Source organism: Gouania willdenowi, chromosome 5 (genome assembly GCF_900634775.1).
Source record: "Gouania willdenowi chromosome 5, fGouWil2.1, whole genome shotgun sequence".
In the NCBI taxonomy this organism is placed as follows: domain Eukaryota; kingdom Metazoa; phylum Chordata; class Actinopteri; order Blenniiformes; family Gobiesocidae; genus Gouania; species Gouania willdenowi.
The window spans coordinates 20,056,942-20,345,299 of NC_041048.1; the positions used below are offsets into that span (position 1 = coordinate 20,056,942).

A 288,358-nucleotide genomic window follows, 5' to 3' on the forward strand; every position below is an offset into this window, starting at 1 on the left:
CAGCAATATAACTTCCAGGAACATTTGGGTACTCAAACCCCTCCACCACGTTAAGGTGGTGGTTCACCCCCATCTATGGTCATGAGCTGACTGAAAGAACAAGGTACAAGCGGTTGGAATGAATTTCCTTTGGAGGGTGGCTGGGCTCTCCTTTAGAGAGAGGGTGAGAAGCTCAGTCATTCTCAATGCACTCCTCCACATTGAGGAGGGCCAGATGAAGCTGGAGGGACTATGTTTCTCGGCTGGCCTAAAAATGCCTCGGGATCCACCGGAAGAGCTAGAAGTGTTCTGGGAGAGGGAAGTCTGGGCCTCCCTGCTAAAGATGCTGCCCCCACGACCCGGCTATGGATAAGTGGCAGAAGATGGATGATGGGATGAATATGGATATCTATTTGTCAATCGCTTCGGTAATGTGTTTGGCCCTGTCTTTGCTATTGTCCAGAGGACATGCCCGGATGATGCTGTCTAATGTGCGTAAGCATATTTGATGTGTTTCCAGCGATGTACTCCACCTCTGCAAAACATGTACCGCAGACGGTCCTTCCGGTCCACCACTCTCTTACATCACATATATTGCACCAAGAAGCCTAAATGTTCCCATACGAGTGATTTTAATTAAGCTGGCGACTCTTCTAACTTGACTCCATGACTCTTTTTGGTTTGTTTTTGTTACTGCTTCTTTTTCTGTAATGACGGTTGATGGCAGGTTTTAGGCTCATTACCACCACCTGGATAGAAGTGTGGACTCAACTTTCTTAAATTCTCACAGTTTTCAACACGACTGCGTGCACTGGACCGTGATGGAGAAATATAAATATTGTTACACTCAATGTACCTGTATACATAATGTGTGACAATAAAGTAAACTTAATCAAAATTCCTCAAACAAGATAATTTTTCTTCAATAAGTTAATTTTGAGAGCAAATTTTGATTAAGTTTCGACCAGTGGGTGTGCACTGTAGCTGTTCCCACTCAACGTTCTTGAAGCAAAAATACGGCACATAGGGGCGCTTTCATCTTGCAAATTTGACGTCATTTAGAGCCAGAGTCTGTGCAGTAGGGTCCGGCGGGAGGAACCTTACTAGCACGCCCCGCCCATTTTGTGTAATGCCCAACCGTCTGCTGTCAATTATCATCATCATATATGACGACAAATCACATTTTTCAACTAGCTCAAATAACTTGTTTTCACAAATTAGGGTACGTGTACCCCTAGGGGTATGCAATGGCATGACAGGGAGTACTTGAGAGAGAGAGAAGGAAAATTAACCAGCAGCACATAAAACGACAACAAAGACACACTAAATAAGAGAAAAACACTCAAGATTGCTACAAATTACACAAACATAACAGAGAAATATACAAAACAACATGAGAAACAACCAAACGACACCAAAAACACACACACTGAGATAGAATAATTTGAATAATACTAACCACACATAAAAACAAAATACACAAAATGACACCATGAAACACACAAATTGAGACAGAAAAAACACAAACTGATAAAAGAAATGATATTAATTAAAACATGAACTGAAAAAACAAGGCTCATTCTCCTGGTTCCACATTAGGAGGGAGATGAACATAAATGATAAAAACTATAGAAATTAATCTATTCAGGAGGCACTAAATACTGTTTCTTTTCACTTATTTATAAAATGACATTCGTTAAGATGTATGTTATCACTCATTCATTCCAATATTATGATTTATAGTTGTTTTTTCACAGTATTCTGAGCAAATTGTGGTAGTTGGACATAAGGGGGTACTTGAGCCAAAAAAGTTTGAGAACCACCGATGTATACTACATTTGTTCTTGCTTGTTTGCGGGTTCTGTGGCAATAAATGTGGTGAGTTTGAAAGCAGTTCTGTAACTGCAAATTTCCTTCATTATTTGTTCAAAGCTACACAAATCCTGTTTTTGTCTATTTTGGGGGTTGTAGCCCCCTCTGTAGAAAAATGTACCAGCCGCTACTGGTCTTGACTAAAATACAACTTAGTGTTAGTGAAAATTTTGTCATCAGGACTACTTCAGTTATAATCATATTTTTAGTCAACTAAATGACATTTAGATGTTAGTATAAAAATATAAAGCATAAGAGTCTATGCATTTTTGAAAGATTCAGTTACCAATTATCAACCATGGGATGTTATCATTGCAATTGTTAGTTTGTAAATACACAGACAGATTTGATGTGATCAATGCGTAAGACCACATGTGTGGTTTAGTTTTTATTAGTCGACGAAAATAATAATAATAATAATAAAAATAATAATAATTATATATATATATATATATAATATAATGTAGTTGACCAAAACTATGATGAAAAAAGATAAACAAATTAACAAAATTAACACTGCATTTACCCTCTGGTTGTGTTCACTTTTGGAAGTTTGGACATATAGGATGAGCATCAGACAATATTGTCAAAGGGAGGTTTAAATTACATTGAAACATTTTTTTTTTTTAATGTCCAAACACATTATATAATGAAATAGCTTTTTTGAAATTGACGGTGGATGTTGCATCTGCACTTTTTCTCAGTGTCCTCAGAGACTCATGTGGTCTCTCCCTTTGTAGATCCTCCACATGTATGGATGATTTAAACCCCTAGTGCTACAGAATATGAATCACAGTGTGAGAACAGCAATGACACAAACCTTATAGCCTATTCATTGTGCGTTCAAGGTCACAACTGGAGATGTGAATGACCTTGATCCCTGCAAACAGCCCATGACAGAGTGCTGATGGTATGTCTCATGAAGAGATACATCTCACAATGAAATGGTAATCCCAGGTGAAAAGTGGCTTCAGACCTCATGCATTTGTGTTTGAATGAGCTCATCTTCTCCCATCATAGGAAACAGTGGTTTTCCATTTAGATTGACACAAAACAGCCTGTGTCTAGTTCAACACTTTCCAGTTTGCCTGGAAAAGCCTCTTTAAAAAAAAAAGAAAAGAAACAGAAAAGGAAAGGGAAAAAAAAAAAAAAACAGAAAAGGAAAGGAAAGGGAGAAAAAAAAAAGACTGATATCAAGTCAAGTATTCAGCCATTTTCCTTTAAGGGAGATCAGGTGAAGTGTGTGTAATGTTTTCAGAGAAAGGGCGAAGGAGATGCAAGTAATTCTAAAATCTCATTGAATTGCCAGAGAAGAGCTTTCACCCTTGAGGAATTCCAGGTCGTCCTCGTGACACACACACACACACACACACACACACACACACACACACACACACACACCGCATCCTTGTCTTTTCTCCCATTCCACAGACACCCCCCCCCCCCCCCCCCCCCCCCCCCCACTCCACTCCCTCCCGTCCCGCGGTCCATCCATCCATCCATCCATCCATCCATCCTCCCCCTCTCTCTGTTTGATGTAGTGCACGATCATGCGTGGGTCGGGATGCTGTACGTGTGCGTGTGACAGCAGAGCAGACAGGTGCAGCCTTCAGTGTTGGATTAACAGAGAGACGCCAAAGCGCTGCTGTGCCATCGCCTTTCCCTTTGCCCTGATCGGACAGCAGCCTCTGCCGCAGCAGTGGAGGGCTTCCCCCCCTCCCGCTCTATAATATTTATGACAAAAAAAAACCCAGGGCAAATTATTCTGGTCACGTTTTTTGGCTGACAGTCGGCTGTCCTGGAGAGCGCCGGAGTGAAACGGGGTCCAGAGCGCACCGCATCGACACCTGCAGTAGCATGTGAAGGGAAACCCCATCAGCAAACTGGTAAGTTTAACACTTCTCTGCGACACTTTCCCTCTCTGACACGGATTTTTACATATATCCGATCCAAACACAGCCCTGTCCGTGCTTTGGACCATATATACATGACATGAGGCATACAAGGATACAGGATGGGACTGCCTGCAGGGTGAAAGAAACAGAAATATGCTCATAGGTAACAGTAACAAATCTTGTATCAGCAAGGTATGGGCCATCCTAATCTATTATAATCTAGTATTTTAATAAAGTCAGATTAAAAACCCTATGCACATGATATTGTATATTATCATCACTGTGCAGCAATAGCCATCTATTGAAGCATGCATTGACAGAAATCCTGTCAGGTGTGAAAAATGAACTTTTTAAGGGTTTGTTTTGATGGAGGGGGAGTAAATCATGCTGGTAGAGACTGACTGGGCTTGTTGATAATGTCTCAGTCACATGCATGCGCCATGCTCCGCACGAGGGGCTGTTTGATCATCTCAGGAGGGAGGAATCCGTTCACTATTTAAACTACTAGATGGCATTTATCAACAGGGCATATTATTAGCTGTCTCATATAGTCATAATAGCAATATTAGAGCATTAAGACTGTTACAAAAGGAAAACATTTGTTCATCCTTCCTTTTTGTGGAAAAGACAAGAAACAGGTCTTAAATTTGTACATCTCAATTATGTACTTTAATATGTAAGACATCTTACTTATATTGTTATGTAAAATGTAAATATGCTGTTGGAAATTGGCAGGGTTGGTCGGTTAAAAGGGCAGCTCATAGTACTGGATATACTGTGTATAATGACGTTTTATTTCAAACAAGAGCATTCAGAGAGCGCAAACCTCCACCAAGCGACTCTTTGCCTGATATTCATCTAGATTAGTGATCCTGATAATGGTACCATGATCATTCACACTTTAAAGGCTTGGAAGAATCTTCTATCTTCATTAGGTCGATATGTATGATTTTTAGAAAAATTGGGATGAAATGCACAATTCAGATTCAATCCAGATGAAACTCAGTGGGGTAATTGGGGAACCAACCCAACATAGAATCAAGCCGAGTCATAGCTGAGTCCTTAGATCAGTCAATTACGAACTGAGATATGAAATTCTGCGAACGATGAGAATTGGGCATTTTTTTAGTTTATCAAATAGATGCAGAATCAGTATATTGTTTAGGGTCCCCTCCAAAATATATTGGTATCTTCCATGGCGTAAGTTAAATCTTTGGTTAAACTATTGTCAGAATCCATTAGGTGTTTATGATGTAATCCTGCAAACAGTCAAACAAACAAATAAGTAAATTCTGGTGAAGATATTATCTCATCGCCGGAGATAATGACTTCATCCTGTCCACTTTTTGATGACATGTTAAAAGGCGATGATTCCTTTTGTAGCTTATATACCTGCAGGCTGCAATTGAAAATTCTCAAGGTAATACAGTAAGTAACCTGATCTGATGAAAGTATTTCATTTATATTTGATGACAGTTGTGAAGTGTCAAAAACCTTATATACAAGAATCAGTATAAAGACTATAAAGACCTACGCTAAGCAGCACATACTTTAGTTCATTTACAGAGGACACACACTCAATGTATTTATGAATGTAATGTTTTCTTAATCAAGACCAGCAGAAGTTGTACTTAGTGCTAGAAAGCTGATCTACTAAAGTTTTCCCAAACATCTCTGGAGTTTCCCGATAATGGTAAAAAAAGGAGAAATTACTGGTAAATCTCAGGTAGATAATACCTTTTGAGGCCAGAGGTCAGAGAGTAATGACCAAGTTGGTTTGAGGTGATTGAAGAGCAAGAGTAACTCCAATCCACTACGTTTAAAACTAACAGGGTGTACAGAAGCCCTCGCAAAAGACGCAGATATAGGACGCATGATTAAAAGACAACACTAGATAGCACTGCTGTAAGATGAGAACAAAACATTGAAGCAGCACTTAAAGCAGCTTTGTCAGACTTGCTCGAAAGTTTAAAACAGGTCTCATGTGCTGCAATATTCAGGTCAGACTTTGTAATAAACAACCTAAATGCTGATAGATTATATAATATCATATTATGTTGTGTTTTGACTGCTATAAAGCTGATACCAGCGATGTTAAAGGAACATGCTCCTGTTCCTTTATTATGAAAAAAAGAAGTAAAAGAAGCTTTGCATCATTGAGTGATCCCATTTAAAGAACGATTAGTTTTTTCAACTAAAAGAAACTTTATCTCGTGCAGAGATGGGCGTTCCAAGCGTTCCAAATTCACATCAGCATGGAGAATAATGAGCAATCTGAGTATTAATACAGGAAATAACAAAAAAGGTATTGTTTCATTTTCATGTCAATCCATGTGTTTATGAAGTCATTCTGTGAATTTTACTTTCATTTTGTGTATTTTCATGTTGTTTTTTTCCAGAGTTGTCACGATAACAAAATGAGTAACCATGATACTATAACAGACAAAGTATCACGGTTCCGGGTAATATCACAATACTGAAGCCTTTTTTTTTTCATTATTATTTAATTATTTTATGAACTGCAACGTATTTGTACAAGCCAGTTATCGTGGGTATCGTGCAACTATAGTTTTTTCTTCTAACACTTGTGTAGTATTTTTGTTGTTTTTGAAGTCTTTGAAGGGGCATTAAGAGGCAGGAACCTTACTGTATGTAGTGCTTCAGAAAGTTAACATGCATTGAGTTCCACACAACTGGGGGCAAAGCTTTCATGCATGGTGCTCTTATCCTTCACTGGGAGCAACCTGGGCTTTAGTGTCCTGCTCAAGGGCACTCAGCAGGGCTGGCTTTAGGTCATTCTGTGCCCTAGGCATGAGTGGACTTTTAAATATCAAGACAAAACAATGCAATTCTGCGACACAACAAACCAATGAAAAAAATTACAACCTATTTTAAAATTTAAAAAGATGCACTATAATACAGTATCACACCTACAGGTATAGTGTAAATGTCTCGAGGGAACAATAACAAAATTTGTGCAAAAGCAATGCAAAACAGTGCAATCAAAAGTTAAAATAAGATATACATGTTTCAGTACAAGGACATGTCTACTTTCCTGTTTGGTTTTACTAGTCAGTAAGACAAATCTTGAAACCAAAGAACACAATGTGCAAACAACACAATAGAATTATATACAATAAAACAATAATTAAAATAAAATAAATATAAATATGGGCAGAATGATAGCAGGTATAGTTACAGATTTTTATCATTAATATTCAATTCAGAGAAAACATGTACAGTGATTGTAAAGGGTGTGTTTCACATTTATTATACATTTTAAAATTGTTATTTAAAAAAATAAATACATTTGGAGGTACAATTTGGCACCCCTCCAGGAGACGGCGCTCCAGGCGGCCACCTGTGTTGCCTGTCAGAAAGGCTAGCCCTGGCACTCAAGACACACCGAGACGTGTAGACGTGGAATCAAACTGACAACCACTCGATTAGAAGACAGCCTGAGCAAATGCTGAGGCCACAAAAAGTGATGCTTCCACATTTTAATTGTCTTATTGTGGCAGATTATTTAGGCCCTTATTTTCACCCAAACACAAATATCTAAAGAAACCTGAATTAAGTATCTTTTGTTTGATAACACTAACACTTAACCTGATTCACCACATTTTGATTACTAAAAACACTGTGGCGTCCTTATAGTTCATTTAGTGTGTATACGAATAAGCTCTTAGACTGTCTACATGTTCTGTTTCTAACTCATCATGGTTGATAGCTTCTCTCCATTTTCATATCCCCTATGTTTCATTTTTGTGATGAGGTTATTGCATTCTGGTCAATGCATGCTTCGTTCTTTGAATATATTTACAGCAAGATTTTGGAGTCACTGGTTGGGAAATAATCAGCCATAAGGAGCGTTCTCCAGCCGGATACCCTGTAGAGAGAGGCTGTTACATTTGCTCGAAGCACAGTGAGCAATGGAGCACTCTAGTTCAAAGAATTTTCTCTTCATGGGCTGGTAGTGAGGCACCCTTGTGTTGGCCATCGAAATAATAATAATAATTAAAAAAATTTAAAAAAAAAACTATATAAAGAAAGTGTTTAGAAATCTGCAAATACCTAAATTAAAAAGAAAAATCAATGAAAGAAGGTTCAGCTAATGGAAAGCACTGCTATCATATTGTCATTATTAATGTAATTAAATTGTTCAGAAAATGACTTTTGAGGGTTTCTTTTTTCTTGAATTAATTAATGTGCATGTCTTTAGTTTACTGGGAAAACAAAACAGGCATGATGTTGAAATGAAAACATGACAGACAATGAAATCCTTTAAAGCGATACGCAACCCATCGAATGAATGTACCTTCTGCCAATCAGCGTTCACATATCAGAATGATGTCATGTTGGGCTTGTAGTTTTGTCATTCATGTCCACTTCACGGTGAAATGATTCATCCAGTTCTATAACCATTATGACATTATTTCTAAAAACAGCAGCTGTAGAATAATTATTTGTTGCACATACTAGGAAAAGAGAAATTTACTTTGGAAATGTTGCAGCATTTGAATGAATGGAGGCATGGCTTCTTTAAATGGGTAATTCTGCACTACCATGGGAACAATCAGATGCCTTTAATCTCATAAAACAAAAGTTACGAATGTAACTACGGTTTTATGCATCCTGAATGACCACCAGAGGTGGTACTCAAAGCACTGAATGTTCCCTTCGTGCATGCACAGTTTGAGTATGCATACCAACAATGTCACCTGTGACCCCTGGGTGACCCAAGAAAGGTAATAAGTTCCGGTGTCACCCGAGGTTAATTTTTTACAGAATCTTCTAGGATTTTGAGTGACATGACGCTCTGGCGGTCATTCGGGACTCATAGGACTTTAGTTACATTCGTAACGTTTGTTCTAGTTCATCCCCGCTGACTGCCAGAAGTGGTGCTTAAAGCACTGAATGACTTATATCAGCATAGTCACAAGGTATCCCAGACACCAACCTTACTGAGAACCCTCCGAAGATTGAAGGACCAGGCCCAGTGGATGAGGAGTAGCGACATCCACATAGTAGAACCTGGAGAATGTGCATGTCCATTAGGCAGCAGCACATATTTCCTTCAGGGGCACTCCCCAAGATGTAGACACATTCCTGGTAGAATGACAACGCACACCCGATGGTATAGGATAGGCTTGACACCTGATACGAATGGTGAGTGGTATCTACAATCCAGTGAGATAAGTACTGCTTGGAGAGAGCAGAGCCTTTCTTGTGACCCCATAACAAACAAAAAGCTGTGCAGATGTACAAGTGGCTGCAGTGCTTTCAATATAAAATCTCAGGGCCCTGGCTGGACTCAAGAGCTTTGATCTGTTCCCCTCTTCTCCCAATGGAAGGTCATATCATGCAAGCCTTATAGGCTGATTAAAATTTGAACTGGACAGCACCTTGGGATTAAAAGCAGCGTTCGGCCATAACGTGACACCTGTACCATCTGGGTGCCACTTCAGACATCATGGGCTGACGGACATTAGTCCCTCAGGGAAAACCAAAGCGGACAGTGGGTTGATTCCTTCGAGCCAAAGAGATCGACCCCTGCTCTGCCAAAAATCATCATGCGCACCACCTCTGGGTGGAGGCACCACTCTCCCGGTGGAGGCTTTTGATGGGAGAGGGAGTCGGCAAGCTAGTTCACCTACCCCGGTATATACATGGCTCACAGATTAGCCAGATGGGGGGTGACCGACCTGAGAAGGTAATGGGAGACTTGCAACAGTTGGGCAGACCTGGTCCCCCCTTGGTGGTTTATGTGGAAGACAGTTGAGGTGCTGTTTGACTGCACGAGTATGTGTTTTCCGCTCAGGTAAGGCAAAGAGTGCTCGAGAGCCAGGTGCACTGCTTGCAGTTCCAGCACATTGATGTGATCGGTGCTGTCCCGCACAGACCACCATCCTTGAACTGTTCTGTGCTGCCAGGCGGCCCCCCACCCGGAGAGGCTGGCATCGGTGGTGATGGTCTCGCGGTGGCCTGGGGCTATGCCCATTGAGACGCCTTTTAACAGGAAAGCCCTGACTCTCCAAGGTGCCAAGACAAGGAGGCACTGTTGTGACACCCTGAGCTTCCGGTAACGGTACCACTTTGCGTCCAGGTGGAAGCCATTAAGCCACCTCTGTAGGGGGCGCAATGATAGTAGACCCAGCGGGACCACAGCTGTCAAGGATGTCATCCTGCCTAAAAGTTGCAGGAAAGTAACATATGGCAACACCCTATTCAGCCAAGAAAAGAGCAAGAGGAGATGGAGAACGTCCCCTACCCAGTGAGAGGTTTGCTGCGCCCTTATGGTCATTGTATCCTAAATTTACGCTGAGGCCCAACTGGGTCACAGGAACAAGGAGACTGGATGTATCCTGGACCACCTGAGCTTGTGATGGTGCACAGATTAGCCAGTCATCTAGGGATGGCAACACCTTCATGCCCCGTGACTGCAGGGGGGCAAGAACAACTTTCACACAATGAGTGAAGATCCTTGGAGAAAGGGAGAGCCCAAAGAGGTGCACTCAAAACTGCCAGTGTCTGCTTCTGTAGGCAAAGCAGAGAAATCGCCTGTGCTGAGGTGCAATAGGGACATGAAAGTAAGACATCCACTGTAGTTAGCATGTGAAATGGAAACACTCTTAGATAAAGATTGAGTCCCCTCAAATTTAGTATTGGCCTGTATCCACCATTTTTTTTTTTTTTTTTTTTTGTTTTTTTTGTCACAAGGAAGTATGTGGAGTAGAAGCCTCCGTGGTGTGACAGAGGATCTACCACCTCTATTGCCTTCTTGGCCAGGAGGGCAGACAGCTCCTGGTCCAGTGCTAAGGCTTTTGCCGGGTCGCTGATGACTGTAGCTTTGACGCGACTGGAGACAGGGGGCCGGCATCATAACTGAAGCTTGTACCTATGAGTAAAGGTGGAGACCACCCATGGGTCCGAAGCATGAGCAGCCTAGTGACTGAGCTGCTGGGGGGAAAAAGAACTGACGGTAATCTTTCACCGAAACCCGGGAGAAAGCACTTGTATCCCTCCTGCAAGCATGTAGCTCCCTCAAATAGTCCACTGACGTGGGTACCAAAAAGACGAGATGAGAGGTAACTGCGCCAAAAGAAAGTGCTCTCAGAAGCTGACTGAGCCTGCTGGAGATTTTCTAAGTGCAGACGCTCCAAGGTTATACACATAATATCCTGCATTGAACTATCCACTGTCTTGCTTAGCTAGCTCCGAGCGGAGAATGGGGATCCCGTCTCCGAAACCATGGAGGACTGATCACCTTTATCCTCTCAGAAGTGAGAGGGCGAAGCTGCCAGAGAAATAAGGCAAGGGCGGGGTCAATGGCCCCGTCTCGTCTGTGGCCGTGGCGGAGTGGCGCTCTTGCAGGAGGGACCTCATCCTCGCCAGCTCTGTGTGTAAGCGGTTTACCTCTGAGGCAAGCTGCCACTCAGCTTTTCCTTCTTTCTGGGGAGGTCAGTCACAGTGACAGACACACAACGGCGTCTCGAGCGCTGAGAATGAAAAGATGGCAGCTGTCCTGGGAAAGGGAGGGGTCATCCCCAACAACAGGAGCTACCTGCTCCAGTCTAGACACCCTCAGTGCTTAAGGCATGTAACTGCACTTGGATACACTGGTTGCCAGATAAGCCCTGTCTGAGGTGGTCAGGACCAAGGCACCTTAAACAGAGGTCATGGCCATCATTTGCCTCAAGGAGGGCACCACAGGTAGCACAGCGGTGGGAGAACTTAAATACTATTCATCAAAACTTATAACCAAATTGCTAACCTTACCGTGCACCGGGAGAGGTTACAGCGTTTTTCGACCGCACCGGGTCTCAAACCAAAAGAGACTCCACAGGGGCGTTAAACGAGAAAAGAGCAAGATGCTACCGTCACAGACTCTGGAGGGCGAAACTCCGCTGCTCTGACCTACACGGTCACAAGGCTCCCAGCGACGGAGTGATAGCGCCGTATGCTATTCCTTGAGCTTCTTCTGTAGCTATATACACAGTGTATGCGTGGCACTCAAGAAGAAAAAAGGAAACAAACCTTGAGTGACACCGGAACTTATTACCTTTCTAGGGTCACCCAGGGGTCACATCTGACATTGTTGGTATGCATAGTCAAACTGCGCATGCCCAAAGGGAATATTCAGTGCTTTAAGCACCGTTTCTGGCGGTCAGCAGGGATGAAATAGAACTAGAACTTAAAGTACTTTTTATTTCATTATAATTGCTAAATCACCTCTCATTCCTACTAGTAAGGTTTACATATAATAATAGTGTAATTTAGGTTAAGTATCCCTTTAAGGGTTTTTAGCTTCCAATTAGAAACATATTTGGTTGACATTGTCCTGAAGCTAACATAATTAACATCATCTCAATGTATTTTTGGTATTAATCCTAAAAGTCACAGCATGCATTAAATAGCAAGAGCCATATTCCATCAGAACAGAGTTAAATTCAATTTGAAGAAGTCGAAGCTTGCTTGCTCGACAATGAATTGATTACTGATGGTTTGGATTGCTCATCCCTCTTTTAAACTTAATTCCTTCAACTTAACTCAGTAACTCACATTACCCCTGTTCGTCCACTTCTGCAGAGAAAACCTAATCTCAAGATGCTGAGGACAGAATAGAGAGGAGGTTAGACTGATGAGAAGAAAATAGAGAGTGGAGTCTGAACAATGCATCAATGAAAGAACAGCATGAAGTAATCATGAGGAAATAGACTGTGGATATGAGAGAGGAGAGAAAATCTGTGCTAGTGCAGCGTTGCCTTTGGCTCTTCAGCTACAGACCTGAATACAGATGATTTCTTATACAAGACATTAGAAAATATAAACTCAATATAAATTTAGGTGAATATTCATGTGGCTCAAATAACATGTGCCGTGTGTGTGGAAAGGATTTAGACTGTATGCTACACGTGGCATGTAGGATTAACCCTCTTTTATATTGAACTGCTTTATTGTGTATAACACTTTAATCGTTGTAACATAGTGCATAAGATTCTTGCTTCAAGTCCTGTATATTTAGTAGCTCAATCTTTCACAAAGAGATACCTCTGCCCCCGCTCTGCAGGCACTGATCAGATGCAAGGTCTGATTAAATGAAGGTGAGAAGTGCTAGAGTGCAAAATGTCCTGATTAGGGTTGATTTTTTTTAATTACTTCACTGTAAGGTGCCACATTGTTGCACTGGATTGCCTTGTTAAAGGCGGCATTCTTCTGACATTTTGGACCAAAGGTAACACCATAAGCAACATCATTATGTCGGCTCATGCACAAAATAATGAGAGCCACGTACTCCACGTTGTCACTAAATATTTGTCAGTGTTTAAGTAATGCAATGATATGCAAAGACTGACAGAATCATGGAACATTGTGCTAGCTATTGAAAAATAGTTATTAGTTACGAGTTAACTGGGTTATTAGTTAACCCAGTTATTTTATTGATTATTTTAAAAAAAAATGACTGTGGAAAGTAACGTTTGAGTTCTTTGAAATGCTACAACTAATGCCATTTTTGCCCTAATTTACCTACTGTTACTTTAAGGAGAATAATGCTCACTGTTATGCAAACCGACAATTTCACCTCATTTGCATTACATCGTTATTATTATTACTATTTTTACGTTACACGTGTCCCATTTTCCGTGTGCTGCCTGGACATGCTTTCATGCTAGTTAGCTACCTATAAACCAGCAACTCCCAGAGGTGAAAGTAATGGATGACAAGTACTCACATTACTGAAATTGATTTGCTTTTATGGGTTCTTGTACTTTTTAGAGTACATTTCTAAATCAGTAATTTTAATTTTACTTAAATACATTTTAAAAGAAGCAAAGTAATGTGTTACATTTCTACACCCAACTGTTTAAAAAAAAATGTTTTTAATTATTATTATTTTTTTTATTTTCAGGCATGTGACATTTAATACCTTTTGTGCAATCACATACAGTGCATATCAAATATTCCTATACCCACACACATCCAAAAATATATACACCATTTGATTTTAATAAATACAATAAATTATATCTTATGAAAATATAGTTAAACAAAACATATATAAACTCTGTTTAATTAGACCCACACATACAAACAAACAAACATACATACATACATACATATATCATATCTGATTACCATGCCTGAAAAGGGGTAGGAAGAAGTAAACCATTGCTGAGTAAATTGTAATTTTTTGTGATTATTTTTTTATTTCCATTTCATGGTCTCTCGTAATGCTGCGCCATACAACAATATATATGGTAGTGTGATAAAAAAAAATTCCTTCATTGAGAAGATTCTTAAAGGAGACGTACCATTCATTTTGGGATTTTTTTTTTATACTTTATTTGTATATAATTAAATATATAATGAACAGCAATTTTTCATTCATTTAATATTTTTTTTCCATATCGCAAAGCACCAGTCTCTTGACCATTGAGCATACTCCATATGTTCTTAGTCATGGCCATTTCTGATCAAAGCCCAGCTACTTTCTATGGTTCAGGTTATGGTTTCTGCCTATTATGTTGTTACCCACATGGCACATTTTGCATGTTTTAGAGTTTATAAATGTAGCTGTACTTAAAGCCTGAGATTTTTTATTTTTCATTTTGAATGGAATTAATTGGTGTTATTGTATACATATATATATATATACTGTATATATAAAGAAATGTACATTTCTACAAACCTTTTATTTTATATAGATGCCTTTGTAAAAAATTTAATTAAGTTCCAATTCTGGTAGATTTTTCCTTTTTAAGTTTATACATGAGATGTTTACTGTATACAAGAGAACCGTGGCAAGATTTATTACCAAACAGTAAACATGGGGGGTGTCTGTAACTAGTAACTTTTACATTGATTACTATTTCATTGAGCTACTTTTTACTTGTACTTGAGTGTTTTATGTATGACTTACTTGTATTTGTATTTGAGTACTATTTCAACCAAATAACAGTACTTCTACTTGAGTAGGAGATGTCAGTACTCTTTACACCTCTGGCGACTCCACTGTAAAAACATGCTGTGTTTTCTGCCACGTGCTGTGCAGTTTCTCTGTAAAGCTGTCCCTGGTTAAAATCCACCCTGTGTTGCGTGGATGGAGTGGCAAGTGGAGTTAAATCACTTTGGATGTGTCCCCTGGGTCTCCTTTAGCTTCTAGCTTAGTCCTACTCTCACAGATTAGAAATTCTGTTTCTGAAGGTACATAGGAACTTGAAGCACAGAAACAGCTTATGTTTATCATATTTTCTAGGGCATAACTGTATTTGCTGCTTTCTAAGAATTTTACATTATGCTTGAAAAAAATCAGGAATAGGCCCCGTCTCGACATAAGCCACAGTACTGGCCAGGGTTGGGGTCAATTACCATCCATCCATCCATTCATCCATGGATGGATGGATGGATGGATGGCCCCTCCACGACATAAGCCACAGTACTGGCCAGGGTTGGGGTCAATTACATTTTTCAATTACAGTTACATCTTCAATTATTCATGTTCAATTACAACTAAATTATGATTACAGTGACCAGGATTTTTTAATTACAATTGAAATCACAATTACTATTTTTCCACTAAAAGTCAATTACAATTACGTTCTAAATTACTGAAGTTCAAATTAAATGAATCCCAATTACTGAGCCTCTAATAAATAAGCCCCTAAAATGTAACGTTCCTCTTGTGTTAGCTTTCTGTTAGCATCTCTTATGATAACGGGTCAGTTTTGACCCATGCCTTAAATCAGCTTTAAAATATACAAAAAAACATTATCTTTCATCCAATTTGTTTCTGATTGTTTTATAACGCAACCAAATAAACATGTACGTTTAAAATAAAAATATGAATGTGTGAAGTACTTTAACAGTGCAGTGTTGGATACAAGATGTATCTCTATAAAACCAAGGAATCTGTGTGTGTGTGTGTGTGTGTGTGTGTGTGTGCGTGTGCAAGTGCATGTGCGTGTGTGTGTTCCTCAAATACGTGTTGGATGCAAGACGTATCTCTATAAATGCAAGGAATCTGTGTGTGCGTGTGCGTAAGTGTGTTCCTCAAACATCTCTGCTGATCAGAATCAGACTGACCTGAGAGTTTCAACATGGCTGCTGCTTAGTTCAAGGCCGTGCAACTCGGATTTGTTTGGACTGCAATGATATCGTTAATAATATACATTTTTTCATAAATAAATGCTTTACAAATTCTGTTCGAGTCCTACCTCTACAGTGATGTCATCAGTCCTACCTCTACAGTGACGATGTAGAGGTACTTACGATCAAATAGTGTGATGTATACATGTTTTTACTCATTGTGACGCATTTAGTGAGTGATGTGACAGAAAATCAGGAGGAACTTATAGGCATGAAAATAAGGTCAGTAATTTCTATCGGAGCCATAAATGTAGCTTTTAAAATGTGCACATTACAGAGTTTAAAGTTGGTGAAGGGACAAATGCAAAATGTGTATTAATCGAAATAGACAGTTGATATGTGAAAATGTATTTAGTAAATAGATAAAAATTTGTTTAAAGAAACAAAGTGGACTGACAGTGATGATTTTGACATCATCGAGTTCCACAGTGATGATGTCATCAGTGCCAGCTGGGAGCAAATACAATTTTCAAGTAGGCACCATTGAGTCATTTTGTCCAATTCCCCCAAAATATAATTTTTTTTGCCGTGTTTAGGCCCTCAGAAATGTGATCACTTTTTTGTAATAAGAACAATAATAAAAAAAAGTGGTGCATTACAATGGGGTCCTACGCACTGTTGTGCTCGTGCCCTAATTACGCAATAAATGTGATTATCAATTACACGATTACAGTTATAATTGACCTCAACCCTGCAATTGGCTGATAAGTGTTCCCTTTAAACCAGTGATTCTCGACTGGTGGGTCGGGACCCAAAAGTGGGTCGCGGAAAGCTAGTCAAAAATAAATAAATACTTAATATGCCTTTTATTTTTGAAGAAACTTTTCTTTTGACAGGCATGGTGTGAAATGCATGTTGCACAGGGAAATAAATAAATTTATGTTTTAAAAAACAACAGCAATTTTTGAAAAACTAAATTTGGTTGGTTGAATTCTAAAAAAAATTGGGTCGCGTTTCAATGACAATATTAAAATGTGGGTCCCATGGTGAGACCAGTTGAGAACCCCTGCTTTAAACAACTCAATTCAGGGCGATATACAGTGACATAATTTGCAGCATGATTGCAATTACACGTTTACATGATTGCAATTACTTCCTGTAACATAATATCACCCTAAAAGAAAGCAGCAATCCTTCTTTTTAAATACATCTAAATGTTTATTTTTGTCATAACAATTAGAAAACCCAAGCTGTCAGCCATATCATGTGCCAGTTTATGTACTGGTGATTAAATGAGACGTGAAATTGGGAGGATTTTAGAGAGGGTGCAGACGGGGATACGCAAATCTCATGCATTACAATGTCTAGCTTGCTTCTGTAGCGCTCTCCAGTTAACACGGGTGCTATACTGTATGTGACATGACCTTTTTTCAAACTAGCAACCAGCTTGTATGCATGTGAAGTGTGATAGTACACTTAATAAACATGTTTCTGACCTCTGTGGGGCTTCAGTGCTCCCGAGTTCGACGGTCGCTGTGTTAATGTCGGCAAGGATGTGATTAATTCTGACATGTTTAGAGCATCAAAGCAAGCACTTTGCCATGCAACAATGACAACTACAGTAGATCTTTTGGACCAACAGATGATGGTTTGACTAGTAGCAGCATTGAGTGGCCACAAACTTCAAACTGTTGCCTGTTTACTCACTACACACCATCACACCTTAAGCCCACAACAATATTTTGACATCCATTTGTAGACAAGGAAAAGGGAAACGTTTAACTGCACATACGCACATGTTCATTAATCAATGGTATATTATTGTGGAAATATATCAAACTCTTATGACGCTCCATTTAATTAAGATTCATTGTCCTACGTTTGAACAAATCATGACTAAAACGCTCTCAACATCTTCCCAAAGTGTGAATCTATGCTAATAAAGTCTCATCTTGGTTCATTTTGATTTTCTTCATTCTGTTTTAAAGCTGTGATTATGTGGCAGTCCAAATTAGTGCTCATTCATAGGTGACAATTAACAATTTGTCAAAATGAGGCGATTCATAGCTGATGGTGAAGTACAGATTAGTGTCTTAGATAAATTGCTCATTCAATAAAAAAAGCTACCAGGTAGCGATGATGGTTCACATTCTGTGGTTCAAAGCAGGCTCGTATTTCTATAAAAATCAGTAAGTGCAAAGCACGCTTAATAATAATCAAAGCCGTTTCTCTATGGAAATGCCATTTGGAGGCAGATTCCTACTCCATTAAAATCTACAGTCAGTAAAAACTCTCAACAAAATGAAACCTCTCAAGTTGAGCCACTCAACCAAGATAAATGATTCAAACAAAAACAGCTACAAGAAAAACAACAGTAATGTCAATAAATTAAACAGATATTAAATGTTAACAGAGCTTAAAAAAAGAACAGTTTTAGCTTATGATTGTGGTTTATTTTAGTCTTAAATCCATACACAAGGGCTGCTCAAGTCAGCTTCTGCAGAGCTTTATCCTGCGTGTGTTACATTTTGTGTGTGAAATATGTTTGTTATATATTGTTATGCTGTCTCTTAAAATTCTTGTTTTGTCAACACCCTTTATTGTATATATAAATAAAATGTTGTAAATGTTTTGTGTCTTTTAAAGTAAAAACACCCTAGAATGCAATTGTTTGTAGGAAAGATGCTATGCAAATACAGTTTGATTAGATTAGATTTATTTTCATGTACATTAGATTATACAGGTACATTTAATTGTCCTCAAATGAAGCTGCGGACTGAGTTTTGGGACCACCTAGTGGCTTACTGGGCCCAATGCAATTGTATGGTCTGCATATAGCCAGAAACAGCTCTAATGATAATTATGGTTCCGTGATCTATAGTCATATATTATTTTTCTATAGTGATCCTATTAATGTTCTTGTATGAGTGGGACAAGGCAGGGTAGTTTTTGATATACAAAAAAAAAAAACATACCAAACGTGTTTTAATATTAAAAACCAGAGAATGGTTCATGATCTAAGGCACGTACACAAAAATATATTCTGAAAATCGATTGTTACCTATTGAAAATGTCCAGATAAGAAACAAATAAAGCACTTCAAATGTTGCCCTACAGTACGTGTAGCTTACCACAGTGCTGCGATTAACAGAGAAAATTAGGCCTTTGACTGAGTGTCCCACTGAGCATTGTGGGAATTCTGTAGGCAGCCATAAGTCATGTACATTGTCACCCTGTTGGCTTTCTCTCTTTTTCTACTTTATCTCTTTCAACCTTCTTTCCTGCCTGTTCTCTGATCAGATTATCCCAAAATGTCAACTTTTGGTGTCAACCCCATGAAATCGGAGTGCAAAACAACTTATCTGTCATCTCACCATCAAGTGGTGACATTTATTTTTTTTTACAAAAGAAAACCTATTAAAGATTCCATGAAAGGATATTCTGCTCAAATACAGTACATTAAAATGTGTAGTGCAAGTATAAAGGAACCTGTTATCATTGCAGTATTTACATTCACGTGTCGTTGTGAAAATGAAATTTGGTCGAATGCGTGCAGTAAATCAGTGTTATAGTGCATATTAAACTCAAAGCCCGAGAAAAGATTGTATCTGACCTGGAAGCTTATTTTTCACTTCTTTAAATAATGCAGTATTTTCATTGCCTGCGATGGATACTACAAGACCTTTTTTTCTATGACAAAATGAAATGACTAAATCAGGACGTCTGCGTTGGGACAAACCTCAAGCCAATACTATCTTGGATAAATGAGAGGTCGACTCTGGAAACAGAAGGATGTATTGACACGTGTGAGGCAGAGTACTTGTCTTTTCTGGGGAGCTAATGTGAGAGTCTTTATATTATATTATATTATACCAGGTGGCATAATGTAGTTTGTGTTGTGATGGTTACATTACATCCAACATTTAACTCCTCTCAATTGCTCAGCAAGTTTGGAAGCAAGTTTACTTTTGATTTGATCCCCTTTCCATTTGAGTTTGACACTCCCGCTATAATTCATTATGAGCTGATTCTCCCCAGCTAAGAAATCAGCTGGGCTCCTCAGTAGAGCAAGTACAAGTTCTACCATTTCCAAAGATCACAGTTTAAAAGCCAGGATGAGCAAAGGTTGCATGTTTTTCACTTAGTGAAGATCAGGATCAGGATGTTTTATGTCTTTGGTTTGGATCCCAAACTAAATGTTTACAACAGCACATAGATTTCATTAACTAGATCAGACATGGGCAACGTGGACCATAAACATGTCCATTAAGGGACAAAAAAAAAAGAAAAGAAATGACAGAAGAATTCACAAAATGGTTCCAAAAGTATCAATCAATCAATCAATCAACGTTTATTTATAAAAAAAGCGCTTTTCATACAAAGATGTAACTCAAAGTGAATAAAATACACCCACCCCGTACAAACCCCGCCCACCACACACAGACACACAAGTTAAAATGAGGACAGTGGCACATGGCTGGGTACAGAGCATCTAGGTAAGGAGACATCACAAGGAGCCGTCTGCACCAGGAGCAGGACACAGAACGCGGGCACAGGGCGCTGAGACAGAGGCCCCCAGTCCATCAAAATAACAGAAACCATTCACCAACACTGAGGGCCACGAGACAGCACCACTGAAGCCACAGCCCCCAGTGCAGAGGGCTCCATCTGAGGAAACTGGTATAGTATAATCTTAAATAACATAAAAGATAATCCTAAAACTATACACAAAATGATTTTTTTTTTTTTTTTAAAAAAACACACAAAACCCCTTGTTATTTTCTGCATTAATGCTCAGATTAGTCTTTGTAATGAATGCTGACATAAAAGTTGGTTATGTGAACTTTGCATGAGACAGTCACACTTTTGTGGCCCCCACTGGGGTAAAAGTTGCTCATTTGTGGACGAGACCTTTCCCCTTGTATCTGTTACTTTCTAGAAAACAGCTCGCCTGAAAGACTTTGTCTGTTTTAGTGGGAATTGTCAAAAACACCCTGATTTGCTACTGCTGCCAAAATGCAATATTGAGAAATGTAAACTGAAAATAGAGCCCATGAGAAAGTCAATTTCAAGTATCAAACTTAGCATCAAATATTGCTCCAAGGTATGCTTCCACTACTTTACTGTGCTGCCTAACATAGCATTAAATCCATCAAATTTAATATCATTTTTTCATTCAGTTGAATGAATGGTGACTTCTGTTATCACTTTTTACTCAGAAACTCTTTTGTATTTAAAGTAAATCAAATGTGCAACTCCTTTGTCATTTCCTATGAAAACTGTGTTAAATTGTTCAGTGAGAATGCATAGTGGAGATCAACGTGCTCCTGTGGTTACACAAACACAATCTTTGGTCCTTGTTTGAGTTTTCTTAGAAAAATGCTCATGTTCACATAAAACTTTTTTTATTCAGGTCATAGGATTTGCTCTTATATCACACTGTGACTAATTTTGTTTGTCCTACCGACGACTGCTATGTCCAGATTGGCCAAGGTTGATGTGATAATGGAGGCATATTCTCTCACTTTTCAAAGCAGCAGGTAGAGACCTGGAAACACAGCAGCATGCTGAGCAGCGGCTCAGACAATAACGGCAAGATTTAATATGCTGTTTCAGCCTAGTCGAGTGTATCTTCACATTAAGGATGGAGCTGCAGTGATCAGACACCATACTGGGGATTGAGTGGGCTAATAGTTGGTTGTAAAGACAGTTTAAAGAGAAGTAAAACACTACCCAGAAACTCAGTTCTCTTCAACATCTGAGATAAAAGGCCTTATGCTGCGTTCACACCGAATGCGCCGGACGCATCTGCCACACAAAAAGTTCCACAGGTTTCGCAGGATCAAAAAAGTTCCTCAATTCGCTTCATATGCGCGTTTGAAGCAAAGCACCACCCACCAACGACACATCTTACTCAGTGAGTTTCACTGCCTGCTGAAGCGTTTCTCCTCTCATAAACATAAACCACCAGTGAAAAAAGCCGGTGTGATTAGCGGCTAATGCTATCCTAGCTCAGTGCCGACTTTCAAAGATGAAAGCTACAGAGAGAACTTTCATCTGCTACTACCACCTCCTCGCTGATTCTGCTCCACGCCAAATCCTTCCTAGTCCGGTCCCGGTTATAAAGGCCGTGTCATACAGCTCCAGATGGTCACACACAGCTTCTACTCCATGGTTGAATGGGTGAACAGACCGGTGTCCATGATGACGGTCAACGTCATCGCCAACAAAGGCTCTGATTGGCTTTCGTCATGCGAAACAGTCGCAAGAGTTCAATATTTTCAACTCTTGCAAATGTGCGAATATGAAAAAAAATCGGGAGCACGTTCGCACGGCCAACGCTCTTGACGCGCAGATCGGACCGCACCGCCGCACAGGAAAGATTTTGCATATGGGACGCATCTATCCATTGACTTTGTATGTAATCTGGTCGCACAAACATTTTGTTAAGCATTCAGTGTGAACTCAGCATTAGCATGCCAGTACCTCAAACCATCAACCTGGTTGGATTTTATTAATGTGGATTTCTTGCAAGATTATTCATCATTTAATGACATAAGTTAAAAAAATAAAGCTGCAGATGTTTGAGTCTGAAACCTCTGGGCTGCATCTTCTTTTTATTATTGGTTCTGTTTCTAATGATTGGCAGCTTGTACCAAATGTCTGTGGCACCAGAGATGCCAAATAATGGTGTAAAAATACTTAGTTACTGTACTTTTAAACCACGGTAGAAGCTGTGTTGCCAGGTTGGATTTATTCTGCAAGCCATTGAGATAAAGCCATTGCACTTCAGTGATACAGCATTGTGTTATGTCCACTGTCCATATACTGTACACAGAGAGTATGTTTTATTGTTGCATTAGCCGCCATGATTTAGTTATTTGAAAAAAAAAAAAATTCTGATCCTCAAGCTATGGGTTGAGGACCCCTGATGGAGTGGCGGTCCACGGACCCCAGTTTAAGAACCACTGCTTTACACGATTAAAAGTGCAAAACATTTAAACATTTGCTAAAATCCTCAGTAAAAAGCTCAGCCATATGAAATAGAGACAATTTAATTAAATGTTCACGTGTGGTGCAAACTTTAGTTTGTCAATTTACAGCAGAACAACTATAAACTGCTTCACCATGTTTGGTTTGAACTCTGGGCTGCACTATCTGACCTGTGTCCATAGATCTGAGTGACCTGCAGGGTTTATAGCTGATTAACTTGTCACTGATGTATTCAGTGATTTTTGCACTAGGAACAGAGCTATAAAATATAGTTAGGGGCTCTAATTTTCATGGAAAACGGACATCAATTATGGACAATATTGTTATTATTATAATTGTGGTTTTTAAACAAAATCAAGCAGAAATTGCATTATGACATGGAATGTAAACATGCATGTTTTGATACAATATCATGCATTTACATAATGTTTTTCTAATAAACAGGTGGGCACTACATGTAGTGCAATCTTTTTTTGACAGCTAGGGATGTTTCATTCTTGCAATAAAAAAATACATATCGGTACATTTTATTGCTTAGGTGTGACCACCATAAGCCCTCCATAAGGAAGGGTATAAGCTAAACTTTTTTATAGGTAGCGACATAAAAAGATGTTTTCCATGTGCTTCTGTGGGTTTTCTCCAAGTGCCCTGGTTCCTCCCACAATCCAAAAAACATGACTCTTAAGTTGATTGGAGTCTCTGAATTGCTCATAAGCATGAATGAAAGTGTGAGTGGTTACCTGTACAGGATGTACCCCTGCCTAAGGCACCGGCAGACCCCGTGTAACCTTGTAATAAGGAGCAAGCGGGTCAGAAAATTGATTGATGGATGGATGGATATAAAAAGAGAGAGCAGTGTTACACCTTGGTGAGGGGGAAAGGAACAGAGAAGAGGGAGTTAGGGTGGGACAGTAGAAGCAGTGACAGACATTACAATAATTTGGTGTAGCTGAAAGTATAATGTGATGCTACTTTTTTACATATTGTGTTGTGGGGTGTAATCTATTGAACCAGACTGGTGACAAATGTGGAGAGATCAAAGAGGCATGCCAGTGAATCCAGGGCCGTTTTCTGCGGGGGGATTGTTTTTGTGCAGCAAAATCTGCGCACCAACATTGCAAATCAATAAATAAAACACCATTCAACATTTAAACATGATCCCACTACACCCAACAGCATATAGTATGGAAGCAAATAACTATTTTGTCACATACATATATACTACTACTGAATAGTACTTTATGACATGTAGTGAAATAGCATTTGGGTGTTCAGCTTTATGTGCACAGTGTGCAGCAGGGGTGAAAGAAAGAAGATAAATAATAATAAATGAGCATTTAACGACAACCTAATGCTGTATAAACACAGCCACAAAAACAAAGTTAGCTCGCTAACATACCTCTGACGAAGTGGTCGCTACAGACACGGGCATCAGCAGACTCTGCTCCTCCTGACAGCAGACGTAGGTTTAAAATCCACTTCTTACGCCATTGTTCTGTGAGCTTTTTACATTTCTCACCTTTGTGAAGGACAATTTTCGGTACTCTATAAAATCTCTTTTCCTTTTCTCAGTTTGAACGATTGGAGCAGCCGTAAACTCCACAAAACGTGGGCATTTTGATTATTTCAGATGGCAGATTCTCAAGCTTCACTTCCTGCCCTCCATCTGAATTTAGCGCTCTCGCTTTGTTGCGATGCAGCAGTGTGAGTGACGTCACGTGAATCAACAGAGCAGGCCATAGACATATTGTACATGTTCTATTGGCTGATCCTAACAACAGCTCTAGGGTACGTTCAATAGCACAAATGTAAAACAATTACACCACAGTATATTATATCTATGGAGCAGACTCCCGTCCGCTGTCAGTGAATGGACACAGTCAGTTGCGATAGCCAATCAGATATCTTTGATTAATAAAAAGCTCCCCCTGTAGTTGGAAGAGTGTGTGTGTGTGTGTGTGGGGGGGGGGTGCCCACAGTAGGTGCCCGCGAATGCCCCCCAATGATGCCGACACTGCTTTAGGCTATCGGAAATTGAAAAATAAATGATCAAAATATCAATTCACCCGTGGGTAGGCTGCCTACCCTGACTGCACGTCACTGGTGCAGACGGATTGACAGACTGTGTTGCTGCATTAACTCAGATCAATGGCAGATCAATAGGACGGTGTCTAAATCTGCCTGTTTTTCATGGACTGATCAGAGTAAAGTTACAGGACCTGACAGAGCAGCCACATTAAATTTGGGGAAACAATATCATTAGGTTTTACATTTCTTTTTTAGTTTAAATAGAACGGTCTCTACCACTTTTGCACGAGCGCTAATCATTGCTGCAATCTTAGTGAATTCCAGCAGGTGAGGAAACTGAGGAAATAATTTAGGGAAGCAACTGGTTTACCGCCCTTTATTTCAGATCTTGGTGAATCCGCCCCATAGTGTGTAATCTGCATAGCTTTAATAGTCATACAACCTGTAAGCAACCTTTTGATGTGCTGGAAGACACTTTCTAAGTAATGTTGTATTGATTTGTGAACTTCAGCAACGATTTGGGTTGAAATTAGTTGCAGAAAAAAGCATTTTTGTTGTTATGTCACAAATGCTTTATGGATCATGGAGCTAATGGTGTCACACAAAGTTTTAGAAATTTGTTTAGAGATTTGCTGTTTTGTTCTGATTGAAAAACTGAGCTAAACGGTCTAAAACTGTTTCATCCACCATTTAAAATGAGACTTCTGGTACTCCAGAGACAATGTACCGTAATAGGTAGTGTGTTTATGTGCTCCCTTGCCTTAAGGCTTGTTAGATTGTCAGATCGATAATGCGTTAAATCAGTGTTCCAGCAGCACCACAAACCCCATGACACCCATTAGTAAATTAAGACAGACCACTATGTTACAAGGGCTCTTTTTTCCCTGCAGGTGTTCACACAAGACAAATTAAAGAGAAAAAATGAGAAAGAAAGAAGGGAGAGGGGCAAAATATGAAAGTGACATCTGTTTATTCTTAATGCAAGAGCCAGGATCAACATTTAGTTTTTACTTTTAGCGGTTAGTAGCTTATGAAGAGGCGATCTTTACTGGAATTATATTATCTTCAGGAATACCAGCATTCTCTCAATACAAAGCAACATGCTAATCAAATATTAGTCTCTGATAAGATAAAAGCTTCTGTTTTGAGAGTATTTTTGCTTTAATCTCATGTGATCAGCTTTTGGTCTTGTCCCAGTTTTGAACTGTGTCCCTTATGTTGTCACCTTTGCATTCTGCTTTCACTGGACATACAAGTGAAACACTGAGTTGTGTGTTTATGTGGAGTGCACCAGTAAAGAGATGCATTCAGACTTTGAACAAAGTTGTTTTGTCCCACTACACTTTGTTTATTTGACAAGTAGTAAGTGTCCGGTCAGTCTCTGTCCTTGAGAGAATGAGTTTAACTTGATTCTCTCGCTCTTTTTGACTGTGTTCCTCCATAGTTCATGTCCACAGCTCCCCCCTCCCTACACACACACACACACACACCATGGTCAGTCATGATCAGATGAGTGCATCATAGTTGTGTGCTCATGAGTTGTGTACATCTGGCATGTGTGTTCAACTTGAACATATGTTTACACAGGAATACAGGAAAGAACAAAGGGGTTTGTCTTTCTAGTCCTTTTGTGTGGGTTTTCTTGATGTTTTTTTTGTTTTTAGACATTTTGTCTGGTTTATCAATTCATTTTGTCTATTTTCTTGTCAATATGGCAAACTTTTGATACCTTTTTGTGTGTTTTGTGTGTTTTTGTTAGATTTTGTGTTATTAATGTCATTTTGTGCAATTTCATTTATTTTGTGTGTCTCTAAAATCCTTTTGTATATGATGTTGTTTTTGTAGTCATTTTGTGTTTAAGTGGTTGTTAAGTGTGTCTTTGCTGTTATTTTGTGTACTTTTGTTGACATTTTGTGTATTTTGCTGTCTTTTTGTGCATTTTGCTCTCGTTTTCTGTGTTTCTGGAGTTCTGTGTGTTATGTTGGGCTTCATATAACTTCCAACTTCATGAATTTCAATTTGGTTTTGGGGGCCGCTCAAAATTAGACCGAGGGCTGCATGTGGCCCCCGGGCTGCCAGGCCAATTGCCTATGTATGCTCTACGGCATGTCCTATTAACACTAGGTCAGTTTACCTGCTGATACAGAAAGCAGATTAGATCATGATTGACTTTTCTTGAGCACTTCATCTGTGAAATTAAGTGAAGATCAACCCTGACTAAATTTGTTTCTTTGATCGGTTGTATTTATTGTATAACCTACCTTGGTCATGGCAGCTCTGCCTAGTGTTAGAACCAGATGGTGCAGTAACATATTTTATATATGTAGCCAGTGTTTAGACACCCCCGGTGTAGATGCTCTGCAGAGGAGGGAAACCAGGCTTTGATTGATAGCATTGTTTATATGTCCCTGTCTTAATTCTGAAACCATTTATCCTCATTAAGCTTCGCTGTGAAAACTATTACCCTTAGTTGAGCCCATGCAATGATGACATGCAGTGCAAAGTCTTACTACCAATCTTTTAATATTCCTAACATGTTCTCTTTTGAAGCAAGAGTCTGGCACATTGAGCTTATTTCTTGTTTAGAACAGCAAAGGTAACATTCTTTGGCAGGTTGCTGCAGTAGGGAATCAGACTCTGGCAGTGAACGGTCTCTCCAACTAATGGTAATTATATGATTGCAGTAATTGAGACAAAGCCAGTGACACTCTCTGGAGCCCATTCCTCTTGTATGGTTATATGTAACTTACATTGAAGCGTTTAAATTGTCTGTAGGAGAGAATATGAGTTATATTTGTTTGTTCTCCCATCAGTTAAATAACAACCTTTTTTTTTCTATGACAAAAATATAAATAGAGCTTAAAAAATGAAAACATATTTACATAAAAAAAAGTGTAATTGTTTTTTGTTACTCAAAATTTTGGAAAATGCATCCGTGTGGTCTCTGCTCATCTGACTGCACTTGATCACCACCTCTCTAATTCAGACAATCCCATGTGTCCACCACAATGAACTTGAGGAAAACCCAGAAAAACCACAGAAAAACCATCACTGACTAACCTTAGGCTTAGTAGAGGCTGTGACAGCTTGTTGCACAGCAAAGTTGAGAAACATTATCTTTCTTGTGCAGTTGTGGGAGAATGATTTGGGATTGAGGCGAAGCAACAAATCAAATGGATTTGGAACCTGTGGAATTGATTCACTCGAGGCATACACTCTCAAACCTTGGATCAGCCCTTATTAGATATTTTGGTTACATTTTAGGGACTACACGAACACTATTGAGCATAACATTGACAAACAGGCGACTAAAGCTAACATGAAATTGTGCCTCAAGACTAAAACTAAGACTTAATCTAAGTGGCCAAAATTAAAACTGCTGGGGTGTGTACAACCTTTCAACTTGAGAGGATGGAAATAACCTCCAGGTTTGAAAGACCATGATAAAGCTAGCATGGAATAGAGAGAGAAAGTAACAACATATTTTCCTGCGAGGTTTTGTAACTGAAGGCAGCTTTTCTGAAAGTGACCATGTTACCAAGGCCTCCTGCAATGTGATCATACCATCAATGGCCCCCTAGAAACATTGTGCTCTGATTCTCTAGCTGTTACCTCTGTCCCTGTAAGCATGCTGTGCTCTAAGTGTTGAGTCCTGTGAGTTAACACGGTTCACCAATAGGAAGATAAATGATACCCTATGACGCCTATTGACCATCACAATCACCCTTGCCTCCTTCTTTTACCCCGTAGCTTCTTCTCACCTGTGTAATTTGACAAAGTACTGATTCTTCTTTATTCTTTAATAAATGTAGGTCAATCTGTTTTCTGAACTGTTCCCTTTCCCTCCTTCTGGTACCATCTTCATTTCTTCCCTTTCTCTTTTTCCCCTAGATTCAATCTACCTTTCCTCATCTGCACTGTGTCTTTCATAAAGAAATGGAGCCAGAGGTCACGATCTGGTGTGGCAACTGCAGTTGCTATGTGTGAAGGACTGCTGTGGAGTCAATGGAGACCGACGGCTATCGTGACCTCCTGGAGACCAGTGATGGTCAGGGGGTGGGCCGACTGGATGGAGGGGAAAAGGTGGGTGTCGAGGAAGGATGGAGCACACCCTACCCTCTGGGATTCCAGGTATCCTTGACCACTGTGCTGATGCTGGAGCTTGTGTTGGGCTTTAGCAGCAACCTGACCGTGCTTGTGCTCTACTGTGCCCAGTCAAACCTGGTGGATTCCGTCAGCAACTTGGTCACTGTCAACCTCCATGTGCTTGACATACTGGTTTGTGTGCTGTGTCTGCCTCTGACTGTGGCCGTGATCTTGCTACCAGCTAGTGAAAGTGGAGTTGGCAGTCTGGCTACACTTTGCTGCTTTCACGAGGCCTGTGTCACTTTCACCAGTGTGGCCACAGCTGTCAATGTGTTAGTAATCAGTTTGGACCGATACGACATCTCTGTGCGCCCGGCCAGTCGTCTCCTGACCCCTAAGCGCGCTGCGCTGCTGCTGGCTGCAGTATGGGTTGTGTCTCTTGCTGTTTTCTTTCTGCCATTCCTGGAGGGGGACTTTTTTTCATCACTTGAGGATGAAGAAGGAGGAGAACTAGAAAGACAGAGAAATGACTCAGAGCTCACCACTGAACCGACTCCCAGTTTTACCCCACTGACTCCTTCATTACTACCCTTTATTCACCCGTCATCCCCTTCACATCACCTGCTACCAGCCTGGCAGAACCGGACACTATTGTGTGTCGGAGGACAAGGTTATTACACAGGCCTGGCTATGTATTACCACTTGTTACTCCAGGTGCCCTGCTTTTTTATCGCAGTGGTGGTCATGCTCTTCACCTACTCCAGGATCTTACAAGCCCTCAATATCCGCATTGGCTCTCACATGATGAGAAACACTCGCACCAAGGACTCCACCTGCAGGATACGCTGCAGAAGGCGTAGAAGGAGAGAACTAAGCCTGCCCACAGAAGTTGTGTCCTCAAACCAGAATCAAAACCTCAGCCATCCTCCACTCCTTCCATCGCCGACCCCGACGCCAACCTCTCCCCCTGCAATTTCCCCCATCCCCCAAGCAATATCTGACAGTGGTGCAACAGTGACAACTGTCAGTACTGCTGCTACCACCCCCATTGCCACCACGCCTGCGACTCCTGCTTCTCCAACTCCAGCATCAACCTCAGCACAGAGCCACGCAACCACACACTTGCCTGCCTCCTCAGTTGGTGTACAAGCTTCTGTGTCAGCGATTATAGCTTTAAGGCGAGCAGTGCGGAGGCACAGAGACCGCAGGGAGCGTCAACGTCGTGTTTTGAAAATGTCACTAATCATCATTTCCACTTTCATGGGCTGCTGGGCTCCTCTCTCAGCCATTAATGTCCTGATTCTGTGTTTGGGACCCAGCGACAGCTTGGTACGACTTCGTCTCTGTTTCTTGGCAATGGCATATGGCACCACAATCTTTCACCCTCTGTTGTACGCTTTCACCAGGCAGAAACTGCGTAAAGCATTCAAAACACGAGTTAAGAAAAGAGTTGTGTCACTTCTACAGGTGGACCCAGCTCCCAGTGGGGGAACAGTTATCCATAACTCTTGGGTGGAGGGAGGGGGCCAGAGGAAGAACCGGAAGCCACGCGTGGAAGCTAGTGATGCCACTGAGCGATGCCTCACAGAGGCAGTGAGGGAGTGAGTGCGCGTGTGTGTGTGAGAACCAATTAGCTTACAAAGGTCTCGGGCTCACTGCAAATGTAAAGAAAGGTGACTCTAATTGGAGTCTGCTCTCCCCCCTTGTTACACCAATTCTTATTAGTCCATTTCTTGACTGGCAAGGTGAATAGAGTATCTCCATGACAGGAACATAATAGTATGCACCAAATATACAGGGAATTAACTTCAACTGCAAAAACAGTAGTATTGCTTCAGTGTACACTTTCAACTTGCATGTGCATGTACATATGCACACAAACATCCAATTATTACACACAGATTTATAGTAATTATCTGTGAAAGCACATCAATATCTACCTGCACTGATGTTCTCAGTGAGAAATATGATGAAGTAAGTATTTTGTCCAGTTTTCTTGATTTTCGGCCTTAATTGAGGGGTTGTTCTTGCGGTGCTGAATGTTTACATACTGTGTCAACATGCAATGGAAGAGGCTGCACATACGGTTGAGAAAATTGATGATGATTAAATGCAAGAAGTCACATTCAAAGTTTACAGTTACATAGCAACTATAACTGAGAAAGTAAAGAAAAAAACATCACTATCAATTACTATCAGCAGTTAAAGGTGCAGTCCGTGACTTTCAGATCCCTCTCTCCCCCTCCCTCTTGCCCTGCCTTAAAACTTTCCAAAGTCCCTCCCTCAGAGGAGCTAACAAGCTAACATTAGTCCGACAGCAAACTCACTGTAATATAACATGCACTGTTAAAAGCTTATTACTGCAGTGCTTCTCTCTCTCAATGTGCACACAGTACACCAATCTATCAGCAGCAGCAGCAACAACACAGTGTCACTTACAGCAGCCACATGGAGGCTGCTGCGCGCACACAAACAACACATGCACTACAGAGTTCTAGTGTAACAATTACAAATCAAACACAATGTAAATCAAGTTGCAATAATTACTTTTCAAGCAGAAAAGTCACCAATTCCATCTTCTACTCCTCCAGACCATCCACTGTAAAAAAGACGGCGCTCTAGCTCCGGGAAAGGGGCGGGGCCTTGAGCAACAGCTGTCAGATAGTCCATCAAACACAATCCTGGCTCTGATTGGTTCCTTTTGCTTGGTTGTGGTGCATTCTGGCTATCTACCAAAGGTTGCAGGAGCAGCAGGGGGGACTCAATGAGCTTGTTTTTTTCACACAAACTACTAGTTTGTGCAAAAGCTGTCCTTACATAGTGACAGCTTTTGGAAATATGACAAAAAGTCACTTTTATAAGAGTTGCAGACTGCACCTTTAAACTATTGTGTGCTGATGAAACTCAAAGGTGTGATTTTCAAAGTAACTTTACGATATTTGCGTGATTGATTTTTGATGGTTACCTCCTGGAGCTTGTCTGTCTGTCTGTCTGTGTGACTGAGATCATGTGCAATAATAGATTGTGAACAAAGCAATGACCCAATTATATGTGAACACATATTGTTTGTGCAAAAGTAATTCACTTCAAGCATTTGTAACCGTGTGAATGTCTGGCCTATGTAATGCTGTTGAGTTGAAATGGCAATCAAAGGGCAATATTTTGGTAAAACCTTTATTACATTTATCTCTGAGGTCACTGCAGCTAACACTACGATCGTGGACTGGAGAGACTCCAACATGGGACATTCGCCATTGGCATGGATCACCCTCTGGATGATGGAGTTACGACTTGTGGACCACTTTTTGATTGATCACAGGAACAGAGGGTAGCTAAATAAGTCCTGGGCATGTCACACACACATGTATCTTTTACTTCTCAGGGCTTCAATACTCCCTTGTAAACCTGCTGGACAAAATAACAATGATGATGTAATTATCACAATATTTAAAAAAAAAAAAAAAAAAAGAACAATAAACCAGCTTTTAATCAGCTGGTATACTATAGATGTTACAGTAGGTTAAAATGTATAACAATAAGCAGACACAGAACACTCTTTATCTTTCTAAGGATTAAAGACTTGAGGATGTTTCTTGAGCTTTTGGGCTATAGCTCTTCTTTTGTGAGCCAGGAAGAAGACAATAGCTCTCGTGTAGTCGATGTATATTTTCAGGGATGTAAATACGAAAGTGTGTTAGATAGATTTTAGCCAGATAATTTTGTTTCCTTATTCACAATCATCTGCCGGACAGAAAAATCAGCCATTGTGACAAACTCTCTGTGAGTTGGAAAGTTACTGTACAGCATAGAGACAACACAATGTATGTGATTTCATGTTAATACTGTAAGTGTATACACTGTACTGTACATTTATGATCATGTGTATAGATAAATGCTAGTATTGTATAAGATTTATATTATGTGGTATTGTATAGAAAATAATCTGTATTAAAAATGGAGATCTAGAGCTTATTGTGTCAGCTCATACTATTTTACATTAACTGCACTATAGACACAAGGGATTAAGCCCTCATTATGTTTAGCTTGATTAAGTTTATTTTCTGAAATTTGGGAATTTTTTTTATAGGTCAATACACATAGCTATTAGCTCACATTTAACAAACAACTATATAAAAAGTGTCACCCACATCAATAAAAGACAAAGAATGGTTGTGATGAGTCATAACTTTAAGTATTTAAACCCTAATACTGCTGAAAACAAATGTATTTGGTTTGACATAGTGTTGTTGATTGATTTGTGTACAATTTTTGATATTTTTTAGTCAAAGTATTTCAATTTGCCACATTTTGTTGTGACGATGTAAAAGTGACTGTCGTCTATGGGTTGAAACTCGGCTATTACAGTCGAATTTTGCTATTGGCTGAGAATGGTGGTTTGTGACATTTTGGTGGCTTCTTATGTCACAAACCACTACTGTTAGCCCCGCCCCTCACCTGTCAATTCTGCAATCTGTGGTGAGTTAAAATGAGAGAATTGTGAATAGAGAGCTATAATGAGTATTGAGTAGGTAGTTAGCATATAGATTGTTCTATTGATCCAAAGGGTCTAATGTCAGAGATGGGTGTACAATGCAGGCAGGATCCACATACAGGATAAGGCATAACTACAGTGTACAGGAACATCTGTACCCAGTACGGGCGGCTGTTCACAATAAGTGCCCACACCGTCCAATCTGACCGAGATGGAGCCAATTTGCAAAGAACAATAGGTAAACACTAGATTTGTAGACGTGCAAAGCAAATTTCCCAAAAGACTTGGTTGCAGCTAAAGGTGGAGGCACATTGAGTTGCCTCGTGTATACAAGATGATTTGCCAATAAATTTGCCTTGCCTTCATTGCTTTGTCCATACAAAGGCTTGACTTAAGTGGGCTGATTACATTTGCACGTCACACTTTTCAGTTTTAATTTTGAAAAAAGCGCTGACAATTATTGTGTTTAAATGTATTACTTCATATTTATTCATTCATCATGTATTTGTGTTTATTTACTTATTTCTATCTACATGTTTTTTTTTTCTTTTCTTTTTCTTAACTTGTTAATTCATAGTTATTCGTTATATTTATTATATAAAAAAAACTACAGTATGTAGAATAAAAAAAAATAAAAAAATCCATCAGAATCATTTATTAATTCCCTGTATCTTTTGAGTGAACCTTGTTGAAAAGTGGAATTGAGCTTGAATATTACCGCAGCATTTTTCTGCTCTTCAAACAAAGAAATGAAGCGTGAGATGACTGTACTCTGCTGCTCCTGCGTCTCCAATTTTTGCTCCGCGAATCTCTCAAAAACCCTGGAGCAAATGATTTTTACTCCCGACTCCAGTGAGCCTTCACATCACCTCAGTTTATTAGGACAAACAAGGCAATCATTAGTATGAGTAATGAATACATGTAAGGTACGTAATCTGTGGTGTAAGCATCTGATGAGCACCTTCATTTCTAGATAACGGCATTTTATTTTTATCACAGCAGAGCAAATCTGTTTGTACGTGCATGTGTGTGTGTTTGTTGACTCACTGGTTTATGCGATGAGACAGAACTGTAGATGCCTCTATATATACTTGAAAATTCAATCATTGCGATTTCCCAATTCTTCTTTTCATTTAACTCTACCAGTACACATCACTTTCATCTGTTAATCATTCTCAGGCCCCCCCAGAACAAAAGAAAAAACAGCTGCAGTGTCTGCAAAGGAAGGAAAGTCACCTTGGAGGATGACAGAGGAACAAAAATGAGAAAGAGAGAGAGAGAGAGAGAATGAGCGACAGTATTAAGGAGAGATTATGCGGGGTAAGGAGGAGAGAAGGGAGGCTCGGGAAGCTGGCATTGGGACATCTTTAGACTAACAAAGGGGCAGCGCTGCATTACTGCAGTACCACAGGAAACAAGGATGAGACACTAAGTGCCTGGTCTAAAGATTAGCAGTGTCTGACAAAACAGCTGCCGATATTTTTTCTTGCAAATGTATTTAATCTACTTAAAGATTCCAGCTAAGAAGTGCCCATTGACAAGGTTTTTACACATCTTGGCCCATTTCTTACCTGACGAAATGAACCACCATATCTTTTTCATGAATTTTATGTGGCTGCGAAATGACGACACAGGCACGGTTTCTCAAAGACGGGCGTTTCACCGTGGTGATTGAACGCCGGGAAAACTACAGGCCATGATGTACATACAAACTTTAGACACATAACTTGGTCACAGGTGACACGTACTAAATAAAATGACTACCTCGCGGACGCCTGTCACTTCGGAGGTTCTTGGGCAGATAATCTTACAGTCTTGTGCATACTGAATTGACATACAATAATTAGAACAGTAGTTGACACATTTACAGAACATTTTGACTCAGTAATCTCAAAATACCTTGTGCAGCTAGCCTTGTTGCTGCAGATTACTCAGTCAAAGTCTCCGGGTGAATGCAGGTCCTCTTATGCAAAATTAAAACCTCGCGATAATAAGGGTATATCAAAAAATAAATAAAACTTCCCTTTATAGCAAAATAAATGCATCTTATTTAGAAAATATGGCACGTTTTTACAGCACAAACCATAATAATTTTCAACAAAAAACGATTTAACCTTTGAAACAAAAATTATTCTTTAAGTGAAAATTATTTCAATGACACTTACATTTTAGTTTAACCTGAACATTGGCATTCAGCGGACTGCTGCTTTATAGTTTATATACACCAACTGGTAATCACAACTATAGGCCCTGTTGAATGACCTTTGACCTCAGACGCATTAAAACCATCTTCACTTCTTTGTGTAGTCAGTCAAAGTTTACCCTATACACTCCATAATAAAAGAGATACATTTTAGAAGTAGTTACAATTGTGAGTTGAGGTGTTTATATCTACGCAAATTGTCATAGGGGGTACTTGAATACAAATATTATAAAAAAAAAAAAAACATTGATTAATTTACCCAAGTTTGTACACAATGCATAAATCATACATAAAGTATGAAAGGCACCAACAATATCCAAGCAATAAGTGACATATCAGTCCCTGCAGGATTTGTTCTTTCAGTTTTCATTAATTTTGTGACCAATTTGTATTTAATTTGTAGAAATTGTGTTAAATGATTGCAGGAAAATTGTCTTTTTGAACAATTTTGAATTTAAAATGACTGCAGTCATAGGGAAAAAAGCATGGGAAAATAGCGATTCTCCAAATATTGTGGAATATACATTGAATTTGTGCATTTAGATATCTGAACAATAATTTAGGTTTTTTCTGGTCTAAAGGGCCAGATTTGTGCTGTAGGGCTACGTTGTATATGACATTATTATGTTTTTAAGTACATGGCTTCAGGTTAAATGTTTGAAGGGGTACAAGACTGTGTAAAGTTTGTGAACCACTGATCTAGACTATCTGAACTTGTATAATACACAGTTTTGACTTCAAATATCAATCAATATTTGATTAAGTAATCTGTCAATCAATGTGGCTTTAATGTCACATAATGATAATGAATTGTAGCAGAAGCCAACTAGAACTTTCAAATTTATTTACATTTTCAATTATTGTTAAACTGCAAATCTTTAATATTAGTAGGCATGTATGCTTTCATAGAAAAACATATTCTGTGCAAAAGGGTATTATTATTATTATGATTATTATTTTTTCCCCCGACCCTGAAAACAGGAAATGGATAGATGGATTATTATTATTATTATTATTATTATTATTATTATTATTATTATTATTATTATTTCTTTCTTTCTAAAGAAAAGACCGTCCAGGACATATTATATTATGAACTTGGTTTATGTTGATTTTTAGTGTATTTTTAGTTGGATTTACTGTACGTCTACTAGCAGTAGGGTATGTTGGCGCCATCTTGTGTGAAAACTGAGTTAAGCTAAATCAGGTGGACAATAAAGCTCGCAGGGACGGCCCAAGCCTTTATGGGGCCCTAAGCGACTTTCATTTTGGGGCCCCCATACACTGAAACACAAACTACGGTTAATGAATGCTTTATCATTAATCTACAATAAATCTCTCACATCCATTATCAACCACATTATATAATTTTTATGTCATTATGTCTTTGTTTGAGTCGTGGTCTTGTATTAATATGGACCTATTGATTACAAGTGGCAGCCAATGCAGTTTACAATCAACTATCTTTTATTTGCTCTTGGTTTGCAAACTGAGGATTTCAAAAGTGCAGACCGTCAAAAATTTGAAAATTAACAGAACATACTTAACTGGAGATCTTAATCTATGATTAATGACTAGTTACCATGTCAGAGTTGTTGCAGCTCATCAGTGAACTAGTTTGTGATTCTGACATCTTGATATCAAGGATACATAGATTAGTAAATGGTCGCTAAGCTGTCCATACTCGCCTGACTCAGGATGTCAACAACTTCATATTCTGCACAGTGCCATTTAGAGAGAGAGTTTTCATTACAGTTTTCCCAATTTTTAATATAACTTACACCAGGGATGCCATGGTTACGGCCCGATTGTACATTACATCTGGCCCGTGGTTAATATAGGAAAGCATTTTTTTATTTATTTTTTTTTTTTTTATCCAATGTTTTATTTTTTTGTATCCACCAGCACATGAAATGTGAAAATGCTCCGTTTCAAATTTTCTACATTTGTGACGTCACACGTGAAATCAGGAATCAATGTTGCCAGATCTGATGGTCAATTTCCAGCCCAATCACATCTTAGAACAGCCCAAACATGAACAACGAATCTGGCAACACTGTGTTTGTGACACAATGCGACACAGCGGTTGTGCAAAACAGCGAACTATCACCTTGAATGAACTATTCCTGTAATCTCTTCATGAGATGATGACAATAAAGCAACGTAGCAGCTCCAGTAAGTGTTTGAAGCAGCTGACTCAGCTGCTTTTGCTGTTGAAGCTGCTGTTGCTGCACGGTGCGCACACTTCATAAAACAGTGTTTTTCTGACTCACAATCACAATATCTGCTTAAATATCCATGTGTTTTACTGTAATGTGCAGTTTTTTGGCGGAAAACAACAACAAGAGTGTGTGAATAGCAAAAGAAAGTCGCTAGTAATCAACTATTGTGTGGAGTCTATAGACACGCCCACTCACACAGCCTGGTTTTAGAATTAGTCAGAAAGTCACTTTTCAGAGACTAAAACTCCAGAAAACAGGCGTGTTTGGGAAAATAAACCTCAAACACTATGTTGTTGGGGTTCTTAGAATAAATGGAGATGGGTGAAATATAGCATAATGTCCTCTTTAATTTTGGTGGAATCCGTCAGTTTGTCTGTTGTGGCTAAGCTGGTGAAAGTTAAAAGGTGTCTGGGCTTCTACAAGTAAAATGTAGCTGAAGAAGGTTTGTCTCTACATTTATCATAATTCTATGTGATATGGGTGGGAGGGGACTAAAAGGGGTGGGGTTGATTGATGTAGGCTGTACAGTAGGCTAGTGCCATAGGCATGGGTGTGTGGAAATGTGGGTGGAGTTTACTGGTGATGACTGGCAAAGTTAATGTGCCATCTGTTATTGAGCCATTGCAATGTTTTAAGATAAGTCATATTTGGCTATTTTTTCAAGAACCTTTTTGTTTTACTAATTCCTACGGGATATTTAGTCACTTGGTCTATTGTTGGATTACTTTATTCTGGCCCTTACTTTCTGTGACTGGTTTAGGCCTACTTTTAATTAGCCTAATTATGCATTGGCATGTTTTCCTGTTCAAGTCTTCAATAAATATGATCAGAGTAATTTACAGTTTAAACTTGTGTTATTTATAGGAAATGTTCTTTTGTAAACAGTTGTACAGGTTTTTTTTGACGAAGTACTTTTTTGTCAGTTTATTCAAACACGGTGTGTTTGAGCTTGGGGACCACTGTATTATCTCACCCAGGGGTCTGATGTGTGGTTTTTTGCCTCATATAAAGAAAGTGTTGGCGCATGTTGTATCATTCATTTGTGTGTTTTGCTGCTGAAATCATTAAAAGCTCTACTAACCTCCACCTTCTTCATCATCCTTCCACAGATGTTTTTATTACCATCTGTATACTCCACAATCAATAGAATGTAAAAATCATCGCAATGCAAAGCACCCATGGAAACATTTTAAATAAATAAAAGTTTTATCGGCCTTTGGTGAAAAATAAATTAATTGAAAAATTAAAACAAAATGTATATAAATAAATAAACAGCAAATCATGCCTTTTTTGTTATTATTGACCATTGATTTGATGGTCTGTACATTAATGAACTGCACACGTTTGCCCACCAGGGGGCAATCTTCTTTAATAAATGTTACCACAGACAGTCAGAGACCTTCCTTACACCTTAAACCATCAAATGTTTCATTAGACTTAAGTGTAGTTTGGCAGAGCTTATTAGCTCCTTCCACAGCCATTCTTTCCTTGTTGTGCCGAGGTGGCAGGTTTATTTGCAAAGCTCCCTTTCAACAGCTCAACAACTTCAAATGCTTTTCCCAACACAAAACAAAACCATTGAGACCAGACACAAAACAGAAAACTGAAAAAAAAACCCACTTTCCTGGAAGTGTCAACATGCTGCTTCTTATCCTAAGACAGAGGTGTAGTTCTCGGTAAAGGCCATTCCAGGACTCATCCTTTCTCTTTTGGAAGAACTTTCTGTGGCTCGTCGCCTGTTAGGTTACCATTATTGTTAAAGTCAGTCTTCTCCTTTAACTCAGAGCTGGACAAAACATCTTTGCAGCATGTCAGTGCTCCAACAGGTTTCCTAGAAGACAGTCAATGATGGACTTGTCACGTGATTTAGTCACACATTAGTTTTCTCACACCTTTGGTTTCACAGTGTGGAGTGAACGTCTTTCCAGAAGTATAACGTTAAACACGTGACTCCAAACTGACATCAACTATTGAATTACATCACTGTACAGAGGTTGAATTCGAGGAATTCACCACTGCATGCCTCTTCTAGGGAAGAAGCCTCTGTGCAAACATGTCTTTGCATCGCACAAGTTTGGAGATGTGAGAGATGCAGTTTTACAGTGAAGTAGGTTGTAAACTGATGTCAGTATCACTATAAGTCGTGTTGGTTTGGATCTTTTTCCTTAGCAAGTCATTGATAAATCAACGTAAAGTAGTGCGATTTAGGGTAACACTTTTCTTGAAGTTTTATACATAAAGGCTGACATTACGCTGTCATTCTTATGATATGACACCTGTCATTAGCATGACTCCCTAACCCCCATAACCCAAACTGTCACAAGATCCTTTCACCTAACCCAACAAATGCCAACATAGCTCCAAAGGTGTCAGAATTTAGGTGCGGTCTGCAACTCTTATAAAAGTAACTTATTGTCATATTTGCTAAAGCTGTCACTATGTAAGGACAGCTTTACATGAAACTTGTGTGAAAAAAACAGACTCATTGAGTCCCCCCTGCTGCTCCTGCAGCCTTTAGCAGATTGCCAGAATTCACAGCGACGGAGCAAAAAGAACCAATCAGAGCCAGGATTGGGTTTGATGGACTGTCTGACAGCTGTTGCTCACAGTCCCCGCCCCTTTCCCGGAGCTAGAGCGCCGTCTTTTTTACAATGTATGGTCTGGAGGAGTAGAAGATGCAGCTGGTGACTTTTCTGCTTGAAAGTTAATTACTGCTGCTAGATTTAGATTATGTTTGATTTGTAATTGTTACACTACAACTCTGTAGTGCATGTGCGCGCAGCAGCCTCCATGTGGCTGCTGTAAGTGACATGTGTTGTTGCTGCTGCTGCTGCTGAGGTGTGTGCACATAGAGAGAGAGAAGCACTGCAGTAATATGCTTTTAACAGTGCATGTTATATTACTGTGATGTTGCTGTCAAACGTTAGCTTGTTAGCTCCTCTGAGGGAGGGACTTTGGAATGTTTGGAGGCAGGACACGAGAGCAACGGGGAGGGAGGAGGAGAGCGGAATCTGAGAGTTGCGGACTGCACCTTTAATGAGAGCCTTCATGACACCTTATTCATGCTAATGACAGATGATGACAGTGTAATGTCAGCCTTATGTACAAAATTTTAAGTAAAGTGTTACCAAATGTTGTTTATCCAACTTTATTACTTTCGAAAACAGGTTTCGAAAGTTTATTGGTCGCCATGTTTGTATGTTTGTTTGTGTGTCTGTTTGTGTACACAATAGTGTCCTAAATTTTTGACAAATCCACTTCAATTTTTGTCTGTTAATTGTTTTTTGGGCACAGATGAGACCATTCAATTTTGGTGACGGTAGGTTCAAGATCAAGGTCACAAAAGTAATCAAATACCAATATTATCAAAACAATTTCCTATCTTTAGCGCGGGGCAAAATTTCTACAACTCATATCAGATCTTTGTCGATTCGTTGAACTAAGGCTATGCTGACTCAGCGATTCTTGGAAATTAACATTGGAAAGCCCCTTTACAACTTTCAAAAATTCCTATGCAATTAAATACGTTTTGATTTCATTCATATTTGGTGGATTGATGTTGGGTTGTGACATTTATCAAACGTCAAAACAGCTAAGAGCAAAATTGGGCGTTTTCAAAAGTTTGCGCTACACGGGCGCTTTCATATTCCTTGTTGGTTATTATTCATCACTTGAGATATAATGTCAACGCTATCAAGGTGTTTCATTAGCTGCACTTTTGTGATTTTTTTCATATGTTTGAGTTTACAATTGTCAGATACATCTCATTATTTTTTTACCTACTCAATTTAATACATTTTTAGGAATAAGTTCTGTTTTACAGCTTTTTCTTGTTCGCCCTGCTGATGGACTGGGTGTCCTCCTCACATAGCACAAGTTTAGAACTGGATCTAGGCACCAGCAGACCCTAAACAGGAATTAGTGAGTTGGGAGATGAATGAATGAATGTTTCCTTAATGAGCTTATTTTTTCCTTTACATATAATTTAAAACCAATGTCCTTGTTTGTTATATGAAGGTTTTTATGGTGTCTCATTAAGATGTAGAGAAGATCAGGTCACGGGCCACTTTATGTAATCTCTGCCAGGCGCTAACAATCAGTTTATATTGCCCTTTTGGTCTTGTAGATTGCTTTCTATTTGTCCTTTTGAACTCTCAGTGTCAAACCAAACTCACTCCATTATAGCTGTTCTGGTCTGTTTTGATGGTTGTGAGGAGCAATAAAAATGTTTTAGCCATGTTTATTTATATGCATGTATCCCAGGGATTACTGAACCCAGTTCACCTCCCAGAGGCATGTGAGAGGTTTCCTTTCATGTGTGCGCAGGCTGTGTCAGAACTTGTCTCTTTATTTGGACCAAATTATTCTCCCACATCTAATAGGACTGACATCATGAGAGATGTCAAGTGTATAAAGAAAGTGTTGTTGTTGTTGTTGTTGTTGTTGTTGTTGTTGTTGTTGTTGTTGTTGTTGAGTTACCCTATAATAACTGTTACATGAAGTACTAATACTTTCCAGGCAGACTGTATAGGTGCATCAATATGCAGTTCATTATGTATCAGTTACATATTTTGACACATAAAGCCAGAGTTCAAGTCACTTGTGTTTCCCAACCCAACAAAACACACATCACAAGCAAGGGTTTAGTCAATTCAAGTTTTATGTTACTGCACATCACATTTATTTTGTCTTAATAACAAATTCAAAAAAGAAAAGATAAACCACAGCAACACGGCATCTAACGTCTGTGCTTTTGTTCCAGAGTTCCTGCTGACCGCTCTCTTTTCTAGCCTAGTAAGTCCGTCTTTTATTAAGCGGCAGTGAACCTTTGGATGTGGAAGGTGTCAATCATTGGCTCAGCCAATCAGAGCATGAATGGGGAAAACTTTAGCTCCAGTCATAATCACCTTACAGTTTTTTATGGTCTTTACTATTTATTTTACAGTTTGGAGGCTGCTGCCAGCCTGCAACGCAATCTGTTCATCAGCTTTACTTCACCAGGTAGGAACCAGAGTCTAGTATTTAATTCTACCCCAGATCCCAATCAGACATGAACTATCTAAATGTGGTGGTTTGGATACTTCATGCTATATAACTGTCATTATTTTTAAGTAAATCTAATCTAGTGAGAAGTCATTATGCTTTCACTTTCACACATTTTTACTTGTTGGAGATGATCTCTCATGAGACTTTGTGCAAGATTTAGAAAATGGCCACCAAAACAGCGTTGCAAAAGTTGCTCAAAGTGTGGAAAACTTAAATCTTTCATGGATTTTAATGATTCTTTCGATGCTAAAGGGGTACGAAATCCTTTATGAACATGTTAAAAGAGTAGAAGGCGGCCAGAAAGAGAGTAGTAAGCGATTCGGCCCGCCGCCTGCGCTTCTGGACATCACTGTACTGTATATACCTTGAATACATTAGGATAACACAAAGGTATTATTTAATTTACTGGCTAAATGTGGTCTCAGATTATCTAGCAAATGTCTGACCTTTGGAGTGATTTGGATAATAATAATAATCAACAGATGACTGTGAGAGTATTGTGTGGACTGCAGACACTCAGAATAGACACACTTCCTTTTCCTTTATTTAGAGTCAACGCCCAGGTCTACTGCCTCTTTTCAGGTCTTTTTGAGGACGTCCGTGTTCTTAGAGTGAATAAAATGAATAATTTACCCCAGGAACACAGGGACTAGAGTCAAAGGATGAGAAAATTATTTACACACAAGAAGCTGCACACGGCCGAGGCTGTTTCTTTAACCATGGCCCCAAACGCCCCAAAGTCATGGGTTACTGTGACTCCTGACATGAGAATATTAATATTCTCTTTTAACAAATGTGAAAGTAAAAGTAGACAGCTGGCTCACCAAACAATGTTTGGTTGAGCCAGCTGCAGGGGTTGCACCCTTTTTGTGTCTTTAAAAATTAAATAAATTCTATTAATTTTTTTATTTATTTTTATTTTTTTATTTTTTTTATCAGGCACTCATCCATATTTATTGTTCCAAATACTGTGACATTTCTACATCCCCTTTTAACCGTTTAGGGTCATAGAAGCTTAGCTATCCCATAGAATGAACATAACACACCCCCCCCATGAAAATGGCACCACTTTGTCGCTATCTTACCAGGGACCAATGCCACCCATCCGTCCATTTTATGACCCGCTTGCTCTTTTGGGTCTAATGCCACTTTTTGCTATATTTAAATAAATATGACACTATAATCATGTCAAAACTACTACACACTTGTCTGTAGTTTAGCTGCCAGTCTTAAATATTGTTGAATGTAATTCAACTTTATGAATAAAAGTACATTCATTCTTGTAATGAATGTCATGACAGTTGTCTTGTTTAGTACATGAACAGAAACTAGCTGCCATGTGTAGATAGTATCAAGTAAGATCGTGGCCATTTATGAGTGACCATACCAAAAAACTGAATATCAATCCTATCTCGTTTTCTATGTCTACGAGCAACTAAAACAAAGACACACAAACATTAAGTATTTTGGTGTCGTTAAAAAACTCTGTTCTGTCCCATGGTGTGTGAATGTAGAGGAAAGAAGTGTGACTACTTCAGTAGTAATTTGAGCACAAGTATATCTACCATTTATTTACTGAAATCAGTGAAATGTACCTAATAATTTTCTGAAAGGTAACTGTTGTGCACTTAGAAATCCATGCGGGAAAACATGTAAATTGCACACAAAGGATAAGAGTCTTGATCATTATTAGAAAATGTGCTAACTATATTTGATACTATACAAACATTAGTCTTTTTTTATTTGATGTTAATTAAAATTATAAAAGTAAAAAAAAGAATAGGACTGAATGAAATGGCTGCTTATGAGTCTCACTTAAAGATTACAAAGTCCACTTACAGAGGTTTGCTGGCATGAGGTCACTGTTGATACGATAGATGTCTGAAGTTATGCAATATTTTCCTCTTTGACCAAATCATATTTGTTTTGCAGCTCAATAATTTGGATTAAAGCCTCTAATTTCCCCCGAAGTGTTTTAATTAATATAATTTTATATATGAACCAATACAAGTGGGGTTACATTATTGTACGAGTCATCTGCACATCTATGTCATTCATTGTGGGGGCATGTAATCTGAGATAGCTCATCCCAGCCACTTCACCACCTCTTTCGAGGGGGATCCCAAGGGGTTCCCGGATCAGATGGGGAATATAATCCCTTCATAGTGTCCTTGTTTAGTCCTGAGGCCTCCTCTGGGTTTAACAGGCCTGAAATACTTCAACAAGGAGACTACTCTGAAGTCTTTTTAGTGATGTTCAATAATAGCTTTTTGCAGATATCTGAGATTTCCCACTACTTTATTTCAAATATTAACCAATAACAATATATATATATATACACCTCCTCTCCCCAACCAAATTTTAGGTTGCATTGTTTCTCTCTCCATGGAATGAACACATTAAGCCATACTTATGTTGTGATGTAGATACACAAATAAACAGCCTCTGCGCCGGGAGACCGGTTCAAAAAGGAAATAAATAAATAAAAAGCCAATATTGTAAAAGTTTGTCAATCTAGTAGCATTCTCTCAGTTGTGTCAACCCAAATAGCTTTTACTGATTACTAATAAAATTTAACTCATCAAGTTAGAAACCTGTGCATTATACAGTAGCTTGAGGGTGATAGAATTGAGTGCTTATGGGGCAGGGTTATTTCAGGCGAGAGCATTTCGTACCTTTTTCGATTCCTTCCTTGTTAAATTTCACTGGTATGTAAACACGGTCAGGGCAGGGCTTTAGGACTAGATCCACCAGTAAATCCAGTTTAGTTTCCCATTTAGATTGATGAACCTGTTGAGCTCTGTCGATACCATTTTGACCCACATTCTAAGCTCCTGCTTCTCCTTCTGTCACACGTGAACAAATCCTCAGACAGTTGACGTAGCATCCTCTGGGGTCTCATTATAAAGAGGTTTATTTCCCAGTGAACAGATTACAGGAATACAACTTGACCGTCAACATACTTGTTTTAAGCAGGAAGCTTTTTGAGTAATCATTCTCAACTTACTTTGTCTTCAAAAAACAAAAAAAAACAAGCCACACACACGAGCCAAACTGAGGAAAGAATTCACCTTCAATACCAATAAATGAAAATATGGAGCAGTTTATACTTTACATCAGTGATGGGCAGCTTTTATCAGAGTGAGGGGCCACACAATTATAAGTGTAACTGATATGAAGGCCAAATTAATATTTACATCAGCATTTAGAATAATGACCTGATCATGATTACAGGATAGAAGAACTGTATTTTTGTAAATATTTCTGTCACTTTTGTATATTTTTGTTGTTTTGTATTCTTTTTGGTGGACATTTGTTCCACCTATGTATGTGCCATTTTTTTTGTGCTTTTTGTCTATTTTTGCTGTTTTGCCTATTTTATGTCATTGTGTACATTTCCTTTAAGGGTCACACAAAATTATACCGGGAATGCATACGGCCTAGGCCACCAATCACAATGTCTCCCTTAGATAATACAGATAATACAGCAAGGCAACAGATGATAATGAATAAGTCTACACATTTACAATTGATAACCCCAAGAAACTGAATAAAAACTGTAGTTTATATCTCTGAGTTCGACTAAGAAGTATTTAAAATTCCACTCTTATTATTAGATTTTAAATCAGAACTGATGTTGTCTGCAGGTGTGACGAGAGAAGTCACAATGGATGAAAAAGGTTTTTGGGTTGCTGTTTTTTTGCCTTCTTAAATGTGTGTGTGTGTGTGTGCGTGCGTGCATGACCCAATAATCTTCTGCAAGCCTTGAAAGCATTGCGTGTCCAAACAAAGCAGCTGCTTCAAAGGCTTCACTTACATGATAATGGCTATGAATGAAATCCAATAGGGATGATATTTAAAGCTGCAGTATGTAGAATCCTCTCTCCGCTCCAATTTGAAACTGAAACTGAAATTAAACTTCTCTTACGGTATATTTTGTGAATGCTCTTTGCGACTTTTTTCTTCATAGAGACTAGTGACAAATGAAAGGACTTTTGTGATATTATAGAGTTTTCTGGTGTTTTAGAGACTCTGACATTAATGCTCGTATCACTCTGTAGTTACTGACCCGAGCAGCGGCTGCTCATCCCAACCACAAGCGCACAGATGCGGCTCTGATCCTAGCTGCCTGCAGCACTGAGCGGACTGACAACCATCAACTCCACATTCAGACTGTAAAATTAATTCACCTTGCATAAGCTTTTCTTAGGTTTATACTCAATTTATCCCATCTGTTATCACTCTCTCACACACCAATGTGCATGGCAGACCCTCAGCCGTCACAGCGATCAGCCAGGACGCAAAGCGGTCCGTTCCTCACGAACATGTTTGTGACTTTAACTGTTGCTTCTCCACCTCGGTCTGCCTTTTTACGCTTGATTTGCCGTGTAACTGTTGTGCCTAATGCCGTGATGGAGACTTCTGCTAGAACATCCGCCATTGTATTTGTAGGGCCCTATAAAATTAGTTTAATTTTTTTCCCACTTCCATGTTTTCCACATTAATAAAAATTATGTTTTTTTTCATAAATATTAATCAATTTTTTCAGAAAATATTAGTTTTTAACTCTTGTGAGGAAACAAAATAAATACTAATAAATAAATTAAAAAAACACAATTAAACAAAAATGTATGTCAAAAATAAAGCAAGACAAATTATATGTCATATCACCCAATTTCCCCTCATGGTATACTGAATATGAGCAGGTTTATTGATTAAGTTTTAATCAACTTAATTTAAATTAACCTTATTTAACAGATCCTGATGACATAATTCCAGACCATAATGATTACACAAAAATAAATGGACACAAGGATGCATCATTTATTTCACCACTACGGGCCAGAATATTTTACAGTATCAGAAGTTATCATTAACCTACGATGTTTCAGACTCTACAATCCCTGGCATTGATGGTCTCGTCTACAACAACAGAACAACTTTCCCCACAGATCTTCTGTAGCGCTGATGCGATGTTGTTTAAACACTGAGCAGGTGAAGCTGGTTAAAGCTGCTCAGCGCTTGACGGGAAACGGACGGAGCCTCACAGACACGTTGAAGTTAAACTGGAATTGTCAGTGATGATTTGCATAGTTTTTTGGCAGGTTAGACGGTGTTTTGGGTGCTTTAGGCAGTGTTGGAAGCGGCCAGGACAGGAGGGGGAGGGCAGTGCACCTAATTCAGTTGATCAGCCAATAGTAACGCCCAAAACAGCCTGTGGAGCACACGTGTTTGTAGAAAGATCTCATTTACAGAGCCAGGAGAAGGAGAGTAGATTCACTGTCCACTCAGAACACTTTTGATTACAATATGTTCAAAGCTTTTTGACCAAATGATGCCAAAAAATGTACATACTGCAGCTTTAAGGAGATATGGTCATTTAAATTGCGCCAGTGACACATTTGGTGGGAAATCTGGACATTTCCATGGAGTTATAAAAACCTATTTATAATCACACTAACTTTTAACAGTCTGTTTTCTCATGCTGAGCATTTAATATCTTATATGGCTCTGTAAACACAGAGACTCTTTCCTTCTTTCTTCCGTTTTGAGTTATGGCAATGTAATCTGACGAGATACATGCCACCGTGGCTGAAACTCTTGACCTTGGGTGGACGTGCAGTAGGTCTTTAATACGAGGGCCTTAAATTCCAATTGATCCAAGCCCTGGAAAGAGTTTATATTTAGCTCAGGAATGGACCTCCAAGTGTGCAGCCATGGCAGGCCACGCAAATGCTTCAGGGGTGACTGCTGATGTGATTTGTGGACTCAACTCTGACTATGTTTAAGTCCAGGCTGAAAGCATGCTTAATTACTGCTGCCTATGGCATAATAATATTTTAAAATAATATTTTAACTCATTTTAATCTTGTATTGATTGATTTGTTTTTAATGTTCTTTATTGTATTTTTATTGTGTTTGTGTGTTTGGTGTTGCTGTGAGGTATGTTGAGTTGTCTTGTACATGAAATGTGTTGCACAAATAAACTTGACTTGACTTGGACTTGACTTGACTTGGATCCACATGTTCCTTTAGTGACATGTCATGACTCTAAGATCAGAAAGGGACACAGTAAAGAAGCGTGTGCATGTGCACATCGTTGTGTGACAAAAACCCTTAGTCAGCTCTGACAGCAGCAAAAAGTAAACCACATTTAAAAACTTTACAGTGTGACCTCTTATTTACCAAAAGGCAGATAAACAGTGGATTTTCCCAGTAAATCCTTTGATGATATGTAACCTGATCCACCCAAACCCTAACATTAATGTTTCTATGGAAACACCAAGGCAAGGCTGTTATCTCTTTAACCCCTGTGGTCATCAGGGAGCTGCTGCCAGCCTTTAGCTTGTTCTCTGCATGATGACCGGCCTGTCGGCACAGCACGTGTGTGGTATTATAAACACCAGGTGAAGACAACACATTTACAATCATAAACTATTATAACTGTGATTTTAAGGCTGTATTTATGTTCACTTTGTCTACTGATTACATGCCAGTCATTGTTTTCTTAAGGCATGTAGAAGGTAGTGTAATAGACACTTTTCAATAATTCTAGCATATCTAAATGTTGTTTTTTTTTTTTTTTTTTTTAAGGGTGTACTTAATACCCTGAATGAATTACTCTCCCTCTATTTGGACAGCTAAGTGCGAGCAGTGGTGATCTTTTTAGGAGAATAAAACATCCTTGACAGGAGGTTATCTTTTGCACGTGATGGAAAACGTAGACAGTCAGATCAGTGGTGAGATCGTTAAAAAAAAAAAATAGCTGAGTGTAATCTTATCTCTGATTCTTGACTATTTATCCGTCACTGGTAGACAAACCATGTGCTATAGTGTTCCACACAGGTACTGTGACAGGTTGACGTAGGGAGGTTTACGGTGTAGCGTTACCACGTTGTAGAGGCTCTGAGTACAAGGTGAAGAGGTTTTGATTAATAAATTAAACCCTGACTCCATGAGGTTTGCACCTACATTGCTCATCAAGTTACACCAAGAACATTTTAGTGACGGAAGCAGGTCAAGGTGTAGTTTTATTTTACGTCTTCCAATTTAGCTAAAACTAATTTGGGTGCTACTCTCATTTTACAGGTTAACACTAAGTTAACTACGTGAAGTTCCCAGAGCAAATCTGAGACTCAACAGACTAAATATTGCTCTGTGTAAAGTTTACTGCAAAGACATAAATTACATGTAAACCATCATTCATCTTATTGCTATGGTGCTGCTCCACATATAATTATGGATTCAACCCACTGTGTGAGAGGACAGGTAGCAATCAACAAGTGGCCACTCAATGACAACAGCCGTCAGACTGAAATAATGCAGTAATTGTATAATGTTATAAATGTAATAAAGAGTACACGTTGTTTTACAACAAGAGGCAACAGCATTAATGTGAAATGGAAAGTCCAGAGTTCCGAGTAACCCTGAATGCAGCATTACTGCTCCTCAACGTATTACTCTGTTTTCACACGTTTGCATACCACACCCTTACTCCACCCTCTACGCTAAAATCGCGGCTGTGATTTTTAGCCTGACGGTATCCTATACAGTACCGCTTTAAGAACATTTTTTTAAGTCTATGTATTTCTAATAGTATTTTTTTGAGAGTGATTTTACTCATACGTACGTAGAATCTGAACCGTGTAACCTATATTTACTAAGGATGCACCAATCAGTGCGATTTACCTTATTTTGGGGGATCTGCGATTGCATATGAAACCGATCTTTTCCGCCAATCTTTTCTACCTCCGCAAAGGTCTGAAAGTCGGCCGTAAAGTCAGCCACTATCCCCTTCTGCTGTGAGATGGCTGACAGGCTCCGCCCGCCAGGTCATGTGAGCATGTGCGCGCGTGCCTGCTACACAGGATAACAACAACACCCGAAGTACGGTCGGTCAACCTAGCATGTCAACAGTTCAGCAGTATTACACAAAAAAAAAACCTCATTCACCATTTACTTAACACCACACTGTTGAGAATGCAGCATTTGAAGCTAGCAATTAAGCTAATGCTAAAGCTAATGCTAGCGGGAGTGTCAGTGCCCAATCTTTACACTAGCCAGATTCTTTCAACGCATGCACGCAATGCGTCTACTCCCAGGCCTGATCGTTTTGGATCCTTCCAACGCATGCGCAAAACGCGTCTCCATCCGGTCGGCCTATTTTACTGTAGTTTGTGTACTATTTAAAAGGTTGAAACCCTGCTTTGTTTTGAGTGAATTCCTATTTATTTTGGTTTTTGATTTTCAATGTTGTGTATTGTGTTTTTATTTTTATTTTATTTTTTTTTATTAACAATTAAAAACACCACACAGTCACATATTTAAATATGTACTATTAAAATATTTAACAAACATTGTATGGTGTCCCGTCCCAGCAGTTCTGTTGTAAGGATTACGAGTGACGGAAGTGACGTAGTCTATGCGCATGCGTTGAAGATCAGAAAGGATCCGGACTGTGAAAGTATTGGGCACTGACAGGGAGCAAAGAGCCATGGGCCGCTGTAAGCGCTTATTAGCAGTGAAAAGAGCAAAGCTACTACGAGGAAAATAATAGAGTTTCTGGCTTTGGATATTAAGAAAAAGCTGCAAATGACTGCAATAAGTCTGTGAGAACAACTAACCTGTGCCATGTTCATTCTACCCGCTGCACTTTATTATTTTTGTAGAATGTTTGACTTTTAAGCGCTTTTATCCTGTAAGATGTTACAAGTTATTTTTAGATTGATATTTTTACATTTAAATATCCCCAAAGCTGTTGCATTTGGACATTTTTTTCTTTTTGCACTACAAGGAAACCTGAAACCCAGGACACTTTATTCGTGGTTTAGGATTATTTTCTAAGGAGGATGTGATGGTCAATGGTGTCAAATGCGGCTGTAAGATCCAACAGGATGAGCAATGATGGTGAGATCAGGTCAGAGGCCACCAGGAGGTCGTTGGTGACCCTGACCAGGGCTGTCTCTGTGCTGTGGGCCGAGTGAAAAACAAACTGGAACTTTTCAAAAAGGTTGTGGAAGTGAATATAATTCAGTAATAGAGCAGCAACAGCTTTCTCTAGAACTTTAGAGAGGAACGGAAGATTTGAAATCGGCCTGTAGCTAGATAGCGTCTCAGGATCCAGGGTGGGTTTTTTCAGAATAGGGATTTAGCGTGGGTGGAACAATTCCGGACTGTAGAGAAGTGTTTATGATTTGTGTAATGAGGGGACTGATGGTGGCAGGGTTTGATTTGAGTAGTGCTGTGGGAATAGGATCCAGCAAACAGGTGGAGGATTTCATCTTTTAGATGAGGCATTCCACTCGACTCTGTGTGATGGTTACAAACTCAGAGAAGTGATGTACAGGTCTAGATGCTCCAGCGGCCAGTGAAGTTTGAACAGGCTTGCAGAAGGAGGAGCAGATGTCTTCCACTTTGGTTGAGAAAAAAATCTGAATTTATTACATTGTTCGTCAGTGTTATTAGTAAGTGCAACAGCCTGGGATTGAAGAAGATTTTTTACTGTGGTGAAGAGCTGCTTTGAGTTTCCAGGGTTATTGTTAATGATTTGAGTAGAACATGGACCAAGCTTGAGTAGGTTTTTTGGTGCTCTGTGAATGCCATTTTGTGGACTGTCAGTCCAGATTTTATGAAACGGCGTTCAAGTACCCGCCCAGCCGCTTTCATTTTGCGTAGGTCATTCGTGAACCATGGGGCTGACCGTTTAAAGGCTACTGTCTTTGTTCTAAGTGGGGCATGGTCATCCAGGATGGGGTCGAGGTTCCTATTGTAATGGTTAACAAGCAAGTCTGCTGAAGAGGAGAATGGGAGAATAGGAATGCTCTTTATGGATGTACAGAAATTGTCTGAGCTTATTGTTTTAGTGTTCCTGTAGCTCCTGTATTTTCAGTGAAATGTCTTTGTGGACAGACACCCCCCCCGAGCAAAAATATGGCATGCTCATATGCAGTTAAAACAAGAAGTTTGTATTGTTTCATGGATATTGTTCAATGTTTTACAATAAAATAAGCTTGGAACATTAAAGGTCTTTGCTCTGTTATTGAAAAAAAATTGGTATACCCCTATTTAGTACTTTTAAAATCACGAGTTGCTACTTAGTACACGCACAATTTTATTTGATACTCAAACCGTCTGTTGCAGCCAATAAGTCTATCCTAACGCAACAGCGCCATGACGTACAGAAATACTATATCTTAGAAAACTGAACATAATGTTCAGAAAGTGAAGTGTGAATATTGGAGTCGTATTTTAAAGGTCATCATAAGATTTTTCCAAAGCATATTTACTTTTACACTTGTGACTAAACTGCCACTTACGATTGGGCGTTATTTTATTTGATGGGACTGAGTGGTTGTATTTAGTTTCAGGACACCACATGAAAGACGCTTTGCTCCCTGATGTCACTGGAGTGCATTGGCAGCAAAGCTTTAGAAAAAATCAGTTAGGATCAATTTTATCCTGGTGCCTAATCTATAAATATTATTGTTCCTCAATGTGTATTGCTTAAAAACTTGCTTGGTTGTGTACTTTAGTCCAGAACTTCCCTGATTCTTATGTAAGCTTTGTGCAACTCATATTTGCTCAGTCACTGACCCTGTGCTTTCACTCGCTGCTGTGACGAGTCTGACGACGCTTTACAAGGTTTCAGATCATCCGTTGAAACATTATTCGCAAAAATGTTTGCTAATGGGTTGTGCACGCTGCAGGCTCACATACACACACACACTGCACAAATATTCACACTGCTGCCTGTCTGCCTCATTGCATTTATTTTAGTCCACGTCCCTCCCATCCTCAACAATCTCACTAACAGACCCTCAAGGATTAAAGCTCCTTTATGCAGTTGGCTAGACTAGATAAGAATCTATGAAATGTACCTTCAAGGCCCTGTCATTCTGAGCAGAGTCACAGTGGTCAGATGAAACCTTTACCAGCTGACACTCATTTATTTCTGCAGTCAAGTTTGGGACTGCATTCACAAAGTGATAGTCCTGGAATTGGTTCAGATGGGTGGAGAAGAGTCCATAATTGCAACACCTTGATTTGGCTAGGTTAGTGTTCATGATTCACTTTAGTAATCCAAATTGACAGGTAAACCTTGTCAGTTACAAGCACTGCTTGTTTTTGATGCACTGTAAATCAAATTGTACAATATGGATATAGTTTTCAACAGCATTAATAACTAGAGTGAACAAGTGAAGGTGAAGCAATTGACAATCAAGCTATTAGTGCATGTAACACCTTAAAGCTGCTATCCGGAGTTTCTGAGAAACGTCTCGATGTCCCGTCCTAAACAGCTCCACTTCCTCCCACTGCTTCTCCCAATCTGCCAGAAGCCACGCCTCTACTTTTCTGCATGCGCATCGCAGAACAAAACAAGGTTGCATCAGGTCACATTGATATAGGTCTATGGGTCAGGTAAGAGCCAAAATCATATTTACCTGTTTGCTGTTGCGGCCCTTGTTTCCGTGCACAGTTCCGCATTCACTTTGATTGACAGTCTCAAAAACATGAAGTCAAAGCCTATTTCGTTTCGTTTCCATTTGTATAGGGGTCTATAGGACGAAGGAGGTACTTATATACATGTATATAAATGACCACCAGCAGTAGACCATAGTAAAAGACTAGTTAGGTATTTTTTCGCATTTCAAAAGAATCATACATAAACATAAATTTCTCAGAAACTCTGGATATCAGCTTTAAGGTCCAAACATACTCGCATAGAACGTAGACTCCTTGTGGAATGTCCACACTCATCAGAGCTTTTAGTTGAGCGTAACTGGAGCCAATTTCTATGAAATCCTACATTTTCAAGTTCCCACAATTGTTTTGCAATTCTCTGTAGTTCTTGAACTCTTTCTGGGATGAATCATAAAGGTGTCGGTACTTTTGAACCTTTTTTGCCAGTCTCTCCTCAAAGCTCTTCTCGATTTCTTCTGCTCTGTTTCATCACTCGGTTGAAATGCAGATCAGTGTTACATTTAATGCAATTCATAGTGAAAAATACATGCTGAGCAGTGTTTTTTGTGACACCATGTACATGGAGGGGAGTACGTTGGTAAAGTTTGAGCTGACCTTGCAGACTTCTGCATGAACCACTGCAGGGTTTACTCTGCGTACGTTATGCCCGATTATGTTGTTCAAAACCTATTGGACTACTGTTGATAAAGGCATTGGATAAGTCAATGCCAGTTATCATTTGATTGGTTCTAAAATTCTGCTGCAACCATTGTGTACCACATGCTATCATCAATATTCCAATAGTCTAATAGTGTGTGTGTGTGTGCGTGTGTGTGTGTGCGTGTGCGTGTGCGTGTGCGTGTGCGTGTGTGTGTGTGTGTGGAAGTTTACTGACATCAGATACTTGGAGCGAGAGAGGGAAGTCTTACATGAGCCATGGAGAAAGTGGATTCAAACTCCTTATGGTGTTATATCTGCTTCTCTATTCAGCTATATTTATCCTGTTCTCACAGGGAGAGCATGTCCTCTAGCACAGGACTCACTATACCTGTTGTTCTTTCATAGTAAATGTGTTTTTAGCACAGTCTCTCTCTGGTGTATCCAGTAAATGGTCTTTTCACTATACCTCCTCCAGGCTGAAAGGCCTGAATGTCCTGTTCCAGTTTTTGGTTCATCTTCAGATAGCGTAAATGGAAAATCTTGATTACCTGAGTCTTCCTTTGAATTATATTTCTTTATTATATTACAGTCAAGACCCTTTTGGTAAAGTTACCTATTCAAGTGAAATGCTTTTTTTACCTATTCAACCCTGACAGCATTTGTTAAGCAGACCCCTTTTGATAATTGTTGATTTGTGTTGCTGCGTTCTGCTTTCCCAGTGCTTTCTTAAGTTTAAACTGTCCGTGTTCTCACAGTAGGTACCAAAAGCCTTTTTCTACGATTCGCTTTGCTTGCTCTGTCTCCTACTGTCTTTTCACTGCTCTCTGTGTCCTCCTTTTGTCTGATCCCCAGTCTTGATCTCAGGGATTTACCGTTAATAGTTGTCATGCTAGGCTTCAGGGTCAGGGTTATGTAACCCTGGGATTACTCTGCTGGACAAATGTAGTCAGACAGGCCTACAGACTACAAAGAAAGGTCAGTTTGTAGAAACTTATATAGAGAATACAATACGCACACTACTTTAGTCAAGCAATTATCAAGACAAGTCTGTAGATCCTTCTTGCCTTTTCAATGAGTCTAAAAGTTTATACATACAAGGACAGATGGTACCTGTGGCAGTGCTCTACTTTGACCCAGCTGCCAGCTCTCCTGGGATTTCCCTGAATTCCCTCTTGTTTATAAAGCTCACTTGGTCTAGTTTTTTTTGGTAACAGACTGTGACAGAAAGATCAGTAAGCACCTATGAAGCTTCTCCCACACATACACCAGCATGTGTTGAATATCTACTTTGGAAGTACATTTTTCTACAATATACCAATATTTTCTTCGTGAATTTGTATTTGTTTATTTTATATTACATAGTTACTGCATTATTATTGCACTAAAGTATTACCATATTAAAGTTGATATCTGGAGTTTCTGAAAAATCTATGTTTTTGTATGATTCTCTTGATATGTGAAAAAAATACCTAACTAGTCTTTTACTATGGTCTACTGCTGGTGGTCATTCATATACATTAATGTATATAAGTCCCTCCTTCGTCCTATAGACACTTATACAAATGGAAACAATCACCGAGTGCGCCCAGCCAATAGGCTTTAACTTCCTGTTTTTGAGTCTGTCAATCAAAGTGAGTGTAGAACTGTGCACGGAAACAAGGCCGTGTGTCACAACAGCAAACGGGTAAATATGATTATGGCTCTTACCTGACCATAGACCTATATCAATGCGACCCAATGTTACCTTGTTATGTTCTGCGATGCGCATGCAGAAAAGTAGAGGCGTGGCTTCTGGTAGATTGCAGAGACAGGGGGAGGAAATGGAGCTGTTTAGGGCGGGACATCGCATCGTTTCTCAGAAACTCTGGATATCACCGTTAACACCAATAATAATTTTATTGTGTGTTAATCCCAAATTTCTTTGGAGGTTAGGTTGTACCATTGTTGGCTTGATGCCACCTTAAATGATGAGGCATTATGGGAAGTTTAGTTGTCTGGTCTAGTTTTGTCTGGTTGTTGTTGTTCCCCCATGCTGTCTCTCTCTGTACGATGCAAAGTGTGTGCACGTGGACCAAAGTGAAAATTCAGTATCAGAAGAGGAATAGAGCTCCAGACGTCACATGGTTTGTTTTTTCTCCACCAACATGTTGGCAGCAGAAGCAGCAGTTCAAAGGCGCCCGCTTCAATGACATGTTGCTCCCTGGCCTTTGCTTTTTCTGCTCACCTGGCTGCATCTTTGGGTCCGGGGCAGCGCTTGGGTTTGCAGTGGCGGTTCTTGTACATACATTGGTCCACGCACTGGCATGCCTTGGACTGTGGCATAAAACTTGTAGTGGGCTTAAGTTTAGACATGTTGATCCCAAATACCTGTTTTAGGTATAACCACTCACTCCTTCCCTCTTCCATTTTCTACCTTGAATCTCTCCTCCCTGCTTGGTCCGCTCGAAACCTCGTCTCTGGCCGACATGCTGCAGAGGGTACCAGAGGACCGCAGACATCACGTTATGCTTGAAGTCAGCTCGATCCACAACAGTAGACAGTGTTACACTTTTATACTTTGCATTTTGCATTTGTTTATAATGACGAATAAAGCACATATTTTGAAACCGTTTGTGTCCAACACCATACACACATGGTTAGGTAAAGATCAGTATTATTCCCAAAATAAATTGCATTTTTAAGATCTTTAAGACATAAAACATTGTTTAATGTGACTGGAAGATAAACTAGAACTTTTTAAAGCTCCTCTAAAACCGCACACACAGCCACAACTCTATAGTCACATGGCATTAAATTGCAGTTGTGCACGTGTCACATATAGTACAAGAAATATAAAGCAGAAGAGAGACTTCTATCTTTTGAACATGTTCCCTGCTGTGCCCACAGTCTGTTGTGTCCCTGTGTTCGTACATAACAACATGTTAGACAATGCCTTAGCGAAATACATGCCCTGCTGTTAGCTGGTTAAAAATACAACAATCATACTTGACTATGTTGTTGTGACTTTGTAGTTTGGCTCACTCTTAGGTAATATCTAATTTTGCACTGGCTACAAATGACTTGGTTTTGTTCAAGTTCAGATTTCCAAGGAGGAAAAAGTAAACTATATCTGCTTTTTGAAAAAACACTAAAGTTGCTTATACTGTGCATGCCATTCATATTGCTAACACACAATACACAGAGTTACAGCAAAGAAAGAGTTGTTTTAAAAATGTTTAAAAAAAAATCATGATTATTCATGATTAACTCTAAGTTTATAATTATTTAACCTGTGTTCCACCAAAAAGTCCCTTGAGATTTAAACTACTTTGCAAAGGAAGTTCTGAACAAGAGGCTAACGTGGTGCAACAGAATATTAAAGCATTCAGGCATTAAACACAATGTCCTACAAATCACTATTGACACAAAACCTCTAATTTTCCTCTAGTCCCTTATGTAAATATTAGGATACACATAATGACCAAAAAGTGACTGCAGCGTGAAAAATATTCACTAACTAAAAAATATATCTCTCACCACAGAGCTCCACTGCAGTTCAGTCAACACTTACAGAATGTCATCAGCACATTTCCTATCACCTCCTCGGTTTTCCTGTCAAAAATGCAGCTCGTCATTTGACTGATTGGGTTTCTGTGGAGTCCTGGGTTCAAGCCCTGGGGTGGACACTGTGTGCGTGTTGCTTTATGATGGACTGGTGCCCTGTCCAGGGTGTACCCCTGCCTAACACTCTTTGAGAGCTAAAGATAGACACCAATAGCCCCCCAAAACCCTGAAAACCGAAACAAGCGGGTCAAGAATCTTCTGGTTGTAGTAAGAAAAAGATTAGTCATCACAGTAACGCTAAAGTTTAAAACCAATTGAGCAAAGACTTAAAGTATCTGAACAACTAGTCATGTTTACAACATCAATTGTGTTAACAATAAGCAAAGACATCCACTTCAATTCAAAAATATCCTTAAAATCACGTTCTAATTTTTTATTTTAAATGTTTTTTTATTTATTTTTTGCTGGATGGGACATAGAGATATGAATACTAGGTTACACATTCTAGTGATTCCGAGGTGGAAAGGCCATCAGAGATGTGTGAACACGGTAGATGACACTATTAATGCTGTTTTACGAGTTCATGCTCTTTACGACAGTTTCTCGAGACATCCAAATCCGGTCCCTGGAAATGGCGTTCATTGACAGAATGATGGTCAGACTCCAGAACATGCTGAATAATTCTACATCAAATATTGTTAATCAGACTAAACAAGCACAGTGCGACTCACAACCAGCACGTGAAGGAGGAAACTTACTGATGGAGCAGTTTATTTTACCTGTGGCGGTTTGACCATGACTAATGTTGACATATGTTACTAAACCTCTATTGTACATGATCTGTTGATAGAGCTAGAATGTACTTGACTACAGGTACCTTTCAAAACAACAAATGGAAACTGCCTTACTGATTATTTCTTGGTTATTGGTTTTATTCCAGTAAAATTACAAAATTGCAAACAGTTTGTTGATTTTTCATGAATATTTATAAACTAGCAGTCATCTATGGTGTCATCTTTTCTTGCTTTTTTTCCTGTACAGGGTAGCAGGGGTCGCTGGAGCCTATTCCAACAGACCTAGGGCGTAAGTAGTCTAAATCCCTCTGGAAAGCAATAAGTTAACACAGGACAAGAGAGAGTCAAGTTGGTACTTGAACCCACACTGCACTGAGAGGCTGCAATGCTCATTAGTGCACCACAGAGACCAATAATAGAGCTAAGATTTACAAAGTATAATGTTGTTTAATAAGAAAAAATATCAAAGAGTAGAATTATGTTTTTCCTGAGATATCAAGTTAAAATCCATTATTACTTGTTTATCATAAGTGTGACACATCCTTGCTGTAAGCTGTCTTCCTGACTGGTTTTATTCCATTGACTTATTTTGCAATATGAGGGGGCTTCAATCTGCCTTCATCCTTTTCATCTTCCACTACACCCCCATGACTCGGAGCGCCCGAACACTGCAGTACTTGCTGTGCCTGGAAAATTCCACACTGCAGCAGAGAGCGGCGTGGCGATGGAGAGGGAGAGGCAGGTGGGACGTTTGGAGGAGCAATGAGAGTAATCAGAGAAATAATCTCAGATCTTTAGGACAAGGTGGCAGACAAATGTTTATCACTATGGATGATGAAAAAGAAAGAGCGGTGGAAATAGAGGAAAGCAGCAGTAAATGAACAAAAATGTAGTAACAGAATACAGTGGAAAAATCATAACAATCAGTACTATAGCAGTATATTGCATTTATCAGGACTCAGAATCTGTGTTAAACGCTGTGTAGAGAGGAGTGCATGAGCTGAGAATCCTACAGTGATGTGTGATGCAGGGAGAGAGAAGTGCCGACTATTGTAACCCCTGCAGAAACGTGCAATCATCATCACGTGTCAGGAGAAAAAGCAGAAATGTACTGCAGTCACCCCGAGTTGCTGCATACCCACTAGGCTCAAAGCTGCCATTTCCATCCACAGCGTCACACTAATAATACATGCATTGATTGGACTATATCGATACTCACACTGAAGCCTATTGGTCTCTGTATATCAGATGTATATCATATATAAACACATTTGTGTCTTTTCCAAATCCAATTTATTTACACGTGAAACTAACATCATTCCGAGATCATTGAGGTTTTTTTATCCACACACCATCAAGCAACAGATAAGCTCTAATTATAAAAAATAAAGCATCCATTCCCCCCCCCCCCAAAAAAAAAAAAAAAAAAACTGGGTTGTTGTGTGTGTCAGCCTTGTTTCACCACATACAGATTCAGAAGAGATAGAACCATTTTGGTGGATTTTGATCTTTCTGTGCCAGAATTATTAGAAACTAAAGAGAAAACATAGCCTCTGATACTAGACAGAAAAAGCTACACAATGTTCCTGGAGGTAAAAATTATTGCAAAGGCTGCAGACACATGGGCTGGCATTGGTAAACTCCACAACGTCTCCCAATAAATGAGTTTTAGTAATTTCAAGATTTAGGAGTCTGTGTCTCAGGTGATTCAGAAGTCGGGGGTTTGATCCCAAGCTACATACATCTGTCTATGTGGATAGATTTACTAAGAACTCTATTAAAGAGTGCTAAATCACTTGCGTTCCTAAATACTTTTGTGGTAAAGTGAGAGTTACCACCTACCTTTGGAAGGTGCAAAATTTATGAGCAAAATTAGGGACTGCAAACAGTTCCATGTTTGATAAATGTGACTGTGTGTACTGAATTAATGTAATGTTAAAATATTGGTAGGTTCAAACACTCCTGAAAAAGGGGAGGGGGCAATTGGCAGACGAGGCACACCTGAGTGGACACAAGAGGAAGGACAGCACCTACACACTGAGAGGAGGGGGTGGGGGGTGGGAGCCAGGGAAACCTAAACCAAACCTCAGAAAACCACAAACTAAATCTGGAACTAAAAAAAAACAGGACCTGAAACAAAACAAAACCCAAACTGAAAAAGAGTTTCAGGAATTACCGTACAAGATTGTACCCATGCCTAATATCCCACATGTACAACTAAATTTAACAAACAGATAATCATACACAAGAAGTACCCAATTTAAAAGACAAGGCCCCATTCAAAATAAATATGAACAATAAACAAAACACACCCACAGACTTCAAAACGTGACTTAAAAAGCCTTATTACATACTTTAATACATTATATCTATTTTTGGAAGGAATTAAGGGGAATTTGTGTTGCTAAGAAGAGGTCAATATTACGCAGCCCTACCTAACAGTGATGAGAGCAGTAGTTTTAGATGATAACTGGCTGCTTAGTCTGCTTACTCAGCAGGAGACACTTTATAAAAGTACATTTCTTTCAACATTGATCAGAGTCTCATTGAAGTATTCCAGCCAAGGCCATGCAACCAGCGTCATAGTGCCTCTGATCAACTACTCTGCAACGGGACAGAGCTCCATACACATCGATTAAACACAGACAGCTCAATATGACATTGATCAACAGTAGATGGACTGACAACTGGTTGGAAACTCAGGGAGAACTGCAAAACGTGAAAGAATATCACGTGCGGCACCAGCTTTGTGTGTTCATTATATTATTAGATTTCATGCAAGGACCTTCTCATAATCAGGTCAAATTCTGGACATCTTCTATTGAAGTTTATAATATTTAAATCTGAATTAATTCAAGTGCTGACAAACATTTAGGGAAAGTTTTGTCAATCAGTGCTTTTGAATTTGTTCAAATTAAATCTGTGTGGACTAGGTTAATGCACAATGTTGGTAGGTTAAGTTTTTCCCCATTGGATAACATTTAATTGTTAAATGATCAGTAATCAACAGATTAAATTATGTGTTTAAAGAGAAGGTACATAAATGAGAACACAAGTGCACAGTTTATGGAAGCCATAGCAATGACACCAACATTGAGTGCTGAGACAGTTGATGATCTTCTGGAGGAGTGTAATAGAAAAGTCTGTAATGTCATAGATGTGGTGGCTCCAATCAAAACTAAGAGAAAACCAAACACACAGAAAACACCTTGGAGGAGGACTGAGATAATGCAGAATTTGAAATCTGACTGTAGAAGAGCTGAGCGTAAATGGAGATCAACAAAACTCCAAATTCATCTAGAACTGTACAAAATAAGTCTGCGAAAATTCAATGATGGCTTGTTCAAAGCAAGGCAGCAATACTTTTCTGAAATTATTGCCAAAAATGTCAACAACTCTCGCACGTTGTTTTCTGTAATTGAAAAGCTCACAACCCCCCCAGATCAGATAGCCCCTGAATTACTGTCAGCTGGAAAATGCAATGAATTTGCTGTATATTTCAATGAAAAAATACAATCAATAAGGTCAAACATCAGAACAAACCAGCAAAATCACAAAAACCTTGAATAGCTTCAACCACTGAGGGATGAGTCAACTACAATGTTAGTTTATTACAGTGAACCCAAAAACAATAGAGGAGACTGTTCAGCAGCTGAATCCATCAACATGTTGCCTTGACACAATACCCTCAAACTTCTTTAAAACTGTTGTAAAGTCAATTGTCACTGATTTGTGTCAGATAATTAACTGCTCATTCCAATCAGGCACCGTACCAAAATCCCTGAAAGTAGCTGCTGTGAAACCTCTGTTAAAAAAGAGAACACTGGATGTCTCTATACTGGCTAACTATAGACCAATCAGCAACCTTCCATTCATGGCCAAGATCATTGAGAAGGTGGTCTTCAACCAACTGAGTCAATTCTTAACATTCAACAAAATATTTGATAAATTTCAGTCAGGTTTTCGTTCACATCACAGCACTGAAACTGCTCTTATCAAAGTGATCAATGACATAAGGTTGAACACTGATTCAGGAAAAGTATCTGTTCTCATTCTGTTGGATCTAAGTGCTGCATTTGACACTGTAGACCATACAATTTTGTTGCACAGATTGCAAACATGGGTTGGACTAAATGGAAAAATAATGCAATGGTTTAAGTCATACTTGGAGGAGCGAAGCTATTTTGTAAGCATTGGAAACTTTGAATTTGACAGATTACCAATGTCCTGTGGGGTTCCTCAGGGATCTGTTCTTGGACCTCTTCTGTTTAGCCTTTATATGCTTCCTTTAGGACAAATTTTACAGAACTGTGAGGTTGATTATCAGAGCTACGCAGATGACACACAACTATATCTATCACTGAACCCAGATGACCATGGTCCCATTGAGGTGCTGTGTGACTGTTTAGAAAAAGTAAACTGCTGGATGAGTGAAAACTTCCTTCAACTAAACCATGACAAGATGGAGGTGATTGTCTTTGGTAACAAGGAAAAGAGGACTGCTGTCAGCAATTATCTTGAGTCTCGATCTTTAAAAGCTAAAGACCAAGTCAAAAACCTTGGTGTTCTGATTGACTCAGATCTTACATTCAGCAGTCAGATCAAATCTATCACAAAAACAGCCTTCTACCACCTAAAGAACATCTCCAGAGTGAAAGGTTAAATGACTCAGAAAGATCAGGAGAAACTGGTCCATGCTTTTATCTCCAGCAGACTGGACTATTGTAATGGTCTTCTGACAGGAATCCCCCAAAAGAGCATCAAACAGCTACAGCTGGTTCAGAACGCTGCAGCTCGGGTCTTAACCAGAACAAAGAGGTCAGAACACATTACTCCAGTTTTAAAGTCTTTACACTGGCTCCCAGTCAGCCTCAGAATAGACTTTAAAGTTCTGCTGCTGGTGTATAAATCTGTGAATGGGTTTGGTCCAGAATACATCAGTGACATGTTAGTCAGGTATGAACCCAGCAGGTCTCTCAGATCTATGGACACAGATCAGATAGTGGAGCCCAGAGCTCACAGTAAACATGGTGATGCTGCTTTTAGTTGTTATGCTGCAAAGAAGTGGAACAAACTGCCAGCAGAGCTGAAGTCAGCATCACATGTGAACATTTTTAAATCAATGTTAAAGGCACTTTTTTTCTCTACTGCGTATGATTGAGAGAGAGATTTTTAGTCATGTTGTTGATGACTGATGATTTTAATTGATTTTACTGATGATTTTAATTGATTTTACTGATGATTTTAATTGATTTTACTGATGATTTTAAATGTTCTTATTGATTTTAAACAATTAAATGTTTTATCATGTAAAGCACATTGAGTTGCCTTGAGTATGAAATGCGCTATACAAATAAATTTGCCTTGCCTTGCCTAAAACCATTTTGTTACATAGTTTTGGTTCTGAGCTGTTCAATATTAAAGGTGAGATGATATAATGTGCAAAGGGTTATTGTGATATTAAAACATCACAAGACGTATTGTTGAGGGTATGAGTGGTATCACAAGGGGAGGTCCCCATGAGGTAGTCAGTTCTATCACAGAGCCCTGCCTGCATCGGACCACCACTTTGGAAATGCCATCACGCTTTTACCTCCTCAGAATCACAAGAATGTGATGATCACTGTCCTTACAAGCATCCCACTAACCACTAACCGTTTTGTAACCCATGTGAACCAGAAGCCCACTTCCTGTCATAGTTTTATTGTGATGGACCCGCTCTGCCTTTAAGATCCTTTGCCCCTCCCCCTCACCCTTGATTGCTCAGCTGCTGCTGCTATGGCTGCTCTCGCTGTGGTGTTGACATGATTGGCTTTCTGATTAAAAATAATCGGTTGAACAAACCATCCGTCAAAAATAACTGGACGAATATCTTCTCCTATAACCCCAACATTTCCCCACTCATCGGTCAAGTCTTTTGTTAGTTCTGGATCATCTACCACTCTCAACCACTAGATGGCGAGCCACCACCGAACCGCCGCTGCATCGCGGTAGGAATATCTGATCTTTTTGTTTCCTCGGACACTCTGACCTAATACTTGGATTATACCCTGGGGATTTTTTTTTGGTTTTGTATTTCTTTCCCCAATGCAAAAGAACTTTGCGGAACCCTTCGCATTCCAACTCTGCAAAATCAAACAAACTGAACTAAGACACACCAAAGGAAACTAACTTTGAACTGAACTTTCACTACTGAGTTCTGAAATAAGAAACTAGTCTTTGTGCTTTGTAATGGTATTTTTTTGTTGTTGTTGTGTATTGCCTATATAAAATTATTAATAGCAACTAAATAATGTATATACACTATATACTGACTCAATCTTTAATATATATACTAAAATGAAAATGATTTTGTCTGTCAATTATTCACATGCCTTGGATCAACAGCCGGACCTATTTCTGTCAGTTCCTGAGCCCCTAGTGCGTTACATACGTCTAAACCGCTATCTACCTACTGACTATACAGTTTGTTTACCTGCAGCTGATAACTCTTTTTTAGTAATACATAAAACATGAGTGATATAAACATGACGAGTACAGTGACCCTTTGACTTGCCCTGGCAGCTGGACTCTATATCTATTTGCATCATGACAGTGTAGCTTAGTATCAAGTTAAACTTTGAATAATTCAAATGTCAGTCAGTCTTAGCTCTCCTCAAGAAACGTCTAAAGAAACATATCGTCACTTTACAATATTCCCAATATTGAAGCAAAAGGGAGGAGCTAAGCTGGCAGTCAGGAGGAAGTGCGTTACAGCTGGCCACTGTTGATGACTCACCAGCGAGTGAGTGCTGGTAACAATCTGATGACACAAACTACAGTCAATATTTAGTGATTAAGGGGGTGAAGCATTGCAAGATGTACATAAACATCCCAAACACCCAGTAATGCTAATATTCCTGATCCATCAACTGCCAGGTTTATACTTTTCCATTGTCCATCCTTGGGTTTTCATTTAACATAGTTAAATTCTAATCAGCATTTATTTACTCCAATCTCTCTTTACTTCAACTAATGTAATACCAAGAGGTGTTCTTTATTTTTTACTTTTTATTATCAATATGAATATTTGTAAAGTAACAGAAAATCCATTGAGTCCATATCTTTCCCAACACAGGCAGATGTTTTTCTTCCTTACTCACACCAGAGTCTCTATTCTGGTGTAAATAAATGTAAATCATGTTGGCAAAGTTGCGAGAGAAAAAAAACACAGAAATATCTTGGGTTATAATTGTGGAGATCGACCACAGTGTGAGTTGTTACTTTTAAAGGTATTGAGGCCAAACTAGCAGTGAATGCAGACTCAACGTCAATAACAGCCTTGAACCAAGTCTTTAAAACTCAAGGACATTGTTGATATCTTTTAATAGTTAGTGTTGTGTCCACATTCTGGTTTTATCTACTGTGAAAGCTTGTATTTGTCACAGAGGTGAACAAACTCCAGACCTTTCACATCATCTTCAAACCAATGCTGTTTGCAAGAGAAATAAGCACCCTTTGGCCTGTGATGTCACTTTGTTATGTGTGCATTTATAGACTTTTAATGCCGTGAATGCTTTACACACTGGCCACGTTTACTTGGGAGCTTTAAGTCATCTTTAATTCAGAATAAAAGTTCATTCCTCTTTAAACTGACCATGCAAACATTTTGTTCCTAATGCAATTTTTTTTCCAAATTAAACTTAAATCCGAATTCGGTGGCTGGTTTATTCCTATTTTAATTCCGAATTAAATAATTAATCTTTCTCGTAAACACTTAATTCTGGTTTAAGTTAATTCCGGTCGTTCTGTGCATGCACGACTTGTCACGATGACGCACTGATGACGACATAGTCCAGGATGTCCCCCCGGACTCCGGCCGAGAATGTTTATTTAATAACAGCCATAGAAGACATGGATATAATGAAAGGAGTGAATGGACGGAAGCATAAACATGCAGACATTCACACTGACTTATTACGCACACGGACCTCGGCAAACGGAACGGCTTTATCGGGACATGAAGCACCAGAGCTTTACTAATGATGCACGGATCATTATAACATTCATTTCTCACTCTTCGTCCTGTTGCGTGGAGATAGAACAGTGTTTATTCCCGATAGACATGAATACATCGCATTCTCCCCCTGTTCAATCAGAGCCCTTGCCAACCTTCAGACCAATAGCGGAATTGAATAAAGACGAATAAACTGGTTTTTTATTGTAAAGCTCCATTTGGAATCACTATTTCCAGAAGACTTTAATTTGGAATAATTTAATTCAGAATAATGTATTCCGAACTAAAAAACATCATGTAACCATGGCCACTGTCCTTAAACTTCATCCTTCCATTTAACAACCTTATGTAAGATCGAATCATTGCGTTACTTGGACATTTGACAGCCCTTGGTTTGTGTATTTTGGCTCAAAATGTTTTTGTTGTTTTGTTTCACATTGGATGTATTGTTAGATTAATAAAAAAGAATAAGAGCGAACACCAAATGCTGTTGTTGAAAGCATGTGACTCAAAACTCAAAAACAGATGGCTCAGCTTGTGTTGAACCACAACTTTATAAAATGCATAAAGCCCCCCCCCCACCCCCCCCCCCCCCCGACATATGTGTTAAAGGTTTAGTGTGTAACTAGAAACAGATGTGTAAAAACGTGTTTGTTTTTGTAGAGATTCTGCCCCTGGACAGTCTGTACTCACTCCCGTCATGAGGTTCAGATAAAGTCCGTTTAGATTGGTGGTATGTTACATAACACAGAAGGAGCACACAAGACCTATATTCACTGCCTCTATGTTACACACAAGCGTCTGCACATGTGCCCCTGCACATGTGCCCCTGCACACATTGGCCGCTTCCTTTCTCTCACAAGAACACACACAAATGCACACTTTTCCTCCGCGCGCACGCTTATATCAACTCTCAACAAACACGATTTTCCTACCTTTTAATCAGAACAGTAGGATTATTTAGTTTGTGTGTACATTGCAATGAGGACACTAATAAATGGACACTAAACCTAAGTGGGACATACAGTGCACGCAGCATTGTCCACAAGCCTTAAATTCTTTCTTTCTTTCTTCCTTTCTTTCTTCTGTCCTTCATCCCTCCCTAACTTTCATTTTTCATTCTCTTTCTCCCTTTTTTCTTCCCTCCCTTTCATTTTTTGTTTTCTCTCTACCTTTCTTCTTTCTTTCCTTATTTTCTTCCTTTGTTGTTTTCCCTTCATTTTATACTTTCTTTTTCGCGTTCTTTTTCCCTTCTATTCTTCCTCCTTTCCTTCCATTTTTCTTTTTCTTTCTTCTTTTGTTCCTTTCATTCTTCGTTTTCCCCACCTTTCACCCTTCTTCCTTCTTTTCATCTTGTTCATTCTCCCTTTCTTCTTTCCATTTTTGTTTCCTTCTTTCCCAACTGTCTTCCCTCCTTCCTTTACTCTTTCATTCCTTCTTCCAACCTTTCTTTCTCTATTTCTTCTCTTAATTATTCTTTCATTTCCTCTTTCCCATCTTTCTTTTCATTCTTCCTTTCCTATTTCCTTATTTTCTTACTTTGTCCTTCATCCTGTGGTCCTTTAGTCTTTTAATTCTTCTTTCCTTAACTTTGTTTTTTCCACCTTCCTTTCTTCGCTTTCTCTTCCTTCCTTCCTTCCTTCTTTTTGTTCCTGACCTGTGATACACTGTTTGCAAAAGAAGGAAGGAAAAACCTCTGCAGTTAGAAATGCTTCATAAAGTTCAGTTTACCTTTGACCCATACATAGCTCAACGTGACCCGTTTATCTGCAGTACTGTTGAAGCCTTTATACGGTCAGTTTCTGACTGCCTTTTGTTTGGCTTCATGTCTTTACCATGAGCCAGACTTTGCTTCAGATAGAAGTAATGTGGGAGTGAACATGTGCAGAGGAAAGTCAAAATATTATGGTTTTTGGTTTTTGGCACTCCTTGGTGCCACGTGACATCCTGTGCAACACGTGAAAAGCAAAAGAGGGGGGGGGGGCATTTGTTTATAAAAATGTCCTTTTCCCCCCACTCTTGGCGTGCTTGAAACATATGGAAGTTGTTAATGTACAGTTCCCTACAAACCACTGCAGCACTGCTCTGTTTTCAGTACAGTATTCACTTTCCTACTTTTCACAGTTTGTAACAAACGTCTTAAGCTGCCTTTTGGAGCATTTTTTGAGCTTTGTTCAAAGTCAACAACAAATTGTATTCACGGCTCACCACTGCACTGCTGCTGCAGTGGGTGGAAAGCCCCGAGGAAAGTGGCATAGCAGAGATAAAGCTGCTCACGTTTCCTCCCTTTCTAAACTAAAGCTAATGTAGGCCATGACAGTAGCAAGTTTCTTGTGTTTTTCTCACTAGTCTCCTCCCCTCACCAAGGATCCAAAACACAGGAGACTCAACTACATATTTTTACTCTGGCTCTACGCCATACAAACACACATGCTGTGCAGATTATTTCAGCACAGACTCCTAATGACTTTCCCATGTGTTTTTTGTACTGGACAAACCCAGGATAAATTCTTAGAAATCCTAGCAGGCCCACAACATAACACAAGTCTGACAGGAAAGAGAGTTGAGAGTCACATTGTTTGTAAAAGTAGAAAATGACATGTCTTTCACCATTTTAGTTTTAGTTTAGGGTTTTATACAGCTTGCTTACAGTCAGTATTTTAAAGTAATCATATAATATTTTGCAAAAGATAATTTACTCCCAAACTAGCAGCTGTTTTCAGATATGCCCCAAAGCTAATATCCTCATATATTAGCACAAATTGATAATAGATGTATTACTGACCTTAGCTCTGGTATGTAGCCTGCGCTGCTAACGTTATCAAAACACAGCACTCGTATAGCTTTTAATCCATTCAACAATGTGTCTGTGTTTGTAACTCACACGTGATGCAGCTGTTCTGCATTGCCAGATTCGACCATTAGCTGTCAAATCTTCACCAATATGTAACCAACACCAGCTCTTTGGTGAATTCCAAACCCAACCTGGCAACGCAGCTTCTGCAGCAGTTCACTCTCCTTTCTTCCCTGCTCATTATTAGAAACTTTTTTCACTTACAGTCACTTTTTTCCCTCTAAATATTTATTCATTGTTTAATTATTCATTTTTTACTCATGCCCACTTATTTATTAATTATATTCCATTAGATAAAACAGAAAATAGGGATGATCCCAAAAGAGGACCACCCAATAACTTGCACCGCATGTCTCGTTGCATGTGTCTAATCAGAAATATCATTAACGTACAGCTCATTTTCTCGTGTGTAGTAATATGTATATGTGTGTATTTATGTAGGTTTACATGTGGATCTGTTGCCAGCAAGACACTATTAAAGTAGTGAAGCATGCTGTTTACTCATTGGAGGTGAAGACAGCTGTTAGGATTGTAGATGAAGTGGGAGTATCAAGAGCACCCAGGGATTAGTGTGAGGAGAGAAATCATTGCACTAATAAAGAAAATAAGAAAAATCTTATAGTATCTAAGCTTTTTACCAGCCATGTTTTCTGAAGTAAAATTACAGATTGGAAGGTCCCTGATTCATAAAACAAAGGCAGATCAAACGTGTTGCAAAGGTAAGGCTTCACAGGGCCTTCCTATACAAAAGCAACATTGCAGTTGCACTTACAGCCATAAGGTCCTAACCCAGCTTTTTAGTAAAAACGGCATGTGTTTGTAAAACGTGACAAAAAAAGTCTGTCTATGGGAAAACAGACTATAGTTTTGTTTTTTTTTTAATTTGTATTAGGATAAAGAACTCAAGTGAGTAGTGAAATAAACTTCAAAATCATCAGTATATTATTGTTTTTACTCATTTATCTTTTTTGGATACTGGTTGGTTTTACGTTTTTTGTCTTTCACAATCTCTTATTTATATACTAGTGACTTTGTTTTGAGTGTTATTTAATTATTTGTACGAACATTTTAGTTTTGTCAATGAAGCTACAAGTTGTGTTCTGTATTGGTGCCTATCTTGGCCAGAACACATTTGTAGAAGAGATTATTAATCACAATGTCGTTCTCCTGGTAACAATAATAATAATAATATTTCCAAACTTCGAGAATCTTTGCCCACAAGGCTTTCATGCAGTCCACTTTGAGCCGTTCCCATGGCGATATGCCAGTGCACTTTGCATTGATGTACAATATGTAGAAACAAGGCCATTGCAATATATTTTCTCTTTGTAAACCTTTGCATACCATACACTGGAGTGACCTACACGCTGCAGAGGACATGAACAAACCCCATTCCATGCTCTCTCTTTAAATCTCTATAAGGGAATTGTTATACATCTCTTTGAAATAGGTCAGCTAATCGATAACTGACAGCCTGTCTGTCTGATTGTGTGGTTTGTTCTCTGCCATTAGTACAAGTGGGCTTTAAACAATCGGTGTCAGAGCATCTGGTGACAGCATGCGATTATCTCCACCATTCGTGAGACACTTTCCTACCACTCATCAATACCCCGAGTACAGCTTGTGTTTACTCCTGTCATGTGGTGTACACTCTTTTCTCATACCACATATTGTTTGCTCAATGCTTTCTAAGGAATACTGGTAAACATTTGGTTTTAAATAATATTTCCCAGTGGCCTTTATTCAGGGGAAGGTTGACTGTCTGGGATCAGGTTTTGCCCTCTGGTTGCTGTGGCCTACTAAAGAGTGTGCTGTATTGGACTCTGTGAGGTTTCAGGAATGCACTTGAGGTATTTGCTGTTGAACTGGTCACGTCCCTCAGGTCGTCTGGACATTTCTGTTCCTTTAGGTTTCATCCTTTTGATTCAGCACTGTTTACTTTCATTAAATATTGAGGAGTCGTGCCAGATATTCATTCTCAACATAGATGTTTCAAAGTCAAAGCATCTGTGTGATCAGTAAATGTTACTTAACTTGTTGAAAATGCAGCCTTTTAATGATTAAATGTCATCCTAAAAATGCTAGACTTTTTGTAAATGGTGCTGGAGCCTTATATCTGATCACGTTTGGAATTCTGCATGATCCGTTTCTGTGTTAACTCTTTCCTTGCCCTTTTCTTCATGGTGTAGTGTTGCACCTTCTTCTGCAAACACAGCTCTGTTTGCGCTTCTCATATGCAGTCATTAAGAAGGTTTATTGCCACTCCTCACGTTCCAAGAAACACTAGAAAAGACCTAAGGGAATATCAGTGCAGTGATCACTCACTCACTGTATATTATCTTGCCTCACGTGTTATGATCCAACCCTCTGCCAGCATGTTGAGCAGGAGGTAAAATGATTTTCTCTCTGACCACTGGACAAAGGGAATTTTGAATATAGATAAATCAATAGATTTTTAATTATATTGTGACTTTAATTCAATTAATGTAGCACCGAGTGCTTTTCATATTAAAAAAAAAAACGTTGTCATAAATTAAACATAAAGAATAAACACACACACACACACACACACACACACAGGTAGAATACCTACAGTGAACAAAAAAGTGGCGCTGGGCGTGGAGCTAACAGTGAGGAAGCTATCTTAAAGTCTCAGGCGACCCCCAGCAGGAAGACCATGCATGAAGACAGGATGTAAGTTTCTCTCTCAGAAATGGCCAAACTGGGACAGACAAATGTGACAATGTTTTAATTTGAAACATTTAAGCCTTTTGTCAGGCCCAAAATGTAAATACACTAAGTAAGTAATACTGTAATACATTTGTTTGAAGTTTGTATTTATTGTTAGACACCACATGTGATAAGATGAAGGTTACATCCTCTGTAGACAAAGGGTGGAGTAGGAGTTATTGGAGAGATGCGTGGGGGAAAATCTGCAAACAACTCTGTCCTTGACTTGGATTGCATGGAAACATTTCAACATCACTTATTATCACACATGAATATTCTAACCCAGACATGGGCAACAGGTGGCGCACAGGCAATACACAAGTTAAGGACCCTTGGTCTAATTTTGTGCTGCCTCCAAAACACATTAATAACCCTAGAAATACATAAAACAAGTACAAATAAAATCAGAAGGAGATAAAAAATGTACAAAATTGCTCCAAAAACATGCAAAGCAACAAAAGACCAAAAATCATACAAAATCCCAACAAAAATATACTAAAATCATCTGTTTGTTCCTTTATTAATGCTCAGATTACCACATTTTTGTGAGCCATACTGTGATAAAAGTTGTCATTCTCTGATCTAAGATAAGATAAGATAATCCTTTTTTGATCTCACAATGGAGGAATTCAATTGTTACATTTGGCATAAGATCACTCAGGGTGTGCAGAATATACAAGAAATGTATAAACTTCACTGTTTACAAAAAGGGTATAGTGAGCACATTGCATTGCTGTGGCCTTCTCACATGCTTGCATATTAAATTTGTGTTTCTGAAAATGAATGATGAATGATCCAGACACACTGAAAGAAAAAAATTCATCAGGTTGTAAATAAACATTGTTACCCTATTACACAGTATACCTCACATCTTAGACCAGATTGTACTGGTACTAAGTGAAGATTTACTTGGTCTCGGGTTTCATTGTTTCATTAATAGCCTCAGGACATTACCAGGCTGTAGTTGTCCAGGAACATTAACTATTTCAGCATGAACTAGGACTTTTATCACATCTAGATATTGACAAAAAGAAGAGGTAATCTATAATATTTGGGATTGTTTTTCATTTATTTTTATATGGTAGTTTTTTAAGATGTTAAATTTCTAAGGTCCAAGACTTAAAGCTGATATCCGAAGTTTCTGAGAGGATGTCTCAATGTCCCGCTCTAAACAGCCTCACTTCCTCCCCTTGCCTCTGCCAATCTACCAGAAGCCACGCCTCTACTTTTCTGCATGCGCATTGCATAACATAAAAAGGTTGCATCGGGTCGCATTGATATAGGTCTATGGGTCAGGTAAGAGCCAAAATCATATTTACCTGTTTGCTGTTGTGACGCGCGGCCTTGTTTCCGTGCACAGTTCCGCATTCACTTTGATTGACAGTCTCAAAAACAGGAAGTCAAAGTCTATTGGTGGGCGCACGCTGCGATTGTTTCTATTTGTATAGGGGTCTATAGGACGAAGGAGGGACTTCTATACATTAATGTATATGAATGACCACCGGCAGTAAACCATAGTAAAAGACTAGTTAGGTGTTTTTTAGCATTTCAAAAGAATCATACATAAACATAGATTTCTCAGAAACTCTGTATATCCGCTTTAAGTTGTAGAAGTCTGTGTTTTATTTGCAGATGACTGAAGTTTGCAGGGCCTGCAGTGTTTGTAGAAGGATACTAAGGATTGCATCACTGACTCACATTCAGAGCTGAATTGTTGGCCTTGTGACACAGACTGGGCCAATTGTCCTGGAGCACGGACCGTGAAAGGAGAACGAAAAGTCATGCAAAGCTGACATAACAACACTGAGGCATCAGTGAGGCCAGAGTGACTAAGCTAGAAAGAGGAAAAGTGATGTACCGGTACATGAAGTTTTACCTCCTTTGTCTTGAGTCAAATTACTCAATTCTTAAAAATTAGTTAAAATAAAAGTTGTCTTGTTTTTTTCCTGTTTTGAATGTGAAAAAGGATGTGGCGTCAACTTTCAAGTCATCACGTGTGAAAAGTGATGTAAGCCTCATTGAAATTAAAAAAATATTCTTTTTTGTTTTGGCTTTTTTGCAGTTAGAAGACGCTGACAATATGAAAACAAAGATGACAAGATTGGAGCAGACTTCTTTCTGTAATTATGTAACTAAACCTTTTGTGCGGTAACACCTTACAACTCAGGCTTTTCTTTTGTTTTTTCCTAATAACGTGCTGGCATGATTACAACGCTATTGTTCTTCAGAGTCCCAGAAACCCAACCTACGCACACGTCTTATTAACCAAAGCCTTCCATATTGCACACTAGACTCGTGGACAATTTCCACAGTGGGTGGCTTCCTCAAGTGCCGACCATTTAATCCCATTCTTGCCTGGGACTGGGATATTCTCTCCCCATGAGTAATCCCAGTGTAGAACTGGAACATCGAAGATTAGAGTGTGATTACGTTGGTCTATCCACTGACCCTGAGCATGTATTTAGTGTTGAGCTTGATTTGGCACGTAGTACAACTAAAACTCATTAAGTGTGACGCTATCCCTAAACACTTTAAATCCAATGAATCCACAGAAATGAGGATTTTTTTTTCTTTAACCAGTGGTTCTATCAAAATCAAGGGATTATCTGTTTCCATTGTCTTTTGTAAAAGGGCTCCTCTGAAAACTATATGTTTGTTTTTTGGAAAAACGACAAATTTGTTTTAGACATATTCAGAATAGGTTTCCTAGCATTTGGATCCTGGGAAACTTATATCAGTAGTACATTTCTATCAATGACAGGAACTAATTGGATGTTTATTTTAGTATTGCTTAGGTCAGCAGTGCTAAGATGATGGCCTGGGCCAAGGATCTACAGTTCTATCCTTGTATGCGTTGGTTTTCTCATAGTAATATTGTCCCTGTATGAATTCTGTAATATTATTTTTATTGTGAGAATACAGTAGACCAGGGCATTCTGACTGTAAAGATACTTTCTCCTCATTATTATTTGGTCTTCTGTACGTTTCCGGACATTTTTCACATACTATTTCTCCTCCATTTTTCACAATCGGGAAACCAAACATTCTAAACATTTGGGACAATCCTTTGTCCTTGAGTTTTTGTACATTTTCTACTTATTGATTTATGTTAATTTTTCTGCAAGAGCATTCAGATGGTTTGTTCTAGCGCCCGCTGGTGGCAGGGAGGCTAATGAAGTGCTCACAGCCTTTATTTATACCTTTGCTGTTACCTATAATTGTTACCGTCCAACATAAATTATTATTTAGATTGTGGAGCACCATATTCACTACCTTTGAGACATTTTTCATCCAATTGTATGCTTGAGATAGGTAAGCTGGAGTCAGAGTGAGAAAAACAGATTTAGTAAAATGAACGAATGTCATATTCCAGTCAATGACTGGTAGCCAGTTCAATGTGGTGGGACATTATTGCATGTTGAGCTTGGCTCTGTGTTAACCTCTGGTTAATAGTGTTACTACCAGAGTAAGCATGGCACCGCTGAGCTGATTGAGACTGTAAATAAAAAGGCTTGTTTTGGCCACACCGTCCTTAGGTGACATGCAAATGGAGCATGACAAGCATGTATCAGGACTTATTAACAAGTTAAAAACATAAATTCATAATCATTTAATTGGGATAATTTTGGCACAAAAATACTGTAGATAGATAACGGGCCTGTACCACGAAGCTAGATAAGTATATCTGGGATATTTTTCTGTTAGCTGGCTTAAATTAACCAAATATTCACTGTTGCAGAGCAGCTGTACTACAAAGCTGGTTATAAACACGTTAATTTAACCCAGGGTTTTCCAACCGGGATCAGTGCGCACTCAAATAAAAAGGTTAGAGATTGCAGCGTCTGATCCATCACACACACAGAGAAACCGTGCACAGCAACTTAAATTACAATTGAGGAATAATTCTTTATTAGAATTAGAAACCATAAATCGGACCAAAAACAACACGGTTGCTGCAGCAAAAGTAGGAAGGAATGAATGCTGGCAGATAATTGATGACTGTTAATGCGTACATTTTTTAGATTAAATAATATTAATTAATCAGAGAATATAATTGATTCTTATGCGTTTCACTTTATTATACAGCACAGACATGTTTCCGCTCTGTTGCTGCGTTCATGCAGCTCATCCCACATCATAAGGAGAATGTTTGTATTATTTTATACAGCCTGTTCTATCTTACAGGACTGAAGATGTCTGCTTCACCAATGATTATATAAGTGAATTATTTTATTGGTCAGATAGCACCCCACACACGCAGGCTTTATCAGCTGACTAATGTAGGTCAATCCATCAGATAAAAATCCATACATTTCTTATAGCATGTAATCGGGTAAATGAAAGATTACATTGATCCATAAATATTCTTTCTCTCCTGTCAGTTGTCAGATCAGATCGTATCCAGAGAGTGACCCACCTATTCTTGGGCAGGTCATTTTCCCAGAGAACTGATTGGTCAGGAGGTGGTGCTTTTATACACGGTCAGATCTTATCCTAGCACTTAACCTGGTCCAGACTAGGTTAGCCGTTCAGGCTAAGTTGCCATGGTGATTTACCCCGGTAAGATGTTAACCAGCATACACAGAATAAATCCCATAAGTTAGTGCAAGAAGAGGAAATCCAGCTTCATAGAAAAAGCCCAACGTGATCCCCTGTTTATTTTTATGTTTCTTACCCATTTTGCTATTACTAGCCCTTATCCTGGCAAGATTTTCATTCTATTTACTATAAACTTTCTGAACTCTGCCAATCCAAGATGATTTAAATCCTGTGAGTACTAAAATACATTTTTATGGCTGTATTTGAATATTTGGTTCATTTGCACACAGACTCAAATACTTGAAGTTGCTGTTGTACCGAGTGTTCCTACAAATTTTCAGGAACCATTTTTGCTTTGTCTTTGTTATAGAACATATTGTCCTGCTTAAACGAGCCACTAGGATCAGAAGTTATTGTTGATACACTAACTACTGCGAACTAGAAACAACCATCTAACATTAGTTGTGAATATGCTCAGACCTATTGTTCGCATAACCACAATTTAGACTCGCTCATATTCCTAAAATTGTGCATTTTTATTGTTTCCAACTCAGAAGTGCAACTACTGGCCCGTGTTTTAATTTGTGTGCACCCCAGAACAAATATACAAAATGGCTCCAAAAACACACAAATCAGAAACAAGAAAAATTCACAAATAGTTTCCACACATACAAAATGTAAAATGCTTCAACAAAACACATGAAACAACAATAAAAAATGCATAAAACAAGAACAAAAAGAAAATGAATATACACAAAATGACAATAAAAACACACAAAATGCCAGATAATAACACAACATGCTTATGTAACCCAGCAAATGACACTAGAAACCGACAGAGACTTATGTGTTTTTCCTGCATTCATGTTGATTTTGGTCATTAATAATAGTGTTGACATGAATGTTGACATTGTGGCATTGGGATCAGATCCAATCACATTTCTGTGGGCCTCATTGAGACAAAAACCTGTTCTATCCCATTACATCTGAGGAACGGAATGGTCATTTGCTATAAAATATATCCTATCTCCAAACAGATACCATGAAAAGGTAACTTCACCTGTCACAATTTAGTAGTAGGGCATTTTTCTATCAACTGTAGTTACTGACATGTAATTATTACTAATTACAGGAAGAAAAAAAAAATATTATTACCTATTCTTATTATCAGTCTGTCGTGGATCATGGGGATCTGTCAAAACAAAGGGCTTTAAATGCTAAATGTAAACAGAGCTTTAATAACATGTGAGTATGTTTTTCCCCACTGTTCTCCCCTCCCCCATCTCTTCTCCTCTTCCTCTTTGTTTGCTTGATCTTCTTGATTCCAAGGCTCCTCCCCAGCGACAGCCACTGCTCACGGATTGGCTGGCTCCACCGGGGAGGCGGGGCTGTGCTGTTTTTCTCCTCGACTCTTCTCTCTGTCGTCAGTTTCGGTTACAGCCACCGTCGAAAGAAGGATCCACGACACGGATTAGCATCGCTTTAGCAGCTGTAAAAGCTACATAAGTGACGTTTTATCAAATGTACTAACACCGAGAATTCACATCACACCGAAAACGTATAGGGTTCGCTCCTCGTACAAGGAGAAAAGCTGCTATAGGGGATCTTATGTCCGTCTCTGCCCTTTCTGATCGGCCTTTTTGTTTTTCGCTGCCTTGGTTGAAACAGGCGAGCAGCAGCGCCCCCTGCGACCACAAGGGGAACAGCTGCAGGTTTGTGAGCCAAACAAGCGGCCTAGTCGCTAACCTCCTGTGCGACGTGGGACTGCCCCGTTCAGCTGTCCGATGCGGAGTGAGGATGAGTCCCGCTCTGGAAGCCCTTATGCAGGCGGATGGGACTCCATATCCCGGAAAAGGGGTGATGCTTGAGCCATTCGTGCACCAGGTCGGAGGCCACTCCTGCGTGCTACGGTTTGGGGAACAAACCATTTGCAAGCCTCTCATCCCCAGAGAGCACCAGTTCTACAAGAGCCTCCCTGCTGGGATGCGGAAATTCACCCCCCAGTATAAAGGTAAGAGCGTCACATCTGCAACGAAGCCGCAGAATGCATGCAAAAACAAGGGACACGTTAGTGATAGTGTATTTAAAAAAAATGCAAACCACTCATAAATGCATGAATATTACAAGTCAATATGTCACAATGAGTGAGAGGGTCAAATCCAGTGTTAATCGATTGTTTTGTGCTCGACCTGGTAGGATTGTTGTATTGGGCTGTTGGAGGATTGAGCACCTGCTAATGGGAGGATCAGACACTGATGCTGTGGCTGACTGTCAGCTTCTCTGTGCGGTCAACATTTAGTGGAATGACTTTGGTATATTGCTTAAGGCGAATTGGAAAGTCATCTGAGGAGATTTGTCTAGCTCTTATTTCAACACCTGCACACGTTTTTAATGAGTCCAACGATCTCTGGTTGCGTAAATACTGTCATATATAGGTGGCCTTTTGACTGAGCTATTGGACATTTGTGGAATCTGACTCAGTGGGAGACTAAAAAAAGAGTCTGGATATAAGGAAGCTGATCTGCAGGGTTCAGGATTGCATCTACTGACATAAAACCACATCTTCTAAGCTTAGTTCTGTCAGATAAACGCCTTTTTGTTGTCGAATTGAATGTGTGAAACATGTAACATTGTAAAAGTTTGTAAATGTTTGTGTTTGTATAGTTTTTATACTAACATTTGGTGCTAGAACATTTTGTTTTGGTTCTAAGAAGAAGGTTGAGTGGTGTATATCTCGGCTAAATTAAGCCCTGCTTGTTTTTCTTCTAAAGATGTATTTATAAGAAATGGATATATTTCTATATGTACAGGTATCTATGTTTATGAAAGCTCGGATTACACTAGGCTCAAGTGACTCATAAATTCCCACACTCACTGCGGTTGTGTGGTGACAATGCAGGTTTGTCCAGTCAGCACTGTCCCAACAGAGCTGATGTCAGGGGCGGGGCTTATTGCGTGGAAGGTGATGTCACGGCACATGACAGAAGACAGGCTTCAGCTGCTGATTGTGATTGGAAGATGGAAACATGGGCATGCAGAGACATAGAATATTTGAAAGGGGTGTGTGTGTGTGTGTGTGTGTGTGTGTGTGTGTGTGTGTGTGTGTGTGTGTGTGTGTGTGTGTGTGTGTGTGTGTGTGTGTGTGTGTGTGTGTGTGTGCGTGCCAGATAAAGCTGCACTTCACAGAAAAGCACACTTATTTTACCTGGGTCAGTCCCAACTATGCACCTTTATTAAATAGATACAAACCTGTTAGATTAACATTCAGAGCATCAATCAACCAATGAGGATTGGCTAAATTGTGTGTTGATCGACATCAAGATATAACCTGTGCAAAGTGTGAATTGTAGTACTTTATGGCTCTTGTTTCTCACCTAAGACACACAAAAACACAATATCACCTACATTAAAATATATATATATATATTTTTAGCCTTTTTTTTTTTATTAACATACAGCATGAAAAGCACAGTTTGATGGATTTCTGAGTGTGTTTTAACCCAGACATTCCCCTTAACAAGCCACACTACAGAACTCACTCACACATGCTGTCCCTTATAGGAGAAAAAAAACAAAAGTGGCACACATTGTGTAGTTGATTGCAGGGATGTCTCGATACAACTTTTTCACTTACAATACAAAACTATATACACGAATCATACATACATTTACTACTTATTTTGTAGTGTGGAATGTTAGAAAAGGCTTGATCAAGTGATGTTACTCAAACAGAGAACAATAGTCAACGATTCAAGTTCACTTCAGTTGTTATTTACTGTCAGTATACGGTGGGAACAACTGAGGGCGGGGACAAAAACAACAAAAACTTATTGGAGTGCTTATAACGGAGATTTTAGATGCAGTCCGATAAAATCCAATATTCGTTTTCCGGCTGATATTGGACCGATATCAATTTCGGATCAGGACACCCCTAATGGTTTAACAAATGTGCCTGTGTGGAATTTTGCATCAGAAAATTTAACCCAGAATTTGAATGAAAAATATTGAGATGTATATTGTCATATTATATATTGGTTTTGTGTTAAAGTCATTGTATCTTTTATCTACTAACGTGGACCTATTTAGCTGACTGTGGAAAAAGCTTAGTAAACAAGGTCAAACTAATATCCTTCTTCTCACCTTCTCTCAGGTGTGGTATCGGTCAGTTTTGAAGAGGATGACGAAAAGAACTTGTGCCTCATCGCTTACCCGCTCCACAGCGAATTAGGTGACCTGGAAAACAAAGACCCTTCAACAGACTGCGAACCTAAGAGCAAGATCCTTAAGTGGAGCAACAAGAAGCTTCTGGACAATGACAACTACAGCAAAGACCGAGCTCGACACGGACGTAAAGAAGATAAGATCTTGGGGTGAGGATGCTGACCACGCTAGCTGCTTTTTCTAGATCTGGATTTCTGTAATCTGAACTTTAACATGAGGTGTATTCCTCTCCTTGCAGGTATAGTCGGGAGGAGGTGCAGCAGCAGGCGGAGGTCCTGTACCTGAGCCTGGAGAAGGGCAACGTGGTGCCACAGATCAAACATAACCCATGGAGTCTGAAATGTCACCAGCAGCATTTGCAGAGGATGAAGGAGAACGCAAAGCACCGAAACCAATACAGTATCCTTTTTTCAAGATACTCATTAGATGTCTTAGTATGCATCAAAGACTGTAGATGTGTATTCATTACAGATTTTCCCAAAATAAAAGATATTTCTAAATGTCGACAAAGCATAATTGCGCTTTGAACATGTATAATACTAAGAAATGTCGTGGTCTCCTCTTCTGTTTACACGTACCGTGCCATGTTTTCTCTGAGAGGAGTGGTCATGTCACCATGTACGTCATGTTCGATATTACCATATTTGAGGTTTCCATTATCAGTTTTCATTGCGCTATTTAGATTTTGCTCATTTCCAAAGGTATTGGAAACCCAGCTTTGGATGTAACTTATTTTAAGTTGACACCTACCATGCTTGTGCGTTATTGTATTTTTCTGTTTCCAGTGTATTCCTTGACTTCCTCTCACAGAATTCATTCTTTTGGAAAACCTGACATGGCGCTATAAGGTGCCTTGTGTATTAGACTTGAAAATGGGAACTCGCCAACATGGAGATGATGCGTCTGAAGAAAAGAAAGCTAATCAGATTCGCAAATGTCAACAGAGCACATCTGCATCCATTGGAGTGCGGCTTTGTGGCATGCAGGTATGGAGAAGTGAGGAGAACCTTCTTCTGTTGACATAATATTGGTCATATTCTAATGTTTGTGTTGCTCTGTTATCATTGTAGGTGTACCAGCCAGACTCAGGACAGCTTGTGTTTATGAATAAGTACCATGGGCGTAAGCTGACCCTCGCTGGTTTCAAAGAAGCTCTCTACCAGTTTTTCCACGATGGCACCCGCCTACGCCATGAGTTGCTGTCACCGGTGCTGCGTAGACTTCGTGAAATGCAAGCTGCCCTCGAAGCCTGTGAATCCTACCGTTTCTACTCCAGCTCCCTGCTAATCATTTATGACGGAGACCCTCCCAGGACTCCCACCAGGCCTAGACATCGGGGTGGGGAAGAAGGCGATGAAGATGAACCATCTGATGAAGATGAGGAGGAAGGGGCCTTCAGTTTCCCTCGCTCTCCCTCTGCAGGGGTCAGTGCCGGGGTCTCTGGGGGGGGCAGCAACAGCTGTGGCGGTGGCGGCCGTTCTTCCCACGGTGCAGTAGAGACCAGCAGCCCTGCGGTGGATGTGCGCATGATCGACTTTGCTCACACCACCTGTCGGCACTACGGAGAGGACAGCGTGGTGCACGAAGGCCAGGACAGTGGATTCATCTTTGGCCTTCAGAATTTGATCACAATAATCTCCCAGCTAGAAGACCACAGTGCTGACTGAGGCTGCATTAGACACACTGTCTTTGAAAGTTGAAGCTTTTTGAGAAGAGCTTGGTCGTAGAACGAGAAACCACGATACCCAAGATGCAACACCATTGTGCTTACAAAAGGGTCTTCTTGGTGGAAACCTCAGGCACCACTCAGTGTGGGGAGGGTCTGTGTGCTTGATCACCCTCACTTACCTGCCTGGGAGAGGAGCTGCTGGGCCTCAGCACTTTTACTATCTAGAGGCTTTTCTATTTAATGTGGTAGGAGGAACGTCTCTGAGCAAAACAGGAGCTCCAGCAGCACCCCTGGACTCGCCGTGCCCTCCTCCGGTACACGTGTTGCTTTATTGTTCTCTCTGAGAGAGAAGTTGTGAGGAAAATAGAACTGTTGTTAGCTAGGAACCTGTCATGGTGCTTTTCCCGTGATATGACGTACCATTTTTTGTTGTTTTTATTGGATGAAGTATGGACTTCTGCTCTCCAACAGCACAACACAATGAATGGGGAGGCTGACCTTGGCTGGCTGGGTCAGCTGCAGCTCTGTAGCAAGTGTCACGGGACGTTTCTGCAAACATAGTGGTGCTGTTTAAGACCTTCACGTGAAGTACGGCGTGTCTACCTGGCACTTAGATTTACTCTGTTTGGTAGAAGGTTCTTTACGTAAAGAAGAAGGGATTGGTCGTTTTTCTGTTGTTACTTTCCCTTTTACTTTTTCAGACTTTTTTGAAGGGGATTTTATCCATTTCTATTTCTGTTTCCACCTGACATTTCCTCTTCATTCCTTGGAACTTGTCATGAATATGAAAATGTATTGTTGGAAAACACAAGCTACAAAGACTAAAGACTATTTATTTGAAAAGGTAGTGTAAAAGAAAAAAAAAAATTTACATTCCGCATTAACACTTTTAAGTGTTCATTTCTGATGCAGACTTTTGACCCTATTTTGTTATGGCAAGCACTGTCTTGTATACCTGTGTTAACAGTGTAAAATAAAGGCATTTATTGTGATAACACTAAGTCAATTGTGTCTTTAGTGTATTTTAGCACTTTTCTATTGTAATAAAATAAAGGAAGGAGGTTAAATAGTATGATGAAATAGGAATTAGCTAGAAAAATATGAGCTCTTCTTTTGGGTACACAACAACTAATGATTAAATGTATGACCCTGTTTTAACCACACAATAGTGGTCAGAATTTGTTCCAGTAATTTAATAAGTTAAAGTGTCAGAGATCGGCTGAATGTTCTGGGTTAAAGAGTCAAATCATCAAGACTCGCAGATCCAGCAAGTCAGTTCAAATGACTCAAATGAACCGGATCAACTTCGTGACTCAGGTTAACCCAGATTCAGTAAATGACTCAAAATTACCAGTATTACTTGTGTTCCTGAATTCAAATTCTAACCTAATCTAGTATTTTTCTCCATTCCTTTAAAAGTGAATGTTTAAAAAAATAAATCACTTTATGAAACTTGTGGACCGTACATATTTTCATTCATTCTGTGTGGAGTTCTGCCTTGCGTGTGTTTTCTCAAGGTAACTATCATTAAACATTTAAAAAATAATAATAATAATTACATTTCCACATAATCAACAATTCAGCAGCTCTCATACAGTATACAGCAGGGGTCACCAACATGGTGCCCGTGGGCACCAGGTAGGCCGCATGGACCATGTGAGGGGCCCTCAGGAGCTTGTCACCAATGAGCTCCATCTAAAATTTGATTTACTTTCCAGGATATGAGATGTAGTTACTACTTAGTAAAGTTAAAAACTGCAGATAAAGTGATCTTTAAAAGTTGATTTTCACTGAAACATTGTAACAAATGTTTTTAAGTGTTGCGGATCTGGTGTATAGTTGTAGGTGGATTTTCTATACATTTTTATGAAAATGAAACAATTGCATACATTCGGAGAAATAAAGTGTCAACATTTCCTACCTTTTAAGTTACTGCTAGCCTTCCTTGTTATTTTACTCTCTATTGAAAGTGAAACTGTGAAAATATAGTATTTAAGAAGTGCTTTTCTAATTGGTAGCCCTTGGGACCATGCAGTACCTATGAAGTAGCTCACAGTTTCAGAAAGGTTGGTGACCCCTGGTATACAGTATTAGTGTTGTAATTGAGTCCAAAGCTATTTCAATCCTCGATAGTAAGTACAGAAACTTATCAACACACATTCTGGTTTAGAGAGATCAGTGAGTTAGAGACAAAAACTGACTAGGAAGACTTTGGGAATCTGAAAAGAGTCGATAATCTGAATCTTAACATATTGTAAATAAAGATCCCAAAACTAGAATCCATGAGTCTTTATGTGGAAAATACATGTGATGTATTCACTTGAAATGCAGTCCCTGACTTAAATTGTTACCTGACTTCATATTTGGAGGCGGGAAAGGCAACATTTACTTAAAGGGGCAGTATTATGAAAAAAAAATCACTTCATAATGTTTTGCTATAGTGATATACATCCCTTTAGCCTCATTCAGAAGGCCTCCCTCCCTTGATATTCAACGTTTTGTAAAAAGTTGATTATCCTGGCTCCTCCTACCCTATAAGAACGTGAGCTCCTCCCTCTCAAACTACCTTACAGCAAAAACAAACACTGTGGTTTAGTATATAACTAGTACAGTGTCCGTCGGAAGTATGTAGTCATATGGACATTAACAGGAGTTCCACAGTGTGGATGGGAAAATGAATGTAAATATATATATATATATATTATTTTGGTAGGTAGAACATCACCAAAATAAATCAGCTGCTCCTTGACCCATTATCAACATTTCCTGAAAATTTCATCAAAATCCATTTATAACTTTTCAAGTTACCGTGTACAGACAGCGTCGCACTGCATTAGCTTAGCATTAGCATTAACATAGCATAGAACATTGATGATGAAGACACTGTTGATGACATCATCAGTTTGAACATTCTTGGAACACCGATGACATCACTGTTGACATCATCAGTTAGAACATTCTGGAACTCTGATGACATCACTGTTGACATCATCAGTTAGAACATTCTGGAACTCTGATGACATCACTATTGGTGACATCATCAGTGTTCTAAAAACAATTTTTGACTGATGTTCCACAGTGTGGATTGCTCATTTCAAATTGTTTTGGAATTACCAAATGACTCCAAAATTACAGATGTACACACTCGGGGTATTTGGAAGCCATTGACAAAGCGTCGGGGAGATATTCACCCCACGGAAACACACACAGACCTTTCTTGCATTAGAAATAGATTACTATATTGACATATATGTAAAGCTACAGTGTGACAAAAAAAAAATATTTAGTCAGCAACCAATTGTGAAAGTACTCCCACTTAAAAAGATGAGAGAGGCCTGTAATTTTCATCATAAATATACCTCAACTATGAGAGGCAAAATGAGAAAATAAATTCAGAAAATCACATTGTAGGATTTTTAATGAATTTATTGGTAAATCCCTCGGTAAAATAAGTATTTGGTCACCTACAAACAAGCAAGATTTCTGGCTCTCACAGACCTGTAACTTCTTCTTTAAGAGGCTCCTCTGTCCTCCACTCGTTACCTGTATTAATGGCACTTGTTTGAACTCATTATCAGTATAGAAGACACCTGTCCACAACCTCAAGCAGTCACACTCCAAACTCCACTATGGCCATGACCAAAGAGCTGTCAAAGGACACCAGAAACAAAAATGTAGACCTGCACCAGGCTGGGAAGACTGAATCTGCAGTAGGTAAGCAGCATGGTGTGAAGAAATCAACTGTGGGAGAAATTATTAGAAAATGGAAGAGATACAAGACCACTGATAATCTCCCTCGATCTGGGGCTCCACGCAAGATCTCACCCCATGGGGTCAAAATGATCACAAGAACGGTGAGCAAAAAAACACCGTGGAGCAGCATTTGTCTGACTCACAATCACAATAGCCATGTGTTTTATTGTAATGTGCAGTTTTTTGGCTCAAAACAACAAGAGTGTGTGGATAGCAAAAGACAATCGCTAGTAATCAGCTGGTGTGTGGAGTCAGCGTCTACAGACACGTCCACTCATGAATATGCATTAAGGCCCCAAAACAGCCAGGTTTTTGCAGGCGTCATTAAACTGACTTTTCAGAGGGCTAAAACTCTGGAAAACAGGTGAGTTTGGGAAAATAAACCTAAAATACGATGTTTTTTGGGTTTTTAGAACAAATGGAGATGAGTGAAAAATGGCATGATACTGAACCATTGAAAACATAAGCTAATTGTTTTTCCGAGCAGCAAATGTGAGGATTTTCTAAAGCTTCTTGTGACTGGTGGTGATACAAACATCTGTGGGGAAAAGTAAGTAAAACATTAAGAATAATTATTATTTTAACACAAGACCTAATGCAATGAACATACTGTAGTCACCTGTCTTAGATTTACATCTATCTATAAAAGCAAGGAATGTGTGTGCGTGTGCGTGCGTGTGCAGCGAATATCTCCCCAACGCTGTGCGAGTTCGACCTGAAACTTAGTCGACGGCTTCCAAATACCCCGAGTTTGTGTATCTGTTATTTTGGAGTAATTTGGTCATTTCCAAATGTTTATTTTAATTTTATTTCACTTCTAGACGGCCCCGAAATGAAACCTATTCAACTTTTGACCGCGGGGTGTGGGGGGCGCTAGCGCACCATCTATATCTATTTCACTGCACAGCTCCTCACCCGAGCAAGAGTCACGTGTGCGGCCACTCCTCCTCCACTTCCTCCTGTGCCATGTAGGGATGTAACGATTAATCATGAGGCAGTTAAAAATCGATTCATAGGTATCACGGTTCACATCGATGCTCTGAAAATGTAAGTACTTTTTTAAACAGCAGAGGGCGCTATATATCCTTCTCGTCTTGGCGGCTAGCGGAATCTGCTACTACTTTCTTTCTGGCCGCCATCTACTCTTAAACATGTTCATAAATGATTCCTTCCCCCTTTAGCACCGAAAGAATATCTGTAATATTACGTGAATATCTGTAAAAGTCACTTTTTTCTATTAGCTCTGTCTGCTAGCATAGCATCTCTTCTTCACTGCAAGAATTTCTGCATGCCATCCAACCACTGGGTTACCAGCGCCCTCTGCTAGTATAAACAAATATCTGATGTAAATACAGTGGAATCCAATTGTTAAGGCACAAAATACATTTTCAGATGCACTTTTAAAAAGAAAAAACTATTATGCAGTTTTGCATTGTTTACTATAGAACCAGAATTTAAATTAATAGGCTTCTTCATTTGTATTATTCCTTTATTTATTTCATTCAAGATTTATTTTTAGTTAAATTGCATTGTTTTGAATAGTTTATCAAGGGTTCTTTTGACAATGAAAAATAGTACAGTATTTTCCCAAAAAAAATAAAGGAATATTTTTCAGTCATTTGTCTACGGTCCAATTTTTAAAAATAAATCATGAGAGAATCGTATCGTGAATCGAATCCTATCGGGAGTTGAGCGAATCGTTACATCCCTAGTAGTTACCGTGTCTCTCTTAACAACCTGCGATGGATTGTGTGCAAGACGCGCGTGTGTGATAGATAACGCACGGAGGAGATGGCTGACACACACACATTATTTATAATAAAAAATATACTGAATGAGTAAACTAAAATTAAACAATATTTATACAAAAAGTACACAAAATTACAACAGAAATGCATAAAAATATACAAAAAGGCTCCAAAAACACACAAAATGACTCCAAAAAACATACATTACAGAAAAATACACCAAACAACAAAAATATAAAAATGACTCAAAATACACAAAACTACGCCAAAAAAAATACAAAAATACACAAAATGATTCCAGAATGACACTACAATGGCAACAAGAAACAATAATTATACAAAAAATGCACAAAAAGACAACAGAAAGATACAAAAATACATTAGACTCCAAAAACATACATTACAGAAAAATACATCAAACAAAAAACACATAAAAATGAGTATTAAAAAAAACAACAAACACGTTTATCATGCATGTCCCATAAAATTGCACCCGCAAATATACCCCTTTATGACACTACATAGTGCAGAGTATGTACACCTCTCTGTACATCCAACCTTCAAACACATACTCATTTGGCCATAATTGACAACTGTACTTATGCGCCCACATGAATGCATACTTCCGACGGGCACTGTACAAGTCTATCTATAATGCAAGAAAGGTCTGTGTGTGTCCGTGGAGCGAATATCTCCGCGACGCAGTGTCTGATTGACCTGAAACTTTGTCAACGGCTTTCAAATACCCCGAGTGTGTGCATCTGTAATTTTGGAGTAATTTGGTCGTTCCAAAACCAATTTAAAACAAATTTGAAATGACCAATCCACACTGTGGAGCTCCTATCCTGCGGTAGCTGAAGAAGTTCAGTCTGCCAACAAAGATGATGGTGAACTTCTAAAGCTCCATCATCCAGTCCATCCTCTGCTCCTCCATCACCATCTGGTACACTGCAGCTACGGCCAAGGACAAGGCCAGACTGCAGCGTATCATCCACTCTGCAGAGAAGGTCATCGGCTGCAATCTGCCCTCCCTCCAGGACCTGTACGCCTCCAGGATTTTGAGGCGTGCAGGAAAGATTGTGGCCGACCCCTCCCACCCCGGTCATAAACTGTTTTCAATCTCTCCCTTCTGGAAGGAGGTTTTGGTCCATCAGGACCAGAACCTCCAGACACAAAAACAGCTTCTTTCCCTCTGCCACCATCCACATGAACACACCCCAAGTCACCCACTAAACCCCCCCCACCCGATCACCACCTCCATGATGACATTATCTGCTGCACTGTATATATATATATATATATATATATATATATATATATATATATATATATTTATATTTATCCTATTTATCCTTTATTGTCTATCTATCCTTTATTTATCCCTCATCCTTTATATTTATCATTATTATTATTATTATTGTTGCTGGGTTGTTCTTTGTTTTTTTTTGTTTTTTTGTTGTTTGTTTTGTGCGCCAACTACCAAGACAAATTCCTTGTACTGTCCTTAAAACTGCACATGGCCATTAAAAACATTTCTGATTCTGATTCTGTCAGACATTGTTTTAAAACACTGATCAGTGTTCTATTCTATGCTAATGCAGTGCAATGCTGTCTGTCTGTACACGGTAACTTGAAAAGTCATGAATGGATTTTGATGACATTTTCAGGAAATGTTGATAATGGGTCAAGGAACAGCTGATTAAATTTTGGTGATGTTCTGGCTCCAAAAAGAAAATAGATAGATATATATATCCCATTCATTTTCTCATCCACACTGTGGAACTCCTGTTAATGTCAATATGAATACATACCTCCAACGGGCACTGTACTAGTTAAAATAAAGTTAATAATCACTCAAAAAATACATTTGCTGTTGAACTACAAAAAGCAAACTTAACTTTAACCTAAATGTATCACTTTTCTGTAACAGAAAAATCTCCAATTGCCATTTTTGTCTTGTGGCCCGTTCCTGTTCAGTGGTGACAACGGTGACAGATCTGTACACGTCTGCTGCTGCGCTTGTTTTTTTCCACAATTCAAACAAATAATCCCTCAGCAGGAAGTATTACAAGCCAGCTGCACAAACGATCAGTATTCCCTACGCAAAGGCTACAGTGTGCACCTTGAGCTCCACAGAGGAAATCACTGCTTGCCAATACCAGCACCTTTGTAGTAACCCTAATCAGCTTTGCTGCACAGAAAAACAGAGAGCTGCAATGCTAGCTGTGCAGAAAGTATTAAATATTGCATCACTTGTCAGCAACTTGGCACACCTCCTACACAGGCAGGGTTGGAGTGATTTGTGACAGAAGAATCATCAAGGACACGTAGTATGAGGATCAAGTAGCATGTGGTCTTCAGCTCTGGAAAACTGTATGAAGCATTAAAAGGGGGATTAGAATGAATAAACACCCAAAAGCTGATTATTATTGAGCCAATCAGTAGCATTACTTCTGAACGTGACATTTTGCCTTAGAATCCGAATCAGATATACTTTATTTAACCCAGGGGGAAATAGCTTTTCTCACAGATGCTCCAGAAAATTGAATGAAAAGAACAAACACTAAAACATAGGAAAAAAAACACACATAATTAAATAAAAGGCAGTTAATTAAATAGGGATTAAATACAAGTGCATATGATACAGATAGATACAAAACAAAGACTAACTGCACACTTTACAAATTCAAATGACTCTTCAGCATGGTTAGGCAGTTTTTACGTCAATATTTTCTTGTACATCAACTTATTACCAAAATTGGAACTTAATTGGTGCATTTAAATCAATGTGCGTCAAGAATGACAAAACATTAACTCAATTAAATTCGCTTTAGAAAACATACATAAATTGACCATAAATTATGCTTGTAAACACTGCATTGGTAAAAATATGTTTTCAGTAAAGGAGGGATGATACGTCATGCAACAAGATTTTGTGGTATTAATTTTCACAATATGTGTGTGAGTGATATCGCAAGGGGATAGAATAGGGTTCAGATTAAAAGTAAATAAATCTGTCTTTTTTTTTCTTTATGCCTTGGTGTTGCAAGCCCATTATCATCTATAGTATCATATTGGGAACTCAGTGTATTGTCCCACCCTAGTTTACAGTGTTCCTGGGTGAACAATTGATATAATTTTGGGACAAATTTGTGCCTGAAGGATGTTTGATATCCAACCATGCCTGCATTCATGGAGTTGTGAATAATTTGGGATAAATTCTGCACAGTTTTTAAAGCCAGTGTCAATAAACTAATGTGTATTGTGATCAGAGGTTAAAAAAGATTCCCATTCATCATAATTAGGTTTGAAATTTGCTGAACTCTCTCAACAAAGTCAAATGGCCACTTTTATGATGTGAAATAAATTAAATCCTGATACACACTATCACATGTCTCAGAGTGTCGTAGACGGCCTATGCTTATCCCTAAGAAGGTGCATATCACATTCTCTGGTCAAAGGATATCGATTTAACCCTTATGTAAGCCTCCTTGAACATATAATACCAACGCACTGAGACAATCAAACAACAGTTGATTGGAGATTTATGACCTAATAAACCTGTAGACACTGAACCCTTGTCCTCTTTTGATACCAACAGAATCACAGTGAACCTGCTGTCCTGGATGGTACGTGACGTGATGGATGGATGATCGATAGCTATATCTGCTTTTCTTAAACCTGACCTTCACTCATTTATCCCTTACATCAAGGGAGTTGATATGATCCTACTTTCCTACAGCTTGAATTTCAATATCTTCAGGTACCGACAGAGAGAGAAAATGTTTTTTCTTTCTGATTAATCACCGTCACTCTAAATCAGTGGTTCTCAAACTTTTTTGGCTCAAGTAACCCATTTCTCCTATTTCTGAATCCAAGTACCACCCATTGTCTGACGACATTTCGCTCTGAATTCTGTAAAAAAACAACTATAGAGCATAATGATGGAATGAATGAGTGATAACACACATTTTAAAAAATCTCATTTTATAAAGAATTTCAAATGAAACAGTATTTAGATAGAAGAAATAGATTTATTTCTACAATTTTTATTATTTCCAGTCATCTCACTCCTGATGGGGACCAAGACTCGCCCTTCTATCTATTGTTTATGTTTTAATCAAGATAATTTTGATCACCATTTTGTGTGTTTTTGGTGTCATTTTGTGTATTGTTCTTTCAGTCAGGATCACTTTAGTTCACTTTTATATTTGGCGGTAAGGCTCTGTTCTGGGACCTCTCTGCCATTCTAGCAGCTGCATGGAAAGCCCAAAGCTAAGGGAGTTCCCATTTGCTCTTCCATGAGCTACATGGAGAGGCATGAGCAGAGAGAGCGGTCAGCAGGAACCTCTGGAACAGAAGCACAGATGTTTAGATGGCACAAGAGACACTGTTTAATTAGACAGAAAAGGAGGAGCTTGGGTGGGAGTGGGTTGCAAGTTGTTTGCGGACGAAGCGTGCGGAAGTTGGCAGTGGTTTAAATACAGCGCTGTGACTAACTCTAACCAATGGGAAGCAACGAACATGCTCAGCTGGATGATTAACTGAATTAGGGAATGGCTACTGTCAACTGGTGGGGCTGGCTAGCTTGACCTCCGTGCCTGAACTAACGCAATGCTCAATTTGTCTTTTCTTTTAATTATTCAGTATATTTTTCTCTTATTTTGTGTGTTTTTGGTATTATTTAAGTTATTCTATCTCAGAGTGTGTGTATTTGGTGTTGTTTTGTATGTTTCTCTGTTATTTTTGTAAATTTGGTAGTGATCCTGTGCATTTTTCTCTCATTTAGTGTGTCTTTGTTGTTTTGTGTGTTGCTGGTAATAGTATTTTTCTCTCTTAAGGGGTATGCTAATCTAGATTACCTCTTACCACACTAACTTCCGGGATTTAATCAGTGTGTGCAAGACTAAAAAGCTCGCTCGAGCTTAATCACTATGGCAATTAATGCTGAACGGCTAACCTGGTCACGACCAGGTTTTGCTTTGGCTTGGATGTTACCAAGTCCTAAAGCCCCGCCTCCTGACCAATCAGATCTACTAGAAAATTACCTGCCCATTGATAGAAGATCCTGGTTGGTGCAGATCTGACTGCTGAGTTTAGTAATGAAGATTTATTTATTATAAATGCAATCCTTTCATTTACCGATGACATCCTTTAGCCTAGGAAAAATATAGATCCATATCTAATAGACTGATCTACAATCAGTCGATGAAGCCTGTGTGTCGATCTTAGTGTGCGGACGGCTGAAGTCATTAATTGATTAATTCGTTAACTCATTCAGACACTGGGGCTGACATTATCAGCAGGAACATACATAATGTGCTCTCTTCCCAGTGTGTGCGATAGAGGTATACTTGAATAGAAACATGTGTGTGCTGTAATAAAGTTCAACTGCAGAGCGTTGTCCGTTTATCATCCAATGGATGAATATAATAAATAATCTCGCACTCTTACTCATTCAGTGTCAGCAGCCTCCTGCCTGAGTTCTCTCATTCCTGCTTTTTCTGTAACAACAGGGTTGTCTTTGGTCTGAATTATGGTTTTTAATTATTCATTATTTTAAACTTCAGCAATCTGGTCAGTACCAAGTTAAGATCTGAGTCAGTATAAAAGCTCCGCCTCCTGCTGTGCACTGCACTACTTCACTGCCATCATGGATTTATATTCATTATATTTGTTTAAGATCCTAAGCTGTTCCTCCATTCATTGTAAAGACGCTCGCTCTGCCAGTTCTCTCCACCCCTTTCATGTGCATGCACACGTAGCGAGGCTGTAATCACTTGCCCTAAATTAGCCTGTTGTGATCATAGATGATCGAGGTTTGTATGACAGCTCCTGTCTGACAGGGAATGTTTGGTTAGTTGAAGCCAGCTAGCAGAGATGAATCTAATCTAGATTTGTAACAAAGGCCCTTTGCGTGTGTATTTTTGTTGTCATTTTGTGAGTTGCTGGTAATATTTAGTGTGATTATCATTTTTCATTTGACCCCCATTTCAGAAACACTGCTCTAAATATTTACAGTAGAGCAGGATTTTTTCATAGATGTCTGATGGACTTAGTGTAAGGAAATATCTAGCAGGTGGCATAAATGACGGCACAGCTTCTGCCCAAAGAAGGCATGTCAAAGGCCTGGCCTTATCCAGTCCTGTGCGACTGGCTTTTCCACATGTTTTCAAGCATCAGGTCAGTCAACAGTTCAAAGCAGTGCAACGTGTACGCATGTATAGTGGGGATTTCCTGGCCAAGTGTTAAACTGAGTCACGTGTGACTGTGTAAGCCCTCAGTGTGCTCTGTGAGTGAAACCAAATCAAGGCAAAATAGGCAGTCATTACACTGCAGTGCTGGCTGATTCATACCCAACAGATAAGAGTGTGTATGCATGTGCATACATTAAATAACCCATACAAGACAGCTATACAACACAACCACTGTATGATTTTGCTGGATTCATCTGTCATCCATCAAAATCCTTCCAGAGTAATGTCATAACGTCCAAGGAACTGAACTGCACTTAAATGGCAGATTTAAATGCTGTATCTCCATAGATTTTCTATGGTAGAGGAAATACAAAGAGTTAACCTGACGTGACAAGAACACGCTGTGAACACTGATTGGCTGAAATCGCCAAAATGGTGACACCCACATATAAAGGGTTATTACTTAGGTTTGAAACAAAAACAAGGAAATAAATGACTCCATTTCTGACACCAATTAGTCACAAAGTTTTATGATGTGCCTTTAGACCAGCCTTTCTCAGAGTAGTTCGCAGACCACTGTTGGTCCTCAGACACACCTAGTGGTTTGTGGTCATTTTACTGGGCAAATATGTTTCTAAAATCAAATTTTTAAATTAAAAGTGTTCCCAAACTGTTCACAATCAACTCCAAAACTATATAAATTCTATGAAAACATTTAATTTTTTGTCACTAATGAGGGAAACCGCCTCGTAGCTGCTCAGGTGTGCGTTTTCTGATCTTCTGTCAGAATGGAAAGCACAGGACGAAGTCAATTGAAAGGAAAACAAATGGAAAGTGACACAACAGGAATGGTGTATCATCCTGAAGCATGTGACTCAGACCCCTAAAGTGGTTCAGAAATCCTATGAGAGCAGTAACAATGAAAGAGGTGTTAGCTGGCTTTTCTTTTATTGGTTAGGTGGGCCTTGGTCTGAAAAAGTTTGAGAAACACTTCATTAGACCAATCATCTCAAGTGCATTAATGTGATGATTTGCATATTGCTTTACTATTAATAATATTTAGGAACCGTGTAGGTGTAATGGAGAAAACTCCTGGTCCTGGTTGTTATTGAATCTATAGCTGAACGGTCGTGGCTAACCCCGTTTTACTACATGATGGCATACTATTGGTTTTAACAGGAGACAACACACTTCTCTCTGGTTCAGCAGTCTGCATAGTGAATACGTTGAGCACATGCACCTCAGGGAACCTTTAGACAGGTTACATAAGTAGCTTTGAGGCTGAGCAGGGCTGAGCTATAACAGGTGGACAAACCAAAAACAGCTCAATGACGCTTTTATTTACAAAGCCGAGTTCGTTCAAACACTGTCATAACTTATAATTCTTCTCACTATCCTCCACACTCAGGCCAAACCCAAAAGGACTATTATGTACCGTATTTTTTGGACTATAAGGCACACTTAAAATCCTTTAATTTTCTCAAAAATGGACAGTGTGCCTTATAATCAGGTGCGCCTTATGTATGAAATGAAGATTTCAAAATGTTTTAGTACAACTTTGGTAAACTATGAAGCTGCACTGCTTGATGGATTTTTGGCACTTTAGGGCTACCGTAATCAGACGCCTCATGGAGTGATATGTACCAGTACTGTGCTTCAACATACTGAACTGAAAAAGCGAGTGTATTGTTCTGTATTTTATGTGTTAAACCTGAACAATGTTGAGAGTTATTGTTAATGAGTTGAATAAAGTTTGACTTATTTGACTATTTTGTTTCGCTTAATGCGTCTTAATAATAATAATAATAATAATAATAATAATAATAATAACAAACTGGTGAGCTTTATATTTCGGTGCGCCTTTTGTATGAAAATATACCCAGTCAGACCCATTCATTGATAGTGCGCCTTATAGTTCGAAAAATACGGTATGCACATTTACTAAAATGGATTTGCTTTGCTGACAAAGTTGGAGTATTGATTATTGGATTTATTCTTATTGCAACCACTGTATACGCTGATGTTAAAATCTAATCAGCCTTAATTATCTATCAGTAGTAATCTGTAGCAATGTGTGGAAATACAGGGTTTTAGTTTTATTTTGCCTTTTTAGGTCGAGGACACAATGTCCCACATGGAGTACAGAATCACTGCTTACCAGGGCAATTAAAACCTAGCAACATTGACGTCTGACTCCCAGAACCTTCACGGTACGGCAGATAGACGGCATGTTGGCAATCTGTGCATGGGTCAGGAGGAGATCAGACTCTAATCCTCTTAATAGCAGTAGATCAGGATTCATATAGTTTTAGGTTAACGTCATGCTAAATGACTGCTGGAATGGCTTCAGAAAAATGAAATGTAAGGGCAAACTTGAGTTAACAGGATGACAATATACTACTTTAGCTGTTAACGATTTGTATCAGACAGAAAGTGAAGCACAATAAGGAAAAACTACTGGGCCTCATGCTGATCTTGTGATCTGTATATTCCAGTCAGGCCCCCTGAAGGCTTGGAGTATAATAAAAAATATTCTAATAATACTCAATGTGGCCTTTAGGATACACTGGAAAACCATTGTAGCTTTCCTCCTTCAAGAATCAGCTAATCCTTCTCATTTATCAGGATGATCATCTGCTTTATGCACAATGGATACTGGCTGAGGAAGACACATTCACTATGTCACATGAATTAAAGTGGTTTGATTGGCTTTTGAGACCAAAAATAAAGATAGCCTGAAAATAGGTGTAGTGGGTGACCTGGTTTGATGACGTGTCAGAAACAAACAACGAAGGTGATGAATGTGAGCCAAAGAAAGGATATTATGTTATTTTATAAATCCCTGTTCCCCTCTCATTAATAAACCCTTCTGCAGGTGTGTAGCTGTGGTAGACATTCAGAAGGCTGCTGTAGGGCTCACATCCTGCTAGAATTAAAGACATATTCAGCTCACTGCTGCATTCTGGTGGACAAGATGGGATGTGAGCGAGAGTTGAAGTAGAGAGTAAACAGTTGCATTCTGGATATTGTCCCACATATCAGATTAATTGCTATTTTTACCAGTGGAAAGTCTCTTTTTGATATGTATAATTTAATTCTGACTAGTTATTAAAGGAATTGTAGATATAAAAAATAAATTAGTTACTAGTAAGAATGACATTTTAAATATCAGAAATGCAATTGTAGATATCTGAGATTACATTCTCACTAGTTACAATCCCAAACTGACATATCAGTAATTTCATTCTGACTAGTCGGAAATGAATTTCAGATATTTACAATTCAAATGATGTCTGAAATGTAAGCAAAATTGTAGATATCTACAATTAACATTATTACTAGTGGGATTCAAATTTTAGAAATCAGCAATTATAATTGAAACTACTCAAAATTTCAGTTTCTTTCCCCACAGTTTGAATGCTTTAGGGTTGTTTGTCATGTTTGTTAAAACAGTGGCTCTTGTAGTTTATAATTTCAACTTTAAATTGTCAAAGTTTTTTTTTTTTTTTAACTTTCTGGAAATTGGCATTTTGTCTTCATCTACTAGTGATTTAAAATGAGAGTACTCCGTTGTTTTTCCTAGGAAATATAAAATAATAATCATAAATCCTAATAATTTGGAGTCATTTAGTTTATTTTTGTTGTACTTTTGTTTTATTCTGTTATTTGTGTTTTTCTGATTTTGTTTTGTACTTGTTTCAATTATATTTTTGTTCATTTGTAGTCATAGTATGTTTTTGAGTGAATGGGCGTATATTTGTTATTGTTTTGTGTATTTTTCTTTCATTGTGTGTGTTTTTGTAAATATTGATCTAATTTTAGGTGTTTTTGGAATCATTTGGTTTATTTTTAGTGTAGGCTTGTGTGTTTTTGTTATTTGGTGTCTTTTTGGAGTCATTCTGTGTATTTTTGTTGATGTTTGGTGGTTTTTTTTTTGGTTTTTTTTCATGAGCTGATCACTGATCACTCTAAATAAAGGTTCCAGAGACCGAGGATCAACCCCCACTGTACCTGAAGGTGGTTGAACACAGACATGAACATTAAAGAACAGTCATGTGGAGACAAGGTCATCTATAAGGGGGATACAGACGAGAGATTTTTAGGGCCCATCCATAAAGTCAGCAAAATGATGGTCCATTGTTCTATGAATCTATAATAACCACATTTATATCTGAATAATATCCACTGTTATCCAGGAAGTGTATTATTTATACCATAATGTATAGTCATCTTAAAGATGTAAATCCTTGTTTTAATCAGAAATAAAATGGGTCATAAATATGAGGTAGTAATAAATAGGTATCATTCTAAGTCCTAATTATGAGATCGTATCTTAAAATTATGACTTCAGAATTTTTTTAATCATTATTTTACTTTTCCTAGCTTCTTTTTTTTAAGTTGTGGAAATGGGCTTCCATAGGATTGGCCATTCTGGAATTGTATACATAATTTTATTGATATGGCCAAATATAATCATAAAAAATAACGTTTACCTGATTATTATTAATTAAAGAGTGAACAGGTTCACATTGCTGCGTGCTGTTCTGCCACACAGAGAGCAGGAGTGTTGCACCGACAAGTCTGTAACAGTACACTGATATAAACGAGATAGGCACATGGTTTTTATTAGGGATGTCCCGATCTGATATTGATATCGGATATTGGTCCGATATCAGCCAGAAAATGAATATCGGATTTTATCGAACTGCACCTAAAATCTCTCATATATATTATATTATATTATATTATATTATATTATATTATATTCATTCAATAATAGAATACTGCAGATATAATGTTGATGGTTAAAATGTATGTAACCCATTGGTTGATAATAAATGGGTCAGTTTTTCTTATACCTACTGTTACTGACTAATGTTCTCTGTTTGAGTAACATTACTTGATCAAGACTTTTCTAACATTCCACACAACAAAATAAGTAATAAAAGTATGTATGATTCGTGCTGATATCGTATCAGATCATTATCGGTATCGGCCAATACCCAAGGCTGCAAGATCGGTATCGTATCAAAAGTTGTATCGGGACATCCCTAGTTTTTATTCACAAATAAAGGTAAGATTATACACAATGTATTTTTTTTTCAGCCCCTAAAACCCCCATTAAAATGCAAATATATATATATATATGTATCTATATATAATCATACATATCTCACAATCTTATAATAAATCAGTCAGGAACCTCTCCACTCGTCACTGGTTTGGAGAAAAGCAAGTCCTTTTCATCCAACATCAGTGCCTGATCTTTAAATGTTCTTTCTATCCATGATACATCTCACAGGAGTTATTGAAGCAGAATCAAAGAAAGGGGAGTGCAGACTTCCTTTAACTTAATACAAATGTCTCGGACAATCAGGCTACTGTATATGAGAACATTGGAACTTATTTTATGGAGATTAAAATGTAGTTAAAATGTCGTGACAGAAAATCAACATTTAAATGACAACTCATTGTTAAAATGAAAAGTAATATTTGAGTTTAAAAAGTGAGTTGACTTTTCCTGTGCAGTGTTAAACGTGTTTCCTGGTCTCTACAGGCCATCCTCTGGTGTATGGAGGTAGATTTGTGTTTTTATTATTCAATCCAAAGAATATTCCTTCAATCAAAAAAGTATATTAATAAAGAAAAAAAGTGTTCAAATGGAAATAGATATTTGACATCCCAAAGATCTGCATTTGAACTATTTTTCTTTGATTGAAAAAGTTTTTTTTACTTTTATTTTTATTAAATTGATTTATTATTTCAGAATAAGAATTCCTTTATTAATCCCAGGGGGAAATTGCTTTTGTTACAGCCAGTTAAGAAGAAAAAAAATCACAAATAAAAGAATAAAACGTTTCACAAAGACAAAAGAAAGAATAAACGTGAAATAAGTGTATAATTAAGTAAAAGACTGTTGAAAATAAGGATCAGATACACACACATTACAGTCGTAAAAAAAATAAAGTAAGATTTATAATAATAATAATAATAATAATAATAATAATACAAATATACAAATTATAATATACAAATGTGGTACAGATAAGTACAAAAAAAATACAAATGTACAAATATGATACAGTTATTTACAACAATCAAGCTATTTTATTTATTTATTTTAACATAATCATTTTTGATTGGAGTAATCTTACGCCATATTATGGGTAGGGCAGAGTTTTGTTTGTTTATACCTTGGGATCGCCTAAAATGTCTAGTATTTCATAATAACAAAAAAAATAAAAATATAGTTTTAAAATGTTTAAATTATTCTTCTTTCTCAAATTAAAACACCAAACACAATCTTAAACTGTTTTCAATACTTTCACTTTCTAAAATCTAAATCTAGTTCAAATAAAATGCAGTATAAAAATGTCACATTTTGTCACGTGTCTCTTTGAGCACTAATTCTGGCCTACTCTGTATTTTTAAAGCAGTAAAACAAACATTATCAAAATCTAATTCTAGGGGGAAAATATGAATCTGGGGTCATCAGAAATGTATGATTTCAAAATGGGGTTACAACCCAATAAAGGTTGGGAACCACTGCTTCATCCACTTTAGACAAAAACAAATATGTTGCTTTAAAAAAACCCACATTTTTTAAATACACGTTTTCCATGGCAACTGTGACGTCTCTCACCCTATATAAGCGGTTAGAAAAAAAACAAACCGTTTTCCAACATTCTCCAAGGCAGAATAATTTGTGGTGGATGTTTTTCTCTGTCTACAACAAGGAAAACACACTCAAAAATCACCAGCGACCTTTTCCGAGCATCGTCATTCACACTTTCTCAGTCAACTACCTTGTTCTCAAGAAACAATGTAAGTTTTTTTTTTTTTTTTGCACTCCAAGCAGCCCGGAACTTTAGTTATTGCACAAGTTCCCGATATACCCATAATACTGATGCACAGACTACCTTACAAGATGGGAGACCCAGATGAGACGTTTGCGTTAATCTTTGTTTTAATTAAAACACCGGAGGGAAAACAAAAGCCCAGTTGTGTGCACATTGTGCAAAATACACATGTAGCATGCAGCTAGCTGCTAGCATAGACGTTATATGGCTGCTAGCACCTCAATGCTAAACATGTAGCATACAGCTAGCTGCTAGCATAGACGTTATATGGCTGCTAGCACCTCAATGCTAAACATATAGCATACAGCTAGCTGCTAGCACCTCAATGCTAAACATGTAGCATATAGCTAGCATGGACACTCGGACAGTGCTAGCTACAGGCTCCGAGGTTGCCGTGTCTCCAATCCACACTCGACAACATGACAGGGTTCAGAGCCTAAATGAATACGTCCATTACTGACTAATGAACAAAGTCACTGGATAAATGCTTGTAGTGGACAGTCGACCAAAAAACCTTTTAATTAAAAAAAAAAAAAAAAAGTTAACTGAAATCATAAAATATTTTCAATCAAAGAAAAACTATTTAAATGCAAAAAAAAAAAAAAATACATGTTTTAGACCCAAGTAATCGCATTAACACCTTTTTTCTTTGAATTATTTATTTTTATTGAAGTCATCTTTTTGGTATATGGGCCATATTTTGGGTAGTACAGTTGTGTTTTTATAGTTCAATCAAAAAATAAAACATTTCAATCAAAGTAAAAATCAACATTTAAAGTTAAATATTAAATGCTAAATTAGATTTTATTATGGTACTTCAGGTGAATTTGCATATTAGCTAAATATTTAATTTCATCCATGACATTTAGATGTAAAATGTAGAATTAACATTTAGATTGTGTGTGTAAATAAGTTTCCCATTGGGGATTAATAGAGTTTCTCTAATCTGTAATATATATATATATATATATGTGTGCATGTACGCAGTATTTATATATACACAGATGTGTATGTATATATAGTATAAATACTGTTGTCATATATACATATAGTCTTAGGAAGCAGGATTATAATATGTGATTATTAAATGATGGAGAAGGATTAGATTAAATATGTTTTACTTCTTTCTAGCCCTTTTCAGACATTTTATGCTGGATATTATAGATAAACACATCTTTCCATTCTAAGAGTCAGTGTTAGAAACTAACTAAACAGTGCAGAGGCCTGTCCTGTAAAATGTTTTCATGTTATTTTTTTAGTTATAATGCAAGAATTAAACTTTAATATCCAGACAAGACAATACAAATAAAGGTGATATCCAGTCACATGGCTGCTTATACTGTATTTGTCTGCTGTGTGAGTTTAGTTTCAGGTCTGTGTTAAATGTTGGTTCTCATGAATGAGCCTCAGCAGCTTCTTTATTCTCTTTACTTTGTGTCACAGGAGACCAAAGACCATCCTGATGGATCTTTTGGACGACTTCGATAGCTTCGTCCAGGAGGAGGAGTTGAACAGTCTCCTTCCTGAGGTTGATGATGTGTTGGAGCTCTTTCCAGAGATCGCAGATGTGGTGCTCTGGGCTTCTAACCATATGGTGTCATCTCCTCCTCCTTCTCCTCCTCCATCTCCTCGTCCTCCTCCTCCTCCTCCTCCTTCTCCTCCTCTTTGCCACTATCCTGCTCCACCACCAACTGGACTCCAAGTAAGACATCACCCAAACACATGGAGCCAATCTGGGCAACATCCCAGCATGCATTTAGTCATCCATCAATGAAAATATCTGTTTTATAATTTTTTTAAATGGTAAAATGTGGGAAAGCTTGATTATTTTATATATTTTAATAATTGTTAACTATACATATGTGTTTAACTGTACATAGAACTATTTTTATAGGATTATCATGGCAATTACAATTGCAAAGTCAATTATCTGAGCTAAATTACAATTTAATTACAATTATGACAGCAACATATTTTTAGAATTGTAATTACAATTATACCTACACCATAATTGTAATTAGTTATCAATTACCGTATACGGTTATAATTATAATTGACACCAACCCTGGTGTTTAGTTTGTTGGTGGATGGTTGATGCCATGACAGAGTCTAATATTTATGTCTTTGTGTCTCCAGTCTGACAGCGTTCCATTCCTCATGCCTGAAGGAAACAATTTTTTTCACCTTTTTGGAGAACGGTAAGAAAAACAAACAAGCAAACAAACAAACAAACAGACCTGATCGATCACAGATGTTGGTCCACATGTTTGTGACATGATTTCTCATCCAGCGTGTTTATGTTTTTATCTTTGCAGAGATTGCGATGGTGTAGTGGCTGCCATGACATCAGAGGCCGTGGAACCCGTCCCAGTTCCAAAGTGAGTGTCCTTGAGTTGTTTTAATTGTCTTTTTTCTGAGAAACTCTAGACCAGAGTGTCTCCCTGCTCTCTCTCTCTACTACTCTCAGCTACTGTTTCCCTGCCCTGCTCACTGTTTGCATTTTGTTTTTCAGGAAAAGAAAGCATGAGGAGGATAAGAGGACGTATATCAAGAAACCTCCCAACGCGTTTATGCTTTTCCTCAAAAGCCAGAGGAAGACGGTACAGGAAGAGCTCGGCATTAAGAACAGTGCCGTAGTAAACAAAGTTCTTTCTGAACGCGTACGTTTGTTTGTTCCTTAATGAATGATCTGTGATCTTCACATTTTTGTCTTCAGTGTGTGTGTGTGTGTGTGTGTGTGTGTGACACTTTGTTATTGTTCATCCACAGTGGAAGTCATTGCCAGCAGAACAAAGAGACGTCTTTAAAGCAGAAGCCGAAGCCAAAGCTAAAATTCATGCTCTGAATAATCCCGGCTGGAGCAACAAAGTGAACTACGTAAGTCTACTCTGCAGAAATGTTTACACATCAACCTTAGAGGTGATGATGCCATGACTGTGGAAGTGTTTTATCAGCTGACTAGAAGTTGCATGTATCTGTTTTTAGGGGAAAAAGAGTAAAAAGTCCAACGCTAAAGCTCCACCTCTGCCTCCACCCTCCTGCTGATGGGATAGTATAACAAACATCGCTAACAACTAACGGTAAGTCTCATTACTCAAAACATCACTTCATTTCATCATCATTTGATTTTACATTTGTTTCAGCACAAATGTAAAATCAGTTACTATAAAACAAGAATAATGTGTATCTAAAGTGATGTGCAGACACAGACACACTCTCTGAACACAGGTTTAATCTCAACTGTGTGTTTATTTGTCTTAGTCTAAGACACGTGTCAAACTAAAGGGCCGGGGGCCACCTCAGGTCCTTTAGAGTGACCAATTCGGCCCCTTGGGAAAAAGTAAAAATGACAGAGAAAATATCTCAGCCTCTCCAAATACACAATTTCAAAGAAACTCACAGTGTTTTGATGCTTATATCACATGATGGCAGTCATTTTTAGTTGCAAATTGTTGAAAGAACTCTCAGTTTTTCTCAAACTGTGACATTTTCATCAAAATATTTCACAGAGTTCCCTGAATGAAATTAAAAATTTGTTACAAAATCAAAGAAATTTAAAAAGAAGAATAATATCAGTCACCTATTGCTTGGATATTGTCGGTACCACCGTATTTTATACTGGCCCAATAAAGACCAAACTGGTCCTAATTTGGCCCCTGAACTAAAAAGAGTTAAAATAATTATATATAATAATGAATCAATAGTCTAAAACAAAAATGAGGTGTACCTTAAAGTGATGTGCAGACACAGACACACTCTCTGAGAACAAGTTTAATCTCAGATGTGTGTTTTAATGTCTGTCTAAGAGCATCAAGGTTTGCATCAATTTAACTTCAAATAGTGTCTGTGCTCTCCATAGATTGTTTGAATTGCATATATCAGCCATTTAAGATGGTCTTTAACCTTTAGTTTATGTTGTATTCTATCATAGAGACTCACCTAGAAACAAGCCTGCAGTAGAATCAGAAAACTCATCAGCTGTTCTCTATTTTTTACTAGCACCAAGGACAACAATGACAATGACAACAACAGAAGCAACATCAACAGAAGCAACATCAACAGCAACAACAACAACAACAGCAACAACAACAACAAGGGCAACGTCAACACCAGCATCAGCAGAAATTAAGTGTCTTTACTCAAACATTCACTTCATTTTACACATTGTTTTATTTCAGAATTTGTGTAATCAATAATAATAATCACTTTGTGTAATCAATAACTTAGTTCATGATGACTCAGCTTTTGTTAAATATTTTACTAGCACCAAGGACAGCAACGACAACAACAGCAGCAAGGTCAGCAGCAACAGCAACATCAACAACAACAGCAACATCAGCAACAACAACAGCATCAACAGCAGCAACAATAAGGGCAACGTGATTGATGTGATTGATGTTTTCAGTCGGCCTTTAAGAGTTTGTTTTTTTTCTTTTTTAAATTGCTTTCAAATGAACTTTCTAATGAAATGTCCACAGGGGCAAACCAGTCTAGGATCATGCAGGAGCAGATGAGTGGTGCTGCCATGGCCATGCCTGCAGATACAAATAAAGCTTTCAAAGTATGCTCGCTCCTGTCTCTACATTTGGCTCCTGGAATGTCTTCAGTAGTTTTCTAATAAAATGATCTTCCTCCATTGTATTTCAGGCTGAGTGGGAGGCACTTGAACTCACCGACCACCAGTGGGCGCTGGAGAATGTAGAGGATGAGCTGATGAACAGGGAGCTCGACTTTGAGGGGATGTTTAACAAGGAGCTGGGTGGCTTGTCCTCGCTTTGATCGCCCTGTCCAGCCACAACATGTGGGTTTTGAGACGTGATTTGAAGATGCCGTAGACCTCGACAGAGTGCCACACTGCCAAACTTCTTTTTTTATAATTGGTTTTTAGTAAAAATGTTACCTTCCTCCTTTTTAAATCTCTAATTTTTATGTTTTATATTTACTGCTTTGTAATTCTATGTTTTTATTGTTGATATTTTAAACTGCTTGTAAGGGGTCCTTGGGTTTTTTGAAAGGTGCCCACAAATAAAATGTATTATTATTATTATTGTTATTGTTATTGTTATTGTTATTGTTATTATTATTATTGTTATTATTATTATTATTATTATTATTATTATTATTATTATTATTATTATTATTAATGCTTTTGTAAAAGTCCAATTGAGTTACATTGTTTTTGTATCTGCCTTGTGTTTTGTATTTTATTAAAACTGATTAAGAGGGTTTCCATTGTGTGCAGTTTTTTTTAATTTATTCATGATCTAACAATCTCCTCCTGTACAGCGTACATCAGCAATTACACACTATATTTGCTATTTTGGAGCCTCAAAAACTGTCAATGAAGTTGACATCAATCAGTTGGTTTGAGAGGAACAGTTTGTTAAACATTGACAGATGTGTTCAGTTAAATTACATCCTCAGTCCGAATTTAGTGTTTTTTATTTTGTTTTGTACGTTATTTTTTTGTTCCTTTCTAATTGTCTAGTGTGTTTTTGGAGTAAACTTGTGAGTATTTGCTGTTTTTTTGTATATTTCTCATTTTACATTGAGGGCCGCACACAATTATGAGTGTTGCCAGTTGCCTTGCCTGCAATAGGTTTTTATACAGCACTTTTTCAACACTGGTTTCCAGTTTTGTTTGTTTTTAATGTTTAAAAGACTGTGTATCTGAAATGTTCTCTTACTCTCTCTGGTAATGAACAACAATGGAAGTGCAGAGTTTCAGATCTCCTTGAGCTCCACAGAGGAAATCACTGCTTGCCAATACCAGCACCTTTGTAGTAACCCTAATCAGCTTTGCTGCCCAGAAAAACAGAGAGATGCAATGCTAGCTGTGCAGAAAGTAGGTCTTAAATATTGCATCACTTGTCAGCAACTTGGCACACCTCCTACACAGGCAGGGTTGGAGTGATTTGTGACAGAAGAATCATCAAGGCCACGTATTATGAGGATCAAGTAGCATGTGGTCTTCAGCTCTGGAAAACTGTATGACGCATTAAAAGGGGGATTAGTATGAATAAACATCCAAAAGCTGATTATTATTGAGCCAATCAGTAGCATTATTTCTGAACTTGTCAGTCTTTGAATGAACTTTGGCATAAATGTCCATAAGAAGATAATTAGTATGAACACAAAAAAAAAGCAAAAGCTTGTTTTAAAATCATAAATTGAGATTCCACTGGTGACATTTTGCCTTAGAATCTGAATCAGATATACTTTATTTAACCCAGGGGGAAATAGCTTTTCTCACAGATGCTCCAGAAAATTGAATGAAAAGAACAAACACTAAAACATATAAAAAAAAAAACATACATAATTAAATAAAAGGCAGTTAATTAAATAGGGATTAAATACAAGTGCATATGATACAGATAGATACAAAACAAAGACTAACTGCACACTTTACAAATTCAAATGACTCTTCAGCATGGTTAGGCAGTTTTTACGTCAATATTTTCTTGTACATCAACTTATTACCAAAATTGGAACTTAATTGGTGCATTTAAATCAATGTGCGTCAAGAATGACAAAACATTAACTCAATTAAATTCGCTTTAGAAAACATACATAAATTGACCATAAATTATGCTTGTAAACACTGCATTGGTAAAAATATGTTTTCAGTGAAGGAGGGATGATACGTCATGCAACAAGATTTTGTGGTATTAATTTTCACAATATGTGTGTGAGTGATATCGCAAGGGGATAGAATAGGGTTCAGATTAAAAGTAAATAAATCTGTCTTTTTTTTTCTTTATGCCTTGGTGTTGCAAGCTCATTATCATCTATAGTATCATATTGGGAACTCAGTGTATTGTCCCACCCTAGTTTACAGTGTTCCTGGGTGAACAATTGATATAATTTTGGGACAAATTTGTGCCTGAAGGATGTTTGATATCCAACCATGCCTGCATTCATGGAGTTGTGAATAATTTGGGATAAATTCTGCACAGTTTTTAAAGCCAGTGTCAATAAACTAATGTGTATTGTGATCAGAGGTTAAAAAAGATTCCCATTCATCATAATTAGGTTTGAAATTTGCTGAACTGTCTCAACAAAGTCAAATGGCCACTTTTATGATCTGAAATAAATTCACTCCTGATACACACTATGACATATCAAAGAGCAACCGTAGCAGTGGAGGCAATCAATGAGGCAACCAGGCTCCAGAGTTTTGACGCATCAGGTTTTTGTCTTTTTATTTTCCACTGGCACCACAAGCACAGTGCATTTCAATCTCCACTCAACCCACTACTGACCAGAATGGAGGTCCCTATATATAGGTGCGTCCTTAATTAGCCTGTACCAAGCATGAGGTGACATTTGATTTACATATTAAAAGTACAACATAAATATTTACACAAATAATTCTTAACAGACACCATCATAACAATAACCCTCTATTAATATAATTACCCTTATTCAGATCCCCTAAATGATTAAACTAATTATTTACATTGATTTCTAAACATCAAGCTCCCCTGTTCCTTAGTCCCTCTTGGTCTCTCCCACCTGGAACTATAAAAAGGTGTCCACAGCCCCCGGGGAATTCTTTCACCAGGACACCACAGGAAAGAGGAAGAGACCATGCACAGGTAAGCATTGCTGTATATTGCATTTCAATCACACCCAGAATAAGAGAACATATTTAATGGTTTTATCTATCATGTCACTGCTAAGTTATTTATCAATTATCTTAAAATGTATTTTCTGTTTTTATCACTAGATGAATGCTGAAACCCTGTGGCCTGAACCATGTGCTTCATCACCTGTCCTCATGATGTCAATTTAAACCAATTCATTAAATCAATACAACAGAATGTGTCTTCTTAATTTCATTAAGCACTGCCAGTCTGTTCACACAATTTACCATGTATACATTATAACAGTCCATGTGTAACGTCACCTCGTCGTTACAACATGTCTCAGAGTGTCGTAGACGACCTATGCTTATCCCTAAGAAGATGCATATCACATCCTCTGGTCAAAGGATATCGATTTAACCCTTATGTAAGCCTCCTTGAACATATAATACCAACGCACTGAGACAATCAAACAACAGTTGATTGGAGATTTATGACCTAATAAACCTGTAGACACTGAACCCTTGTCCTCTTTTGATACCAACAGAATCACAGTGAACCTGCTGTCCTGGATGGTACGTGACGTGATGGATGGATGATCGATAGCTATATCTGCTTTTCTTAAACCTGACCTTCACTCATTTATCCCTTACATCAAGGGAGTTGATATGATCCTACTTTCCTACAGCTTGAATTTCAATATCTTCAGGTATCGACAGAGAGAGAAAATGTTTTTCCCGAACAATCTTTCTTTCTGATTAATCACCGTCACTCTAAATCAGTGGTTCTCAAACTTTTTTGGCTCGAGTAACCCATTTCTCCTATTTCTGAATCCAAGTACCACCCATTGTCTGACGACATTTCGCTCTGAATTCTGTAAAAAAACAACTATAGAGCATAATGATGGAATGAATGAGTGATAACACACATTTTAAAAAATCTCATTTTATGAAGAATTTCAAATGAAACAGTATTTAGATAGAAGAAATAGATTTATTTCTACAATTTTTATTATTTCCAGTCATCTCACTCCTGATGGGGACCAAGACTCGCGCTTCTATCTATAGTTTATGTTTTAATCAAGATCATTTTGATCACCATTTTGTGTGTTTTTGGTGTCATTTTGTGTATTGTTCTTTCAGTCAGGATCACTTTAGTTCACTTTTATATTTGGCGGTAAGGCTCTGTTCTGGGACCTCTCTGCCATTGTAGCAGCTGTGTGGAAAGCCCAAAGCTAAGGGAGTTCCCATTTGCTCTTCCATGAGCTACATGGAGAGGCATAAGCAGAGAGAGCGGTCAGCAGGAACCTCTGGAACAGAAGCACAGATGTTTAGATGGCACAGGAGACACTGTTTAATTAGACAGAAAAGGAGGAGCTTGGGTGGGAGTGGGTTGCAAGTTGTTTGCGGACGAAGCGTGCGGAAGTTGGCAGTGGTTTAAATACAGCGCTGTGACTAACTCTAACCAATGGGAAGCAACGAACATGCTCAGCTGGATGATTAACTGAATTAGGGAATGGCTACTGTCAACTGGTGGGGCTGGCTAGCTTGACCTCCGTGCCTGAACTAACGCAATGCTCAATTTGTCTTTTCTTTTAATTATTCAGTATATTTTTCTCTTATTTTGTGTGTTTTTGGTATTATTTAAGTTATTCTATCTCAGAGTGTGTGTATTTGGTGTTGTTTTGTATGTTTCTCTGTTATTTTTGTAAATTTGGTAGTGATCCTGTGCATTTTTCTCTCATTTAGTGTGTCTTTGTTGTTTGTGTGTTGCTGGTAATAGTATTTTTCTCTCTTAAGGGGTATGCTAATCTAGATTACCTCTTACCACACTAACTTCCGGGATTTAATCAGTGTGTGCAAGACTAAAAGCTCGCTCGAGCTTAATCACTATGGCAATTAATGCTGAACGGCTAACCTGGTCACGACCAGGTTTTGCTTTGGCTTGGATGTTACCAAGTCCTAAAGCCCCGCCTCCTGACCAATCAGATCTACTAGAAAATTACCTGCCCATTGATAGAAGATCCTGGTTGGTGCAGATCTGACTGCTGAGTTTAGTAATGAAGATTTATTTATTATAAATGCAATCCTTTCATTTACCGATGACATCCTTTAGCCTAGGAAAAATATAGATCCATATCTAATAGACTGATCTACAATCAGTCGATGAAGCCTGTGTGTCGATCTTAGTGTGCGGACGGCTGAAGTCATTAATTGATTAATTCGTTAACTCATTCAGACACTGGGGCTGACATTATCAGCAGGAACATACATAATGTGCTCTCTTCCCAGTGTGTGCGATAGAGGTATACTTGAATAGAAACATGTGTGTGCTGTAATAAGTTCAACTGCAGAGCGTTGTCCGTTTATCATCCAATGGATGAATATAATAAATAATCTCGCACTCTTACTCATTCAGTGTCAGCAGCCTCCTGCCTGAGTTCTCTCATTCCTGCTTTTTCTGTAACAACAGGGTTGTCTTTGGTCTGAATTATGGTTTTTAATTATTCATTATTTTAAACTTCAGCAATCTGGTCGGTACCAAGTTAAGATCTGAGTCAGTATAAAAGCTCCGCCTCCTGCTGTGCACTGCACTACTTCACTGCAATCATGGATTTATATTCATTATATTTGTTTAAGATCCTAAGCTGTTCCTCCATTCATTGTAAAGACGCTCGCTCTGCCAGTTTTCTCCACCCCTTTCATGTGCATGCGCACGTAGCGAGGCTGTAATCACTTGCCCTAAATTAGCCTGTTGTGATCATAGATGATCGAGGTTTGTATGACAGCTCCTGTCTGACAGGGAATGTTTGGTTAGTTGAAGCCAGCTAGCAGAGATGAATCTAATCTAGATTTGTAACAAAGGCCCTTTGCGTGTGTATTTTTGTTGTCATTTTGTGAGTTGCTGGTAATATTTAGTGTGATTATCATTTTTCATTTGACCCCCATTTCAGAAACACTGCTCTAAATATTTACAGTAGAGCAGGATTTTTTCATAGATGTCTGATGGACTTAGTGTAAGGAAATATCTAGCAGGTGGCATAAATGACGGCACAGCTTCTGCCCAAAGAAGGCATGTCAAAGGCCTGGCCTTATCCAGTCCTGTGCGACTGGCTTTTCCACATGTTTTCAAGCATCAGGTCAGTGCACAGTTCAAAGCAGTGCAACGTGTACGCATGTATAGTGGGGATTTCCTGGCCAAGTGTTAAACTGAGTCACGTGTGACTGTGTAAGCCCTCAGTGTGCTCTGTGAGTGAAACCAAATCAAGGCAAAATAGGCAGTCATTACACTGCAGTGCTGGCTGATTCATACCCAACAGATAAGAGTGTGTATGCATGTGCATACATTAAATAACCCATACAAGACAGCTATACAACACAACCACTGTATGATTTTGCTGGATTCATCTGTCATCCATCAAAATCCTTCCAGAGTAATGTCATAACGTCCAAGGAACTGAACTGCACTTAAATGGCAGATTTAAATGCTGTATCTCCATAGATTTTCTATGGTAGAGGAAATACAAAGAGTTAACCTGACGTGACAAGAACACGCTGTGAACACTGATTGGCTGAAATCGCCAAAATGGTGACACCCACATATAAAGGGTTATTACTTAGGTTTGAAACAAAAACAATGAAATAAATGACTCCATTTCTGACACCAATTAGTCACAAAGTTTTATGATGTGCATTTAGACCAGCCTTTCTCAGAGTAGTTCGCAGACCACTGTTGGTCCTCAGACACACCTAGTGGTTTGTGGTCATTTTACTGGGCAAATATGTTTCTAAAATCAAATTTTTAAATTAAAAGTGTTCCCAAACTGTTCACAATCAACTCCAAATCTATATAAATTCTATGAAAACATTTAATTTTTTGTCACTAATGAGGGAAACCGCCTCGTAGCTGCTCAGGTGTGCGTTTTCTGATCTTCTGTCAGAATGGAAAGCACAGGACGAAGTCAATTGAAAGGAAAACAAATGGAACGTGACACAACAGGAATGTGTGTATCATCCTGAAGCATGTGACTCAGACCCCTAAAGTGGTTCAGAAATCCTATGAGAGCAGTAACAATGAAAGAGGTGTTAGCTGGCTTTTCTTTTATTGGTTAGGTGGGCCTTGGTCTGAAAAAGTTTGAGAAACACTTCATTAGACCAATCATCTCAAGTGCATTAATGTGATGATTTGCATATTGCTTTACTATTAATAATATTTAGGAACCGTGTAGGTGTAATGGAGAAAACTCCTGGTCCTGGTTGTTATTGAATCTATAGCTGAACGGTCGTGGTTAACCCCGTTTTACTACATGATGGCATACTATTGGTTTTAACAGGAGACAACACACTTCTCTCTGGTTCAGCAGTCTGCATAGTGAATACGTTGAGCACATGCACCTCAGGGAACCTTTAGACAGGTTACATAAGTAGCTTTGAGGCTGAGCAGGGCTGAGCTATAACAGGTGGATAAACCAAAAACAGCTCAATGACGCTTTTATTTACAAAGCCGAGTTCGTTCAAACACTGTCATAACTTATAATTCTTCTCACTATCCTCCACACTCAGGCCAAACCCAAAAGGACTATTATGTACCGTGTTTTTCGGACTATAAGGCACACTTAAAATCCTTTAATTTTCTCAAAAATCGACAGTGTGCCTAATAATCAGGTGCGCCTTATGTATGAAATGAAGATTTCAAAATGTTTTAGTACAACTTTGGTAAACTATGAAGCTGCACTGCTTGATGGATTTTTGGCACTTTAGGGCTACCGTAATCAGACGCCTCGTGGAGTGATATGTACCAGTACTGTGCTTCAACATACTGAACTGAAAAAGCGAGTGTATTGTTCTGTATTTTATGTGTTAAACCTGAACAATGTTGAGAGTTATTGTTAATGAGTTGAATAAAGTTTGACTTATTTGACTATTTTGTTTCGCTTAATGCGTCTTATTAATAATAATAATAATAATAATAATAACAAACTGGTGAGCTTTATAGTCCGGTGCGCCTTTTGTATGAAAATATACCCAGTCAGACCCATTCATTGATAGTGCACCTTTTAGTTCGAAAAATACGGTATGCACATTTACTAAAATGGATTTGCTTTGCTGACAAAGTTGGAGTATTGATTATTGGATTTATTTTTATTGCAACCACTGTATACGCTGATGTTAAAATCTAATCAGCCTTAATTATCTATCAGTAGTAATCTGTAGCAATGTGTGGAAATACAGGGTTTTAGTTTTATTTTGCCTTTTTAGGTCGAGGACACAATGTCCCACATGGAGTACAGAATCACTGCTTACCAGGCAATTAAAACCTAGCAACATTGACGTCTGACTCCCAGAACCTTCACGGTACGGCAGATAGACGGCATGTTGGCAATCTGTGCATGGGTCAGGAGGAGATCAGACTCTAATCCTCTTAATAGCAGTAGATCAGGATTCATATAGTTTTAGGTTAACGTCATGCTAAATGACTGCTGGAATGGCTTCAGAAAAATGAAAATGTAAGGGCAAACTTGAGTTAACAGGATGAACAATATACTACTTTAGCTGTTAACGATTTGTATCAGACAGAAAGTGAAGCACAATAAGGAAAAACTACTGGGCCTCATGCTGATCTTGTGATCTGTATATTCCAGTCAGGCCCCCTGAAGGCTTGGAGTTATATAAAAAATATTCTAATAATACTCAATGTGGCCTTTAGGATACACTGGAAAACCATTGTAGCTTTCCTCCTTCAAGAATCAGCTAATCCTTCTCATTTATCAGGATGATCATCTGCTTTATGCACAATGGATACTGGCTGAGGAAGACACATTCACTATGTCACATGAATTAAAGTGGTTTGATTGGCTTTTGAGACCAAAAATAAAGATAGCCTGAAAATAGGTGTAGTGGGTGACCTGGTTTGATGACGTGTCAGAAACAAACAACGAAGGTGATAAATGTGAGCCAAAGAAAGGATATTATGTTATTTTATAAATCCCTGTTCCCCTCTCATTAATAAACCCTTCTGCAGGTGTGTAGCTTTGGTAGACATTCAGAAGGCTGCTGTAGGGCTCACATCCTGCTAGAATTAAAGACATATTCAGCTCACTGCTGCATTCTGGTGGACAAGATGGGATGTGAGCGAGAGTTGAAGTAGAGAGTAAACAGTTGCATTCTGGATATTGTCCCACATATCAGATTAATTGCTATTTTTACCAGTGGAAAGTCTCTTTTTGATATGTATAATTTAATTCTGACTAGTTATTAAAGGAATTGTAGATATATAAAATAAATTAGTTACTAGTAAGAATGACATTTTAAATATCAGAAATGCAATCGTAGATATCTGAGATTACATTCTCACTAGTTACAATCCCAAACTGACATATCAGTAATTTCATTCTGACTAGTCGGAAATGAATTTCAGATATTTACAATTCAAATGATGTCTGAAATGTAAGAAAAATTGTAGATATCTACAATTAACATTATTACTAGTGGGATTCAAATTTTAGAAATCAGCAATTATAATTGAAACTACTCAAAATTACATTATGGATATGTCAGTTTCTTTCCCCACAGTTTGAATGCTTTAGGGTTGTTTGTCATGTTTGTTAAAACAGTGGCTCTTGTAGTTTATAATTTCAACTTTAAATTGTCAAAGTTTTTTTTTTTTTTTAACTTTCTGGAAATTGGCATTTTGTCTTCATCTACTAGTGATTTAAAATGAGAGCACTCCGTTGTTTTTCCTAGGAAATATAAAATAATAATCATAAATCCTAATAATTTGGAGTCATTTAGTTTATTTTTTGTTGTAGCCTTGTGTGTTTTTGTTATTTGGTGTCTTTTTGGAGTCATTCTGTGTATTTTTGTTGATGTTTGGTGGGTTTTTTTTTGTTTTTTTTTCATGAGCTGATCACTGATCACTCTAAAAAAGGTTCCAGAGACCGAGGATCAACCCCCACTGTACCTGAAGATGGTTGAACACAGACATGAACATTAAAGAACAGTCATGTGGAGACAAGGTCATCTATAAGGGGGGATACAGACGAGAGATTTTTAGGGCCCATCCATAAAGTCAGCAAAATGATGGTCCATTGTTCTATGAATCTATAATAACCACATTTATATCTGAATAATATCCACTGTTATCCAGGAAGTGTATTATTTACACCATAATGTATAGTCATCTTAAAGATGTAAATCCTTGTTTTAATCAGATATAAAATGGGTCATAAATATGAGGTAGTAATAAATAGGTATCATTCTAAGTCATAATTATGAGATCGTATCTGAAAATTATGACTTCAGATTTTTTTTAATCATTATTTTACTATTCCTAGCTTCTTTTTATTAAGTTGTGGAAATGGGCTTTCATAGGATTGGCCATTCTGGAATTGTATACATAATTTTATTGATATGGCCAAATATAATCATAAAAAATAACATTTACCTGATTATTATTAATTAAAGAGTGAACAGGTTCACATTGCTGCGTGTTGTTCTGCCACACAGAGAGCAGGAGTGTTGCACCGACAAGTCTGTAACAGTACACTGATATAAACGAGATAGGCACATGGTTTTTATTAGGGATGTCCCGATCTGATATTGATATCGGATATTGGTCCGATATCAGCCAGAAAGTGAATATCGGATTTTATCGGACTGCATCTAAAATCTCTCATATATATTATATTATATTATATTATATTATATTATATTATATTATATTATATTATATTATATTATATTATATTATATTATATTATATTATATTATATTATATTATTTTCATTCAATTATAGAATACTGCAGATATTATGTTGATGGTTAAAATGTGTGTAACCAATTGGTTGATAATAAATGGGTCAGTTTTTCTCATATCTACTGTTGCTGACTATTGTTCTCTGTTTGAGTAACATTACTTGATCAAGACTTTTCTAACATTCCACACAACAAAATAAGTAATAAAAGTATGTATGATTCGTGCTGATATCGTATCAGATCATTATCGGTATCGGCCAATACCCAAGGCTGCAAGATCGGTGTCGTATCAAAAGTTGTATCGGGACATCCCTAGTTTTTATTCACAAATAAAGGTAAGATTATACACAATGTATTTTTTTTTCAGCCCCTAAAACCCCCATTAAAATGCAAATATATATATATATATGTATCTATATATAATCATACATATCTCACAATCTTATAATAAATCAGTCAGGAACCTCTCCACTCGTCACTGGTTTGGAGAAAAGCAAGACCTTTTCATCCAACATCAGTGTCTGATCTTTAAATGTTCTTTCTATCCATGATACATCTCACAGGAGTTATTGAAGCAGAATCAAAGAAAGGGGAGTGCAGACTTCCTTTAACTTAATACAAATGTCTCTGACAATCAGGCTACTGTATATGAGAACATTGGAACTTATTTTATGGAGATTAAAATGTAGTTAAAATGTCTTGTGACAGAAAATCAACATTTAAATGACAACTCATTGTTAAAATGAAAAGTAATATTTGAGTTTAAAAAGTGAGTTGACTTTTCCTGTGCAGTGTTAAACGTGTTTCCTGGTCTCTACAGGCCATCCTCTGGTGTATGGAGGTAGATTTGTGTTTTTATTATTCAATCCAAAGAATGTTCCTTCAATCAAAAAAGTACATTAATAAAGAAAAAAAGTGTTCAAATGGAAATAGATATTTGACATCCCAAAGATCTGCATTTGAACTATTTTTCTTTGATTGAAAAGTTTTTTTTTACTTTTATTTTTATTAAATTGAATTATTATTTCAGAATAAGAATTCCTTTATTAATCCCAGGGGGAAATTGCTTTTGTTACAGCCAGTTAAGAAAAAAAAAATCACAAATAAAAGAATAAAACGTTTCACAAAGACAAAAGAAAGAATAAACGTGAAATAAGTGTATAATTAAGTAAAAGACTGTTGAAAATAAGGATCAGATACATACACATTACAGTCATAAAAAATAAAGTAAGATTTATAATAATAATAATAATAATAATAATAATAATAATAATAATACAAATTATATACAAATGTGATACAGATAAGTACAAAAAAAATACAAATGTACAAATATGATACAGTTATTTACAACAATCAAGCTATTTAATTTATTTATTTTAACATAATCATTTTTGATTGGAGTAATCTTACGCCATATTATGTGTAGGGCAGAGTTTTGTTTTGTTTATACCTTGGGATCGCCTAAAATGTCTAGTATTTCAAAATAACAAAAAAATAAAAATATAGTTTTAAAATGTTTAAATTATTCTTCTTTCTCAAATTAAAACACCAAACACAATCTTAAACTGTTTTCAATACTTTCACTTTCTCAAATATAAATCTAGTTCAAATAAAATGCAGTATAAAAATGTCACATTTTGTCACGTGTCTCTTTGAGCACTAATTCTGGCCTACTCTGTATTTTTAAAGCAGTAAAACAAACATTATCAAAATCTAATTCTAGGGGGAAAATATGAATCTGGGGTCATCAGAAATGTATGATTTCAAAATGGGGTTACAACCCAATAAAGGTTGGGAACCACTGCTTCATCCACTTTAGACAAAAACAAATATGTTGCTTTAAAAAAACCCACATTTTTAAAATACACGTTTTCCATGGCAACCGTGACGTCTCTCACCCTATATAAGCGGTTAGAAAGAAAATAAACCGTTTTCCAACATTCTCCAAGGCAGAATAATTTGTGGTGGATGTTTTTCTCTGTCTACAACAAGGAAAACACACTCAAAAATCACCAGCGACCTTTTCTGAGCATCGTCATTCACACTTTCTCAGTCAACTACCTTGTTCTCAAGAAACAATGTAAGTTTTTTTTTTTTTTTTGCACTCCAAGCAGCCCGGAACTTTAGTTATTGCACAAGTTCCCGATATACCCATAATACTGATGCACAGACTACCTTACAAGATGGGAGACCCAGATGAGACGTTTGCGTTAATCTTTGTTTTAATTAAAACACCGGAGGGAAAACAAAAGCCCAGTTGTGTGCACATTGTGCAAAATACACATGTAGCATGCAGCTAGCTGCTAGCATAGACGTTATATGGCTGCTAGCACCTCAATGCTAAACATGTAGCATACAGCTAGCTGCTAGCATAGACGTTATATGGCTGCTAGCACCTCAATGCTAAACATATAGCATACAGCTAGCTGCTAGCACCTCAATGCTAAACATGTAGCATATAGCTAGCATGGACACTCGGACAGTGCTAGCTACAGGCTCCGAGGTTGCCGTGTCTCCAATCCACACTCGACAACATGACAGGGTTCAGAGCCTAAATGAATACGTCCATTACTGACTAATGAACAAAGTCACTGGATAAATGCTTGTAGTGGACAGTCGACCAAAAAACCTTTTAATTAAAAAAAAAAAAAAAAGTTAACTGAAATCATAAAATATTTTCAATCAAAGAAAAACTATTTAAATGCAAAAAAAAAAAAAAAATACATGTTTTAGACCCAAGTAATCGCATTAACACCTTTTTTCTTTGAATTATTTATTTTTATTGAAGTCATCTTTTTGGTATATGGGCCATATTTTGGGTAGTACAGTTGTGTTTTTATAGTTCAATCAAAAAATAAAACATTTCAATCAAAGTAAAAATCAACATTTAAAGTTAAATATTAAATGCTAAATTAGATTTTATTATGGTACTTCAGGTGAATTTGCATATTAGCTAAATATTTAATTTCATCCATGACATTTAGATGTAAAATGTAGAATTAACATTTAGATTGTGTGTGTAAATAAGTTTCCCATTGGGGATTAATAGAGTTTCTCTAATCTGTAATATATATATATATATATATATGTGTGCATGTACGCAGTATTTATATATACACAGATGTGTATGTATATATAGTATAAATACTGTTGTCATATATACATATAGTCTTAGGAAGCAGGATTATAATATGTGATTATTAAATGATGGAGAAGGATTAGATTAAATATGTTTTACTTCTTTCTAGCCCTTTTCAGACATTTTATGCTGGATATTATAGATAAACACATCTTTCCATTCTAAGAGTCAGTGTTAGAAACTAACTAAACAGTGCAGAGGCCTGTCCTGTAAAATGTTTTCATGTTATTTTTTTAGTTATAATGCAAGAATTAAACTTTAATATCCAGACAAGACAATACAAATAAAGGTGATATCCAGTCACATGGCTGCTTATACTGTATTTGTCTGCTGTGTGAGTTTAGTTTCAGGTCTGTGTTAAATGTTGGTTCTCATGAATGAGCCTCAGCAGCTTCTTATTCTCTTTACTTTTGTGTCACAGGAGACCAAAGACCATCCTGATGGATCTTTTGGACGACTTCGATAGCTTCGTCCAGGAGGAGGAGTTGAACAGTCTCCTTCCTGAGGTTGATGATGTGTTGGAGCTCTTTCCAGAGATCGCAGATGTGGTGCTCTGGGCTTCTAACCATATGGTGTCATCTCCTCCTCCTTCTCCTCCTCCATCTCCTCGTCCTCCTCCTCCTCCTCCTCCTTCTCCTCCTCTTTGCCACTATCCTGCTCCACCACCAACTGGACTCCAAGTAAGACATCACCCAAACACATGGAGCCAATCTGGGCAACATCCCAGCATGCATTTAGTCATCCATCAATGAAAATATCTGTTTTATAATTTTTTTAAATGGTAAATGTGGGAAAGCTTGATTATTTTATATATTTTAATAATTGTTTAACTATACATATGTGTTTAACTGTACATAGAACTATTTTTATAGGATTATCATGGCAATTACAATTGCAAAGTCAATTATCTGAGCTAAATTACAATTTAATTACAATTATGACAGCAACATATTTTTAGAATTGTAATTACAATTAATACCTACACCATAATTGTAATTAGTTATCAATTACCGTATATGGTTATAATTATAATTGACACCAACCCTGGTGTTTAGTTTGTTGGTGGATGGTTGATGCCATGACAGAGTCTAATATTTATGTCTTTGTGTCTCCAGTCTGACAGCGTTCTATTCCTCATGCCTGAAGGAAACAATTTTTTTCACCTTTTTGGAGAACGGTAAGAAAAACAAACAAGCAAACAAACCAACAAACAGACTTGATCGATCACAGATGTTGGTCCACATGTTTGTGACATGATTTCTCATCCAGCGTGTTTATGTTTTTATCTTTGTAGAGATTGCGATGGTGTAGTGGCTGCCATGCCATCAGAGGCCGTGGAACCCGTCCCAGTTCCAAAGTGAGTGTCCTTGAGTTGTTTTAATTGTCTTTTTTCTGAGAAACTCTAGATCAGAGTGTCTCCCTGCTCTCTCTCTCTACTACTCTCAGCTACTGTTTCCCTGCCCTGCTCACTGTTTGCATTTTGTTTTTCAGGAAAAGAAAGCATGAGGAGGATAAGAGGACGTATATCAAGAAACCTCCCAACGCGTTTATGCTTTTCCTCAAAAGCCAGAGGAAGACGGTACAGGAAGAGCTCGGCATTAAGAACAGTGCCGTAGTAAACAAAGTTCTTTCTGAACGCGTACGTTTGTTTGTTCCTTAATGAATGATCTGTGATCTTCACATTTTTGTCTTCAGTGTGTGTGTGTGTGTGTGTGTGTGACACTTTGTTATTGTTCATCCACAGTGGAAGTCATTGCCAGCAGAACAAAGAGACGTCTTTAAAGCAGAAGCCGAAGCCAAAGCTAAAATTCATGCTCTGAATAATCCCGGCTGGAGCAACAAAGTGAACTACGTAAGTCTACTCTGCAGAAATGTTTACACATCAACCTTAGAGGTGATGATGCCCATGACTGTGGAAGTGTTTTATCAGCTGACTAGAAGTTGCATGTGTCTGTTTTTAGGGGAAAAAGAGTAAAAAGTCCAACGCTAAAGCTCCACCTCTGCCTCCACCCTCCTGCTGATGGGACTGTATAACAAACATCGCTAACAACTAACGGTAAGTCTCATTACTCAAAACATCACTTCATTTCATCATCATTTGATTTTACATTTGTTTCAGCACAAATGTAAAATCAGTTACTATAAAACAAGAATAATGTGTATCTAAAGTGATGTGCAGACACAGACACACTCTCTGAACACAGGTTTAATCTCAACTGTGTGTTTATTTGTCTTAGTCTAAGACACGTGTCAAACTAAAGGGCCGGGGGCCACCTCAGGTCCTTTAGAGTGACCAATTCGGCCCCTTGGGAAAAAGTAAAAATGACAGAGAAAATGATATCTCAGCCTCTCCAAATACACAATTTCAAAGAAACTCAACAGTGTTTTGATGCTTATATCACATGATGGCAGTCATTTTTAGTTGCAAATTGTTGAAAGAACTCTCAGTTTTTCTCAAACTGTGACATTTTCATCAAAATATTTCACAGAGTTCCCTGAATGAAATTAAAAATTTGTTACAAAATCAAGGAAATTTAAAAAGAAGAATAATATCAGTCACCTATTGCTTGGATATTGTCGGTACCACCGTATTTTATACTGGCCCAATAAAGACCAAACTGGTCCTAATTTGGCCCCTGAACTAAAAAGAGTTAAAATAATTATATATAATAATGAATCAATAGTCTAAAACAAAAATGAGGTGTACCTTAAAGTGATGTGCAGACACAGACACACTCTCTGAGAACAAGTTTAATCTCAGATGTGTGTTTTAATGTCTGTCTAAGAGCATCAAGGTTTGCATCAATTTAACTTCAAATAGTGTCTGTGCTCTCCATAGATTGTTTGAATTGCATATATCAGCCATTTAAGATGGTCTTTAACCTTTAGTTTATGTTGTATTCTATCATAGAGACTCACCTAGAAACAAGCCTGCAGTAGAATCAGAAAACTCATCAGCTGTTCTCTATATTTTACTAGCACCAAGGACAACAATGACAATGACAACAACAGAAGCAACATCAACAGAAGCAACATCAACATCAACAGCAGCAACAACAACAACAACAACAACAACAACAACAACAACAACAACAACAACAAAGACAGCAACAACAACAACAACAAGGACAACGTCAACACCAACATCAGCAGAAATTAAGTGTCTTTACTCAAATATTCACTTCATTTTACACATTGTTTTATTTCAGAATTTGTGTAATCAATAATAATAATCACTTTGTGTAATCAATCACTTAGTTCATGTATATATAGTATAAATACTGTTGTCATATATGCATATAGTCTTAGGAAGCAGGATTATAATATGTGATTATTAAATGATGGAGAAGGATTAGATTAAATATGTTTTACTTCTTTCTAGCCCTTTTCATACATTTTATGCTGGATATTATAGATAAACACATCTTTCCATTCTAAGAGTCAGTGTTAGAAACGAACTAAACAGTGCAGAGGCCTGTCCTGTAAAATGTTTTCATGTTATTTTTTTAGTTATAATGCAAGAATTAAACTTTAATATCCAGATAAGACAATACAAATAAAGGTGATATCCAGTCACATGGCTGCTTATACTGTATTTGTCTGCTGTGTGAGTTTAGTTTCAGGTCTGTGTTAAATGTTGGTTCTCATGAATGAGCCTCAGCAGCTTCTTTATTCTCTTTACTTTGTGTCACAGGAGACCAAAGACCATCCTGATGGATCTTTTGGACGACTTCGATAGCTTCGTCCAGGAGGAGGAGTTGAACAATCTCCTTCCTGAGGTTGATGATGTGTTGGAGCTCTTTCCAGAGATCGCAGATGTGGTGCTCTGGGCTTCTAACCATATGGTGTCATCTCCTCCTCCTTCTCCTCCTCCTCCTCCTCCTTCTCCTCCTCTTTGCCACTATCCTGCTCCACCACCAACTGGACTCCAAGTAAGACATCACCCAAACACATGGAGCCAATCTGGGCAACATCCCAGCATACATTTGTTCATTCAACAATGAAAATATCTGTTTTAATGTTTTTTTAAATGGTAAAATGTGGGAAAACTTGATTATTTTATATATTTTAATAATTGTTAACTATACATATGTGTTTAACTGTACATAGAACTATTTTTATAGGATTATCATGGCAATTACAATTGCAAAGTCAATTATCTGAGCTAAATTACAATTTAATTACAATTATGACAGCAACATATTTTTAGAATTGTAATTACAATTATACCTACACCATAATTGTAATTAGTTATCAATTACCGTATACGGTTATAATTATAATTGACACCAACCCTGGTGTTTAGTTTGTTGGTGGATGGTTGATGCCATGACAGAGTCTAATATTTATGTCTTTGTGTCTCCAGTCTGACAGCGTTCCATTCCTCATGCCTGAAGGAAACAATTTTTTTCACCTTTTTGGAGAACGGTAAGAAAAACAAACAAGCAAACAAACAAACAAACAGACCTGATCGATCACAGATGTTGGTCCACATGTTTGTGACTTGATTTCTCATCCAGTGTGTTTTTGTTTTTATCTTTGTAGAGATTGCGATGGTGTAGTGGCTGCCATGCCATCAGAGGCCGTGGAACCCGTCCCAGTTCCAAAGTGAGTGTCCTTGAGTTGTTTTAATTGTCTTTTTTCTGAGAAACTCTAGATCAGAGTGTCTCCCTGCTCTCTCTCTCTACTACTCTCAGCTTCTGTTTCCCTGCCCTGCTCACTGTTTGCATTTTGTTTTTCAGGAAAAGAAAGCATGAGGAGGATAAGAGGACGTATATCAAGAAACCTCCCAACGCGTTTATGCTTTTCCTCAAAAGCCAGAGGAAGACGGTACAGGAAGAGCTCGGCATTAAGAACAGTGCCGTAGTAAACAAAGTTCTTTCTGAACGCGTACGTTTGTTTGTTCCTTAATGAATGATCTGTGATCTTCACATTTTTGTCTTCAGTGTGTGTGTGTGTATGTGTGTGTGACACTTTGTCATTGTTCATCCACAGTGGAAGTCATTGCCAGCAGAACAAAGAGACGTCTTTAAAGCAGAAGCCGAAGCCAAAGCTAAAATTCATGCTCTGAATAATCCCGGCTGGAGCAACAAAGTGAACTACGTAAGTCTACTCTGCAGAAATGTTTACACATCAACCTTAGAGGTGATGATGCCATGACTGTGGAAGTGTTTTATCAGCTGACTAGAAGTTGCATGTGTCTGTTTTTAGGGGAAAAAGAGTAAAAAGTCCCACACTAAAGCTCCACCTCTGCCTCCACCCTCCTGCTGATGGGACTGTATAACAAACATCGTTAACAACTAACGGTAAGTCTCATTACTCAAAACATCACTTCATTTCATCATCATTTGATTTTACATTTGTTTCAGCACAAATGTAAAATCAGTTACTATAAAACAAGAATAATGTGTATCTAAAGTGATGTGCAGACACAGACACACTCTCTGAACACAGGTTTAATCTCAACTGTGTGTTTATTTGTCTTAGTCTAAGACACGTGTCAAACTAAAGGGCCGGGGGCCACCTCAGGTCCTTTAGAGTGACCAATTCGGGCCCCTTGGGAAAAAGTAAAAATGACAGAGGAAATGATATCTCAGCCTCTCCAAATACACAATTTCAAAGAAACTCACAGTGTTTTGATGCTTATATCACATGATGGCAGTCATTTTTAGTTGCAAATTGTTGAAAGAACTCTCAGTTTTTCTCAAACTGTGACATTTTCATCAAAATATTTCACAGAGTTCCCTGAATGAAATTAAAAATTTGTTACAAAATCAAGGAAATTTAAAAAGAAGAATAATATCAGTCACCTATTGCTTGGATATTGTCGGTACCACCGTATTTTATACTGGCCCAATAAAGACCAAACTGGTCCTAATTTGGCCCCTGAACTAAAAAGAGTTAAAATAATTATATATAATAATGAATCAATAGTCTAAAACAAAAATGAGGTGTACCTTAAAGTGATGTGCAGACACAGACACACTCTCTGAGAACAAGTTTAATCTCAGATGTGTGTTTTAATGTCTGTCTAAGAGCATCAAGGTTTGCATCAATTTAACTTCAAATAGTGTCTGTGCTCTCCATAGATTGTTTGAATTGCATATATCAGCCATTTAAGATGGTCTTTAACCTTTAGTTTATGTTGTATTCTATCATAGAGACTCACCTAGAAACAAGCCTGCAGTAGAATCAGAAAACTCATCAGCTGTTCTCTATATTTTACTAGCACCAAGGACAACAATGACAATGACAACAACAGAAGCAACATCAACAGAAGCAACATCAACAGCAACAACAACAACAACAACAACAAGGGCAACGTCAACACCAACATCAGCAGAAATTAAGTGTCTTTACTCAAATATTCACTTCATTTTACACATTGTTTTATTTCAGAATTTGTGTAATCAATAATAATAATCACTTTGTGTAATCAATCACTTAGTTCATGATGACTCAGCTTTTGTTAAATATTTTACTAGCACCAAGGACAGCAACGACAACAACAGCAGCAAGGTCAGCAGCAACAGCAACATCAACAACAACAGCAACATCAGCAACAACAATAGCATCAACAGCAGCAACAATAAGGGCAACGTGATTGATGTGATTGATGTTTTCAGTCGGCCTTTAAGAGTTTGTTTTTTTTCTTTTTTCAATTGCTTTCAAATGAACTTTCTAATGAAATGTCCACAGGGGCAGACCAGTCTAGGATCATGCAGGAGCAGATGAGCGGTGCTGCCATGGCCATGCCTGCAGATACAAATAAAGTTTTCAAAGTATGCTCGCTCCTGTCTCTACATTTGGCTCCTGGAATGTCTGCAGTAGTTTTCTAATAAAATGATCTTCCTCCATTGTATTTCAGGCTGAGAGGGAGGCACTTGAACTCACCGACCACCAGTGGGCGCTGGAGAATGTAGAGGATGACCTGATGAACAGGGAGCTCGACTTTGAGGGGATGTTTAACAAGGAGCTGGGTGGCTTGTCCTCGCTTTGATCGCCCTGTCCAGCCACAACATGTCGGTTTTGAGACGTGATTTGAAGATGCCGTAGACCTCGACAGAGTGCCACACTGCCAAACTTCTCTTTTTATAATTGGTTTTTAGTAAAAATGTTACCTTCCTCCTTTTTAAATCTCTAATTTTTATGTTTTATATTTACTGCTTTGTAATTCTATGTTTTTATTGTTGATTTTTTAAACTGCTTGTAAGGGGTCCTTGGGTTTTTTGAAAGGTGCCCACAAATAAAATTTATTATTGTTATTATTATTATTGTTATTGTTATTGTTATTGTTATTATTATTGTTATTATTATTATAATTATTATTATTATTATTATTGTTATTATTATTATTATTATTAATGCTTTTGTTAAAGTCCAATTGAGTTACATTGCTTTTTGTATCTGCCTTGTGTTTTGTATTTTATTAAAACTGATTAAGAGGGTTTCCATTGTGTGCAGTTTTTTTTAATTTATTCATGATCTAACAATCTCCTCCTGTACAGCGTACATCAGCAATTACACACTATATTTGCTATTTTGGAGCCTCAAAAACTGTCAATGAAGTTGACATCAATCAGTTGGTTTGAGAGGAACAGTTTGTTAAACATTGACAGATGTGTTCAGTTGAATTACATCCTCAGTCCGAATTTAGTATTTTTTATTTTGTTTTGTACATTATTTTTTTGTTCCTTTCTAATTGTCTAGTGTGTTTTTGGAGTAAACTTGTGAGTATTTGCTGTTGTTTTGTGTATTTCTCATTTTACATTGAGGGCCGCACACAATTATGAGTGCTGCCAGTTGCCTTGCCTGCAGTAGGTTTTTATACAGCACTTTTTCAACACTGGTTTCCAGTTTTGTTTGTTTTTAATGTTTAAAAGACTGTGTATCTGAAATGTTCTCTTACTCTCTCTGGTAATGAACAACAATGGAAGTGCAGAGTTTCAGATCTCCTCTAAACACACCTTAACTCTGAGTCCAGAGTTCATTGGCTTCAGGCTCCTGCAATGAAGAAAAATGGCTGAACGACAGCTGCATGTGTCACTCCAGAAGGCCGTCATATCTGTGCCTGCAGAGTTTGATGTGAGTCGGAGAAACTCCACCATCAGTGCTGCTAGCCTTGCAGGTTGTTAAAACCTCTGGGGGGTATGTTACGAAGCAAGATTACCATTATCGCTCTAACTTCCGGGATTTAATCAGTGTGTGCTGGACTACGAAACTTGCTGGAGCTTAATCACTATGGCTGAACAACTAGCCTGCTCGCGAGCAGGTTTTTCTCTGGCTTGCATGTTTGCGAGTGCTCGAGCTCCGCCTCTTGATCATTCTGATCTCTTAGAAAACAACCAGCCCATTGATTGGAGATCCTGGTTGGTGCAGATCTGACAGCTGAGTTTAGGAAAGAAGATTATTAATGGACAAATGCAATCCTTTCATTTACTGATGACATCCTTTAGGAAAAATGTAAATTTATATGTGATGGATTGATTTACAGTCAGCTAATGAAGCCTGTGTCTTGATCGTTAACACGGATGGATGAAGTCATTCATTCATTCATTCATTCATACACTGACCGCCTCAGCAGGGACATGCTACAGTTAAACAATGTGTTCTCATCTCTCATCCCAGAGTGTGTGATAACTAGGTGCACTTTAAAAAAAAATGTGTGTGCTGTAATAAAGTTTAACTGCAGAGCGCTGTCCGTTTATCATCCAATGGATTCATATCCTAAATAATCACAGGCTGTTACACATTAACAGTGTCAGCAGCTTAATGCCTGGATTGTTTGATGCCTGCTTTTTCTGTAACAACAGTGTTGATTTTGGTCTGAATTATTAATTTTAGTTATTCATCATTTGTAAACTTAACCAACACCTAACCTGGACAGTACCAAGTTATGAAGTGGATCTGAGCGAGTATAAAAGCTCCGCCTCCTGCTGTGCTTTGCACTAACACTGTTGCTCTTCATTGCCATCATGGATTTATATTCATTATATTTGTTGAAGATCATAAGATGTTCCTCCATTCATTGTAAAGACGCTCGATCTGCCAGTTTTCTCCAGTGATTGGTCGGACACTGCAGTCTCCACCCCTTTCATGTGCACGCGCCCATACCCAGGCTGTAATCACTTGGCTTAAATTAGCGTGTTTTGATCGACGTTCGTAAGATAGCTCCTGTCTGACAGGGAATGTTTGGTTAGTTGAAGCCAGCTAACGGAGATTAATCCAATCTACATTCATAACATTGGCCCCTGATGTCTAGATTGCACATGATGCTATCAGCTAAGATGGGGCCACATCGTAGCTGATAGAGATGTACTCTGTATTCTCCTGGGACCTGGCAATGCATTTCTGTCCTCTGTGGGGGACATCAGTCTGCACTCTCTAAGTTAAGCACTATTGATTTTATCAACTTCAATCCCACTGTACTGTCAAGAGGACATCCTGGCCTTTCCAATGAGGCCTCACTTGTGGGGATGAGGCTAAATCAACACATAAACTGTTTTTCTTTTTTTGTCTGCACATGCTGTCAAAGGTCAACCTGACAAGAAGTGCAAGCTTTTTTTTTGTTATTGCAATTAAATAAATTGCATTATTTTATTGCATAATTGTGACCATCACCAGCCCTCCCTAAGGAAGGGTAAGGAACACTTTATTAAAGGGAGAATATAAAAAGAGAGGGCAGTGTTACACCTAGGTGAGGGGGTGGGGGGAAACTGTCTTTCCAAAATGGCTTGTATCTCAGCTTCCTCATTTTTTGAGACCAAGCGGGGTGAATGATTATTTTTCTTGCTGACATAATGCTTATGTTGTTAATAATCAAATTGTTACATCAATAAAATATGCTTAACTTCAATTCTGTGAAGTTTTTATAAACATAGTGACTTTCAAAACATAACTTATATTCTGTGTCCTTTGTAATAGACAGCAGGACTTGCTAACCCCCATTTTCACCATTTTCCATACTTCAGGAAGCAGAAGCCTGAGTGAGGCAGAAATAATTTTGCAGGAAAATTTGGAGGGAGATTTAGATGTAAAGATGTCAGGTTATTTGTACCCTCCTTTTTCAGGGTTGCAATCAACCTAACACCATGTTTTTGGATTTTGGGAAGAAACCGGAGGACTCGGAGAAAACACATGCAAGGACAGGGAGAACATGCAAACTACAAACAGACATGAACATTAAAGAACAGTCATGTGGAGACAAGGTCATCTATAAAGGGGGATACAGACGAGAGATTTTTGGGGCCCATCCATAAAGTCAGCAAAATGATGGTCCATTGTTCTATGAATCTATAATAACCACATTTATATCTGAATAATATCCACTGTTATCCAGGAAGTGTATTATTTACACCATAATGTATAGTCATCTTAAAGATGTAAATCCTTGTTTTAATCAGATATAAAATGGGTCATATATATGAGGTAGTAATAAATAGGTATCATTCTAAGTCCTAATTATGAGATCATATCTTAAAATTATGACTTCAGATTTTTTTTAATCATTATTTTACTATTCCTAGCTTCTTTTTTTTAAGTTGTGGAAATGGGCTTCCATAGGATTGGCCATTCTGGAATTGTATACATAATTTTATTGATATGGCCAAATATAATCATAAAAAATAACGTTTACCTGATTATTATTAATTAAAGAGTGAACAGGTTCACATTGCTGCGTGCTGTTCTGCCACACAGAGAGCAGGAGTGTTGCACCGACAAGTCTGTAACAGTACACAGATATAAACGAGATAGGCACATGGTTTTTATTAGGGATGTCCCGATCTGATATTAATATCGGATATTGGTCCGATATCAGCCAGAAAATGAATATCGGATTTTATCGGACTGCATCTAAAATCTTTCATATATATTTTATTATATTATATTCATTCAATTATATAATACTGTAGATATTATGTTGATGGTTAAAATGTATGTAACCAATTGGTTGATAATAAATGGGTCAGTTTTTCTCATACCTACTGTTGCTGACTAATGTTCTCTGTTTGAGTAACATTACTTAATCAAGACTTTTCTAACATTCCACACAACAAAATAAGTAATAAAAGTATGTATGATTCGTGCTGATATCGTATCAGATCATTATCGGTATCGGCCAATACCCAAGGCTGCAAGATCGGTATCGTATCGAAAGTTGTATCGGGACATCCCTAGTTTTTATTCACAAATAAAGGTAAGATTATACACAATGTATTTTTTTTCAGCCCCTAAAACCCCCATTAAAATGCAAAAAAAAAAAAAAAAAAAAAAAAAAAAATATATATATATATATATATATATATATATATATATATATATATATATATATATATTTAATCATACATATCTCACAATCTTATAATAAATCAGTCAGGAACCTCTCCACTCGTCACTGGTTTGGAGAAAAGCAAGTCCTTTTCATCCACCATCAGTGCCTGATCTTTAAATGTTCTTTCTATCCATGATACATCTCACAGGAGTTAATGAAGCAGAATCAAAGAAAGGGGAGTGCAGACTTCCTTTAACTTAATACAAATGTCTCTGACAATCAGGCTACTGTATATAAGAACATTGGAACTTATTTTATGGAGATTAAAAATGTAGTTAAAATGTCGTGACAGAAAATCAACATTTAAATGACAACTCATTGTTAAAATGAAAAGTAATATTTGAGTTTAAAAAGTGAGTTGACTTTTCCTGTGCAGTGTTAAACGTGTTTCCTGGTCTCTACAGGCCATCCTCTGGTGTATGGAGGTAGATTTGTGTTTTTATTATTCAATCCAAAGAATGTTCCTTCAATCAAAAAAGTATTTTAATAAAGAAAAAAAGTGTTCAAATGGAAATAGATATTTGACATCCCAAAGATCTGCTTTTGAACTATTTTTCTATGATTGAAAAAAATTTTTTTTACTTTTATTTTTATTAAATTGAATTATTATTTCAGAATAAGAATTCCTTTATTAATCCCAGGGGGAAATTGCTTTTGTTACAGCCAGTAAGAAAAAAAAAAAATCACAAAAAAAAGAATAAAACGTTTCACAAAGACAAAAGAAAGAATAAACGTGAAATAAGTGTATAATTAAGTAAAAGACTGTTGAAAATAAGCATCAGATACACACACATTACAGTCGTAAAAAATAAAGTAAGATTTATAATAATAATAATAATAATAATAATAATAATAGTAATAATAATAGTAATAATAATATTAATAATACAAATATACAAATTATATACAAATGTGATACAGATAAGTACAAAAAAAAATACAAATGTACAAATATGATACAGTTATTTACAACAATCAAGCTATTTAATTTATTTATTTTAACATAATCATTTTTGATTGGAGTAATCTTACGCCATATTATGGGTAGGGCAGAGTTTTGTTTTGTTTATACCTTGGGATCGCCTAAAATGTCTAGTATTTCATAATAACAAAAAAATAAAAATATAGTTTTAAAATGTTTAAATTATTCTTCTTTCTCAAATTAAAACACCAAACACAATCTTAAACTGTTTTCAATACTTTCACTTTCTAAAATATAAATCTAGTTCAAATAAAATGCAGTATAAAAATGTCACATTTTGTCACGTGTCTCTTTGAGCACTAATTCTGGCCTACTCTGTATTTTTAAAGCAGTAAAACAAACATTATCAAAATCTAATTCTAGGGGGAAAATATGAATCTGGGGTCATCAGAAATGTATGATTTCAAAATGGGGTTACAACCCAATAAAGGTTGGGAACCACTGCTTCATCCACTTTAGACAAAAACAAATATGTTGCTTTAAAAAAAACGCATTTTTTAAATACACGTTTTCCATGGCAACCGTGACGTCTCTCACCCTATATAAGCGGTTAGAAAGAAAATAAACCGTTTTCCAACATTCTCCAAGACAGAATAATTTGTGGTGGATGTTTTTCTCTGTCTACAACAAGGAAAACACTCTGAAAAATCACCAGCGACCTTTTCTGAGCATCGTCATTCACACTTTCTCAGTTTACTACCTTGTTCTCAAGAAACAATGTAAGTTTTTTTTTTTTTTTTTGCACTCCAAGCAGCCCGGAACCTTAGTTATTGCACAAGTTCTCGATATACCCATAATACTGATGCACAGACTACCTTACAAGATGGGAGACCCAGATGAGACGTTTGCGTTAATCTTTGTTTTAATTAAAACACCGGAGGGAAAACAAAAGCCCAGTTGTGTGCACATTGTGCAAAATACACATGTAGCATGCAGCTAGCTGCTAGCATAGACGTTATATGGCTGCTAGCACCTCAATGCTAAACATGTAGCATACAGCTAGCTGCTAGCACCTCAATGCTAAACATGTAGCATATAGCTAGCATGGACACTCGGACAGTGCTAGCTACACGCTCCGAGGTTGCCGTGTCTCCAATCCACACTCGACAACATGACAGGGTTCAGAGCCTAAATGAATACGTCCATTACTGACTAATGAACAAAGTCACTGGATAAATGCTTGTAGTGGACAGTCGACCAAAAAACCTTTTAATTAAAAAAAAAAAAGTTAACTGAAATCATAAAATATTTTCAATCAAAGAAAAACTATTTAAATGCAAAAAAAAAAAAAACATGTTTTAGACCCAAGTAATCGCATGAACACCTTTTTTCTTTGAATTATATATTTTTATTGAAGTCATCTTTTTGGTATATGAGCCATATTTTGGGTAGTACATTTGTGTTTTTATAGTTCAATCAAAAAATAAAACATTTCAATCAAAGTAAAAATCAACATTTAAAGTTAAATATTAAATGCTAAATTAGATTTTATTATGGTACTTCAGGTGAATTTGCATATTAGCTAAATATTTAATTTCATACATGACATTTAGATGTAAAATGTAAAATTAACATTTAGATTGTGTGTGTAAATAAGTTTCCCATTGGGGATTTATAGAGTTTCTCTAATCTGTAATATATAATATATATAATGTATAAATACTGCATACATGCACATATATATATATATATATATATATATATATATGCATGTATGCAGTATTTATATTTACACAGATGTGTATGTATATATAGTATAAATACTGTTGTCATATATGCATATAGTCTTAGGAAGCAGGATTATAATGTGTGATTATTAAATGATGGAGAAGGATTAGATTAAATATGTTTTACTTCTTTCTAGCCCTTTTCATACATTTTATGCTGGATATTATAGATAAACACATCTTTCCATTCTAAGAGTCAGTGTTATAAACTAACTAAACAGTGCAGAGGCCTGTCCTGTAAAATGTTTTCATGTTATTTTTTTAGTTCTAATGCAAGAATTAAACTTTAATATCCAGACAAGACAATACAAATAAAGGTGATATCCAGTCACATGGCTGCTTATACTGTATTTGTCTGCTGTGTGAGTTTAGTTTCAGGTCTGTGTTAAATGTTGGTTCTCATGCATGAGCCTCAGCAGCTTCTTTATTCTCTTTACTTTGTGTCACAGGAGACCAAAGACCATCCTGATGGATCTTTTGGACGACTTCGATAGCTTCGTCCAGGAGGAGGAGTTGAACAGTCTCCTTCCTGAGGTTGATGATGTGTTGGAGCTCTTTCCAGAGATCGCAGATGTGGTGCTCTGGGCTTCTAACCATATGGTGTCATCTCCTCCTCCTTCTCCTCCTCCATCTCCTCCTCCTCCTCCTCCTTCTCCTCCTCTTTGCCACTATCCTGCTCCACCACCAACTGGACTCCAAGTAAGACATCACCCAAACACATGGAGCCAATCTGGGCAACATCCCAGCATGCATTTAGTCATCCATCAATGAAAATATCTGTTTTATAATTTTTTTAAATGGTAAAATGTGGGAAAGCTTGATTATTTTATATATTTTAATAATTGTTAACTATACATATGTGTTTAACTGTACATAGAACTATTTTTATAGGATTATCATGGCAATTACAATTGCAAAGTCAATTATCTGAGCTAAATTACAATTTAATTACAATTATGACAGCAACATATTTTTAGAATTGTAATTACATTTATACCTACACCATAATTGTAATTAGTTATCAATTACCGTATACGGTTATAATTATAATTGACACCAACCCTGGTGTTTAGTTTGTTGGTGGATGGTTGATGCCATGACAGAGTCTAATATTTATGTCTTTGTGTCTCCAGTCTGACAGCGTTCCATTCCTCATGCCTGAAGGAAACAATTTTTTTCACCTTTTTGGAGAACGGTAAGAAAAACAAACAAACAAACAAACAAACAAACAGACCTGATCGATCACAGATGTTGGTCCACATGTTTGTGACATGATTTCTCATCCAGCGTGTTTATGTTTTTATCTTTGTAGAGATTGCGATGGTGTAGTGGCTGCCATGCCATCAGAGGCCGTGGAACCCGTCCCAGTTCCAAAGTGAGTGTCCTTGAGTTGTTTTAATTGTCTTTTTTCTGAGAAACTCTAGATCAGAGTGTCTCCCTGCTCTCTCTCTCTACTACTCTCAGCTACTCTTTCCCTGCCCTGCTCACTGTTTGCATTTTGTTTTTCAGGAAAAGAAAGCATGAGGAGGATAAGAGGACGTATATCAAGAAACCTCCCAACGCGTTTATGCTTTTCCTCAAAAGCCAGAGGAAGACGGTACAGGAAGAGCTCGGCATTAAGAACAGTGCCGTAGTAAACAAAGTTCTTTCTGAACGCGTACGTTTGTTTGTTCCTTAATGAATGATCTGTGATCTTCACATTTTTGTCTTCAGTGTGTGTGTGTGTGTGTGTGTGTGACACTTTGTTATTGTTCATCCACAGTGGAAGTCATTGCCAGCAGAACAAAGAGACGTCTTTAAAGCAGAAGCCGAAGCCAAAGCTAAAATTCATGCTCTGAATAATCCCGGCTGGAGCAACAAAGTGAACTACGTAAGTCTACTCTGCAGAAATGTTTACACATCAACCTTAGAGGTGATGATGCCATGACTGTGGAAGTGTTTTATCAGCTGACTAGAAGTTGCATGTGTCTGTTTTTAGGGGAAAAAGAGTAAAAAGTCCAACGCTAAAGCTCCACCTCTGCCTCCACCCTCCTGCTGATGGGACTGTATAACAAACATCGCTAACAACTAACGGTAAGTCTCATTACTCAAAACATCACTTCATTTCATCATCATTTGATTTTACGTTTGTTTCAGCACAAATGTAAAATCAGTTACTATAAAACAAGAATAATGTGTATCTAAAGTGATGTGCAGACACAGACACACTCTCTGAACACAGGTTTAATCTCAACTGTGTGTTTATTTGTCTTAGTCTAAGACACGTGTCAAACTAAAGGGCCGGGGGCCACCTCAGGTCCTTTAGAGTTACCAATTCGGCCCCTTGGGAAAAAGTAAAAATGACAGAGAAAATGATATCTCAGCCTCTCCAAATACACAATTTCAAAGAAACTCACAGTGTTTTGATGCTTATATCACATGATGGCAGTCATTTTTAGTTGCAAATTGTTGAAAGAACTCTCAGTTTTTCTCAAACTGTGACATTTTCATCAAAATATTTCACAGAGTTCCCTGAATGAAATTAAAAATTTGTTACAAAATCAAGGAAATTTAAAAAGAAGAATAATATCAGTCACCTATTGCTTGGATATTGTCGGTACCACCGTATTTTATACTGGCCCAATAAAGACCAAACTGGTCCTAATTTGGCCCCTGAACTAAAAAGAGTTAAAATAATTATATATAATAATGAATCAATAGTCTAAAACAAAAATGAGGTGTACCTTAAAGTGATGTGCAGACACAGACACACTCTCTGAGAACAAGTTTAATCTCAGATGTGTGTTTTAATGTCTGTCTAAGAGCATCAAGGTTTGCATCAATTTAACTTCAAATAGTGTCTGTGCTCTCCATAGATTGTTTGAATTGCATATATCAGCCATTTAAGATGGTCTTTAACCTTTAGTTTATGTTGTATTCTATCATAGAGACTCACCTAGAAACAAGCCTGCAGTAGAATCAGAAAACTCATCAGCTGTTCTCTATATTTTACTAGCACCAAGGACAACAATGACAATGACAACAACAGAAGCAACAACAACAACAACAACAACAACAACAACAACAACAACAACAACAACAACAACAACAACAACAACAACAACAACAACAACAACAAGAACAACGTCAACACCAACATCAGCAGAAATTAAGTGTCTTTACTCAAATATTCACTTCATTTTACACATTGTTTTTATTTCAGAATTTGTGTAATCAATAATAATAATCACTTTGTGTAATCAATCACTTAGTTCATGTATATATAGTATAAATACTGTTGTCATATATTCATATAGTCTTAGGAAGCAGGATTATAATATGTGATTATTAAATGATGGAGAAGGATTAGATTAAATATGTTTTACTTCTTTCTAGCCCTTTTCATACATTTTATGCTGGATATTATAGATAAACACATCTTTCCATTCTAAGAGTCAGTGTTAGAAACTAACTAAACAGTGCAGAGGCCTGTCCTGTAAAATGTTTTCATGTTATTTTTTTAGTTATAATGCAAGAATTAAACTTTAATATCCAGATAAGACAATACAAATAAAGGTGATATCCAGTCACATGGCTGCTTATACTGTATTTGTCTGCTGTGTGAGTTTAGTTTCAGGTCTGTGTTAAATGTTGGTTCTCATGAATGAGCCTCAGCAGCTTCTTTATTCTCTTTACTTTGTGTCACAGGAGACCAAAGACCATCCTGATGGATCTTTTGGACGACTTCGATAGCTTCGTCCAGGAGGAGGAGTTGAACAATCTCCTTCCTGAGGTTGATGATGTGTTGGAGCTCTTTCCAGAGATCGCAGATGTGGTGCTCTGGGCTTCTAACCATATGGTGTCATCTCCTCCTCCTCCTCCTCCTTCTCCTCCTCTTTGCCACTATCCTGCTCCACCACCAACTGGACTCCAAGTAAGACATCACCCAAACACATGGAGCCAATCTGGGCAACATCCCAGCATGCATTTAGTCATCCATCAATGAAAATATCTGTTTTATAATTTTTTTAAATGGTAAAATGTGGGAAAGCTTGATTATTTTATATATTTTAATAATTGTTAACTATACATATGTGTTTAACTGTACATAGAACTATTTTTATAGGATTATCATGGCAATTACAATTGCAAAGTCAATTATCTGAGCTAAATTACAATTTAATTACAATTATGACAGCAACATATTTTTAGAATTGTAATTACATTTATACCTACACCATAATTGTAATTAGTTATCAATTACCGTATACGGTTATAATTATAATTGACACCAACCCTGGTGTTTAGTTTGTTGGTGGATGGTTGATGCCATGACAGAGTCTAATATTTATGTCTTTGTGTCTCCAGTCTGACAGCGTTCCATTCCTCATGCCTGAAGGAAACAATTTTTTTCACCTTTTTGGAGAACGGTAAGAAAAACAAACAAGCAAACAAACAAACAAACAAACAGACCTGATCGATCACAGATGTTGGTCCACATGTTTGTGACATGATTTCTCATCCAGCGTGTTTATGTTTTTATCTTTGTAGAGATTGCGATGGTGTAGTGGCTGCCATGACATCAGAGGCCGTGGAACCCGTCCCAGTTCCAAAGTGAGTGTCCTTGAGTTGTTTTAATTGTCTTTTTTCTGAGAAACTCTAGATCAGAGTGTCTCCCTGCTCTCTCTCTCTACTACTCTCAGCTACTGTTTCCCTGCCCTGCTCACTGTTTGCATTTTGTTTTTCAGGAAAAGAAAGCATGAGGAGGATAAGAGGACGTATATCAAGAAACCTCCCAACGCGTTTATGCTTTTCCTCAAAAGCCAGAGGAAGACGGTACAGGAAGAGCTCGGCATTAAGAACAGTGCCGTAGTAAACAAAGTTCTTTCTGAACGCGTACGTTTGTTTGTTCCTTAATGAATGATCTGTGATCTTCACATTTTTGTCTTCAGTGTGTGTGTGTGTGTGTGTGTGACACTTTGTTATTGTTCATCCGCAGTGGAAGTCATTGCCAGCAGAACAAAGAGACGTCTTTAAAGCAGAAGCCGAAGCCAAAGCTAAAATTCATGCTCTGAATAATCCCGGCTGGAGCAACAAAGTGAACTACGTAAGTCTACTCTGCAGAAATGTTTACACATCAACCTTAGAGGTGATGATGCCATGACTGTGGAAGTGTTTTATCAGCTGACTAGAAGTTGCATGTATCATTTTTTAGGGGAAAAAGAGTAAAAAGTCCCACACTAAAGCTCCACCTCTGCCTCCACCCTCCTGCTGATGGGACTGTATAACAAACATCGCTAACAACTAACGGTAAGTCTCATTACTCAAAACATCACTTCATTTCATCATCATTTGATTTTACATTTGTTTCAGCACAAATGTAAAATCAGTTACTATAAAACAAGAATAATGTGTATCTAAAGTGATGTGCAGACACAGACACACTCTCTGAACACAGGTTTAATCTCAACTGTGTGTTTATTTGTCTTAGTCTAAGACACGTGTCAAACTAAAGGGCCAGGGGCCACCTCAGGTCCTTTAGAGTTACCAATTCGGCCCCTTGGGAAAAAGTAAAAATGACAGAGAAAATGATATCTCAGCCTCTCCAAATACACAATTTCAAAGAAACTCACAGTGTTTTGATGCTTATATCACATGATGGCAGTCATTTTTAGTTGCAAATTGTTGAAAGAACTCTCAGTTTTTCTCAAACTGTGACATTTTCATCAAAATATTTCACAGAGTTCCCTGAATGAAATTAAAAATTTGTTACAAAATCAAGGAAATTTAAAAAGAAGAATAATATCAGTCACCTATTGCTTGGATATTGTCGGTACCACCGTATTTTATACTGGCCCAATAAAGACCAAACTGGTCCTAATTTGGCCCCTGAACTAAAAAGAGTTAAAATAATTATATATAATAATGAATCAATAGTCTAAAACAAAAATGAGGTGTACCTTAAAGTGATGTGCAGACACAGACACACTCTCTGAGAACAAGTTTAATCTCAGATGTGTGTTTTAATGTCTGTCTAAGAGCATCAAGATTTGCATCAATTTAACTTCAAATAGTGTCTGTGCTCTCCATAGATTGTTTGAATTGCATATATCAGCCATTTAAGATGGTCTTTAACCTTTAGTTTATGTTGTATTCTATCATAGAGACTCACCTAGAAACAAGCCTGCAGTAGAATCAGAAAACTCATCAGCTGTTCTCTATATTTTACTAGCACCAAGGACAACAATGACAATGACAACAACAGAAGCAACATCAACAGAAGCAACATCAACAGCAACAACAACAACAGCAACAACAACAACAAGGGCAACGTCAACACCAACATCAGCAGAAATTAAGTGTCTTTACTCAAATATTCACTTCATTTTACACATTGTTTTATTTCAGAATTTGTGTAATCAATAATAATAATCACTTTGTGTAATCAATCACTTATTTCATGATGACTCAGCTTTTGTTAAATATTTTACTAGCACCAAGGACAGCAACGACAACAACAGCAGCAAGGTCAGCAGCAACAGCAACATCAACAACAACAGCAACAACAACAGCAACAACAGCATCAACAGCAGCAACAATAAGGGCAACGTGATTGATGTGATTGATGTTTTCAGTCGGCCTTTAAGAGTTTGTTTTTTTTCTTTTTTCAATTGCTTTCAAATGAACTTTCTAATGAAATGTCCACAGGGGCAGACCAGTCTAGGATCATGCAGGAGCAGATGAGCGGTGCTGCCATGGCCATGCCTGCAGATACAAATAAAGTTTTCAAAGTATGCTCGCTCCTGTCTCTACATTTGGCTCCTGGAATGTCTGCAGTAGTTTTCTAATAAAATGATCTTCCTCCATTGTATTTCAGGCTGAGTGGGAGGCACTTGAACTCACCGACCACCAGTGGGCGCTGGAGAATGTAGAGGATGACCTGATGAACAGGGAGCTCGACTTTGAGGGGATGTTTAACAAGGAGCTGGGTGGCTTGTCCTCGCTTTGATCGCCCTGTCCAGCCACAACATGTGGGTTTTGAGACGTGATTTGAAGATGCCGTAGACCTCGACAGAGTGCCACACTGCCAAACTTCTTTTTTTATAATTGGTTTTTAGTAAAAATGTTACCTTCCTCCTTTTTAAATCTCTAATTTTTATGTTTTATATTTACTGCTTTGTAATTCTATGTTTTTATTGTTGATATTTTAAACTGCTTGTAAGGGGTCCTTGGGTTTTTTGAAAGGTGCCCACAAATAAAATGTATTATTATTGTTATTGTTATTGTTATTGTTATTATTATTATTATTGTTATTATTATTATTGTTATTGTTATTGTTATTGTTATTGTTATTATTATTATTATTATTATTATTATTATTATTATTATTATTGTTATTATTATTATTATTATTATTATTATTATTATTATTATTATTATTATTGTTATTGTTATTATTGTTATTATTATTATTATTAATGCTTTTATAAAAGTCCAATTGAGTTACATTACTTTTTGTATCTGCCTTGTGTTTTGTATTTTATTAAAACTGATTAAGAGGGTTTCCATTGTGTACAGTTTTTTTTAATTTATTCATGATCTAACAATCTCCTCCTGTACAGCGTACATCAGCAATTACACACTATATTTGCTATTTTGGAGCCTCAAAAACTGTCAATGAAGTTGACATCAATCAGTTGGTTTGAGAGGAACAGTTTGTTAAACATTGACAGATGTGTTCAGTTGAATTACATCCTCAGTCCGAATTTAGTATTTTTTATTTTGTTTTGTACATTATTTTTTTGTTCCTTTCTAATTGTCTAGTGTGTTTTTGGAGTAAACTTGTGAGTATTTGCTGTTGTTTTGTGTATTTCTCATTTTACATTGAGGGCCGCACACAATTATGACTGCTGCCAGTTGCCTTGCCTGCAATAGGTTTTTATACAGCACTTTTTCAACACTGGTTTCCAGTTTTGTTTGTTTTTAATGTTTAAAAGACTGTGTATCTGAAATGTTCTCTTACTCTCTCTGGTAATGAACAACAATGGAAGTGCAGAGTTTCAGATCTCCTCTAAACACACCTTAACTCTGAGTCCAGAGTTCATTGGCTTCAGGCTCCTGCAATGAAGAAAAATGGCTGAACGACAGCTGCATGTGTCACTCCAGAAGGCCGTCATATCTGTGCCTGCAGAGTTTGATGTGAATCGGAGAAACTCCACCATCAGTGCAGCTAGCCTTGCAGGTTGTTAAAACCTCTGGGGGGTATGTTACGAAGCAAGATTACCATTATCGCTCTAACTTCCGGGATTTAATCAGTGTGTGCTGGACTACGAAACTTGCTGGAGCTTAATCACTATGGCTGAACAACTAGCCTGCTCGCGAGCAGGTTTTTCTATGGCTTGCATGTTTGCGAGTGCTAGAGCTCCGCCTCTTGATCATTCTGATCTCTTAGAAAACAACCAGCCCATTGATAGGAGATCCTGGTTGGTGCAGATCTGACAGCTGAGTTTAGGAAAGAAGATTATTAATGGACAAATGCAATCCTTTCATTTACTGATGACATCCTTTAGGAAAAATGTAAATTTATATGTGATGGATTGATTTACAGTCAGCTAATGAAGCCTGTGTCTTGATCGTAAACACGGATGGATGAAGTCATTCATTCATTCATTCATTCATTCATTCATACACTGACCACCTCAGCAGGGACATGCTACAGTTAAACAATGTGTTCTCATCTCTCATCCCAGTGTGTGTGATAACTAGGTGCACTTTAAAAAAAAATGTGTGTGCTGTAATAAAGTTTAACTGCAGAGCGCTGTCCGTTTATCATCCAATGGATTCATATCCTAAATAATCACAGGCTGTTACGCATTAACAGTGTCAGCAGCTTCCTGCCTGGATTGTTTGATGCCTGCTTTTTCTGTAACAACAGTGTTGTTTTTGGTCTGAATTATTAATTTTAGTTATTCATCATTTGTAAACTTAACCAACACCTAACCTGGACAGTACCAAGTTATGAAGTGGATCTGAGCGAGTATAAAAGCTCCGCCTCCTGCTGTGCGTTGCACTAACACTGTTGCTCTTCATTGCCATCATGGATTTATATTCATTATATTTGTTGAAGATCATAAGTTGTTCCTCCATTCATTGTAAAGACGCTGGATCTGCCAGTTTTCTCCAGTGATTGGTCGGACACTGCAGTCTCCACCCCTTTCATGTGCACGCGCCCATACCCAGGCTGTAATCACTTGGCTTAAATTAGCGTGTTTTGATCGACGTTCGTAAGATAGCTCCTGTCTGACAGGGAATGTTTGGTTAGTTGAAGCCAGCTAACGGAGATTAATCCAATCTACATTCATAACATTGGCCCCTGATGTCTAGATTGCACATGATGCTATCAGCTAAGATGGGGCCACATCGTAGCTGATAGAGATGTACTCTGTATTCTCCTGGGACCTGGCAATGCATTTCTGTCCTCTGTGGGGGACATCAGTCTGCACTCTCTAAGTCAAGCACTATTGATTTTATCAACTTCAATCCCACTGTACTGTCAAGAGGACATCCTGGCCTTTCCAATGAGGCCTCACTTGTGGGGATGAGGCTAAATCAACACATAAACTGTCTTTCTTTTTTTGTCTGCACATGCTGTCAAAGGGCAACACGACAAGAAGTGCAACCTTTTTTTTGTTATTGCAATTAAATAAATTGCATTATTTTATTGCATAATTGTGACCATCACCAGCCCTCCCTAAGGAAGGGTAAGGAACACTTTATTAAAGGGAGAATATAAAAAGAGAGGGCAGTGTTACACCTAGGTGAGGGGGTGGGGGGAAACTGTCTTTCCAAAATGGCTTGTATCTCAGCTTCCTCATTTTTTGAGACCAAGCGGGGTGAATGATTATTTTTCTTGCTGACATAATGCTTATGTTGTTAATAATCAAATTGTTACATCAATAAAATATGCTTAACTTCAATTCTGTGAAGTTTTTATAAACATAGTGACTTTCAAAACATAACTTATATTCTGTGTCCTTTGTAATAGACAGCAGGACTTGCTAACCCCCATTTTCACCATTTTCCATACTTCAGGAAGCAGAAGCCTGAGTGAGGCAGAAATAATTTTGCAAAGAATTTTGGAGGGAGATTTAGATGTAAAGGTGTCAGGTTATTTGTACCCTCCTTTTTCAGGGTTGCAATCAACCTAACACCATGTTTTTGGATTGTGGGAAGAAACCGGACGACTCGGAGAAAACCCATGCAAGGACGGGGAGAACATGCAAACTACAAACAGAAAGGACAATTATTATTACAATTTAATTTCATCCAAAGCAACATCCAACAAGAGCAATTAGGGTTTAGGGACTCAATGGGATGTTGAGCAAGTCCCTAAACCATAGTGATAGACTAGGTTGGATTAGAACCAATGACCTCTGATTTCTACAGTTACACCACCACCCCAGGGTTTGAACCCATGACCTTTGTGAGATGATGTTTTACAAAAAAGAATGTTTAGTGTTTGGATGTGTTTCTCTCATCTAACTGGTGTAGTGTTTGTGAAAAGCACATAAATTTAGACAAAAAGCAACAAAAGATAATACATTGTCATTGCATTTTAAAGTTAGGTTTTGTATTAATATAGACTCGATGTCCACTACAAAAGACAAAAATGTTTTCTTTAACCTCGACTCGCAGTATGTAAAAAAAAATATAAATATCAACACATTTTTCATTCTGGGTTTCAAATGGGAATATTGGAAATATTCTCTAAATACAAGTTATGGATCCTGCTCTTGCATCAAGTCCAAAGCTGCTGTCTTTCAGGCTGGGAGACACCAGAAGATCAGAATCAGAAAAAAAAAAAAATTACCCCGAGGGGTAATTAGAAGGGCAAAAAGTTATCAAAGTTATTAAAAAACAACCCTAAAATAATTCATATTATACACACTTAGAAAAAATTAACAAGATTACTCAAAGAAAATGTGCAAATGAAAAAGAAGGTGCAAAAATCGATGTATACTCAGCACCAGCTCAAACTGTGCGACTCAATTGCAGAGCCCGATTGTGCGCAGCTCACGATTCATATTCTCACATTCATACCCGCTTATTCCCGTTTTAACAGGGTCGAGGGGGTCTGCCGGTGCCAATTTCCGGCTCTCATAGGGCGCTGGGCGGGGGTACACCCTGGACAGGGCGCCAGTCCATCACAGGGCAACACAGACACAGACTCTCAGTCTGCCCATGTCTGTCCAGCCAGTTCCTGGTTCCTGATTCTTTTTTAAAGCTCTTTTTGCTGAGATTTGCTGAGTGTTTGTCCACTTGCGGGTTCTTCTTCTTCTTCTGTTTTAATGGTGATGCTTCAGAGTTCTTCTTCTTCTAATTTGTACGTTGCATTTACGGAAACAAGACCCCGATGTGTCGTGTATGGACGTACAGTGTAAGCAGTCAGATAGTGTCAGAGTGTCGTTCCGTATAGCGTGAGAACACAAATCGTGAGCTGCGCACATTCGGGCTCTGCAATTGAGTCGCACAGTTTGAGCTGGAGCTGAGTACAACGATTGAAAAAAATCACAGTGTATCCCAGTCTTTATTCTCAGCCAACTGTTTTTGTTTTTTTTTTCCGCTCGTTGTCTTTGATTCATTTAAGTCATGTCATGTCAGTCATGTTCTTATTTATTCCTCCAAGTTGATCTGGCACCAAATCAAGAGGTATCTGCCGTTGCTGCTTGAGTTTGTGTTTTCTAGCAGCAATTTTTGCATGTTGAGCGTCTTTGTTATTGATCCAATCTTTGATTTGAAGAGATTCCTGTATTTCTCCCTCTAATGCTTCTTTTTTGGCCCGTTCTTTCCCCTTAGTATGAAGTAATTTTTGTTGTGCATTTTTTTCGCCTACTTGGCCATTACAGGGGCAGTATTTTGAAAAATTTACTTTATAATATTTTTGCTACAGTGATATACCTTCTGTTGGCCTCATTCAGAGGGCCAAATGAATGATCCTCACTTTCTATTTGTAGTTCCTCTGTCTTTAAAACTTCTTCAATCAATGAAGCCTCTCCTTGTCCCAAATTTACTTATTATGCAATCGTACTTAGCAGGGAGCATATGGATCTCTTCAATAGTAATATCGTAGGGTGACATTTTTTTTTCCTTTTGCTTTTTTTCTTTAACTTCAGCCTGCGTGACAACATTTTGCTGACATGCGGGCTTCTCTGCCTTCTCTTTATGCTGTTGTTTCTTCTCCCAATGCGGCTTCTCCATATATTTTAACCGACGAGCTTTACGTTGTTCAAGTTTTTCTTTATTTTCCTTACTTTGCATCTCTTTCTTTGCCTCGCTCTGTTGCCTTAAAAGTTCAATTCTTTTGCTCGTAGTGAGAAGAAAAGGATCTTCACTAAAAAGATCCTTGGATGACTGAGTTGGTTTTTTTATATCACAATATTGGTTTACACTATCCATTCTAAACCGGTAAGGTTCGTGATGTAACTTAGCCATAGTCCACTTGGTTTTAGCTCTTAATTCAAATTTGGCTGCACAACAAAGTTATTCTTTCTTTCGTCTTTCTTGGTTATTGGTGTGTTGCAACCTCAACAAAATATGTCTGATCTCACTGAATTTAAAGTGTGATTAGATCAGAGGAGAACGTTTCAAAGTTTGCTCTGAACAGTGGACTCCACCCACTGGTTATAGTGCCTTGACTATAAGTGTGACATCATCAGCTGCCACATTTCACACCTTTCACAAGGCTTCCCCTGGTGACACATCAAAGAACCCTGCATCCCATTCATTTGACGATAATGATGTCACTTTTGCACTCCTGTGTGATGATGTCACAGTAACCAAATTTGGGTTGCCGGATTTTATTTTATTTATTTATTTATCTCTGAAAAAAGTAAATAACCTGATTTAAGGAACATTGGATTCCTTTTTAAAATCATTCAATCTTATTTTTTAGGTGTGTGTGTGTGTTGGGGCGGTTGCCCTCCTTCCATTGTCCCACCCTAACTCCCTCTTCCATGTTAAAAAAAAATGTAAAATAATTGTAATTTAATTGCAATGAGAAAAAAAATGCAGGTTCCTGTAATCGTAATTGAACATGGATAATTGAAAACGTAATTGTCACTGAAAAATGTAATTGACCCCAACCCTGGTGCGTGCGTGCGCGCAGCGTGTGTGTGTGTTCTCTTAAGCTCTGGTTAAGGTGACGTGTCTGTAAAGGTCTCCTCCTCCTCCTCCACATCCACACACAGTAGAATAACCTCCTCCTCAGTCAACAGGCAGCTCACCATGGGCAGTAAGTATTACACGTACACGTCAGCTAAACTCAGTCTACATTCTGTGAGCATGAAACGCGTACCACTTTATTCGTTTTAAACAACTATGTTAGCTAAAGCTGTGATCTCTGACTGTTAATAGGTGACTGTTACCTCCGGGGCGCTAGTCTACCGCTAAACAGTGGCTTTTCTATCATACTACAAACATGTTAAGAATGTATTTGTTTTACTTAACAAAGAGCTTTTCTTGCTATGTATTGGGTGTTTTCTATCGGTATTATAGGCTCCGTCGTGGTGTAAAGAGCTTAAACCTGGATGCTAACCTGTTAGCCACTCATTCAAAGACGCCGACAGCGTAGTGATGACGACGCATTAGCTTCTGCTGCTACTGCTACTCTCACTTCACTCACCCTGCTGTGAACACATGGCCACAGTTATACTATTCAGCTCCAAATAAATATCACCGAGTGTTTAATCTTAAAACACATTTTGTCCTACTTGTGTGCTATGAATTTAAACCAGCTTCCACTTCGTCTCTGGTTAGCTGCCACGTCCCAGTGACTAGCAGTGCTACTGCTCTCCGTCGGCTCACTACTTCAATTCTGTTTCTGTTGTTTGTTTGTTTTCCAGTCAAATTTTTAGAGGTAATAAAGCCATTCTGTGCGGTGCTGCCAGAAATCCAGAAACCAGAGAGAAAGGTGTGTGTTTTTCCACTGCACTGCCATTGTCACAGCACCTCTGCTCTGACAGGTGTAAACTAATAACTGTTGTGCTTTATGAACAGATTCAGTTCAGAGAGAAGGTGCTATGGACAGCCATCACTCTCTTCATCTTTCTGGTGTGCTGCCAGGTAAAGTCACTGCTCAGCGCTCTTATTTACTCCTGAAACAATTTTGTTTTCTTTTAAATGTAAATAATAATACATAATGTACAGCATGAAAATGCTCCTTAGAATAGGTAGCATTACAGGGAATAAAGGTTTGTGGAGCAAACCACTGACAACTTTTTTTTTTTTTTTTTTTTACAATCAAGTATTCCATTATGTGATCAAGCACTAATAATGACACACCTTGAAAATGTAAAGTTCTGTTTTACAGCATGTACATTTTGGATTTATTTTGAGTTATGTTTAACTTATTTGTGTAAGTTAAGTATATTTGTAAGCGCAATATTACTACATATTATATATCTGCATTTCTAAATTTTTTTATGATATTCTAATTTAAACACAAAATATTTCCCCCAGACATTACATCTTTAAATTCCAAAGTAAACAGTGAAAGTAAATATTTGTTATTTAAATAATTTTGCCCTCTAGTAGTGGTTTGCAGCTGCTTTTTAAAGCAAATAATCCTCATTCATTGTGGAACGTGGAAATAAAAGGTTATGCATCAATGCTGTATTCTAGAGCGGGGCGGTATGACTAAAAATGTATATCACGACATTTTTCAAAATTCTAACGGTTTCACGGTTTTTTTCATGCATAATCAGGTGTTCACAGCATTTTCTACTGATTGAGAGATGAATTACTGCAGTAGATTGACTTAGGGTGGTCTATTTTACTGTCATGATGAGTGAATATTGTAGAATAAAGTAAATAATAATTGTTGAGGATTGATACCTCTGATTGCTGATTTTAGCCTAACTGACCACTGCAGGGCTCCGATCAGAGAGCACACGAGACATCAGATGAATATTGACTGTTTACTGAGGAACTGTATGTGCACAGCGATGCATCTGGTACAGAGTAGCAGTTTCTAGAAATGTACAACAAGAAATAAAAGACTAAATTAACATTGTGTACTACATTATGTACTACAATAAATCAAAATGCTGTAAATAAACACTCACAATAAGTAGAGATTACATTTGTCAATATTAACCTCATAATATATAATGAAACCACACAGCATATAAATGGAAGCTGGAAACAATCTGAGGCTAACACATTTACCAACCAACTCTGTTAGCTTAAACAATGCTAAATCACAATCCTGCTGAAGAGTGAAAACTCACATTTTGAAGAATGCAAAATACACACCAGGAACTAAACAACACTATCAGAAAAGGTAAGTAACATGTATATATTCATTTCCCATCACTATGAACATAACTTACATCATCAGTGACTGCTGCACCACTGCAAACATTTCCACAGTCCAACGTAGTGAGAAAAGGGAAACACAACATAGACACCTTTCAAAATAAGAGCGCACATTTCAAAATAAAAGCATCAGTACACATTAGTCTACAACTTGAAGAATTCTTAACAGCCGCCCCCACATTTGCTTGAAAATGTGTAAGACCGGGGATTCTTCAAGTGTCTTTGATGTCATCCTGAAGGTCAGGAAGTTTAATAAGTCGAGCAACTGGTCTTACGTAAACTTTATCCTTAACCTTGACCTCTGCTGTTCTGATACATCCATCTGGGCTAGCGACAGCCTTGATGACTCTCCCGATGGACCAGTGAGCTCTTGGAAGTGATGGGTCAACGATTAGTACGACAGAGTCCAAAGTGATGTTCTTTGATGACCTTTGCCACTTTTGCCGAGTCTGGAGGGTTGGTAAGTAGTTCCTCGTGAAGTGAAGCCAGAACTGATCCACCAGTGCTTGGCAATGTCGCCATCGTCGCCGCCCCATACCAACTGGAGCATAGACCACCTGAGGCAGAGCTGCATCCCGCCGCCCCATTAGGAGGATGTTCGGAGTAATGGGGTCCAAATCGGCCACATCAGCTGACACGTATCCCAGTGGCTTTGAGTTTAAGATCCCCTCCACTTCCACTAGAACTGTATACAGGACATCCTCTGTGACAGACTGACTGCCCACTGCAACTTGAAGGCCAGATTTAACCGACCGCACCTCTCTCTCCCACGCTCCACCAAAGTGCGGAGCATTTGGTGGGTTGAACTTGAAATCGATCTGATATACTTCCAGCTGTTCTTTCAGTCGTGGTTCCATTGTGGCGAAGGCCTCCCGAAGTTCTCGCTCTGCACCACGAAAGTTAGTACCACAGTCTGATAGCACTTCCTTTGGACGACCCCGCCGGGCGATGAATCGACGCAGAGCGAGGAGGAAGGCATCGACATCCATGGAGTTCAGAAGCTCAAGGTGTACTGCACGTGTTGTGAGACACTTGAAAATCACGCCCCAGCGCTTCTCTGTCCGTCTACCTATCTTCACCAGGTAAGGCCCAAAGCAGTCGACACCAGTTGAATAGAATGGCGGACAAAGCAGTCTGAGGCGTTGTGGGGGAAGATCTGCCATCTGTGGCACCTTTGGTTGCGCTCTCCAACGCTGACAAGTTGAACAATTGAGTTGGTGGTGTCGGATGGCCTGACGTCCTCGTATGATCCAATACTGTCTCCTCAACTCCGCATAGACTCGTTCTGTACCGGGGTGTAAGAGATGTTCATCCATGTCCTTGATGAGGAGTTTCACTGCAGGATGCCTTGAATCCAGCACAACTGGATGAATCTCACCGATACTTAGATTCTGCAGTCTTCGCAACCTTCCCCCCACACGAATGAGACCAGTTTCATCATCCCACTCTGGAGCAAGGTTGATGAGACGACTGTGAGTTGGGACAGGTTTCTGTGCTTTAAGCGCTGCAACTTCCTCAGAGAAGCTATGAGCTTGACACCCTCTCAACAACAGTACCTCTGCATCTCTACGACTGAGGGGCTGATCATGTTCTTGATCTGTGGCCGCCCCGTGAGCTCGTTGAGTTGCCTCCACCAGCTTCTCCCATGAGCTATGCTGACTAGAATCAGGAATGCTGTTATTGGACTCCACGGCCGTGAAGCAACAAAGGGTGATACCTTTAAGTTCAGACAAGCCTCCTGTCGTAGTTTGCTTAGGCTTCGTCGGCCAGTGTTCTGTGCTTTGCTTGAGATACAGGGGGCCTTGACTCCAGCGACCATGTTCTGCAAGATCCAACAGTGGCTTTCCCCTGGTTATGTCATCGGCCGGATTGTTTAGACTGTCCACGTAGCGCCAGGACCTTCGGTCAGTCAGCTCCTGTATTTCTGACACCCGAGTTCCGACAAACACCTTATAACGACAGGAATCGGATTGTAGCCACTCCAATACGGTGGTAGAGTCAGACCACAGGACTGTTTGTCGGAGAGGGAGTGACATCTCAGTTTCTATGAGCTTGGCGAGTTGAGCTCCGGCTAGTGCTGCGCAGAGCTCCAAGCGGGGAATAGACTGTTGCCTTTTCGGAGCAACTCTGGATCTTGCCATCACGAAGGAGGTGTGAATAGTGTCACCTGCATAGACTGTAAGGTATGCGACTGCTCCATATGCTTGCTCCGAGGCATCACAAAATACATGAGGTCGCACTTGACACTGTACCTTCTACTGGGACAGGTGAGTAACAACGGGGTATGGATACACTGCTGAGGTGCTTCAGCTCACTCTCCCAGTTTTCCCAGGCTTCTCTGAGGACAGGCGGTAGGTCAGGATCATCCCAGCCCCCTTTTTTTGGACCAGAACTGCTGTATAAGCACCTTGGCTCGGGTTGTGAATGGCACCATGAACCCTAATGGGTCATATTGACTGGCTAACACTTGATACGCTGTCCTCATTGTCAGCGTAGAATGTTCAATTATCCTGTACTGATAGCTAAGGGTATCAGCTGCACAGTTCCACCTCAGGCCCAAGGTGGGTTCAAGCGGGTCAGTACGGCTCTGGCTCAGCCACTGCTCCGTAGCTGAGGATCTTGCGTCGGTTGGAAGGTGAGTGATCACCGTGGATTGATTACTGGCCCATTGCCTGAGGTCAAACCCTCCTTCTGCCAGTAAGGTGCGCAACTGGTCGACTCTCTGCCTGGCTGTCGATATAGTGGGAAAACTCTCCAGGCAATTGTCAACGTAGAAGCTCTGCTGTACCGACTGTAGCACTTCAGGATGGGTGTCCTGGTGATTACGAGCATGTTGCTGAAGCGCAAAATGGCACAGCACGGGCTGCTTGTTGTACCAAATGGCAACACCTGCCACTCGTACACATCTGGTTGGTCTTCACAACGCAGGTCCCTCCAGATGAACCGGAGGAGTGGTCTGTACTCAGGTAGCAGGCTGATTTGATGAAACATTGCACGAATGTCGCTGCTTACTGCTACTTGGTGTTGCCTAAAGCGAAGGAGGACCCCAACCAGTGATGGACCCAGCGTAGGCCCAGGCAGGAGCTGTTCGTTTAGGGAGACATCTTGGAACCGAAATGAACAGTCGAAGACCAGGCGTGGTTTGTTGTTGTGGCACACCAGATGATGGGGTAAGTACCATGCTTCTGCAGACTGTCCTACATCTTTCGGGTGGAGCTTCTTTACATACCCCGCTTTGATGAGTTTGTTGATCTCAGCTGAGTAGATTGCTGCTTTCTTCTCCGGATCCCTCTTGAGCCGTCTCTCTGTGGCCCTCAGATGAGCCATGAACTGAGTGTGCAGAGCCATTGAGTTTAGGTGATCCTGGTTTCCTCAAGAGTGGGGTTGCGTACCGGCAGACTCCTCCCTCTTTGATTCGCTGTGTTTTGGTTCCAGGAGGCTTATGGCGACCTGGTCCTCACGAGAGCGAACGACCAATTTCTCATTTCGGAAGGGCAAAAACATCAAGTTGCCACAATCTTTCGACGTTTCGGTAGAGAAGGTCATCTGGGCTAACGACTGAAGTGAAGAGACACTGCTGCACCGGTGATTGCTCTGGTATGCACTTCTCTGCACCTTGCAGGGCCCATCCCAGGACAGTGTGGATGGCTATGGGTCCACCATTAGACCCTCTGCGGATTGGTTCCGTGCCGTGATGAGGTGTACATGATCAGAACCGAGTAACACTAGTGGCCGTACATTTTGGAAGGCTGCAGCGGTATACCTCGCAGGTGGGAGTGTCGTCTTTGAAGCATCTGTACAGGGTAGGTTTGTTCTACTAAATCTAGACTGTGGCGTAAATGCTCCCTGAACTTGTACTGCCTCCGTGGGTTGGCTCTGGAGGAGATCTGGAAATTGACCTTTGAACCCTGAAGATGTGTGACGTCTGTGCGTACTGTGCGTAGGGTGAGGGTCTCTGACTCTCCATTCAGCTGAAGCAGCTGGACAGCTGCTGGTAAGATCATAGTGCGCTGTGCGCCATCGTCTAACACAGCGAAAGTTTCCACTGAATTAGAATTGTTGTGCAGCAAGACTGGAACCACCTTCAGGAGCACTTTGCTGGTCGTTATACTGGGTGTCAAGTAGACTCGGCTCTCTGAGGCTCTTGGCTGTAGGTCGGTAGCGCGACACTGAGCGACATTGTGAAGCACTTGGAGATGGATGTCACCGCAGTCGCTACAGGGTTTCTTGAGGTTGCAAGACTCAGGTGTGTGAGTACGAGCGCATCTCCAGCAACGTTTCCCTTCTGTTATCCATCTGTCCAGCTCTGTTGTTGATTTCACTTTAATGCTGGGACATCTGCTGATGTAATGTTCTTTGCTGTCACAGAAGAGACAGTGCACTTTGAAAGGTTTCTTGCCACCAAATGATGTGGGTTTATTGGGGGTGTTTGACTGAGTGGGCTCTGCTCCATGGTACACAGCTACGCTCTGACTTTTGCCCCTATATGGGATTTTCTCCTTCTCGTTGCTTGCAGGTTTCTCCAGTTGGTAGCGCTGCACTAGTCTGTTTGATAGACGCTGCTGCTGAGCTTTACCTTGAAGCCAACTATTCAAGTCTTGGAGGTTGTAGGGATTGAGGCTTGTGGTGTTGAGCTTTCCCTGTATCTGAAGGTATTCAATGAACCCATCCCTGTGATATTTGGGCAGCTTACTAAGTAGGCGGTCAACATGTGAGCAGCAGTTGAGCTCCATCCCTTGAGGTCCCTCCAGGGAGAGTAGCATACTAACTAGGAGATGGACTCTGAGAGCGAAGCTCTGGAAAGTGCGTGCATCTCCAGACTTCACATCAGGTGTAGTGAGGATAGCTGCTATTTCACTCTGTGCTAACTGATGTGGCTGGCCGTACTGGAGCTGTAGTGCTTGCATGGCTGCAGTGTAGGGAAAGGGGGCATGTCGACATGACTGACCAATCATCTGTGCCTCAGGGAGTTTGAGGTGTTCGAGTAACACATGGTATTTGTATTTTTCAGTCAGTTCAGGATAAGGTTTCGAGCAGGTTGTCCAAGGCTAACTTCAGGTTGGCAATTCCCTTTCACTATCTGTAGTGAAATCTGGAATTTTGGGTTTGGGCACACCATATATGGAGCGTGGTTGTGTGCTAAAGTTATGTGGGGCTATGGCCTGGCTGGCTGGAAACTGTGACTGAACAGCTGCAGGGATATTACGCATTCCTGAGGCAGGTGGAAGAGTCTGGGGTGCAACTACCGATGCTGGCACAGGTACATAATGAGGCAGGCTATAAGTTGAGGGGGCTTGAGATGGGGGAAGTCTCTGATATAAAGCTGGAGGTGTGGGATTGTAAGACAGGGCTGTTTTGGTTAACAGCTGTGGTACCTGAGGCTGGTGCATATAGGAAACTCCATCCTCACAGCGATACAGCTCCGTCATCTGGGGCTGTAGAGGGACTGGCTTTATGAGGTGTCTTTGTGCCGAGGTTGGAGTTATCGCTCCCGCAGAGATGGTTGAATAGGGGGAGTGTGGGTGTTCTGGAGGGACTGGATGCAATGGCGTAAATGCAGATCTCGCTCTTTTCGCTTGTTATGATAGAGGTGTAGTCTCTCGGTCCAGCTTCTCCCTCTAATGGTTGAAATCATATTTGGTGTATGTCTTTCAATGTGAGACTCCATGTTTGAACCTGCCCTCTCTGCTGGAGGGGAGTAGCTCAGAGGGTGAACACAGGTAAGGGTGTGAAGTGGAGACTGACTTTGTACTTGAGTGGGCATGGAACCCTTCACGTTGCAAGCCTCATCATTCTCCTCTTCTTCTCGCAGGAATGATGTGATGTGCCCTAGTAGTTCTTGACGACGACGTTGTCGATGTTCATATTGACGGAGTTTGTGTGTGACTTCAGCTATCTCCGCTCTTTCCTCCTCCTCACTTCCTGGATAAAGATTCAATGAGTTGTTTCAGTGATGTGGTGCTCAGTGGGTCACCTGAGTTAGAGCTACGTGAGGCTCCGCTTGCACCAAGATGAGAAGTTGCATCTGCTTGTCCACTGTCTGCTGCGGCCGCTGCTCCTCTCTGCTCCTCACGTTCTCCATTGTCAGGGTGGGAGGAAGGGGCAGGCCTACTAGGATTGTAGGCAAGGATGTACTGCTCTAGATGCTAGGTGTGCGGCGCTGTCTCACTTGTCGCTCTCGTACCTCCATATGAGGGGATGGTCATTGTATCGTCTTCTGATGACATATTCTGCGGTAGTCAATTATCCGGCTCGAAGGACCTTTGTTGAGGATTGATACCTCTGATTGCTGATTTTAGCCTAACTGACCACTGCAGGGCTCCGATCAGAGAGCACACGAGACATCAGATGAATATTGACTGTTTACTGAGGACTGTATGTGCACAGCGATGCATCTGGTACAGAGTAGCAGTTTCTAGAAATGTACAACAAGAAATAAAAGACTAAATTAACATTGTGTACTACATATGTACTACAATAAATCAAAATGCTGTAAATAACACTCACAATAAGTAGAGATTACATTTGTCAATATTAACCTCATAATATATAATGAAACCACACAGCATATAAATGGAAGCTGGAAACAATCTGAGGCTAACACATTTACCAACCAACTCTGTTAGCTTAAACAATGCTAAATCACAATCCTGCTGAGAGTGAAAACTCACATTTTGAAGAATGCAAAATACACACCAGGAACTAAACAACACTATCAGAAAAGGTAAGTAACATGTATATATTCATTTCCCATCACTATGAACATAACTTACATCATCAGTGACTGCTGCACCACTGCAAACATTTCCACAGTCCAACGTAGTGAGAAAAGGGGAAACACAACATAGACACCTTTCAAAATAAGAGCGCACATTTCAAAATAAAAGCATCAGTACACATTAGTCTACAACTTGAAGAATTCTTAACAATAATAATATTACAATACACAAAAACATAACTAAAAATTATAAAAAGTAACACCAAAAATACACATAAATGACACCAAAAACTCAAAATCACAACAAATATACACAGAATGACATAAAAAAAAAAAACCACAAAATGACAACAGGAATACACAGTTGGAGAATAATTTTAAAAAATGCACACAAAATAATAGAAAAATATGGCAAATATACACAAATCAAGTAAAAAAAAACACACACACAAAAGGACTCCAAAAACACACTAACACAGCAAAACACATATTTACTCAAAAACACACAAAAGATGACTAAAAAAATAGTAAATAACTACATATAAATTACACCAAAAGCACAACATAACCACTCAAAATTAGACAACAGTTTAAACTCACTGACTCCAAAAGCCCACGTAATAACCAAATAAATAAATAAGATGACTGAAAAAAGACACTAAACAACAACAAAAACACAAAAAACACTACTTACTTGTTATTATAATTTTATTATAGAATTGATTTAGAATAAGAAACGCGGTTTTCTGAACGTTGTGTAATCAAGTATGGCGGTATGTTAAAAATTCATATCATAATGAAAATATTCACCGCTATTCGGTATGAACCGGTATACCGCCCAGCACTACTGTATTCTTAAAAAAAAAAATGAACCACCAAACTTTGATATGAATTGGTAAAGAAAACAATAAGAGGAAATTAAAATCTTGTAGATTCAGTAGATTTTAGGTGCTACTTCTAGTCAATGTTAAAAGTCTATTTAACTAACTAACATACTGTTTCTCACCTGCACAGTTCGTTTTTTATTTTTTGTAAAAATGAGTGAGAAAACTTTATATTGGGGAACATTTTTTGCTTTACTAGTTTGGAGTATGACACACGTTTGGTGTGAGGGTGAGAGGAACATTAGGGACATGTTTAGGGGACTATCAGAAGACTCACAAAAATGAATCCCTATTTTATAAAATTTAAAATAAGGATAAACTTGAACAGGTTTTGATTTGATTAAAGTAGTGATTTCAGTGTTTGACTTGGCCACAGACTGTAAAGTGAGCACCATGCTGTAATATTTTACAACCAGGTAATATTGAATAATATTAAATATTGGCCCGCCATGGAAATGCTTCAGTAATTGAGGAATTGTAATATTCTTCTACGTTTTGTATCTTGACAACAAAGTCACTTTCTGTGTGATGGTAGTCAGCCAATCGTATTGTTCTCACACAGTGTGATAACTCTGCTCCTACAGATTCCTCTTTTTGGCATCATGTCGTCAGACTCTGCCGATCCTTTCTATTGGATGAGAGTCATTTCTGGCCTCAAACAGAGGGTATGTGTCAGTAAATGTTGTAAATGAGAACGTGTGTGTTGTCCTGCTGGTGTAAACCACTGTGACCGTGTCTCCAGGTACTCTGATGGAGTTGGGCATCTCTCCTATCGTCACCTCGGGGCTGATATGCAGCTGCTAGCCGGAGCGAAGATCATTGAAGTTGGAGACACACCAAGGGACAGGGCTTGTTCAACGGAGCTCAGAAATGTGAGAGCAAAGATCACCAGATATAAAGTCATGAAACTGTAAAAAACATCCCTGACTTATTATTCTTTTAGTGTTGGGATGATCATCACCATCGGACAGGCTATTGTTTACGTGATGACTGGCATGTATGGAGACCCATCAGAAATGGGTGCAGGGATCTGTCTGCTCATTATCATTCAGGTGAGAATATTAAGCCTTTAAGTTTAATCAGCTGCTTTTACTATTATTGGGAAAGTGTGTATGTGTAAGTTTTCTTCCTTTTGTCCCAAAGGTTGTAAAGTTGTATAAAACGGTTGCCATAGAAAAGAGATGGAAATTTGGAATAGATGCATAGTTTTTAAATGTTTGCCCTAAAGTTGATAATACTGTTTGGATCAGCATTGCATTCTTTGCTTCCACCATGTTACCAAATACCAGTGGTTTTTAAATGCATGGGCCTTAGATTGGTCATTCCTGTTGGGAAAAATCGTTCTGATTTAAAGCAGATATAGAAAACTTTTATCACTGCAGGGGCTACAAAAATATGATCATCTGGGAAACATCAACATTCCTGTCAGCATTAAGAAAAATGACCAATCTGAGCATTAATACAGGAAAAAACAAGGGGTTTTGTGTTTTTATTCAGAGTTATAAGGGGGATATAGGTTTGAGCTCCGTTAAAGGGGACAGCTTTTCTCAGAAACAGTTTAAGGTAGGATAACCAACTTTGGTGTGTGGTTTCAGGGTATCAATACCTTGATGGAGTTTGAAAATGAGAAGCGCGCAATTTTTTGGAGTTATTGCCCTTGTTCCGTTTTAATTTTAAACGGTGCATTGTTGGAATGTCCCTGCTAAATACATGTTTTTTTAATTTTTTTAAAGCATTTATGCAATTGTAATGTTCTAATTTTAGTGAGGTTAGTAACAGCTTTTCTTAGAAACCGTTTAAGATAGTTAGTAATTTTATATGATGTGATAATATTTTCTTATGTATACATCTAACTTCTTAGATTTAGGACATTTAGGAAAACGTTGAGTTATAATTAGGGGTGTCCCGATATCGATTATTATCATTTTTTTCTTCAATTCATTTTTTATTTATTTTATTCAATTGTAGAATACTGTAGATATTTTGTTGAAGGTTATGTAACCAATTGGTTAATAATAAATGGGTCAGTTGTTTTCATACTGTTGCTGACTATTGTTCTCTGTTTGAGTGACATCACTTGATCAAGCCTTTTCTAACATTCCACACTACAAAATAAGTATTTTTTTTATTAAAGAAAAGAGAGGGGAAAAAAAAAAGTATGTATGATTCACGCTGATATCGGATCAATATCGGTATTGGCCGATACGCAAGGCTGCAATATCGGTATCATATCTGAAATGAAAAAGTGGTATCGGGACATCCCTAGTGACAACCAATCTGACGGGGGATGTTGATGACTGTCTTCTTGTTTTGTGTGTTTTTGTTGTTGGTGTATATTTGAGTCATTTTGTTTTCTTTTCTTTTGGGGGCACAATTAGAGCGAGGTCCATTAGCTTATTTAGATTATTGTTGTGATGAATGCCTTTACAATTTCAATAGTACTTGTATAATACAGTTATTTATTACATTTGGCTTTTTTTTTTTATCATATATTGTGTACTTTATTGATTTTTTTTGAGTAGTCAATTTTAGTGGCTATGATTTCTCTAAAGGTGTTGCTCTCATATGGAAGGCAGACCAACTACATGATGGTGTAAAATACTTGTTTTCTTGCAGCTGTTTGTTGCCGGCCTGATTGTGCTTCTGTTGGATGAGCTGCTACAAAAAGGTTACGGTCTTGGATCAGGAATCTCCCTGTTTATCGCCACCAACATCTGTGAGACCATCGTGTGGAAGGCCTTCAGCCCAACAACTGTGAACACTGGCAGAGGTGAGAAGTCACTGAATGGTACAAAGGGGTATTTCATAAAACCCAGCTCAGGGTTGAGGCCAGGTTTAACCTGAGAGTCCGGCTCCGTTAAGCCGGTTTCAAACTGGAACTGCGGTTTCATCATAGAGAAAACATCTTGGTTACCATAGTAACACAGTCCGTGGGTCAAACCTGCACCCGACCAGGTTTAAGCAGCAGGCTTGGCTTAAGCTGCAAGACACACTCTCATGAAACCACGTCATCATTATTTAAGTCATTTAGAGATGCTTTAAAACACTCAACAAATATCTGCAAAAGTTAAAAGGATCTCAAGAGGACTTCTGTTATACTTTTTTTTTTTTTTTTTAAATACCTCTTTAATGCAGTATTTTAAAAGGAAATTAAACAGAATATCATGGTAAATGTTTAAATAGAACATAGAATCATTGTTGCGTGTTTAATGTGTACCATATTTTTAATGAGATGATTAGTCTCCATGTGTTTAAACCATCAGTAATAATGTCTATATAATGATGCGTGCGTATCCATCGCCTTCGTTTACCTCACGGTATAAATGTCCGTTTATTGATCAGATATTAATACTGAGAAAGCTGTGGATATACAGAGAGAGAGGCTGTTCAGGGACAGTCACAGGGCAGAGTGAAGGCTCCCCGATGACTAAAATACACCATCGCTTTTCGGGATGTGCACGCAGTACACGTTGCTCAGTGCTCACCTGAAGTGTCTGCAGTGTTGGATGTGACATCCAGCGGCGCACACAGCACCACTGAGCTGCTCCCTCTGTTCATTTGAATTTAACGTTTATTGCTGAGTTCATCAAACACTCACAAGTCTCATTAATTATATATCATTTAATTGTGAGTTACAGCATCTCTTTTATTAAACGCTGACAGGTGTTAAACTTATCAAACTCACATGATCAGTGTGTGGTCACATGCTTCAGTTGGTTTATATAATACATTGACAAAATAACACCATGTTTAACCCTTTACTACTATTAAAATGTTCAAACCACAGAAACTTTTTTTTTCACATGTCCGTCATTTATTCTCACTGTTCAGTAACAGATTACATCACATCCTGTTGGTCTCAGCATTGGTTTCTATTGGCTGCTTGTTCATCGTAAAGGCTGCAGCGCATGCGCCTTCATGTCTATAATCATTAAATCTGTGATCGATTTCGTGGGTCTTTTGAAGACGAGCACTTAAGCTAAACGCCATCATCTGATTGGCTCAGCTGGAGAGCTCCAGGCTGAGAAGAGTTTGAAGGAATGATTAAAGCCAGCATGGTCACGGACAGCTTAGCTAAACCAGGTTTAAACCATAGGCCTGGGTCTTTTAAGAACACTATGATGAAACTCCCCAGGATTGTATGCTCTTTGTTGTTCAATTAAATGTTAAACTTTTTTCATATTGCAGGCACTGAGTTTGAGGGAGCCATCATCGCACTTTTCCATCTGCTCGCTACAAGGACGGACAAAATCCGTGCCCTGAGAGAGGCGTTCTACAGACAGAACCTGCCTAACCTCATGAACCTCCTCGCTACCATCTTTGTTTTTGCTGTAGTGATATACTTCCAGGTAAGTTTTAGCTCTTGTAAATCTAAAAGTCAGTTGTAATCCAACTTTTCCTGACATGTGATGTTGGGGTTTGTCCTAAATATTGACATTGATGTTGTTCTCTCAGGGATTCAGGGTTGATCTACCCATCAAATCAGCTCGCTACCGTGGCCAGTACAACACCTATCCCATCAAGCTCTTTTACACCTCCAACATTCCCATCATCCTGCAATCTGCTCTGGTCTCCAACTTGTACGTCATCTCCCAGATGCTCTCCACACGCTTCAGTGGGAACTTTCTGGTGAACCTGCTGGGAACTTGGTCTGTAAGTACACATTATGTTCATTTATTTGTGAACATCTGGTCTTGATGTTTTTGCCTTTAATGTTTTATTTATAACATTTTCTTAATCTTGATCAAAATGTGTTAGCAGGACTGCTTGTGTATGTGATTTTTGTTCATTTTGTAATTATTTCTGTCAGCCTTTGTGGCAGCATTATCAAGTTAGCAAACTTGCTTTAACTCCATGTAACAGGGTGGAGTCAGTTACATTTTTCAGTTCCAATGACGTCAATAATCCACGTTCAATTCTGATTACAGTGACCAGCATTTTTCCAATTGAATTCCAATAATTTTTTTATCCTCAGAGAGTCAGTTACAATTATGTTCTTAATTAATGAAGTTAAATTACAATTAATCACAATTATTGAGCCTGAAATAAATAACCTAATAAAAGTTAACCTTCCACTTGTGTTAGCTTTCTGTTAGCATCTCTTGGTCCTAAATCAGCTCTAAAACACACTCAAAACAAATATCTATCATCTGATCTCGTTAGGCTTCCTAATCCATGAAAATATAGATTTTAATATTTTTGGTGTGGGCGTCTGAGCCTTTTCTGTGTCACTAAACCCCTCGATTTCAATTTTTTTTAAATGGTAAAATGTACGAAAGCTTGAAGCATATTTTAATAATTAACTAGATGTGTGTAGAACTGTACATAGAACTGTAACATGTTTCCCCAGTTTTGTGTTAAACTCCAATTAACAATTCTAAAAAAAATGAAATTAACAATTCCTATAGAATTTGCATGGCAATTACAATTAGAAAGTCATTTATCTGAACTTGTTTACAATTTAATTACTATTACAACAGCAAAAGATTTTTACCCCATAATTGTAATTATTAATTATGCGATTAATATTGACCCCAACCCTGCCATGTAAAATGTTGCGTAGCTAATAAAAAGTCAGATATAAGATATTGCTTTACTAGATATTGTGCGGTTAAAAGCTTAAGATGCTTGCTATTGATTATTTGATCTTGTTCCTGTCAAACTTTGCTTCTTAGCATACATTATGGAAATAATTCAGACATAATAATCCACTGAGTGTCTAATATTTAAGCTGCCGTGTTCACAGGACACGATGTCAGGTGGCCCAGCTCGTGCGTACCCTGTCGGGGGGCTCTGCTACTACTTCTCTCCTCCTGAGTCGTTCGGCTCAGTGTTAGATGACCCGGTGCACGCTGTTATCTACATTTGCTTCATGCTCGGCTCATGTGCCTTTTTCTCCAAAACCTGGATTGAAGTGTCAGGGTCTTCTGCAAAAGATGTAAGTGTGACCTTATCTCTTTTTTGGGTAAATGTAGCTTACTCTGTGTGGTGTTCAACGTGTTCTTTCTCACAGGTGGCCAAACAGCTGAAAGAGCAGCAGATGGTGATGAGGGGACACAGAGAAACCTCAATGGTCCATGAACTGAACAGGTTAGCTCACACTTAATAAATGCTAAACCACAATCAATGTCACTTCAGTGTTTCAAATGTGGTGGTGGGTTTCCCGGGGGGGTTCTTAGAATTAAACTTGATTTAGATGAGACACTGACTTCCCTGCATGTCTCGCTCTGTTACGAGGGGGATCAGTAATCACCAAAGCTAATTTATTTTTGCTATCCACACACAGTTGTGATTGTTTTCTGCCAAAACACATGACTATTTAAACTGCTATTGAGTGTGAGTCCGTCTCCCCTCCCCGCGCGGTGACGTAGGCCCGCCTTCCTCCCACCTAGTTGACATGATGGCGACAACACGCATCAACAGCAGCAGTAGCAGAAACAACAGCCTTTGATGTGCAGCGGTGATAGACTGTGGAAGCACTGCACAAAGGACGCTGACATGCTCACCTTCGTGGGTGTGTCTGTTTACTTGTCAATCACTGCAGAGAGCTTCCTGGAGGCGCGGCTTCTCCAGCTCAGTGCCGTGTCAAATTCGTCATTAAAAAATAGTGGGAACGCGTCATCAAATTGGAGCGAGGTGTTTGGGCTCACCCTGCAGTAAGAAAGGAGCAAATCACCCTCTAAGTAACGATTGAGGAAATCAATGAAAAAAACACCTTGGGCATGTGTACGAAGCCCTAATAGGACTTTACAATGTTTAAAGCACAGAAAAGTGGATTTAGCGTAATATGGGCCCTTTAAATAATAGTGTACAGGCCTATAACTGACTGGGCTGCTGAAAGAGTCAAATTAAATAATTTGATGAAGTCCAAAGAATCTTTGTGAAACATGTTGACAAACATGCTCATTTAATGCTGCTGATGTACAGTCAGGATTTTTTTGGAGTGTTGACGTGAGGGAAAAATAACCGGCTCTTGAGTGTAACTTTCATTGTTTTCGCTCCATCTCAACCTACAGCCTACAATTTACATGGACACGTTGGCCCGTTTTCAGACACTTGCGCGCTAACCGCACTGTTTGGTCGCATCATCACAACATCCTGTTTCTGCTGCGTTGTTTCGGTGGGAAAAGTGTTTTGGTCAAAAACCGAAAATGCACTTTTAAGCCTAGTCTCCCTGCAACGTTGTCTTCTCTGGCAGACAAAGTGCCTTAAAAAGCCCATCTTGCTCTTTGTTTTTATTGGCTGAGGCGTGGCATACCGCCACCATTTAGTGGCTGGCCTAATTAATCTGTGGCTGTTTCTTTTCTAAATCGATGCTTTTTTTTTTAATATATTTTAGGTACATTCCCACAGCTGCTGCCTTTGGTGGACTGTGTATTGGTGGATTATCTGTGATGGCAGACTTCCTGGGAGCCATCGGCTCCGGCACTGGTATCCTGCTCGCCGTCACCATCATCTACCAGTACTTTGAGATCTTTGTGAAAGAGCAGAGTGAAATGGGCAGCATGGGCGCCCTGCTCTTCTAGAGAAGCCATAGTTCTGCCTCTTCCTGACAGCTATAATCTATTTTAAATCTGAGACGCCTCATCGTCCTCCAACGTCTCAGCAGAAAACAGATGCTGTGAGTCGATGGCATTTAGTGTTGAAGTTTACATCAGCTCCCACTACATTTGTCACAACATCTGTACTGCGTCAGAGGTTGTTTTGTTTTTTTACTCGACGTGAGATCCTCAAGTCTTTAGTCTTTTTCAGACTGTCCATCTAAGGACTTGAGTATGCAGGCGTACTTGCTTTGGATGATGATGATCCACAGCCTGCAGTGTGCTCAGTGTTATCTGCTCTTGTATTTTTGCTCCTTTCATCTCAGTCGAGTGATTGTGTCGTTCAGAGGCTGATCTCTGTGATGCTGCATCACATGCTGTGTATGTTCCTCATCCATGACCCTGTGGCACTAATCTTTATTTGTTAAGGAGGCTGTAAGAAGACAATTAGGCTCCAGGTTAAATAAAAAAGGAATATTATACAGGATGTTTCTAGGTGCTGCCGTATTTTCAGTCATGCCTGCTCTACATCCATTTTGTTCTGATTTTTTTTTTTTTTTCTTATCACGTATAGCTCTGTACATATGCCATACATTGAACTCTTTAAATTCAAATGAATTGTAAGATAAAAGTTTGAGTATGTAAAAAGAAATGCATTTCAGAACAAGCTTCTACAAAAGACATTCTCAATAAACTTTTGTTCTAAACGTTTTCACTCTTGGTTGCTCACTGTTTATTTTGGGGAAACCTCTTATTTCACCACAGCGTGTTTTGATTTAATTATTTTCATTCGCACTCTGTCGTCATAGATGATGTCATCTATACGCGCCTCGATCAGGCTCAACCTATCAGTGATTTGATTAAATGAAAACATGTAGAATCAGCTGCGATGGAACGTTAAGTGCAGCTCTGTCCATCACAGGATTGGTCAAGCTGAAACTAGCTTTATTTTAGGATTTGTTAAGCCAACTACTTGGAAAATAGGCCTTGGGTTGCTTTTATCCTCAAGGTGACTTCAGCTTAAAACTGTTTTTCAAATAAAATATAGCTTTGCCACAGATATTACCTGTTTGCACAGGTGTCACACGTTTTATTTTAACTCATGACTTCCTAACTGAGGACCGTAGTAAACTGACCTTCACCTTTTAACCCAGTGATTACAATACACGTTTAACACACGCGCTGACTGCAGCTTTAATAACACCTGTGTACTATGGGTGCTGAATGTAAAGATTCTGTAACAATTTTCTAGCTGATATATTTCTAATATTTTGCCCATTTTTCCTCACATTTAAGACAGAAATCATGATAAACATGTGATATGTAAATGTGACTATATGCTAAAAACTAAATGCTTAATGTTGAATGTAAAACTAAACATTTAAATCACCAAGGAAGCCACATCAATTCCAAATTATTAGAACTATTATTAGGCCCCACCCAGACCTCTGACTGAGTGGACCATTAAGATTGAACATTTATATTATAAATGTGGTCTAATAGATTTGTGACAAAGCTGAACTGCAATAGATGTTTTTTTTTTTTTCAATCAGTAAGTTGGTGAACTGTATTTGTGTTCATGTGTCACAGGGTAGGGAAGTCTGAGTTGCTCAGATTGCAGGAATTTAGCCTTGCTCAGCTCTATTGCTGGGTGGGTGTGTAAGAGTGTAACTTTTTGAAAGAAGCCATCTTTATAAAACAGGAAGGGCAATGCTCGAACAGTGGGAAGGGGATTGAGACACAATCTGTCCATTATCTACAATGGTGTGAAAAAGTGTTTGCCCTCTTCCTGATTTCTTACTTTTTTATGTTTTTCCACACTTAAATGTTTCAAATCATCAAACAAATTTAAACATTAGTCAAAGATAAGACAAGTAAACACAAAATGCAGTTTTTAAATGAAGAGTTTTATTAATGAGGAAGAAAAAACTCCAAAGCTACACGGCCCTGTGTGAAGAAGTGTTTGCCCCCTAAACCTAATAACTGGCTAAGCCACCCTTAGCAGCACCTACTGCAATCAAGCGTTTGTGATAACTTACAATGAGTCGAACATGAACCGCATTTTTATTAAAGTCATGCCACAGCATCTCAGCTGGACTGAGGTCAGGACTTTGACTAGGCCACTTTAAAGTCTTAAATTATTTTTCTTCAGCCATTCAGAGGTGGTCTTGTTGGTGTGTTTTGGATCATTGTCCTGCTATAGAACCTGAGTTCGCTTCAACTTGAGGTCACGAACATTCTCCTTCAGGATATTTTATTAGACGGCAGGATTCATGTTTCCATTTATTACAGGAAGTCTTCCAGGTCCTGAATCAGCAAAACAGCCCCAGACCATCACACTGCCACCACCATGTTTTACTGTTGGTATGATGTTTTTTTTTTTGAGATTCAGGAAGGGAGCAAACACTTTTTCACATCACTGTGTAATCCGTTACCTCTTCACTCGCCGAACGACTCAACAATGATCTACCTGATGTATTGGATACCATGGACACTTTTGCACAATAATAAACAACTTAGTAACGTCAAGACTAACCAAATCTTAGACTCCCAACTAGTCTTATTGTCAAAGTGATCAGGTTATTTTTGGTTTTCATTGTGATTTATTGTTCTGTTTTTTTTTTTTTTTAAAGAAGAAATAAACCTGTTCCTGCCACATGCTGTGTTATAACTGAGTTACATGACTGTTACTAGGGTCAGTGTCCATGTTTGCCCAAAGCACGTGCCAAGTCAAAACTGCCTTTTCAATCAATACCCAGCCCTCCATACAAGGTACATCATTGGTTGCATCTCAAAGGCCAAAATGATCAAAGAGCCAATGGGAGTGTTAGACTTTAGGTGATCGCCCTCAAAGGTTAATCAGAAACCGATCTGTTTCCCAGAGGGATTCAGTCACACACACACACACACAGAGCTGCTCACAGTTTCCAGACTGATCCCTGTGTCTGGTTTTAACTTGCACCTGAAATAATGTCCAATCTAAAGGAGATATGCAGCGGTTTACCTCTAAACCCTTTGCCGCTGAACAGAGGAAGAGATCCCAATGTGCCACATGCACCGACTCGGAACCCCAACCTTACAGCAGCAGAGGAACGGGTGAGTGCATGAGATGAAGGTTTCTATCAGTCACTCGAAATTTGTTTATCAGATATCCATTTGTAGCTCTTTAGACGTCTTAAAGGCCTAATACCTTTTGTTTAAATTCATGCATGTATAGTTAACATTTTGTCAACAGTTTCTCAGACATGCATGTGCCTTTGAGCTGCATGGAACCCTAAAGAAAGTAATGAAAGTTACTGTACATCCAAAATGGTAATATTGGATTTTTCTACATTACAAATGGTATGGAAAGTATGGAAAAACCTGGACTCAAGTTTCTCCATATCCTCTGTACTCTGCCTGACTGAATTATCAACGCTGGTTCCTTCCAAACACTAAAAGTTGACTCCTATCAAAGGCCCTGGAGTGATTGTGCAAACTCAGATCAAAGTCTGCAGTCAATAATTTGCGATGATGTAAGCAGCAGAGATGTTTCGCTTGCTATGAAAACCTGCTGTTCTGATGTTGGTAAAGATTTATTTCATTTAACTTTGAAATGTTTTTTTTGTGTGTGTGTGTGTGTTTTTTTAGCTGGCTCTGAGAAATGCTTTACGCTACTTCCCTCCCTCCCATCATGCAGCACTTGCTCCAGAATTTGCTCAAGAGCTGCGGCAATATGGACATATATACATGTACCGCTTCTGTCCCACGTTACGAATGAGGTGAAGAACCAAATGACACTTTCAGGATGTATAGATATGCAAGCACAGCACATTCAGTGTATTATTAGCTTTTTTATCAGTTCTCAATAACCTCTCTACCTCATCCAGTTCTTCTGTCAGTCCTGGGATTTGAACTAACAACCCTCTAATCCAGTGGTTTTCAAACTTTTTTGGCTCAAGTACCCACTTTCTCTTATTTCTAAATCCAGTATACCCCCTTTTGTCCAACCACAACATTTTACTCAGAATTTCTTGGAAATAAAACTATAGACCATCACGATGATAAAGACTGATCAAACGCAATTTAAAGAATCTCATTTTGTGTATTTTGTTGTTGTTTGTTCGTTCTTTTTTTTATTATTCTGTATATTTTTCTCTTATTTTGTGTGTTTTTGTTGCCATTTTTGTGTGATATTGGTATTATTTAAATTATTCTTTCTCAGTGTGGGTTTTTGGTGTCGTTTGGTTGTTTCTTATGTCGATTTGTATGTTTCTCCGTTATTTTTGTGTATTTTGTAGTGATCTTTCTTTCATTTAGTGTGTCTGTTGTCATATTGTGTGTTGCTGGTAATAGCAAGTATTTTCTTTCTTTGTGTGTGAGTTTTGGTGTCATTTTGTTGTTGTTTGTTCTTTTTATTATTCAGTATATTTTCCCTTATTTTGTGTGTTTCTGTTGTTTTGTGAGTTACTGGTAATATTTAGTATGATTATCATTTTTAACTACAAATTAACTTTATAAAGCCCCATATTTTTAATGCTTTCATTTGCTATGTTTTCCACTCTCTCTCTCTCAAGTAGCCCTTGCAGTGCCATTGCCTACCCCTAGGGGTACATGTACCCCCATTTGAGAAACACTGATCTAATCATTATCCTGCTCATGCATTTTATTTATTTTTTTTAATCGACCAGCTCACAGCTTATGATACAATAACTCTCCACTTTTCATATTCTACATTAAACTTTTCACTACATTCCTTTAATATGCTGCTGCAGGTTCAGGATTTTTCTGAACCTTTTATAAAACATGGAGTATCTCTCCTGTCATACGTTCTCTACTTAAAGCTGAAATCTTCAGAAATAAGAAAGCTGTTCAAAAAATCTGTTTCCAATCATCTTAGTTGAGGCAACAGGGCTTGAAGACGTTTCACGACTCATCCAAGAGGTTTCTTCACTTCTGACACTGACTGGTTGGGTGTCTAGGATTGACATGATATACTCTGTCTGCACTCTCTCAGGGCTTATCCACTTGATCAATACCCATGCCGCACACACCAAGCAGCCTCCATAATGCTCATGATTATGAATAACTTGGACCCTGCAGTTGCTCAGGTGAGAATCAGAGCTTTTGAAAGTCCTATTCAAAGTTCTCTTGTGTAAACTAAATTGTTGACATGATTCAGTTTCCCCAAGAACTTGTCACCTATGGAGGGAATGGACAGGTGTTTAGTAACTGGGCCCAGGTACGAGCTGAATGACACTTGGTTTAAACTCTACACGGCCTGAGCTTTTTGATATTTATGTCTTCTTTTTGTTTTTGATGATGTAAATGTCTAGTTTCATCTGGTGATGCACTACCTGAGTGAGATGACAGAGGAGCAAACCCTGGTAATGTACAGTGGTCATCCAATGGGCTTGTTCCCCAGCCTGCCCTCCTCCCCTCGTGCCATCATCACTAACGGCATGGTAACTCCACGACGCACGTCTGTTTTTGATGGACTTTTGACTTGTTAATGAATTTGTTTTAATTTTTTGTCCAACTCAGGTTATACCAAATTACTCCTCCAGAAAGCAGTATGAGAAGATGTTTGCTCTCGGTGTATCAATGTGAGATTTCATGGTACTTGATCTAATTGAAAATACATGTGTTTATAGAAATCTCTGTTATTCCTGTGTTTTTTTTTAAAGGTACGGACAAATGACTGCAGGCAGCTACTGCTATATTGGGCCTCAAGGGATTGTGCATGGCACCATGGTTAGTGAAGTTATCTAGAACACTGTTACATATACTCTTGGCGACCTTTTATACATTTGAAGAACATTCCACCAGCTCAGTTTGTGTTTCCTGTAGCTGACGGTGCTGAACGCCGGTCGGAGATATCTTGGCTCCGGTGATTTAAAGGGACGTGTGTTCGTGACTTCTGGCCTCGGGGGTATGAGTGGAGCCCAGGCCAAAGCTGCTGTTATTGCTGGATGCATTGGTGTGATTGCAGAGGTCTGTTCTCGTCCATGTTTTGTGATGATAGAACAAAAATGAGAGGGGGTTTGGCCTGTGCATGTATGTGATGACTGAGCATTTCATTTGTGTCAAGGTGGATGAGGCTCCACTGAGGAAGAGACATGAGCAGGGATGGTTGATGGAGGTGACCAGCAGTAGTGAGCAATGCATTAAACGCATAAGGTAGCAGAGAGAAAACAGCTGGTGTAAAAAATAAAAACTCCAATTCACACAGAAACATCACAGTAATTATCCTTTTACGTCTCACAGAGAAGCTAAAAGCACCAACACTGCCCTCAGTCTGGGTTACCATGGCAACATTGTGGACCTGTGGTGAGTAAAAAGCAGCTGTTCTGCAGATGTTAGGCCGGTCAGTAGAAAAGGTGCTTTTGAAAAATGTTAATGTCACTCCTCTTGTTCTGATCAGGGAACGACTCCTGCTGGAGTTTGAGAGAACCGGAGACCTGCTGGTGGATCTGGGTTCAGATCAGACCTCACTTCATAACCCGTACAATGGAGGCTACTACCCAGTACAGCTCAGCTTCCGCCAGGCCAACCAGCTCATGTCAACAGATCCTGAGCGTTTCAAAGACATAGTCCAAGAAAGGTTTTAAACTTTAAAGAGAGCAGATCATCTATAGCTGGGGTGTCACTTCCAGTCAGAGGCCATTTACAGCCCAGTTTGATCTTAGATCGGGGCCGAACCAGAAAAGTATTGACTTCTTTGAGGAAAGAAGTGCAATTGGATCATGAATGTACCCTAAGTCACTCTTTACTTTGAACAATGTACGAGATGGACTTCTTATAACATCCATAGACATAATGTAATATTAATCATGTCTAGTATTTGACCTGAATTTGCATCATTTAAAAAATAATAATGATAATTGTAGGGATTTCTACATGAGTATTTGTGAGACATTGTAAGTTTTGAGGAAAAATGTAATTATGCCAAACAATGTGTGATGAAATCCTTGAATAATGAGCATAGAAATATTGCAGGCTTCCATATATGTCAGATTAAATCATTTCATCTGTGAATTTATAAGAACAGAAATATTTGCGACTGAACTATCCAGTGCTATTTTGAACAAAATCCTCCCGCGGACCGAATAGAAAGCTCTTGCGGGCTGAAATGGGTCTGCGGGCCTTGAGTTTGACACCCCTGATCTATAGTCAGAGTTTTATCTCCAACCTTTTGTTATCCGTTCAATGACAGCCTCAGGAGACACATAACAGCCATCAACAAGCTGTCGGATGCAGGGATGTACTTCTGGGACTATGGCAACGCCTTCCTCCTGGAGGCCCAAAGAGCTGGCAAGCATGCACACCCACACACACCCCACACACACACACACACACACACACACACACACACACACACACACACACACACACGCAACCTTCCTACCAAAGTTACACTAACAAAAAGCTATGCTGTTGTTTTTGTGTAGGTGCAGAAGTAGAAAAACCTGAAGGAGGAGCGACAGAATTCCGCTATCCATCTTATGTTCAACACATAATGGGGTAAAGATTAGTGTGCAACGTTAAGCTGGCCCCACATTGGGATGGACCTGGTTCAAATGGGCAGACAAGAAGGGCCTATCATTGTAACACCTTCATTTGGCTTGGTTTGCATTCATAAAGCACTTTATGAATCACTCCAAACTAGCAGGAAACCCGTCAGTTACAAGAGTTGCCTAATATTGATGCTGTTACTCAATTCATAAAGTGTTGATGGTTTCAGCAGCAAAAGGCAGCAAAGTGAATATATGAAGGTGAAGCGCCAGTGACTGGGCCGAAGTTCTGAATTAAACACTAGTATAGGCTGGAATCATAGAGACAATCTAATTGGCATTAGTGTCCAAAGACTAATGTCTAATGTCTTTTTCTTAAGGGACATTTTCTCATTGGGTTTTGGTCCGTTTCGCTGGGTGTGCACATCTGGAGATCCCAAAGATCTTACCGTAACTGATGAGATTGCAGCGGCTGTCCTGGAGGAGATCAGTGCACACGTGTCTGATAAAATCAAACAGCAATACAGAGACAATATCCGCTGGATCCGAGAAGCTGGAAAGCACCAAATGGTAAAGCTCAGAAGAATAAAAGAAACATTTGACTTTTTTCTCTCACTTGGGAAAATTGCATCACAATTCACAAAACTCTCTGCTTTGTAAAGGTTGTGGGTTCACAGGCCAGGATCCTTTACTCAGACCAGAAAGGAAGAGTCAGAATTGCTTTAGCGATTAACCATGCAATCGCAGATGGAAGAGTTTCAGTAAGAAAATACACTGATCATATTTCTGTGCGATAAGAAGCTTTCATTGCAGTTTTAATAACCTCTCATTTTACACTGTGTACCTTACAGGCTCCAGTTGTCATCAGCAGGGACCATCATGACGTCAGCGGCACAGACAGTCCTTTCAGAGAGACCTCTAACGTGTACGATGGCTCTGCCTTCTGTGCAGGTACATCATGTGTTCACTGTCAAAAGGGGAAAAGATGCACAAGGACGAGCAGTTCACATCCAAAGTGGCTTCTGTTCTGTGTCAGCAGATATAAATCTGTTTTATGATTTTTAATTTGTCTTTATTTTATAAAATAATGAATGAAACCTTTAGGAATTGAAGAAGTTCTTGTTTTATAATGAAAATATAGAGAATACAGAATAGTATTTAAATGTGAAAATGTAAAATGCATGATTAAAAAAAGACAAACATAATCACACCAGATCCGGTTCTGTGATAATTAATGATGTGCGGACTTGAAGAAATCCTGGAGCCTGATTTCCCAAAGGTTTGTGTGTGTAAAAACAGCAGCATTGTAGTTGATCTACTAACCATAGCACCGAGGACTGGGTTTGTCTAATCGGCAAAATATTACCAGCAATCTAGTTAACATGCTTGCCTTTAATTAATATGTGATACGGGCATCTCAGAACACACGGGATAATGGGAGTATTGGGAATTCAGCAGAGATAAAGAGTACTGATATATTCTACACATAGAAGTACTGTTATTTGATTACAATTGTACTCAAGTACAAGTACAAGTATGTCATGAATAAAACAAGTAAAAAACAATTAAATAGTACTCAAAGTAAAAGTTACTAGTTACTTTCAACTTCCACTTTTATTGTTGGTAATAAATCTTGCCACAGTTCCCTTGCATACAGTAAACATCTCATGTATGAACTTAAAGAGGAAGAGACCAAATATAGCACAATTGTAACTTCATTTATTTTCCACAGAGGCATCTGTAACAAATGAAAGGTTTGTCAAAATATACAATTCTGTTAAAAAAATAAAATAACACCAATGAAATAAATTCAAAATAAAAAATGATCAGGCTCTAAGTATAACTACATTTATGAACTCTAACTTTCTCTTAACTTTCACAGTTTTACTCACAGATGGCTGCAGATATTGTTGTAGAAGGAGACGTAGGCAGAACTAGAGGGGACAGAGAGAATAGGTTATAATTGAATGAAAAACAATGTAATTAAAGATCTTTTAATTATTAGAATATTTTTTTCTTCATCTTTCTATTTGTCCATATTTCTTTGACTTCATCTGTTGATCTAATTTTCCTCACAGAAATGACTTTCTCATAGGCAGCCTCACATACTGTATGGTGTTTCTCCTGCATAGATTCACATTTGCTTGCTAAGACTAAGTTAATTCACCTCTTCCATTAATACCTCCAACATTTCATTTTGAGCTTATAGTCATTCTGCTTTCCCATGAGTATAAAATCCTTCTGTAAAATGGGCGTTTCCACTGCTTTGTGCAACTTTTATCATTTGCAGCACGGGCAGTTTTAGTAAATCATCTGTAACGGGTAAACAAACAATGTGTGCTCAACAATAGTGTGCTCCTTTTTGGGATTTTGGTGAATCAGTTCCCTATAGAATTTACACATATCTGTGCTGAGTGATTCTCTGAATGCAAACTTTGACTTTATGCTGCATCTTTTTGCTTACATTTTTCAAAAAGAGAACAAACAAACAAACTAAAATTCTAAATACTGATAGAGACTTCGTCTCTTGCAGACATGGCTGTCCAGAACTTTGTTGGAGATGCCTTCAGGGGCGCCACATGGGTCGCTCTGCATAATGGAGGTGGTGTCGGCTGGTAAGTGTTGACGTCTGTGATTTACTAGAAGCATCTACGTGGTTACTTCTATTTCCTGTTTTGGAAATGACTAACTCTGACCTGCAGGGGGGAAGTTATGAATGGAGGATTTGGTTTGATGCTCGATGGCTCAGAGGAAGCTGCAAAGCGTGCTAGTCTGATGCTCAACTGGGACGTCTCTAACGGGGTGAGTTAGCTAACAGAAATATGCGTCATAGATTTTAGAGTCCTCTGGTTCTCACGGCCTGCTGCAAACACGGACAAACACGTCTTATCTCCCTGTGTGGCAGGTGGCTCGTCGCTGCTGGTCTGGAAACACCAATGCCTACGAAACCATCCAACGCACCATGGAGGACAACAGGCAGCTGCGGGTCACTATGCCCTTCCCTGTGCAGGAGGAACATGTGTTGGACCGTGCACTGCAGGGCTAGGCCCAATGTCAGCCATGTAGCATAGAAAATTAGCAGCTATAGTGACAAATAAAGAGAAAAAACTTCAGTACCACCAAAACCAACAAAATACATCATTAATACAAATTATACTGTATGGAATAATGGAATAAATGTCTGCTTGGAAAACTTGAAAAACAGATTTGTTGTCTTGTTTTATTTCTGCTCCATGTGCAAAAAATGGTCAAAAAGTGGCAAAAATGTGGCAATAAAAGAGTGAAAAGTGACTAAAATGGGCTAAAAGCAGTCAAGAGTGGCAAAAAAAATTGACAAAAAAGAGGTAACATGTGGTATGTAATGGAAAAAGGCAGAGATGTGGCAAACAATAGAAAAAAAGGACAAAAAAGTGTTATTTATTGGGCAAAAGGTAGGCTTTTTGGATGAAAAGTGGCAAAAAAATGGTCAAAGAATCGACAAAAAATGAATAAAAGTGTCAAGGAGAACTTGCAAAAATGGACAGAAGTCAGAAAAAAGGGTTATTTATTGGCAAAAAAAAAAAAAAAAAAAAAGCTAAAATCTGAAAAAAACAAAACTGAAACTGAAAAATGTCAATTTTTGGGGAAAAAAGGCCAAAATGGGACAAAGGAAGTTGCAAAATGGCCAAAGAAAAAGGTAAAAAAAAAAAAAAAAGGGGTTAAAACGTTTCCCCTTTTTAAGGTTTCCTTTCAAATTAAGACATAAAAAGCCACATGTTGAGTATCATGATTTAATAACAGCTTTATCATGGTTTTTGTAACATCATTTAATAAACTAAATTGAGAGTTGATGGTTGTCTATACCCATAGAACACCCTTTTAAAATCGCTGCTCCACCCCTGGCTGCAATGCTGCGAGATGTTGCATCTACATCAGTCCACAGTAGCATTACTGGGAATGAGATGTATTGCGCTCCCGTGCCCTTTCTTTAACAGGGATGATAGTTCCGATCAGTTTTGTGATTCCTCCTTCTCTTTGGGTGGATGACACTGACGGTCACTGCGCGCTTTGACCGGTTTCCTGGCTCTGCGTATTTACGCGCCATTGTTCCTTTAAGAAACGTTGAGTGGCTGAACCTGAGCCTTTCCCCGATGACGTAAAGGAGTCGGAGAGGTTGGTGTTGGTGCGCCCTGCAGGAAAGATAACGGCGAAGGGAAGCAGACACAGTAGCAGGGATTGATGGTGGTGCTTTTCTAGGTAGTTTGTGTTCAGGTCAATCTGTTCTTTGGTGTGTGTTCAAATCCGTGTGTTTTCAGAGCTCAGTCACTCACAGTCACAGCCTTCCTCTTTTTTTCTAAACAGATCCTTCATGATGTGTTTGTGGGCAGAACGCTGAGATGATGGCGGGGGGTTTCTGAGGCAGAAACCGGACATTATTTCCTCTTCATCGCTGCTCGTTTGAGGGGAAACCATGCCCCACGTTCAGGAGGGAGAGTCTGCGGTCAGTGCGCACAGCCCGGACCTCTCAGGCCTTCATCCAGCTGCAGGACCACAGCTGGAGTTCAAGAGGAACGCAGTGACTGATGATTATAAAGTCACCACTCAGGTGTTGGGCCTGGGAATCAATGGCAAAGTGCTGGAGTGTTACTGCAAGAAGACAGGAGAGAAATGTGCGCTCAAGGTGTGTGCGTCTCAGTCACTGTCACACGTCCTATTAATGAACCCTCAATGATAAACACGTGTGTGTAAAATAGTGTCTACATTTTTAGGGTCAGATTATTTACTTTTGTAACATTCAAGAGGCTTCATTAATTTAAAAAATGTGGCTTTTTTTTTTTTTTTTTTTAAGTCTACGCCTTAAAAATAAATTGTGACGCAACTTTAGAAACTCTCACCAACTCAAAACAATAAATAAAAACAAATTGGAGGACAGCAACCATATTTATGTGCCAAAAACCTAAAAATAATAATGCTTAAGTTTTGATTATTGAAAAAATTTAGACTGCATTACTGATCAACTTGGTTACCGCTAGGGGCGTGTATTGCCTGTCATCTGGCGATACCGATTCGTATCCCGATACATAGGTCACGATATAAAGTAGAAGGCAATTATTGCAATTTTTTAATATATGACTTAAGAAACAGCTAATATGTAAATGTGTACATCTTCATGAGAACATTATGTATGAAATATATTTTATCGGCATATTTTACACTTATAACATTGGCTTTAACATGCCATGTGCCAACAACTTAAAATAAAAAAATAACATTCTGCCTGTGACTTTTAAATCAACTTTGACTTTAGTGCAACATAACTGAGGTACAGTATATGCCTTGAACAATAAATAAAAATACATTTTAGATTTTACTGAAAAACACAACCTGGTCAACATGCCTACAGGTTTCAGTTCAGTTACAATGTTTCCTGCAGTGGAAAATACTTTCCTGGTTAAATAATAGATCTGATATATATATATATATATATATATCAGATCTATTATTATGTATAACCAGATACAAACACAACTCAGCATTAAACAAAATGATAATAAAATAATTTAAATGTTTTTTTACAGTATGAGAAGCATTTCATGTTTATTACTGATTTGATACCTTTTCATTTATTATCTTAATAAATAATTAAATTTACCAGTAATGTTGAGGCTTGTCATGACGCAGATGGTGGATGACATTATATCTTATACTGTCTTGCTCTTGTGATGATTTTTGTGTGGATAAAGTTTAAGGTTTTTGGAAACTAAACATTATGAACTGTGCACATTTGAATGAATCAAAGAAAACCTACTCAACAATAATGTGAATATATGAATAAATAATAGGCTCTACAAACCCCTGAGTGTGTTTTCAACATGAAATCCTTTGAGGTTAGCACTGCAGTAACTGAGAGAGAGAGTTATGGACAGCGCTGAGTGCTGGATCCATTAAGCAGTACAGTAGTACATGGTCATTTTGGCAGTAATGAAGCCGTGGCACCTACACAGCCATACTTGAGCCATCATCTCCTACCCCTAACACTGCAGTTTCAAACTCACCTCTCTGATCAATTCTGTTTATTTTGTTAAAATGTAAAGGTAAACATTTTGATCAAAGGGAATACTGTACACAATTTGAACACAAGTATTACCACTTGGTCTTTCAGATTCTGCGTGACACTCCAAAGGCCAGACGGGAGGCTGAGCTGCACTGGAGAGTGTCTGGGGGTCCGCACATCGTACGCATACTCAGCCTGTATGAGAACCTGCACCAGGGGAACAAATGTCTCCTCATTGTGATGGAGTGGTGAGCATCACTTGCACTGTATTATTAATCAACCTCATTTAACCCTACGGGGGCTACAGAGGGTCTTTACTCTGCTTTTAGAGCCAGTCAGTATAAATCCATGGTTTTCATAGTAACAATCATGGCAATTTAGAATTTTGTTTTTTTCCTAATGCAAAAACAAAGTTAAATCATGTGTTTCATACATGTCAGTCAGTTGCTCTGACATTTATTTCAACTGCACATGAAAGCGTGCTTTCAACATGTGACGACATGTGCAGAAATATTGATTTTTTTAATATTGATATTTAAAACAATTGCGATATATATATACTGTATATATATTGTAAATCTAAATTTTTATTTTGACGCTATCTTTTTTTCTCTGATGACTTTAAAAATCGTAGGACTAATCTTGTGACTTTATGGTGTTAGTGGAAACCTTGACGCTGGCAGCCACAATGCTGTTTCCTAATATTGTAGGCTAAGCTAAGTGTTTAAGAGGAATGTTTCTGAAACAGTGTCTGTGCTTTGGCCATGTTGCTTGTTTCCATACATGTCATCATATACAGTATATACAGCCGAACTCCTGCTTTGACATCAACAACATAATGTACAGATTTCAGAAATACAAAAACCACATATAAATATTAGGGATGTCTTGATACAACTTTTTCACTTCCGGTACGATACCGATTTTGCAGCCTTGAGTATTGGCAGATTCCGATAACAGTCCGATACTATATCAGCACGAATCATACATATTTTTATTACTTATTTTGTAGTGTGGAATGTTAGAAAAGTCTTGATCAAGTGATGTTACTCAAACAGAGAACAATAGTCAACAATTCAAGTTCACTTTAGTTATTTTTTCGCTGTTAGTATATGTTGGGAACATCTGAGGGAGGGGACAAAAACAACAAAAACTTATCGGAGCGCTTTTAAGATTTGAGCAGCAGTCCGATAAAATCCGATATTCATTTTCTGGCTGATATCGGACCAATATTCGATATCAATATCGGATCGGGACACACCTAATGAATATGGATGGTGACTTAACGATTACTGACAAAGCGGACATTGTTTAGCCCTTTTGTTACCAGATATTTGCATGATTTCTTTCTTAGAGTAAGATGGTGATGAAACATGTGAAGCCAAAAGTGGTGACACAGGGACTTTAAGCTTACGTTATAAACAGATCAACAAGCAAAGCTCATGAGCAGAGGAAAAGGAGGAGTGTGCCTGAAAACTGAACATTTTGTAAACAAGCACCAGAGTAGAAGTTTTTAGAAACCCTTCCCTCTCCGCGTCTCTTTTTGACCAAAAGAACCAAGCTTTCGTAAACAGGGAACCATCACTTTCTGTCACGGGCATGCGCACTGCGGCTGTAGTGAAAGTGTGTGTGCGAGTAGGTTTATAACACGAGTGGATAGGAAGTCCAAAACAAAGATGGCCAACACCAGTGTACCGTTCATGTGCCTGAGCCTCACTCTTTGGAATTTAACTGTACTTCTCCAACAAAGTGTTGATTAACTTCACCATCACTTGGATCAGTGGAGACGTATTTCATACCAGCACCAGATTCTGACTCGACACATACGTTGTCGAAGAGCAGCACGAGGGCAATATTGGACAAGCAAGTGGTAGGATCATTTCCTCAATTAAAGTGAATGGAGGGGAAACTTTTATATGTCCAAAGACATCCTCATGGCCGTTTACAGAAGAGAGTGTCTGGAGATACGCTAAACGTATCAATAGCCCCCGGGAATATGGGTACGTTTCCGGACCTTTTCTACATAAGCATGTGCCTGTGTTTTCACCGTCTAAGGTGCTGCACTCAAGGATTCTTCCTTCTGCTAACGTGGTTCTGAATCCCACTTTTGACATACATTTTTTTCATTTTAACATATTTAACACGGCAAATTCCACCTTTAAAAATACATATCCGACAAAAATAAACATTTTAGGGTATTTCCTGGGTTAGGGTTAGAGTTAAAATGAAAGGGTTAGCGGGATAGCTAAAAATAAATATGAGCTAAAATACAACTGACGAAACTTCGTGTCACGTGGTGCACCTATCACGTCACCTAAACTGGCCAATGAGGGGCGCTGCGTATGCATAGAGTGTGCATACGTTTAGCGTATCCATAGATACAGCCTTTACAGAACACCAGGCACAGGAGCTCGTCACTGCGTTTGAAAATGCTCATGGCATGCCTCAGTGTTTGGGGGCCATTGATGGAACACACACTGATATCATCTGATAACTCAACCAACTACATATACAGGAAGGGAAACAATTCCTTCATGGACGTTGTGATCAGGTGGTTTGGGAGCACTCATGATTGAAAAATAAACACTTTGTCCTTTGTTAAATGCCTTGTGACATTTTTTTAAGTCAATAAAATAATGACCAGTCATTGGCTGATGTTTTATGGTACTCAGAAAGAGATTCATGTCGACATGATATAAAATAGGGTTTCCCAATACAACTTTTTCACTTCCGATACGATATCGATATTGCTGCCTTGAATATTGGCTGATATCAATCCAATATCAGCACGAATCATACATACTTTTATACTTATTTTGTAGTGTGGAATGTCAGAAAAGTCTTGATCAAGTGATGTTACTCAGAGAACAATAGTCAGCAACAGTAGGTATGAGAAAAACTGACCTATTTATTATTAACCAATTGGTTACATGAATTTTAACCTTCAACATAATAATTACAGTATTCTATAATTGAATAAATATAATATATCGGAGATTTTAGATGCAGTCCGATAAAATCCAATATTCATCTTCTGGCTGATATCGGACTGATATCAATATTGGATCGGGACACCTCTACTATAAAACCTAGAAAACTCACTAATGCACTAAAGCTAAACAATGGTGAGTGTATGTGAATGGATACTGGAGAATCAGTGTTGCACAACAAAACACACAGATATCAAGCCACATACATTTTTATTAAAAAGAATAAGATTTTCAAAATGTGCAAAAGTCTGTTTTGTGCAAAATACTGGGCATGCATAGAACCAAAAAAAAAAAAATGTTTGTTGCCCTTCTACAGACGCAGCATGTCCTCCTGTAGCGACTCCTCATCCTGAGGGGTTCTTCTGTGATGCGCTGGTGCTGTGTAATGATACGATGCTGGTGGTCCTGCAAACTGTGGAAATTGATAGACATCCGTGTGGGTGTGGGGGTGGTGTTGAGACATGATGATGTTACTCAACATGGAGAATTCTTCTTTTATAGAGCTCGTCAGTGCAGCTATATTGTCCGTCATTCTGTCCAGTTCCTCTGCATTTTGCTTCACTGACTCTTCATAAATGTTTACCAAGCGACGTTGTAGCTTCAGGTTCTCCATCACTGGGTCCACGTCCACATGCAGCTTACGCTTCAGCCTGTTCCCTCTGTGGCTTTGGAGCTTTGCCTAAAAAAGTGGAACAACATATTTGTTATAATTGCCCCTGTTATGCATTTTGATTAAAGTGAACCACACTTAATAAGAGTAAGTACAACCATTTTTAACGTAGGGCTGGGCGATATTGACCAAAACTCATATCTAGATATTTGTTCCTCAAAATGGCGATATACGATATTAATCTCAATATTTTATTTTAACTCAATAAGGTCTTACCAGAAAGAGAATTCTGGGTTAAATTTGCTGCATAAGGGACAGCACATGTGAGTGAGTTCTGCAGTGTAGCTTGTTTTTCCTGCTCTTCTGAGAATCTCGAAGCAGCGATTCCTAAAATGAGTATTGTAATATAATATGAGCTATAAAATATACATCTCAGAAATTTGGAAACATTGTAAATAAGTACACTGTTTTTACTGTATAATATTAAATAGAGATGTCCCGATACAACTTTTTCACTTCCGATACAATACCGATATTCCTACCTTGCGTAGTGGCCGACATCAATATCAAAGCGATCCGATATCAGCACGAAACATATATACTTTTATTACTTATTTTGTAGTGTGCAATGTTAGAAAAGGCTTGATCAATAACAGTCATCAACAGTAGGTATGAGAAAAACTGACTTGTTTATTATTAACCAATTGGTTACATACATTTTAACCATCAACATAATATCTACAGTATTCTACAATTGAATGAATATAATATAATATATATATTGGGATTTATGATGCAGTCCAATAAAATCCGATATCAATATCGGATCGGGACACCCCTAGTATTAAATACTTATATGATGTGATTTCTACTGTGTGATTGTATAAATTAAAAAAAAGTTCATAAAATATAGATATATCCTGATATAGGCGATATTGTCATTTTCTATATCGCCAAAATATAAAACTCGATATATTGCACAGCTCTATTTCGGAGCACTTTACATACAGTAGCGTTTTACAGTATGGCGGTGATTAACGCTTACTTGAAGCATGGTCCGTCTCGGTTTAAACACTTGTGAAGAGGAACTGGGACCAGCAGAGTCCTGGTGTGTGTTCTCTATCTCAGGGAGGGGTGTAGAGCTCCTCGTGCCGGAGGACAAACAGTCTGTGTCGGTCAAAAAGTCAGATGATTCCACTCCGTTTGGTATCGGACTCGCTGACCCTCCCCAGATCTCCTCACACAGCTGTTTGTCCTCCTCTTCGGTCCACGTAAACATCCTGCTCGTCATCCTGGATGTTTAATCTGTTATAATATATCTATAGCTACTACTACTATCACATACTGAAGCTCTAACGTATGTTTGAGGAAGTGTTGTTTTCTTCTTCTTCTTCTTCTTCTGCTGCTGCTGCTTCTTTTTCTTCTTCTTCTTTTCCCTAAAGCAGACTAGACGCAAATAAGGTGTAGTGCTGCCACCTGCTGTTCAAAGCTGTATATATAGAGTTTTTTTTTTTTTGAGCAAAAGTACAGAATATATACATATAACAAGGCACTTGAATGTCGTATACAACAATCGAAATCAATAACAATAGTTAGAATAGAATAGTAAAGTCAAAACCATAAGTTCAATCTCTATACAGAGCAGCAAAATAGAGAAAAACAAAAAACAAAACATCACACAAATAGAAAATAAAATAGAAAAAATTGTATCACGAGAGAGAGCGAGAGAGAGTGTTGCGCCAATGGAAATTCAAAATGTTTGACCATCACGTGATTCATGTTGACGAATCAGTTCCTCGGCAGTTATTGGCGGGCAATTCGAATCCATTGTTTCCAAGTGACTTAACTGGGATTTTCGGTAATTTGTCATCAATAACTGCATTGATTTACAATATTTATACAGCACACACCGTCATATGCATGTGTATATACAATATATATTATGTAGTTCCATAAATAGTCTTAAAGATCAGTTTACCTGCTTTTTTGACCCACTTCTCAGTCCAGTGTGTCCCAATCTGACTGATGACAATTCATTCTTTCCTACTACAGTTAAAAACAGGTTTTCCATTCCCCACTATAGCTTGTATAACATAATGAGCTCTTTTTACTATCATTTATTAAAGTGTTGTTATTCATCAATGCCATTTTAGTAAAAGAATCAGCACCCACATTGCCCTCTACCCCCACATGAGCTGGTACCCATAAAAATCCCACTTCACCGCCTTCCGTACGAATCCTGTGTGGACAATGATACATTTCACTCAATATATAGAGATTCAAGATATATTGAAGTTTCTATTTTGGCGATATAGAACATTACAATATCGCCTATATCGATATATATATTCTATAGCTCTTTTTGTATTAAAATACTCATTTTAGGATTCTCTGCTTTTGTTACTTTTCAGAACAGCATGAAAAGCACGGTTAGATGGATTTCTGAGTGCGTCCTAACCCAGACCATCCCCTAAACAAGCCACACTACAGAACTCACTCGCACGTGCTGTCCCTTAGAGAAGAAAAAGCCAAAAGTTGCACATATTGTGCAGCTGTTTGTTAATAAATGTGCCTGTGTGGCATTTTGCATTAGCAAATTTAACCCAGAATGTTTTTTCTGGTCTGAGTTCATTTGAAATATCGAATTTTATACCCTATATCGTCATTTTGAGCAAAAATAGTTTTGGTTCATATCGCTTAGCCCGTAATTCTGGAATGTAAATCTTCAAAGCATCCTTCCACTCTCCTGGTGTTTTGCCCCATCTGTAAATCATTTTTGATACCCATTCCACTCTTCATTCAACCCAACACAGTATATTGTTGTTCCCTTTGCTTCTTTGGAAGGTGTTAGTGAGCATGCGCTCATTTTAGTTCTTTGCAAAATCACACTGCCACCTATTGGCCTGGCATGTATGCTACATTGTTTTTGGTGTTTGTCGATGTCTCATGTTAATGGAGAACATTTAGAAAATGTTGGAGTGTGAATGTGGCAGTTTTTGTAAACAAAAATTGAAAAAGAAGCAAAACGTTGATATGTAAATGGGGCCGTATATGTTTGTGCATTTGGTAAATGGGTTCATATGTCAAAGGGTGTGCACACAAACACAATGGTAGGTTGTTGCCTCTGTCTGACCCCCTATTTACCCTGACAGTATGGAGGGAGGGGAGCTGTTCAGCCGCATTCAGGCCAGAGGGGACCAGGCCTTCACAGAGAGAGGTGAGACTGAGTTCATATATGCCATTCATGGATTCTGTGCTCACTGTGTCTGTGTTTGTAACATCCCCAGAGGTGTCTGAGATTATGCATAACATCGGAACAGCCATAGACTACTTGCACCGCATGGACATTGCTCACAGAGACGTGAAGGTTTGACTCATGCAGCTGAAAATGATGTTTTTAGGCCACAAAGAGTTTGAATAAACTTTTACTTTTCTCATTTTGTTCTCCAGCCAGAGAACTTGCTCTATACTATCAAAGAGAGCAATGCAACACTAAAGCTCACTGACTTTGGCTTTGCCAAAGAGACCAAACTTCACAAGTCACTGGAAACTCCTTGTTACACCCCCTACTATGTTGGTAAGAGAAGCACCATTGTCCTGTTTTAGATGTTATTAAAAGTGCTACTGTTTACTAGTGTGATACCAGCGTGTGTCTACATGCCACTGACATTGTGTTTTCAAGCATCAACATGTCGGTTTCTCTCTGTGTCCATTTGTCCATTTAGCTCCAGAAGTGCTTGGGCCAGAGAAATATGATAAATCATGTGACATGTGGTCATTGGGGGTCATAATGTACATTCTGTGAGTATCGTTTGTGTGTTTGTGCATTGAAGAAATTGTAACGAGGGCAAAAACAATGAGCAGGATGTTTGAGGGAAACCCTAAGTATTGGTTTCTCCTCAGGCTTTGTGGTTTTCCTCCTTTCTATTCCAACACGGGTCAAGCCATTTCTCCAGGAATGAAGCAGAGGATCAGACTGGGCCAGTATGAGTTTCCCAACCCTGAGTGGGCCGATGTGTCCGAGGAAGGTCAGATCACGCTACAAAAGATTTGATTAGATTCAGCTTGTCATGATCAACAACCTCTCTGTTATGCGTCATTTGAAACTGCACACAAGTCTTTAGCCTCATTACAAGTTGCACCAACTATTTGATCTTTAGGCCCATATTTCCTGTTGTTAGATTGTAAAGTATTGTTTTTAAAGAGCCCAACAAAGTACATTGAAAATCTTTCTCCATTAATTTTGTTGAAATCTATTTTTGCTCAACATTCTCATTTTACGTCATGCTCATCAACTCCATTCCTCCCACAGCCAAGCAGCTCATTGTTCAGCTACTGAAGACCGACCCAAATGAGAGGATGAGTATCGAGCAGTTCAAGAACCATCCTTGGATTAGTGTAAGTCAGCTTCCTCTGAAGCTTCCTGTGTTTGGACCTACGTGTGGTTGTCATCTGTATTTATTCATTCAAAGCGCAGCAGTCGATGGTGGTCCCGCCAACACCTCTGCACACCTCTCGGGTTTTGACTGAAGACAAAGAGCTGTGGGACGACGTGAAGGTAGGTTTGCTGGGGCTTCTTAGTGATCATTCAAACATAGTTGTTTGTAGCTGTTTGAGCTTTCAGATGGTTTCCTTCAATGACCGTCAGGTTTCCAAAACATTTAAAATTCATGCAGGTGAAGATGAACGTTGAATCTAACTAACTAACTAAATAACCAAGGCTCCTGCGGTGAGAGCGGGCTCCCGTTCCCTTGTGTTGAGTCAGGGAACCAGGTGAACCAGTTTCTTACAAAGCTCGCGGTCCCGTGCCAGCAGATCTGCATCCTCCACGGCACTCCGTGTTGGGTCGCCTGCGATGATGTCACCCCATCGTGCAGATTGCCTCATGGCCGTCTCCAATCTGCTGCCCTTGGGTCAAACTGAAGAATGGCTTTCGGTGGAGGACATGGCCAAACCAGCGGGAACATTGCTGCGCAGCCAAGCAAGATGATCTAGGCTGACACTTGTGGGCTTTTAGCACTTCGTCGGAGACCCGCTGGGGCCACCTGATGTTTTTGATGGTTCTGAGAGCCCTACTATCAAAACCATCTATTCTTGCAGCCAGAGTCTTGTTCAAGGGCCATGATCTGGTCCATCGCGGACATGCATAAACTTGGTCCTTGTCCAGGTCACATGAAGGCCAAGCTTCTCTGCCTCTTCACTGTATGCCCAGGGCGTCTCTTAACTGGCTGTAGGATGTTGCTCCTGGTAGGGTAACCCTTGACGTGCTGGTCTTCTGGGGAGGTTCAAGACAAACAAAGACCCACAGCGTGTCGGTACACTGGAAGGTGACGGCCCCACCATCCGACTATCCTGCGGAGGGCTAACAGCCCACCCAGGAGAAATCACAATGTACGAAACCACATTGAACGTCCAGACACTCCTTCGCCCTGGAGCTGCCACCCTGCTATCTCGAGAGCTCTCCCGCTATACCATCACTTTGGCAGGGCTTTGTGAGTTGGCAAGACGATGGTGAAAAAACAGCAGGCAACCTACATCTGGAGTGGCCCCGATAAACGGACAGGCCTTTATGGTGTGGCACTTGTCATCTCAAAGGTCATCCGTAGGTTCCTCATCAGCTGAACACCCTTGCGTGACAGACTACTGTCTGCCCGCTTTCTCCACCAAAGCTGAATCAAAGAAAATTATTTACCTTAAAATTATCAAAAAAACTAAGAAATACATTTAGAATTCTACTATGTGCACAGACAAAATTACTATAGCTCGCAAGGACACATTTCATCTAACAGGCTGAATCAGTTATTTTCTTCCCACTGAGACAGAAAAACGCTTTATTTCCCTTACGACCTGTAAAGTTATTTAAAGAGTTGAGTCTCATGTGTTTACATTTTCCTTGACACGTGCATTTCACATAGCTTCACCAGATGTATCCAGTGACTAATATTCATCATGTGACCATATGGTGGCAGTACAGCGTGAGTTCAGACTGTGTTTCCCAACAGGAGGAGATGACCAGTGCCTTGGCCACCATGCGTGTGGACTATGAGCAGGTGAAGATCAAAGACTTGGACACGTCCAACAACCCTCTGCTCAACAAGAGGCGTAAGAGACCTCTGCAGGGTGGAGCAGATGGAGAGGAGACTGACAGAGCAGAGAAGTGGAAAAGTGCAGCATGATGGTCCCATTAAAACCAGTGAAGTAAACAGGTTTAAGACTGGAGTATGAGATTGTGGGGTTTTTTTGTTTGTTTTTTTTTTTACAAAGCGCCAATTGTCTGTGAGTGTTGTTCATTTTTTTCCTGTTATTACAGTAGCAAGTTTGGATTAAAGTAGTTCTTTATTTATGTCTTGAAATTGTCTTTCACTTTGACACTGAAAGTTCAAATTTTTATTGACATGGCCTTACTTTTATTAATTATATGGTTGTGGTTAAATCAATTAAAATCACAGACTGAACTTATGTGGCAATGTCTTTATTGTTCGTATTGTTTAGTATGTAGGGAAATATCAGAGGCCGATGATTTATAAATCAATGAAACCTCATTGAGAGGTTTTGCGTTCTGTAACACAGTGTTTCTCAAATGGTGGTACACGACGGCAATACAGGGGGTACTTGAGAGAGAAGAAAATTAACAAATGAAAGCATGAAAAATATGTTGTTTTACAATGTTTATTTTTACTTAAAAATTATAATCATACTAAATATTACCAGCAACTCACAAAACATAAAAAAAGAAAAGAAAAATATACTGAATAGTAAAAAGAAGAGACAACACAATGACATAAAAACACATGCACTAAGAGAAAAGAACACCTACTATTACCAGCAACACACAAAACGACAAACAAAGACACACTAAATGAGAGAAAAATACACAAGATCACTACAAAATACACACAAATAACAGAGAAACATACAAAACAACATAAGAAACAACCAATCAACACCAAAAACACACACTGAAATGGAATAATTTAAATAATACCAACACACAAAAGGAAAACGTACTGAATAATAAAAGAACAGACAAACAACAACAAAATACACAAAATGAAACAAAAAACAGACAAAATGATGATATAAATGATCAAGATTAGGACATGAAGTGAATTTACAAAGGTCAGTCTTTGTCCCACATAAGACGACAGGAAATGATAAACTCTAGAAATAAATCTATTAAGGAGGCACTAAAACAATGTTTCTTTCCACTTGTTTACAAAATGAAATTCTTTAAAATGTATGTTATCACTCATTCATTCCATCATTATGCGCTATAGTAGTTTTTTCACAGTATTCTAAGTAAAATGTAGTAGTCGGACAAAACGGGGTACTTGAGCCAAAAAAGTTTCAGAACCATTGGTCTAACAAATAAAGGCCAGTATAACCAGTGTGGTAGTTTGTGTTAGTAAGCTGTCTGATTGTGTGGCGCTTATTTAAAACCATTCCGCGTCTAATCCTCCGTTAATATCTAAAGCACTGTTCGTGTTTTTTTTGTGCTGTTGATAATGATACATTGTGTGTCTCATTGGGACTGTCTGTCTGAGCTGGAACAGTACAGCTGGAAGTTATCATCACTGGACTCCATATACAGTAAAACCCTTTTACTGTATATGGACCACATAGGCATAGGACCACATTCTGGTCCTATGCCAGAATGTGGCTACGGAGAATGAAACAGCTGACCGACTCGGCGGCTGTCCTCATCAGGGTTATCAACAGAAAACATAAGATCAAGCTGCTCAAACAGGGAAGAGGCTGAAAAGCTCCACTCAGGAACTCCAAATCATAATATATAAAGAGAACCGGCAAACCCTCTAACCATGAGTCACACATTTGATCCTTGGGGTCAATCTGACCCCAGAGATATTTGCCTCTAGAAAATGATTTTCAGAAAATTGCACTTTGTTTATTTGTTGAATACATTAATAAGCCCTCGATAAGGAAACCGTGACCTGTTCTCTAGCCCCACCATCAGGCCAAACGTTTAAATTAGAATTAATTTATCTTGACTAGCTTTTATCCAATTCTTCTCAAATTTACTGACAACATTAATGACCACAAGAATATAAATCCTATTGGTTGGGGTGATTATATGACCTTTCCTGCAACATGAGGTCAAACTTTCACTTTTAGAGTTAGTGTATCTCTAAAATCCTTCATCCAAATATTTTTTAATTTGAGGCGCACATTCATGATTAACAGAATTAAACATTTTGATTGATGTTGGTGACCCCCCTTTCCTCTCGTAAACATGTCTTGTGTCAACTCAGAAGTATCAACTCTGCATCTGCAGGTGTGGAGATGTAAGGCAAGGCAAGGCAAGGCAAATTTATTTGTATAGCGCATTTCATACTCAAGGCAACTCAATGTGCTTTGCATGATAAAACATTCAATTGTTTAAAATCAATAAGAACATTTAAAATCATCAGTAAAATCAATTAAAATCATCAGTAAAATCATCATTACATCAACAACATGACAAAAAATCTCTCTCTCAATCATACGCAGTAGAGAAAAAAAGTGCCTTTAACTTTGATTTAAAAATGTTCACATTGGATGCTGACTTCAGCTCCGCTGGCAGTTTGTTCCACTTCTTTGCAGCATAACAACTAAAAGCAGCATCACCATGTTTACTGTGAGCTCTGGGCTCCACTATCTGACCTGTGTCCATAGATCTGAGAGACCTGCTGGGTTCATACCTGACTAACATGTCACTGATGTATTCTGGACCAAACCCATTCACAGATTTATACACCAGCAGCAGAACTTTAAAGTCTATTCTGAGGCTGACTGGGAGCCAGTGTAAAGACTTTAAAACTGGAGTAATGTGCTCTGACCTCTTTGTTCTGGTTAAGACCCAAGCTGCAGCGTTCTGAACCAGCTGTAGCTGTTTGATGCTCTTTTGGGGGATTCCTGTCAGAAGACCATTACAATAGTCCAGTCTGCTGGAGATAAAAGCATGGACCAGTTTCTCCTGATCTTTCTGGTCACACACAGACAGACAAGTTCTATTTCATAATATCCTCGCTATCTCGCGCTTAATTCTGATCAGATGGGATTTTCTTTCTTTCCAGTCGACAGACGCTGGCAGGACTACCACCTGCTTTAAGACCACACCAGGTCGAGAAGTGGTTAAACAGCTCTTACCTTGCTCTGCTCGGTGAGTGCTGTCCTTCACTGCCACAAGGCACGTGAAGCCTCCGAGTCGAGTGTGCACGCAGACCTGCAGGTGGCTGCAGACCCTGACTCAAGTAAGCCAAAGCAACCTGCCGCTTCGGCGCGCGCACATTGGTTTCCAGCGGCCTTTCACTCTGGTGACAGACCTGCTGCTAGCTCAGTGCCACACCGAAGCTCACGGACCTCAGCACACCTAGCTGTCGTTTCTGACCATGGCCCTTGCACGGCCTGGCCCTCCGGGCTCCTGCGCACATCAATTTCCCTCCAGGGCCCTTATTTTGATGTAAGGCCGGACTCCAGCTCCATACCACGGTATCCGAGCTTCCGAACTCCAGCCACCCAGCTGCCGTTCGAAACACAAAGCTGTCCCCGACAACTTGGATGTTTCGGTGCGTGTTGGCCGGAATCCTCGCTACCACCTCTGTTAGCCACCACGTGGTAGCGCAAGCTAATCCACCTGCTCTTCTTGCCTGCGTCAAGCGGCAATGGAGGCCAGGGCTCCTCTCACTGAGGGGAGGGGATGCAGTGTGGCTCGCCTTTCTCCATGTGTTAGGAGAATCTCCAACAAGGACGGACACGAGGCCTGCTCGAGCTGCCTGGGCGTTGAACATGCCCGAATGGAGGTCGAATCCCCAGGCTCATGTCGGCACTGTGTGGTGTTCAACACTTGGTGCCTCCACATGTGATTGGCACATCTTTTGAGCAGGCCCGGGCATGGGCCCCTTCCCTCTGCGCACGGTGCTCCTGCCGCGGTGGATGGATAAAAGGTGGACAGTTTGCCTCAGGAGGAGCGATCAGCTGTTTCTCTCCTGGGCTGAACCCCACAGGGGGAAGCCTGTTACTAAGCAAAACCTGTCACAATGGGTGGTGGAGGCTATTTCTTTGGCTTACTCGAGTCAGGGTCTGCCGCTGCCTGCGGGTCTGCGTGCACACTCAACTCGGGGTCTTGCCACATCCTGGGCTTTGTTCAAGGGAGTTTCTGTCCAGGACATCTGTGCGGCGGTGAGCTGGTCCTCGCCCCTCACGTTTGTCCGCTTTTACATGCTGGACGTATTTGTTTTATTGCCCTGATGTAATCACACTTCTGTCCTGAAGGCTGGTGCCACTTGATAAGCATGTCTACACTATGGGACTTTCCATATACCATAGTGAGACATCTCACAAAATATTATGAAATAGAACTTTAGGTCATGAAATATGAAGCAAAAGAGGAGTGTTAAGGTATGCCTCACTTGAGTGTTACTGTTAGTCTGGTTTTAATATAGACTGAAATGGTTTATGTGCTGCAGCGTCAGTGGATAAACACTGAGATTATGAGAGGTTCAAAAGAATGTCATGAAAGATACAGTATATTTCTCGATTCCTTTATAATTCAAATATGTGAGAACAATGATGTTTGGTATTTTAGAAATAATAAGTCTCACATGTGCTGACATGAGACGTTGATTGTATCCTCATTGCCTCATGGGCTTAGGTAGATACGACACTCACATGAGAAGATTGTATTGATCCTTTGTTAGATTTAATTGCTCTGTCTTTACAACACACACACAATAGGCGCTGTTTTTAAATTACCCTTAATAAACCAGGAGTTCTTAAACTTGTTGGATCCAGGGACCCCTTACAAGGGAGAAAAGTTTTTCAGGACTCCCTCATAATCCTTACGTCTGCAATTAAATACAATTTACTTCCATTTATAGCCCTAAATACTAACAGAATTATATATTTGTTGAATGTTTCAACTTAATTATTTAAGATCTTTATCATAGGAATGCATTTAAAGATGATCTGTTCCAGTCTTATATATACTGTAAAATGTGTTTAAACAACATATGCACATTCATTTGAAAAAAAAAAAGATGATTTTACATGATTTTATATCCATTGAGACAACCATTGCACTTCACAGTGATACAGCAGTGCATTATGTCCAGTATCCATAAATTGTAAATGTAAAGTATGTTTAATTGGTGCATTGGTCCCCATGTTTACTTGTAGTTACACACTTCTGTGATATGAATAATAGTTCATTTTGTTTTTAGTATTATTTCATGGACCCACCAAAACACGGCTTAGACCCCAGTTTAAAATTACTGACACGAACCTATAAGATCTTATATTGATAAGCACTTTTGTTTACATGAACACACAACTTGTAATAGTAACAGCAACAGCTAAAATGTGTTTTTTGGTATAAATTGTATCACATTTTGTAATGTCAACATCTGTCATTTGCATTCACATGATGTTACAATCGGAGGAAGTGAATGAAGTCACTAAAAAGTGTTTACATCACAGTTGAATAAAGGTTAGTGTTCTCATGTGTGCTTAGGCACAGGAGTGCTCTAACATTTTCCATTGCAGTTTAACGAGGGTGAGTCTGCATGTTTCCTACAGACCAACACTCCGTTATCCTCACTTCACCTTGTTATGCTTGAACTGCGCATGCCTAGTGGGAACAGGAACTGTACATTGTGTACACAGTGTACAGTTGTAGCTCAGTTGAAGAATCAACCACATTGTTTAGGATCAAGCTGTTGTGTTGAGGTGAATCGGCCTTTTTTTCTATTTTTTGACCAAAATGCAGAAGCTAACTTTGAAAAACCATATAAAGGAAGGTTACTATGAGATTATGGATTGAATTGATCCAATCTGGGACATTTGGGGGTAATCTGAGCCCTAAAATGGCTACATATGGCTGTATTTGTAGTTTTGTCTGTATTCATAAGTATATTCTATTATTATTGGTATTTTGTACTGGTCAATTGACTAGTTTGACACTTTTTGGTAAATACTTCTGTTTTTGGTATTTGCTCAGTGGTTCTCAAAGTTTTTTGCTTAAGTTCTCCTTTCTCCTATTTCTGTATCCAAATACCCCCTTTTGTCCAATTCCAACTACAACATTTTTCTCAGAATACTGTGTAAAAACATTTATAGAGCACAATGATAGAATCTCATTTTGTAAATAAGAGGAATTAAACAGTATTTAATGCTTCCTGAATAGATATATTTCTATAGTTTTTATTATTTCCTGTCATCTCCCACCTAGTGTGGGTTCAAGACTGTCCCTTGTGTTTTTAGTTCATGTTCTAATCAGGATCATTTCCATTATCAATTTTATGGTTATCATTTTTAACTAATAAATGAACATTAAAAACTTATTGGGCGGCGATTGTAAAGTTGCGCATGCTAAAATAAACAGCAACTTTTTGCAACATTTAGCAACAAACCATGTTTAAAAAACATGTTTTTTTTCAGCTACTTTTGACCAGATTTACAGCAATTTTTATGAAAATTGTGATATTTTTTTTCTCGTAAAAATATAATGTCAATGTTAAAACTAAATGTTAAATGCTAAATATTATATATAAATATGAATGTTAAATCTGAATGTTAAATTTAAATGCTAAATCTAAATCTAAATGTTAAATCTAAATCTAAATGTTGAATTTAAATCTAAATGTTAAATCTAAAACTAAATCTATATGTCACGGGTGAAACAAAATATTTAGCTAACATTTACATTTAACATTTACATTTACATTTACATTTACATTTACATTTACATTTACATTTACATTTAACATTTACATTTAACATTTACATTAACATTTAACATTTACATTTACATTTACATTTACATTTACATTTAACATTTACATTATAATTTCACGAGAAAAAAATAGGCAGTGGCTATCTGCATGTAAGCCTGTATCAATATACCGACATTCTATCTGTACATAGCGCCCCCCATTGGCCAGTTTAGGTCATGTGATAAAGAAGCTACGTACTTGTACTTCTGTTTGCTATTAATACATAGATTCCTAAACTATGTTACGAACTAAATAACCCTAACCCTAACCGTAACCATAAACTACGTTACAGACTAACTAACCCTAGCCCTAACCAGAAACTACGTTACGGACTAACTAACCCTAACCCTAACCGTAACCCTAACCATAAACTACGTTACAGACTAACTAACCCTAACCCTAACCGTAACCGTAACCCTAATTCTAAAGTACGTTACGGACTAACTAACCCTAACCCTAACCGTAACCCTAACCATAAACTACGTTACGGACAAACTAACCCTAACCCTAACCCTAACCCTAACCGTAACCCTAACCATAAACTACGTTACGGACTAACTAACCCTAACCCTAACCGTAACCGTAACCGTAACCCTAACTCTAAAGTACGTTACGGACTAACTAACCCTAACCCTAACCCTAACCATAAACTACGTTATGGACTAACTAACCCTAACCCTAACCGTAACCGTAACCCTAACCATAAACTACGTTACGAACTAACCCTAACCGTAACCATAACCCTAACCATAAACTACGTTACGGACTAACTAACCCTAACCCTAACCCTAACCATAACCATAACCGTAACCCTAACTCTAAAGTACGTTACGGACTAACTAACCCTAACCCTAACCATAAACTACGTCATGGACTAACTAACCCTAACCCTAACCGTAACCGTAACCCTAACCATAAACTACGTTACAAACTAACCCTAACCGTAACCGTAACCCTAACCATAAACTACATTACGGACTAACTAACCCTAACCCTAAACTTTTGAAGTGGATGTGATTTTTGTATGTGTATTGCTTGTTCAGCCATTTTGTATGTACAGCTAGCCACTTCGAAAAATATTGCTGTAAATCTGGTAAAAATGCGCATTAAAAAAATTCACATACATTTTTTAATCGCAAAACTTTACACTCTGTGTTCCATACAAACCCCCATGTTTTATACTTTTTTTGTTAATTTCCCACACTCTGAAGAACCCCGTGCAATTGCGTACGCCTAGGGGAACGCGTACCCCCTTCTGAGAAACACTACTCTATATTGATAACATTGGGTGCGCGCGCGTGCGTGTGTTCTCGTGGCTGTATGAGTTCTAGTTGAATGAGGGACCGCCTCCTGTGCAGCAGTGGTAAACATGAACACAACGGAGCTGCTGCACGTTAAACACGTAGGCGCGTTCACGCGACGCACTCAGTGAGCGCGCCTGGCCGTGAGCACAGCAGCTTCAGCTTCAGCTTCCCTCCATTCATTCCAGTCTGAGCTGCTGTGGAAGCCTTGCTGAACTGCGCTCCGAGGACCACAACAACAACAAAGCTGTAAAACAAGGACCATGAGGGGCTCCTGCCGCCCGACGAACCCACGGGACAGGACAGGTAGGACTGTTTTCTTCCGTGTTTCATTCCTGAGTGGTCGCTACTAGTGGTGTGTGTACAGAGAGCAGCAGCAGCAGCAGCAAGTAAACAAGCCTGTGTCACGTAGGCTCGCCTCAGATTAGCTGTCAGTGCTCAGGAAATGAGTAGTATGTGTATGTCTGTGTATGTATGTGTGCTGCTGCTGCTCATCTACTCATTTCACCTGTTTATCTGAAGCTGTGCGCACACACACACACACGCACACACACACGTCAACAACTACATCCATGGCAGCTTTCCATCAGGTGCTTGGTAGGTTTGAAAAGCCTCTACATATACAGCTGACATAACAACATGCATTGTATCTACCTATATTCAATATACAGACTGTTTATGCAACTGTTGACTTGCTTTTCCTTTATTTGTTTTCGTGTTGAATCTACATACATACATACATACATGTATATAACAATGGATACATACAACACAAATATTCTGGCAAAAAAAAAAAAAAACATCACTCAGGCCAGACAGCAAGTAATCAAACTAAAAAACAAAAGCAAACACAACACCCTGGGATTTTCACATGCACTACAATCAAAATACATTAAGATTTATAAATATAAACATGTGTTTTAATATTGCACCAAGTAAGAGTTGCTTTCTACTATTTACAGCCTGAGATCTCTGAGAAATCTCTTAATAAATACTGAGACTGAGATATCTGTCACTAAATGTGACTATGGTGTCAAAAAAGACTTTAAAAATGGTGTAAAGGAATCTATGACCATTGATGCGTGCATCCTCCAACGTTCACCTGTAAAACCACACGCCTGCAGCTTCCTCTAACACCATTCCTTTAGTCTGTATATATGTGAGTTAGCTTAGCGCTGCTACAGCACTACAGGTTAGTTAGTGTCTTGTTGCTGTTTTGCTGAGGTCGGGTATTGTTGTGTTAATCTGGCTTCTTAACATTTCCTGCACACCTGCTTCCTTTCGTCACTGTGCTTGGAGCAGTAGGTGAGACAGATGGATGGCAGATTTCCCTCCGACAGGTGCTGCGTGTGTGTCACAGGCTTATGAACTTGACATTCAGTTTCCACCTGTGTGGCTTCTTTATATTATAATGTGCAAAATAGGATGCATTTATTGTATGTATATCCTCTCGTGCAGTCTGGGGACTTGTGTCTGTGGATGTCGGGTACCTTACAAAGATGGTTGGCAGATTGATGGCTGTCCTTCATGTTTTGTGTTATCATGTGATGGCAGATGTACGAGGCACGTTTGGAAGGAGATCATGTCCTGTCTGCGCACAGAGAGGTGAGACAGGAAACCACACAGGGCTGAAGCATTATGGTGGTAGGAGCTAACATGCACGTTAAAGCAGCCCTTACTGTTGCAAATAATAACAGGACGTTTTGGTCTTGTTAACCCTAGTGGAACGAGTTTACTGTTGCAGATAGATGGAGGCAGGAATGGGTGGGTGCACCAGAGTCATCATCACTGATTATGTCATACTTGTCCTCCATAGTGGTTGTACTTCCTGTTTGATGTTTATCCGTAAAGGCCATATAGGACACGAGCTGCAGCTCGACTGCAACCTCCATGTGTCTTCTTCTCCTTCTTTTCCATTTTCTTTTCCAACATATTGTCAGATAGCTGTGAAATATCCTCCGCCTGCGCTAATCCTTGTTCCGACTTGCCATCCCTCTCTGGCTGCGCCACTCTCCCTCCCTCCCTGTGTTTGCTCTTTATCTGGGGGAAAGTTCACCGCTCGCTCTGAATCACATTCAGGGCTTCAGGCTGGGCTGCAGCCTATGTTGGCTCGTGTTTGTCTGCTCGCTCTCCCAGCACAGGAATGGAGCTCGCATAGAGTTATACATGGAAGATGATTTCATTGGTCATTTTTAAGTCAATCTATGTTCATTGTTATTGGAAGAATTAGTTATTGTTGTTAGACTAGCTTCAGTGTGTGAATTTGCTGCTTTTCTTTGGCTTCAGCTGTTAGTGACACTGTTATGAGCTGCATAAGAACAACACATGTCTAAAAATGTGCCTCTTGCAAGGAATAATAACATGCCCTAAAGACGTGGCGACATGCAATCAGAGACCAGGGTTTTAATTCCATGCCGCAGTGATTGCAAAGACAAAGTTTTGTTTTTGTAAACCAAACCAACTGGATTTTGTCGAAGGGTGTAGAATGCTGCATGGTGCTGAAATCCTAAATGTCAGATACAACAGTTTCAATTTTAAGACTTAGACGTGCAAAGACGAGCTAAATTCCCTGTTCATTGACCTATGACCCTAAACCAGGGGTCACAAACCTTTCTGAAACTGAGCTACTTCCTCCATACTTAATAGTCTGAAGGGCTACCAGTTTTAAAAGTGCTTCCCAAATACTAAATGTTCATGGTTCTACTTTATTTAAAGGGTAAGATAATAAGGAAGGCTAGCAGTGACTTAAAAAGGTAAGAAATAAAGTTACTTTACATTTCATCCTATTTTACTAGCTACTAACAAACAACATGTAACATTTGTAAAATGTAGCGATTGTGTCACATTTTACGAAAAATCCACCTTGCATTTTTTTAAAACAGATTTTTTTATATATAATATTTTATATAACATACCACAACCCATACACCAATTCTGCAACACTTAAAACCATTAAGCTTTAACCACACAATGTTTGGGTGAAAATGAACATTTAAAGATGGTTTATTTAATACTAAAACTTTATCACGTGCAGCAGTAAGAGCTGGGTATTGCCAGGTACCTCACGAAACGATATATCACGATATTTTTGCCCACGATAACAATATTGTCACGATAAAAGCAATTCTGCGATAATTGATATATTGCGGGAAATTTCCTCCATGACACATTATGATATCTGTGTCACTACGTACAGTATGCACAGTGGCTATTCTTAACACACACTGACCACAACTAGTCACATGTTTTTGTGTTATGTTTAAGTCTTTAAGGAAAGATTGATACAAAATAATGCTTCAGCAAAATACCGTTAATGATGTTTGTGCAAATTAACTTTAAATCTTTAAAAACAAAATGAATGCAGAAAGTAGTAATTTCAGTGCTAGTACTATCAACGTCTCTGTAAACATGGACACACATCAGTGCTGCTTAACAAGCACAATGAACTTGTTTTATGAAAACCTAAACAGTTCCCTGCATATGAAATATAAACATTTCAGTCAGAGTTGGTGCATTATAATATAAAAAGGCAGGGTGGTCTATGAAAACATTTTAACTTATACTTACCACCATGTATAAAGTTTACATTAAACCAGCACTACAGACTGGACATACAGTAGGACTGGGCGATTTAGCCTAAAAAAAAAATCTAAAAAAGAACATGAAATCTTCAATTTTTTTTAAAAAGAAAAATTTGAGTTTCGATTTGATTTTTTTTTTTTTTTTCAATACACCTAAAAATGACTGCAGACATCAGATATATTGTCAAAAGTGCATCTTTATTGCTGTGATTGTCCTCAGGAGTTAAAATGCATAAAACAATCTCAAAATAAAAAGTAAATAGACTCTGTCTATTCAAACTTTAACCCAGGTTTCAGCAAAAGTGCAACAGCAACTTTTCTGATTAAGAAATCAGATAACTACATATTTTATAACATTACAATTTAAAAATAATAAACTCTTCCCTTAGCATCTCAGCACAGTGCGAATAAAACATTAAACATGACTGTGACACACATATAGCCTAGGCCCTACTCAAAGGGTAAACGCATGTAAACAAAGAGGGGGCTGGCTCACATCGTGCTACGGTAACCCACAAGGCCAGAACGAGAAAAAGTCAGAAAAGAATAATAATAATTAAAAAAAATTAAGTAAATATTGTTTTTGTCTACAAATTTGATAAATCGATGAAATCGTTTTTTTTTTTTGCCCAGCCCTAATATACAGTACATTTCAGTGCTAATACTAATAGCAATTTGTTCTTTGTAAACTTGAAAACCTGAGAACATTTACCTTGTGCTGAATACTTACTTGTGTAAAAGGAGAATTAAAAAAAAGAAAGAAATAAAATTGATATTTGGCGCCAGTGTATCGATAACGTAGCGCAAGACGAAATATTGCGATATATCGTTGTATCAAAATTTTGGCACACCTCTAAACAGTCTTTAACTTTACTAGTACTAACTACATCTCTCACATGTATTTATCTTTGTGAGAATGAATCCTGGAAAGTAAATCAAATTTTAGATGGAACTCATTGGTGACCAATCCTAACTCTACCCTAAGAGATCCTTAGGGCTCCTCACATAGTCCATGTGAGCTACCTGGTACCAGCGGACACCGTGTTGGTGACCCCTGCCCTAAATGAAGGCAACACAATTTAACAGTAACCACCTCCAGTCTCTGAACGCAACCCAGTTACCACTATGCAACTATAATAAATGAAGATACAGTCAATAATAAGGATGTTGGCATGTAAACATTTTGCACATGAACAGCATCTTAGTCGACCATCCTCTCCCACATTCTCCAGCCTCCTTTCTTTCCTAAATTAAGTGATTGAATGAAATAGTTACCTTAGTTGTCTTCAACAATAGAAAAATCACAGATCTTCTGCATTAGAAATTAGCTGCATATGACAGCATCGTCACAGTCCTCTGTGAGCAGGAACCAAGGTCAAAGGTCAGGCCTGACACTGAGCAGTCAGCATGTTAGCAGCATTAATCCAGTCTGAGAGACTCTTCACTTTAACACCTTCTCGCCCTAATCCCACTTTCTACGTGGACACACAAACTCTCGTGGACTTTATTCACTTTACAAAATACAACAGGTGGTGTTTTCTGCTTATTAAATACATTTTTGGTAGGGATGTAACGATTCACTCATTTCCCGATATGATTCAAATCACGATACTGGGTTCACGATAAGATTCTCTCACGATTTATTTTACAAAATGGGAATGTAGACAAATATTCCTTTATTTTTTCTCAGTTCAGTAGCACTAATTAAACAATGCATCGACTCACTTAGTTAATCATTTTGCTTTTGAATCAGAAAAGTTTTATTACCAAGTAAAGTTTTTCATACAATACAATGGATTTGACTTGGTGGATGGTGCAAAAAAACCTAAAGAGTAGAAAAATGATAATACATCTAAAGAATGAATATAAACATATTTACATGTAGTGCAAGTAATATTGTTATATTGACAGGTTGAAAAATCAATGTCAGCCTAATCACAACAGGCTTCTTCAATTCCTCTAATTTTCCACTGGTTTGTTATTTGCACCATGACAGGTTTGTCTTGTTATTTGGAATAACCAGTGTGACCAGTAAACTAGACAGTGTTAAACACCAGGCCTCCAGTTGATCTAATTATATGAATGTATCTATAGATGTATTTGCTCCCTCTGTGACAGTTTCTAAGATTGAATATAGTCTGATGTAACACGTGATCCCACACTAGTAAACAGTGGATAAACATCGCCCTCTGCTGCCTTCACTGGGGTATTACATTGACCTCTGCAGAACTTAACCCTTCAATGGATCTGGATAAAGGATGATTCATCATTTTGTGCTGACGTCCATCTTTTTTTCAGGCATTTACTGCTATGTAGGTTTTTAGTCATTGTGCTTTAGTTGCAAAAAGGTCAAGCCAACCATGACACTACTGTGCAAATACAAAAAATAGATTAATGTTGTGCCTCCACGATTTCTGCCTGTATATTCCCATGTCTTATCAATGCCACTAAGCAAAAGTCTGTCATTTTGTTTGTATGAATTACAACGAAGGCCTAAAAAATGTGATTGTGTAATCTGAGGGCCACATTATCAACATTTATGTCACTATTTACAAAAATGACCAAACTGAACATCAATACAGGAAAGATCATAGGGTTTTGGGCTTTTCATTTTGTGTTTTTCACGTGCATTCTATATTTTTGGTGTATTTTCCTTGTTTTGTGTGTTATAAGCCTTTTCACACACTGGAAGTGCGCATGCGCGACCAGCGGGGGTCATAGGTCAAGAGGCATGTAAATGTAAACACGACTCTGTTTGTGCGATGCGCTGAGAATTTAGTAATAAAGGTCGGCCTAATCTTTCTGACATTCCAATGTATTGCAAGTGCAACACTCAGACTGTTGTCACTCACTTATACCGGCTTTAAACAAACACGTTTCAATAAGTATTTGTGCATTTAATGGACGAGGAGTCGCAAAAAATAAAAAAATGGGCAGTGTATTCTTTTGTCTTGGTCTGTTTTAATAATAAAACAGTGTTTGTTTCCCACATCAGAATCAGAATAGATTTACTGCCAAGTAGAGTTTAAATTAATACAAGTACTGTGACTTGGTCTAATATTAATCTGTTCATGACTAACAATTGATCCATATCACAGACGTGTACTGTACTTATATACTGTATATATATTAACTAACCATTATATGACACCAGGGATGTGGACCAGGCAGGTATTACAGTATGAGTTCTCACTTTGAAAAAGTACATTTATGAGGTACACCATTCATTAACCAGGTCCATATGATTATTTTTTTATTAAGCTGTTATATTATTTAAATTCACAAATTGATGGAAGTGCAAGATGGACAGGTCATTCATTTGCATATTTTCTTTGTGTGGTCTTGCTCCTTTTTTCTGCCTGTGTATAATTATCATTATTAGTGTTGTTGTTTTTTAATACACCGCTCTATGCCGTTCATACTATACTTATATTATACTTTATTAAACACCGAGGGGTTTAATAAAGTATTTTCTGATTTAGTGAAACAGCACTGATCAGCCGATTCATGTTTACAAAATGTGTCTATAACCTGAGTCACTGTTCAAACGTCAGGCAAAACCGGAATTTTCAGCTCGTGTGCGGCATTAGCTTTAGCAGCATTAGCTTTAGCAGCATTAGCTTTAGCAGCTAACTCTGTATTTCTGCCTTGGAGACTGATGCCAATCTTTTAAGGAATCAACGCTCCAACGGCAAAAATAATCAAAATCTCTGTCAGACTCGCTTCCTACACCGTCAGCCATGGCGAGTTTATCCCTCTTGACCTTTGACCTAATGCGGAAGAACTGAACCATAGCGAGCATTTGAAAAGGCTTGTCATTCACTGTATTTTTCGGTAATTTTGTGTGTTTTTGTTGTCATTTTGAGTATTTCTGTTGTTGTTTTGATGTGTTTTTGGATCATTTTGTGCGTTCTATCTAGGGCTGGGCGATATACAGTAGTCCCTCGCTATATTGCGGTTCACCTTTCGTGGCCTCGTGTTTCACGGAATTTTTTTACAATGCAATTTTGGATGCATTTTTTTTTTTTTTACAGCGTATGAACGCACATTGTGTTCTGCGTCCTGATTGGCTAATGCTGCGTTCACCCACCAGCGACACATCCAACTCCTACCTGCTGAAGCGAGGATCAGCACTCCTTTTTCTCCTCTCATAAACATAAATCACCAGTGAAAAAAGCCGGTGTGATTAGCGGCTAATGCTATGCTAGCTCACTGCTACAGAGAGAACTTTTACCTGTGTGCGGTGAGGGGTTTTACAGCTTTTAAACGTGTATAATAATTGTAAAAAAATACAGCTGACTACTTCGCGGATTTTGCCTATTGCGGGTTATTTTTAGAACGTAACCCCCGCGATAAACGAGGGACTACGGTATCACAGAGCTCACTCACACGTGCTGTCCCTTAGAGGAGAAAAAGCCAAAAGTGACTCATACTGTGAAACTGTTAATAAATGTGCCAGTGTGGCATTTTGCTTCAGCAAATTTAACTCAGAATTGTCTTTCTGGTAAGACTTTATAGAGTTAACAATATTAAGATTTATATTGTTATTATGATTAACAAATATCCATATGAATTTTTGTCCATATCGCTCAGCCCTAGTTTTATCATTTCAGTGTATTTGTTGTTTTTGAACTAGATTTGGTTTTATATTTGTGTATTTTTGTTGTGGTTTTGAGGGGTTTTTAGTCCTTTTTGTGTATTTTTGTTGTAGTTTTGAGGGGTTTTTCATCATTTTTGTCAACGTTTGTGTGTTTCTGAAGACATTTTGTGTATTTGTTTTTGGGGGCTGCACACACTTAAGCAAAGGGCAAAGAGATATGTCTCAGTTTTAACTAGTTACAGTGGGATGTCCCACTGTAACTAGTTGTCGATGTTGGAATAATGTATCATTAACGGGTTTTCCCATTAATTAGCAGGTCTCTGGTTGTGTTGTTGTTGTTTAAGGATGTTATTTTATCTTATGTGACAGACTGACAGTCACCACTGACGGGTCAGTCACATGATCACGCGCTTTTTTAAGTGAGTTTGGTCTTTTTCACGAGGAACGTTTCCTCAGGTCCAAGCTGTCGTCACGCCCTCTGCCTCTCCCTCTTCGCTTCTCCCATTGGCTGTTAGGCGGCTGCTCTGCCTTCTGATTGGTTCAGGCTTCAGCCCCATTCACTGCCCATGAGTGCAGCACGCGAACATCTGCTGGTTCCTTTGGCTTGCGCACTTTACGAATGTTTACGGTAATTCTTTGTCAATAAGTGCTTTTCCTAGAAGTGAAGGAGGACTCAGCAATGTTTTTGAGAAAAATTAAGAACATTAGTAGGTACATTGATGCACGGAGCACAATAACAATCGATGTTTTTAAAGATGTGTGCAGATTTTTTTTTTAACCTTTTTTTTTTTTTAAAAAAAAAAAAAAAAAAACCTTCACATCCCATTTTCCTTTTTGATTGAAATGAATAAGATTGAAAGTCTGTCATTTATTCTAATTATTACATGTGTTTATTGCATATCAATTACAAAACCCCATCTATTCCGGTCAAAATGTGGTAATATATCAATATAAAAGTACATCTCAACAGAGCCCATAAAATAATTGTCACCTTGCTGATATTTTGCCTGTTATTTTACATTAATCTACAATAACTGACTTCTTCTGGTGCATTGTGAACTATTATTACTACGTTAAAAGTAGTAAAAAAAAAAAAAAAATGCAAGTTTTTATTTTTATAATAATAATAATGATAAATATTTGTAGCCTTTCCTCCAAAGCTGTTTTCACTATATACATAGAGAAAATGACCAAAACTAAAACATAGAGCTGCGCATGAACTAAAAAAAAAAAAAAAAACAACAACAACAGATTAAACGAGACAAGAAATAAATGAAAAACGAATATGTTTACACAATCACACATACAAATCATAGAACAGTTTTATAAATGTGAACGGTTTTTATTTTAGACTTTTGAATGATGACTCAAGCACTTACAATATTTAATGTTTACATGAATTAACATTAGCCTGCCTGTGGCTAAATGAATTTTACTGCACATAGAGAACTACTTAATCGTAATGAATTATTTAAACATGGTTGCAGTTAGTCCTGGGTGAAACCCTGAGCGTAAACACTGCGTACTAAGCAATTTGTTTTTCCTCCGTATTTCTGGTGCGCACTGTTTCCGGTGCTTACGGTAGAGGAGGCTGCTGCTCCTCAGCTGATGTGTGACATCCTCCTCCTCCTCCTCCTCGCGCTGCGGTCCACTGATACACACCGTAGACTCTGCACAGACGCATCACATTGGCTCCAGGAGGCGCAGGTTAATGCTAATGCTCCACCATCCAACGATGTTGGACAATGAGGAGTTCGTGCTGGAGGCCTACCCCCGGGAGCTCACCCAGAACCCGCTGAAGAAGATCTGGATGCCCTGCAGGAACGGACACATCGCCCAGAGACGCGGTAAGACGCAGGGATGGGACTGACCGGGTTAGTGTTCCCCACCCTGACATCGTCCTTCCTTCCACGCCCACTGGTGTTCCTGCATCAGGTGAACTGCACCGGGCTGGTTGGAACGCGGTGTGCATGGTCCAAGCCCTTTGTGTCCGACAGAGTTGCATCATGCGCGGCTGCTTATAAATCTGATCCACAGACACATGCACTAACCCGGGATATCCACCAACCTGGCAGAAACATGTCTGTGTGCAGTTTGGCTCAGGTTCTGCTCCTTCCCTCTGCTTCAGCTTTTCCTCCAACAATCACTGGATCTACTACAGCTTAGTTTGATCTACACTGGACCTGACCAGAAAATAATGATCTAATAAAAAATAACCATACTATTTTATTAAAATACAAACATGTCTTTATTCGTTCTCTCCTTGTTCCAGGCCATTTTTTTTTAACAAACATTCCTGAAGATAAAGTTTAAAAAAAAATCTTCTAAAATAAAATACCATAAAATAAATGTATTAATTCATTGGAGTCATACAGGTTTTGGTGCTATTAATAAAAATATATGTAGCATCCATCCTTTTGTTCTAGGGCTGGACATTATGGACCAAAACTCATATCTCAATGTTTCTTTTCTCAAAATAAATTCAAGTCTTACAAAGGTTAAATTTTCTGATGTAAAATGTTAACCAGACACATTTATTAACAGCTGCACACTATGTGTCACTTTTGACTTTAAGGGACAGCACGTGTGAGTGAGTTCTGTGGTGTGGCTTGTTTAGGGGTAGGACACACTATAGCAAACCATGATCTAACTGTGCTTGTCACGTTGTTCTGAGAAGTAATGAAAGCAGCGACTTCTAAAAGTATTTTAACCCCTTAACATCCACCATCCTGATGAATACGGGTCAAATTAAACTAATAAACACACACAGTGTTGCCAGATTCGTGTTTTTATTGCAATCGGCGGGTTCTAAGATGTGATTGGGCTGGAAATTGTCAATCTGATTTGGCAACACTGATTCCTGATTTTACGTGTGACATCACAAATGTAGAAAATTTGAAACGAAGCAATTTTCTCTGTGTTATAAGACTTACACAGACCACAAACAAACGAAAGGATGGTTTTATTTCACATTTCATGTGCTGGTGGTCACTCAAGTTACCTCATGTGTGATAGAAAAAAAAAACTACAAAAATAGATTTTTGATAATATGTCCCCTTTAAAAACCTAATGGTAATAGGTATATGTGTGTATCTATAGAGCTACAGTACCGTATACATATCCTTCACGCCTTTAGTTACTTTTTGAGGTCCAGCGTGTGTATGTTAGGTGCTATCTTATCTGCATGGATTTCAGTCTAAGGTGTTGGTGCAGTTGCTGATAAATGGTTTACTTCACTTCAATGCGTTTGTTTTCAGTGAGGAGAGCATAACACCTGGTGTGAAATCTTTTTTTTGTTTTATATCACAAGGCTCGACCTTTATATACCGTGTTTTTTTTTTTTTTTTAGCTGATGTTTTACAGCACTGAGTGTTCCGTTCCCAGAGAACGCTGACGTTATTTCCCACCAATCCTGTTTTTTTAAAAAAAGTATTTACTTTTTTGAAGACGCAACAAGATTGCTCTTTGTTAAACACTGTTGAAACAGTTATGACTAATAAATAATGGTGTTATTTTATGTTGAATTAGTGTTTTCTGTTTCCTTTTCTCTTCAGTGTGTATGACAAACTGCCCGACGCTCATCGTGACGGTGGGACTTCCAGCAAGAGGAAAAACATACATTGCAAAGAAGCTCACTCGCTACTTGAACTGGATCGGTGTGCCCACCAAAGGTACGCCACCCAGGCAGTGTGCTTTCTACTGTGTTTCCCATGATCCTCCTAAGGACGCGTGTCTGTTTTAATCCAGAGTTCAATGTTGGCCAGTATCGGAGAGAGTGCCTGAAGATCTACAAGTCCTTTGAGTTTTTCCGTCCCGATAATAACGAAGGATTAAAAATAAGACGGTGAGTGGACACAGTGTGCGTTTGTCACGCAGGGTTGGTGAAAATTAACATTAATGAAACAAACAGTCTGGAGAGGCACATTAGTAAATATTTCAGTTAAGTTGTATATGATTTCATGAAAAATGAAACAGTACTAAAAAATGTGTATATATATATATATATTTTGTGTTTTATATGTATTCAAATTGCAGTATTTGTGTTTTGTATGTAAATGAATGTATAGAAGAGATGGGCATCACAGTAGGAGATTCACATGATCAACATTCATGTCAAAATTTAGAATAATGACCGATCTGAGCATTAATACAGAAAACAAAGGTTTTTTTTTTTGTCATTTTGTATGTTTTCCTGCTAGCTTTTGTTATTTTGTGTGTTTATGTTGTCATTATGTGTATTATTGTGGTCATTTGTAAATATTCTTTCTCATTTTGTGTGTTTTTGGAACAATTTAGTGTATTTTTGTTGTAATTTAGTATATTTTCATTTTGTGTAATTGTTTTTGTGTGAGTTTTTGGAGTAACTCTTACGTTTTTTTGTTATATTTTGTGTTTTTGGAGTAATTTCTTGTATTTTGTTATTGTTTTGTTACTAATGGGGGTCATTTTGTGTATTTTTGCTGCTGCTTGGTGCATTTTTCTACTGTTTTGTATGTTTTTGTTGTCATTTAAAAACAATTCTCACTTTGTATATTTTAAGTCATGTCCGTGGAAAAAAAAAATACACAGAGGGCCGCATGTCTGGTGTAAATTATAGAATTTTCAACTTTTGAAGGAGGATGCACCTACAGGGAGGCACATACACTGCCTATATATTTCAGTGTAGGATTTCTATTTCTTTAATATTAAATGAATGCTATATACATACTAAACTCCCTTTTTTCATAGCAACTCGATAAAAACTCACAACAAGTGTCTGCAAAGGTGATAATTTGTAAGAAAGCAGAATAGAAGCACTTTAAGGTCATTCAGTCACCGTGTTTCTGAAACTATTTAATATATCAGGAAATGAATGGGAAAAGTTGACTTGAAAAGATGCCCATGTGTTCCTCCACAGTCAGTGTGCCACATCAGCGCTGAATGATGTGCGAGAGTACCTGAGGGTTGAAGGAGGACAGGTTGCGGTGAGTCTCTTTTACAGTAACTACACTACAGTGAGTTTACTCTATGTAAAAGACAATAAGAAATGAGAGTTTTTTTAATTGTTTTTCAGGTCTTTGATGCAACAAATACAACAAGAGAACGAAGAGAAGACATCATGAAGTTTGCAGAGCAGAACAGCTTCAGAGTATGTTCACGTCCTCAACACAGTCTTTTTCCCAAACATCCTAACAGTCTTTTCTTGTCCAATCAGGTATTTTTTGTGGAGTCTGTGTGTGAAGACCCTGACGTTATTGCACAGAACATTGTGGTAAGTGCGCGACTGTTTGAAATCTACTTTAGTAAAGTGTATATTGGACTCTGTAAAACAAGCTGACGCAAACACTTGGTGGTTCATCAGAGCTGCGGAACAAACACACAAATGCACACACAGCAGACAAAGAACAAAGATTCTTCATGAATAAAAAAGAAGCTGAAGCTCATGCAAATGATGTGATTCTCAGATGTGTCTGTCTGACAGAAGCAGCAATAAAGTTGGAAACCGGACGAGCGAGAACAAAGTGGCTGCACTTATGCTGTGACTTAGCCGAGGCAAACTTTCACTTTCTGTGTCTGACATCCTGTGTTTATCTTTGTGCAGCAAGTGAAGCTGGGAAACCCCGACTACATCCACTGCAACTCAGAGGAAGCCATCGAAGACTTCATGAAGAGAATCAAATGTTATGAATCGTCCTACCAGCCTCTGGAGGAGACCCTGGACAGGTGAGGACTAACAGTTGATCAGGAGAAGGTTTAATCATCTTAATAAAATCATAACTTACCCATAATCCCATCAATTGTTTTTCTTTTTTTAAATATTTGATTTTATGACGTACAAACCTGCCTTTGCAGAATGCCTGTTTCTTTCAGAGCTCTACGTGTGTTGTTTTCATAAAGACTATTACTTTCTACCCGCTTTGCTTTATAAAATTGACATCTTACCTAATTTTCCGCCGGATCCGTAACTGCTCCGGAACCGCAACACAGCTGATGGGACAGGAAGTAGTGCACAGATACAGAATAAAATATGTGGTTTAATTCAAGGTGGCCCGTAATTCTATCCCATTGAACGAGGTTACTCCTGGCAGAGGAAACACAGACGTTCCAGGGCCGATTTCAGACTCTAGCAGAAAACCGAGCACGTATTCAGACTCAGGGGAATAAAACCTGTCTGCTGAAACCACATTTTTGACAAAATGTACACTTTTTTTTTGGCCCACAAATGTTGCATTTTACAATTTTGACTCTACACGTAAACAAAGCACATATTCAGACTTTAGCTAATGCTAAAGCTAAAGCTAGCAGACCAAAGAGCCAGTGTTTATTTTTGAAAAAAGCAAAGCCACTACAGGGAAAATGATGGAGTTCATGGCTTTGGATATGAATAAAAACCTTCCACTAATATATACAGTAAGTGACTGTAATAAGTGTGAACTAACACCTGTGTCATGCTCATTCTGTTATTACCCGTTGACTTATGAAAATGTTACACATGCTGCACTTTATTTTTTCTGTACAATGTTTGACTTTTAGCGTTTGTCCTGTCAGCTGTTGCAAATTATTTTTGGAATAATATTTTTACATTTAAATATCCACAAAGCTGCTGCATTTGGACGTGTTTTATTTTTGCTCTACAAGGAAACTTAAAACTCAGGACACTTTATTAGTGATTTAAGATGTTTTGTTACTTTGTCCTGTAGATTATTATTTTATCACCTTCCCCAAACCTGTGATTTTCTTTATTTGTTAAACCAAAATACTGCTGTGCACTTTATTTTAGTCAAAAATCAAAAAGTCAAAAAAAGACTAAAGGAAGTGATATAATTTAGTATTTTGGACAGCAGTGTTCAAAAACTTGTCATTTATATTTAAGATAACTACCTCATGGGCAGTGAAAACAACACTTTTGTATTGTTTCACAGGTATTGTTCAATGTTTTGCAATAAAATAAGATTGGAACATTCAAGGTGTATAGTATCAGTTATGAAAAAAAATTGGGATCGACCAAAATCGGTATCGGCCGGTCAGGTTTTTAAAAAATCGGTGATCGTCCAGAAAATTGCAACCGGTGCAGCAGTTTGGAGCATCCAGTAAAAATCCGGTGTGTAAAGTGCTTTTGCTACGATGAATCACACATCCCGTCTCCTGTTGCAGGGATCTGTCTTACATCAAGATCATGGACGTGGGCCGGCGGTACCTGGTGAACCGCGTGGTGGACCACATCCAGAGCCGCATTGTCTACTACCTGATGAACATCCACATCACGCCACGCTCCATCTACCTGTGCCGTCATGGGGAGAGCGACCTAAACATCAAAGGACGCATCGGAGGAGACTCTGCTCTGTCTGCCAGAGGCAAAGAGGTGAGGTTACGGTCACGTTGTGTCTGCATGAGGTTAAAATGAGTTGACGTGAGTATTTAAATGCATGGATGTAAATCTCTTCATGCCCAGTTTGCCAAAAGGCTGGGGAAGTTCATCGAGGAACAGGACATTAAAGAGCTGAAGGTTTGGACGAGCCAGATGAAGAGGACGATCCAGACGGCAGAAGGCATCGGAGTGCCTTATGAACAGTGGAAAGCTCTTAATGAAATCGACGCTGTGAGTTAAACCTCTGCCCCAGACCCAGGAAAAATCCCTCTGAAGCTAATGCTCAACAAAAAAAAACACCCAATGTCGTGTTTACCCCTAGGGAGTGTGTGAGGAGATGATGTATGAAGAGATCCAGGAGAATTACCCTTTGGAGTTTGCCATGAGGGATCAAGACAAGTATCGTTACCGCTATCCTAAAGGCGAGGTGAGAAGGAAGAGCCTCTATTCTTCCTCTTACTTTTCCTCTTCCTGCATGTGCAGTGTTTAATGACTGAGTTTCTCCATCAAGTCCTATGAAGACCTGGTGCAGCGGCTGGAGCCAGTGATCATGGAGTTAGAGCGACAGGAGAACGTCCTGGTTGTCTGTCACCAGGCTGTCATGCGCTGCCTCTTGGCTTATTTCCTGGACAAGACAGCAGGTGAAAGGAATTACACTTGAAAACAATGCTTTCATGACGTGAAAGGGTTTATGACCTTCTTAACTCTTACACTTTGTGCCAGCAGATGAGTTGCCTTATCTGAACTGCCCTCTGCACACTGTGCTCAAGTTAACGCCTGTGGCATACGGTAAGTTCTGCTTCTTTTTCTCATTGGAAAAAAAAAAAAAAAAAAAGGTGGACAAAACATTTTGGCTCATGGTCCACATTTGGGGTTTAAAAGCAGATCAGAAGGCTGGAAGTTAAATATCAGCTGGGGCCAAGGGCCACATTTTCAGAATACATGTCAGCATTTAGAGCAATGACCAAGCATTGTACAGAGAGGAACACTGCTTTTATTTTGGGTGTTTTTAAAGGTATTTGGTGTTATTTTATAGTTTTAAATGTATGTTGTTTATTTCTGTTGTCATCTCTTGTATTTTATTTCTCATTTTATATTTCTATTTTATTTGATTTTTTTAAGGTATTTGGCGTGTTTTTGTTGTCATTTTGTGTGTTTCTTTTGTCATCTCTTATGTTTTCCTTCTCATTTTATGTATTTTCTGTTTTTTTTGTGTGTTTTTTAAGGTATTTGGTGTGTTTTTGTTGTCATTTTGTATCCCTTGCATTTCCGTTTTCATTTTGGCATTTTCTGTCATTTTCTGTGTTTCTAAAAGATTAGGCAGAGGTGCAGCATGTGGCCTATAAGCCGACATTTTTCCATACATAATGTAATCATTTGATCACAGACTTACATCCACTGCAAGCTACTGCTACTTAGTGCCAAGAGCTCTGGACTGTAGAAAAGCAACCTGACACCATCTAATGTATCCTATCAGTGGTGTGTACGCAGCTGTGTGACTGTGTGGGGGAAAACGATGATGTCACAGGCTACAGTGGAACACTCTACTGGTGCTGTGCTGACTGTCCTGTTGGTTTGTTCTCCCTCAGGGTGCAAAGTGGAGTCTGTCTATCTGAGCGTGGATGCTGTGAACACACACAGAGACAGACCTGAGGTAGGTCCGATGGGCACCTGACACAGACACCTGACAGTGGGACTGACCTATCATAGAGTGACACACAGGACAGACACGTGTTGAGAGTCTGTGATAGTTTCTCTTTCATTAATTCATCCTGAGTGATTTACAGAGAACTCCCATCATGCTGCTGTTCTCTCACCTTCTCCTCCTCCTCCTTCTTCTTCTTCTTATGGGAACAGATGAAGGAGGACTCACCCAGACGACTGTATTGTTTGCATGTGTGAAAACATGACATTTGTTAATCAAACTGCTTTGTATTCAGCATGAGAGGAAATTCACCACGTGCACTTTGTAAAAGCATTTCCTAATCTTCGGCCAGTTCATATTTTTACATTTCTTCACATGATTGAACGTGTTACTGTGAAATGTTTGTTGTGTGTTATTGTTAACGTTATGCAGAGTGTATGAATGCACTGTATAAGCAGAGATTTCCATCTTTGGTTTACTTTAAAGTGAAGAACATTTCAGTGAGTTCAACCATTTCAAGAATCACTGCTTTGCATTGAAATCAGTCGTAGTGTTTTTTTGCTGCTGTTAAATCTCAGACCTGGAATGTTTCCCTTTTAATGTATCTTTTCTATTGTTGTAAAGATGGAAATAAATACAGTAGATTCTAATATTTTGTTTTTTTTTCTAAATTATTTGTTGAATGATTTTTCTCATGCTGCTGAATTGTTTTCACCTTATATTTGATGACCATCAACATTTAAGTTCAGTTTAATAATGCTAACAGGTTATGGTGAGAGCAGCTGTAGAGCATTATGTCTCCATATCACTGTGCCATGACTCACGGAATATATTCAAACTTTATTCAAACTTCATTTTCATTCCAAGTTTTCATGCAAACGAGTGCAGCTCGAAGTGCTTTTTAGTTAAAGATACATGAACTATTAATTTAAAGTAAATATAAATGCCTTTTTGCAAACCAGCACCAGGGTAATACAATGCAGCAGCTGCAGAAACTACTAGCTTTCAAAATAAAAGCCCCAATCAATGCCTCACCATAGCAGAAGCAATTGTTTCACTGTGAACATTTATTAAACAATTTAAAAATTCAACAAATTTCCCTTTTTTTTTTTTTTTTTTTAGGAAAACACCTGCTTTTTATTTTAGAATATTTTGTTTATTTTTGCTACTGCCACTTAGTTTGAATAGTTTGCTTCTAAACTTCCTACAGGGTACAAGTAGCTCAAATATTCTACTGAAGGTTACTTAAATGCACTCATCATTCAGACACTTCATCTGTTCTGCCTTCAATTCCCACCATCATGTCTTACAACAGACCCAAAATGAAGGAAAATGCTTTTGTTTTCAAATGCATTTCATGTAAAGCTGGAGTCGTTTGAAGCTGCTGCATGAAATGATTTGAAACCCTTTTAATTCAAACCCCAAAACGTGCAAAGAAAGCAAATATGTCATTAATTCCATTTTAATCAAGACAGTCATTTTATTTTTTTGTCATTTTTTGAGCCTTACTGCTTTCTTAGACCTGTTTAAGTATGTGCATTATATCTGCAGTAGTTTCTAGGGTCTAATGATGGTCATAACTCAATTTTTATTTTTTTGAAATTTTTGAAAAAATATGCCTTACTTTTGATTTTGAAGGGATAAATGGATGACACTCATCTGCAGAAAAAAATCCCTTTCAAAATATAACCAATTATTTTTGTTATATTTATCTTTGTGCCCACTGAAAACTGTTCCACGGCCCACTTTTGGGTCCCGACCCACCAGAGGTAAAAGTAACAGATTACAAGTACTAACGTTACTGTAATTGAGTTGCTTTTATGGGTACTGGTACTTTTCTAATTCAGCAATTTTACTTGTACTTAAGTATCTTTTAAAAGAAGTGAAGTAATCTGTTATATTTCTGCATCCAACAGTTAATGAGTACATTTTTATTTTTTTTTGTTTTAAAATGATCAACGGACATGGTGAAACTATGAAAAATGAAATAACCAGACATCAATCGAAAGCATCACATCATAGCCGACCAATCAGATTAAAACAGCATTGAATTCTCTGTTTTTGAGATCATGCATTTACTTATACTTAGAGATAGATACTTTTTTTTTAAAAATAATTGTACATTTTGACAACTGTTTTATTTTATACGGATGCCTTTGTGGAAAATAAATTTGGTGTCTTCCTTTTAAAGTTTATACATGAAGATATTTACTGTACGCAATGGAACCATGGCAACATTTATTACCAAACAGTAAACATGGGGAGGTTTACTTTGAGTACTATTTAATTGAGCTACTTTTTACTTGTTCTTGAGTATTTTATGTATGACTTACTTGTACTTGAGTACAGAAACCAAGTACCAGTTCTTCTAGTTGTAGTATTCAGTACTATTTACACCTCTGCAGTTGAGTCCCTTCTTTAAGAGACATGTTGACTTCCATCTGACCATGACAATAACTGGCACTAACCCACAGATATGAGCCATGTGCTGTGTGATGGACTCTCAGCGTCTCCCCTGGTTGATGTGTTTCAGAATGTGAACGTGCAGCGCAGCACGGAAGACGCCCTGCAGACGGTCCCTGATCACTACTGAGCAGCGTCCCGCTCCACGCACTGAACTGTACTGTAGCTCAACGCTCAGTGAGGGGGGAAGAAGGTTGATATTTTTGATATGTAGAAGATCCACTGGTAATGGTGCAATACTGAAATCCACATTCTGACATTCAACGTCCTCCAAGATACGTGATCGTGCACTACGTACACTGCCATCCGACGCTGTTCTCAGTTGGTGTGAGACTACGAACACTTCCATCCCGTGTGAAAATATTTTGTTTTTTTTAAACTTGGGATTTCTTTATTTTCTATTGTTTTCTATGATGCGGTTTTACCAATGAAAGTTGTTATATGCATGTGAACTAAAGTCAAGCTAAATCTGTACCACTCTTATTTGGATAAACACCAGAGGACTGAACACCCTCATAAATACTCATGGGGACCGTCCTTAAAGTGATCCTATAGAAAGAAACAAACTGTGAAACCAAAAATATTCATCAGATGGATTTATGTGACGTGCTTTGACTATCTTTTGGCCTCTAAATGCTTTTATCTGTGTTAACTATCAATTGTTGCACTGTGCGAGCTGTAGTAGCTCCAGGCGTGTGTTTTAGTGTTTTTCTGTAAATATTAACTGTCCTTTTTGGTGTTTGTGCTGAAATAAAAAGTATTCATGTCTCGTCACTCTGAAGCTGGCCAAGTCCCAATAATAATAATAATAATGTCTGTCACACATTAAAGTATCAGGCTCAGTTTGATACACATAGAACAGTGTGTTTTATTTACATATAAAATAAGCTGTTACATCTATTAAAAACATGAATCACATATTTTGTCTTGTGTTTGAAGTCATTTTGTGTGTTTGTGTTGACATTTTAGTCATTTTGTGTTTTTTTAGTGTATTTTCCTGTATTTTTATTTTTTTTGTCATTTTTTGTGCCTTACTGCTTTCTTAGACCTGTTTAAGTATGTGCATTATATTTGCAGTCGTTTTTAGGGTCTAATGATGGTCCAAAATTTTTTTTTTTTTTTTTGAAATTTTTGAAAAAATAAGCCTTGCTATAGCCTTATTTTTGATTTTGTGTGATTTTTGTTTTTTGTCATTTTTTGAGCCTTACTGCTTTCGTAGCCCTGTTTAAGTATGTGCATTGTATTTGCAGTACTTTTTAGGGTCTAATGATGGTCCTAACTCAATTTTTTTTTTTTTTCATTTTTTGAAAAAATATGCCATGCTATAGCCTTACTTTTGATTTTGGGTGATTTTTGTATTTTTTCATTTTTTGTGCCTTACTGCTTTCTTAGACCTGTTTAAGTATGTGCATTATATTTGCAGTCGTTTTTAGGGTCTAATGATGGTCCTAAATTTCTTTTTTTTTTTTGGAAATTTTTGAAAAAATGTTCCATGCTTTAGCCTTACTTTTGATTTTGGGTGATTTTTGTTTTTTGTCATTTTTTGAGCGTTACTGCTTTCGTAGCCCTGTTGAAGTATGTGCATTACATTTGCAGTCGTCTTTAGGGTCTAATGATGGTCCTAACTCTTTTATTTATTTTTTTATTTTTTTTGAAATTTTTGAAAAAATCTTCCTTGCTATAGCCTTACTTTTGATTTTGGGTGAGTTTTGTTTTATGTCATTTTTTGTGCCTTACTGCTTTCTTCGACCTGTTTAAGTATGTGCATTATATTTGCAGTACTTTTTAGGGTCTAATGATGGTCCTAACTCAATTTTTTTTTTTTTGAAATTTTTGAAAAAATAAGCCTTGCTATAGCCTTACTTTTGATTTTGGGTGATTTTTGTTTTTTGTCATTTTTTGAGCCTTACTGCTTTCGTAGCCCTGTTTAAGTATGTGCTTAATATTTGCAGTAGTTTTTAGGGTCTAATGATGGTCCTAACTGAAATTTTTTTTTTTTTTTAATTTTTGAAAAAAAAAGGCCTTACTTTTTATTTTGGGTGAATTTTTTTTTCGTCATTTTTTGTGCCTTACTGCTTTCGTAGCCCTTTTTAAGTATGTGCATTATATTTGCAGTCGTCTTTAGGGTCTAATGATGGTCCTAACTCTTTTTTTTTTTTGAAATTTTTGAAAAAATCTGCCTTGCTATAGCCTTACTTTTGATTTTGGGTGAGTTTTGCTTTTTGTCATTTTTTGTGCCTTACTGCTTTCGTAGCCCTGTTTAAGTATGTGCTTAATATTTGCAGTAGTTTTTAGGGTCTAATGATGGTCCTAACTCTTTTTTTTTTTTTTTTTTTTTTTTTAATTTTTTGAAAAAATATGCCATGCTATAGCCTTACTTTTGATTTTGTGTGATTTTTGTTTTTTGACATTTTTTGTGCCTTACTGCTTTCGTAGCCCTGTTTAAGTATGTGCATTATATTTGCAGTCGTCTTTAGGGTCTAATGATGGTCCTAACTCTTTAATTTATTTTTTTATTTTTTTTGAAATTTTTGAAAAAATCTGCCTTGCTGTAGCCGTACTTTTGATTTTGGGTGAGTTTTGTTTTTTGTCATTTTTTGTGCCTTACTGCTTTCTTAGCCCTGTTTAAGTATGTGCATTATATTTGCAGTAGTTTTTAGGGTCTAATGATGGTCCTAACTCAATTTTTTTTTTTTTTTTAATTTTTGAAAAAAAAGGCCTTGCTATAGCCTTACTTTTTATTTTGGGTGAATTTTTTTTCGTCATTTTTTGTGCCTTACTGCTTTCTTAGACCTGTTTAAGTATGTGCTTTATATTTGCAGTAGTTTTTAGGGTCTAATGATGGTCCTAACTTTTTTTTTTTTTTTTTTAATTTTTTGAAAAAATATGCCATGCTATAGCCTTACTTTTGATTTTGTGTGATTTTTGTTTTTTGTCATTTTTTGTGCCTTACTGCTTTCGTAGCCCTGTTTAAGTATGTGCATTATATTTGCAGTCGTATTTAGGGTCTAATGATGGTCCTAACTCAATTTTTTTTTTTTTTTTAATTTTTTGAAAAAATATGCCATGCTATAGCTTTTGATTTTGTGTGATTTTTGTTTTTTGTCATTTTTTGTGCCTTACTGCTTTCTTAGACCTGTTTAAGTATGTGCATTATATTTGCAGTCGTTTTTAGGGTCTAATGATGGTCCTAAATTTTTTTTTTTTTTTTTTGAAATTTTTGAAAAAATGTTCCATGCTTTAGCCTTACTTTTGATTTTGGGTGATTTTTGTTTTTTGTCCTTTTTTGAGCGTTACTGCTTTCGTAGCCCTGTTTAAGTATGTGCATTATATTTGCAGTAGTTTTTAGGGTCTAATGATGGTCCTAACTCAATTTTTTTTTTTTTTGAAATTTTTGAAAAAATATGCCTTGCTATAGCCTTACTTTTGATATTGTATGATTTTTGTTTTTTGACATTTTTTGTGCCTTACTGCTTTCTTAGCCCTGTTTAAGTATGTGCTTAATATTTGCAGTAGTTTTTAGGGTCTAATGATAGTCCTAACTTTATTTTCTTTTTTTTTTTTTTTGAAAAAATATGCCATGCTATAGCCTTACTTTTGTAAGGCTAAAGCATGGAACATTTTTTCAAAAATGGTCCTAACTCAAAATAATTTTTTTTTTTAATTTTTGGAAAAATATGCCTTACTTTTGATTTTGAAGGGATAAATGGATGGCACTCATCTACAGAAAAAAAATCCCTTTCAAAATATAACCAATTATTTTTGTTGTATTTATCTTTGTGCCCACTGAAAACTGTTCCACGGCCCATTTTTGGGTCCCGACCCACCAGAGGTAAAAGTAACAGATTACAAGTACTAACGTTACTGTCATTGAGTTGCTTTTATGGGTACTGGTACTTTTCTAATTCAGCAATTTTACTCGTACTTAAGTATCTTTTAAAAGAAGTAATCTGTTATATTTCTGCATCCAACAGTTAATGAGTACATTTTTATTTTTTTTTGTTTTAAAATGATCAACGGACATGGTGAAACTATGAAAAATGAAATAACCAGACATCAATCGAAAGCATCACATCATAGCCGACCAATCAGATTAAAACAGCATTGAATTCTCTGTTTTTGAGATCATGCATTTACTTATACTTAGAGCTAGATACTTTTTTTTTTTTTTAAAGTGATTGTGCATTTTGACAAATGTTTCATTTTATATGGATGCCTTTGAGGAAAATAAATTTGGTGTCTTCCTTTTTAAGTTTATACATGAAGATGTTTACTGTACGCAATGGAACCATGGCAACATTTATTACCAAACAGTAAACATGGGGAGGTTTACTTTGAGTACTATTTAATTGAGCTACTTTTTACTTGTTCTTGAGTATTTTATGTATGACTTACTTGTACTTGAGTACAGAAACCAAGTACCAGTTCTTCTAGTTGTAGTATTCAGTACTATTTACACCTCTGCAGTTGAGTCCCTTCTTTAAGAGACATGTTGACTTCCATCTGACCATGACAATAACTGGCACTAACCCACAGATATGAGCCATGTGCTGTGTGATGGACTCTCAGCGTCTCCCCTGGTTGATGTGTTTCAGAATGTGAACGTGCAGCGCAGCACGGAAGACGCCCTGCAGACGGTCCCTGATCACTACTGAGCAGCGTCCCGCTCCACGCACTGAACTGTACTGTAGCTCAACGCTCAGTGGGGGGGGAAGAAGGTTGATATTTTTGATATGTAGAAGATCCACTGGTAAAGGTGCAATACTGAAATCCACATTCTGACATTCAACGTCCTCCAAGATACGTGATCGTGCACTACGTACACTGCCATCCGACGCTGTTCTCAGTTGGTGTGAGACTACGAACACTTCCATCCCGTGTGAAAATATTTTGTTTTTTTTAAACTTGGGATTTCTTTATATTCTATTGTTTTCTATGATGCGGTTTTACCAATGAAAGTTGTTATATGCATGTGAACTAAAGTCAAGCTAAATCTGTACCACTCTTATTTGGATAAACACCAGAGGACTGAACACCCTCATAAATACTCATGGGGACCGTCCTTAAAGTGATCCTATAGAAAGAAACAAACTGTGAAACCAAAAATATTCATCAGATGGATTTATGTGACGTGCTTTGACTATCTTTTGGCCTCTAAATGCTTTTATCTGTGTTAACTATCAATTGTTGCACTGTGCGAGCTGTAGTAGCTCCAGGCGTGTGTTTTAGTGTTTTTCTGTAAATATTAACTGTCCTTTTTGGTGTTTGTGCTGAAATAAATAGTATTCATGTCTCGTCACTCTGAAGCTGGCCAAGTCCCAATAATAAAAATAATGTCTGTCACACATTAAAGTATCAGGCTCAGTTTGATACACATAGAACAGTGTGTTTTATTTACGTATAAAATAAGCTGTTACATCTATTAAAAACATGATTCAGAAATTTTGTCTTGTGTTTGGAGTCATTTTGTGTGTTTGTGTTGACATTTTAGTCATTTTGTGTGTTTTCAGTGTATTTTCCTGTCATTGGAGTAATTGTGTGTATTTTTGGTGTCATTTTGTGTCTATTAAAGTTTGGTGTAAACTTTTTGTATTTATGTCATTTTGTGTATTTTTAGACATTTTTGAATGCAGGCGATCATATGAGCAACTTTAACGTTTTTGTGGTGGATTACACCTGACTAGTTTTTACACTGTTCTTCATCCGCCTGTCTGTCTGTGTCTGTGTGTGTGTGTGTAGAGTGGTGTAGGTCTTTTAATGCAATACCCACTAATTATTCTCACACCAAAACATTGGTACTAATATGGGGATTCCAGGTCATTTAAAAAAAATGTATGCGCTTTTTAGCTAAAGATACATTAACTATTAATTTAAAGTAAATATAAATGCCTTTTTTGCAAACCAGCACCAGGGTAATACGATGCAGCAGCTGCAGAAACTACTAGCTTTCAAAATAAAAGCCCCAATCAATGCCTCACCATAGCAGAAGCAATTGTTTCACTGTGAACATATATTAAACAATTTAAAAATTGAACAACTTAAATGCAAATTCACTTTTTACCCACTAATTATTCTCACACTAAAACATTAGTACTAATATGGGGATTCCAGGTCATTTAAAAATATATAGATATATATGTTTGGACAATTATTGGTGAAAAAACAGCATTTTTGAGGATTTTGAAAAAAACGTTGTTGTGGACTGATTTTAAAGAAGGAAAGGAGGTGGACCATTGATACCGTGCAGTAAGGTGACATTCATTCAGGACTTTAGATTAGTGCTAAATGTAATGATGAACCATTTCCAACTATAAATTCACTGACGTGCTTAGCTTGGTCACAATAAATCAATGTAAATTATTTTTCGTGACAGTTAATATTTTGAGGATTTTTCAAATGTCATGCCAAGGGTTTTCAAGTGCAGGCATGTTATGTTTGTCTCTTTGTAGGCAAGTGACAAGTCGTTTCCAATTATGTGACTTGCTAGAATAGTGCATTTACTAGTTGGTAATCAGTTCAGCAGAAAAGTACAAGAGCAGTCGGAGCACAAATCTAACCAAGCATCAAGTCCCGTATTTAGCAGATATTGGCAGTAATGATAATGATGGTACATTGATCATTTACACTTTCCCCATTAATAACGATCCCTTTTTTTCTGGGGGTTGTTGAGCAAAAGTCACAATGAAATGCACTATCCAGATCCACTCTGGTGAGGAAACCAACCCAACATAATGAGTCAAATTCATGAAGATCGGTCAATTATGAACTAAGATGAGTTTTTGCCAATGATGAGAGAGAGAGATTTTTCAAACTGATCCATGATTATATTGATTCAGATCGCCGCCAAAAATGTATGTAATCTTCCATGGTGAGAGGTCTATCTTAAGTTAAAATGGTTTAAAAATCTGTTAAAGAATAACTAAACCCCAAAACCACTTTTCTCTGCTTAATGCAAATGTATCTGGGTATGAAGTAGTGCTGTTGACTGATCCTGGTCCAACTCTCAACAATTTAGTCAAACTATTTCAATTTGTCATATTTTGCTGTAAATTGTCAGTGACTGCCCTCTATGGGTTGAAACCCAGCTATTACAATTGATTTTTGTTATTGGCTGAGAACAAGATCATGTGACATTATGGGACCATGTTGTGTCACAAGCAAGCACTGTTATCCCCGCCCCTTTTATAATAACTAGCACCTGTGGGCTCTACAATCTGTGGTAAGTATGTTAGATAAGTAGCTAGTTAACATAGCATAAATTGTTCATTGGAGATCTTATAGGATTCAGTGGGCGTGTCTTAACTGCTCCTGGAGCCCCGCCCATAATCAAGACATTTTTTGAGGTTCCCTCCTAGTGGCAGGTCTGGAGAAAGCAGGGGTTTAGTTACTCTTAAAAAAAAAAAAGTACTTTTACGTAATCCTGCTAACAGACAAACTTTGGTGAAAATATTAACTCATCGCATTAATCGATATTGAGATATTGTGTTGCAGTTTTGTGCCCCAGATGTTTACCCCCCCAGCAGTTACTTTAAACCAAATCAAACTGAAAATTAGAAGTGGTTGTAATGCTTCATTAAATGTAGGGTTTTGCTGTAATCATACTCACGTTGTGTTGAACTTTATTTAAAAAAGCCAAAGCATACAGATGTTATTTTGCTGGTTTTATTATTCACTGCTTTGCAGCATGCTGTGTCCACACGTGAATCATGACGTAATCACTGACGTCACCACTTTCATGTTTTGTTGTAACAAAGCATTGTATAAATGAAATTATAGGCATTTCTCATATATCTGTTTATTTCTTTAAAAACATTTACATTATTTGGGACAGCTGCACATTAAATTGAAAAATATCTTTCTAAGGGACCAGAGTTAAATGCCCTGTGTGAATATTCCATATGTACAAACGGCAATTTTCTTTTTAGCACGAGGCATGTTTTAAGGTTCAATGTTAAAGTCTGTAATGACTCCATCGATAACAAGTTCAACAGGCTCTGGTGGACGCTCCGCTGTGACGGCTAACACTGTAACAGGAATGTTCTCCAGGTTTCTGTCGCTCTCAAAACTGCAAAAGAAGAAGAAGAAGAAAAAAAAGAATTCAAAATGTGTTTAAACTGTTAGAGCAATAATAACATTTGTATTACGCTTCTTTGCACAATAGTAATAGTAAATACAGGTTGTGCTTGAAATGTCATACTATTGTAGTAACTCATACTAAGTCTGACGTCAAAATGTCTATGTAGTGCGTTCACATTAGATAATATAGAAAGATTAAACATGCAATAAATTTATTTATTTATTTAATTTCCGACATGGTTGCATTCACAGAAGTTTTGTTATTCTTTTTTTTTTTTTTTTTTGTACATGCCGAAAAAGGAGACGAGAGAAGCAGTTTGCTTATCCAAGTCCCGTCCCCTGTTTTGTACACAGAATATTTACATCAAAGCTTGTCTCTCTGGTCAAACAGTCTTAGGTTGTTCTGAACACAATTTCATTTTTTTTTTTTTTTGTCCTTTTTTATGTAGGATTTATTCTCGTCTGTAGTCAGTGTTGTCTTTTTTCATTCCTCCTCTTCATCGTTGTTCGTGCCATCCTTGTTCCCTGCAGATTTCATTCCCCGACTTTGTTTACGTTCCTCCAGTTCAAAAGAAAACTTCATCGTCTTTCGAAGTTCCTTGTTTTGTCTCAGCATCAAGGTTTTTCTAGCTGTTAATAGCTATTGACAGTGCTGTGTTTTCCAATGTTAGATTTAACCCTTTCTCGTATAAACACATTACTATGTCTTAGTTTATAAGCAGTAATTTAAATGTGACCCAATAAGGGAAGAATAGATTATCTTCAGTGTTTTGGTATGTAGTATTTGTTGTAATATCCATAGGATGTAGGTCTGTTTTCAATGTTTTGTCTTTAAGATGTATTGTATCAAACATTTCATGTCAGTATTTCAGTACACACCATGGGCGCACTAGTAGACACCTAACCGCCCCATGATGCATTGCAAGCGGATCGTAACATCGTCATGGGACCAACTCCAAACATCCCCTTTTCAAAACAAAAGCATCTCTTCTTTTTCTTCCATTAGTTTTCTAACACTTTTATAAATAGGGCTTTTGTTTTGAAGTTTACCATAAGTTTTATCAGTAGCACAATGACGGGGTCTCCGAAAATCCCCGAAAAGTCGGCATGAAATGTGTTTCTGCGAGTATTATGGATCCAATGACCAGATGTTGATATTCTACTTGGTCACTTGTCGCTTAAAATATTTTCAGAACTTTCAAAGATGGAAAATCAACAGATATATTTAGCTTCAGTGTGATTCAGGTTTTTGTCATTGCATGTTAGAGATGCATTTTGGGAAACTTGGAAGTATACTTCAGTAAGAACGGTCATCATCTTAATCCTCCTAACCACAGTAATAGTATATATAGGGCCCTATAAAATCTGTTTACATTTTTCCAAATTCCGTTTTATTTTTTCCCAAATTCCATGTTTTCCACTTAAATTTTTTAAATTCCGTTTTTTTTTAAAAATTATTTATAATTTTTTAAAAGAAAATATTAGTTTTTAACTCCTGTGAGAAGACAAAATAAATACTAATAAATTAAAAAAAACTCAAAAGGTAGATATAAGTTGTAGTGTCATGGATTATTCTGACTGCTCATTTTTAATTATTTATATGTCATATAAAGATGTATGAGAACAGCATTAATGTCACCTGATTTCGTCAGGGATCAATGATTTACTGAATCTGATCAGGTTTATTGATTAAGTTTTGATCAACTTAGTTTAAATTAACTTAATTTAAATGATCCTATCTTCTGTAGCTCTGATGAGATGTTGTTAGAATGTAACATTCTAATAACGTTGCTGCAACAAACTTTTATTTTGTAAACGGGAAGTTCCCACTGAAACGGTTGTACTTGAGGTAGCTTAACGTGTACCTACAAGGCACGGACAAAAGGATGGAATGAAAAGAACGAAAGGACAGCACGGACTGAGTTATTCTTAGTTAACCAGGCATAACAGTTCGAACACTGAGCAGGGGAAGATGATTAAAGCTGATCACGTTCTCACAGAGCACTGCTGTTCTATATGAAAAACGGACAAAGCTTTACAGGCACAGCAAAGTTAAACGGGCACTGGGTTAGGGTTAGGGTGATTTAAGATGAGTTTAATGCAGCCAGGACAGGAGGGAGGAGGGCGGTGCACCTAATAAGCGGTCCCCGGAAACATTTCCCCACTAAAAAAAGTTCCTTGCCGATTCTGTCTATTTCCGCGTTTAAAATTGTCGTTTTCATTGGTCGATTCCGTGATTCCGTCCGCGATTCCGTTGATGCAAATTTCACAGGGCCCAATATATAGTAGACGTGCCGTCAGGGTAGGCAAGGTAGGCAGTGCCTACCCAAGGGTGAATTGATATTTTGATTATTTAATTATAATTTTTTTTTTAATTATAAATTATTTATTTTTCCATTTCCAATAGCCTACAGTACCTATAAGTTTGAAAGTGTCCGCATTTTGTGCGTTTCATAGCCCAAATTACTAAACAGCGCTATTTCCTGGAACAGCTGCACAGTCTTTTTTTTTTTTTCCGCTCCGCTGTAAGGCAGAGGGAGGCCACGCCCCCTCCCAAAGGCACGTCGCTCTTCTGCTTCCGTTCCCATTGCGTGATTTTACATGTTTGCGCATGCGCAGTCAGGTCCCCATGTGACATCCATTTACGCGTAAAGGCAGCGTAGAGATAGGCCTTTGCACGTAACTGTGCTATGCTAAATGCTATACGTAAGTTCACACAGCACATTAGTGAATAGATGACACTGTGACTGCTGCTGCTACATTCTCTAGCTAGTCGGCGGGATAACACTACAGTGTGGATGACAGCGCTAGAGATGATAGAGAAACTTTGTTTTGAGGAAAAACGACAGCTTTTAAAAGATGGAGACCAACACCTGAGCTACCAGAGCTTCAGCAAAGGTAAGGTCAGAAAATGTTTCATACTTTTCACAGTGAATGGAACAAAAGGAAGGATTAACTTTGTGGATGCTCCTCACTGAGGCTGTTCTAAGTTGTCATTTTCTCCATGTTTCTGTGTTTCCAACACAAACAACAGATGTGCTGTCGTGTCATGAGATATATCTTGTTGGGAGAGTATGGAGGCTATATAAATAATTGTTTATGTTTCTTCAACGGTGTTTTATGATGTTGATTTTGTTAGATGGCTAAATGCTTGTTCATGTGGATCTTATTGGGTTTTTTCTTTCTTATTATGAATTTTATATTTTAATAAGCGCATTGAGATGACTTTATTGGAAATTGCTTTATACAAATAAAATTGATTTGAATTGAATTAACACTTGACAGCAGAAACATATGAAATTGTCATTGGTGGTCTCGATTTGCAATGTGCCTATCCAGCCCTAGTGGTCACGGCACGTCACTGTAGACAGTATATACTCATTGGGTTTGTAGTGTATAGTGTGGAGTGTGCCATTTCAAACACAGCCACTGTCTTTTAAATTGTAGGAGAAAACCCACACAAGCACAGGAAGAACATGCAAACTCCACATAGAAAGTAGGTAAGTGTCCAACCAGGCTCTTAAACCCAGGACCTAGAGAAGATCATTATATGGCAGGAAAAGAACCAAGCAAACAAAACAACAAGAAAACAAATTAGGAGTGGAACTCACGTTTTTGAGGAACTCCTCTGCAACGATTCGAGCGCGGGCGTTAACAGACAGCTTCATCTCACTGATCTCTTTGTCGATCTCTTCCATAAAATGAATGACAAAATCCACTAGTTTGTGTTTGTACATCTGCTCCGTGTGGAAGTTGGTGATGAGGAAGCTGATGTTATAACCCTGTGAAAAACATGTGTGCTAAAGTTATTGTCCACTAAATCTGATTATTTATTTATTTTTGTTATTACGTACCTCCACTGGTTTCCTCCGCAGGATGTAGAAGCTTTCTGCTCTCATCATCATGAAGCGCATGAACTTGTGGCAAAGGATCTTCTCGATCTCATCTGCCTAATGCAACATGGGATTGTAAGGAGAGCCACAGGGATCACACACGCGAGCGTACACACACGCACACACACACACACTGTACAAACAGCAGCAGAGACTGGACTGACCTGCTTGACAGCAATGCTGACTCTGACTGAGTTGATGGAACCCTCGATCAGAACCTTCTCCTTTTCGTTGCGGCTGATGATCACGGGTTGGAGGAGCAACTCTTTACTACTCCTGAAAGGCAGGATTTACACGCGTGTGAAGGGTTTTAAACCTGTTCAGACACTTTAAAAACAGTTAAACCTGACACTTACCTGACCTCCACCTCTGGCTTGTTGTGTCTCTCCACCACTTGTGAGGAGAAGTTCTCCAAGCAGAGAGCGGCCTGCAGCGTAGCCCGCACAGCATTGAGATATGGACGCAAGGTCGCCGTCTGCGATAGAGGAATTCATTTAAGAGCAGCAGATGTGATGCCCAACAGCCTTACACCTTCCTACATCTTCATTGTTATTTTGTTGAGAACGAAGAATCCTGGATTTGAACTCAATCGTGATGTACTTTCACATAAAAACATAATACTGGTTACGTTATTTAGTAAAGTGGAAGGTGTGTGCATGGATCAAACACGACAACAACCATTACCGTTCTCTCTCCAACCTACGATAGCAGGCATGGGCGCATTTTGTGCAGCCTCAAAAGTAAATGTACAGTAAATAAATTAAATACACAAAACGACACCAAATATAAACAAAATGACAATAACTACACACAAAAATAGCTGGAAAATATGGAAAACAGCAACAAAAATTACACAAAACAGCTAAAATCAATAAAAATACACACAAGATGTCACAAAATACAGTAATTGAAAATAATTTATACACATATATAACTAGAAAACATATATAACAATGACACAACTACATAAAACAACAAAATATACAAATTACAAACAAACAAAAATATCAATATATATATATATATATTGTGTGCTGCGGTAGCTTCTGTATTAGTATAAGTATGAATGATCAATGTCTCCATATACGTCATAGGCTATGCATAATAATTGCATATTTTAAGTGGTCAACACAATCTATTAAAATCTATTCCAGATGAGTAAATTTAGCCAATTGTTGCTTTGAAACTTTTTGCAATTATTTCATTTGTCTCATTTAGTCCAAATAAGATAATGGGTATGCGCACGTTGAGAACTGCGCATGCGCGTCCGTCATGTTGAATTTCCTTTAATTTTTAGGCATAGGGTTAGAATTAGGGTCTATCATACTAGGAAAACTTAAGATAGCAAAATATTGTACGTATACGTGTAAAAATTTGCTACGCTATTAGTGCGCATGCGCCTGTATGATTATTTTACACTACACCAGTCCATTGACATGTATTACGTCCTGATAGCCACTGCCTATAAAAATCACGTTATTTATCATAGGAAAACATGCTAAATATATATTGTGGTCAGAACATTGTAAGATACAAATGAAAAAGGAACCAGTGTATTAATAATCAATGACATGTGCTACTGGATGAAGAATTGACGTGGAAAAATAGAAACATTTAGGGATGCATATAGAGACATTGTGACTAATATCATCATCATCATCACACGCACACACCTTCCATCACAGCTGTCATCAATGCCATCAATGTGAAGATGCAGTCATGCTGTTACACAAAAGCTACTGTACATAAAATGCTACTATAATCATATCAAAGTTGAGCTACATTATGCCGTTAATCATGTTAAACACTTTTATTGGTTAGGCTGTACATCAGTTAAGCCCGAAAAACCTGCAGCTAAATGTTAGCCTGTTAGCTACTTCCTATACTACTAATTTAACCACTGAAGAAAAATACCAAACACTTTAGCTCAGGAACCCTTCACTCCATCGTCAATAACCTCTACGCGCGCTTACAGAACCTTATGTTTAGTAATTCTTACCATTTTTCAGGATGAAGACAAGTGGCTAAAAGAGGAAGTAGCTTCACTGTTCCGTGAACGTACCGGAAGTCAACCTTTTCCGTGACGTCATCGTAGTCCGTTATCATTTGTTATACTGAATAGAAAACGGAACTAGAAATACGTGACCTTATTTTTTTTTGTTAGGGATGTTTTACACAGATCGATAGAAATGTAAAAAAAAATGTTTAGAGACGTCTTTCTTTAAATAAACATGACCTAAAACTTCACCGTTGCTAATGTTAGTTAAAACATACGACATAACTTTTTATTTTACTTTAAATATGGACATACTTTGAAAGGTTTGTTCTTTTCAATTCAATAGGAAAGTAAAAAATAATAATCTGATGTGTGATATTGCGATCTTATCTTCTCTTATGGATATGTGGATTTGGCATGTTCTCCCGTGCATGAGTTTTCTCTCATCATCTAGAAACGTGTCATTTTAGGCTGATTTGAGTCTATTTGTTTGCCCTGCGATGGATGGACTGCCTTGTCACCAACAGTGATAATAAAACAGAAATTAGCAGCTCAGACTTTGAATAAATTAAGAAATACTTATGACGTCTTAATCTAACACTGTCCACAACAAACATAAAGCTAATAAGACCATGGATTATGTGCAGTTGACCTGAATTTGATATTAAGATAGACAATTTTACTACAAAGTGAAATATTTGTGTTCTCAGGTACAATAAAACAAATGAAAAAAAATAAAAAAAATAGACACTTTACACAAGTGATATAATCAAGAGATTTATTATTTGACATCTGAATTTTCTTTATCATTGGCATTGCATTTTTTTCTTCTTTTTTTCTTATAAGGAGTAATAGTTGACTATTTGAATAAATGGAAAAAGCTAACATCCCTCTTGGTTTAATCTTGTTAACCTTTACAATCCATACACCTTAATGGGCAGTCCATGAAGAATATGTAGCCAACCTGAGCAACCAGCCAAAAAGAAAACAGCACTATTGAAGACATAAGACCAAGGAAAGATGATCGCAGTGTTGGTGATACATGTTTGATTAGGGTGGCATTACATACAGCAGGAATAGAAGCGATAACATTAAACAAAAGGCAAAAATAAGTTGAGGAATTAGTTCACATGTTACACTGTGACCATCAGGTTTTACTAAATGCAAACGTGTTAGTTTGCAGTTATCGACTCTGAAACACAATCTTTGAGGGAAAAGGCAATACAATCACTGAGTGATGAGAGGCGATCAGGATACATCCGGCATGGTAAATGGGTGGGGGGTGTTAGTGTGGAGCTCATCGAAAGGTGTGTAAAGGCAGACATTGGCCAAAATTCGTCATCCCTCAATAACATACAAGGCAGAAACAAAAAAAAAACAAAAAGAAAGAAAGTGCAAAGCAACAAGTATGTGTTTCAAACTGGCTTCATTAATATCATCAGCCAATAAGTCATATAATTAGACATACATTTATAAGAGTTAACTAGACTAATTATTAATAGATAGGCAATGGAAAGCAAACAGAACAGAGAATAAGAAAGTTTGGATGCTGACATTAGTCAAAACTATCTCATGTTACAGAGCATCATCCAGTCCATCTAGAGTTCCTAATTGCACATGGATCCAGAGGGACCTTTTGGCTTGGTGGTGTGTGTGTGTGTGTGTGTGTGTGGGGGAGGGCATCAATATTGGCGATGTCATTCTTTTTCTTTGGGCACCTGATATGTCAGCATGTTTAACATGAGCACGCTAGTGTAATAATTGGTATAATACTATACGTGGGGGTGTGTACATCCATGTGCAGCATGTGCGATCGTTTCCAGGGAATGAACAAAGGAATATGGGAGGAAGACCAGAAGGGAAGTCCTTTCCCTGGGCGTGAGGAGAAGGTCATGTAACTGTGACTGGGGGGTCTGAGAGGATGAGATGGTCCGAGTTGTCCCTCAGCAGCTGCAGCTTTCTGCTGAAGGTTTGGCTCTGTCGCTCCTATCCAGCTTTATAGGCTCAGGAAATTCATTATACAGCTCCACCTCCGTTTCCTGTGAGGCGCACAGAGATAGTAATCGTTAGTCAACGACTCAGCGGAGATCTCATCATTCAAAATGTGTTCTTGCTTTCTACATTTGAAGGAACTGTAGTTCACCTGTTTGAGGGCGTTGCGTGCAATCGTCTGGAATGCCTGTTCTACATTGATGGCTTCTTTGGCACTGGTCTCAAAGTAGGGGATGTTGTTCTTACTCTGACACCATGCCTGGGCCCTTTTGGTGGTTACCTGTGTGAATGAAGAAGAGAACAGTTAAAGTAGCTGATTAAATGAGCGGTTTGTAGACGAAAAAATCCTATTCATTGCTTTAAAGCTTTTTTATTCAATAAAGTCATAGCGCATGCCTCAGATCAATGAATCAAAAACATTCACTCCAAAAAAAAAAAAAGGTGTAATTGCGACTTGAAAGTTTGTTTTTTTATCTCTAATGTAAACCCCATTTGTAGACATTTGTGGGAGTCCTGTAAACAGATGCAAAGAAGTGTTTTTTACTTTTTTTTAAACTTTATTTTTAATGCGATTTGTTGGTTTTCTTTGACAGACAAGGAAGACAATGACTTGCTGGACACCATTTTTGTTCTAGTTTGTTCCCAATATTCACCTTGATATCAATGTGAAGTAAAAACACTTCTATGCATCCAGAAAACATTAAATAAGTGTAGAAAAATGTGTGCTACTAAATTCAACAGCATGTTTGCTATTTTACAGTATGGTAAATTTAAACAAGGTTTGCTTTATGAAGTCACCGAGTTGCATTAGTCACTATATATTCAATGCAACTATATTTACATTTGCTAACTCTAAGCTTTATACAGAGTGCCACTAACACAATAACCATGAGCCCCTTGGCTCTACTGTCCTGGTCATTTCACCAATGCTCACCTGTCTGTTTTCCAAGTCAATCTTGTTGCCCAACACCACGAAGGGGAAGTTTTCAGGATCTCGAGGGCTGGCCTGAATCAGAAACTCATCTCTCCAACTGTCGAGCGTCTTGAAAGTGTTGGGTGCAGTCACGTCGAACACCAGCACGCAGCAGTCCGCTCCTCGGTAAAACGCCACTCCCAAAGACTGAAACCTCTCCTGGCCAGCTGTGTCCCAGATCTGAACAAGAGGATCACAAAGAGTTTCATCCTCCAACTCAGTGGTTCTCTTCTTTCTGAATCCAAGTACCCCATTTGTCCAACTACAACACTTTGCTCAGAATACTATGAAAATCAACCATAGGGCATAATGATGGAATATATCAGTGATAAATAAGTAGAATCAAACAGTATTAAGTGTCTCACAAATAGATGTTCTTCTATAGTTTTTATCAATTCCGGTCATCTCCCGTCTATGTAACAGTTCCAGCGAGACTCATTTTGAATAGTATGTTGAGGTTTTGTTTATTCAGACAAGGTTTTTCAGGAACTGTTTTATCTCGTGACATGTTTAGACTGTCAACTGCCAGTCTTAGTCAGAGGAGTTTTGCTGATCGACTTTGAACTTTCACTTGACTTCCATGTAACCAAGAATGATCCTTATATTTTCAGTTAATGTTCTAATCAAGATAGTTATCATCATCATTATTATCGTTTCTAAAAAGAAACACCATATTTCTAATGCTTTTTCTTAATTTTCCACTTTCTCTATCTCTGTAAGTCTTTTCCACTTTCTCTATCTCTATAAGTACCCTCTGTAGTGCCATTGCATACTCATAGGGGTACACGCACCCCCGTTTGAGAAACACTGCTTTAACGTACTGTATACAAACACAAGGAAAGAATAATGCGGCAGTGATTTCTCCTCACCTGCATTGTAACAAGTCGGTCATCCACCATCACTTCCTTGGTCAGGAAGTCTGCCCCTATTGTAGCTTTGTACTGGTTACTGAACTTCTTGTTCACATACTGGTTCATGAGGGATGTCTTTCCAACTCTGAAGGAAAGAGGCAGAAATGGCTTCTTATTAAAGCAGTGCTAAAACAGGAACACTCAGGATGAGAATGGAACAGAAAGAAGTCATCATTCTTAGGGTTCAGCACCAGGCATCTTTTGGTACTAAAGAGCTAGTACTCCATGACTGTTGGAGTGTGAACTGAAGTAGAATGTAAAGAGTGCAGCTTGTGCTTACATCAACTTAAACAATGCTCTCAATGGCCCTCATTTACCAACCTTGCATAAAAATGGGTGTAAATTTGATCATTTGGTCATACGATCTATGAAACATTTGTGATTGACCAATTCCAGCGTACAAATGATCGAGTGTTAATAAACACGTTGGCTAAGTTTGATTGTCAATAACATGTTACGCCCTTAAATATTCCTGATTCAGAGGCCCCACCCACTGAGGTAAAACAAACACTGGAAAGAAAAGGAAGAAAATCGTCACATCAGAGGTGATGTTTAACCATGTGAAAACTGGACTTAAGGTACAGTTTTGCAGCGATCCTGTGTTGGCAGCATTTTGATGCAAAGAAAACAAAAAAGTGTTAGTGTGTGTCTGCTTATGCTTAAATGACAGCTGAGATAATGATTAATCTAATAATTATTTTCAGACCCACTCACATTTTGCTGTGCTGCACCACACACTCAGATTTACGTACACGAGGTCAGACCTGACGTGAGATGTGATCGTATCGCACGCTCACGTCACAATTGATAAACACCGACGCTTGGGTGAATTTGGTTGAACGCACGTCGTACGCTCAGATCTGAAAGCACCAACGGTTGATAAATGAGGGCCAATGTGTGGGAGGTAGAACAATAGTTTAACAAATGAGCAAAGAGCTCTCAATCTGCTTTAAAATGTAACATGAATTTAAAACATATCAAAAATGATTATCATGTACGCACAGAAAAAAATCTGTCTCAGTTTGTAAAAGTTACGACTCCCCAGAAAGATTTACATTTTAAACTGTGGTGCTCATTTGGTGGAGATTTAAATGTAAAAAAATTAATACTAAATGTAATTTTGTGCCAAACCATATGAAAAAAGAGAATGTGTACATTAATCTTTTCTTTTTAATGTTGTTCTAATTCTGCCTTCTTCAGGTCAAGATTGAACTTAAAGCCATTTTTGATCTGCTTGATAAACCATCCACACCTCTCAGGTCTGGGGCAGGTCTGCTTTCTGCCTTCAGTTAAAAGCAGACGTTTAGTCTTTACACTCCACAGATCTGAAACAAACTCCCAGAAAAGGGATTATTATCTAAAATTGTTTTTACTTTGTTTATACCGTTTCTTACTTTCTTGATGAAACGTTCCACTGGGTTTATTTTATTGCTTTTTTTTTTTTTACACTCTTTTTTTTTTTTTATTTAAAACGATGCACTTTGAATGCCTTGTTGAATCGTGCTTTACACAAAGACATTATGCACACATATAATATACATAATCATATAAGTAATATAATAAACCAACTACCCTACATAAATTATGTGGAAAAGTTTATAGTTCAAGTAACTGAAATAAGAAAACAGAATTTTGTAAACAAATGATATGTAATAACTGACATGTTGGCCCATTTGTCTTGCAGCACAACATGATTCATACACTGTGCTCTAATGACTGAGGGTAATTTATTAACTATTATCAGCAGATTGATAAATAATATGAGTCTTTAGTAGAAGCCACATATATTCCCATGGAGAAAAATACCTCCAACAGCTACATTCTATTTAGTAGTAGAGTTAACATTGTCATGAAGAAAATTTAACTTATAACAACCACAGTAATGATTGAGAGTAAATATTACAAACAATTAAAAACTCCAGGTTATGATCATGGAACGTTATCAATTTGTTGATTAATTTGTGAAATTAACTAAATTGTGCCGAGTTATAAATGTATGTACTGTATATCAAAGATCCTTCATATGAAAATGCAACATGAAATAGCAACAGCTCGAGGTACCGCGTACAAACTGATTTCACATACATAATGAGTAGCAGATTAAACAGTTACATTCTACAAGGGATTATAAATGCAGTTTTAGGAAGTTGACATTTAATTGTTTAAAACTAACGTCACAATAAGCAAAATGGCCTGAAAGATACAGTGAAATAGTACATATAAACTTTGTGAATGTAAAGAGCAGAGTAGGGAGGGGTTGAATGAAATCTGAAGAGTTTTTAAAAATAAAAATAAAGTGCAGCAGATTATGTATTAAAATATATTACTGGGAGCTGTTTAAAGTTGACCTATTTTTTGGTGCAGCTTGTTATTTTTGCTATGCTGCTCTGCTGGTTCTGACGTGTTGGAGAAGTCGGCCGTGCTGTGACTCACCCAGAATCTCCCAGGATGATGACTTTCAACAGCACTTTCTTCCTGGACGTCATTTTTGCACAGCTGTAGAAAGACAAGCAGACAACAAGGGTCAGCTCTAGTGCCTTTGTCACATCCTCCATGTACGGCACAACCCGGATCAATAGCTTTGTGTTGCTCAAAAGCAAGAAATCCATACAAATGAAAAACTGTTACAGTGAAGACCGGCCAGTAGGAAAATGCCACAATTTACTGGGATGCATTTTGAGCTCCTGCACCAATCAGATTTGAGTGCCATTCATTCCAGTCATGTGCTTTCAAAGCTGTTGGGGAAATCACGAGGATCACATCAGTCTTTTGCTCTCCTACACTTACAGGATGTTACCTCCAAGAGGGCCGACTCCTTCGTCTCACAGCACATCACTGTTATATATACAGTATATACACATATCGGAATACTGCACACTCTAAAGGCAACAGAATTGGATATAAGCTGGAAATGAATAAACAAAATCCTGAGCTTTGTACTTATAAAATTAAAATAAACAAAGGTACACATTTTGATAGCATTTTTTCACTGTACGCTATAAATAACCCAGTTAAAAATAAAACTACTGAAACAAAAGATGGTGAACCCACATCTGTTATACAACTATATAAAAAAAGGTATTTTTCTTGTTAAATATCACACAGAATGTGACTACCTGCATTTCAGGTGCAAAAGTGAGTGATTATACATCTATAAACATTGAGTTTTCGTCTATGCAGATTATTTTTGGCAAAAACAGTCATAAGAATACATAATAAACCAGTGGTGTCTGGCAAAAAAAACCCCAGCAGCTGAGAAATCAATCAGAGCTATTACACATAATTCTTCAGCCTTTTAAAAAGACAATATCATTTACATCAATAAAACTTTATTTTAAAGACAAAGGCCAAAATTGATGGGTCCCCTAAGTAGGGCTGGCAAATTATACAAAAAATAAATTAAAAATCCCCACCACAGTTTTTTTCTGACTTTTTCGCGTTCCGATGTGAGCCATCCCCCTCTTTGTTTACATGTGTTTAGCCTTTGAGTAGGCTGTGTGTGTGTCACAGGCAATTTTTTTATTTGTACTATGCTGAGATGCTAAGGAAAGAGTTTATTATTTTTTAAATTGTATTGCTATATGTTATAAAATATGTAGTTATCTGATTTCTTAATCGGAAAATTTAAGCTACTGTGAAGTTGCTGCACTTTTGCATAAACTTGGGTTAAAACTTGAAATTGTTGAATGACAGAGCCTCATTTACTGTTTATTTTGGGATTGTTTTATGCATTTTGACTCTTGAGGACAATCACAGCAATAAAGTTGTACTTTTGACAATATATCTGATGTCTGCAGTCGTTTAAGTGCATTAAAAAAAACAAAAAACAAAATTTGAATCTCAAATTTTTCATTAAAAAAAAAAAAAAAAAAAAAATCGGAGATATTTTCTTAGGCAAAATCGGACAGCCCTACTCTTAAGAAATGCATGTTGCAACTTGCAACCCAGACTATCCTGAAACAAGCCATGCTGAATAACTCACTCACACGTGTTGTCTCTTGTAAAAAAGAAAAGACCAAAAGAGGAAAAACATGATATTGTGCAGTTCGTAATTAATAAAACAGCCTGTGTGGCATTTTGCACTGCTGACATGGACCTTGAATTGTCATTCTGGTAATAACTTTGTGAAAAACCAATGATTGATAAAAACTGTATTTTGCCGTTTTGAGAAATGAATATGGATAATTGGAGATATGTTTAAAGTCCATAATGCACAGCCCTACTAAGACCTGAAACAAGTCACGAGTGACATCACCAACAGCTTTTAAATGGCAGGAGTGAAGGTATTTCAGTATTAGTCTATTAGTCCACTCTGTGACAAAGGTTTATTATTGATGAGCCAAAGATGGACCTTTACCAAAGTGATGGAAAAGTTCTAAACACACAAACATAATGATTGGTTTAGGCTTGTTCTGGGACATTGCTCATTGTTGACAACATCACACATGATAGCACCTTTAGGAAGGCGTTTGATACATAGTTCTGTGGCACTTGTTTTCCATGTGATAATGGCCTGTTTTCAATTATATATTATGCCGTTTTTTTTTTTAATTGTATTTTGATTGTGTACAGTGCTTTGGTAAACTTTAGTTGTTGTAAAGCGCTTTAGGAATAAAATGATTTGATTTTGATATGACGTGTAAAAGGAAGTCAATATTTGCCTACCAAACTAATTGATAGAGAGGTTGGTTTTTTTTTATCATTCAACAAAATAACCCCAAACACTTACTCAGGGACTTCATCGGAAGAATAAATATGAAGATTTCCCTCCACTGAAACCCTACTGAGGTGCTAAAACTCATTAAAACAAACTGGAACTCAAGGAAGGGGAGAAGGCCTGAAAAGCATCTGAAAAGAAAACGACAAATGTTTGGTGATGCACTTATGCCAAGCAAAGTTTTTTTCTCACATTTTAAATATTCGTGATTTGTTTCTGTGCTTTTGTTCACCTATAGTGAATTGTCATGACAAACAATGTTTCCTTTTTCATATCAAGTAATGTAATAATGATAAATTCATCTTTTTGAATTAATCCAAAATGTTTTGAATGCAACACAAAAAGAAAGAACAGTCTGACTGTATGTGAGAGAATAACAGAGTACAGCAGCTGCAGCCTTAATGCAGCCAAACATGAATCATTCAAAGGAACATGGGCCAAAAAGGGCAGAAATAGGACAGAGAGGCAACACGACCACAATGCTAAGCTAACTGAGAGGCCATGAATTGAGTGTGGAATAAATATATGTCCAAATATTAAGGAGATATCAGGAAAACTAATCGATGAACAAATAGCCTGAAGACACCCCCCGCCCCCCCCCCCCATGTGCTCTGTACTGTGTTCCCTTTAAACGGGGACCTCTGCTATTGACACAAACTTTAATTTTGAAAACTCTGCTGTACATACAATAAAAAAGACCTGTTGGCAACAGTATAACACAAGCTTTCACTAATATTCCCATCGCCTTTAAGGTAGCTAACAGTCCACATGAGCAACAAAGCACATGCACAAAGCCCAGAGGGCATTTCAGCCAAAACAATTAAACACACACACAAACCTTTTGGTGCAAAACTTTCAATACGCTTTAAAAAAAAATTCCACTGAAACAAAAAATGAAAAATAAAAAATATAAAGATTTTAAAAAATTGCAAAAAAATCTGCCTCAAGCACAATCGGCTGCTGGAAAGTACAGTGGCAGACCTTTCCTCAGTCTGGTGATTAGTGTGGAATACATGATAGAAGAGCTGACAGCAGCAGCTCACTGAAGTCAAGGTGTGTTCAACCAGTCACATGACATAAGTACAGAACACATGCAGACAAGGGTTTAATCTTTGACCAACAACACAAAGTCATTCACTGATTTCTTAATTCCAAATTACACGACTGTTTAAGTTGTAGCAAAAACAACACACATATTGTAGCAAACATACACCGGCGAGGCCTAATGAGAGTGTAATTGGACAAAATAAAGAGTATTTTGTTTCTTCACAGAGCAGCTGACACTGGGAATATTTTTGCAGTTTAAACCCTTAAACATTTACACAGATTTATATAATTGTTTGTGAAAATATAAGCATTTACTAACTCTGTGCTGCAGAATAAAACAAAATAAAGAAGTTTTCCACTTTCAATCTCATTAATATTCATGGTTTATTGCTGAAGCCTTTTTATTTTGCACCTACTTTAGGAAATAATAGACTAATAGCTACAAAATGACACTAGTGTAAAAGCAGCCTTTTACACCATTTTTTTTTTTTTTTTTTTAAATCAAAAAGAACCCACCGAGAGTTACCTTAAAAATGTTTAAAGGACAGGAATAAAATGGGCAGGCAAAATAAACCAATAATTTGAACAACTTAAGGAAATAAAATAAATATCCACAAAGCATCAATGAAACAATAAATGATACAATAAGCTTTCATTTGTTAGACGAGTACAATCCTGAGCATTAGCAGGTCAAATGTGCCTTTGACATTAATGATGAAGCCAAAAGCTAACTGTAAATAGCCTGCTGATGTTTCGCAATAGTTCGCAGGTTCACGTGTCTCGTACAGTTGTTTTTCCTGCTCACTGGTTCCTACGCAACAAACAAAAAACCAATGCAGCAGATGGAGAAAACAAACATCAACACGTCACAGAATATCACCACAAACATTGTTTTTAGATGTAACAGCAGAAATAGTTTAACAATCCAACAATTCATGTCAGCAAAACAATTCCAAAAGAAAAATATTTATTCATTTGGGACAAACTTGAAGTTATCTAATGCATTAAATGAAGTTTTAGATGAACTGCAGTGGATTTTAAAAACAACTTCAGTGAATGCCATGGAGTCTAAAATTATTTTCAGTCATGATAAACTGAACACGCTAACTTCAACACAACTTGGAATGCTGATAAACTAAATCCACTCAGTGGAGAGAGTAAAAGACTATAGGCAACTGGAGATAACTGATTAATTCCATCAGTCTGAGGGGTTAGGGTTAGTTCAACCCATTATCTGGTAAAATTAGATTAACTGTTTGCACTTTGGGAATAGTCCTGTGAATACAATTATTTATTCTAAAATGAAATGTATATTGATGCAGAAACGTATGTTTTCCTGACCTTTTCTACATTCCTGACTCAAGGATTCTTCCTTCTGCTAACGTGGGTTTGAATCCCACTTTTGTCATATATATTTTTTTCATTTTAACATATTTTACATGGCAAATTCCAATTTTAAAAATACATGTTCAAAAAATATTAACATTTTAGAGTATTTCCTGGTTTAGGGTTAGGGTTAAAATAAATGAGTTAGCAAGGTAGCTAAAAATACTATAAGTCACGTAGTGCACCCAACACGTCACCTAAACGGGCCAATGAGGGGCGTTCCGTATGAATAGACAAACAGTTTATGCATACGTTTCCGAATGAATAGCCACTGCCGATTTTAAAAACTAAAACAGGGAGGAATTTAAAAAATAAAATAAAAATACAAATCTGAGCCAAAACAAGGAAAACATGTTTTAAAATAATAAAAAATTAAAACATAAAAATGTTCCCCTTCTTTCTGGTTGACAAACACAATAAACCGTTTTACATGAAGCAAAGGGACGCGTGATTAAAAGTGTGACTCATGGGTCACAAATGAAACAAAATACCTGACACTGTAAAAATCATGTGACTCAGATGGTTTGCTTGGAAATAACACAACAAACACCCTGTGAAGGCCTTTAGCAGTGAAACCACTGACAGGTGAAACGAATAAAAGTGATGATCACGGAACGGATTAAAGGAAAAAATGCGCAAACGTCGTATCTGTGTAACAGCAGGATAGAATGAAAATAAGGATTTGAGTTGAATGACAGATAGTGAAAGTGTTTAACAGTCTGTGGCTGTTTCCTGGCCCACTGGTGACAGTCGTCTACGTTCATGGTGCCCTAAATTGTTCAACAAGTTCAGATAAATTTGAATCTCTATAATGCATCGCAGGTGGTCATAATGTTATGGCATAAAAAAGCCGGGACGTTAATTTCATATTAATCCACTTTGATGGACATTTTAAATCAAGAGTGATGATGACCCAACATAAATGGTGTATAATCATTGTTGTCTGGTTTTACAACCCCGGGTCTCCGTCCACAAAGAAGACCCAGAGGAGCCGCAGGACGGCCTTGTTTGTGCCGATCAGCTTCCGGTAAACCGCAGCACCCAGTACAGCAGCGGTGTTACCGGGAGTGGGATATAATATGAACCCTGAGTGTATTGATCAGACCTACCTTCAACCTGATCGATGGCGGAGATCTGAAGACCAAGCTCACGAGCTGGTATTGTTGAACGGCTAACGAAGCGTCACGGAGCTAGCAGCGCTGCTCGGTCAATGTCTCCACTCAAAACTACACTAAAATAGTGTCACGCTTTCACGAACAGTGACACTGAGCACGACCTGCCGAGGAGAAGAATAAAAGCAGCTGCTAGGGTGTAAATTTAGCACTTTGCTGAAAAGAACTGTTCGCCTGTCAGCTCGCAAACATCTGCTAGCCCAAGCTTCAGTCTTCCCCCTTTCACTTCCTCCTTCAACACGTCGTCTGCGTGCCGCGTCACAGCGACGGCCAGCCAATCACAGAGCGTGTTTCTGTCGCGTTCAGTATGGACCTTTTCTCCAAACTACTGTTTCTCAAATGGGGTAGAGGAGCAACTTAAATCAGTGTTTTTGAACCTTGGGGTCGCCTGAATAATCGGAAAAATTAAAATGGATTTAAAAAAAAAATGTTTTTTTTCATTAAAATAACACAATCTTGAACAAATGTATTTCTATACTTTCACTTTGTGAAATATACATTTTGTTCAACTAAAATGCAGTAAAAAAAAAATTAATAAAACTAATTCTCTAAAAAAAATGTCTGGGGTTGCCAGAAATTCTTGATATCAAAATGGGGTCATTATCCAAAAAAGGTTTGGAACCACTGCACTAAATACTGTTTCTTTCTACTTATTTACAAAATTACTCATTCATTTCACCATTATGCTCTATAGTTGTTTTTAAATAGTTTTTAAATCTGTTGTCACCAAATTACATATTTATAAAACAAAGTTCTCAAAGTCCTTTCCAAATTTTAATTCTTTCTAAATAGAATTCAACTATTATGTCTACTTTAAACTTTATGGAAAACAAAAATCGTGAAAGAACTGTATTTTTGTACCATGACCTGTACCTCTAAAATAACATACTGTGATATTTTTATAATCCTAACATGATGCTTTGCCATTGTGGTCTTTATTCCCATGTTTATATTGTTCTGCTAAATTGTATGTAGATTTCTCAATAAAGTTAAAAAAAATAAGTTTTTGACACAATTTCTATTAAACATAATATCCGATCAATACACAATTAGGCCCTCAGTTAGTGTCATGGCCTTTTATTACAGACACTGTATCATTAAATTACTATCTCCAGGTAAATACTTAAAATACTGTCTACTAAAAAAGAGAGATAATATGTCTATAATCCTCAGGAGGACCCACCTTCACTTTCCAAAAAGAGACGTTTTTTTAAAGAGTTAAATAGTTGTAGGAGAAGAGGGGAGAGAATGGGATGTTTTAGAGCAGGGGTGTCAAACTAATTTTGGTTCAGGGGCCAAATATGGACCAGTTTAATCTCAATTGGGCCACAGTTTTTAGGTGGAAAAAACTGCAGTTAATGTTAAAATGTTAAATGTTAAAATGTTAATTTTAACATTAACTGTGCAATGCTTTTAAATATCATACCCTGCTAGATCTTCACTACAAAAATTCTTGATTTTGTATCCAGTTTTTGTGTAATTAACATTATGTGGAATTGTTTGTGAGAAATTGCGATATTTGTGTTAAAATTAAGAGTTTTTTCCTCAATTTGCAATTAAAAATGACTGCATTCATGTGATAGCCAAAAAGAAAAACTGCGAGCCCCTAGAAATATTGTAGAGTTTCATTAAATTGGGGAATTTGAGATATCTTCAACTGGATTATTTGGTAATTTACACAATAATTCATGTTTCCTCTGTCATTTTTACTGTCTTGGATGCTCTAAAGCAGGGGTTCTCAACTGGTCTCACCCTGGGACCCACATTAATTTGTGACCCACTTTTTTTTAGAATTCAACCAACCAAATTTAGTTTTTGAAAAGTAGCTGTTGAAAACACACATATAACATTTTTAAAATCAAGTTCACGGAAGATGGAGAAGGCGGGCAAAGCATTACGACGAAGACGGCGCAACAAAGGTGGCGCGGCAAAGGCGAGGGCAGTTTATCGCCGCTTGTGGCTATATTCTTTTTGTTTTTTTTCGGTAATTATTCAAGCGTCGCTCAACTGACTTAACAACTTGTGATACTATTTGGCAGGGTAAACAATGCTAAAGTATTCCCAATAACAAAGATCGTTAAATAATTAACTTAAAAAAGATGCAGGGTTGAGTATTACTGAGTATGTCACACTCATATTTTCTATTATTACAGACAGATTTTTATACCAATGCTTGTGTTTTGTCCGACCCTTAATTTAAAAGTAGGCGGACACATTATTTTGGAGCTTGACTTTACAACAAAAAGTCAGGACTTTTTTCTCAACACCTACTTTCTGTGTGAGGTTCTGAGTCGGATCCATTTTCTTCTTTGTTCTCTAAGAACTTTAAGACTCATCAGAGCTAGATTCTGGATCTTCTTCAATGTTATCAAACCGGTCCAGCATGAGGTCCAACACTTGCTGGGTTTGGTCAGACTTCACTGTAATGGAGATCACAGGTCGGGATGGAGCTGATATCTGGAAAATTGTGGAATTTCTGAGAAGAAAGTAAATCAGACAAACAGTGAAACATCGCTGCACCACAGAACCATGGGCAAGTGGTGACCCAGGGGCCACGTGCTCATAATAAATGCACAAATTCACTCCAAAAACACACAAAAATATACACAAAAGGACAACGGAAACAAAACATTTCCAAAAACACACAAAATGACTCCAAACACACACAAAATGACAACAAAGAACACAAAATTTGAGTAAAATATACAAAATGACAACAAAAACACACAAAATAACAAAAATAAAGTACAACTGAAACACACAAAACTATTACAAAAACACAAACGAGAAGAACATACAAAATGAGAGAAAAACACACAAAAATAACATAAATACACAAAATAATTTACAAACACTCAAAATGATTCCCCAAAATAGAACAAAAACAAAACAATCCTTTTTTCTTTCCAATATTAATGGTCAGATTGGTCATTATTCTAAATGCTGACATGATTATTAATAATATGACCCTAAGATCAGACAATAACATGAGAGGATAGAATACAATTTGACGAAAATACACAAAATATTTACAAAAACACACAAAATGACAAAAAAGAACACAAAATTTGAAAAAAATATACAAAATGACAAAATCTCACGAAACAAAAAAAAAAAATGAAGTACAACTAAAACACAAAAACGATTACAACAACACAAACAAGAACATACAAAATGAGAGAAAAATAACTGCATAAATACACAAAATGACAAATGATTACAAAAATAGAACAAAAACAAAAACATTTTTTTTCCTATATAAATGGTGAAATTGGTCATTATTCTAAATGCTGACACAATTATTAATAATGTGACCCTCAGATCAAAGAATAACATGAGAGAAAAAATACAGTATGACAACAGAAACACAAAATATTGACAAAAACACACAAAATTACTCCAAACACACCAAACACAAATTTGCTGCATCTCTGCTGCATTATATTCAGCCCTGTGTGAGTTATGTGTTTTAAAATGATTACCTGTTTGTGTTTATCTTGACAATCCAACAGAGCAGCACCAGAACCAGCAGAACAAGCAGAAGAACCGTGACGGACACACAGAGCAGGTCCAGGTTTATGGTATCTGCCATTGCAGTTCTGCTCTTCGAACACCAGGGGGCAGCAATGCACAACTGGATGAGTTAGTCTGGAAGAAAAAAGAAGTTGTTGGAGAAAATGACGAAGTAAAGTCGTTGAACTTCTCAAGACAAAAAATATTCTATCGATATTAACATATAATCATTTAAAATCAATATTAGGACCAAAAGCAGCACTTTGACGGAACAAGGTTTATGATGTTGCCAATTGATACAAGTTATACTTTCTTTTATCTAGAAAAATATAAACCAATACTTGTACAACTAAAATGACCATTAAACTTTTGTTTATATTGTACTTTTTGTGCTACAAATGCATACAGCCTGTTTAGCTTTTTACTCACCTCAAATTAGTTTGCCGTGTGCGGTTACCGTGACAACATAGTTGCCGTTAACGTCGTAGGTACGTCCTATTCCCGCCAATTAATCATGTGATCATAGGTATATTTTACTGATCAGAGGTTACTTGCATTTTCTCTTTTTACTTCACACGTTTGTTATTTGACTTATATATATATATATATATACACCCAAGGAGAACTACAAGAAATAAACTGTAAACACTTTAAACAGTAAATAAATATATTAAAAAAAAAACACAGGAGATGTTCAACATGTGGTTCTTTATGTCTTAATTTTAATTATTTCACCAGAAAACCTTAAGAGGGGAAACTTTTTAACCCCTTTTTATTTATTTCATTTGGCCATTTTGCAACTTAATTTGTCCCATTTTCAAAAAGTTTTGACACTTTTTTCTTCAGATTTGAGCTATTTTTGACGCTATCAATTTCTTCATATTTATATATTTTTGCAAATTCTTTTTGACAATTAACTATTTTTTGTCCTTTCTTAAAAATGTTTTACCACTTTTCCTCTAAATTAGCTATACATTAAATGAATACCAATGGTTTCAGTATTGTCACTGCTTGAATGCCCATGTGTAGCTAATATAAAAGTACAATAAATAACTTTAGTATTGTACACCATTCTTTGATTGGTCTTAAAATTAAATCTAACAAAACCCTACCCCTAGTGTGCCTTTTTGGTTTTCCGTTTGAAGACTTTTATCACCAAAACAACCCAGCCGAATCAGGATGTTGTGATTACGCGGGCAAACACTGCGCTAGCACACGCTTGTCTGGATACAGGCCAACGTGTCTATGGTGTAGACGTATTTCAGTATATCTTAGCACTAAAGCATCTTGAGGTTGAGATGGAGCACAAAGTGAAAACAACAAAAAGTTCACTCTCAGGTGGGGTTTATGTTTCTGGGTCACATTGACGCTGTAGCTACACATAACCCTCTGTGTCGACTGGACCCCTACACTGTAGGCTGATGCGCCCTACCAAAAAAAAAAAAAAAATCCTAATTATGCATCAAAAGCATAAATTAGGCTTTAGTGTCTGTCAACACACCCTTGTCACAGAAATCTATTCAGATCCTCAGCACTTCATTGCAACAGTACTTGATCCGCATTATAAAGAATATCATTTACAGTATGTATGAGAATAAAGCGGTGCGCACAAGAAATGGTCCATGCCGCAATCCCGCACGGTACATTGTTGGAATGTGAGTGCTAAATAAATATTTTCATATATTTTTTACATTGATTGATTTATTCTTGGAAGCATTAATATAAGTGTATTCAATTGCAATGCCTTGATTTTAGGGAGTTTAGTACATAGCCATAGCCATAAATGCAATGGTACTAATAATTGGCACAATGATTTATTTCGGTATTTTCATTTTCGGCCTTGGTTTCCTCATTCTGTGTTTTCAGATTCACCCAATATTTTTTTTATTTCGGTGCAACCTTACTTAGAATAATGGCTACCCCTTCAAAGTGCTAATTGTCATCTATTCCTGAGTATATCAGTTTCTCTTGAGTTGATTTGGTATCTGTCTCTGACCCTGTCCATCAACTCTCACTAATTCCAAGAATTTGTAGGTTGTAACATCTCATCTCTGCTGTTACTTGGGCAAGCTTTCCAGTTTTGAACAGTCTTCACCTTCCAAAAACCCATTTTGTTCTTTTTTTGATATGTTCAGGACTTCCATCATCCTGTTGGTAGCTTCTTTTTGGCTTTGACCACCGACATTCATACACGCATCTTTCAATAACCCCGGGCGCCCGTCACACACAGTTGTGTTTGTGTTCTTTGTTGCTGTTGCCATAACAAAATCTGGTTTGAAGTGACAGAATTGTTAGCCCTGTGTCTAAGCTTCAACCCTGATGACCAGCGGATCACGCTTTGTTTGGCCTTTACTGTTCCACTTGACTGGCATGGGTGGCCCTACCAGGAGCTAATAAGGTCAAACATCAGAACAAACCAGCAAAATCACAAAAAGCTTGAACAGCTTCAACCACTGAGGGATGAGTCAATTACAATGTTAGTTTATTACAGTGAACCCAAAAACAATAGAGGAGACTGTTCAGCAGCTGAATCCATCAACCTGTTGCCTTGACACAATACCCTCAAACTTCTTTAAAACTGTTGTAAAGTCAATTGTCACTGATTTGTGTCAGATAATTAACTGCTCATTCCAATCAGGTACCATACCAAAATCCCTGAAAGTAGCTGCTGTGAAACCACTGTTAAAAAAGAGAACACTGGATGCCTCTATACTGGCTAACTATAGACCAATCAGCAACCTTCCATTCATGGCCAAGATCATTGAGAAGGTGGTCTTCAACCAACTGAGTCAATTCTTAACATTCAACAAAATATTTGATAAATTTCAGTCAGGTTTTCGTTCTCATCACAGCACTGAAACTGCTCTTATCAAAGTGATCAATGACATAAGGTTGAACACTGATTCAGGAAAAGTATCTGTTCTCATTCTGTTGGATCTAAGTGCTGCATTTGACACTGTAGATCATACAATTTTGTTGCACAGATTGCAAACATGGGTTGGACTAAATGGAAAAGTAATGCAATGGTTTAAGTCATACTTGGAGGAGCGAAGCTATTTTGTAAGCATTGGAAACTTTGAATCTGACAGATTACCAATGTCCTGTGGGGTTCCTCAGGGATCTGTTCTTGGACCCCTTCTGTTTAACCTTTACATGCTTCCTTTAGGACAAATTTTACAGAACTGTAAGGTTGATTATCAGAGCTATGCAGATGACACACAACTATATCTATCACTGAACCCAGATGACCATGGTCCCATTGAGGTGTTGTGTGACTGTTTAGAAAAAGTAAACTGCTGGATGAGTGAAAACTTCCTTCAACTAAACCATGACAAGACGGAGGTGATTGTCTTTGGTAACAAGGAAAAGAGGACTGCTGTCAGCAATTATCTTGAGTCTCGATCTTTAAAAGCTAAAGACCAAGTCAAAAACCTTGGTGTTCTGATTGACTCAGATCTTACATTCAGCAGTCAGATCAAATCTATCACAAAAACAGCCTTCTACCACCTAAAGAACATCTCCAGAGTGAAAGGTTTAATGGCTCAGAAAGATCAGGAGAAACTGGTCCATGCTTTTATCTCCAGCAGACTGGACTATTGTAATGGTCTCCTGACAGGAATCCCCCAAAAGAGCATCAAACAGCTACAGCTGGTTCAGAACGCTGCAGCTCGGGTCTTAACCAGAACAAAGAGGTCAGAGCACATTACTCCAGTTTTAAAGTCTTTACACTGGCTCCCAGTCAGCCTCAGAATAGACTTTAAAGTTCTGCTGCTGGTGTATAAATCTGTGAATGGGTTTGGTCCAGAATACATCAGTGACATGTTAGTCAGGTATGAACCCAGCAGGTCTCTCAGATCTATGGACACAGATCAGATAGTGGAGCCCAGAGTTCACAGTAAACATGGTGATGCTGCTTTTAGTTGTTATGCTGCAAAGAAGTGGAACAAACTGTCAGCAGAGCTGAAGTCAGCATCCAATGTGAACATTTTTAAATCAAAGTTAAAGGCACTTTTTTTCTCTACTGCATATGATTGAGAGAGAGATTTTTTGTCATGTTGTTGATGTCATGATGATTTTACTGATGATTTTAATTGATTTTACTGATGATTTTAATTGATTTTACTGATGATTTTAATTGTTCTTATTGATTTAAATGTTCTTATTGATTTTAAACAATTGAATGTTTTATCATGTAAAGCACATTGAGTTGCCTTGAGTATGAAATGCGCTATATAAATAAATTTGCCTTGCCTTGCCTTGCCTAAAGATCCGGCATAGCTCTAATGTAACTGGGGCACGCAAGCCCCTCAACCATGGCAAGGTAGAGATCCTCTTCAGGGTGGGGTGTCTCATACACAGTATGTAGTAATTGATAACGAAGACATGAAAATTTGGTGGAAATGTGTTTGTGAAATGTTTTCCTTTATATTTTACACAATATCCCTAAAATTGACTTATACACATGCCAAGAAAAACTGCTTCCACCAGCTGAACACATCATGCGAGTCAAGATGATCCAGTTTAACTTTTGTTAGATAAGTAAAAGATACATCAATCATTACCATACCTGTCAGCTGAAGGCACACACTAAGCAACTTTTGAAGTCTAATGATTTTGACTTAATTATGACTCAAAAACACAAGTCACAGCTTCTGATAGCGGTTTATCTTAATCCTATATCTTACATTTATTTATATAGATGGGTACATTTCAATTCATTTCAAATGATGCCGAGGACTCTGCTTTAGGGCCCCCTAGTGGCTGATGGGAGGGACCCTATGCAATTGCATATTTCGCCATAGCCAAAAATGAGAAGAACAGTAGCAGAGGAGTTGTTTTTATTGACTTTTCTTTTTATGGTTCTTCTCTGTTTGGTTTATTTATACATCTTAAGTTTTTCTCCTTAGATCTTGAATTATTTTATGTCTTTTTGGGTCGTACGGTGCAGTGATTGTGTGTGATTCTAGGGCGAGACACCCGGTATCTCTTTGTGTGGCGTGTACATGTTCTCCCAGTTTTCTTGCTTCATCCCTGTGTACGTTAGGTCAGTTGGAGATTTTGAAATTGCTCTACAGGATAAAGTGGGCACAGAATCAATGTTATCTCTTTTCTCTTCTTCATCTATCAGTCTTGTTGACGTGTGAGGAACAGAGGCCAGGGGTTGTGTCACCACAGTATCCTGGCACACTATCTGGAGTGGGGTGATAGTAGGGAAGCTGCCTGACGTTAGGGGTACAAGAAGCCTCTGCTACCCCAGGGCCGGAAGCCCATGCTAGGCAACGGTTAGCCCGCACATCCCTTTGAGAAAGACTGCGTTCCTCAGAGGGAACTTCCCCTCCGATACCACCACAAAACATCAGTGTGAGATGCTGCTTTGGTGCCCTTTCTTTAGGCCAGACCTGCTACAGTTCAACACATACTGTACATACAGACTTGATGTTTTACCTTTATGTGGCATGAAATGCTAGAAGATTTTTTTTTCAAATTCTAATGCTACGTCGTCAAAACCCAAATAAAGTTCCAAAAAGGATCCCCACAATTGAAATATATACCATGTGGTTATACATGCTAACTAGCTTAACTCATAACTATTAGCTAGTAATGCAAAATAAAATGTTGGGGTAAAGTGTACTTTACATGTTTCTTATTCAACTCTTTTCTTTTCTTTTCTATTTTTGCTGCAGATTTGGGGATGGGCGACCCTGAAATAGAACAAAAAGCGGGTCTGAAAATGGATGGATGGAGTGATTTGGGGATGGATGTAAACTTAGGCCAGGCCATCCACAATGCAACTGTTCAGTGCTAAGTTTTGTGTTGCTGAAAGAGGAGTGCCCCTTTAAATTATGTAAAAAGATGTAAACCTCTGCTCATGTTATGTGTTGGACAAGAGACGGCAATGTTGCTCTTCAAAGAAAAAAACAAAACAGAAACACAACACATATGAATGAAATGTAAAAATTATTATTATTATTATTATTATTATTATTATTATTATTATTATTGTTAATAACAATCATACCATGAAATTCTAATCAACAGATAAAAGCAACTCTGCAGAATTCATGGCTGCAGTACTTCTTTTTGGCACCGGGGACACTGTACCCAAGGTCAAAGTTCAACCTGCACCACTTGATGAATTTAAGATTAAGAACCATTGTAAGGAATCCTTTTTCAAGATAAAACTTTTTCCCTGTAGCTGTGTCTCATCAGCGACAGAGTTTGGTCATGATCCAGACATGAAGTAGAAGAAGGTAAATAAATAATGTGGTTAGTTTGGAGCTATCCAAGCACTTATTCTGCCTAAAATACTGCTCAGGGTGGATGTCACAGGGTGGGGAGTTGAGGACTGTGCAAGAAACAAGGAGAAAGCAAGGGCGAGTGAGGTTGGAAAGGTGCGATCATGTGTGTGTGTGTGTGTGTGTGTGTGTGTGTATGTGTGCGACTGGAATGTGTGCGTGCGTAACAGGCCGTTAGCAGCTGCCCTTACCTGACCACACAAGCAAAGAGACACAGTATGTGCTTTTTTAAAATAGTGATCCTGCAGAAAAGCAGAGTGTGGCAGCGATCCGTTTGAAACCGGAATTCAGAAACACAAGTGTATCCTGATGTGGTGAGGAGGGTAGACACTGAGCGTGACATGTGACAGGCCACACTGCATCTCCTAACTGCTCATCTGCACATGAAACTGGAGGTGTTGTTTAAACTGGCTGGGATGAAGGAGTCACACAGGCTGTATTCAGCTGCTGCCTCTGAAGTTTATTGAGGAAATAATAATAATAATTAACCATTAAAATGATGACAAATGTCAGCAATACCTTCTCTATAGCTTTTAAATCAGGTGTGTCAAAGTTAAGGTCCGTGGACTAAAACCTGCGCACCAGAACATTCAGTTCTGCCTGCAGGAGGGTTCTGGTGTGAAAAATACAAGGAAAATCAAAAATCAACATGCAAGTAATGATTAAACAGCTCACAGATGTCTGTAACTGAAGTCTTTATAGGGCAAATATCAAAAGTAAGGCCCATGACCCAAATCTTATTGCTTCACAGCAATCAGAATGAGTCTGCAAGTAAAATAGACATTACAAGTGTTACAAATAAGTTTTGTATCTATGTAAGAAACAGTCAGCACCTTCTTACCTCTTTTGTTGTTATTGTGGATCTGCCCGTCTCTGGTATAATTTTCCTCCTCTGGATCACAATAATATTCTGTCCATCTTCTTACCCAGGGCATCTGGACTCTCTCTTGCTCTCTCCTGTGGCACATAGCGTCTGCTGCTGGTCCCCAGGATAAATAATGCAGCTGACTGGAAGCTGTGGTGGCTTTTTTTATTGTAAATACATAAACATGATTGATGTTGTAAACATGACCGCTATTGCATTTGATTAACATTCAGAAATCATCAATAAGTGGGCAATTTACATATTCATTGGTTTCAGTCTTTCTGCTAATATTCAGTTAAATACAGAACTTACTTCAATAGTCTAATTTCACTAAAGTGTGATATTCCATTGTCTTTCTGTTTATAGGTTTCAACTCATGTTTAGAAAAGATGAGGATGCCACTTCATGTTAGCACTAACCCAAAGGTGATAAGTGCAACCTCATGATATCAACATCCTTACCACACACAAAAATAAATTCCCCCAAAACCTCTGGGATTTTGTTTTGTCATTGGTTTATTTGTGTGTTTATGCAGCAAGGTATAGCATTTATCTTATTAGAAAAATGGTGACTGTGTGAGTGTTTTCTTGTGTGGGTGTCACAGATAGGATGGATATGCTCAGCATTAGCGAAGCAGTAAAGCCTGCAGAGATGCAGGCATCTTGTATAAGCTAAAGCAGAGTCAGCAGATTTACAGTCTCTGAATCATCGAGGATCAGAGAGTAATTGAGCACAGACATGCAAGACAAAACATGACACACACACACACGTATATTGTATTCATCATACACATATACACACATGGGTGTGCGCAAAAAATACATTCATTCATTCTCCCAGAAGGCTGAAAAAACGTGTTTAGTATGGCCTGTTGTACTTACTGTCTTGTACTGGTTCATTTGATACAATAAAACAGTTTATAGGCATGTCTTCCACTACCTGTGAGTGTGTGAGCTGCAATGGGCAAACAAGTTATCTACAATTCCTTAAAGCTGCAATATGTAAGGTTTTTTTGGCGTCATTGGTCAAAAATCCATAATCATCTTTGGGTATATTGTAATCCAAAGTGTTCTGAGTAAACAGTCAATCTCTTCTCTTTCTCCTGGCTCTGTAAATGAAGTTTAGAGATTCAGGAGCGTGACGCTGGCCTTCGGCCAATCAGAGATCTTTCTACCAACAGTGCGATCCATGAGCTGTTTTGGGCATTACTATTGGCTGCTCGAGCTGCTCGTCAAAAGTCTATGCTCGTTCACGATATGAGAGTAGTGAAAGTCCAATGGCAGATATTCCAGCAGAAGTCTTCATCGTGGCATTAGGCACAGCTGTTACACGGCAAAGCAAGAGGAAAAAGGAAGAGCGAGGTGGAGAAGCAACAAAATAAAGGCACAAATGTGTTCGATAGGAACAGACTCCGTGGAGGTTCCTTTGACTCAGTATGTGCGGTGGACTGCGAGCGATTCGCTTTGAGTCCATGCGTAATCTGTCCCACATACCGAGTCAGACAGAGAGAGTGCTATCAGATGGGATAAATAGCTTGAAAAACTAAGAGAAATATTATCCAAGGTGGAAAGTACTGACGTAATTAATTTGCAGTGTGAAGGTGGAGTGTCTGTCTATTTGCTCTGTTCAGCTGGGCTCGCTGAAGCTGCTTGTGTGTGAGGAGCGGCTGTGAACCTTTTACTGTCCTTACAGCAGCAAGTGATACGTGCTTTCATGTATCTAAAACATCAGACAACTCTCCAATAACACAAGATAAATTCCCTACATTTGTCATTAGTCTCTGTGGAGAAAACAGTCCCAAAGAGTTGCAGTGTGCGTGTTCGAACGTTCACAAGAAGACCAGTAGTTTCATTCAAGAGGGAAGGGGGGTGTGTGGAGCATCTCACGATTCTATATACTGCAGCTTTAAGTCAGCCTTAAGTCAGAGAGAGTTTTAGATCAGACAAGGGCAACCAATGGTTCTCGGGCCATATGCGGCCCTCCCTAAACAAGTACACAACTTGAGTCCAAAATCAAACAAATCCCCTCAAAAAAACAAAAGTTTGTGATAAAATATACGACAGACAACAAAAACACACATAACAAAAAAAAGATAACAGAAAATGAAAAAAGAATATACCAAACAACTCCAAAAATGACAACAAAAACACAAAATGACAGGAAAGTACAAAAGATGTCTCTAAAACACACATAAGGACAGAACAATACACAAAATGCAGTAAAGAAAATATGCAAAATGACTCCTTGAAAAGTACAAATTACCACAAAAACAGACCAAACCTAACCTAGGGTTACCCTACTGTGCTATACATTTGCAAAATCTCAATGCACTCAGCTGATACAGCAATAAGAATACCCACAAAAGAAACAGCAGGAAAAGCCAAGTGCATCCATGCTAATGACAAGGAAGCTAGGAGGAGTTTTGACACAACTATTATCTCGAGCCTTCTTAACTCCATCAATGAAACAACTTATCAACAGAGCTAAAGCTGTAAGTTAATTCCCAAAAACAGTGGGTGATAGGTGCAACAAGTCCTCAAATTGGTGAATGACCAGCATCTCGTGAGGAAAGCAAGAGAGCAGGAAAAAGTGGAACAGACGAGTGTGTGGGGGCAGATCAAGGCAAGACTTTCTCAGAGGAAGGAATGAGAAGGTTGTGCTAAGATTTCTTTGAGGCCTTCGGGTGTGCTGCAGTAAGGGTGAGTGTTGCCATGAATCTGACGATACAATACAATTCACGATTTGCATCTCCCAATACTAAACAATACCATATACATTGGAATATCAATAATTACAAATTTCACCTTTACAAGTGCAAAATAATATAAAATACAATTCATTTAATTTTTTTCTTAAAATTACAAAAACAAGTACATGGTAACTAACTGTAATTCACATACCAATATAAAAAAAACAAGTGGTATGTTTACAATTGTCTAATTAAATTTTACAAAAATGTTAAAATTTTGATTCTACAACAGATTCTGATTCTGTCAAGTTCTTAAAGGCACACTGTGTAACTTTTGGCCACTAGGGGTGCTATACCTGTAACTTTCACGTCAAGCGCCCCTAGTGACCACAAGTGCCGCAGCACTGTCACAAAAATCAACAAACAGTCAGTCGGGCCAACCTCCCTTGTCTTTTGACTGTGTTTGTAGACAGTAGTTGACCTGTAACTTCGGAAAAGGAATTGGCTCTAAGAGCTGGGTCGGTCGCGATGGGGTGCGAGGCGGGGCTGGGCTCATGCTGCAGCGGGAGGAGCAGCAGCCGCCGCCGCCCTCCTCTCCCTGCCGCCGGACGCTCGGCGCTCGGCCCTCCTCGCCGCGTCGGTGGCGCTCGCCCCTACTCCCTGGCTTTATTGCCGTTATAGGCTCCCTTTGCCAGGGTTTGGCGCGGCGGACGGGGAGAGTCTGGCGGGTTAGGGTTAGTTCAAGTCGGTATTTCAAGAGGGAAGCCCCGCTCAGAGCATTGATACTGTCAAGCATTGTATATTGGCCTGAGGATTCATTTAGAATAACTCATATGGGTGAACTCTTTTGGTCAAAAAATCTGCGGTGTGCCTTTAAGTTCTTTAAAAAAAAAAAGTCACCAAAAAATCAAGTGCAGTCAAACCTCAACCTAAAATGCCATGCTCACCATGTCAGCCACCAAAAGTCAAGCATGTAGTACAAACCACTGGTATCACCTATGAAACAAGCAAGCATGGAGAGAACATGTAAACTCTGCACAGAATGATCACTGGTATTCCGCTTGACAGTTGTAATCCAGGACAGTTATATTAGCTCTTAAAAACAAAACCTGCCTTCAACAAGTACTTACTGTAACTTTCTAATTTTAGCTCAAACCCTAAAGCCAGGGTAACACTGCACAGCACTGAACTTAAGTATAATGGCGGTGGCCGTGAACAGAGGGAAGGAGTGAGGGTTTATACCTAAAACTGGTATTTGGAATCTTTGTGTCTAAGATTAAGCCCAGTACAAGCTTATCCCACAGCCCAAGGCATGCCAGTGCATCTGTGACCAATGTTTGTGCAAGAACCACTTCTGTGAACCCAGGCGCTGCCCCAAGCTCGAAGATTTAACCAGGTCTGCAGAAACAACGGGAGCCAAGGAGCCCCAGGACATCTCCCCCCCAATGACTGAGCAGTCCCCTCAGATGCCCCAGAGATCCCAGGCTAAGAGGCAGCCACCGCCCCCCACATACACACCCTTGAAAGCCCCAAGGAGTCGAAGACCCAGCGCACCCTGCCACCGACCCCAACTCCCTAAGGCCCCCTGCCAATGCCAACCTCCACACCCCAGCACCCAACTTCCCAAGGAGAGGGCCCAGAGAGCCCCCTGCCGAGATCCCTGTGGACGAGCAAAAGCTCATGCCCAGGAGACGGCCAGGACCACACTAGATAGGCAGTCGGCGGGCCCAGAGTCATCAGGGACCCCAGGAGCACCGGCCAAGCCCCTCAGAGTGCCCCAGATCACCCTTTATCGATGTCGCTCACATGATGAGGCTCAGTTAATGTCAAAGTCAGGACGCCCCAAGGGTCGCAGTCAGACCATCACACCGGTATGCGCCGCGCACATCTCCAAGGTGGCAAAGCCGCAGATTCTAGCCCTGCAGGTCGCAGCCCAAGGGGAAGACTCCCGCCAAGAGCGGCCTAGCCAGCAGGCTTGAGCCTGCTGGACCTTAAGGACCCCCGGCACCGGGAACCCCCGAGGGAGAGCCTCCGGGCGATGCCCCTCAGGGAAAGCCCCCCACACCCAGCCCATCAACTAGCAGGACCACAAAGCCCCAGACGGACCCCACAAAGCGATTCCCCCCACCGGCCTACGAAAGACCGAGGGAAAGAGAGGAAGGCACACAAACGGCACACACCTGGTGTGGTATAGCAGCCCCCAGCCAAGGACGCCCGGACCCACCCATCGGCCTGCAGATAGAAAGACAGACCCACTAGGAGATCAACAGCATCCCCAACCACCGAAACAGCGAACGCCACCCCTCCAGCAAACACCATCATCCCGAAGGTCCACGCAACCCTGCCCAAACCCCGGCACAGACTCAAGCACTTCCCCAGTGGCGGGCCGCCCCGTGCCCACACACCATGGGGACCGACCCCAAGACCACCAGGAGACAAGACCAGCACCAAACCACACCCAAAGGAGAGAGGCACCTCCACGCCCCACAAGGCCGACACCACCCGGAGAGACCCGGCAAAGAGAGCACCCAGCAACACCAAGTCACCCCAGCCAGCAGACCAGCAACTCTCGACGTGGATTACCCAGGCCAGAAGGCCGCACCCCTACACACCCACCCAGCGCAATTCTAGGGGAGGCCCCGGCACGGGCGAGGGCCCACAGCACCGCACCATGCACCACGCCCCACCCCCGACGTCGCACACTCCAAACACCGCCCCAAGAGGTACCCCAAAGTGAGCCCCGGACGAAGCCCAACCTGGCCCACTGCGCCAGCGACATCCCCGGGAAAGGTCAGTCTCAGGGAACAAGGCCAAAGTGCTCAGACGAGCCGGCGGAGCAACCCACAGCAACCCGCCGCTACCCAGCAATCCAGGATGCAGGAGATGCCTCCGAGCAGTAGCTACCCCCAGAGCCACCACCATCCCGGACCCCCCGGCCCCGAGCCGTGGACCCCTCGACAGGTGCCCCTCCAAGAAGTGCTTTTCTAACTGGTAGCCCTTCAGGCTATACAGTATATATGAAGTAGCTCACAGTTTAAGAAAGGTTGGTGACCCCTGGTCTGGATATTTAAAATGTCTCTTTTCATACATTTATTATTGTAACTTCATGTACTGTGTATTTAATGTCGATGCATTAGGTGACCATGGGACTAAGGATGGAAACGGGATAAAAAAGATAATCCAGCACAATGTTTATGTTGATTATTGTGTATTGTTCCTTTCAAAATTACTTAAGTAACATATTTAAATCTGACAAGAAAAACCATTGTATTTTCATATTTGGGACTTTTATTTTAATAAACAAAAACAAATCTAGAAAATACAACAAGGATGGGAAATTGACAAACATCCAAAGGGTTGGATTAATTACTTATTTTGATTGTATACTCCCTCGACAGTAGTGGTGAGACACAGATTGATTGACAGGTGGTAAGTGACAAGGTGTTGTAAACTTTCACTTCCTTCAGCATTGGGCAGGAAGCCCAGCAGTGAACCTTGACCTCCAATAACTCAGAAAACATTCCTCACAGCATTATACACACGGTGAGGTCAGGGGCAATCAAAGTGAGCTGGCTTCACTCTGGGTCTATAGGAAGGGCTTTTCTCTGTAAACGCCTCTGTTACAGAGTGATTACTATATATGGAGGTTGATGCATTGGAGCTGACGTGGGCAAATGCGAGCTGGGGGCCACATCCGACCCTCAGATTAATTCTGTACGGCTCCAAAAGTAAACGCAAACAAAATACTTCAAACAATACACAAAATGTGTAGTATTACTAATGAAAACATGCTACATTACAAAAAAGACTAGTAAAATAATCAACATTACTCCAAAAACACACAAGATGACTGCAAAAATCCACAAAAATAATAAAATAACATACAAAACAACAACAAAAATCAACAAAATGACAACTAATTATGCAAAATTTAATTTCAAATACACACAAAACAACAACTAAACACATACAATGAGGTATAATATACAAAACAACAACACACATACACACAATGACTATACAAAAATACACAAAATTACAACAAAATTACTGAGCAATATTGCTTATATTGGTCATAATTCTAAATACTGCATGAATGTTGATAATCTGGCCCTCGGGTGAGAATATACTTTTTTTATGGCCCAGCTGTGATAAAAGTTGCTAATATCTGCTTGTGTTTTATGTCTGGCACAATCAGGTGGGGTTGGTGTTCTTTATGTCAAATACCTTGTCAATAACTAAGATGAATGAAAACTGACTATTTGGATAAGATCAAATCATATAATCAACAATAAAAATATGACCAATCATTTTTTCAAAGACTGCAGAATAGATGTATGTGTCCTTGTGTAATGGACAGATGAGCTACTGGCCCCTAGGTGTCGCTGCCAGCTTGTGAATTCCCACCCACACCATCAGGGCCCGGAATAACGAGAAGCTCAGTGGAAGGACGTGTAGTGACTATATATCTGCTCCAAATAACATCTTTAATAAAGAGACTTTAATTCATTTCAATAATACACTTTTTACCAATTTCATTTTGATTTTAACACACGCACACACACACACACACACGCACGCACGCACGCACGCACGCACGCACACACACGAACACACTACACAGCGAGAGTCAATATCTATGAGAAAACATCATAAAAGAGTAATACTACACTTGAAATAGATAATTTGCTGGTAAAAGAAAAATCAAAAAACAAAACGCACACAATACCATAGGCTGTAGGCAAAGTAAATACAAGAATTATTATAGTCCAAAATATTAAAATTTAATGAAATGAAATGCAAAATTGATACACAAGTACAACGTTTACAGGAGTCAAATCTTAATAAATCCTCCACACAGGTTTATTTAAATGTACTGAGCAAAAAACAGCTTTTTTTGCTAACACTAAACCTTTATTAATAAAATTGTTTATTTTCAGTTTCTTTGAAAGAAAAAGATTATTGTAGTAAATTAAAACGACCATAAAGATCGAATACAAATTAAAACATTTATTTATTTATTTATTTATTTATTTATTTATTTATTTATTTATTTATTTATTTATTTATTTATTTATTATTATTATTATTATTATTATTATTATTATTATTATTTTTTTTTTTATTATTATTATTATTTTTTATTATATATATATATATATATATATTTTTTTTTTTTTTTTCCCCCTTTGGTAGTATACCATAGTAAATATAAGAATAGAAAATACGTAACAATAAGTAAATAGGCGTAATTTATTAAACTATTTCAGAATAAGAAAGAAATGGCTGTAAAATTAAACGTGTTTTAAAAGAAGGAAGTTAATGGCCAATTCATTCCTTCTAATAGCAATTGTTTTCTCACATAAAGCCACGTTGGATACATTTAGCTGTGTGATTGTGCGCCTCTAAATGGAGGTTAAAAAAAGGTAAAGAAACGTAAATAAAAATAAAAATAAAAAAGGATTGAAAATATTTTCCTTTATTTCAGGTTTAAATTGGGCTTTACTTAAACACATCATCATGAACACCTATTTAGTTTTTGAACACATTGTTAATATGGGTAAAATACAGTCAGAATGTGCCATGATGTTTACCAAAACCATCAGTCAACGCCTGTCAGCAAAAGTCATGGTTGTGGTTTAACTTGTAAAAAAAAAAAAAAAAAAGAAAGGAAATGCTGTGTCATTGTTGAGAGAATGGTATAGCGAGGAGCACTCCTAACTGGCTTGACTTAATATTTGACCTTTTTCAGGAAGGAGAACTAATCCTTGAATATATTGGAGTGTAAGATATGGAAAATGACTGCACGCTTATCTGTGTTACCCTGGAGACCATCAGCAGCACCCAGGGCTGCTGCAGCTGCCAATTTAGGAAGCCTCCCGTTTGGAGAAATTGGAAAAAAAAAAAACCATCTTTACTGCCTCTCTCTGCATGTACAAACTCAAAGGCTGAACAGAAATTATAAGAAGTTGTATTTCTTTCAACCTCTGGGCCTCAGTATACCTTTAATTTTTGTGTGCAACCTTTATCATCTTTTGTGTTATTTGTGTTTAAATTGGGGCTTTAATGCAAACAAATATTAAATGACACGATTTAAACAACGTTTTAAAGAGCCATGGAAGACTTAAATTATTTACACATATGGTGCTTAACGGGCATCGATCCTCTTATTGATAGAAGGCCTGCTCTATTTCTTTGAACATAATAAGTCTGCCTTTGTGTATTTTCATTCGTAAAACTTCCCATTCTTGAAATCACACTTTTTCCAGTTTAACACGCATGAAGATGCAAGGAATTAGATAAAGTATAAAGCAGCAGGACCTCAGATGGCCCCTATAGATAACATGGTAATAATAAGAAAGCAGGCTGCATTTATCCCCTTAAATACACACAATTGTGACTGTATGCACATGCAGAGCATTAAACTTGTAAATGGTGGTCGTGCAGCCCCCAATTCTATCTATCCATCTATCAATCATTCAAGCTGATCTGGTGCACTGGTGATGCGTGCGTCGCATTAGATGTATTTGTTGTGCGTGTTTGAAAAGGCGGCGATAATCTGGGAGAGAAAGATAAGAAATGCCATTTATTCTGCGGCACTTTGGAGCCTATTTCCCGGGCCGATCAACCCCATTCTCTAGGCGACACCTCCAGCAGCTCGCTGATAACGATTAGGCTATTTATTATCTTCACAAAGAACAAAGATTATCCAGCGCTGATGAAAAATTACCCCAAGAGGGGCTACGATCATGGGATCCAAAGGATCCTACAGCAATGGATCTTTCTTGGGCTTCTGACGCACTTTATGAGGATTTTCGAAAAGAATCTATCAATAATATTTTCAATATATATTTATACACACTTGTAACGATTTAATAAATAAATAAAATTGTCTCTGTTGTATAATCTCACGTTTTCTCCTATAATGAATTTCTCAGCCTGACTCGAGGATCTAAGTGTTTCTCTGCCTTTCTGTTGATCTGCTCGTGTGAGAAGAAAGAGCCGTAAATAAAAGGAGGGATTGAATTAATGTCAAATCCTAAAATGGAAGTGGATGTTTGCTGCTGATAAGGTTTTTATCGCCAGGCCAGATCAAAAGAGCTCACTCAAAGCATGCGTACTTCCACATTATCATGTTGATGAGCTCTAATACTGCAGTGCCAGAGACCTGCTCCTGCAGAATAGCTCTATCTGTGTGCGTGCGTGTGTGTGTGCGTGCGCGTGTGTGTGCAGTTTTTTTCTCTTTTTCTTCATGTTTATTTGTGCAGGTTTGTACAAGCAATCACAGGTTTTTGGTTTACTTTGTTATATATATATATATATATATATATATATATATATATATATATATATATATATATATATATATATATATATATATATATATATATATATCAACATTTAGAATAGAGGAAAAGTGATAAGTGCTTTGATGTTATGTAATTTTAGTACTTTACAGCTGATCTACATCATATCGGGTTTCTTTGTGACACTTTGGTCAAAAGGAGAAAGTCGGACTAACGCCATACATAATACAGCAGTATTACAGTTTAATTATTACATAGCAATCCACTTGTTCGACCACTTCTACAAATTGGTGATCGATATCAAAACACTGACTACAGATGACTACACAAAAAAGGACTGTTCAGAACAACTCAAGAATGTTTGACCAGAGAGACATGTAAACCCATGTAAATTTGCGATGGTAAAACGGGGTACGGGACCCAGATAAGCAAACTGCTTCTCTCGTCTCCTTTTTCGGCATGAAAAAAAAAAAAAAAAAAAAAATGTAAAAAAAAAAAAAAAAAAAAAAAAAAAAAAAGTGAATGTAACCATGTCGGAAATAAACTGAATAAATAAATGTATTTATTTTGTTTGCATAATCCAGCAGCTGTGGATGCATGAATTTGTGTCTTGTAAATGATTCAACATAATTTAGGTTGCTTAATAATACATAACACGTTTGTACTCTGCCAAAGTGCTGCTTCCATAGGTCCATCATATTACCATCTTCTATAATTAGGGCACTATGCAAGAATGAGGTGACTTTACTGTAATGTGCCCCACATGGATTCCAATCCGAATGAAAACTTTAGATCAGATTATGCATTCATGTCCAAATTAACCAAAGTTGCTATACATTTTCCAACCACCTTGCATTAGGTTTTCCTTTAATAAGTGAAGGCAGCTTAATATGTGTGTGTGTGTGTGTGCGTGTGTGCGCGTGTGCGTGTGTGTGTGTGCGTGTGTGTGTGTGTGTGTGTGTGTGTAGCAATAATACTAAAGAATAATAATATGAATGGAAGTGAAAACTAAATTCCAAGCAGTGTTTATATTGTTCGCGTTGGTTGGCCTCCTTAATGTAATCACACAGACTGGAGTGTGTACTTGATGTATTATTAATGCAGCTGGAGAGTAAATATCAGTTTCAGAGTGCTTCCTTCTTTAACGGGTTGATCCGCTGGGAGTCCCGTCAGACTCCGGGCAATCCCTGTCCCTCTGTTGGTGCTCCAAGAATTTCATGTCATGGTTATTTGACATTTAGTGAGGTGATGCCATGACGTCAAAAGAGGCGTCAAGCAGGCTGCCCTGTGCTGGGGGGTGGGGTTAAACTCCCCCTCCAATGATTGCCTGTCAGTCATCATCATCAGACAGAGACAGAGATATTGGTAACAATTTACTTGAAGTTTTGTACATAAAGGCTGACATTATACGTTTTCATTATTATGACATCACATCTGGCATTAGTATAAATAAGGTGTCATAAAGGTTGTCATTAAGTGTTGTTCGTCACCTAAGCTATACCCTAACCTCACTAGATCCCTCTACCTAACCTAAAAAATGCCAACATAGCTCTAAAGGTGTCAAAATTTAGCAAACGGCATTTAATGACAGCCTTTATGACACTTTAATTATGCACGCTAATGACAGCTAATGACAATGTAATGTCATCCTTATGTATAAAACTTCAAGTAAAGTGTTACCGATATATTTTGTCTCACCTGGATTAAAGGTCTTTAGGGAGCCGAAAAAACACTTTCTCAATAAAGATAATATAGTGTGTAACATTTTACAGTTCAAATTATATGGAATAATTTTATGTAAACAATATTTTATCGAGTTAATATTTGAAGGGCTACAACACATGATCATGTCGGTCAACACATGCTAAGTGATCATTTCTTGCAACATCAAGCATGCATATATAAATCAGTTAAATAAAAAAAAAAAAAAAAAAATCTTTCCCCACACAAATAAAATCTACATTTTCTCCAAAAATATTCTTTGAGGGATTTAAAACCTAAGGTTTGCCACAGGTGCAATTAAAGTTGAGAGATTACAGGTGACGTAGGAAGGTGGCAGAGTTATTGAACAATGTGATTTAGTTTTAGGTTAACAAATTGTTTCATCATAATTCTATTTGAAGTTAATGTAATTAAACATTAATACCCTCTGTAAGAAATAACAATTCATTGTTTTAATTTTTTATTTTTTTTTAAAGCTATAGGGAGCCATTGCAAATGAGTCAAAGAGCCACATGAGGCTCCAGAGCCGCAGGTTGCAGACCCCTGGCCTAAACTTATCATTTTACTTGTAGTTTCAAAACTGTTGATGAGGAAGATAATTAATGAATCACAATTAAGAAAATATATAGTAACAATCCAAATAATTTAAAGAAGATAAAAATGTGTGATCCAGCATTTGTGAATAAAGGACATGTTGATATGATTCCGTTCTATATTAAATTCCTATATTCACTGTAAATTGGTACCACGATGAAAAATGTTGTCATTCTCAGGCAATGTGTCACATGCAGGACCAGGAGCATCTCTGTGTGAGTCAAAGCTTTTTTTATTGCAGACTCCGCCCCGGAGCTTAACAAGCCTGGCCCAACACTGTCAGCCACAGTTTGCTGCTTTACATCTCAGCGGACCACCTCGCTCTCCGTCTCACCGACACATCCCATCAGAGACAGACACACGGACTCTCCAGACAGGTGTGGGCGGATTCAAAACAAAGGTGCAGTAATCATTTGTTTAATATATTCTCTAAGTTGCATTTGATTTGATTTTTTTTTATTTTGACTTGCTGCACTGCAGGTTTTCATTGACTGAGGCTCAGCAGGTTGCACAACATCTCCACTCTTAACATATGAACCTCTAATGCTTCCTGCAGGTTTCCCAGTGAAAAACGGTACTTATAGTGTCGGTGAGAAAGAGGAATTCAAGCCAACGCGCTTCCAGCAGCTGTGAATGGACCTGCTGAATATTAGTAGACTGTAAGCACCCCGCGGACACTCCTTTGTAAGTAAACGCGCTGCATGAAGATGGAAGTGGCAGCGGATCAGCCCCGCTGGATGCATCACCACGCCGTGCTGAACGGACAACACCCGGACTCTCATCACCCCGGCCTGGGCCACAGCTACATGGAGCCCACGGCGCAGCTGCTGCCTCCGGATGAGGTGGATGTTTTCTTTAATCACCTGGACTCACAAGGAAACCCGTACTACCACAACTCAGCCAGAGCCAGGGTGTCCTACAGCCAAGCGCACGGTAAGGGAAGCATCCACATTACATTGGTTACAAACTGGGACATCATTTGGTGTTTTTGTTTGTTTTATTTTATTTTAACAAAAAAAAAAAAAACAAACAAAAAAGTTGATAAAAATCAAGAATTGTTTTTTATTTTTTTTTTGGTTTTACGTCTGTTAATAAACAATGCATTTTAAAAAGTAAAATTAAGATTTGTTATGAGGAATCACATTTTAAAAATCTTTAAAAAGCTAATTAAGCCATCGTTATTTCTCTAGACCAGTGGTTCTCAAACTTTTTTGGCTCAAGTACCCCCTTTCTCTTATTTCTGAATCCATGTACCCCATTTTGTCCGACTACAACATTTTGCTTAGAAAACAATTTTCTATTTAAAAACAACTGTAGAGCATGATGATGGAATGAACGAGCGATAACACACATCTCATTTTGTAAATAAGTGGAAAGAAACAGTATTTACTGCATTGGTTCCCAACCTTTTGTGGATCGTGACCCCATTTTGATATCGAGAATTTTTGGCGACCCCAAATACATTTTTTTTTTCTTCTTCTGGAATTAGTTTTTGATCATGTTTGAGCAGATATTATTATTATTTTTACTGTATTTTAGTTGAACTAGATTTATATTTCACTAAGTGAAAGTATAGAAATAGATGTTTAATATTGTGTTTTGTTTTAATTATATAAAAATAAAAAGAAGAATTAAAAATGTCTAAAATCTATGTAATTTTTTTCGAAACTTCAGGCGACCCCACATGGGGTCCCGACCCCACGGTTGAAAAAACCTGATTTAGTGCCTACTAAATAGATTTATTTCTATAGTTCTGATAATTTCTGGTCATATCACGCCTGGTGTGGGACCAACACAGACACTTTATTTATACATTTTCCACTCTCTATCTCTCTCTCTTTTTTTTTTTTTTTTTCTAGTAGAGTGCCATCGCGTACCCCCATTTGAGAAACACTGCTCTAGGACAATGCAACAAAGTGAAATAAATGTTTCCTTGCATATATGATACAGCTTGCATGGCTCCTTGTTTCCCATGCAGCTCGCCTGACAGGGACGCCCGTGTGCCTGCCTCACCGCATCCACAGCCCGGGCCTGTCGTGGCTGGACGGAGGGAAATCCTCCCTGTCGTCCCACCACCACCACCATCACCACCACAACGCCTGGGCTGTCAGTCCCTTCAGCAAACCCAGCCTGCACCACCCGGGCTCTGCGTCCCCCGGTGCTCTCTCTGCTGTTTACCCGTGTGGAAGCAACTCCAACACGGGGTCGACCTCCTCCCTCACGCCGTCCTCTCACAGCGGCTCCCACCTGTACCCATTCCCGCCAACACCGCCCAAAGACGTGTCCCCGGACCCCGGGGCCGCGTCCCCGTCGTCCTGCGTCACAAGGATGGACGAGAAGGAATCTATCAAATACCAAGTGTCGCTTCATGAAGGCATGAAGATGGAGGGCATGAGTCCGCTGAGGAGCAGCCTGGTATCCATGAGCGCTCAGACCCCGTCTACCCACCACCCCATACCCACATATCCGCCTTACTCTCTGTCTGCGGCCCACGAGTACAGCGGTAGTCTGTTCCACCCGGGCAGTCTGCTGGGGTCCCCGTCCAGCCTATCCTCCAAGAACAAAGGCAAGACCCGCTCCTGTACCGGTGAGTCTTTTTCAGACGCTGTCAAACTGAGTTATGACAAAAACACTCATTTTAACTGCATGTCTTTCGGATTGAAAAAATCGTTTTAATGTTGTTATCGCAGCCCAGTAGTTCTCAAACTTTTTTTTTTTTTTTTTTTTGGCTCAGTACCCTTTTTCTCCTTTTTCTCAATCCATGTGACCCCTTTGTCCGACTGCACTATTTTTGATTAGAAAACTATTTAAAAACAACACTAGCGTATAATGATGGAATGAAAGAGTGATAATACACATTTGAAAGAATTTCTCTCACTTTTTTTGTAAATAAGTGGATAGAAACAATATTTAGTGCAGTGGTTCCCAACCTTTTTTGGATCGTGACCCCTTTTTGATATCGATAATTTCTGGTTACCCCAAAGACATTTTTTTCTAGAAATAGTTTTTGCTAATTTTTTACTGCATTAGTTTGTATAATTTCCAGTCATCTTGTGCCTGGGGTGTGACCAAGACTGACACTATACTGCCATCGTGTACCCCCATTTGAGAAAAAGTGGTATATATTATTTTGAACATCTTTGATTGTTTTTTTCTGTTGGGGTTTCCTTACACAAATAGTTTTTGGTTCCTTTCTGCTCGAAACAAACAAATAAAATGAAAAAAAAATCAAAGAAAAAAAATTATTGTCATGATGTATAATCATTAAAAACGTTATGCCTCTGCAACTTTATCTCTATAGGAACTGATAAAAAAAACAACAGACCTAATACAGCTAGATACTAATTGTGTGATGATTAATAGTAGAGTGTGCAGCTTTCCCTCTATGGATCTCCAGCTCAGAGTCACTGAGATAATCCTCTTTCCTTGACCGTGACTCTGTAATTAGTCCTGAGCTGGATGCAGCCTACAGAAGTGTGAATGAAGGACCTGCAGGCACACGGTGCCAAAAGCTTAGCATTTAGACTTGGAGTCGCTTCTCTGTTTCACAAAGCCGTATTACATTGTCCTGATTGTTGTTCAGAGCATCCAGTCTGATTGTGTCTGGCCAGCTTGTCAGTGAGTGGAGAATCCTATACTTTTTTTTTTGTCATATAAGGAAAAGAGGCATGTAATGAACATGTTGCATGCTTATAATAGGACACTTAACATTGATATCAAATCCATCTTTTCTGATTAGTAAAGTCTGAGAATGAACAACGTATACGTGACTGTTTTGTAGAACCGCTGAGGTTTACAGTTGAAGTGTTTCTTTATTTTCTTTTTTTTTTCAAAAACTCTTTATTTTCACAGACCATCAACCAGGTCAACAAATGTAACAAATCTTCTGCTTGTCAGTCAAAAACATTTGTTCCGGTGAAGGCAGAGGGCATTCTCAGGCAGATATTTCACACCTATTTATGTGCAGATAAATGGAATCAAATGACACATGAAATGAAACAGGCCCTGTGTTGACTGTTCTGTTGTGTTTGGTTCTGTTTTCACACAGAGGGTCGTGAATGTGTAAACTGTGGAGCCACGGCTACACCCCTGTGGAGACGAGACAGCACCGGACACTACCTGTGTAACGCCTGTGGACTCTACCACAAGATGAACGGCCAGAACCGACCGCTCATTAAACCCAAACGCAGGCTGGTGAGTATCTGTTTTTTAATGAGTCAAACATGGGAGAAAGGGAGTAAATAAAAAGGGCAGAAGGTGAAGGGTGAGCAGGAGGAGACACAATTCCAGGAAAGTTATATTTTCCCAATCGGTTTCCAGGAATTGTGCTTGTGTGGCCCCTTTGGCTGGAGGTGTGAGCAGAGCAGCACTAAATGTGTTGCTCCTGTTCTCATTATTACAGATAGAATCAGTGATAGCAGGGCCTGTGTGAAATCTCTCAAAACTCTCTATGACCCACTGGGCATGGGCCATAATGCTGCTGTGTGATGGGAAGTGAAGTGATTAATTAGACGTTGAAATACCTGTCTTTTATGCTCTAGCTGTGATTGATCAAAATTGGCTTTTAAGTCATTGGAGGACAATGTACGCAACATTGTCATTATCACAAGTCAGCAATATTGAAAGTATGCAGCTCATTGTTCACGTCACTAAAATGCTTACAATGTTTGGTGCCCATGTAAAAAAAAATCAGAATACTCCTGTTTTTCTCTTGCTACTGACTGCTATCTGTTAACCGTGGATAGATTTGGTTTGTGTGCATAACAAAAAATTAAGGAAGATTTTTTTTTTTTTGCAATATGGTGGCTCGCATGCTTAAAATCTGGTAAATGTATCAGTTTTTTTATTTAAATATAAATTAATTTAGATAGAAATATCTGGTTTTCTGCAGTTGTCACATTTATGCAATATGTAGCAAATATAGCACTGACTTAGTGGATTGGCAGCAAAAATAAATAAACCTAGTTATTTGTTGCATATATGTTTGGACTGCTCACGTAAAATAAAATGTGGGTCCAACCACAGCCTATACAAATGTCTTTAAACACAGTGTTCTTGCATTCATCACAATGTGTATGTTTTCTTCAGGTACTTTAGTTTTTTCCCCAACTGTCCAAAACAAACATGATGTAAGGGAGCCTTGTATATATATATATATATATATAATGTGATTTTTTGGCCCAGTGTGTTTTAAGTTCAGCTTAGCGTTAGAATGTTTTATTTTTAAAAAGCAGCTTAATGCTCTCCTGACATATCAACATGGACTTTTATGGATTGTGCTTTTAAAATTCTTGTTTTTTTAAAAAAAAAAAAACAAACATATTTTAAATTGAGGTTTATATATATTCAACTGTCGTGTTTTTGATATGCATTTTTATTTTTGGAGCACCTCTTTATCTGTGAGAGTGGGTGTAGGTATAGCCTGTAGATGGATTTAGCTATTGTTGCTATTGTTTAAAAAAGTAACTCCTGCAAACTTGCATTTGAATTTTTGTTCAGTGAAAACCTTCTAACATTTCAGCTTCAAATTTGGCAGAAATATGAACCAGAATCAAAAACACTTTGATAATCCCAAAGGGAAAATACTTTCATCATACAATGGCACCCAGTAAAGAAATTACATAAGGTTGAAACAAGACACAACACTACACAAAGATCTAAATGTAAGCATAGATCCATTTTACTATTGTGTTCAAGTAGCCTCCTGCAGCCTTTTTTTTTTTTACAGAGAAAGGATGACAGTGTTCGGAAGTCAAAACACACGAACACACACACACACACACACACACACACACACACACACACACACACACACACACACTGCTATAAATCAGCTTCATTGGCCCCAAATTATACAGCATAGCAACAGTGCAAAGGTTTAAGGCAGTAAATCAGGTGACTTTTAATGGTTTGACGCCTAATAAATAGGATAAGCTTGATAAATCACAACATAAATAAATAAATCAATAAATAAATAAACAAACAGTGTCCAAGCAGAACTTCCCATGAAATGGGCATATATATATATATATATATATATATATATATATATTGTTCTCAAGTACAAGTACAAGTAAGTCATACATAAAATACTCAAGTACAAGTAAAAAAAATAGCTCAATTAAATAGTACTCAAAGTAAAAGTTACAAGTTACTGTCACCCCGACATATATTGTTGGTAATAAATATTGCCACGGTTCCCTTGCATACAGTAAACATCTCATGTATAAATTTAAAAAGGATGAGACCAAATGTTGCACAATTGGAAATTAAATATTTTCCTCAAAGGCATGTGTATGAAATAAAAGGTTTGTCAAAATGTACAATTCATTTTAAAAATAGAATAAAACCAATGAATTCAATTCAAAATGTAAAAAAAAAGTCTCAGGCTGAAATACCCTCCACTCAATGCTGTTTTGTCACGAGGCATTACGTTTAATCTGGTTGGTTGGCTATGATGTGATGCATTTGATTGTTGTCATTTCATTTTTTTGTAGTTTCACAAAACAAAAATATTTATATTTTACTCTGTAATGGTTGGGTGTAGAAATGTAACTAATTACTTTACTTATTTTATAACGTACTTAAGTAGAAATAAAATGACTGATTTAGAAATATACTAAAAAAAAAAGTATAAACTCAATTACAGTGAGTACTTGTAATACATTACTTTCACCTCTGTAAACGTCATACATTAGAAAAGTGGTATAGCCACAGTGTTTGAAGGTTGCACTGGAAAAACCGAGAAAATAGGGTGAAAAATAGCAGTGAGATGTTGAATGTGCAATAGTTTGTAACTTGTTTAAATATATATATATATATATATATATATATATATAATATTATTATTTTTTTTTTTTAAACACACATTGAGGTTTTGGTGCTTTTAAATTGTATCCTTATTTGTTAAAACTGAAAATGACTCTTTGAACTTTTTTATCCTAGCAGAAAAACACATGAACGCGATTATTATACGATGAAAGCTTTGACTTCGCCACAAACACACATTTGGGAACCGGTTTCCGTGCAGCAGAGCCGGGGCTCACGGCAGCAGCAGCAGCAGTGGGCCAGGCCTCCTGCTGCTTCCTCTCCGGATATCTGACCGCTACAGATAGAGGCTGCAGCGGGGCCAGCGCTGCTTCCTGCCGGGCCTGCACAGCGCGCTGTCCCGGTCAGACTCCCCTACGCTCCCCGCCCTGCAAAGCACCGGGAATCATATTAAAACACCAGGGATGGCTTTGGCCGCCCTGGTGCTTACATGCACACGCTTTACATCGTTACGTAACAATTATAGTATGCGTTTAAATTCACGCTCCTGTCTTATCTTATAAAGTAACACAAACACACTGGGGCGTTTTGACTCAGCAGTGGAAAAATGTGATAATTTCCTGTGTTGGAAACTGACCTAATTCAGTTTAAAATATGAAATATTCATGTGTAAGTATCAATTACTAAATAAAATAACTATCCAGGCTCTTTCTTTATCTTAGTATAACAGTTAAACACAGTATTAGTGCTCCACCAATAATACTGTCAACATCAGAACTGGATTTGTTGGACTATTCCTGTTCAATGTGTTTTCTTAAGGGCTACCATTGAAATACAAATCTAAATTTTCTAAAAGCAAGAATCAGTAATAATTATTGTAAATATAGAAATATTTATAATACATTTCTTATAATAATAATCAAATAAATAATATGTATAATATTACTACTGCTGCAGCTACTACTACTACTACTACTACTACTACTACTACTACTAATAATAATAATAATAATAATAATAATAATAATAATAATAATAATAATAATAATAATAATAAGCTGTGTATAGCCTTGATGATGAAAAATGAAATAATCTTTGAGTTGTGCATGAATGAGTTAATGAAATATTACATGTGTTCCTCACAGTTAATACCTTTTTTCTTTTTCTGACTTTCTCTGAGCTCTAATCAAAGCCTGCTCTGTGTTTTTCTACAGTCTGCTGCCAGACGAGCAGGCACCTGTTGTGCTAACTGTCAGACCACCACCACTACACTTTGGCGTCGCAATGCAAATGGAGACCCAGTGTGTAATGCATGCGGCCTTTACTATAAACTGCACAATGTAAGTGTTGCACTGTTGATTCCTGGTTACAGGGGAAGTAAGTGGGTAGGTACAGTGATTGTTTGGTGATAAAAAGAGAGGGAGAGAAGGAGACAGGATGGAGAGGAGAGGAGAGGAGAAGAATGGGGCTGTTTTACCCTCAGACACAGTTACGCTCGTTGGTGCTTTCTTTCTTTGTGCGTTATTGTTTCCCTGGTAGGCGTAATCCCCTTGAGAGTCACAATGGTGGGACTGTTGCCGAGTGGAGCTGCCACAAGACCAGTCTCTCCGTATGAATAGCATTAAGGCCAGGGGCATCAAAATAAGGAAACATAAAACAACAATAGAAGGATTCTACTACGGTATAATGTACTGTTTGTGTATCTGAAGTCTGTTTTAAATTACATGATGCTTGTAGTGAAGCAGCATTTTTGTTAAAAAAGAAAGAAAAAAAAACACATTAGAAACACAGTGACATGTTTCTTTATAATGAGAAACATGTCCAGTGTTTCTACTGGTTTACATACTCCTGTAAGCAGAGTGGTTTAGCTTTAGCTGAACACATTCTGCCCTCAGGCCATTTCATGTATGTTTATTTTCACTATTACAAGGAATTTGGGTAAATGTACGGAACATAACTACATGTACCAAAGCTCTTGTAGTACAACATTTATTTTAACGTGTTACATATTACAGAAATGACATAATGATACCTTGCTTCCACTTGAAAATACTTTTGTTTTTTGCCATTTTTGTTGTCAACAGGGTTTATTGTGAGTTTGTCCGCATCGATTAAAAAAAATAAATAAATTGTAACGTCCCACGACTAAAGGACTTATGCGTAATTCCCTTCATCGAAGTCCGCTCGCATGCACGCTTTGCACAGGTGTGCATGAAGGGTGCATAGTGGGCGGAGCTAAAGCACACTCGGTGATATTGGGACTCCCTACGCACTCGCACCCTTCAGCGGGAGCACGCAACCGAGAGGCCCATAAAATGTTGGGGATCACTGCTTTGATACTAAGGGTTTGTTTTATCAACTCGAGACAAAAAATATAATCTTTTCACCAAAACCCATAGTTTGGTAAGAACTGGTATTTAAGACCATTTTGATTTAATGAGCTAAAACAAGGGTTGGGGATTTAGGGCTGGGCGATATGGACCAAAATTCATATATCTCAAAATGGCGATATACGATATAAATTTCAATATTTATAACTGATTAAAGTCTTACCAGAAAGCCAATTCTGGGTTAAATTTGCTGATGCAAAATGCCTCAGAGGCACCTTTATTAACAAAAAGCTGCACAATAGTTGCTATTTTTAGCTTAGGGACATCATGTGTGAGTGAGTTCTGTAGAGTGGCTTGTTTAGGGGGTAGGTCTGGGATTTTACGCACTCAGAAATCCTGCTGAAAAACTGCTCTTTTCATGCTGTTGTGAAAACAGCGACTACTAAAATGAGTATTTTAATAAAACATAAGCTATAAATTAAAAATATATCGATATAGAAATAGAAACAGAAATTATGATATATCTTGACTCTCGATATATTGCCCAGGCCTATTTGGGAGTTTAAATGTGCGTTTGGGTCCACATACAAAATAATCAAAGATTAATTGACAAATATACTACATGTGGGATGTTATGATGCTGACCTCATTTGCAACACACAGATGTACTATCACAGCACCTGATTCACAATCCCTTTCCACCTCTCCACAGGTGAACCGACCCATGACCATGAAAAAAGAAGGAATACAAACACGCAACCGCAAAATGTCCAACAAGTCCAAGAAAAACAAACGAGCCAGCGACAGTTACGAGGAGTTTACCAAAAGTCTGCACGAGAAGAACTCACCGTTCTGTGCCGCCTCACTGGCCAGTCACATGTCCATGAGCCACCTTCCTCCTTTCAGCCATGCTGGACATATGCTCCCCACTCCCACACCCATTCACCCGTCATTCAGCCACCCGCACCACTCCAGCATGGTGACGGCGATGGGCTGAGATCAGGACTATTAGGGCTTTGCGGCTGATGTGGAGCTACTTCAATGATCTGACAGTTACATGAAGGTGGATGAGGGTCGAGTGAAAGGACAAAGTGTACAGTGTTATAGAGAGACACGCCCACTCTGTGTGTCTGGTCTCTAATCTAAAGATGTCATTGGTTTATTGGAGAGTTTGGTGAAAGGATTGAATGTTTTGCTCTGTTGGTACCAAATTTGATGGAGTAAAAGTCTGCTTCCTGTCAACCACGCACACACACACACACACACACACACACACACACACACACACACGCGCGCACACACACACGCACACGATCGCACACGTATGCACACTAGGGATGTTCTGATCAGATTGGTTGAATCTATATCAGGGTTGGCTTTTACAAAGGTCGGAAAAAATCAAATGTCATCATCAAATCAGAATGTGTGTGTGTGTGTGTGTGTGTGTGTGTGTGTGTGTGTGTGTGAGGTGGGTGATGGACATTAGTTGAGGATGAGTGTGGAAAAATGAGCAGAGAGTTTAAAAATGTAAACTATAAAGTAAGAGAACCCTTTCGTATTAGCGAGCTCACTCCTGACTGACACACTTAAGCGATTAATCGTGTGATTTTACTTTAGTTAATTAATCCCTTACATGAGTCGTGCCAAACAACAACAAAGGTTGAGTATTTGTTAGGGATCGACCGATATGGATTTTGATGCCGATACCGATTTTTTTTCCATCAACCTAAGCCGATGACCGATACAAACTGCCGATTTTCTTGAGTCAATATTTGGAGCCGATACTACTTTTGCTCCCTCAATTTACATCATAAAAATTACACAATGTTGAAAACAAATGGTACGAGTCTCAATTTTTAAAAATGGAAAATGTATTTGAATTAACACAGGTGAGGTAGAACGACAACAAGTAAAAAAAAATGTAATCAATATTAGAAACAGGTGATGTGGAACAAGAACAAGTAAAACATATTTCTGCTCTCTGTAAATAATGCAGATCGGCGAACGCAGCAGCCCACATCGGCCAATGCCGATACACGTAAAAAACGCAAAAATCAGCCGATAATATCGGCTGGCCGATGCATCGGTCTATCACTAGTATTTGTTCACAGTGCTTTTTTAAAATAAATGACCTTTACAAGGAAGCAGATATATATAACATTTTTACAACTTGAATGAAACCAAGTTATTTGTAGCCAAAACTAGATATACCCTAACATAACCAAGCATGATCTTTGTGTTTTTAACCAGCTAACAATAGAGCATGCATTTAGCGAAGGCATTATCAAACAATGTGTGAAACAGTTATGTTATGACTCCACTTCCCATAATGCATTATTATGCATTTATTGGAGGTCAGTAACTGTATGAACTGACCTCCAATAAAAAACGGATGCTTTAAAAAAAAATAAAAATGACCTTTAACACGAGTTAAAATTATTATCTGCGTTAATTAGGTAATGCATTAAAGTGATGAAAACGTCTTAACTTTATTTGTAACGCTTTTGTAAATTCAGCTTTTAGCTTTAGACATTCATGAAATTGCATTGTTTACTTACATGACATTCTTTAAAATGACCAAAATCTGTTTGCATATATAACAACCTACAGATAAATATGGGATCAGCAGATATTCAAAACCTATAAATCGGATTGGGACATCCCTAATGCGGGCGCACACACACACACACACACATACACACCATGTTTCCACTGACAGATGTGCTGAGCTGGTTTGTAGTTACTGTGAATACTGTAAATGTGCATCGCTGACGAAGGCGGTCCCTGGAAGAGGAACCTCCTTCACAGCTTACATTGAAAATATGCTGGATTTTTCTTTTTCTTTTCTCTGTCAATTTTAAAGAACTTTTCAGATGAGAAAAAAGCACGCAAAAATGTTTATAAAATCCAATTTGACACTGTTTATTATAAATGTTATTATTAATAATGTTGTATTGGGATAATTTATTTTTAATGTTGATTTGGTTTGCTTTGACTATCTTACATGGGTCATAAATTGGATGGATCCTCCAGTTGTTTATTTTTGATTTACCGCATATTTATCCCCATTAGCTTTTCCATAACAGATGCTGAAGACTTCAGCAGCAGCACACATTTATCTGTGTGCTGCTGGAGTGTGTGCTTTTATTAAAAAACCTGCAACCCTGGTGGCCCATGCTGCATTACTGTTAATACTGAAAATAAAAACTATATGAACGTGGATGGGATGACTGAAAATAATCTTTTACCTCGCAACTATACACATAGGACTAAAATGCTATTTATTTTATTTTTTGTCAAAAATAAACCACCAATTTGGACTAAATTTGATCCGAGCACAAGATGAAGGCAGGGACTTGAGCAGCTTGTTAAAACTAATGAATGAATGAATTAATTGAACATCATTCATTCCAAAAAACAAAGGAAAAATGTAGAAATTGACACTTTCTTTTAAATTTTTCATCTCCACCTTATACTCGTACTCAGGCCGTGTTCAAAATGGCATGCTAACGTACTACTGGTACTCTGTTTGAAGTCAAAATTAGTGCACGAGAAATACCGGGACGTATACTATATCGGGACATTTTCTAAGTATATGAACGGTGGGAACACTAGTCGTACTCAACCACCCCGTGATAGAGCGGAATTTAAAATCGTCCTGGGACCGGCTTCAAGCTAAAAATCAAACATCCCCTTTTCAAAACAAAAGCATCTCTTCGTATCTTCCGTTAGTTTTTAACGCTTTTGTAAATAGGACTCTTGCTTTGAAGTGAACAGTAAGTTTGCCGGAATTAAATGTGTATACGCAAGTTTACATTCTACTTCTCTTTGAAGTATACTTCAGTGGGAACGGTCATCATCCTAATCATACTAGTCAGTATATACTCATTGAGTTTGTAGTGTATAGTACGGTAGTGTGCCATTTCGAACACAGCCTCAGTTTGTTGAAATTTTTCACGCATTACATTGTGGAATGTGGAGCCGCGAATACAGATGCATAGAAGTGATTTTCTTCATTCGGGTATCACATGGATTAAAGGAAACAAACTAGAACTAAAATGCTGTCAAGCGAATCACTGTCCTCCTTGTCTGGGAAGAAAAACATAAAATCCCGGTGAGAATGAAGCAAAAACACTCTATGCATCCGTTTGCAAAAACGTCAACAAATGGAGTGTTCACATTGAAAATGAAAACAAAATTTGGAGTAAATGATGTTCGATTCATTGGTCTATTAGGCATATATGATTTTATTCATTAAACATTTTCGGGGGTACCAGTTTTAAATGAGGCAATCAAAATATTTTTTGTGTAGGAAATAAAGACGTACTAATCCAATTTAAATTATACTGGTAGGGTATTCCACAAATTTGATTAACTAAAATATTAGTAATACCTCTGTATTGTGTATGAAGTCGTGTTTAGCTGTCACAGATTCTAATTATCTGGATGACAACAAGGAACAGTCGGCACCTTCGTACCTCCATCATGGGCTGGTAGTGACGCACTTTCGTTGAATTTTTCACCTCAGAATCACAAGAATATTCTCACTAATCTCTAGTCTGGTCTTTCATGTGAGCGAAATTCATTAGCAAGAACCTAACTTGTACTTCAATTAAAAAACAACAATTCAAGATAAGACGGTTTATAGTAGATGTTTGCATGTACCGCATAATACAAATTACAGGCAGAGGTGGAGACAGATAAGAAAAAGGAACTGTTTACTGCACGCACATTCCCCTGAAATTATGTGATCATGCGTTGTTATTTAGAGCCACAACAACACCCTTTTTTTGTAACATCCCACAGTCATGTAGTGTCAGCCAATGGAAGCTTTCCTCCATTATAAAAACAGCCTTTGCCTGAGGCAGCCATCCCTGAGACACGCTGTTAAGGGTCAGCTGAAGTGCATCCTGCAGCCTCCTTACCAAACTCCTCTGACCTCTCACCCTGGAAGCACTTACACTGTCGTTCTCCCACAGACGTACCCCTAGAACCTCTTAAAATGCCACATCCTAAACAAAAATATGACACAGCACAAACTAGAGAAGTCCCCATTAGTAGAAGATAAAATGCAGCCAAATGGCAAGAGCCACTTTACCCAGGACGACTTCTGAGGACCTGCAGTGTGAGGAGAGATTTCAGACTGGGTGGGCATCCTAAATCAGCTCACCCCATCTTTGTACTGCTATAGCTCCATGGACTGTTTGTTTTCAAACCAAACTTAATTAGTGGATTTAAAAACAGGGACCTGAATGACTTCAGAGGAGAGAGTTAAAGGACAGAGGGTGATAAAGTAGATGAAAGGAGGCGTGCTCCCTGCTGTATGGGGAACTCATAATGATGAGGGGCAGTATCGGCTTTTAAGGAGGAAGAAAACAACTCATCCTTAATGCGTGTGGCTCTTTAAAAGCTGGGATGGCTAGAAAAGAATGAGCCATTTAAATCAGCCCTGAATCATTCAGTACACTCATGACTGACAGTTATGTTAAATGTACATGTTCTACTGTGAGAAAGTGGGAAGATAAGATAATACAAAGTGAGGCAAGACTATAAAGATTAATTAAGTGAAGATAAGACCAAATAAAATAAAAACAAAATAATACAAGAGAAGATGAGGCAAGACAAAATATAATAAGTTAGGACAAGACAAGACAAGACAAGATAAGATAAGATAAGATAAGATAAGATAAGATAAGATAAGATAAGATAAGATAAGATAAGATAAGATAAGATAAGATAAGACAAGGTAAGATAATACATGACAAGTTTCTCCCGGTAAAAAGTCATTGGGCTTTTTAAAAGTGCTATGTAAAATAAACAATGTATTTTTGTATTTTTTTTTTATCATCTATTATTGTTATTGTGAATAAAATAAGACAAGGTAATAAAAGACAAAAAAAAGAAAATAAGAGATAATACAAGTTCAGTCATTTCGTAAATAAAAAATGATTTTATTTACAATAATATTGCATTGGAATTTATATAGCGCCTTCAAGCGCATTACATTGATATGCATACCATTGCATATTTGGCGGCATGGGTCTGTTCTGGAACCTCATTGCCCTTGCGCACGTGCTTACGTGGAAAGCTGGAGGTAGGGAGAGCACTCCTCCCTGAGCCCTAGCTAAAGACTAAAGCAAGGTGAGCGGTAAGCAGAAACCCCCAAGACACCATACAACACCACGCTAGAGCAATATAATTGCTATGGGTCCTTCTAAGCCAAGGAGACTGGGGTACTCCTTGGCTCAGGTGGTAGTGGGTCGTCTTCTGATCGAGAGGTTGGGGGTTCGATCCCAGTACCTGACTATGTGTTGAAGTGTCCTTGGGCAAGACATTGAACCCTAAGTTGCTCCCAGTGGTTGACTAGCGCCTTGCATGGCAGTCCTGTCCCACTGGTGTGTGAATGTGAGAGTGATTGGGTGAATCAGCTAATATGTAAAGCGCTTTGAGACTGTTTCAGTGAGGTGATAAAGCGCTATATAAATCAAGTCCTTTTTTTTTTTTTTTTTCACGTGCCCATGTGAAAAAGTCGAGGGTGGGGAGAGCACGCCTCCCTTTCCCTCCATGAGTCCTCATGGAATGCCTGAAGCAAGGAGAGCAGTCAGCAAGACACCCCAAGCCCTAGCCGGCTGGCAGCTGAGCAATATGAATTTAATATGGACTTGTTATGGGGACTCCTTGCTTTCCCAGGTCGAAGGCCGAGGGCGCAGCGAATAAAAAAACAAAAAAGAAACAGAATAGTTCACCATTGCCCACCCCCTCTTGGCGGGTAGGCTATGCCCCCTCCCCCCGTGCAGGGGTCGGTGGTGTCTTCACCGTTGCGCTGTTCCCCGGGAAGCGCGCACGTAACGCCCCCCGGGGGTGCCGATGCAGCTCCCCCTCTAGAGGGTGCCGCCTGTGACTGGCGGACCTCCGCAGGCAGCCTCTCTCTCCTCTGGGGGAGAGGTGGGCCAAGCTAGCGGCCCCGCCTTGGGTGTTACAAACGGCCTGTCTCTCAGCCCAAGGGTCTTTGTTCGGTGCACAGAAGTGGCGGTGCCTCCGCTGAGGTAGCAGGGCATCCATTTGGATACGTATCTGGACGACAGGCTGCTTTTGGCACAGTCAGAGGCGTGTTTTGACTGAGGCGCACCCGGTTGTGTCACCTGGTTGATCTGGGTTTTATCATAAACATGGAAAAGAGCATGCTGGTTCCGGTATAGGAGGTAGTATTTTTGGGCCTATCGTTATGGGTTTGGCCTGTGAATGGCGCAATCTGTCAGCTGTGGGGCTCTCACAATGTGTGATCTCCACGATTCAAAGTGCTAGGGCTTCCTCCACAAGGTTTCTGTATGACTGCAAGTGGAGAGTGTTTGAGAAGTGGTGTCACCGGGTGGGACACGTTCGTTTTCAGTGCTCCCTGGGGGTGATTTTGTCATTCCTGCAGGAGCTGATTGACAAACGGAGGGTTTTCTCTACGGTGAAAATCTATCTGGCGGCTATTGCCACCTGTCATGTGGGCTTTGGGAATAAAGCAGCGAGCCATCATCCGCTGATCGTTCGCTCTATGAAAGGGGCACGCAGGCTCCTCCCTGTGTCCAGGCAGCTGGTGCCACCATAGGATTTGGCTGTGATCCCGGAGGGACTTAAGCACCCACCTTTTGAGCCGTTGGGACGCCCAAATTTGAAGTTTGTATCTCTAAAGGCTGTGTTGCTGCTGGCTTTGGCTTAGGCCAAACGTGTCAGTGACATCCATACACTGTCAGTGACATCCATACACTGTCAGTGCACTCGTCATACACTCAATTCTTCCCTGGCGATGCTAGGATGGTGCTGAAGCCCAACCTGACATTTGTGCTGAAGGGTGAGCCGAGCCCTCATCTGTTGTGTCCTGTATGCGCTGTGTGCATATATATGGATTTGACTAGGGACTTCAGGAGGAGCGACCAGCTCTTTGTCTCCTGGCCCCCGCCCCATAAGGGAAAGCCTGTTACTAAGTAACGCCTGTCACACTGGGTAGTGAAGGCAATTGGTTTGGCTTATTTGAGTTAGGGTTTGTTGCTGCCTGTGAACTTGCAGGCTCATTCGACTCTAGCTTTAGCCACCTCCTGGGCCTTGTTCAGAGGAGTGTCTGTTCAGGATGTTTGTGCGGCAGCGAGTTTGTCCTCGCCCTTCACTTTTGTCTGGTTTTACTGACTGGATGTTTCTGCTCCATGTGTGCCATGGGAAGTTCTCCTGTCCTGATCGGTGCAGGGCTTTCCCTGCTGGCTGGTGTGGCGTGCGATAAGCTTGTCTGCAATACGGGAGCTACTGCATCCCATAGTGAGACATCAAAACGAATGAAAGAGAACTATAGGTTATTTACATAACCCCGGTTCTCTGAGTATTATTAGTGAGATGTCTAACAAAGACAACCCTTCTTGCTGGCAGAGTGAGAAGAGGTGCTTACAGAATGCCAATGTATCCTCCGCCAGCCCTAGGTGAGACCATACCTGTCAAGTATCCCGTTTTAGCTGGGAAACTCCCGTATTTTACCCCTCTTTCCCGCCATCTTCCCGTATTAGTATTTTCCCGTAAATATCCCGTATTTTAATGTAATAATAATAAAAGATGCCTTACTAAACTGAACGCAGTCACTAGCCTCGCAAGAAATACCACAAGAAATGGCCTGGGTGGCAATTCCCGCAATATTAGTGATGACAGCGGCAACAAACCCGGAAAGAACTCAGAAAAGAGATGATGAATGAAGACGTTCCGGTGAAAAACACAAAAAACTGGTGTAAATACGTTGTAAAATGAGACACAGAGTTTACCTACCTAAAGAGCAGCAGGATGGGACACAGTTACACGTTCTGTTAGATTAATAACTGAGATTTTAGCATCTACCACTGGGGAAGGAACCACATAAGTCACCATGAAAAATCAGCCAATCACAGCGCCACAAATATACACTGGTTGGTCGGGTGGGACAGATTGTAGTGGGCGCCAGAAAATTTCCCTTATTTTCAAATCCAAAACTTGACAGGTATGGGTGGGACTAGCGGTGGATGAATACACATTTCATTTGCCATTGAGGTGGGCGGAATGGGAAAGGTCTTCAGGATATGAAGCAGGGGCGTGTATCCCATAGTGAGACATCTCACTCATAATATTCAGAGAACAGGGGTTATGTAAATAACCTATAGTTATCCAAATTTTTGAGAAGGAAAAAACGCATGCCGAAATTTCCAGCGCACTTCAGCAGTTGGGTGTTGTGAGATGCCCAGAAATGTCAGTGAGAAGATTTTGTCATCAGCACCAGCTCAGACGAAAAAGACATGCTTTCAATGCAAAATTGGAAAAGGCAATAATTTCCTCAATTGATAAGGTAAGTGTTCACCATACATTTTTGTGTTTCTGAGGCCATTGGGGGCTAGAGCTCTGTTTTAAAGGTTTGTTTTTCATAAATTAAAGAGTTAAACCTGACAAAGTTAATGTGAGCAGATGAGTGTATTCACACTGTAGCTACACTTAAAAACTTTTATAATTTGAAAAAAAAAAATTGTGCTTATGCACACAATACATCTGACATATAGAATTTACACATTTTAAAACCTAGTAATTGCGAGTTTCATTTTTGTTTTCAGACAGGTCCACCCTATGGACGAAAATTTATGACAGGATATTTGTCATCAGTGGGTGGAAGAGCAGGAGAATATCGAGTGGGAAGGATTCTCAGACAGACGCACCAGCCCTATAATGAAACATTGTTTTAGTGAGCTTGAAACCTGAACCCTGTTCTTTACCTGAATCTATGGGTCACAAACTCCACCTTGACCACAATGAGAAGTTGGGAATGTTTGGAGTGACACATGTCTTGGCTATTGATGGATTTAGCAGCAAATTGCCAGAGAAGAACAATCTAATTTTTTATGAGGAAGTTCACAGGCAAGTCAGGTCTAGGTTAAAACCAAAGTAAATAGGCAGTTTACATATTTATATACAGTATCAGTATTATTTTATTTCAGAATGTGTATTGCATGCACTTGAATGTGAAATCAAATCTTAACCTTTAACATCTAAATTCTGTAATATTAATCTAACCTACATATTTTTTCTATTGCAGGACAGCAGTTGCCAACAACGGCATGTGGGACCAACTCAGAGTTGATCATGGCAGAAAGTTTTATTTGACATTATGTAAGTTATCTCAACACAGATATAGCACAAACAGGCTTCCTTATGGTCAGACAGCTTCTTCAAGGGTGAATTTTGATCTACCAGTCATACACAAAGTTAATAATTAACTTCCAAAGTTAACCAAAATGTACGTACATTGTACATTTTATTTATTGCTTTGAATCCAAAAAAGTTGACAAAACAAAAAGCATTTAAAAATCAATCTGAGGAATTTGGCCAGAGGTTAATAATCGGTTTAACGACCCCCTAAAACAGGCTCTGGTTCATCTGATGGATCAAGAGTTACTTGATATCTAGGATAATGTCATCAAATTTTGCATTTCCAACCTAACATGTCAATTGAGTCAGATTAGACTTGTCAGAGTTGTCCAGTCATGGTATGCCCACAGGATCCCTGGTCAGTTATGATAATAGTTGTATGTGTAGAACCTCAAAACTATTTGGTCCTAAAGTTAAATGTATAACATATTTCAGGCAGAGGGATACCAAACCAACTCGCTGGTGGTTGCGCAGCAATAATTCCCCCAGAGAGGCTGCCCAATGCTGCTGAGGCAGCACAAATGTACGAACAGGAGTTGGGTCTCTGCCTTTGGCTCTGATCCATTTTCTTCAGAGGAAGGCCGATGTCGTGCAGAGCAGCTGTTCAGAGAGAGGATTCCTGACATTTCTCTTCTTTTTGACTCAGTGGTTAACAATGACCAAAGTTTGTTTCATAAAGCACTCTTCTCCCTGATCAACGTGACTGAAAGACATACTGATTGTTAGATTGTAAAATTGCTCAAATTATGTCATTAGCTCAACTTTTAATAAAGATCAAGTTTGTTTTGAACTGCTATTCATTTTATTGTCAACATTATGACAAGTATAAAAAACATGGAAACAAAGAACTGTCACAGTAAAGTGCTAATGCGGAAGTCCACTAAACAGACAAAATAATGTCAAATACTTTGAATGTTCATAATACCTGCATAATTTCTTTTACTCAAGAGTAGCCTTAAAGTAACTAGTCATTTAAATTGAAAAAAAAAAGAAAGAAGTGACTTTTTGTGGTAGATCCCTGAATACGACCTATCCTTTTAACCTTAAACACTCTGAAGTCACATACAAACAAGTGGTTGCTGCCAATTGCAGAGACAATAAACACACTACTGGAGCAACTTTTGTAGTGGTGCCAGCGCCTCATAGACTCAAGCCGCTTCACGGATGTTGTCCTCTAAATCCTTAGGACAGTAACTGCAGCTTTTGTTCCACTCTGTAATACAGACCTTACACACAACTAGGCTTCTGCAGCAGGTTGAGAAGATTGGTCGATTTAAAAGACCTGTGGATTAAAAACAGAATAACTTGTATTTCAATTGTTTTCATTGTAAGTTGATGAATGATCCAAAAATATGTAATCCAACAAACAATTCACAGCGTTTTGGGATGTTTAAGAACCCAAATACACAGAGCAGTTATTAGTGTTTAATGCCCATGAGCTCACATTCCCTCTTCATGTTAATTAATAGTACAAAAGTACCAACCTTTATAAACAAGACAGTTAAAGACCTCTCTTAAAGAGGCTACTTCAGCCTCTGGCAGACACAAAGTTGTTGTCAGTGTGGAACGTCCAAATCCACTCAAATCTTTGATAATCTGTGACACATCTTTAAGTCCCTGGGCTGCCTCGACAACATATTTGATGTCTGCTACAACCTCCTGAAGGCCAGTATCTTCTCTTCGTAAATGTAAAACATTTAATTTATAGACAGACATACAAACTTCATCCAGTCAGGAAATTCATTAAAACCCCCACACAGGGACACAGGTATAATGGACATAATTTAGAGCTACGACAAAAGCGTTAATTGGAAAAAGTCGCCTCCTCTTATGAACCTGAAGCAGATCCCTTTGATCTTCAGGCACTGGAAACACTTTCCTGGAATTTTGCTTCCAGTATGCGAATCTTGCAATAGAAATTAATAGGGAATAAAACATGTAAAGTTTCAACCACATATTTGCCATTTTGTGGTTTAATTATATCCTATAGGTGAGTTGATTATTTATTTATTTGAAAAATCGAATCTGAAGCACACAGTTATTATGGCAAAATGTCCTTTTAATGAGAGTTTAACACATGGGTGTGTGCACCTCATTCAGGTATTAAAGGTCCCATGTGAAGCTATTTTTCACCCATCTCCATTAGTTCCAAGAAAATCAAAAACATATTATTTGAGGTTTATTTTCCCAAACTCGTCTGTTTTCCAGAGTTTTAGCCTCTGAAAAGTCACTTTCTGAGCAACTCTACACAAACGGGCTGATTTGCGGCCTACTTATGCATATTCATGAGTGGGCGTGTCTATAGATGGGACACTGACTTCCTCCTCCCGCACGGTGACGTAGGGCCAGAGGACGGCCCGCCCTCCTCCCACCTACTCTGTGGCCGAGCTCATGCTGCTTTATAATAATGAGACAGAGCGTGGGGGCGCGGCGTTCATCGGTACATACATAAACTGTAGAAAATACATACATAGCACTGCGTGAAGGATGCTGAAATGCTCACCTTCGTGGGCGTGTCTGTTTACACGTCAATCACGGCATAGAGCTTCCTGGAGGCGCGGCTTCTCCAGCTCAGTGCCGCGTTGAATTCATCATCAAAGTGGGAACGCATCATCAAATTGGAGCGAGGTGTTTGGGCTCACCCTGCAGTAAGAAAGGAGCAAATCACCCTCTAACTAACCATTGAGGGAATCAATGAAAAAAACAAAACACTTTGGGCATGTGTAGGAAGCCCAAATAGAACTTTTATGATGTTTAAAGCACAGAAAAGTTGATTAAGCATAACATGGGCCCTTTTAGTGTGTGAACTATTTTGAACAGACAGCCTGACATTTACTAATAATACAATAGTAATACTACAACAAAATAATAACATGGTCAAACTTACTTCTCGTTCCTTCACAGTCAATTATTTGATTTCTCTGACTATCTGTCTGAATAAGAGTCCCCTGCACTCCGAGGGGTTCTTTCACCCTACTAGTGAAATAACTGTATTACTATTAATTTTGATAATATTTTAATTGAATGTTCAGTCTTAGCAGACAACAATAAGAATCACCAGTTAATTTATATCATCAGGCTCTTGGTTAAACACGCTAAATGTTGGTGAATTGCAGAGTGTATAGCGGCGATAATGGTGAATATGCAGGATAAGGGTTTACTAACAAATAGATTACACACCTCTAGAAATTATAGTAAGTCAAGAATAAGACAATTTTCTGAAATGAAACCACAAAAGCCAAAATGCTAAGCTATAGCAATAAAGGGAAGCAGAAGTTCCATATCACAGACTGACTAAAAAGCCAGAATTTAAAAAATGAGGACAGTCTCTAACCTGGACCCACCACCACTATCAACATAATCCTTTCAAACTACTTTTCACCTCCTCTCTGTGGCAGACAAATTCATTCCTCTTGTCTCCAAACAATTGCCTCTTTTCTTCAGCCTGTTGCATCAATGAAAGGAAGAGGGAAGCATCAGGATGGGGGGGGGATGTTACATCTGCCTGACTGTGCTACAGTGCACTGAGCTGATGTCCTGTATGCTTAGACTCTTGGGACTGGGCGTCTGGGATTCACTATCTTGTGACAAAGTTGACAAAAACCCTTGGGCTCAGCCCTCAGGAAATCTGAGAAGAGGGGTATCTATGCTGGGAAGGTAGGAAAGAAGGACAAAACATCTTAGACACATATTGCACCTACTCTGGCCTACATATGTATATATTCAAACTAGTTTTTATTGAAATTATTTTCTTTGAACAAAATCATCATTGGGTGCTGTTTTAAAAAGCTCACAACAAATCAAATGCTTTTACTCACTAAGGCTAAGATTAGTCAGAGGTTTTCCACCTATACTTTGTGGCCCTCAGCAGTCGGCCACTGAGAAATATAGACCTCCTTTAAAGGGTACCTATAGTGAAAATGTATATAACAAAAAATCTGTTCAATGTATTACCAATAAACAAAATATGTGCACCTTTTTATAAAAAAAACACTTTATAGAATGATTTTATAGCATGGGGCATAAGCTATGGAGAGTCGCCATTTTGGACAGGATATGATGCACTTTCTTTCTTCGGCCTGGCCTATTGCTTCAAATAAATGTTGCATTTACATTGTGGGAAGTAAGTAAGGAA

General features: G+C 38.4%; 16 protein-coding genes and 2 long non-coding RNA genes across 24 annotated transcripts; 14 read left to right on the forward strand and 4 right to left on the reverse strand.

Moving 5' to 3' along the window:
- The first annotated feature begins 3,366 nt into the window (after positions 1–3,366).
- On the forward strand, positions 3,367–31,215 carry LOC114463951 (G-protein coupled receptor 22). The gene is made up of 2 exons (XM_028447853.1): positions 3,367–3,737; positions 28,746–31,215. The coding sequence occupies exon 2, from the start codon at positions 28,860–28,862 to the stop codon at positions 30,543–30,545; it is 1,686 nt and encodes a 561-aa protein (XP_028303654.1). The 5' UTR covers positions 3,367–3,737; positions 28,746–28,859; the 3' UTR covers positions 30,546–31,215.
- A 47,672-nt stretch (positions 31,216–78,887) lies between these two features.
- ip6k2b (inositol hexakisphosphate kinase 2b) lies at positions 78,888–84,364 on the forward strand. The gene is made up of 5 exons (XM_028447087.1): positions 78,888–79,490; positions 81,630–81,849; positions 81,939–82,099; positions 82,511–82,686; positions 82,771–84,364. The coding sequence occupies exons 1-5, from the start codon at positions 79,088–79,090 to the stop codon at positions 83,365–83,367; spliced, it is 1,557 nt and encodes a 518-aa protein (XP_028302888.1). The 5' UTR covers positions 78,888–79,087; the 3' UTR covers positions 83,368–84,364.
- Positions 84,365–101,756: 17,392 nt separating this feature from the next.
- On the forward strand, positions 101,757–106,834 carry LOC114464042 (transcription factor 7-like 1-D). 3 transcript variants are annotated; one of them, XM_028448074.1, is made up of 10 exons: positions 101,757–101,892; positions 103,371–103,629; positions 104,064–104,125; positions 104,243–104,305; positions 104,440–104,587; positions 104,697–104,804; positions 104,913–105,007; positions 105,927–106,315; positions 106,406–106,488; positions 106,575–106,833. In XM_028448074.1, coding segments are annotated over exons 1-7 (702 nt in total). In that variant the 5' UTR covers positions 101,757–101,890; the 3' UTR covers positions 104,973–105,007; positions 105,927–106,315; positions 106,406–106,488; positions 106,575–106,833. The 3 variants fall into 3 exon arrangements, with proteins under 3 accessions (XP_028303875.1, XP_028303877.1, XP_028303874.1); XM_028448076.1 differs by lacking the exon at positions 101,757–101,892 and adding an exon at positions 101,971–102,068 and having other exon boundaries at positions 106,575–106,834; XM_028448073.1 differs by lacking the exon at positions 101,757–101,892 and adding an exon at positions 101,985–102,015 and having other exon boundaries at positions 106,575–106,834.
- A 12,358-nt stretch (positions 106,835–119,192) lies between these two features.
- LOC114464041 (transcription factor 7-like 2) lies at positions 119,193–123,466 on the forward strand. Of its 2 annotated transcripts, none has more exons than XM_028448072.1 (8): positions 119,193–119,350; positions 120,831–121,089; positions 121,525–121,586; positions 121,704–121,766; positions 121,901–122,048; positions 122,154–122,261; positions 122,371–122,465; positions 123,389–123,466. In XM_028448072.1, coding segments are annotated over exons 1-7 (702 nt in total). In that variant the 5' UTR covers positions 119,193–119,348; the 3' UTR covers positions 122,431–122,465; positions 123,389–123,466. The 2 variants fall into 2 exon arrangements, with proteins under 2 accessions (XP_028303873.1, XP_028303872.1); XM_028448071.1 differs by lacking the exon at positions 119,193–119,350 and adding an exon at positions 119,443–119,473.
- LOC114462986 (putative uncharacterized protein DDB_G0289263) lies at positions 123,106–127,661 on the forward strand. The gene is made up of 11 exons (XM_028446179.1): positions 123,106–123,110; positions 123,389–123,565; positions 124,104–124,341; positions 124,776–124,837; positions 124,955–125,017; positions 125,152–125,299; positions 125,405–125,512; positions 125,621–125,715; positions 126,639–127,018; positions 127,109–127,191; positions 127,278–127,661. The coding sequence occupies exons 1-8, from the start codon at positions 123,106–123,108 to the stop codon at positions 125,678–125,680; spliced, it is 861 nt and encodes a 286-aa protein (XP_028301980.1). The 3' UTR covers positions 125,681–125,715; positions 126,639–127,018; positions 127,109–127,191; positions 127,278–127,661.
- Positions 127,662–133,535: 5,874 nt separating this feature from the next.
- Positions 133,536–137,486, forward strand: LOC114464043 (transcription factor 7-like). The gene is made up of 8 exons (XM_028448077.1): positions 133,536–133,566; positions 134,900–135,149; positions 135,584–135,645; positions 135,763–135,825; positions 135,960–136,107; positions 136,213–136,320; positions 136,429–136,523; positions 137,446–137,486. The coding sequence occupies exons 1-7, from the start codon at positions 133,547–133,549 to the stop codon at positions 136,486–136,488; spliced, it is 711 nt and encodes a 236-aa protein (XP_028303878.1). The 5' UTR covers positions 133,536–133,546; the 3' UTR covers positions 136,489–136,523; positions 137,446–137,486.
- Positions 137,487–137,991: 505 nt separating this feature from the next.
- LOC114463854 (transcription factor 7-like 1-A) lies at positions 137,992–139,739 on the forward strand. Its single transcript, XM_028447684.1, has 6 exons — positions 137,992–138,363; positions 138,798–138,859; positions 138,981–139,043; positions 139,178–139,325; positions 139,429–139,536; positions 139,645–139,739. Exons 1-6 carry the CDS (start codon positions 138,094–138,096, stop codon positions 139,702–139,704), a joined length of 711 nt encoding a protein of 236 aa, XP_028303485.1. The 5' UTR covers positions 137,992–138,093; the 3' UTR covers positions 139,705–139,739.
- Positions 139,740–141,004: 1,265 nt separating this feature from the next.
- LOC114462764 (uncharacterized) lies at positions 141,005–141,581 on the forward strand. The gene is made up of 3 exons (XR_003674029.1): positions 141,005–141,047; positions 141,138–141,220; positions 141,307–141,581. It is a non-coding gene; the product is annotated as an uncharacterized LOC114462764 (long non-coding RNA).
- Positions 141,582–147,612: 6,031 nt separating this feature from the next.
- LOC114463292 (protein transport protein Sec61 subunit alpha-like) lies at positions 147,613–165,662 on the forward strand. The gene is given in 13 exon segments (XM_028446767.1): positions 147,613–147,720; positions 148,331–148,398; positions 148,485–148,550; positions 157,991–158,054; positions 158,134–158,193; positions 158,196–158,316; positions 158,350–158,458; positions 160,023–160,176; positions 161,595–161,755; positions 161,862–162,059; positions 163,153–163,344; positions 163,420–163,496; positions 164,746–165,662. Coding segments are annotated over 13 exon segments (1,464 nt in total). The 5' UTR covers positions 147,613–147,713; the 3' UTR covers positions 164,933–165,662.
- Positions 165,663–167,832: 2,170 nt separating this feature from the next.
- uroc1 (urocanate hydratase 1) lies at positions 167,833–175,627 on the forward strand. Its single transcript, XM_028446805.1, has 19 exons — positions 167,833–168,043; positions 168,578–168,708; positions 169,944–170,037; positions 170,109–170,168; positions 170,263–170,391; positions 170,471–170,532; positions 170,614–170,680; positions 170,777–170,920; positions 171,018–171,106; positions 171,194–171,256; positions 171,351–171,530; positions 172,143–172,240; positions 172,378–172,450; positions 172,821–173,010; positions 173,103–173,201; positions 173,292–173,391; positions 174,974–175,055; positions 175,143–175,242; positions 175,346–175,627. Exons 1-19 carry the CDS (start codon positions 167,918–167,920, stop codon positions 175,484–175,486), a joined length of 2,028 nt encoding a protein of 675 aa, XP_028302606.1. The 5' UTR covers positions 167,833–167,917; the 3' UTR covers positions 175,487–175,627.
- Positions 175,628–176,439: 812 nt separating this feature from the next.
- Positions 176,440–188,302, forward strand: LOC114463823 (MAP kinase-activated protein kinase 2-like). The gene is made up of 11 exons (XM_028447638.1): positions 176,440–176,676; positions 176,782–177,100; positions 178,583–178,722; positions 185,227–185,291; positions 185,362–185,441; positions 185,525–185,651; positions 185,800–185,875; positions 185,978–186,102; positions 186,387–186,472; positions 186,552–186,632; positions 188,077–188,302. Exons 2-11 carry the CDS (start codon positions 176,891–176,893, stop codon positions 188,248–188,250), a joined length of 1,164 nt encoding a protein of 387 aa, XP_028303439.1. The 5' UTR covers positions 176,440–176,676; positions 176,782–176,890; the 3' UTR covers positions 188,251–188,302.
- LOC114463824 (uncharacterized) lies at positions 181,680–183,510 on the reverse strand. Its single transcript, XM_028447640.1, has 2 exons — positions 183,120–183,510; positions 181,680–182,143 (listed from the first exon to the last, which is right to left on the reverse strand). The coding sequence occupies exons 1-2, from the start codon at positions 183,363–183,365 to the stop codon at positions 181,775–181,777; spliced, it is 615 nt and encodes a 204-aa protein (XP_028303441.1). The 5' UTR covers positions 183,366–183,510; the 3' UTR covers positions 181,680–181,774.
- Positions 188,303–196,195: 7,893 nt separating the features above from the next.
- Positions 196,196–216,700, forward strand: pfkfb4b (6-phosphofructo-2-kinase/fructose-2,6-biphosphatase 4b). 4 transcript variants are annotated; one of them, XM_028446693.1, is made up of 14 exons: positions 205,970–206,173; positions 207,881–207,997; positions 208,074–208,170; positions 209,224–209,290; positions 209,380–209,454; positions 209,521–209,577; positions 209,908–210,029; positions 211,461–211,668; positions 211,759–211,905; positions 211,997–212,101; positions 212,186–212,315; positions 212,401–212,463; positions 213,264–213,328; positions 215,853–216,700. In XM_028446693.1, the coding sequence occupies exons 1-14, from the start codon at positions 206,038–206,040 to the stop codon at positions 215,910–215,912; spliced, it is 1,449 nt and encodes a 482-aa protein (XP_028302494.1). In that variant the 5' UTR covers positions 205,970–206,037; the 3' UTR covers positions 215,913–216,700. The 4 variants fall into 4 exon arrangements, with proteins under 4 accessions (XP_028302495.1, XP_028302492.1, XP_028302491.1 ...); XM_028446694.1 differs by lacking the exon at positions 205,970–206,173 and adding an exon at positions 196,196–196,451 and having other exon boundaries at positions 209,380–209,577; XM_028446691.1 differs by lacking the exon at positions 215,853–216,700 and adding an exon at positions 213,532–213,779 and having other exon boundaries at positions 205,968–206,173; positions 209,380–209,577.
- A 6,852-nt stretch (positions 216,701–223,552) lies between these two features.
- Positions 223,553–229,836, reverse strand: arpc4 (actin related protein 2/3 complex, subunit 4). Its single transcript, XM_028446788.1, has 6 exons — positions 229,751–229,836; positions 228,108–228,226; positions 227,916–228,027; positions 227,713–227,808; positions 227,470–227,640; positions 223,553–223,847 (listed from the first exon to the last, which is right to left on the reverse strand). Exons 1-6 carry the CDS (start codon positions 229,751–229,753, stop codon positions 223,842–223,844), a joined length of 507 nt encoding a protein of 168 aa, XP_028302589.1. The 5' UTR covers positions 229,754–229,836; the 3' UTR covers positions 223,553–223,841.
- Positions 229,837–230,511: 675 nt separating this feature from the next.
- Positions 230,512–242,190, reverse strand: LOC114463622 (ras-related protein rab7-like). Its single transcript, XM_028447290.1, has 6 exons — positions 241,883–242,190; positions 236,057–236,119; positions 233,582–233,708; positions 232,674–232,892; positions 231,891–232,019; positions 230,512–231,786 (listed from the first exon to the last, which is right to left on the reverse strand). The coding sequence occupies exons 2-6, from the start codon at positions 236,107–236,109 to the stop codon at positions 231,691–231,693; spliced, it is 624 nt and encodes a 207-aa protein (XP_028303091.1). The 5' UTR covers positions 236,110–236,119; positions 241,883–242,190; the 3' UTR covers positions 230,512–231,690.
- A 2,032-nt stretch (positions 242,191–244,222) lies between these two features.
- Positions 244,223–245,931, reverse strand: LOC114462787 (uncharacterized). The gene is made up of 3 exons (XR_003674032.1): positions 245,888–245,931; positions 245,428–245,593; positions 244,223–244,421 (listed from the first exon to the last, which is right to left on the reverse strand). It is a non-coding gene; the product is annotated as an uncharacterized LOC114462787 (long non-coding RNA).
- An 11,415-nt stretch (positions 245,932–257,346) lies between these two features.
- On the forward strand, positions 257,347–265,564 carry LOC114462987 (extensin-like). Its single transcript, XM_028446180.1, has 5 exons — positions 257,347–257,491; positions 257,600–258,031; positions 258,082–258,269; positions 265,173–265,308; positions 265,488–265,564. The coding sequence occupies exons 1-5, from the start codon at positions 257,347–257,349 to the stop codon at positions 265,562–265,564; spliced, it is 978 nt and encodes a 325-aa protein (XP_028301981.1).
- Positions 265,201–275,793, forward strand: gata2b (GATA binding protein 2b). The gene is made up of 6 exons (XM_028447554.1): positions 265,201–265,331; positions 265,488–265,864; positions 266,910–267,518; positions 268,980–269,125; positions 272,914–273,039; positions 274,742–275,793. Exons 2-6 carry the CDS (start codon positions 265,633–265,635, stop codon positions 275,024–275,026), a joined length of 1,398 nt encoding a protein of 465 aa, XP_028303355.1. The 5' UTR covers positions 265,201–265,331; positions 265,488–265,632; the 3' UTR covers positions 275,027–275,793.
- The last annotated feature ends 12,565 nt before the right edge of the window (positions 275,794–288,358 follow it).

What these genes read in the sequence shown, in the direction of transcription:
- LOC114464042 (XM_028448073.1), top strand. Translation starts at nt 101,996, where the DNA reads ATGGGAGACCCAGATGAGAC. An exon ending in CACCACCAACTGGACTCCAA is followed by an intron (nt 103,630 to 104,063) that starts GTAAGACATCAC and finishes TTGTGTCTCCAG; the next exon opens with TCTGACAGCGTTCCATTCCT. An exon ending in GAACCCGTCCCAGTTCCAAA is followed by an intron (nt 104,306 to 104,439) that starts GTGAGTGTCCTT and finishes TTTGTTTTTCAG; the next exon opens with GAAAAGAAAGCATGAGGAGG.
- LOC114463823 (XM_028447638.1), top strand. Translation starts at nt 176,891, where the DNA reads ATGCCCCACGTTCAGGAGGGAGAGTCTGCGGTCAGTGCGCACAGCCCG. An exon ending in GAGAGAAATGTGCGCTCAAG is followed by an intron (nt 177,101 to 178,582) that starts GTGTGTGCGTCT and finishes TTGGTCTTTCAG; the next exon opens with ATTCTGCGTGACACTCCAAA. An exon ending in CCAGGCCTTCACAGAGAGAG is followed by an intron (nt 185,292 to 185,361) that starts GTGAGACTGAGT and finishes TAACATCCCCAG; the next exon opens with AGGTGTCTGAGATTATGCAT.
- LOC114464043 (XM_028448077.1), top strand. Translation starts at nt 133,547, where the DNA reads ATGGGAGACCCAGATGAGAC. An exon ending in CACCACCAACTGGACTCCAA is followed by an intron (nt 135,150 to 135,583) that starts GTAAGACATCAC and finishes TTGTGTCTCCAG; the next exon opens with TCTGACAGCGTTCCATTCCT. An exon ending in TTTCACCTTTTTGGAGAACG is followed by an intron (nt 135,646 to 135,762) that starts GTAAGAAAAACA and finishes TTATCTTTGTAG; the next exon opens with AGATTGCGATGGTGTAGTGG.
- uroc1 (XM_028446805.1), top strand. Translation starts at nt 167,918, where the DNA reads ATGTCCAATCTAAAGGAGATATGCAGCGGTTTACCTCTAAACCCTTTG. An exon ending in TTTGCTCTCGGTGTATCAAT is followed by an intron (nt 170,533 to 170,613) that starts GTGAGATTTCAT and finishes TTTTTTTTAAAG; the next exon opens with GTACGGACAAATGACTGCAG. An exon ending in GGCAACATTGTGGACCTGTG is followed by an intron (nt 171,257 to 171,350) that starts GTGAGTAAAAAG and finishes TGTTCTGATCAG; the next exon opens with GGAACGACTCCTGCTGGAGT.
- LOC114464041 (XM_028448071.1), top strand. Translation starts at nt 119,454, where the DNA reads ATGGGAGACCCAGATGAGAC. An exon ending in GAACCCGTCCCAGTTCCAAA is followed by an intron (nt 121,767 to 121,900) that starts GTGAGTGTCCTT and finishes TTTGTTTTTCAG; the next exon opens with GAAAAGAAAGCATGAGGAGG. An exon ending in GGAGCAACAAAGTGAACTAC is followed by an intron (nt 122,262 to 122,370) that starts GTAAGTCTACTC and finishes GTCTGTTTTTAG; the next exon opens with GGGAAAAAGAGTAAAAAGTC.
- LOC114462987 (XM_028446180.1), top strand. Translation starts at nt 257,347, where the DNA reads ATGCCCCTCAGGGAAAGCCCCCCACACCCAGCCCATCAACTAGCAGGA. An exon ending in ACACAAACGGCACACACCTG is followed by an intron (nt 257,492 to 257,599) that starts GTGTGGTATAGC and finishes CCACCGAAACAG; the next exon opens with CGAACGCCACCCCTCCAGCA. An exon ending in CACACGGACTCTCCAGACAG is followed by an intron (nt 265,309 to 265,487) that starts GTGTGGGCGGAT and finishes TGCTTCCTGCAG; the next exon opens with GTTTCCCAGTGAAAAACGGT.
- arpc4 (XM_028446788.1), bottom strand. An exon ending in AAGCCAGAGGTGGAGGTCAG is followed by an intron (nt 228,028 to 228,107) that starts GTAAGTGTCAGG and finishes CCTGCCTTTCAG; the next exon opens with GAGTAGTAAAGAGTTGCTCC. An exon ending in TCAGCATTGCTGTCAAGCAG is followed by an intron (nt 227,809 to 227,915) that starts GTCAGTCCAGTC and finishes ATGTTGCATTAG; the next exon opens with GCAGATGAGATCGAGAAGAT.
- LOC114463622 (XM_028447290.1), bottom strand. Translation starts at nt 236,109, where the DNA reads ATGACGTCCAGGAAGAAAGTGCTGTTGAAAGTCATCATCCTGGGAGAT. An exon ending in TTGACTTGGAAAACAGACAG is followed by an intron (nt 232,020 to 232,673) that starts GTGAGCATTGGT and finishes TCATTCACACAG; the next exon opens with GTAACCACCAAAAGGGCCCA. An exon ending in CACGCAACGCCCTCAAACAG is followed by an intron (nt 231,787 to 231,890) that starts GTGAACTACAGT and finishes TGCGCCTCACAG; the next exon opens with GAAACGGAGGTGGAGCTGTA.
- LOC114463951 (XM_028447853.1), top strand. Translation starts at nt 28,860, where the DNA reads ATGGAGACCGACGGCTATCGTGACCTCCTGGAGACCAGTGATGGTCAG.
- pfkfb4b (XM_028446690.1), top strand. Translation starts at nt 206,038, where the DNA reads ATGCTAATGCTCCACCATCCAACGATGTTGGACAATGAGGAGTTCGTG. An exon ending in CTGGAGGAGACCCTGGACAG is followed by an intron (nt 210,030 to 211,460) that starts GTGAGGACTAAC and finishes CTCCTGTTGCAG; the next exon opens with GGATCTGTCTTACATCAAGA. An exon ending in GTTAACGCCTGTGGCATACG is followed by an intron (nt 212,464 to 213,263) that starts GTAAGTTCTGCT and finishes GTTCTCCCTCAG; the next exon opens with GGTGCAAAGTGGAGTCTGTC.
- LOC114463824 (XM_028447640.1), bottom strand. Translation starts at nt 183,365, where the DNA reads ATGACGAGCAGGATGTTTACGTGGACCGAAGAGGAGGACAAACAGCTG. An exon ending in CGAGACGGACCATGCTTCAA is followed by an intron (nt 182,144 to 183,119) that starts GTAAGCGTTAAT and finishes CCACTTTTTTAG; the next exon opens with GCAAAGCTCCAAAGCCACAG.
- LOC114463854 (XM_028447684.1), top strand. Translation starts at nt 138,094, where the DNA reads ATGAGCCTCAGCAGCTTCTTTATTCTCTTTACTTTGTGTCACAGGAGA. An exon ending in GAACCCGTCCCAGTTCCAAA is followed by an intron (nt 139,044 to 139,177) that starts GTGAGTGTCCTT and finishes TTTGTTTTTCAG; the next exon opens with GAAAAGAAAGCATGAGGAGG. An exon ending in GGAGCAACAAAGTGAACTAC is followed by an intron (nt 139,537 to 139,644) that starts GTAAGTCTACTC and finishes ATCATTTTTTAG; the next exon opens with GGGAAAAAGAGTAAAAAGTC.
- gata2b (XM_028447554.1), top strand. Translation starts at nt 265,633, where the DNA reads ATGAAGATGGAAGTGGCAGCGGATCAGCCCCGCTGGATGCATCACCAC. An exon ending in CAAGACCCGCTCCTGTACCG is followed by an intron (nt 267,519 to 268,979) that starts GTGAGTCTTTTT and finishes GTTTTCACACAG; the next exon opens with AGGGTCGTGAATGTGTAAAC. An exon ending in TTAAACCCAAACGCAGGCTG is followed by an intron (nt 269,126 to 272,913) that starts GTGAGTATCTGT and finishes GTTTTTCTACAG; the next exon opens with TCTGCTGCCAGACGAGCAGG.
- ip6k2b (XM_028447087.1), top strand. Translation starts at nt 79,088, where the DNA reads ATGTCCGTCTCTGCCCTTTCTGATCGGCCTTTTTGTTTTTCGCTGCCT. An exon ending in AAAGAAGATAAGATCTTGGG is followed by an intron (nt 81,850 to 81,938) that starts GTGAGGATGCTG and finishes CTCTCCTTGCAG; the next exon opens with GTATAGTCGGGAGGAGGTGC. An exon ending in AAAGCACCGAAACCAATACA is followed by an intron (nt 82,100 to 82,510) that starts GTATCCTTTTTT and finishes TTCCTCTCACAG; the next exon opens with AATTCATTCTTTTGGAAAAC.
- LOC114462986 (XM_028446179.1), top strand. An exon ending in CACCACCAACTGGACTCCAA is followed by an intron (nt 124,342 to 124,775) that starts GTAAGACATCAC and finishes TTGTGTCTCCAG; the next exon opens with TCTGACAGCGTTCCATTCCT. An exon ending in TTTCACCTTTTTGGAGAACG is followed by an intron (nt 124,838 to 124,954) that starts GTAAGAAAAACA and finishes TTATCTTTGTAG; the next exon opens with AGATTGCGATGGTGTAGTGG.